Consider the following 270860-nt stretch of genomic DNA (forward strand, 5'->3'; position numbering starts at 1 on the left):
ATTGTGGCATCTTGTGAGCAGCTGGAGATTAGTATACTTTGGTAATCTGTCATACACAATAAATAACTAGTGCTCCAAGGTAAGCCTGTAAAAGCTGTTATTTGAAAAAAAAAAAAAAAAGACCATAATTATGTAAATACAAGGCCACAGAATTGGCAAACAAGGGGAAAAACGACCCTGACACGTGGCTGTTCACAGCTTTCTCTGGCCCTTTCTCAGCGGGGATTCTCTGCTGCAAACTTGCCATGAACTCATTTGTGCCCAGGAGCACGGCAATGAACTGAAACAGCCTGTTTACCAAAAACGTATTTTTTACTAAAATTCATATTTGTAAAGGAGAGATCATTACACAAATGAGGTAAACCAACACATATGACATAGCTTTCACTTTAAAAATAAATTTCAATTGAGCAATTGATTTGATTCCACGCAGTCTGAGAGGAAGAGTCAGGCGAGCGTTACTGATGCGGCAAGGAGCCGGACAAGGCGGGAAGACGCAGCTGATGCCACCCTGGCTCCACACAGAGATGTCAGTGCCAAAGGGTCGAGAGTCTTTCAGGGGCCAAACCCTTCTCACTGCGCTGCCCGTTTCTCCCCTGTCAGACTTTCAGAGGAGAGCAGATGAGTAAAGTTCAGAGATCGGCAGCGGTGGCCTCTTCACCTACTGCTCTCATCAGGGGTGCCCCATCAGCACCTCCCCCAAAAGGCTGTGTAAAGGTTTCATTTGATTGTGCAAAATCACTCCCTCATCAGTCACTGCTCAGCGCGTCTCAGCCCTAAGGGAGACTGAACAGCAAGCAAATCCAAGCTCTGAAAAAGCTCCGTTTCAAAAGTAGCATTTGGCAAGCAACAAGCCTGTTAATGTGACACACTTTGCAAGGTATGGGGAGAAGAGTTATGCTTCCTTCTTTTTCTTTTCTTTTTTTTTAAGTTTGCTTCCATCCATTTAGAAATGGAGCTTTTAATCTAAAAGTTTATGAAGTTACTGCAAGTCTGTGAGAATCACGTTCACCATCCTGTGAAATTAAGCTTTCTTACTGAGCACCAAGCCCCACAGCCTGAACACCTCAAAGAGAAGTGGCTGCAACGTTGTTTTACCCTGTATGATAGTAAGAAAATAGAGAGGTGAACTTCAGACCCGTTTCTCAGAGTGCCACTCGAAGCCAGCTAGCAGACTAACAAAAAACGGCTGTACTCGCTTCCAGCTCCTAACAAGTACAGAACAAATCCCCGCGCTACCAGCAGAACCAAATAACGCTCCAGAATTCACTCAATTAAATCAGTGGCTGACAAACTCCTAAATGTCAGGAATTACTGTGTGGCTGAAGCTCTGCAGTCCAGGTCCACTGTGATGGATGAAGGTATTACGAAGGTGACAAACTACGCAGAGGAGACAGACACGGGGTTTCACCTGTTACACCCACCTGAGTGAAACTCATCCAGGCCCTCGTGTATCAACTGCGCTGAGGCAGGTAACACGTTGCTTCCAAAACGTATCCCAGGACAGTATCTGGTAACCAAGACATGGAATTTTAATCACATCTGCCAAAATAATAGTGAAATTTCACGACCGCACGCAGGTAGAGCCTGAGGTGAGTGCGCTATTTTAATCCCGTTTATATCCTCAGGGGATGCGGATGGGATTTAAACTGCATGTAGGCTTGGTGCTGGTCTGCATGGCCTGGATGTCACGCTGCAAGAGCTGTACCTGTAAATCTCAGTGCAGAGTGAAGGTTGAACCGCATCCGGTACCACGTTTCCAGTAAATGCTTTCAGCAAGAGACAGAAATGCATTCACTACCGTGCACTACGGTTTCTGATAACCGTGCCTTGGCAGCTGCAGTACAGTGATACTGCAACAAGAATCTCCAGGCCAGAAGTCAGTTAAAGGCTACAGATCTTGAGAGAGAGAGGTGTCATACTTAGGAGAGTTTTTTCCCAAGAAAAATAAAAAAAAGTCACTGTCTTTTTAAAAAATAAATCTATTGTTTGAGGAACTAAAGCAACCAATGTTAAATTCCTGGTTTATTACACATCCTGCTACAGCTCTGTATGAGAGTCTGAAACGGCAGATTAGCATAAGATTAGCAGAGAAAGCAAGCCGTTTAGGCTCAGCAAGACTCCAAGGCAAGGCTTTTCGCACTGACAAGAGCTAGCAAACGTCGCTCCCTGTGTCCAACGGCAGCACGGGCAAGTTTTTTCCAAGAAAGACGTCCCAACGCTGTTTCTTTCACTGGATCATGCCATCTTGCTGCCCCGTCTGGCTGGGGTCAGCAGCGACCGACGGACTGGGTGTATTGCTCTGCAAAAATCGACGGAAGTCCTTAATCATGGGGCGGAGGACCTGGATGAGGGCACTCAGTGCCGCCTGTGTTCCTTCCATGGCTTGTGCCTGTCGCTCCTGGGCGCATGCCTGCACCTCCTGAGAGCGACGAATCATCTGAAGCAAGTCATTCTGCTGCTCCAGGTGCTGGGCAATCTCCTTCACGTGCAAGTTGGTCACTCGCTGCTCCTGCAAGAGCTTCGCCGAGTTCAGGGCGATTCGGCTTTTCAGCTCCTGGGGTTTCGCAGACACTTCGTGTTGATGCGCCATCATCTCCAAGGGTGCTTCGGCGGTGACGGTGGTGGGGGCTTCTGTTGTGCAGTACTCCACGACTCCGTCCTCCAGACTGTGGTAGGTCGTCTCTGCAGGAACTGAGAACAAAGGACAGAAAGGGGGTAAGAAGTAGCTGCGATACGGGGATTTTTATCTACAAGACTATTGAATGAATATCACAGGAATAGTGCCTGTTCAGTGAGATAACATACAATGGACAGCAGTGCACAAAATGACCTATTTAAGTCTACTCCACCCTCATTCGCGCTTCCGTCTAGGCTGTACAGTCCAAAGGAATAGGGCAAGCCTTATCTGTCTAGACAAACTCATTTCTCAGCCTCCAGTTCAGAACAATCTTTCCAAGCGGCATTAACCAACTGACAGCCAAGAGAAGATCTAGACTGGCACTTGTCAAAAGGACAGCAGCTCTTTGGGGCAGACTGGGAAATCAGCCTTGGAGATGTTTCTCCCCCTGCTTCTGTCCCCAGAGAGGGGGACCGAGCAATCTGCAAGGTGCAGAGAATACTGGCTTCCCTCGTTCTTAAGGCTGAGCCCAGCTAGCAAAGCTGACTTTCAGCCACTCCTCCACAGCACGAGGACATATTGGGAATGGTGTTTTCATTACAGAGATGCGGGGGTTTCTTTTTGCTGGGGCCTTCCCCGCACAGGGCTCAGGGTCTCCTCATGGGCAGGTGTTAAAGCCCCCCGTACGACCTTCCAAATTCAGCACAGAGCATCTTCAGCAGGTGCAGCACTCACTCTGGGTCAGGGTGACCGTGGTGGCTGACGCAGTGATGGGTATTTCAGTCCCGTCACCTGCGCTGCAGTCCCCACTCGGTAAACTGATGATGGTGGCTTCTCCCAGCAGGTTGCAGATGCGCTGCTGCATGGGGGTGAGGATAACCGGGGCGGTCGCAGCGCCTGTTGGGTCTTCGCTCTCCGGCCCGTTGCCGTTGCCATTCTGGCTCTCGCCTCCCCCTTCCATGGCAGCTCGGACTTGGGCCACTTTGCGTCGCACCTCAGTCTTGAGGTCGGACCATTTCTTCTTGACCTCGGGCAGCTCACGGTGGCAGGTGGCGACGGCGTTGACGCGGCGCAGGATGTCGTGCCAGGCGGCGGCCTTGGCGGCCAGGGGCACGCCCGCGTTGAAGTGGTTGATGAGGAGGTGCTTGCCTCGCTCCAGCTCCTCCACGATAATCTCCACCTCCCGCTCTGAGAAGTTCATCTTCCGCTTCTTGGCTGGGGGCGCAGGGGGCGACGCCATGGCCATGAAGGGCACCGAGGAGGGGGCACTGGGGGACACCTTGCTTGCCAAGGGGGGCTGGCCGGGCCCAGCGGGCCCTGGGGGAGGCTGGGGAGGGCCGAGGGGTGGCAGGGCCCCCCCAGGCCTGCTCACCCCCGGGGCCGGGGACAACAGGGGGGGCCCCGAGGCCCCTCAGGGCCCGGAGGTGTCCGTGCCCCGCCCCGCTCCCCCCTTGGCACCGCCAAGGATACGCAAATTGCGTACCGCAGGCACCCAGCAAACCCCGCTCAACGGCCTCCACCCTGCGACACTGGCGTAATGGCTTCCAGAATCAGCCCCTTTTCCTGCCTCGCCTGATTGGGCAGTTCGCTTGCCCGTCAGGCAGAGGTCTAGCCTCTCGCCGGCAATACCGCACTGCCATTGGTCAGGTGCGCTGCCCATCGGGGGGGGCCAAGGGACGACCCCGCCTCGCAGCTTGTCTAAGGCCACTGGGCCTGCGTGAGGCCTGTGAGGGGCTGGGCCCGCCCATGAATTTCCCCGCTCTAATTCCACTGGGTACTTCTCCCGTCCATCAACACAGAGCGCTCCCTGCTTTGGAAGCTACCGGATACATGGCACGTCCATCAAGCTCAAACTGACGCCCGGTTCCCGATCTGATTGGAGATGTTGTGCTTTATCCCCGCCTCTCCCAGGGTCTTAACCAATGGGAGTTATGGTTCAGGCCCTTGTACCGCCCCCTTCCGCCCGTGGCGTTGTTTTCGGATTGGTGAAGAGGAAGGCGTCCCTCTGACGTCATCGCCCGCCCACCTCGCGGGAGCGCGTGGAAGCCGGGGGTGTGGGTGGGGGCGTGTTGGCCGACGCCGGCGCGCGGGCCGCTGCCATTGGTCGGCGCGGCGTGTGGCGCGAAGGCGGAAGCGCTCCGTGTCGGTTCCTGGCGGCGGAAGCGCCGCCATTTGCCGGCGTCGGCGCGCGGGAGGAGCGGGCGGGCGGGCGGGCAGGACGATGCCGGGGCCGCGGCGCTCGCTGGCTTCCCCGGTGGTGAGCGGCGTGCTCTGCCCCTGCGGCTCCCCGCGGGCCGCCGCTGCGGCGGCACCCGGCCCGGGAGCGGAGAGCGGCGGCGGGAACGCGGGACCCGGCGGGCGGGCTCTGTGCGAGGCCTCCGAGCAGGACCGGCGCCTCCGCGCCCTCTTCCAGAAGCTCGACGTGAACCGCGACGGCGCTCTCTGCATCCACGACCTGGCCGAGGGCCTGGGCCGCCTCGGGCTGCACCGCACCGAGCTGGACCTTCTGGTGAGCGGCGGCGGCGGCGGGGGGCGGTGGTGGGGTTTGGCCCGGCCTGGTGGGGCCGAGCCGGGCCGGGCTCCGGACGCGCGTTCCTGGGCGCGGGGGAGCGTCTGGCCGGCCTCCTCATCCCGTGCCCGCCCCGCAGCGCTGGCCTGCCTCCGGAGCCCGGCTCCGCCGTTCTCGGGAGCGGGACCCTTTAGCCGTGCCCCCTGTTAACCGCGGGAGGACCCCTGCCAGGGCGGGGGTGGCAGCAGGGCGGCCGCTTGCTGCGGGGCAGCGCTCGCACCCGGGGCCCCGAGGGCCAGCCGGCGTTTGCGTGACCGGAGACACCGCCGCTCTGCAGCGGGCAGAGTGCTCAAGCGTTCCTAGGTGCTTGCCTAAAAGCAGCCTGCTGACTTGAACGCTAAACCCGGGGGAATCGGCTTGCTTACTGCCTGTAGGCTCGTACGGTGTTAACTGCAGACGTGTAAGATCGAAAACTTACTGCTTGGACAGGGAGAACTATAAAACAAATCCTCTTTCTCCAGGTCTGAGGGCTAGGAAGCTTGCATGCTTACTTAAATTTGGAAAAGATTTTTGGGAAGGGATAGGTGCAGTCAGGTTGCCATGTGGTTTTCATTACGTCATTGCGTTTCCTCACATGAGTCTGTTTGGCACCACATTGCTCCACAAGTTTCTTGCCCAAGATGGCTTATACGTGCCAAATTAACTTGTCTGTTTTAAGGGGTTTGAAATATTATAAAATGTAGGAAGGCTGCTGTACTTGGACAGTTTGCACATGGAGTACACAAAATGTGCAGCGCACCGACTCTCTACTTCAGTACTGAGAGCTTTTGTGGTCCCGCAGCTCTCTGTGTGATGCTGTACACTGACCATTCTAGACTTCAAAGTTCACTATGATGTTACTCTATTTCACTGCAATTAGTGCAATTTACACCTGTATGAATCAGAGTAATGGGCTTGTCTTCAGAGCACAGTTTGTCCCTGCCTGGTCTCTTGTGTTTTATGTGCTGGGCCATAAAAAAGCTGAGTATCTTGGGAGGATAGCAGGCAAACACATGGGCACAGTCAGGTGTGTGCCACCTCAGAGTGCCTCAACCCTGCAGGAAGAAAGAAGAGTTTAATGATAGCTTCAGAGTCACTGAAAAGACATCTAATTCAAGTGACAGTTCTTATTCTCTCCCTGTTCTGGGAGCGGTGCCCCAATTTATTTGAGTGCTTTAATTGCATGTACCCATCCTGTCCAGGGTTGCTAGTTCCTTTCTAACTTTGAATCTCCAACATCTTAACTATTAACATTTCTTTTTGGTTGGCATCTTCCTTGCTGCTGTAAAGTATGAGAGTTCTTTGGCAGCGTAAGGATCTTGTGAGTGGCTTAGTTGTGCTGTTTCTAAAAACAACGTTAGTGCCATGGTGATTTTCTGCACTGTGCCTTTTGGTAATGAAACCTGATGATACCATATAAATCATCTGTGCCTGCCCTGTGAAATGCTGACCTGCTGCCACCTGTGGATGCTGAATCCCTCACCTCTGGCAAAAGTCTCATCCATGCTCTGTGCTTACGCCTGCATGCTTGTCTCGGTTTGCATTCCCTTTTCTTCCCTGGCATGTTATTCAATCCAGCCTGATGCTTTCTAGGCTAAAAGGATGCACCATGAAACAAAATGCGTTTTTACTTCCAACAGATAGTTTCTTTGCTTGTCACGCTGCGGGAGCGGCTGAGAGGAACCGTTCTGCAGGGACTGGAGCTGCTTTGGTGGAGGGAAGCGCTGTCTGGATGCTGTTTAACAATCCTGTCTTTCTGCTGAAGCCCTTGTCTGTCAGTATTGTTCCTCAGCCCTTTGCTTCCTCTGCCGACTCTTCTGCCACGCGGGAAGCGGCTGGTTAGATGAATAGAGTTTGCAAAGCATCCCCTTCAGCAGCGTAAAAAGCATCTGTTAAGAACGAGGATGCAGAGTTCAAAACTCTGAAGTTCCAGTTAAACGTGTGGGAACAGTCCTCGGAGAGCTGGCTGGAAAACTTCCGCATTGTGTAATTTTTAGGAAAATCAAATAAGCTTCCTGTTTCCCAGGCGGTTCTATTAATAAAGTCATTCTTTTTTCTGCCCCATCCTTAGCTAATAATGGCACCTTGACGCTTGGCGTAAGTAATGGGAAGTCACACAGAAGAAAAGTGCTTAAGCATCAAGATGAAAACGTTTTTGATGTATAGGACGTGGTGTTTGGACACTGATTTAGGTATAAATCACATCGATTGCCTGTGATTAGTAAATTACTTTGTGACTGTGGTCCATTTTATTTTTCCTTCCATGCAATCGTACACTTGATACGGGTGTTACCTTCTAATGTTGGGAGACTGATGGAGAAAATATTAGACTGGCAATGTGAGGTTATCGCCAATCTTAGCTGTGAGTTGCTAATCTCTTTACGTCAGTAGGCTACAAGTTCTTGTGGTAATAATAATAGCTTTGGGCTGCAACTTGAAAAGAAAATGAGCAATGTTTTGACTCCTTCAACGCTTGAGAGCTCTCACTGAGATAAAGCCCTTTGTAGCGTTCTTGGAAAATTGCTGCCTTCTGTTTTAGAGGTGGCCTTCTGTGGTGGGGGAGAGAAGGGGTTGTACTTACATGTAAACGATGCATATTTTTTTTTTTTTTTTAACCTGTGGTGTTATCTTTAAACCACTTGACAAATACAGTGTGCCAAATCAGCGAGCCTTCTGAGGAAATGCTTGTTTGCACTGGTTAGCGTGAAGCAATTCACATACTTCACTTTGCTTGAGCAGTAAAGTGGTAACCCCGTGAAGAATGTTTTTAAAGGCTTTCTTGTTCTGCTGTGTAAAGAGATAATCTTTTACTGCTAAATTACATCTACCCCTGGAATGACCAGTCTCCTATTACTACTACTTTCTGATTTCCCTCATGAAAATATTTATATAGACTTACAGAACTGAAAATATGCACTTAATGAAAATACAGGTATTGAACCAGAACTGTGTTTTTCTACTTTGTCTCTGGACATGCTGTGTTGTTGAAAGGATGTGTAATGGCAGTATTTGTGTACTTGCTAATATAATTGTTCTCCTGCTGCTCCTGATTAACTGCAGAGCTGGAGCGCTATTCTAAAACCTCATCTCTGCTGCTGAAGTTCCAGACAGTTTGGACTGGTGGACTTCATCCCAGCTGCCTAGAGACAGACTGAAGTGTGAACTTTGCCTGCAGCTGCCTCTTCTATGGTGGTGCTGAGCATCTTCTGCTGGACTAATTCTCTCTGCTTTAAGAAACAGAGCAAACATAACCCTTGTCTCTTTTCAGTTACAGCTGTCCGGTTGCCTCTGCTGTAACGATGGTGTCCTTCTTGGCCTTGTGATGTTTTCTTCTCCCAAGTTCATACACGTGACTGCCTGTTGCTGCCTCAGTATTGGCCTCCCCATGCGAACCTGCATCAGCTCCCATTCTGCTGAAATCTTCACATCTGCGTTCATCACTTCTTTCTTTGCCTGCTGTCTCCTCTTTGATCTCCAAGTTCTGCCTGTCCCGACTCCCACACAAGTTCTGTTGTTCGCTTTTCGCGTGTACCAAAGCAGCGTAACTGCACTGCTGCAGCCGGACTCCGCAGCGTTCTGGTTGCTTCAGGCCTCTCCTCTGAATGGCTTTGCTTTTTAAGTATGTCTCTGGACTCTCCCAGCTGTCAGAGAAAGTGGTCTCCTTGCTGTGTTCTGGGGTGGTTGTCAGTTAGCTCTTTTGCAAGTGACTCCATAGATGGATTGAGAAACTTTCTGTCGTAGCAGTTGCAATCATAAAAGTTTAATCTTATTTCTGATCAATACCTGTTGTGATGTCATGTAATTCTTCCTTTCAGACTCTTTATTTCTGTAACTGTTTTACTCTCCAAGACTTCTGAATACTCTGTATTACACTATGCATAATGTACTACATTTCTCAGCAACTGTAAGGGGCAGAGGAAGCAGGGAGTCTTTTCAGTGTCATGTTTTCACCTGTCTTCTGTTCACAGTCACCTGCAAAAGGAAGACTTGAGTTTTTATTGTGTTTGTTTGTGTTTGTTCAGGATACCATGAAACAGTTTAACACAAGGTGAAACTGCTTTCAGTAACACGTTAAATAACTCCACGCATTTATGTATAATGTGCATTAAAATGGCAAGCAAGAAAAGATCGTATCTGTAGGGAGCGGAGGCCTGTTCTGGCTCTTTGTTAATTATGAAATGCGTGGTTTGTGATGAAGGCCCTGTTGTCATGCACTTGGGAAAGCTGATGCAAGAGCAGAACTGTAGGTCAATGATTCAGTTGCAGATAAAGCCTTTAAATCTGTGGTAGGTGGATGAGTTGGTGTGAATTCTGGGTTCTGTTACCTTCTCTGATTTAGGCACGCTAAGGACACGAATGAACCGTTTGTAATCAATCAAATGAGCTATTGACAGCCGCTGCAAGGACTTTGAGAAGAAATACAGGGACTGGCTTTGGCACAAGGAAACTTCTCAGCGCAGTGTTGGTTATTAATAGACTTGGCCAGCAGCCTCCTAAAGCAAGAGCTTTGCTGGACTGGAGGGTGCGCTGTGACAATGAGTGTCCGGGGAAACCGGCTGGCACGCTGCCTGCCTGCCTCTGTCACTCTGCCTGGACCCAGAGGTCTCACAGGGAGGGCAGGAGGAGGGGGATGCTGGAGACCAGGGAATCTCGCGCTGTGATGGTGAAAGTCTTTACGCAAATTTGGGCTCTGGTCATCAGAGATGCCTTGGTGTGATTAACGTATTGAACTGGCAGTGCGTGTCCACCCAGTGTTCGAAGGGGCAGACTGGAAGTGAGTTTTTTAGATGCAAATACATACAAGATGAACTTGCTCTTGCATAAGTTTACCTTGCATATAAACAAACAATTGTGGATTAGGCAAGTGTTGCTTTATGTTTGTGTACATACAGGACTAGGTATATAACTCTTGAGAGATGCACTCTCAGGACATTTTTCCGGGACCGTTTTTTGTCCTACCTTGCAGCAAACTGGAGAAGCCTGGTGGTTCTCAGGTTTATTTAGCTGAGACCTCTGTCCTATTTGCGGAGTGATAACGAACGAAGGATACTGGCTGACATTTGTGAGACGTAGATGCCACTTCGACTTGAGCGTATCAGTTTTAAATGCTGATATTGCGAAAGCCTCTCTTGCACAAAGGCATCCTGCAGGATGCTGGCGTGGCCTTACAGTGTTGTGTTTCCTGCAGGGTGGTGTGTCTTCTGAACTCTGTCGTAGATCCTGCAAAGTGAAGTCGGATCCCCAGAGCCTGAGTGAAAAGCAACTGATTGTGCCTGTGTAGGATACGCAGCAGGGTTTTGGTCTTTCAGCAGGTGTTACTTGGTGATGAGGGCTAGATGCCGTGGGAAGTAGTGGAAAATGTCTCCTCCTCATCCACGTTGGATTATTAGTTAGATTACTGAGATAAGGGCAGGTAAAAAAACCCCAGAACTTCAGTATATTTACTGCTTCTTTAATTTCCTTTTTTTTTTTTTTTTTTTAAAGAAACAAAACCAGTGATGAATCTGGCTGAATACTGAGCAGAACCCTTAAATGGTTGACAAGTGTTAATAAAATGACATCAAAACCATAGTAAGGACTTGGTCTCCTATTCGAGAGCCCTACGAAATGGTGATGCTGCTCCCTGTTCCGTATGTTATAATATGATATGTTGGGAGGAGGGGGAGGGATTTTTTTTTTCTTTTCTTTCAGACCTACTTGTAGCAAATGGTAAATGAGTCTTTGTTCTTGCTCATGTCCTACTGCTATATTTGTCCTTCTGAATGTGGGACGTGAGCACGCTTTAATGATGCCCCAGACTTTGTCTCGGGTGGAGAAGCGTAGCTGTGATAACTAGTGTCAATGCAGAAAGGCAACAGAGACATCGTAGTTTTTCTAAGTTATGTGCAGCGAGCTGCAGGGAAGTTTCTGGCAGTTAAAGTGGCTTACAGTGGAGAATTCTGCCGTAAGAGAGATTTTTGGAATTTTTAGATCATGAATTGCTTGGAAGGCAAAGCTGTTTGATATGTGAATCAACGCTGTTTAGCCTAAGGAGAACAGGGGCTGTGTGAGAGCAAGCCTGGGCCCGCGCTGCTGGAGAGCCATCGTTTCTGACTAGCTATTTTCCTGGTGAACTTCCTAGAGCAGCGAGAAGCTCACTTGCTAATTTCTGAGTACTAAGGATGCCCTTTCTCTTGGTCAGTCCCTGGTTCCTCATGTGATATGATACGACCTTGGCAGAACTCGCTGTTCTGGGCCATGGCTGCGTATTTCACCCTCCCTGGCCAGCTCTTTCTGTATCTCTGTATTTGGCACTGGCCCTGGTAGCCTTAATATATCAACTGTAATAGCTAATCACTTGTGCCAGGGTTCCTTTAACGAGGTGACCCGGGTTTCATTTGGTGTTCAGTGAGCTATGCTGTGTCACCTTAATGTATTACTGTAGTTTAATATTAAAGCAGCAGTGGCCAAGAGATTTAGATTTTTCGGCGTGGTGCAAGAAGCACTGTGCAGGGTTAACTTCGGCTTTCTACAAAGTGGGAAGTACTTACGTTTTTCAGAAATTATGTTTGAAAAGATACGAGGTAATTGAAGGAGTCGTGGTGGCCCGTCCCTCTGGGGCGGGCTGGGTGCTATCTCTGGGTGGCACACGCTATCTCTGCGCAGCACACATGTAGGCAGCACTCCTCGGGCTGCTTCCAGGAGAGCTCCCGAGGAGATGAGTCACCGCTGATTCCTGCGGGGTCACCTAAGGAACTGGAGACAGCGACCGCAGTGGCAGCTCTTCCTGTGTCGGAGGAGGAGAAGGGTCATTGCTCCCAGCAGAGCTCCCTTTCCTCTGCCCCCTTTCTTTTCACCCTCCCTCCTGCATTTTTTAAACGTTAGCTAGTTGTCTGGTGACGAGGCTCACATTCCTGCTGCAAAATGCTGTGCATTTACTCAAAAGTCTTCTAGAAGCCATTTTAAAGCAAATGATCCAAGAGTGAATTTCGGCCCAGTACCACCAGACTGGAAAGGGCTCAGTTTGAAAACTGGAGCTTCAAACCGAGGAGGTACTAAGATGTGGCCTACATGATGTGGCTGAAGAAGGTACATGATAGCTTGGGTTTGTGGCTTGAAACCAAACCTCCCTCTGACAGCTTGTAGTACTGAGGAAAATATTGTTTTAATTAAGCGAAACAACGTCACTCTCTTGCTCTTTCCTTTCTCCTTTGTCTCCGTTTGGATAGATTGCACGACTTTATTGTCAGCTTCTCCTCTGGCTATCTAATGACTATCCCATTTTGGTGCTGTAGGACTGAGACCAGCTGCCACAGGCGCCTTCTGTCCCCAGTGACTGGTGTGCTGGCCAAGAGCCAGCTGACAGATTAGTCCTGGTGCTTTTTCGCCTTCAAAATCCTGGGCTTGATTCATGGAAACAGCTGAAATTGGAGGGCTGACTGTCTCCTAGTAAAGCCTAGGTTGGGAAAGCTGTTTGGGTGTGGCCTAAGTGTTTGCTTGCGATTTCTAGAAAAAGTGAATTTTTGTTCCTCGTCCGTTCCTTTGTGTTCAGGCTGGACTCACGGTATTTATTGCATCTTTTCTTACGTGTGAATGATTGGCTTCGTGGTGGTGTTGGCAGGGCAATACTTTCCTACAAATTCCCTGTAGAAGAGCAGTTGTCTTGCCTCTAGCTATAATGATCTTTCCGTTACTAGGTTTATTATTCTGACCTAATAAAATTCTCCACTTGGTAAAAGAAATGCTTTTTTTTTTTTTTTCTCTCCTAAATATGATTAGAAAAGTCTGTCTGTTCTCAAGGAGCTGTGTGGATTAGTGCGTTGGCAGAATTCCTCTGAGGTTTTTCTTTAGTGAGGACAAAGGCCAAGGAAGCATTGCTGAGTTTCTGCTTTAATTGCACCCCAGGCATGTAATTTCTTGCACAAATTATTCTTTTATTATGCAATCTCTGCATGAACAAGGGAAGATGGGGTCCTTGCCATGCGTGCACCACTACAGCTAATACTGTGCAGAGAAAACTGTAAGAAATAGTGTCAGGTAACGTCAACTGGTTTAATGGGTCCTTGTGAGAAGCAGCCCGGCATTAAGCGACCTCTGAGGGGAAATCTAAAGTCTCACTCCGGTGCTTTGCCTTCTGTAGCTCTGGAGCAGTGGTGCCAGTCTGCCTGCTGTCGCCCCAAGCAGCTCTAATGGACTTTCCACAGGCGGTCACACTTTTTTGGACCCCATCCATGAGTAGCCTCAACTGGTTACCCCAGCAGAAAGCTCTGTAATTTTTAGCGGGGCTAATGAGGTTGTCGGAGGAGCATGGGAGCAAGGTAAGTACAGAGCTGATCTGGATGTGTGAGGTGACCTCTTTTAGTGGCGCTAAGCTTCGGATCAGTTCGCTGCTTCTTGTGAAATGACAGCCTCAGGCTGATAGAAGGTGATTTTGAAGAACCATGCCCAGTTCAGAAAATCTGCTTTGTTCCTACTCTAGCTTGAGAGTGTTAGAAACTTTCAAATGTCATCTTAAAGGATCGGATTCACTGCGTTTTAGAAAGCAGTTCAGCTTCTGTGCTTCTAGTTGTGACAACTGGCAGCAGCTCAGGGTACTCGAGATGACAGAAATATCTCCTCTTTTCTGCCTGTGCCTGAGCCTGGACTTCTGAGTACATCCCAACTAGACCTGGACAGTGTCGTTCCTCAGGGGCAGAGCTTTTGCCGCACCCTGACCCCAGTGTTACAGCCTCTGAATTTTGTACGTTTTTTCTATTTTGTTATTTTTTTTTGTGTGTGTGCCAAGTTTTAAGGTAAAAAAAAAAATCTGTGTACTGTATGTAGACCTTATGATTAAAGAGCATTTTTTTCTTCATAAGTAATTCTGAAGTGCATTTGCAGAAGAATTCTTTTTGAAATGTAATGTCTTCTACATACTTGTTTCTAATTTTTTCCATTACTCAGGTTGGTTAAGGAATTCAGCATTAGCAAGTTCCCAAGTGTGACGTTTAGTGTTTTTCCTCTCAAAATTTGCAAATTGGCTACTTAAAGCATGCAGTCCTTTCAGGTTTTGGATTGTATTTTCATGTCTAATATCTGGAAAACAAAAGTTTCTTACAGCCTATCACTCTTAAAAGTTAAAAGCTCTGTTTTCGGAGGTCCTCTGCTTGCCGTGGATCTTGCTGTGCTACTACTGTGGGTAGGGAGCCGTGGCTGATAGCAGCTGTAATCTATATGTATGTATTTATCCTGCACGTTAAAAAACCCAAGCTGTTCTTTCATGGGAAACTCGTAATACTTTGGAAAGTGAGGCATGCAGTGCCCTCTCTCTGTAGATGCAAAAGGCAGGCAAGAATCTAGGACTACAAAGTAAGTTGTCAGTACATTAAAATGGAAAATGAGCCCTCGCTGTCACCAGCCTGCTGCTGTGCTGCCAGATGTAGGCTGCTGGGTTCCGCCAAGGCGGGTGGGCTTTTCTGTTGGTGCCGCGGTTGGGAGGCTGATAGCCCCAGCCTCACAGCCACGGCTGTGGGCGGGCGCTGCTGTGGGGGCCGAGGGAAACGCGGCATTTCTTGTCGAAATTCAGGGAACGTCCTGTGTCCTGTGCTTATATATTGACATACATGTGTACTCCTGCTGTGGGTGATCCTCCCCTTGGCCGTACGGTTAAAGGCTCCTGCAGCAGACCCCGGCCTGTTTCACTGACTGGCAGTAGTTTAACCACAGCGTATTGGATCTTGCATAGATGAATAGTCATAAATGCTGTGCAAGCGTGTCGCTGCCTTGTGCTGAAAGCCAAATGGCAGAAGCACAATGCAGCACCAAAGAGCTATTGTAATGACGGATGAGACTATAATAGACCAGGGAGAGCGGGTGCAGTTAGAGGTTAATTCAGCCATGGCTGGGAAAAGCCGGCTTCTCTCCGGAGGACCATCTGCTGCTCTAACAAAGAGCTGCAGCCGAAGTTGCCGAGCCCCAGAAGCGGGTACGTACGCACCTCGGACAATCCTGTGCTGGCAAACTGCCTCAAGGCCACGGCTTCTGCGCTCCGGACGGCCGCCCTGCTTGCCCGTACCTGCCCGATGGATCTGGCAGGCGCGCTCCTTGGCGGGGTGCCTGCTGCGTGGAGGGCGCGTTCCCGCCCGGCTGCGCGCGCTGCCTTGCTCCGGAGCACCGCAGCGTTGGGAGCGAGGATTGGCTGGGCACTGCTGCAGTGGGGACGCAGCCTGGGTGTTCAGCCTCGCTGATGTGCCGTTAGGATGAGCCGGGACGCGCGGGTTAATTGGCAGCTCTGAGAAGCTTCTCTCGGAGAGGTTCATTTTTAGCTTTCCTCTTAAGCGCAGCATCTCGGCTTCTCTGCCCAAGCAGTCTCCAAAGCTCAGCGTCTCGGCTTCTCTGTGCCAGGGGTCTTGTGCTTTTGTCTCTTGCCATCAGATTTCTGAGGCTCTGGTACAATGAGCTGCTTGTCAGGCCAGGCACGACTGCAGTAGCAGCAATTTCAAAAGGCAGGAAGCATCCGCAGGAGCGGTCTGTAAAGAATCTGAGCCCGTGGAGTCGCTGGGTTGAACCTCCCGCTGGCTGCCGTGCCGATTCCCGACTTGGGGGTGCTTGGTAGTGCAGTCACATCATCCTTGGCAGCGGGCAGCTCCTGAGCGCGCAGGGTTTCCCTGCCTGGGACGCTCGCTGGAGCAGCAATGCTGCAGACCCTTTGGCATTTTCTGTCTAGCTTCCTTCCCAGGGCCGTATGCCAAGGTCCTGCAGATGAAAAAGAGGATGAGGCCAGAAACACCACCCCACTTCCAGGCCCCGGGGAGAAAGGGCCAAAGATGTTGGGGAAGCCACAGGACAGAGGGACTGATCCCACTGAAAGGAGACCAACTATCCTACTGGTGGTTGGACCCGCAGAGCATTTTCCAAAGGTAACGGGATATCCAGGGGCCTGAGGAGGGGTTGGCGCACACGGCAGCGGACTGTGGGGTCTGCCGGGAGCAGGGGTGTTGCAGGTGGAGTGTGCGAGTAGCTGGGGGGGTGTGTGTGTATTTGGGGAGGGGGGAGAGAAACACGAAAAGGGAGCAGGGTCCAATGTGTGTGCTTGCTGGAAGGGAAATGTGGGGGGACCAGGGGAATGACTGTGAAGGGAGGAGGTGATCTAACCTTTCAGACATGATGTTCAAAGGGGGGAAAAATAATGCTGTTTAGGGGCAAGGGGGAATATGGGGGTCTCGAAGGTTCCTGGGCAACTTGTAAAAAGCAAGACTAAGGGCAGGGAATGATAATGCAGGTTAGTGGCGAGTCCCACCCATGCACAGGAGACTGGCAAAGGATCAAACAGATCCTAAAACGTTCCCGAGTCAGTCTCTGGTAATTTGGCAAGTCACTGGTAATTTGGCAAGGCTCTGGAAAAGCTAGCACGTTTTGAGCAAATGAGTAACTGGCTGTATTATTTGAATGGCACAGCCCGGAAGAGAGGAAAGCCTGTCCCCGGGGAGCGGGCGGCATAAGGGAGAGACTAAAATCTGCGTGAGGATGGGAACTTCCCAGGGGGTGGGAGAGAGGGGAGGTGGTGGGTGCGCACAATCGGTGAGGCTTTGTCTGGGGGGAGGCGAACAAAAGCTGCATAGTTTAGTGCCTGGGCTCCTAGCACAGGGCTGGCTGACTGCAATTCTGGTTTGTTTTTGATGGAGAGCAAACGCTGTCTGTCCGTTCTGAGGATGGTGCAGTCAGCTGTGACTACATGTGGTTTAAGACCAAGGGTGTGACCTGGGATTAGGGAGAAGGAGTCGGGCATAACCCCTGCGAGCGGTGGGAGCTTGCGATAATACTAAAGGGCTGCGGCAGGAGTAGGAGTGCATGACTTGCAGGATCCAGGGAACTGGGCATGATTGTTGCTGTAAGATTTCTCTCTAAAATGGGGGATGAACAGGTTCAAGTTGTAGAGGGAGTGAATGTCCTTTCTGCTGCCGTTCTGAATGGAAACAAGCAGGGTGGCATTTCGCATTCTGGGGAGCAGAAGCCACTCCCTGCTTGAATCAGACTGAAAAATCTGCAGGGACTTTTGCCTTCATCTGTATCGTTAGCAGTTAGCACTGTGCATCCTCATCAAAAAGATGAGTCTGCGCATTTTGAGAAGAGGAGGACTTCTGTGCACAGAGGCTGAAGAAGGACAGAGGCTCAGAACTGAAGGAGGTTGTGATGAAAACCTTGAAAGCCTAGGGCTGAAAATCTCTGATGTCTTCCAGGGAACAATGGCTGCTCAGTCAGGGAGAGTCTGTCTGTTCACACCTGAAATGAAGCTTTCTCTGAAAGCTGATACCAATCTCCTCTTTCCTGTGTCACCCTGGGAAGTTTTGCTGCATAGGAACCGTAAAATTGGCTAATGGAGAAATACCTAGAGGATAAGGATATGGTAAAATGGAGTTATTGCGGCTTAGGAACTAACTGCCCATCTGCTAGGAGGTTGTGACTGTAATTTTAGCCTGTCCTGACTGTAAAGTAAAACGCAGCGTAAAGCTCTTCTGTTGAGGATTACGCAGATATGTTTTTACCTTGCAATTCAGGCCGGCTAATACTGCATCCAGCCGTCATGGGTCAGCTGATGGACAGTCACTTGTTAAGCTGCCGTGACTTGTTTGTGCTTCATCAGATATCTGTGCTCTAATTACCTGTCCGAAGGAGAAGTGTTGCAAAAAGTCTAGACAGCCTTAGGGGTAGATCATAAACTACTGTGAGCAAACAGTATTATTTGGTGTTTAAAGAAAATGTGGGTGACACATGGCTTTTGTTCTCTGCCGCTGAATGTCTGTGACCTTGGGAGAAGTCTCTTGACTGGTGTGCTACTTTGTTCTGTGAAAACGCCTGTAGCTACATATCTGCTAAAGCCACCCAAAATATCACAGCTGATACTTGGGTTACTGTAAGGAGTTTGCGTGTATTGATAAATTTGACCTGAGTTGCTTCCTAGCCCTGGCTCTTCAATCTTCACGTTGTAGTTGGTGTGTTTCTGCTCACATCCTTGCTCGAAGGTAACAATTTCAACATCAGGCTGTTTCTGCAAATGTGCGAGAAAATACCGATTGCAAATGTGATGCACTGGCCCCTGGGCGTGTGTACACAGGAGAGAGGCACGTTCTGCCCCTGGTGACACCATCTGGACTTGTAACTTTGGATTGTGTGTTGTCCCTGTAACAGGTCACCTTTCCTGGTTACCTTTATGTCAAATACCACGCAGTGTTGTCCGCCTTCCCCGGTCTCTGTCCTTCCTCTTGCACAGCGTTGGCTGGCTGCAGCTCTTTACTCTGCTGAGGTTTCTTAAATGATTAACTCCCCTCCTTCATACACTTTACACTCCCTGTGCTTTGAGAGGACTTTCTGTACTGTACAATTAATTATAAGCTAGTTTCCTGAAATTAAAACGTACCAAGTCAGCAGGACATAGTGAAAACTTCGGGCAGTAGAGGTTCTCTCTCTGGCCCATGGTGTACTTGCCCAGAAAGCTGTTTTGCCTGTGAAGGAGGGTGTTAAATTATGTGGCTGTAATGCTCACTGGCACTTGATATTTTTAGAGACCTTTTTTTAGCAAAGTAAATTCAAAATTAAACAGCATACTTCCCTGCTCCTTCTATGGCTGCATCTTCCCATCCTTTGGGAGGTACGTTCTGGAGCTGATGTAGTAAACTGGTGATGGAGCAGATGCCTACAAGAGTACAAATGACTTGGAAAGGCTAGCGTTGGAGTGGCAGGGTGTTGAAACTGGTAACTCGTGCAGCATTTAAATAAGAACCAAATCCTAAAAATGGAAAATGAGTTTGCAGTTTCCTTGATGGCAAGGCAAGTGAGCCTTTTGTAGAAGGAGGACTGACCCATCTCGTGCTCCCTTTAGCACAGGAGGGTATTAGCTAGGCTGGCTTCACGTCGACCAAAAATGTGTATACCCAGCTCTGGCTTCATTAACAGAACTGGTGGATGTAAGAGAGATCAGGAGGGGATCTCCTGATCTGGGAGAGAGAAGGGACTGACTGCTTGGAGCTCTGTGCCCTGCCCTTAGTTTGATCAGGAATAGATGGTGCTAATGAGGGATGTACTGTCCACAGCTCAGGGGCTAGGGAAGCCGGACCGGCTGCGTGTGCTGAGATGTGGGCAGTGGCCCCATACTAGTTGTGCTCAAGCAGCACTGACCCCTCCAGCTATCTTGCTTTTGAGTACTTCCAGGTTTACCAGGATTCTGTTAGGTGAAATCTAAATGCTTGTTAATGCCCGTTGAAGTTCCCTTTGTCATTTAACCAGAATTGCTGGTATAAACTCCATTTGTAATCTGTCTCTCCTTCTTAGCGTGCTGTCGTGTAATTAATACCCTGCTTAAAATCAGCTTTCTTAACCTCATTGCCTTTCTCCTTTCCTCTGACGTAGGTAATAAGGCTTTTTTTTTTCCTAAAATGTGCAGATTTTGCCTTTTGTCTCTAGCTGCTAACTCTAGACAGAGTTTATTAGGAAAATCTGCATCATGTTGGCATAGCAACTGAGCTGCCAAGCAGCTATAATAGTGATGCTTGGCAACTCGTGGGAAGGACTCCAGAGGGTCTTTAGGCTTGGTGGGGCAGAGCTGAGTTCCGTTTGTTCACTTACTACCTGGAGCTGGGCGGGGGCGAGCTGCTGGCCTCGGTCAGGCGTTAGCTTTTGGCTGGTGGTGCGTAGCATCGGGGTGCTGCTTGCAGGGAGACTCGACTCGGTGGGAAGGCTGGGGTGTGCTGTTGGCGTGCATGTAGTGAGCTGCTGCAGCTGATCTTTAAGAGGATCTGGAGCCCCTGAGAAGATCCTGTTTTCGTGCAGGGAGACGTCAGCAGGGAGTAGGTTAAGCCTGGTTAGGTAACGCGGCAGTGGTGCCATGGTGGGTAAGGTGACAGGGGGAGGGCGTAGGAAACCGTTATAGGTCACGATTCTCAAGGGTACTGAATTGCTGCAAGTCGTGATCTATTAAGCCTTTTTTTTTAAAAAAAAAATAATATCCTTGAAATAAAGCCCTAGATTAAATATTCCCAGTTTGTGTGATTGACATGTAGCTCCACAAGCAGCTTATTACAGACCTTGGCTTTTCTTTAAATCTAAAAACCAAAACACCACGGTAAAGACGTAAAGGCCCCTTGTTCATTAGGATCTGAGGAGGGGAGTGCTGATTGGACTTTGTGCTGGCTAGGCAGCCTGTTTGAACAGAACAAACGCAAGAAAATGTTGCTGTGTCCGCAGCGGCGGGGAAAGCTGTTAGCTGGCCTGGCTTAAACCAGTTTAGCAAACATACTGTGTTACTTCAAGTGCAGGCAGGATTGTAGTGTTTTGGTTATGGGTTTTTGCGTTTTCCTTGTATGATAGCTTATCTTTGGCGAATATCAAGACTATAACTTTATTTTAAGATTCCTGTTAGCAATTAGTAATTCTGGACTGAGCAGCGTTGTTACCTGCTGCACTGCTTTGGTACTCTCGCCGCAGAGCCCGTACATCAAACTCCACTCGGTGCTCAGAAGCCTGTAATTATATCTGCGTTTAGTGATGTATGTGCCACACTCCCTCTTCATTCTGGCTTGCTCCTGATGAAAGCTCAGGGACTCGCTTACAAAGTGGTTAAATTGTAAATGGTATAAACTGGAAAGTGTTGTTCTGCCTGGGCCACTTGTCATTATAGTGCGTATCCGCCTGCAATGTTTAATTGTTGGGAGAGGAGGAAAACCTAGTAAGCTGTTGGAATTCTGTGTGGATGCTTAGCTAGGAGGCTTTGAAGCAGCTGAGTCTGTTTTGAAGCCTGCTCTTGATTTTGGTGATTTTTCTGGGTGTCCGGCACAATGGCAAACTTCTCCACAGGCTTTACTACTACCTGTATTAGTAACCCCTAAGTACTGCAGAGGAGATCTTGGTATGCAGGGTAGCCTGCTCCTAGCTTCCACAAGTGTTCTTGGGAGGACTTCTAACCAAAGCCAACCAGCTCTGGCAGAGCAAAGTAACCTTATAAAAGTGGAATTTCAAGGCTTTTGTTTAAGCTGGATATCCCAAACGTGTATAAAAGCAGTAAGTGGGTGGCATCCTGCTCTTTCTGTGTTTTAGAGGAAGAATTTTGGAAAGAGCAAGACAGTGAGAGTCCTCCTGTGTTGTATGGGAGGAGAGGTTATGATCAGGACTGGTCCGTACTGTACTGCGTGTGTAAATCCCCGGAGTGGTGACCATAGGATCAGAAAGGACCGATCGGATGCACGGAACAGCGAGTGAGCGTCTTGGATGTTGGCCAAAGCCTCTTGGGTTAAATGAGACGCCGGTAAGAGTTAACTTGCGGTGAGCGTGAGGTCTTAATGGGAGTCTGGTGTTGAGCAATGGGAGGCAGCTCGCATGCCTCCTCCAGATCCGGTGTCTCGCTAGCAGCTGGGTGGGACTGTACAGCCACGGCTTCCCTTTTAAGTAGAAGGGCAGGGCTTGTACAGCCAATCGCACTGGAGCCGGCTTCGCTCATAGGCGTGTGTCATGAGACTTGCTGGAATTTCCTTTCCACTACGCACTGAAATTAGCTCGGGGGAGTCATTCAGTTTTACTTCCCTTCCCGGTCAGTCTGAGCGGGGCAGCTGAGTCTCTGGCTCAGAAAGATGCTCTGCCTCTGTCTGTACTTGCCAGTGTTTGGGGAGTCGCAGACGGAGTTTGAGTACTTTGAGTCGAAGGGGCTGCCGGCTGAACTCAAATCCATCTTCCGACTCAGCCTCTTCATTCCTTCCCAGGAGTTCTCCACTTACCGCCAGTGGAAGCAGGTATGGCCCCAAGGGAGGAACGGGAGGGAGCCAGCGGTGGAGGGGTGGTCTCCAGCACCCCGAGTGGCTGGTCAGAGGGGGAGAAGTTCACGATGGCTCTGTCGTAATAGCCGGGTACAGCATGGACACGTTTCTCTTGTCCATTGGCAGGGATTGCCAAAGCAGAGTGGAATGGACTCTTATTTTTGATTCTTTTGGCTTGAATCTGATGAGATCTCAGTGCCTTTAAGACTGTTTAAACTAGTCGATTTGCTGCAAATTAAGCAGAAAAAGGGTTTTTCCGAACTGCGGATTCCTCTGCTTTAACTGGTGTGCTCAAATACATCACTTCACATCCTCTTCCTTTTCCTGCTTCTTACACTCTTCCGCCTCTCCCCCTTCTGACGGGAGGTGTGTAGTCTAATGTCAGCGCGAGCCAATGCAGGTCTCGCCCCGGTGAAGGTGAGCAGGTTTGTGCTATGAGCCAGAGAGCGGTTCAGCAGCGGTGCGTGGGCTGAGCTGGGGGAGCTTGTGGAAGAGCATTTCCCTTTGCTGCAGAAGGGAGATGCACTAAATCTGCAGAGTGCTCCGTCCGACTCTGTCACACAGCCCTGACTTTCAGCTTGCTGCTGCTGGTGTGATTTTTCACTGTCAAGAGCCCAGGCAGCTGATTGCTGAACAGCAAAGCTAGGCAGGGTTTGTATATCTTTGTGCGGACATACAAACGGGGGACAGAGCAGAAGGCGTGCTGCGGGGGCTGTGTTATGCAGGTGACCATAGAAACACCTGCAGCTGGCATAGCTGTTAATGACCAGTTCTGTCTACAGGGATTTCATATTTGCTGTTAAAGGCGAAGAGCTGCAGGCAGATTATTTGTTCGTATCTCTGGAGAAGATGCCGGGACCTTGGCTTTCTCAGCCGTCACACGTGTGTTGCGGGTTACTGCTTGACAGGCTCGCAGCATTCTTGCTTTTTGGTCATGGGGGGAGAACGCTCGCTGAGCACAGCGGCTTTTATTACCTGCGGCGTCTGATCACTCGTTGCACATCTCTGTGGTTGTTAGGGGCGTGCTGAGAGAACGGGAGCGGTTGCACAGTCACATCTCTTACAGTGCCTTCAAATTATGAGTGCCTGTCAACTGGTTGGGGGTTGCCAGTCAGAGGGAAGCCCTGATTCAGCTGTTCAAGGCCAATCTGCTGACATGCGAGGGGTGTTGGTCTATCTTTAGCCCGCGAGTTGAATGTGGGGTCATATCTGAACTTTGCAACAGTCATATGATAAATTGCATGTTAAGAATACTGGGCACACCTCAAAGGTCAGGGCAGCTGGGACAGTACTTTCTTACTTAAGGTTCATAGAACGATTAGGAGTAATCCTCGTAGCATTAGAGCTAATGTGACAAGACTTGGGGGGCGAGAGAGAGTTTTAATAGTGAACTGTTTAGTATTGAAGTCATTTAAAATGGCATTGAAATAAAGACTTAAGGCTTATGAAGGGGACTGGTGCTCATAGGTTGAAGAAATATCGCAATAAGTACAAAATATTGGTGAACTGAGGGTTAGCCTAGTGTTTGGTCTCGGCTCAGAGCTTCCTGAATAAGCCACCTGCTGTTCACATAAATACTACAAGAATTAAACCAAAAATTTAGGTGATGCGGTAGACTGAATCACACCTCATTTAGTGTTGCTCACTGATTCATGTTGAAAAAGACTTGCAGGCTGTCAAAGGCAAGTGACTGAACGAGAAGGGGAATAGGAACTCCCCGAGCCACATTCTTGTAGTCCGGAAATCACCTCTCCTGTCAACAAGTAGCCACGTGCCCTCAGATAGAACAGTCCATCTGCTATTGCCCCATGCTGGAGTGAGTTAATTAGCGTTTGCCTTGTCCTAGATGTCTGGCACGGAGTCTGATCTTGATTTTAGCTTTGTCCTACTAAGAACCTTTTCTTGTTCTATATGCATCTCATGGAAACTTGTGTAATTAAAGCACATAGCTGTAGGGTGCCTAAACCAGTTCGTAGGGGTTTTTATCTTTGGCTGTGTCCACTAGAGCTGGACAGGCTTTTTCTGGTTGGAGTTAGTTATTGCCAGAGGGAGCTTGCTTCTCTAAGAATCGTAGTAGGCATGAAATTCCTTCTCCTGTTCAGGTTTTTTTATTACCTGAAGTTTTGTGATTCACTTTTTATGCAAATCTGTTGCCTCATACTTAGTTTAAGAACCTCCACAAGGGCTTTGTAAGATGTTAATCAAGATACAGAACTGAGATTAGACACACGATACTAGCAGAATATCCCTGATAAAAGCATGAGGCATTTCATCTGCGTAATTAATTTGGGGAGACAGTTGCCTGGAATCGGGTGGCTCTTCTACACTACTGCTTCACTCAAAGTTCTTTGAGGAATAATAATTCTGTTGGCTACTTTCTGGAGGAAAAGTCAAAGTCGTGTAGGAAATTATCTTTAAATGTGGTAGAAGAAGGGGCAGATCTGTCTGAATGAACAAAGGAACTGACAGGTTTTGTCTTCTGAACAGAAAATTGTGAAGGCAGGAGACAAGGACCTGGATGGACAGCTGGATTTTGAGGAGTTTGTCCATTATCTCCAAGATCATGAGAAGAAGCTGAGACTGGTCTTCAAGAGTTTGGATAAGAAGAATGATGGTAAACACCTTTCTCGTGCTCATGAATAGACTACTGCATGCCTTAGCTTGTAATACATATCCTTGAGCTCACTGGCTTATCTTCGCAGGCCGTATTGATGCCCAGGAGATTGTACAGTCTCTTCGGGACCTGGGAGTCAAGATCTCTGAACAGCAAGCTGAGAAAATACTGAAGAGGTGAGGATTCAACTGGTTCTTCTGTTTTACTGTTGAGGGGGTTAGAAGGAAGTGTAGGGACATAGAATCCATCTCCTTTTCTTACCCTGTACATGCTTCCCAGAGACTTCAGCTCCTCCCTTTTTGCCTGTTACTCTTGATTTTGATTTTTTTTTTTTTTTTTTTTTTTTGTTCCCCATGAATTGACACTTAAAAGGTTGCAATGCATTATGGAGAGTTACTGTCAGAATCTCTTATCTTGCTGACCTGCTGTGGGGAAGTGCTTGCACCTGAGCTGATTTGCATCCCTGTCTGATTGTCCTGTTGCCCTGAGCTTGCTGCTTTGGTGAGGGACTGTGCCATTGCTCTTTGCTTTACGCATGTGGCACTAACATGTTAACAACCACTTATTTGTGCTGTTTTTTCCTCTTTCTTTCCTCTGCTACCTTCCCTCTGTCTGTTTGCCTGTGTGTCAGAATAAGGACGGGACACTTCTGGGGTCCTGTCACCTAGTAAGTATTCTTTTCCGTTCAGCGTCAGTTATGTTGGCCTAAGTTTGGTAGGAGGGGGTGCAACTACTCCTGTGGGTCAGTTAAAGGGGAAAGGGGAGGACAAAGGGAGCCCACTTCTACCCCTTTGCGGTGTTGGAATAGAAGATTTCCTGGCTTTGTCTTGTGTCTCTTTAGAAGTCCTTTAGTAGTTGCTTTGCAAAGCTGCTTTTGGTGTAGACCTGAATAATCAGTGGGAAGGGGAGGAGGAATTTGTCACCCAGTGGGAGTCTGTACTCATCTAATGATAAACCTTTTTAGCATGGATAAAAATGGGACAATGACAATTGATTGGAATGAGTGGCGAGACTATCACCTGCTGCACCCAGTGGAGAACATTCCTGAAATCATCCTGTACTGGAAGCACTCCACGGTAAGAAACAATTCCTCCACAACAGGTCTTGGTCTTTCCCCAGCTTCAGTCAGAGTCCTGACCCCCAGGAGCTGCTATCGGCAGTCTCTATCTTCTCTTCATGGTTCAGTAGCTCCCTTGTAGCCCTAGAAGCCCAATCGCTTCCTGTCCCGTTATCGTGCCACCTATCACTGGCACGGCTTCCGAGCCTTTGGCACAGGTGATTACAACTGCATGTTCTGCAAGAAGATGAGGGCGTTCGCTTGGCTTGCACATCCGAGAGCTTGTACTAGTGGCCAGCCCCTGCTGGTTCAGGACCTGTTAAGACTAGAAACTGATTTGACAGGCAGCCGTCCTTCCTGGAGATATTTCGGTGTGTGTAAATAGCATGTAACGAGATTAAACTGGCTGCAAGCTTGAAAGGCTCCAGAGAGGTCCAGTTTTTTTGCCATACAGCTGCCTGCAGTTGGTAATTTTGTTCCTTCCTACGATCCACAGTATTTTAATGCAGATAACTGTTCAGCAGTTCCCGTTTCTTGGATAAAATCTCTAAATGGGAAGGTTCCACTTGTGATGTGCTCTAGCAGTGGCAGCTCCTGTGGCCAGGCACAGCAGTTAATGGCTGTAGATAAGCTGCTGACTTGGAATAAGCATATTCAGTACTTCAACACTTAGCAGTGATAAAGAGAAATAAAACTTTGGCAAGATCACGAGCTGATGAAACATTTCTCTACATGTTATACTTTTGCAGATCTTTGATGTAGGAGAGAATTTGACGGTCCCTGATGAGTTCACAGTGGAAGAGAGGCAGACAGGGATGTGGTGGAGACATCTGGTTGCAGGTGGAGGTGCAGGTGCCGTGTCCAGAACCTGTACAGCTCCCTTGGACCGCCTGAAAGTGCTCATGCAGGTAGGATGGAACAGTTCCTGTTTGCTTGAATACCCAGATAGAATCCTGTAATATTCTTGGATGCCTAGGAGATGGTAATGTTCTTCAACACAGTACAGCACACTGGCCAGGATTAATCTCATTGCTCTTATATTGCTACTTTTGAAAGCTTTTGGGATTGTTTGAATGCTCAAAGTCGTGTTAAAAAGTTAGTCTTCACTGGCTAGAAAAAAATATAGAGAATCTTTTGGGGGGTAGATGTGAAAACTGTCAATAGTTAGAGAGTTTTGTGGCTTAGAGCACTGGAAAACTTTGGTTCTCGTGAAACAGGTTCAAGACTTGTGTTCCCATGAGGGACCCTGAGGCCATGAGAGTTGCAGTGGTTGTGGTGGTCAGCTGGCAGGGCTGGTACTCAGTATCATTGTTATCAGTGTTAGAAAGGAATTACAAAAGCCTGATTTTAGCCTTCTTTGTCACTGTAGCAGCTCTTGAGCGGGGAAGTTTATCCTGGGTAGCAGATCCTACGCTAGGTATGGCAGTTGCCTGTTTAGCCTTTCCTCCCATTCCAGAGGGAGATATTGATTAGATTCATTAGTTAACACTAGGCTTCGCAAAAAATAAAAGAAGCTTGCTTTCCTATTGTAGAAGTTATCTGGAAGGGATTAAAGCCTTGGCAAATCTCTGGGTAAATAGAAAAGCGCCCTTTTGTCCCTGGATTACGGAAAAACGTAGCACTGTCGTAATCAGGACTGGAACTAATCCAAGCTTGCTCTCTCTCTCCCAGGTTCATGCCTCCCGCAGTAACAACATGTGCATCGTTGGCGGTTTTACTCAAATGATCCGAGAGGGTGGACCAAGGTCACTGTGGAGAGGGAATGGCATCAACGTGTTGAAAATTGCACCGGAATCAGCCATTAAGTTCATGGCCTATGAGCAGGTGTGTAAAAGGACACAGAAGTCTTGCTGTGGAAGGGTTTGCAGGAGGACAAGCTGAAAAAGACAGCTGAAATAAGTCAGTGAGCCTCAATGTCTGTCTCTCTTGGCTCCTACAGATCAAGCGATTCATTGGTACTGACCAGGAAATGCTGAGGATTCACGAGCGGTTGTTAGCTGGTTCTCTGGCTGGGGCCATTGCCCAGAGCAGCATCTACCCGATGGAGGTGAGGCCGGTGGCTGATAGTGGAAAGGTGCTAAGATGGGAAGATGTGGGTGGAACACCAGCTCCATGATAGCTTAACTAATGAGTTCTCAGAGATGATATCAAGTACTACTGCTCCCGTGATAGTCACTGTAGTCTTGACCATCATGCTCTTAAGGACATTGTCTATACACTTTTCTCCTGTTGATTCTCCTGTAGACCTTCAAGGCATTTCTTCTTGTCTTCTAGGTTCTGAAAACACGGATGGCTCTGCGGAAGACAGGACAATATTCAGGCATGTTGGATTGTGCCAAAAACATCCTTGCAAAGGAAGGAATGGCTGCCTTCTACAAAGGCTACATCCCCAACATGCTAGGAATCATTCCATATGCTGGTATTGACCTGGCAGTCTATGAGGTATGAAGCCTTTAACCTGCTGTAGGGCTGTGCTGCTTGTGTAGCTTCATCACTGTCAGACCTGTCAGTTGCTAGAGGAGTTTAAGTAACTTATCAAAGCGTTCCTAATGAGTCTTATAGGGCACAAATGGATTTGTTACCCAAAATGGCCTAAAAGATAATCCAATACAACGATTCTCCTTTCCTAGTCAATGTCATGCATGATCTCTTGTTTCTTTTTTAATGGAAAATCACAGCAGAAAATAAAATAAGGCATTTTCCCCAGGTGTTGCGGTAGCAGTAGTTCAAAAAGATTTGAGAAGCCTAGTGCTTATGGCTGAATTTGCACATAGCTTTCTAGGCCTTACCGTAGTTCTTTTATGTAACGTGACATTCTTTTGATTGCCTCTTCACTGCTAATATCTGGCTTGTTCCTTCCAGACACTAAAAAATGCCTGGTTGCAACGCTATGCTGTCAACAGTGCTGACCCTGGAGTCTTTGTTCTGCTGGCTTGTGGCACCATCTCCAGTACCTGTGGACAGCTTGCCAGTTACCCGCTGGCTCTTGTGAGGACACGCATGCAGGCTCAAGGTGAGAATTTCTGGGAACTGTGGGAACTCCTGTCATGGTCTCTGAGCAGGGTAAAGGTCCTCTGGTGTAAACATTGCAGCAACAGCCTTAGCTGGCCTGTGCTGCTGAGCCGTAGGCTATTTGCCATGCTGGACGACAACAGTGGACTTTGTGCTGCCCTTAGCATCTGAGGGCAGGCACCTCCAGGACAGAGGTTCGGTTTTGCTCAGATTAGGAGTTTTGGGCTAAGGGCATCTTGCAGAGCAGTTTGAGAAAATGCCTGTGGTGTGCAGCACAGCTACGGCTCGCCGAGAAGTTAGATGCTGTCCCCTGTGAAGCGCCTTTGCTGTGTGAACATGCACAGGAAGCACATGAATCAGAACTGCTCTTTGAGACAGGTGTTACCTTGAAGTGTTTTCGTCACATAGGCTGCATTATTTATTGTGGCTTTTCCTCTTGCAGCTTCAGTGGAGGGTGCTCCCGAAGTGACGATGAGGGGACTGTTTAAACACATTCTGAAGACAGAGGGAGCATTTGGTCTTTACCGGGGTCTGGCACCGAACTTTATGAAGGTGATCCCAGCTGTCAGCATCAGCTACGTGGTTTATGAAAACTTGAAGATGACTCTGGGCGTGCAGTCACGGTGACCAGGAGATGCCGAGGACTTTGAACTCTGAAATCTTGGGGTGCAATCCCAAGACGTATAGCCATCTCTCATTCTGTGAATGTGTCGACACTAAGCTGACTAAGCAAAGCTGTGAAATCTCAGATAGTTTGTGAGTCAGTAAGGGAGAGGGGAAGATCTGGTGTCCTTTGCCATCTTGCTACTCAGAGTTCCACATAAACCATCACGTGGTCCTTTTTGTTGGGCCTTTTGGGAGACCAGGAAGTGAACTCCTGGGAGAATCTTAAGGCGCGAGTGCCTGAGGTCAGTTCCCAGCAGCGTGGCAGAGTAGCAAAGGTTTGGGTAACAGGTCTGATTTCAGTGTATTGCTTGTACAGAGCTGTTTGCCTGCAGATGAGCACCTTCTGACTTGCTGAAAGAGCTTCTTTTTCCATTCGGAGAGCTTCTTTTTTCCATTCAGTTGTTGAACTTCCTACCCGTTGTTTAAAATTGTACAAACCTTGTGTAGGAGCTGCTGCCGCACCAGGCTTGTTATTATGTTTACATATATTCCTTTGGGTAGGAGACATTCATGTTCTGCTTCCAAGACTTGACATGAACTGTAACTTTGAGCTATACTGGTTTTGAGGGCTGGTGGGCGGTGGTTTATCCAGTCAGGCTTCCTTAGGCCAGCCTGATGAAGAATTAGGATTATTTATTTTTATAGGTTTAAGTGTGTCTCATAAATCCACTAACAAGATGCACTTACTAACAGAAGCAGCAGACTAGAGCCTGCATGCCTGTATCCTTTGCATGCCGGGATCGGCTTGTCTTACTCAGCAGGGGCTTGGACGGAGGAAGGCAGGAGAGCCCTGGGTGGACTGGCACCTTGATGCATGGCTTTAGTGAACAAAAGACAATATTCCACAGCTCCTGTGCAGTTGTGCTCCCAGCACGACACGAGAGCCTCTGTGCAGCGTTGCATGGACCTCTGAAATCCATTCTGCCGGGTGCCGAGGATAGCTGCTGCGCCTTTTCCAAACCCCGTGCCTACGCTGCTATCTATCTCTTTAGACCTCTTTGTAGATGGACGTTCAGGTTTGCGTTAGCGGGATGGAGTCCCCAAGCCAGGAGTACGTCTGCTGTGGGAAGGGGTGTTACGGAGAGGGGCTGGTTGTCACTGCCAGAGGTGAGATTTCAGTCCTGAAGATGTGCTTGCTTTTCTTTCAAAGGGTGCTTTTCATAAGGCTAAGGGAAAGAGGTGGCTTTAAAATTTCTCTTACTGCGTTGTGGGCTTCTTTAGTTGATAGGATCTGGCTTCTGAGGCCTGGGAGATCCTCATCCAACTTTTCATTTTGGGCAAAATGGACCAGCGTTGCATTCCACTGTCTTACTGCTTAAAGCATATTTATTTTGTATTTATTTGAACAGAGTTATGTCAGACTATTTTTATAGACTTGTTTAAATATTGTTACTGTTACTTGTATTTCTCCTGTTTCAAAAAGTTCTCTTATTTGTTCTCTTAACATCACACAGCTGAGTTGTGGGGAGGGATGCCGAAGTTGCTTGCATACCTTCCCTTTGGGGCTTGATCTGCCTTTCCCACGTCTGGGATTGTTGCTGGAGGACCTCAGCCCAGAGAAATTCTGTAGCAAGAAGCCACGGGAGAGAAGGGAGCTGGTGAAGAAGCAGTACCTTGGGAGGAGGGGAGAGGGTGCACCGTGAGGCTCGCCTTACTTTGGAATTGCCTCTGTGCACGGCTGAGAAGCTTTCAGGTGGAGTGATGAAGTTGGGAAGTAGAAGGTCTGTGCATGTTGGATGTCACAGTGGCTAATTGAGAGCGATCTTGGGGAATCTTTAGGTAAGGAGGAGGGGAGAAATCTCAGGGACTAAAGAAAACACAAGTTTCCAGAGAGATGGAAAGAAACTTGCACTTGGACACAAGCTGCTGCAGTTGTGCTTTGAGGTTGAATCAGCAGACCCTGCTGCTGAGCCAGTGTTGCTCACTGCGGAGACGTGTGTGAGAAACTGGAAAAGGATTTGCTAGCGCTCAGCAGCTGCTTTTTTTTCTGGCAGATTTTGGTGGTTTGTGGAGAGTCTTCCGGTTGAGGCTCTGCTGTGACTATCCAGTGCTGTCAGTAGTTAGCCAGGTGGAAATCTAACCGATCTGGACTAGTGATAGCATTTCCTGGCCCTCCCCTTCTTGAGACCTGTCATAAATTCTGCAGTGGCTCCTTCCTACCAGTGTGGCCTAATGGGAATATGAACATCAGAATGCAAAAATCAATGCAAAATGACAACCATCTTTGTAGCTGTAACCACAAATTGTTATAATGCAAATCTAATTCTTCATGTAGGGAACAGTCTGCTAATAAAGGTCTGTTAAAGAGATACCATGTGTCTGCATCTCTTTCTTGATACGCTTTAGTGGTGTTATTCCTGGCCAGACTCTTCCTGGGATGATTCTCATCAAGGATTCTGACGCTGGGAATGGCTCTCCCAGTGAGGACCTGGGACAACGGAATTCTTCTTAAAGGAGAAACCAGCAAACCTGAGGCCCAAGGCTAATGATGGTGGTGGTGAGTCAGGGATGTTCCGATGCTGTCAACCTGTCTCTGAGTGCTGCTGGACTTTGCTCCTCTGTGCAGTGTCCATAGTTCTCTTTTTTTTTCAGAGAAGTGAGTTTCCCAGAAAAGCTGGAAACTGCAGTCCAGTTATGCCCTCGGAGGAACCTGGCTCATAGGGCTTTCAAAAGAAAGGCTCTGTACAATTTCTTCTTAAATAAAAGCCCAACCAGGAGCTATTCTTGAAGGTCACTCAGGAACCACACCTGGTAGGGCAAATGGCCTCTGATTTGGTTAATAAAACTTGCTGGCGGGGCCAGACCGAGTTTATTGGTTCCTTATGTCGCTGACTGCAACTCAAGGCTTTTATTCAGCTATAAATCTACTCAGGAAGTCTGGGTCCTTGTAATCTGAGCCGCTGCTTTCCAGTGGTGTCAGCTTCGGTCAGCTGAGACGCTTATCAGCGCGCTCTTGGGCTGCAGGCTCAAGGCTGCTGGCAGCGTCCCGTCTCCCACCGCTGCCCTCTCCTACCCTTTAACCATCTCGCTCCTCGAGGTGGGGGGCTGTGTTTCATGTCACAAGCTGAGGAAGATGTGCCTGAAGCAAGGGCTGGCTGCCTACCTGTGCCCTGAGACCGGGAGGGAACTGACTGTATGTGACCTTGTAAAATCCATTTTTACTGTGGGAAGCGGGCCAAGGGCTCAGCGTCGAAACCCTGCCCAGTAAACAGTGCCGTGCAGGGACAGGGCACCCTGGTGCTGCCGAGGGAGGAGCAGAGCTCTCTCTTCTTTGCTGTCTTCCCTCCAGCTTTTCTCTTTTTCTTCCTTTTTAAGGAAGAGAGTTATTTCCAGTGCTTAATTACTAGGTTAGAGCTGAGTCTGAGTTACTTTGCAGACACGTAGCAAAAGCGGTCTCTCTTTAAACTCCCCCTGCTGTCACCCACCCAGAGCGACAGTGCTTTCCTCCCTTTGGGGCTGGGGGTGTGATCAGGGACCCGTGAGGTGCCTGAGGAGTGCTGGGGTGTACCAGGGGCATGGAGAACAACCTGAAAGTCTTGGCACTTCAACCTTCTGCCTCCGGGATGCTGAGCTTATTGGGAAATGAGGAAACATGACCTTTTTCCTGGGAAAGTAAAAATCCAGCCTGGGCTGGGTTAGCACCCCCTCCCTCTCTGGCAGGAGGATAATTATTCAGTGTTGCATTATGTTGCAAACCTTGCTGTGGATGAACATTATCGGGAAGCTCTCGCCTGGCCGAAGGGTTTGGGCAGGAACATCTGCCCCAGCTGGGCTACGCCTGGCAGTCGAGCTGCTGTCAGGAGAATTGGGTGGTTGCTTCTAGCTAAGCACCCTCTTCCTCTCAGACTGTGTGCGCTTAAAGAGAAGTTTCTAGCCTGTATGTTCCAGTTACTCAGCAAATGCTCATTTAAAATAGTTAATGATTGCCCTCTTCTGGTTTGCCTCTATTACTGCTTCATGTCAGCACTGCGTTTTTAGGAAAGCTCTCCTGCGAGCTTGCTGTGCAGCTGAGCAGACTGACTCAGAGCTGAAGAAACTTCCACGTGTCACCTTGTCTTGCATCCCTCTTTCCTTACGATTGGCTTTTCCCAGTTCCTAGTTGAACGACACACAAGGTGACTTGGGTGTTCAATTTCTTTTTGCAATCCCTGCTTCTGATCTTTACAGAACCCCTGCTCTCCAGCATCTTGGCAACAAAAAGCATCGAGTTTGAGCAAGGCGTTTATTGCCTCACGTGGCATCAGTTACCCGCGCTGCCAGGCCGGTGGGTACCCGGGGGAGGTGACGCTGTGACCACAGCTGCAGGCTCTCTGCACGGGCTGTTTCCTTTTTCGATGTCTTTCACTTGACACAGCTCCTTCCAAAACAACAATACCGGGATAAGTGGAACTGTCAGTGTACCAGCAGGAGAGAATTTACTGAAGAAAGGAGTATTTTCCTTTTCCTTTTTATCTGATCAGAAGTCTAAAGGGCCCAGAGACACTAGAGGCTTCCCTGTGCCGCCTCGATCACAGATGCTGCTGGCCTGGGTGTGGAGCTGCTGCCGGAGCCATTTTCCACACCTGTGTGGCAAAGAGGGAAACCAGGTTTCTGGAGCAAAGCTGTGCTGTGCTGGGGGGTCAGGAAGTGTGCTCTGAAGGAGAGGGGGGTTCAGACTTCTTGAGAAAGAAGTAAAAAGCTCGTGCTACCCAGGCACTCAGAATTAGCATGGTTTAAGCTCTGCTAATGCCTTGGGCTGACGCAGGCTACGTGGGTCTCTCTGTTACCTCCATCTCTTTCAGCCTGATGACAAAGGTCCCCAAAATCTTTTCTGCATTTGCTTAACTTGTTTCATGTTACCGCTCAGATGTCTCCTCCTCTTGGCTGGGCACAAAACCCTTCTCTGCCAACAGGAGTTGCACCAGAGCTTGTAAGGAGAAACAGCGCTGGCTTATTCCACTCACCTTGCCTTTCTCTAAACTCCATTCCTCTTGCCCAAATTTAAATATGATCCAGGGGCCTCTGCAACCCCCTCCCTCAGCAGCTGCCTGCTGTTAATTTGGAGGAGCTGGGCCCTGCCTCCCAGGTGCTGCCCGTTGCCTAATGGGGAGAAGACACCTGCCCCAGCCCTGGCTCCACCACTAGGCTTTCAGCCCGTGCCTGTGTCTTTGTCCCTGGTTCCCCTGAACCCGTGGGGAAAGTTCTAAAAGCAGCATCTGGAGGTTGGGGAGCGTTGGGGGTTGTGTCACATCTGGCCCAGCTGCTTGGAGTGGGGCTTTGGGCACCTCTGGAAGCTGGGAGTCTCCTGCCGTGGATGAGCAGAGGACAAGACAGGACAGGAATGGATGAAGAGGACAGGACAGGAAAAGGTAAGATATTTTTTTCACCCTCCACATTGCAAAAGGGCACCCCACCAAGCTGGCTTGGGGACTGGGTTATTTGTAGGATACAGCGTCCTAAATGAGGTGGCAGAGGTTGGGGCTAGGACTGAGCCTGGTTAACCTTGGGCAGGAAAAATAAAGGGAAAGGTCTGTTTTTGTGGGAGTGTGTGGTGTTGCCTCTTTCCTGGCATCCTGTGGGGCTGCCAGCTCGGGGCTGGATCCCAGCCCAAAAGGAGCCTCCTTGCTGGACACCCCGTGCTGGGGCAGGAGGACCGGCTTGTGCGATTGATTTTTACAGCCGGTCTGTGAACACGGTCATCACACAGCATCTCGGGATGCTGGAAAAGTGAGTCCTAATCTCAAAACAACCCGAGGTTTTTAGGAGTTTAAATTCCTGTGGCTTTGACTGAAGCGGGGCCGTGCAGTACCCCAGGGATTGGTGCGGGTCCTGGGGGCAGCTGGCCTCTTCCGGGGAGGCAAAATGAGGAATTTCAGGGCAAAATCAGGAAATTTCCACGCTTTAGCTCTCTCCCCCGTGGCAGGGAGAGACAGGCAGTTACCAGTTCTCCCACTGGAGATGCTTGGGGGAGTCGTGTATCTGGGGGGGCAGCGTTGTTTTAAACCACCGGCGCCGTTGAAGCAAGCCTGTGTTTGTTTAGACCCCGAAATCATTCCCACCACCTCGACAATCTCTCTCCAAGCCCCCGGTTTGATGGCTGGGGCTGCAGCCCGGGGTCTTGGCACCCTTGCCCGGGGTGGGGGCTGCGGCAGCTCTGCCCACCGGTGAGCAGCCGCGTACCGTTTTCCACGGCGCGTACACGATCTCTTCGCTCAGCCCCAGGCACTTGGCGTAGCGCTCGAGCTCTTCCCGGCGCTCTGTGCTCACATTCAGGTTTCGGGCTGGGAAAGGAGAAGTGTTTGCCGGGCGTTAAATACGGACCGGCAGCCTCGACACAGCCCTTCGCGCTGCGTCCCTGCCCGCGCTCCCACCAACGCTGGCCGCAGAGGTCATCTCTGCTGGGCTCTCTTGGCCTCCGTGGTGGATGCACCTGAACAAAACCCGCCTTGGGCGTCACTTTTTTCAACCCTTTTCCCAATGAGCTCTGGTCCTGTCTGCTTTCAGGGGTTGCAGGATAGACTTTGGCACTTGGGGCCTTGAGAGGGACCCATACCCCAGGGAGGGACCAAGGCTGAGTATGGAGGCAGTTTTCTACACGTGTCTTCAGACTCTCTTAAGGAACTGCTTTGCAGCTTGGAAGGGCAATGGGAAGCCTTATCAAGGTCTAAATTCTGCTTTATGGGGATGTGGGTAAATCTGATTGGCTTTGCCTGTGCCCGTACTGCAAAGCCACGTGCTCTGTCCTGGGAGGTAAGCACTGAAAAATCATGGTTGGCTTGAAACTACGGAGATTTTATGATATCAATGCTGAATTACATTTGCTTCCTGTTCTCTGAATATTTGTGGCGTAAGCGGGCTTTGTCTTTAACTTGATCATTCGGCTTTGCCAAGAGGCTTGGGTTTTAATGGGGTTTGTAAAGACTCCCATGGCCCCTGGAGCGGTGGTCTTGGGAACGCCACTCGTTGTTGGCAAACCCAAGCTGCTGTGTGGTCGTAGTGGGTAATTTTAGGTGCGTGTTTTGGTGTTCCACGATAGCTCTAAGTTACTCTAGGATGGAGTTTGCATACCGTAGAGATACAGTCCCAGGTAGGTCCTTTCCCTCTGCAGTTGGTACTGGATGAGTAAAACGTCTTCAGAGCTGAGGTTCATCAGCGTCCCCACAGTTTGGTGGGTCTTGGCTTCGAGAGAAGAGAATTGGGGTTGGGAACAGCTGCGATATTCAGGCACCCAGTGCTGCAGCAGCGCTAAACCGCAGCCTGGCTACGGGCAATGCCCTTAGCCCCTGGGATCTGACGTGGTGCGGGTTGTTTGGCTCTGGGTTTATCTGAATTGTATTTCTTAAACGTGGGCCTGGGGTGTGAAGGAGCCAAAGCCACCCAGCTTCTGTCCCGCAGTCGCGATGCGCTGGATGGCGTGGCTCAGGCTATGAGCGGGTCTGCCCGGCCCCGAGTGCCCGACCTCGCAGCTTGGGGGGCTGTGAAAACGGGGAGAAAGCATCCCCTGCTCGCGGCAATCCCCTCTTGGTGGGGTCAGTGCAAACTGTGGCTCTGGGGTCTGCGATTCCCACCCCAAATGGCTCACCCCCTTTCCTCAGCGAGGAGGAAACGATTTCAGAGCTGAGACCTGCCACAAAAGTTTCCCTCCTTTCCCACGGGGATTGTGGAATAACTTCAGAAATGAGCTGGTCTCCCTCCTTGCTCCCAGCATGGCACTGCTTCCCGGGGTTTAGAGCCAGGGTGCCCCCAGCCCTGGGGAGCTGTTTGGAGCCCACCGAGGGTTCAAATGGACAAACTGACCCGGGAATGAAGTGTGTCAGATGATGTAGAACATCGACACGGGCCCTTTGCGTGTCTCAGCCCGTCCGAAAGCCAGACTGGGTGATAACCCCGACGGCTGTGCCGCTCACCGTGCTTCACCAGCGTGGTGTTACCGACAGCGATTTCGAAGTAGGTGGAGTTGTTGGTGAGGCACTGGTCCCCCCTGGAGAGAGAGAGGGGAAGGGATGAGGTGGGGAAGGAGAGCAGAGACCCCCCAGCATGGGCTGGAAAGGACCAGCAAAGCTCCAGCGCTGGCCCCGCGTGGGACACGTGCTCCCAGCTGTGGGATGGGGACCCGGCCGTGCCGGCTCCTCCGCAGGGTTAACGGCTCTGCATGTTAAAATGAGCCTTTTCTCCCTGCGTTGGTCTGACCTCCTGCTCTCAGCCTTGCCTGGCTGAAGGGCTTCTTGGTGCTGAGATGTTTTCCACCCAAAAATAACCGAAGCTGCAAAGAGCTGCCTGCGTTGGCATGGAAAAGTTCTTCCCCTTAAAGTCTGACCCTGGGGGGTAAAACAGCTTTTGGTGCCTGGCAGAGTAATCAGCCCTGGCTTAGGGACCTCCGGAAAGGTGGTCTCCTCCGGAAAGGTCTTCTCCTATCCCGTGTCCTCCGTGCCTGCAGGGACTGGTGCCTGCAAGACCTCTGTGCCCTGCAAAATTTGCCTAAACCCGGGGGCTGTTGAAATAAATAAATGAAAAGAGGAGCGAGGAAGACACGGGACGGGAGAGCATGCGTGGAGCAGCCAGGAGGGACTCCTTGGGAAAACCAGTCTGGAATCGCGCTGGCATCTTGTGTAGAAACGGCTGCGGGGGCCGCAGCAGGCGGGGGGCGATGGGTCGGGGCAGGGAGACCCCGGGGTTGCGTCTTACACGGCCACGCGCTGGGTGACGGGCAGCTCCTGCTCGCCGGCGCCCGGCTCCACCTGGAGATGGCCGTGGTCGATGAGCAGCAGCTCCAGGAGGTGCTGGGGGAACTGGGCGGCCCCGGCCACGTACAGCCACGTCCCCAGCAGCTGCGGGGAGAGATTTGGGGTTTGCAAGGGGAGCTTTGGGGAAGAGGTTTCCACCCTGTTCTTTTTGACCTCTGTCCTCTGCTAGTTCTCCCTCTTGCACCACGCTGGCAGCAACAGGATGAAACCTGTGCAAACGCACGGGGAAAAAAACAGATAGCTGGACGCGGGGACGGGGAAACGGTGCCCGGCGTTGGCTGCGGGTGCCCCTGCGCGGCGATTTGCACCAAAGAATACCCAGCCAGCCCCCCTTCTTTCGAGGTCGTCTCTGGGACTTGCTAAGGGACCATGAAAAAGCGGGGTAATTCGAGGTGTTTTGGAAAGCAAATGTTTCCCGTTTGTTGCAGATGTTTTGCTGAGGATGCCTTGGCAGATGTGCCTGGAGGGTGAGAGAGGGTTTCCCCCTTTCCCAGGGGACAGTGAGGCGTAGCAGAGCACCCACAAACTCATTGCAGGAGTGGGGCATCCCCCTCGGGGCTCTGGTCTCTCCTACCTTCGATGCTGTGGTGTTGTCTGGCTGCAGGGCTCCGCAGGGGAAGGCGGCCGTGGGCAGCAGCGCCGCGAGGCCGAGGACGACAGCAATCCCGACCGCGGCCATGGCTGCCCGAAAGCGAGGAGCGAGCGAACCCCCGACAGACGGACGCACTCGCTCAGCCGTTTGCTTTTGCAGCCCTGTAGCGGGGGGGGGACGGGATATGCTGGGAGCGGCCGGCTCCGCACTGGTGATGCAACCGGCAGCTTTTGGGGACGTTGCCCGGGGAAGATCCGTGTGCCTGGCATCGAGCTCGGCGCTTGCCCGGGCCTCGGCGGCCGGCGCTGAGCACCGATAGCTGTGGGCTGTCGGCGTGGCTGGAGGTGATGGGGGCGATGCACTTGCTGCATTTAAAACTAAAATTTGCCCTAAATTTGCCCGTTTCGTTCCTCGTGAGCAGCCACCAGCGTTCCCTCTTGCTCTGCCGATGAGGCACCGAGCAGCCCCTCGCCCCAGTGCTGCCTGGGGTGCGGCTGCCCACCCAGGGGTGGAGCCCGGGGGGTTCACAGAGCCACCTTCTGCCTGGGCAGGAAGGTGTTATCCCCTTCCGTGCCCAAACAGACCAGGTCGAAAGGGCCCCAGGAGGTCACCCCCGTTCTGCTGGACGTGTCCCCTGTGACGACTGCCCCAGTCATCCCATCCCTGTGCCGCCGGGCAGTGCAGGGTCTGCTTTTCTGGCTTTATTTCGGTTTGCCTTTTCCTCTCCGGTAGCAGAACCTCCCTGAGTCCCCCAGTCTGACCCTGGGTGATGGTTTTCCCGTTCTCTCCCCCTTCCCCTGCTCAGAGACACCCGGAGAAGGCGCGATGTCACCCTGTGCCACCCCAGCCCGCTGTGGCCCCTGCGCAAACCCCCAGCGCAGGCGGACGTTCGTGGGATTTCGCTTGAAAAATGCAGGGTGGGATGTTTGGGTGCTAAAAGCGCCTTGGCTGCTTTGAGTCATGACAGAGGAAACCCGAGGTGGCCAACGAGTTTGTGCGTCTCCCCGTGGGGTCGGGGCTGACGGGTGGGCGCTCGCGTCCCAGCGCCCCGTGGCTGGAGGGGACCCAGGGGTGGGGGCGGCCAGGAGGGTCCCGTGCCGCTGTGGGGCTGGCAGGAGGGATGAGCATCCCCGTGTCCCGCTGCCGCGCTCGGCCGAGGCGGAATTTTCATGCCTCTCGGCAGGTTTGGAGACGCGGCATCGTGGGCAGGGCAGGCAGGATGGGGTCGTGCCCGCGCTCCCGGCGAGGATGCGGCAGGCGGTTGTAACACCAGGATTTATTTTGGGTCCAGGTGAGAACAGGGAAACTGGGTCGTTCACCCGAGAGGAAAAAAACCAAAACCTCGATAGAAAGTCCTGAGATTGCGCTGAGCCCAGCCAGGGCCAGCAAGCGGGGATGTCCCCACGGAGGGGCCGGAGGAGGATGAGGATGGAGCGGCCAACTCGGGGGGTGGGGGTTACTCCTGCTGCGGCTCCGCGTCGCCTTCGTCTGTCTTCTCCCAGGGCAGGGGACAGGCGTGCTGTGGGAGAGAAGGAGTGCGGCCGTTGGTGCCTCCTCACCCCAAAACTGCCCCGAGAGCCAGGAACGACCCGGGAGGAGAGGGGCAGCAGGGGGGGGAACTGATTTTATGTGCCCCCTTGGGACCCTTGTCCCAGGTGGTTGTAGGAGCTGGCCCTTGGGGCTCGCCCACCCTGGGGAGGAGCTCGGACCTTTTCGGAGGTGAAGAACAGTTCATCGTCAGTGAAGCCCAGGCAGCGCAGGTGGGATTTGAACTCCTCCAGGTGCTCCTTGCTCACGTTGTGCGTCCGCGCTGCCAAGAAATGGGGCGGTAAAAGGAGAAGGGGTGGGGGAAAGAGAATTTTAAAGGGATGCTTTGCTCCTTGGTGATCCCCATCTTCCCCCTCTCCGTGTCGGGGGGGAAAAGGAGCTTTGGCCCTGCCTGCGAGGGCTGGCTGTGCCCGTGCCCATTGATCCGTCCCCGGGCAGGGACGTGCCCCGCGGACCCGGGGCGGCACCCACTCACCCGAGAGGCTCAGACCCGGGAAGCCGGAGTTGAGGTGTTTCAGGATCAGCAGGTCCTTGTCGCTTTGGATCAGGTCAGCCGTGGATGACACCTGGTTTTCAACTGGAAGGCACAGGGAGAGCACGGTCCCCCGTTGGCGAGCGTTGTTCCGGCAGCACGGCGGGGACTGCTCATCCCCTTTACCCCGGGAGACTGGTCCCACTGGGGCGCGGTCAGGTCCCACAGCACAGCTGCACCCCCCATTGCATGGAGTGGGGGAAATTTTTTTTCCCTCTGCCTCCAGCCGTGTTTTCAGGTGTAAAACGGCCTCATGCCAGGGGCTCAGGGTGCCAAATACAGGGAGGCAAAAGCAGGAGAGTGCAAGGTGCAGCTGCGGTGCCCCCCGCCCCCATCCCAGCCCCGTGCCAGGGCCTTACCGTGCATGAGGGTGGAGTTGTGCCAGAAGATGTGGATCTTGCTGGCGTTCCTCTCCACACACGTCTCATTCCTGTGGGGCAGAGAGGTCAGATGGGGTGAATATCCCCCAAACCGGCCCAGCCAAACCCAAGGGATTCGGAACTGGAGCTGGGCTACAGAGCTGAAGTAAATCTGGCGTAGCTGCTGTGCAGCCCCAAATCTGTGGGGGTGTCTCAGCCCGGTACCGGTGGTGGAAGTGCCCCTGGGGATGGGGGAGGTGGGTGAGGGGGGCGAATCCATGTCCTTACAGTCTCATGATTTCACGGACGTTGAGCTCATCCTCATGGTTGCCGGGAGAGATGGAAAAAGCTGCGTATTTAATGACTTTCATCTCTGGCAGGTGGGGTGGGTAGCGGGAGGCGCCGGCGATGTAGATCCAGTGTCCCAGGAGCTGCGGGGAGGAGGGGAGCGGGGAAGGGTCAGGGTCTGTGCCGCGTTCAACCGTGGGCATTGCTCAGTAGAAGCAGGCGCTCAGCCCTGCCCTTCCGCGGCCGTGAGCACCCCTGGGAGGTGACCGTCCCGGGCCAGGTGAGGGGGTCTTGGTTTGGTCCCCTCCCCGCTGAGGCAACGCTCCAGCTCCCGGGACGGCCAACTTGCTTCTGCAGTCGTTCCCCTCCAGCTCTGTGCCTGGCTCTCGTGGCTTTCTTCCCGTCAGACGTCCCCAGGGGACTAAAGACTGCTTGTGCCGTGAAGGGTTTTGCGGACGGAGGCTCGTGACCCGAGTCCCCCGCACTTGAAGGACTTAAAATAGAGCAGTGATGTGCTGGGATGGTGCCCAGCGTGGTTTGCGCAGGGAGGTGGAAGCAGGAGCCCCCCGCAAGCACCTGCTCCTGAGTTTATGGGTGCAGAGCTGCAAGGCTTCACCCCATCCCTGTGCTCCTGTGCAGCAATCTTGATTTATTTTTAGGAAAATAAGTCTGGACAGCCAGTCAGATAGGAGTCAAGCTGCCGCTGGGGTCCGTAACCCCTTTCTGTTGCCCGTAGCTGCTCGCGATGGCGATAGGCAAGGCCCGGTGCGTGCCCTGGCCGAGGGCAGAGCTTACCCCAGGGATGGTGGCATTGTCGAGGGTGACCGAGACGGGTGGGACGCAGCTGGGGGGCTCGGCGGCGAGGGCGAGCGGCAGCCCCAGGAGGAGGGCGAGGGCGGCCAGCATGGCCCGGCTGGCTGAGAGGAGGCTCCTGCTCTGACGGGCTGCCGCCCGTCTCCGTCCCTTATATACGGCCGCCTGCCGAGCGGGACGTCCCCAGCCGCGGTGTGCTTGTTCAGCCGTTGGGCTGTTTGCTCAGGCATGAAGCAATAGCAGGTGGCAGAAATTAAACTTGCAAAAGTTTGGATTTCTTCAGCAGGAAAGATAAAAAAAAAACCAAAACCAAAAACCCCCCAAAACCCCCCAAGCCTCAGAACCAACCCCCATGTTTCACCACTACAGGCTTTTGTTCTCGGAAGCTGCAGTTAATTTTGTGGGTGCCTGGTGAAGCGCTTGGCCCATTCCAGGTGTGCTGGGAACCCAGCGGCACCTGGACGTGGCTTTTGTCCACAGGGCAAGTAAACCCCCGCCGTGAGGGCTGGGCGGTGGCCGCTCATCTGCGGGGCTGTAAGGGCTTTGGGTCTGCACCAACATCGCTCCTCGCCGGGGCACGGGGCTGGTGCTGGGCTCTGTGTGATGTGTTGGGCTGGGGAGATTGGGGTGGGGAGCACATGGAGGCTGCCGGGGATGAGGCCGTGGATGGGCTCTGTAGCTCGGTGTGCGCAGCAGGATTGGCCCCTGTAGAAGCTGGGAGTCCACAGTACAGGGGAGACATGGATCTGTTGGAGCAGATCCGGAGGACGGCTCAAAAATCATCAGAGGGCTGGAGCATCTCTCCTGTGAGGCCAGGCTGAGAGAGCTGGGGCTGTTGAGCCTGGAGAAGAGGAGGCTCCGGGGAGAGCTGAGAGCGGCTCCCGGAGCCTAAAGGGGGCTGCAGGAAAGGTGGGGAGAGACTTTTGACAAGGGCATGTAGTGCTAGGACAAGGGGTGATGGCTTTAACCTGGAAGAGGGTAGATTTCAGCTAGATATAAGGAAGAATTTTTCTACACTGAGGGTGGTGGAGCACTGTCCCAGGTTGCCCAGAGAGGTGGTGGATGCCCCATCCCTGGAAACATTCCAGGCCAGGTTGGCCGGGGCTCTGAGCAACCTGATCCGGTTGGAGATGTCCCTGCTCCTGGCAGGGGGGTTGGACTGGGTGGGCTTTGAAGGTCCCTTCCCACCCAAACCATTCCATGATTCCATGATAAGCTGCACCATTTAAAAACAAAACAAAAAAACCCCATCATCTCCTTCCCTCCCCAGAGGTGCTGCATTCCTGAGCTGACCCTACCCCAGCAGCTGCGGTGGGATCCCTAAAACCAGGAAATTTGAGCTGTGGGGTTTTTTTTGTGGTGTTTTTTTTTTTTTTTTTTCTCTCCCCCTTTCCAGCTGAGCTCCCTGTTGTCTTGCAGTGCTTGTGGCATCTCTCAGCCCAGCCTTGCGCTGCTGAAGCTGCCTTTGCGCTGTGGATGCTGATAACGTAACGCGTAATTTAAAGCAATCTGAAATAACTCGTAGAGACAGGGGCGTGTTTAATAAATTCTAGCTGGGAAGGGGTGGTACGTGGGAAGGGGACAAACCAGTGCAGTGGGCTCAAACTTTTAACAAAAATAAATAAATTACAACTGCTTTAAATGCAAATCTCTCCATTTGACAGTGTTGTGCCTTTCCTCCAACTTTGGCCTGATAGTGAAGTGCAGTGATGATTGATTTAGGAAACGTGTTTGCTTTTCCCTCACCGCAAGCAATGCGGTTCAGGAACGGCTGGCTCACGTGAGAGACCGTCAGCCCCAAACGAGCCAGTTTTTAACGCTGACCTGGCACCATCACCAGCGTCCTGCCGTGCCACGGGACCCTCCAGCTGCGGGAGCGCTGCCGGGAAGGGACGCGGCGTGGGGTGAGCAAACACGGCTCTGCCCCGTTCCCGCTGCCCCTGACGCAACCCGGGAGCAGTAACCCGGTACGGCGTGACGGGGTGGGGGGGTGGGGGGGCACCCCGATGTCCGCCTTCCCTGGCTGGAGCCCACAGGGCCTCGCTGCGGTCGCCGGCAGAGCCACGAGGCGCTGGGCTGGGGCCAGGCAACCTCAGGAGCAAGAAGTTGGGTTTCAACATCAGCTTGGAGCAATTGAGATGCGTTTGGGGTTCAGCAATGAAAAAGATAAGCCCAGCTCTTTTGTTTGTTTTTAAACATTTTAAATTTTTTTTTTTTTTTTTTTTTTTCCTTTCTTGCTCCCCAGCACGGTGTCAGGATGGGGATGCGGCTGAGGAGCAGGCTGGTGGGGTGACAGAGCGGTGTGGAGCCATCGGGATCCCAGCCTTGTCGCGCGTTCCACAACGTGCTGAGGGCTGGGCAGGTCAGGCTGTGAGCGGCACCAGAGGAAGGGTTTTGGGGTGTGGGCTGGGCTCCCCTGGGGCTTTCTGGGCTCTTGCACCAAGGTTGGCACCCGTGAACTGTTTCTGCACTTCTCACCCACTTAGTTTCCCATGAAGAATTAAAAAAAAAAAAAAATCCATACCACTCCCATTTCATTGCCTCAGTTTTAAATATTTATTTAAAGTAAAAAAAAAAAGAAAGAAAAGAAAAGGAAAAAAAAAAGCTTTAATGAGAACAAATGGTAACTGCAGCCTCAAGAAAACACACAAAACCGATGGCAAGAGGATGAGAGAGGGAGAAACCCAAGGAGCGTGCGTGCACGAGAAGGCAGCAAGCAGGCGATGAGCGATGGTGATTTTGGCCTGGAGGTGCCGGGGCGAGCCGGCCCCGCGCGGGGTGAGGTATTTCTGAGCAGAGGCAGGGCTGCGCGGAGGGTGAGGTATTTGGGACAGATCTTGTTAACCTTTTCCAATGGTTGTTGGAAACCAACCAGCAGGCAGTAGTAAAAAAAAACAAAACAAAACAAAAAAAGAATACACAAAGAGAGACTCACATATATTTTTTTTTTTTCTCCTCAAAAAAATAAAATCCATAGTCCATACGAGACATGAAAACTCCAAACAGGCACTGAAGCATTTCTGATACAGTACAGCTCCGATTACATCAATATTATTCCTTATATAGAATTAAAGATTACCATAATTATCCTCTTTAAAAAAAAAACAAACCTCCAAATTTACATATAGAGACTAAATTTCTACAAAACTTAACAAAACCAAACCCCTCCAAGCCCGGCTGGGTTCTGAAACACGGTACCATCACGTCAGTCTGGACAGAGGGGCGAGACCGAAGGGTTGCAGAGCTGGGTATAAATACGCGCTTAGACCAGGGGATCGCGCGAGCCGGCACGGACGCGTGGCCAACGCGACTACAGCAAAACTAGATACGCAACCACCCACTCGAAACCAGCTCGCTCTGAGGCTCGGTGCTTCCAGATGAGCTGGATCCCACACTCCCCTCCCAAAGCAGTGAAGTGCTGGTTAACAATTTGCTTTTTAAAATATCCTCTAAGGTGTTCTGGACACGGTTTGAGTCGTTGCGCATGGTTGGCATCCACGGCGATTAAAGGATCCCTTTCAAGGTGACTGTTCTCTGGTTCAGCTGTAGACTGTAACCTCCTCTCTTCCTACAGAGATGGTCCTGTGGGCTTTTTTTTTTTTTTTTTTTTTTTGGGTCTGTGGCAAGACACTGTAGCACCTTCACAACCTTAAATAGTTTAAAGAAGTCATATATATAAAATAACACACTTTTTAAAGAGCACCAGAGATTTCACAGTGAGAGGTAGAAACAGATCAGACGAGCCCATCCTCTCTCTCTATTTTAGCACCAATCTCTTCCCCTCTCCTCCTTCCATTCCCCTCTCTCGGCTTCGGGACACTCCCCTACCCCAACACCACTCGTGAGAAGGGATGTTGATTAAACTCACCCATGGAAGGAGGAACTTCGTTTTTTTTTTTTTTCCTGTTTTTTTTTTCTTTTTCTTTTTGCTTTAAATAATATAATATATATATCTTTTTGTTTCTTCTAATATTGCACATCAAAATGCTTCCGGTACACAGAGCAGCCAGATTCAACTTGCAGCTCCGCCTGGGAGACCTGATGCAGCACGTGGCCATCCAGAAGGCGACAAGCTCTGAGAGGGAAGCTCTATCTTTTAATTACTTTTCAATGGAAAGAACATTTGGTAACTCAGGAACCAGGTAAGACAAAATGAGGGCGGGGAGGTGGGGGGGAAAAACCACACGCTGCAAGTTGCTTGAGGTTTCTCTCAATATTTTCTTTGGTCATGGAAAAAGCTTTGTGTGTGGAACCGCTTGCACCATCTAGTCCCCTGATCCCTTTTCACGTCCCGACTGGATACCCGCTTCCCCTGCGTCCTTGTTGTTCCTCCTTTCAACAATCTGCTGAGTTCAGTAGATCACGGGTTCTTTGAGACCTTGAGCCAAAGGCTAGAGCAAGAGTTGACCCAAAAGACACAGCCCAGCTGTCCTTGCTGCAGAGAGGTGGGAGAGCCTGTGTACAGATGTAGGCCAAACGCGGGGTCAAAGCCTTGGAGCCCGGTTTCGATGGCTTTGTTCAAAGGAAGCACACGGGGCCAACCTCGAGGTGGTATTGCTTTCCTGGCTCGGATGGGGGAAGGTTGTAGATGTTGACAATTGGTAGCTGCTGAGGGTCCTGCGTCCGAAACGAAAAGAGAGTCCGATGCCAGCGTCCATCCTTGATCTGTGCAGGGAGGAGGGAAAGACGGAAAAAGCTGTTTAACTGGGGGTCTAATCCTGCTGGAAAGGAATGCATGTCATGAGGTACAAGCCTGAAAAGCCCTGTGTGAGACAAGGGGCTGCCCTTTGGGCTGAGCAGGTCCGGGATAAGGCTTAGAAAGCATTTTAGGGAGCCCTTTATCCAGGCTGAGTTGATGGAAACCGAGCTTAAAGGGCACCAACACAAACTCCCAGTGCCGTGAACCCGAAATGCAGACACACAGCTACCCATTCAAGAGCCAAGGCCACCGCCTTCGCGTGGCAATTCCCCCTTCTGCCACTTAACTGCTGCCACATGTGCATGTAACTTCAGAATTTAATTTTTTTTTGCTTTCTGTTTGAAGGCCATCTACTTAACAGGAGCCGCTATAGCACCCAGGACTGGAAAATTAAGGTGGTGAACAGGTAAACCAGACCTTTTTCCCCTTTTTTTGGGGAGAGAATAAGAAGCGCAGTTACAACTCGAGTTTTGTTGTGTGCCCTGAGTGGGTTCAGCCTCACATTTCTCTCCACCTCTCCCCTCTTTTACAGCAACGTACCTTGCAATCATCAGCTGCCACTTCTGGCCTGAGCTGCCCGTTTGCCTCAAACATCTGTCCGTTCCAGGCCTTGAAGCGCACGGCTTTTTCCGAAGGTTTCTCAGATGAGCCTTCCTGCCAGACGGAGGTATTCAGGCAGTGGATGGTGATGTGCTGCACCACCTCTGAGCTCAGGAGGCGGAGGAAGTTCATCTGGACTCGACCGATGTCAAAATCCAGCTGCAAAGGTGACAGAGATGTTAGGGCGTACCCCTGCACCGGGGCTGGAGGGAGCTAGCGGCACGGTTAGCGCCAGATGTGACAGCAAGGGTGGTCCCTGTACTCTGCTTGTGTCTGGATGTGGCCATGCATGGATGTCCCAGCACAGAACTGGACCTGGCATCAGTATGGGCATAAGGGCCAGATGCCAGGTCAACCTGGAAAGGTTTCATGGGAACACAGCTGGTCCTTTATTTTTCAGAACAAACTGGCAGGTCCTCAAGTAGGAAAAAAATAATGTAAACTTTGAATTCAATACATGCTTCTGCAGAGAAGCAAAGCAGCAGGTTCTCGTTCATCTGCAGATGAACCCAGATATTGTTACTGGTGTTTTTAGTACAGGTGCTTCCTCAAGAAAAAATCCTGTAGCATTAAGTTCACCGGAAACTTGTATATTTAAGCTGACCTCACTTTTTCAGGTGGCAGAAAACAAAACGGAAGTGTGACCTGAACGTAAGTTAATTCAACAAAGCACTTGGGAGCAGCGTGTTTGCAAAATTACCGGCCTCTGTTAAGGTTACGGGTTAATTAAACATCGCTGGAAACACACCGCTTTGTCTTGACAAGAATCAATAACAGGCTCAAGTATGTTTTTTTAACTGCATGGCAGAAGTTCTGAATGTTACAGTTATGCCAGCTCTGCCTCGAGGAGAAACCAGTGTGCTGTGTCATAGTGGTCACCGTCCGGTGTCCTTGGATAACACACCCTGGGTAAATATTTCCTAACAGCAATATGGGAAATGCCGCGCTGTGGTGGATCTGGGTGTACCTTGGAGACAGTGATGGGGCTGAGACACGTCTGCCCACCATTGGTGAAGTTACATATGACCTGTATGGTGTCCGAGGAACAACCAAGATTTGGGTCAATCCAGTAGGTACCTGAAGAAACAGAGGAGTCATGGATTAACAAGTACACTTCCCCTTTTCTGTGAATAAGAAAAGAAAAGTTTTGATTTCTGGACTACTGGTCCCAGAGAAGGAGACCTGCTTGGGCCACGTGAAACAGCCCTATGGAGGATGCAGCCTTTGCACACTCAAGGCTTCCTACCATCATTCATCTTCTGTTCACAGTTCATGAGGTCTCGACAGATGCGTGCAGGGTTTTCCTTGGTTCCCAGGGGTCTTTTGATGCTCTGAATGAGGTTGCTGAGGTAGTGTAGAGTCTTAAAGATCTCCCCTCCATGGTCCAGCATGAGAAGGTCTGGATGTTGGTAGCCCTGGAGAGAAAAGGAGGGAAAGTCAGGTTTGCCTTGGGGGTCACCAAGTGCTGTAACCACAAGGGTTTCAGGTTTATCTGTGGGCAAACTCAGTGGGCCAAAGACAGGCTGTGCTGGCAGGGACCCAGCGAGCTGCAGCCCTCGCACTGTCCTGAATGGGACACTAACTGCACCTTTGCACCCATAAACTCCAGTTATGTGAGAACAGCAACAAACTGGAGCTTTGTGTATGTCAACTTTAAGCACACAGAAAGAGCAAGCAACGCCGTGACTGTTCTCAGCCTCCAGCTCCAACAAAGACCAGTAAGTTCAAAAGGACTCCCATACCTCTGTCTTGAGCGCGGTGTTCGAGTCGATTAGTGTCCGGAAAGCTGCTCCAAAGCCATCTTGTTGCTAGTGTGGGGTGAGAAAGACGATAACTGAGACAGACTGCTAGAAGCTGAACGTGCCCTGATGCAAGTCGGTCTAGGGCTGCCATTCCAGCATTGCTTTAGCATCTCTCGCTGGACCTGAGTGTGTGTCTGCAGGGACCCAGCAGGTCTTTCTGGATGTCCCATCAGCACCTTGCCTCTGCATGACTTATTATCATCATTAACAATGAACAGAAAATGGCAACTTACAAATGAGGCTGGAATTCCTGGCGGTCCCTAGAAATCAAAGCAAAAAAAAAGGGGCATTAGCCAGAAAGAAGGGCAGTCACTACTGCAAAGATATTAATTCAGGTCCTTTTGAAATCTTCTTCCCCCTGGAGTCCCCCAGTGCAGATGAGTGAGAGAGGCAACAATGCTGTCTCTATAAAATACTTGGAGATGGTTTGGACTGACGTGCCACAAACACTAGTCCATTCACACACATTTTTGCATACGAGGAATGGGGCTAAGCTATAATTTCCAGTGAGTGAGCAGTCCCTCTGGAGAGCATCACGGCAATAATTTTAGCTTGTTTCAATAACGTCTTTGAACTCTTTCCATGTATACGTACCGGAGGGCCAGGGTGTCCTCGTGGGCCTGGAGGACCCTAAAGACAGAGTGGCATCAGTTAGTGAAATGTCTCCAGTTTGTATTTCCATTTCCCACGGTTGTCACCAGCATGAGTCTGTTCCCTGCTGAAATCCTCCAGATTTTTAACATTTTACAGCCTCTTCTCCCTCAAACCCTTCTGGAGACAAGAGGTGGCCCCAGTTTGTCCATCTCCTGACTTTGGGTGCATTTGTCTGCACCTGGTCCATTCCTACTGTATCTATCCCTTGTCTCCAGCCTTTAGCTCCATAACTATAACTAAAGCCATCTCCCCAGGTACTTAACAAATTCCCGGTATGCACAGTTACCCACCCTGCAGCTTTACGTTTGCTAAAAGCAACCTCTCTATTAAAATAAAAGCTATTAGTCAGAAAAAGTGATTTCAAATGCTTACCCTGGGACCTTGCAGACCCTGTGGGAAAACAAAAGAAGGGGGAGGGAAAAAAAAAAAAAAAAGAAGAAAAAAAAAAAAAAAAGAAGAAGCTGTCAGAAGATGCTCATTAATAAACCAGAATCTCCCTGTACAGTTTGCAAGGTGCCTGTGGAAGGACTGGGTGCTGCACTGGAAGGACAAACAGGACCAACCGTTGGTTGCTAAAGGAAACAACCCAGAGAGCAGGGGGGCCTGCGTTACTGTAACAAGGAGGATGACCAACACGTGTCCAGTATACCCCACACATCCCCTGTATGGTGAGAGTGCCAAGGAGCTGTGAGAAGGTGCAAAAGGCCATCAGAGCCCCTGCAAGAAGGTGACCAGGGGAGGAGCAGAAGGTGCCCTGGCACGGCTGGTATTTGGACAGGGTCCTGTGCCCCTGGCAGGGACAGCCTGGGGCCTTTTGAGCTGCTGCTCACTGTGGTTTGCTCCTGGAGACACCGCAGGCATCTGTGAAGTGCCAGGTTTGCTTGTAATTGGGTTAAGTAAATGGAAATTTCAACAGCAGAGTGGGTGTGTACGTGCACATGTGGATGTGTGTGCACACATGTACGTCTTGCCCCCGTAGGAGCCCGATGCCACCACCGAGCTCAAGCGGGTGCAGTGGCCTCTTGGTTGCCCAAAGAGAGGGCTAGCACTCACCGTTTCTCCGCGGCTGCCTTTGTCTCCCTTGGGCCCCTGTTAAAGAACACGAGGCGGCTGTCAGTGACCGTTAGCAAGCTGTGCCTCCAGGATGTGTTGCCACCCAGAAGCTCCTCGCAAGGAACCAAGTGTATCTCTAAGCAGATCAACTCAGGGTGTCGCATTGGCCCACCCATCCCGAGGAAAAAATATAGCATTACTGGGTGTTTTGGCAATGTCTGAATCCATCTTACTGGTTTTCATCTCTGCCAGTAGCAGACTTTGTACCGAACTCTGAGTAACTTCACACTCATGTATTATGAAGCACTGACCTGAACTTTAGTCTGTGTTCAGCGCCTTTGGCGTTTTGGGACAGGCAGGGATTTTCAACACTTCCCAGAATCAATCTGTTCCCAGTTTATATTTATCAGTTTGTGTTGGTTTTTTTTTTCCTGTTTTTTTTTTTTTTTCTCTTGTGTTTTTTTCCTCCCCCCAGGCCAAGCTCTTTGGAAAATCTGGCAGCTTGCTTTTGAAAAACTGCAATCACATTCTTGTCTTCAAGCCTGAGCCAATCTATCAAAAAAAACTTGTGCTTAGGTAGAGTTGCTCCTCATTTTGAAGCGAACCATCTCCCTGCAACTATACATGCAGCCAGGGACTAAACCTTCTCTCAAGCTGCTCATCGTAAAGACCATTTTGTTTCCCTCGTCACAGCAGGGACTCGGGATTTATTTGTGCTGGCCTCCAGCACCTCAGATCTCAAACACTAGGCTCTTCTAAAAAAATACAGGCAGAAAAAATAAAGCAGATGATAGATACTTACTGGGCTTCCCATGGGACCCTGAATGCCAAGTGGACCAATAATTCCTTCTTTTCCCTAGAAAATAAAAGATATGCATGAACCATCATGTGAGAACCGACGGTCACTTTTACCACGGCAGAGTCTGACATTCAGACACTGAATCTTTTTGCCGCTTTTCAGCAACATGATCGTGGTATTCACTGTAGCTGAAATAAAAAAATGCAAGTCCAAAGACACAAGCCTTCACAGTACAGAACCTTCTGAGGTTCTGTAAAACCTCAGAAATTCTAGAAACAGAATGATTTCAGTGTAGCTGGAGTGGTCTGTGCAGTGGCCATAGCAGCATGACTGTCTCCAAGGCAGAAGAGGCCTGTGGTCTCACCAGAGCAGAGGGGCAGAATCCCCTCCCTCGACCTGCTGGCCACGCTGCTGGGGATGCAGCCCAGGATGTGGTGGCTTTCTGGGCTGCAAGCGCATGTTGCCAGCTCATGCTGAGCTTCTCATCAACCAGCACCCCCAAGTCCTTCTCCTCAGGGCTGCTCTCGATCCATTCTCTGCCCAGCCTGGATTTGTGCCTGGGATTGCCACAACCCACGTGCAGGACCTTGCACTTGACCCCCACTTCATGGGGTTTGCATGGCCCCACCTCTCCAGCCTGTCAAGGTCCCTCTGGATGGCATCCCTTCCCTCCAGTGTGTCAATGGCACCACACAGCTTGGTGTCATTGTTGAACTTGCTGAGGGTGCGCTCTGTCCCACTGTCCATGTCGCTGACAAAGATGTTGAACAGGGCCGGGCCCAATACTGACCTCTGAGGGATGCCACTTGTCACCAGTCTCCACTTGGACATCGAGCCTTTGACCACAGCTCTCTGAGGGCATCCATCCAGTCAAATCCTTATCCACAGAGTGGTCCTTCTTCATTTTAGAGACAAGGATGTTGTGCAGCACAATGTCAAATGCTTTGCACAAGTCCAGGTAGCTGACATCAGTTGCTTGTCCCTTATTCACCAATGCTGTAACCCTATCCGTAGACGGCCACCAAATTTGTTAGGCATTATTTAACCTTAGCAAAGCCATGTTGGCTGTCATCAATCACCTCCTTACCTTCCATGTGCCTTAGCATAGTTTCCAGGAGGATCTGCTAGAGCCTTTGTCGGTGAAGACTGAGGCAAAAAAGTTGTTGAGTACCTCAGCCTTCTCCAAGTCTTGGGTAATCAGGTCTCTCATTTCCTTCTGGAGAGGGCCCACATTCTCTGTGGTCTTCCTTTTATCCCAGACACACCTCTTCTTGTTGCCCTTGACATCTGTGGCCAGATTTAATTCTGCCAGGGCTTTAGCCTTCCTTACATGATCCCTGGCTGCTTAGACAATCTCTCTCAGGCTACCTGTCCTTGCTTCCACCCTCTGTAGACTTCCTTTTTGTTTTTCAGTTGGTCCAGGAGCTCCTTGATCATCCATGCAGGTTGCCTGGCATTTTTGCCTGACTTCCTGAGCCTGGAGGAGGTGATCCTTGAACATTACCCAGCTTTCCTGGGCCCCTCTTCCCTCCAGGGCTTTATCCCATGGTACTCTGCATAGCAGATCCCTGAAGAGGCCAAAGTCTGCTCTTCTGAAGTCCAAGGTAGAGAGCTTGCTGCATGCCCTCCTCGCTGCCCTAAGGATCTCGAACTCCACCATTGCATGGTCACTGCGGCCAAGGCTGCCCTTGAGCTCCACATTCCCCACCCGCCCCTCCTTGTTGGTGCAAACAAGGTCTAGTGTAGCACCTCTCCTCATTGGCTCCTCTGTCACTTGGAGAAGGAAGTTATCATCCATGCATTCCAGGAACCTCCTGAAATCCTCCCAAACTGAACAAACTGAAAAACCACTCACCATGAGACCAGGTGGCCCACGTGGTCCCTGAATGCCTTTGAAACCAAGGTCTCCTGGGGGGCCCTGCAAGCAAAAATGAGATGTCATGTCCCCTTAATAAGCATGCTCCATGCTCATGCCCTTGCTTACAGCTCTGCTGCAAGGACAGAGGTGCTGCCTCTTGTATATGGGAATGGGAAAGTCCAACTTTTAAAAAATTCTTTTCCCACTCCTGTTTTGCAAGCCCTTTACTTTCTACAGAAAAGTACCGGTGTCTCAGGTACAGCCTGATGACTGATGCTAGTAGGACAAGTGTCTGAAAGACGTTCAAGTGGGGAAAAAAGCTCTGGGGTCCATAGGACAGCCCTTTTCCCCTGCCATCTACCCATTTTAACAGGAATAAGCTCCAACAAAACAATGTAAATGCACATTTATTTAACAAATGAAGATGCATAAACTAAAGGAAGTTGGAATCATGATTCAATGTCAATAGTTTCTGCAGAGTTGCTAATAAAGGCTTTGCAACAAGTATGGCATTGTCTGTCCCTGTCAAAGAGAGACCATAAAGCCAACTGGTCACAAGACAGCCTCTTACCTTCGGCCCAAACATGCCCGCAATCCCTGGAAATCCTGCCTCGCCAAAGTCTCCCTGCAAATAACAGTCAAGACAAATACAAGAACAAAGAACAACAGTGAGGTCACATTGAATGGCTGGTCAGCCAGACACGCGCCAAGAGTTCAGCAGCTTCAGAGAACCAGAAATCCATCAGTGTTCTTCAGTCTAAACAGGACTGATGAGAAAGAAGTATGAAACAAATCTGAAGGAGGAATTACGCAAACATCAGGCTAGAAGCAACTCCAGAAGATCTCAAAGACTTGTAGATTACTTAGGTCTCATAGACTAAGCTTTTTTTTTGCCCCCAAAATGGGAGGCACACCTACACTATTTTTAGCAGATGCTTGTCTAGCTTGGACCACAGTCAACAGAAGCGGGATGGAGAGCATCTACTCTGAGACTGATCTTGGAAGTTTGTGCTGAAAAAAACCAGCCTCAAAGCCCTTTAAAACAAGATCTTTTATTTCTAATACCAACTGGACTGATCTACTAAAGGATAATTTCAAACTATGCTTATGCAAGCTGTCAACAAAGTGCATATTCCTACAACATGACCTCCTACTCAAACCCGGGAAAACCACGCATATCTCCTAATTCATTTCCCGTTCAACCCTGCAGGGATTTTTGCTCAATTTCTTAAGAAAAATAATAATAAAATATTTGGAAGGCCATCAAGCTTGGATTAGCACATAGCATGCACTCTGAGAATTAAAAAAAACACACTGGGTAGCATGGCCTTACATAAACAGCCTCATTTCACCACGTTTGAGATGTATGTCCTCTGATAATTCGGGGCTTCTCAGATGTCAAAATGTGAAATGATTCAACGTTAAAAAACATGGGTCAGAACCATACGCCAGATGATTCATCTACAGTCTTAGGAACATCAGAAATGGAAAAGGCTTGTTTGGACTCGGCAGGACTATGTGACCCATGCTGGATTGTACATTATGGGATGTTTTACAATGTCTTGTTCAGCCCAGTTGTGAATGACTCAAGCGATGGGGTTTCCACCACCACCTATTCCACAAGGCTATTCCAGAGGCAATCTAGAGACCTCGTTGTTAGGAAGTTTTTTCCTGCCACAACAGTGAGAAGCTGCTTGGCAAGAAAGGGCTTGGTTGAATTTGGTGGAGCGTAAGAAACTTTCCAAGGATACAAATTTATTTAACTACCCATTTATGGATCCTGGAAAAGAAAACTGCTACTAACGGAGGACGAAGGTCTTCCTGTGTTAGGAGAACCAACCAAGCCCTCTTTCTAGAGGAATTTTGGGCAAAAGTAAATGGGAAGTCAGAAGGGTTTAATTGCCATGGAGTTACCTCAGCTAAGGGGACCTGATCACTAGTTATGCAGCAAGGTAGACAATGACAATACTGGGCAAATAAACCTACCACTTGCGGGCACAAGAGGCTAAATGATTTTATGTTGTTGGCAACTATTTTTCAGCTTGAATAGTGCCATCAGAGGGTTTTATATAAAATATACAAACAAATATATTTTAATTGAGGTAGTTGGGGTTCGTCTTGTCCCTTGATTTGTATTAGTCCTAATCTCTCTGTTCCTCATGTCAGTTTTACATCTGTGGCTTAACTGGACCCTCTGATGGTGGTCCCAATCTAAACAGCTTAGGTATTCTCCATATAGCCTCAGGTTGATTAAGCGTGACACATCAGTGCTAAACGGGGCAATCCCACCAGCACAATAAATAAAAGCAGTGAGGACTAGGAGCCTGCCTCGGAGACAGGGGTGGGAATTTAACTTCTGCTTTGACAGAGGGCTCTCGGTGTTTCTCCCTCAATGTGCTCTGAACTTGCAGCTCCACTGCGCTCAAAACCGCACTGACAGTGCCTGCTCCTGCACCTCCTGCATGTCCCAGGGGAGCTACAGACCCTCCTTTGCAGCTTTTGGATGGCTTGGTCACCTCCTACACCCAACACCTCCCACAGGCTGCATGCACCACTCATAATGGTTCTTTGAATAATAGTTTGGGTTGGAAGGGACCTTTAAAGACCACCCAGTCCAACCCCCCAGCAAGGAGCAGGGACATCTCCAACCAGATCAGGTTGCTCACAGCCCCATCCAACCTGGCCTTGAATATTTCCACGGATGGGACATCAATCATCTCTCTGGGAAACCTGTCTTGTTGAAGGCATGGCTGAGGGGTGTCTGAGATGGCTTTGCAGCCTGGCCGCCAGCACACACCACGGCCTGGTAACCACAGGCAGGAGGATGGCGTGAACTGGGGCCCACAGGCATGGATTAGACTTCTCCATGCACAAGTGAGCAGTGAAGAGCAGGACAGTGTGCACGCTGGACAGAGCTGTGCTGATGCTCCTGCACTCACACACAAGCTGGTTATGGGTTCCCCCATAAAAACCCTCCCAGGGTTCACCCTGCTACCCCAGCCTGCAGATCTACACCCTCTCCCGCAAGAAACAGCGTGGAGTCAGGTCTGATCAGCTCCGTTCATCACTAACCGGCTGTCCTTTGGGTCCCGGATCGCCAGGGCTCCCTGGAAGGCCTGTTCCTCCTGGTGATCCTCGCTTCCCTGTTTGGCCAGTCTGTCCAGGCAATCCTCTTTCACCCTAAAAATAACAGAATTCAAGTAATTCCAAAGGACAGGAGCTAAATATAACAACACTCAGCCGAAACAGCCATAGATGGAAAACTGGAAAACAGTGGCTAATCGAGATGAGGAATGTGGTTTCATCAGGAGATGGCTCAGGTCTGCTAAGGCAGATTGTTGCGGGATGGACAGTGTGAGACCAGTGACAGGCATGGCCCCATCCCCTCCAGAGCTTCATGCAGAGCAGGAGCTTCAGCAGAGCTGTATGGCCTGCGTCGAGGCTAAGGACGGGCAAGGGGGGGAAAATGTCTTCTGTTTGCGCTTCTGTGTGTTATCTGTCCTGCCCTGCAGTTTCTCACAAGCTCTTCCCCCCAGCAGGCTATCAATTGATGATTAATCCATCTAAAATGTTGAACACACGCCAAGACTTCAGCTGGAGGACTTCAATTCAGAGGCTGCAGAGCCAACATTTTCCCTAGCACCAGCTCTGCGACTTAAGGAGAAGAGAGGAGCTTCTGAGAACCAGCACCACCACACTTTGCTCCCCACCTCGTCCCCTTGCCAAGCGCCGGGAGCAGCACAAGCCCCAGCTACTCGATCGGGGGCAGACTGCGAAACAAGGGCAAAGGCGGTGAGAGCCGAGGATGGTTGAGCAGCTGGAAGAGGAGCAACAGATTTCCCTGGAGCCAGGGTATGAGTCTGTCATAAGGACACAAGGGTCTTTCCATCGTTTCTGCTAACAGCCTGTTATTCTACCCAAAGCAGCTGGAGGGCAGCAAGTGACAGTTTAAGAGTGACGTGTTATGGGAGGCATAATTCAAATCAGATCTGATAGCCTCTCCAAACCCAGCTGGAGTCTTCCTATCTACAGAGTCTTTCTACAAACAGCTGAATTGCTGTTGGTCCAGTTTAGATCCTGTGGTCAGCCAGGACCACAGCAAGGACCAGGAAGGAACCCCAAGGTCACTAAAGCAGCTTGTCCCTACTTCCACCCAGAGCAATGTCCAAGCCCGTACTGGTTCCAGCCTTTCCAATCCAGTAAATATATGCTAAAAAACAAGCAGCACAAATTTCCCCTCAGCAGTTCAGGCCTTGCAGGGCAGCAGCTAAAGGACACTTCAATTTCGCATGGAGTCATCCATCCTGGACATCCTACAGGCAGGCTGTGGCAGTTCCTTTGCAATTTCCCCAAGGCCATGTTTTTTTTTTTTAGCCAGGTTTCTAAGGAAAGAAGGCTGAAAGTGTTCGTAGTGTGGGTACGTGTATCTGTAGGCTCCTGAGCTCAGTGAACTTTGACAAAGGAAGAAAGGTCCCATGGACATTCAGCTGCTGTGAACGTAATGAAAATGAATGGATGGATGGATAAGGAGAAAGATCTACTGAGTCTCTAGCTAAGTGAAAGATGGCAGCAGGAGTTAAGACTTTATTAGACCTTGGAGAATCCAAGCTCTAGCGACAGCAGGCTCACAGAGTGGATGGTTCGTAGCAGTATCCCAGGGAGTCAGAAACTCACCTTGAATCCTGGTGGTCCCTGTGCCCCGGGGAGTCCTGGTATGCCAGGGTTCCCTCTTTTGCCTGCCATTCCTGTCACACCTTCTTCCCCATCATCACCCTGCTCTCCCTAGAAAAGAAACCCAGAAGAGGTTATGAAACAAGCTGCTCTTCCCACCTCTGCACAGCTTCTGGGGGGACAGGGGAGCGGTGGGGTTCTGCCCTCAGCGAGGACCAGGACCGTGCATCTGGGCATGGGTGGATTTGCAGAGACGTAGAGAGGCCTGTGCATGCAAGTGTCTGTCAGGCTGCAAACACTGGTTTATTTACAGACTGGCCAGGCACAGGCAGCTGCTGCCTCTGTGTGCGCGCGAGATAGGGAGAGGAACGTGTGATCCACTCTGGGTACACGTCAACTGCAACACCTACAGCTGAACTACATCCATTTCTCCTGCGCTACCTTTTAGTTTTCCAGCTCCTAAGTTGCGTTTGCTATCGATGCCCTAAGGTGACAACTGCAAACTCACCAGCGTCCCAGGCACGCCATCCTTCCCAGGCACTCCGTCCACTCCAGGGGCACCCTCTTGACCCTGCCTTCCCACCACTCCTCGAGGACCCGGTAGCCCAAGGATGCCCTAAAATCACAACAGTGTTAGTGATGGAGCTCCCCAACAGCATTTGCTGGGGCAGAAAACTGAATTTTTACCTACCGGTGAGCCTCTGCTCCCTGCATTGCCCCGTGTTCCTTGCTTTCCTTTTTGGCCCTGCAAGTAAAAACAGAAAACATCTAAATCTGCAACAGTTCTAGCACAACTCTGCTTGGGAGTCTGATTCAGGGTGTGCTTTTTGGAAAGAGTTTTATAAAAAAAAGGGATTTATAAAGTCAATTGCTCCAACACGGGGAGCGAACTGCTATTTGGTTTTATTACAAGCGATTCTTCGTATGTCTTGAGAGTTCTGGGGCAGGAATGAATAGCTAGAAGGCAAGGACCTACATTTTTCCTAATACAGAGCAGATGAGGACAAATAAAGCAGGATGAACTCGAGGGAGGACTCAGTACACTGGCGAACATTAGAACAAGATGCTTTAAAACCTGCGTCTTCCATCAGTTCATTGACAGCACAGTGCTGGACCAAGGACCCAGCAAGTCTTCTGCAGGACATTCAGGAAGAGCCTTTCTCCGCGAGGTAGCTCCCTCTATTTTGGAAAGTTAATGGGAATGAAAAGGGTATCTTGTGTCTAAAATTTGCAATGCTGCTTTGTGAATAAAGACATAAAAGAAATACTCCTGAGGTTTATTAGCTGTAAAAAGGATTAATTTCTGCGGTATGAATGGAAAACTCGGCCTCATCACCTTTGCTAGGGCTCTCTTAGTGAGGTCATGTACTAAAGCACTTTTAAATTGAAGCACTGCATTTTCTGTGCATTGTTTCTCCATCTGCAGAGGACCAGGCAGGACAGCTACATGAAAGAAATACTGCTGGGGGTGATTGCTCTGCTATTCATTAGACCCAAAGGCAGTCCCAGGTTGCCCATCGATGGGCAGAGTTTATTTATCTCATCGCCTGGTACGCTTTTGGCCAAGAACACCTACCGTAGGTTAAACTATCTTCTGGCACTACCCCAGCAGGGTCAGATTAAAAATCCTGACATCTGCCAAAAGGGAGCAGGAATTTGCTGAGTATTGATGTCGCATGCTTATGTTTTAGCAAACATCTCTGCGAGAGTAATTAGCAAGCTGTCATTATTGCCAGATGTGGGGGTAGGAGTAGGTATGAGGTACCCCAATGAACCTCGAAGGACCCATGTGTGCTGTGTTTTCTTGCTCAATAAGGGCAAGAAGTTAGAGACACTCTTCCAAGAAACATAACTGCACGGATAAATGGGCTCCAAATCTGGAAGGCTTCAAGCCAGAAAAGTTTATGGTTCAAGTGAAAGAGAGAGACACTGGCCTGGCTCAGACCTCCTTAGGGACAGACGAGCCAGTTGTGGCTGAGGGCACCACAAACAGGGGCATGGGAAAGAGACACAACCCATGGCAATGACTGAAGACCTGCCCAAGATTCACCCATCATGCTGGAGCTGTAATTGTCTTGATCTTCTCCAGGTCCACAAAGTCAACAAACTATTGGGCTTAGCAACTCAAATACATGTTTACAGCCCTCCCACTAGGTTCTCCACAGTCTTTCAAGGCGTAGACCATAGGCCAAATCACACATGCTGGGGAAAAACATGACAGTCCTCTTAATAAGACAATTTTTTTTTCGTTTTAACTTGGGACACTGTAAAACCACCCTGCTGAAACCTACCACATCACCTTTGGATCCCTTTGCTCCTGGCTGGCCTGGTGGTCCAGGATCCCCCTACAAAACATCAGCAAGAAAAATCTGCTTGAAATTCTCTTCTGGCAGTATCTTGCGTAAAGTAGACAGAACAGCATTTTTTTGTGCCCTAACAATGCTGACCGTATGGAAACAATTCAGGGGAACAGCCTGTGCTCAGGCAGCCTCCTGGGGAAAAAGGAGCAAGGCACTGTCTCCAGAGAGTATCTAACAGGGTGTCACCTGGAGAAGACGCAGCGCTACCCCCCCTCCAATTGGGTGATGTTTGTATTCGCAGAAGTCATCCACTAAATTCCAGCTGGTGCCTGGAAAACAGTGCTGGGAAGAGGGCAGGAAGGAGCCCATCTTGAGAAAGGTACTGCAGGAGCTACACGTAGAACGAGTAGTTTATACAGTGACTCCATCTTTAGTGTCGGTGCCACCTCCCCTCCGCACACTGCAGCCCTTTCCTTGGTTTCGCCTGGATGTCAGAGAGCTACCTATGGAGGAATACAGCAGAGAGGATCTTTCTGAACTATCTTACTGGTCTCTTCCCCATCACACATGTCTCCATTTTTTTTTCTGGCCATCCAGGTTTTTTGTATGTGTACTTGTGTCAGGGGCAATTTCTGGACTAATATCAAAGGAATGGTAAGGACACACCTGCAGAGCTCTTCTCCTTCAGCTCTTTCTGAGCCACGTGCTCCTAATGGCTCTTCACTAAAGACAACCCAAAGCTCCTGCTTCCACCCGAAGCACTGACTCAGAATAAACTACATCCACTGGGGAATGCAGCAGGTCTACCCATTTCTAGGCCATGTGACAGAGCAGTAAGATTTTACCCCAAAATAGAATCTGTTGTTCTTTCCAGCAGCTCTACAAAGAGTGGGAACTGATTCAACTTTATTTCCCAATACAAACTACACTTAATGTGCTGCTGCACTCACGGCTGCAATAGTCACATATACAAGTTAGACACTGCTGAATATAGAAAGGGAATAAAAAGTCCTTCCCTTAAATTTGGATTTAATTTAGTCTTTCATAAATGCAGTGGTTTGAGAGGAAACCCCATGCAGGCAGAATAATACGGTCTCAGCTCACGCTGGACCAGCTCTCACCAGCAGCAGGCCAAATGTATCATTTCCAAGCGGACCCTTCCACTATCATCACCTCCCACCGCCCATCTCCTCAGATTTCTAGTCCCTCTGGGATTGTTCAGAAAAGACAGTTTTGGAGACAGGCTTCTGGGAGTGCCCCCCGTCCAGTCACCCATTTATTAGTGATTTGAAAAGCCTGTTCTATAGGCCTGGCTTACGGAAAGGCACACATGGCATCTCACAGCTCTCCACCCATTCCCTGCTGCAGCCCTTCCTCCCTCCCTGCCTTTTTGCACCTGTTTTTCACATGCACGTGACATTGGGTAGCTTACAACAAAGCAGCATCTCTTACAGGTAAGCCTTGCTGTCCCGGTTTTCCTCTTTCTCCATCAAGCCCTTCTTGACCCTTAAATAAAAAACAGAAAGGGAATATGTTTTTTTTTGTCCCTCGGTACTTTCGTGGCAATGGGAAACAGAAATGGATGTAACGTGCTGTATGGGGCAGAAGAGGACATACAGATCTACATCCTGCTACTATAGAAATGTTGGAGCTTGCAGGTAGTGAACATGCTCCCATGGATATGCACTGGAAAGAAATGGCTAAGGGGAACTGCTAATGGCCACTTAAGCAGTACAGAAGGATTTCTAACACATCCCTAAACACACACAGCACTAATGTGAGTGAGCAGCTGGAGACTGCTGTCCTACAGAATAAGGCAGCAGCACTGCTACCCTAGGCAATTTAAACTTTTCTGATAAGATTTTGGAAGCTTCCAAACCTCCAAGTTAACAGAGAAATTCCCATGAAAGAGTCTACAGCCATGGGCACATAAGTCTTGAATTCTGTCCAGCACTGACATGACCTTTCTTGTACACATCTTCCCCAGGGTATTTCCTTGGTAATCACAAATATCTCTGATGAGACGGTCCTACTTATTCTTTCAGTCTAGTGTCCTCAGGCAGGTGCACGGCATTGTGAGATGCTGACCTGCAGGACCTACATTTGCCTTCAGCAAAACTTTTACCACTTTAGGTAAAGATACCTGAATTACTCCTTGTCTGAAACACAGCCATGGGCCACAGTTAGCAAGGGACAACAGCAGGTTATGGATCGTGACTACTGAATCATGTATCTGGAATAAGACTCACAGGATAACCAGGGTCTCCAGGCTCCCCTCGATCACCTCTGTCACCAACAGGACCCTGTAACAACATAACAAAGACTTTAGGTGGATGTAAACAATCTGTAATCCACAACAGCTCAATGGCTTCTGCATGTTCCTCAAGTAAGGAAGCGATCCAACTAATCCACCTGCAAAAATCAGGCCAGGATCGATTAGAGAAGGGATTTAACATCTTACTCTGTCTCCAGGTGGTCCCTGTGGGCCTTCTACCTTCCCGTCATCACCTTGTTCTCCCTGTGAATAAAAATGCTAGTGTTAATATAGACAGCAGATTATACAGCAGATGATTCTGCATAGACCTGGTCCAGTCCTCCCATATCATGGGCTCCTAAGTCAAAGCCCCTGTTGAATTTGCTAACTCTTCATCCAAAGAAAGTCTAAACAATTTTTTATTTTTTTCTTGACTCACAACCTGGAGTACATTGACTCCTCACATTGCTTTCCTGGTTTCTCTGGTGGTTATTTTTGCTTAGTCTAACCGTCCTCCTGAAGGAACCAGGTGCAAAGGGCTATTTTCAACAATTTCTAAACTAAGCAAGAAGCATGTAATTATGACAATATGGGAAATAGTTCTCTGCCTCTGAATTTTATTGCCGACAGTCAAACCAAACTCTTTAATCAAACATTTCCCCACCCTCATTGGGTGCTGTCTGGGCTGACATGGGAACAAGGGTGGTCTGGATGGGCCTGGTTGCGTGCCACCGTTGTGTGGGCTTGTCTTACAACTGATCAGGTGAGAGGGTCAGCCCCTTACACACTTGCTGCGTGAGCAGCTCCACTTGCTGATGGGAAGCTCCACAGTAAGAGGTTTGGCTGGTAGATAACAATAATAATCACCTGGAATATTTATAACAGAGGTTTCTCTAAAACATCCACAGAGGCATCCCTCAAGACTGAACACTGCCTGGGGCTGTGGGGAGATACCATGGTAGAAGAAATGTATAGGGAGAAACTGCCAGAATGGCTTGAGAATATAGTACTGATGGAGAAATTTGGATGGCAGAGTAGAGAGAAAGGAAAGTAATGCCTAACAGGCTCTGCCAGCAGTTTCCAGTGCTACTGAACTTGCTGATTGAAGTCAGCAGTAGAACACTTGGCAACCGGTTTGCTTTCTAGCCACTATCAAAGGAATGTAGGCTAGCAGGGAAACAAAGCCACCATTTCTCAAGTCTCAGGAAAAATAAAAAAGATCCTAGAATACGTGTTACTATGCAGAAGGCTTGGCGCCGATTGCTACTTCGCAAACAGGATGTGAACACCTTGCCATCTGGGAGCTGAGACCAGCGTGATGAACTCAAAGAAAGCTCATAATTCTGGGGACCCTTGAAGAGCATCAAGACTCACTGACTTTTTCCCCAAAGCTGAGTTGTGGCTTTGTGTCCCCTTGAGTCTAATTCCCACCTTGTCCTTCGTCTGCCGACTGAGAAAATCCTGCAACCTGGTCAGCTCTAGGACTGTGAGACTGAGCTCCTCCAGGACTTCCTGATGCATCAGCTGCTCAAGAGGGAGATGAAAGGTCTGTGCTAATTCTTCGGAAAGTTGCAGTGAAAAAAAAGTTAGAGTAAAGGGCAGCAAAGTAAACATGTTGGGATACAAATGGAAAATGCATGGAGAAGAAGGGAAGGCTTGTTGTTGTTGGCTCCTGTCCCAAAGTGAGATACACCAGTTTGTAATTTTTAAAAGGATCCCATCTGGACTGCTTTAAGCAGCTGCCAAGTGCAGGCGTCTGCTCTGAGCAAGGCCTCTTTGAGGAGCTGTTAGCATATTAAATGCAGTGGAGTAGCTGGCTGGTATGGCACAAGAGGACTGGATTCCACAATAATGCCTCTCATCAAGCCACTTTCCTCTCTGGAAAAGGGAAGACCTTCCCCACCATTATATATCCTCCTTCTTCAGCACAGCACGTTGTTCAAAGCTCCCAGAGCAGTCACGTTTCCTCTTCATTTGTCAGATTCAGGCTTCCATTTTCATGTTTGCATGCGTGTCTGGAGGGAAGGAATCTGTCTGTCCTTAGGCTAGGATCCAGGCAACTCTTTGGAGATAAGTAGGAAGGATGTATAAGAAAATTTAGATGCAAGACTTTTGTGCAGCACCTGGATGCTGCAGGAATGGGCGCTGGAGTCTCAGCACACAATGCTATGCTCTCCTCGTTCAGCTGGAGCTGCTCTCCAGCGAGGCGCCGATCTGGCTGTCAGTGGTCATTAACAGATCTGACTGCTCTCAACAGGGTGCATTAGATGCTTTGGTGTCTTTGTCAGGCTTCAGCTTGGATACTTGCATGCAGAATTCATTTTATCATCAACGTTGCTGGGCTCTGATGACACGAGATCCATGTTATCTCTGAGCAAGCGCTCTTCTAGTGTCCATTTGCAGAGGAATATTACTACTGAAATGATGGGAGCTTTGAAGAAGATGGCAACTTTCAATGTTTTAAAATAAAACAACGGCCCCAACATAAACAACAGAGATACATACTGCACATCTCTTACTCCTTCTGCTGTAAGGGCAATGGCTGAACTTGCTTTTGATAGTCACGACTCTCAACTTTTTGCCAGGATGCACAAGTTTTAACAGTGGGACTGTGAGAAACCTCTGACCAGGTTCTCAACTAGCAATGTGCTTGGTCACGAGCTCTTTCATTATTATCCTGAGCTGGTTGTTCCTCATTAACTCCTGGCACTTCCCACACAGCCGCTCAGCAGAATACACCTGAGAAGGAACGCTGCTGAAGTCTGGAAGTTGAAAGACCCAATGAAGTCCCAATTACCATCACTTCACTTCCCACACTGAGGGAGGGAGCATCGCTGCCACTACTGAAGGCCCATGAGGGGCTCCAGCGGCACTGCGAGTACAGCCAACGCCAGCTGGGCAGTCCTCGGAGCGCGGAGCGGCCAGCTCCGCCGACAGGAAACCATTAAAGCATGAGTCATTTCTCCAGCTTGGACTGGTTATGGCTGTGCTGACTCAGCAAAAGGGGGAAAACACAAGGGGAAAGCCACTGTGGAAAGAGGGCTCTGACCCAGGCCAGCTGTGGCAAGGGGGCTCGTCGAGGGCTGGGGGGGATGTGTGAGGTAAGGGGGTGGCAGGCGATGAGGAAAATGGAGCAAGGGCAATGGAGAGGAGATCAGTTCTGCCTTGCTTGCAACAAACTATTGGCTGATTTAAGCACAGATGGGCAGCTTGCTGAAGATCAGCTAGTTTGTCCCAGGAGTTCTGTAGGTGGCTGTGCTGTAGAGCAGACACCTCTGCCACAGGTAGAGGAGAATAATGCAGAAGCTTGGGTGTTGTGGCAGTGGGGCAATTGTCTCTACGTCAGCTCAGCTTCCATGCCAATGGAAGATGAGACGGCTAAATTCTGCAAACTTACCTTTTCCCCCTTTGGCCCTGGTGGTCCAATTGGCCCTGCTGGTCCTGCGTGTCCCTGGGGAGAGCAGACAGCATGTGAGGAGACAGGGAAGAGCTGTTTGACTGAAGGTCCTCCCTAGTTTCCTGGCAAGTCTTGCAAGCCCTGTGTTGTGCACCCCAGCTTTGGAGGGACACATGGGTAGTGGCAGAGATGGACCAAATGGATCTGGAGAAGTAAGTCATCATGGTGCAAAGAAGACTAGAGGAATTAAACTGAACTCAAGACCAGAAATAAATCAGAGTTTAAGAACAATTTTGCATCCTGGAGTGGCAGTTTTGTTCCATTAGAGAACAACGCAGAAGCTGGAGGATGAAAATAAAAACCTTACCTGGTAACCCTTCAAGCCAGGTTCCCCTTGAACACCCATCCTTCCTGGAGCACCCTGGAGAGGCAAGCACAGAAAGCACCATGAGAATAGCCTGTGGGTCGCACCCCACAAGAGGAGGATGCACTGGGCCATGCAAACCAAAGCTCAGCACCACATAGGAGCGCAGCCATCTGCTTCCCTGGCCACCAGTGAGCTTTGCTGCAGCATCTCAAATGCTGTTGCTTGGCTTTAATCTCTTACAGATGGAGACTGATGCCAGGGGGTCTGGTCGATGTTCTTGCCACCCTGTAGCAATAGGTTTCCCACCTCATTCAGATTTGCTACCAGAAATGGCTGCACAGTGTGTGCTCTTCATCTGCCCTTCTGGATGGCTTTGTATCCAAACAGCTTTGTGCTAGGAAGTCCACCAGCAAGAATGTTCTCACGCATGACCTAATGCTAAACTGTTGGGAGGAAACATTTCAGCGTGGGTTCTGAGGCCAAGAAAGGAGTTTCCTGGACTGTGATGAGGGCATTGCAAGAGCTGTTTATTGCATCTTTAGCAGACTGAACAAGAGTTTTCATCCTTTAGATTACGAGCTCCCATTCTTTAGATCATCAGATTAAAGTGAATTGCAAACTTTCCATATTTAGTGGAAAACTTTCCCATTTAGTGTGGGAGAAAGCCCTTTCCACAAGACAGAGAGGCGTTCAGTCCAATATACTGCTGCTCAGATGTTGCTTTGCTTCCTTGTGAAACAATCCATGGAGGCTTTGCCAAAGAGTATGAAGGGAGGATATAAGGGGAGACCATAATTTTTAGTGCAGGAAAACGCTATCAGTGGAACCGTTACTCTATCACTCTTTTGCTACTGTTCTGAAACATCACTGTGATTCCCGGTTCATAAATAACTCCTGCTTTTTCACTACGTTCTAGCAAATATAGAGCAAGAAGTCTCCTGACCAGCCTGCATTGCATGAGGAGGTACTTATTACCGCTGCTGTCCCTATGCTATCTCCTATGCCTAAAGCAAACTAACTTTCTTCCCTTTCCACCACACTATTGTTGTTCTCTCTGAAAGCCTCACCTTCAGTCCCAACTCGAACCCTTTCCTACGCTATATTTCCTCTTGCTGCAAGTGTTTTAGATGAGTCGATCAAGAGTGGGTGTAGAAACAGGGCAGAAATCCAAGGCAGAGTTTCTTATAACAGCATAGTTTGACTTGGAAGCAGCTCTTGCCATGACTGTGCAGTCTCAAAGGGAAAGATCTTAGCAAAAAATAGCTTATCAGCTCACTCCCGTCTCAAGAAAAATCCCCAATATTTCAGCCTGTCTAGGGAGTTGTAAAGAACCGCCATGATGCAACGTGAACTGGGTTCACGGGGCACCAACTATGGAGCCTCTCCTGTGCTGCTCAGAGCAAGTGTTAAGCTGTCCTAGTCATTTAAATCCATCTAACATCATTTCACTTTCTGTGCTCTGAAGCCTCTGTTGGACTCTCTGCTTCATTCCGGCCTGTGCCCACCACAGCTAGTCGCGTTTCTGCGTGTTGTGTTCAACCGTTTGCAGAGCTCTTCTCACCATAGGTCCCAGGGTACCTCGGGATCCTTTAGGGCCTTGGTTCCCCTTCGGCCCCTCCTTCCCTGGAGATCCTGTCTCACCGAGCTGCCCCTGGTAGCCCTTGCTGCCCTGCAGAACAAAACCACTGACATTAATGCAGGACAAAATTGCTTCTGCAGATGAATATTAAAGATGAGTAAAGAAAGAGAGATCCAGAGGAGAAGATATTATCAATAGGAGATGTTCCTACCTTCTGGCCAGGCTTGCCCTTTTCTCCCTGTTTTCCTGGTTTCCCTTCTGGTCCCTAGGAGAGCAAAAAAAAGCTGTTGGCATGGGAAAGCAAAGTCATCCCATCCCAACCAACCACCCCGAGGCCACTTCCCTGGTACGCTCAACCCTGACAGTGTCCTCACTCATCCCACCCTACTCCCATGGGAGCCAACAAGGAGGCTAGAAATCATGCAGGTAAGGCCATGATTCACAAATACTACAGATGGAGTATGGCTGAGTTTGTTCTTGAGCTACTCCAACACATGGAGGAGAAGGAAATCTCATTGCTTAGAGGTGGAAAGATCTTTGTCCAGGGGACTATAGGGCAACATGGCTAAAAAGTGATGTTTTTCATCTTCAGATCATATCAAAGACAGGTGGGTAATGGAAAACCGCCATCTGATGTGTCCATCTGTCCTTAGGGATGCAAAAGAGGGATCTCAGCAGTGCTCCTTGAAGACAGCACCCACTGAACCGAAAAATGCTACCTACCCAGCCACTGCCACAGAAAGGGATGAAATGTGGAAAACACATTTACCCTGGCCTCTGCAAAAGGTTTCCTCTGGTCTGCTCTGTACCTGTCACCACCAGCTAAGGCACTGCAAACCCCTTCCCTCTTTTCGTATTATTATTACTGCACCACACAGCACGTAGAAATTACAATGCCTTGATCAGGCATCCAGAAACGGAGTGGGATGCAAAACTTCAGGCGGGAGCCACAGCAACGAGAGACAGAAACGCGGGCCTGCTTTGTGCACCGAGCGCGGGTGCCTCACAGACACATGCCGCTGCCCATCCTCGCCGGCACGCAGCAGAAATTAGTGGTGATGAGCAACTCAGTATAGCACACGTCCTCAGGGAAACCAGGGATTTTTATAGCGTTTGACCCCGTTGGCTGTGAGGCAGACAACATATTTTGGATTTGACAGAAAGAAGCAAAAGTATCACTGAAGAAAATAACTCATACTTTTTGGCAATTGCGACAAACTTTTCAACAGCATCCACACACCAGCACGGCATCTCTCCCTCCACTCACCCGTTCCCGGTTAAGAAGGTATAATTTTCACCACTGTTCATGTTGGAGAGAAGTATCAGCCTCAGCTGAACAAAAGCAACTTCTAAAGCCAGCCGTTATTTGAGGGTTTTCACTCCGATCTGAAACATGGGCCTCCTAAGTGCCTGCTCTTAACACAAAGGAGTGATTCAGACTCCTCATAGTCCTGAAGAGTCCTGCCAGTTCTTCACTGCCCCAAAGGGAATAGCTCCTCTTTACCCCAGTCAAACCTCTCAAGAGCCCACCTTGCCAATGCTATTAGAGCTTCACAAAGGACCAGCCCCTGCCCAGGAGTGCAGAGTCCTGTCCTGTTGTCTCTTCCACACTGCTCAGTGGTTTTGTTTGCTATCTTTTGCTGCCACTTTCCAAGAGATCACTTTTGGAATTATTTTTCCCAGCAGTCGCAGTACGCAATGAATTGTGGGTGCCAAGCCTCCAGCATCACCCACGTGATTTACGCTTTTGACACGAGTACCGAGAAATCCTCACCAATGAAAGCATCAGCCTGGGAAACGGCCATCCCCATCCAGCTCTGCAGCCAGCTCACCACTGGATGTGGTACCAGGTCCCTCAACTTCCCCACATACCCGTCGCAGAGAAGCAACAATAACGCTCACAGACCCTGTTCTGCAGCAATACTGTGCTGCTTAGAGGCTTGAAAATTTGTAGAGTGAATAGTGGAATCACTCACAAAAGTTTACTGTCAAAACAAGAGGTGAATGAATAAAGACACAACTGGGATTTCATTTCTAATTAGTTGCACAGTGTTTTTCCATCAGTCTCCCTGGACTGTGCACGGTCTCTTGGAAGCACGGGCAACAGATACTTCTTATTTCATGCAACTAGGAGAAAGCCTGTTTTAAGCTAAATCTGTCCCTGTCCCTGGTGATGGCCAAGCTTTTGATCTTCTCCAGCCGAGTCATTTTGGACACTCAGATGTGCTCCAGGGTTGCTGTGCTGTAACAGCTCTGGAAACAGGTACTTCCATGTTACAGTTCCATCCTCAGGATAGGAATGTGTAACACCGACTGTCAAAAATGCAGACACCAGTGTAACGGTGGGATGTACCCTTTTGTCGTTGTGCAGGGCAGATGGACTCTGTTCACAGAGGAGGTCACAAAGATCTCACAGCTACTTCAGAATAATCTGAAGTACAGCCTGGTTCCCCCCACCTGGATACATCTCCCATGGCAGCAATGACTGAAACTTGCTTCTGCCCTGCACTGAGAAATATCTTTGCTTTTTGAGAAGACAGGTTCAGGCCTTAACTCTTCCCTTCCGAGAAACAAAACTGCCACATTGCTTCTAAAATCTGCCAGCATTCAGGTTCATGCTTGTACCCACAATCATGAAGTACAGATATAGTGTCAGAATCATATGGGTGAGGGAAACCCCCCAAAAAAACCCCCAACTTTGACAGTCCAAGTCCTGATCACAAAAATAAACTTGATCCACAGAAGACTGTATCATGTTCAAACAGGGTCTCAACTTTCTCTGGGTTCCTTCAGCTCATCTTTCACTGTTGGTGGAGTGCAAACACAGGTATGGGCTCAGATAAACTCCCTGTACTGGCTTTTCCCCTTATAACACATCGCCCTCATGGAGCAGGGATGTTCATCTACTCCAGAAGGCTCTCCTGCATCCTCCAGCTGGGGTGCAGCTCCTTCCTCCTTGCCGGAGGAAAAAAAAATTGGCAGCATCTCCAACTCTTGTCAGTGATAGTGAGACCAGCTGTCACTCGCAGTAAACCACAGAGATCTTTCTTTGAGCCTCCCTCGCTGGTGTTAGCTCTTGTCTGTTGGTTAAAAGCTTTGCTGGTACGAATAAATGGGTCAAACCGTGCTGCCGACACCATCAGCAGGGACGTGGCTTGGATCTTGCAGCCTGAGTCACCTCCTTGAATGGAGCAAGCTCTATCAGCAAAGGATATTTCTGTGCTCTACCAGCATGCTTTCTAGGACTTTGGCCAGCAGAGCTCCACTGGTGAGCGGGAAGCCTACCATATGTCTGATTTTCCTGGATGTGCTTTCTCCAACTGCGCAGGAATTTTGCCCAGATGAATTTAGAGGCAGTTCAACACTTGTCTGGGGTTCCCAGATATGCAATATCTCTACTTGTGATGTTCCAGATGCGGTTGCTGTTTGTCGCAATCCCAGGCGTTCACCGGGCACACACACAGCGGTTTGCACGGTTCCCAGAAATCACACCACTGTCACATGCCACACGATATACAGGCAATAACAAGCCCAGCAACAACTTTGGTAGCCTTCAAAAAAGGTCAGATCCTTTTTCTCTCCATTCTTCCGACTCATCTGTCGAGGGGTGGAAAAATCAGGCCCAGAAAAGGGGAAGAAGAAGAAGAAAAAAAAAAGATAAAAATAAAATTCAGTGAGATTGTAACTTCACCCAGGGTCTCCAATGTACATCAGGAATTGAGGATCTTTTGGTACCTCTTTCACTGCAATATGAAGCTCCTAGGGATCCTACTCCCTTCAGCAGAGACAGCAATGAGGGGCAGAAAATGTACAAAAGCCTCTCCAGAAGAATAATTAATTCCAAGATCTTTTTGCTGGATTCAAATCAGTTGGGTTAGCGTGCCAAGGCACTAAACACTTGATGCCTTTATTCTCGGGGTTTGTACACATTTTGTTGTATGCTTTGGGTTACTGGTTTGCTGAGAAAACAAATCTTCTTTCCAAGCTTCTTCCACGAGCGGGATTATTTTTGAATGGTGATTTATCTTTATATACCTCACTCTTTGGTAAGCATATCAGTATCTCCAGAAGATTATGATATTTGTGACAAGGGACAGCGGAAAGCACTGGTTTTACGGAGTCACATACCTTCAGGTATGCCAAAATATCCAAGGAAAGCAAAATCTGATTATCTTAGGTCTAGCATGTTTAAAATTTCATTGCCAGCTTCAGTAAGGACCCAATTTTATATGTTTTTTTTTTTAGTATAGCCATAGATATTCCCCTAAGGGAAAAGCTGGATGGTTTATTTTCTAATGCAAATTGATTAGTTTGTAAGGAAAAAAGAGGCTTTCAGCTGCTGATGGCCTCAGCAGCAAAGTCAGATCTTTGCAGGGCCCAGCAGTAACATTTATTGGGAGCAAACAGACGAGCAGCCCGGCTTTAAATTCTCAAGACGTCAACAGTTGAAATCTATGTTACAACCACATCATCCAGAAAAACAAAACAAGGAAGTTGAATGAACTGCAGAAAGATATGCCCCAAACAGAGCCAAACAACAAACAGTGTTAAAATCCAGACCCAAGCTTCCCCCACATTCAGTGACGCTCTGCTACGTGCGCTTGATCCGGGGAAGCGGTTACCGAGACGTGACTCACCGTCCTGGTTTGACTCAAGGGGAACTGTGGCTCTCGGTGTTTCAGAGGACAGATATGTTTCTGCTTTGCGTGCATGGCACAGGAGGGAAGCTCTACGAGGGTGCAGTACCAACGAGGTAGCTTCCCAAAGCCTACTTCAAGCAGGGGCAGGATTACTTAGGACCGTTGTGGAGCACGAGCATATTTTCAAATTTTTTTGGATGTCATCAAGAGAAGGTCCGAGGTCACTCCTCCCTACCAAAAATGAGGCAGGAGGAAATAGAAGAACCAGAATGCAGCTACTGAGTAAAGAAAACAAAATGTCAATGGTGACAGGAAGAAAAGAAATGGTGATAGTTTGAGGCAGTGGACATAGAAAGGGCAGAAGAGCTAAAGCAGCAGTAAAGGTAAGGAGCATGAAGCACAGGGTGACCGTACCCATATTGTTCAGGGCCCAGCCAGTGAGCTCATTTAAAGGGAAATGAAAAAGCCCCATATAATTTCCTACCGCTCAGCAACGTCTCCATATGAGAACATCTACTTAATAAACTTTGATCGAGAAAAGCCTCCCCCCATGGAGGACAGTTCACAAGCACTCAGGAAATTAGTGGGATTATTGGGGCCGGGCATTTGAAGACTTAAATGTTTCAGATTTATAAGAAACACATTTCATAATCGCTCTGCCTAGCAGTAGTTTGGAAGGGGAGGAGACAGGGCAGCAGCTCCTGAATGAGTATGGGAAAGAAGAAAGACTCAACTGTTCTCGAGAAGAAAGACCTGATTGTACTGTGAGGTTCAGAGGGCTTCACTGGGATCACTGGGAAGTAATGGGCTCTTGGCCTGCTTGTGGAAACCCGAGTGGCGAGTGCTGGTAGAGCTGGCTGGCTGAATTCAAAGAAAAAGCAAGATGGTGAAATCATATAAAAAGATCTTGCATGGAAAGACCCCAGCTAATGTCACTATGACTTTCCTTTCAGCTTAGTTCCTCAGCTTAAAATGCGGAATCCAGTCCAAAATCTTGGATCCCAAACATGCTGCCTTAGTGCAAATTCTTATCTGCATGCAGATGCAGCTCTGAAATATGCCACTTTTGGTTCTGCGGATGATAAGGTCTATTTAACTTGGTTTTTCTACCCAGTCACAGTGTAAGGCAGCAAAGAGAACGATGTGCAGAGCACTGCTGTGCGGTCTGAGCTGGTCTGGTTTGATCCGATAGCCCCGAGCTGCCAGCAATTTGTTGTTTCTGGGAAAATCCCTTTTTGACTCCACTCTTTGCCTCTATTTCCTCATCTCCAAGGAAGTGGAGGAGACAAAGTGCCACCAAAAGGCTCGATGGGTGGGTGAGAAGTGCAAGCCCTCATCCCCACTGAGCTGGGAAGCTTTCATACGTGATGACACCAAAACGCTTCAGAGAGTCAGCCAGCGTTGGAAGCTGACAACTGGGAAGAAGGGAATAAACAGGGCACTTGGGCGGTATAACTCTGATTTACACTAACGAGCACTAATTGTGCTCTTTTTTCCCTCCCCCAAACACGAAGGGTTAACATCTTCCTTTTGAAGGACACAGATGCCCTGAGGTTGTGGAAGAGGAGGGGAATGAAATCCTCTCTTGCAATAAGGAGGGGAATCTTGGAGTAACTGCACAAAAAGTGCGTCTCCTTCGTCTGAGTCAGGAAAGAAACCCTGCCAAGTCAACGGGATTTATTTCAAATTCTGGCTCGTTTTGACTCCTATTAACTCTAAACGAAGACCAGCTGGGATCAGCCTGCCTTCCCAAGGAGCGGGGAAAGCAGGCAGAGCTGGCTGGTGCACTGCAAGGGCCAACGGCCCCTCGGCTGCGGGAGAGCAGCCTTGGACGCCGCAGGAAGCGTTCCTGGGGATTGGGAGAGCTCTGCCATTCCCTGCAGGATTCCCAGGGCTCACAGGCAACCGCGGTCCACTCCAAAGGTTTTAATGGATTTGGTGGGCTGAGTCACAGATACCAGAATAGCAGACAAAGGGGGAAAAAAGTCAACACAATAAAATCTCCCAATCAGCAAAATCCAGCGTGTACCTCTCCACAAAACGGGATGTTTAGACTTCCACAGAAGAGGCTGAACCCGGGGCCATCTGCAATGCACAGATCATTAAAGGAAAAGAAGGTGAAGCCAACTGCAGCAAAGGACAGAGGTGTGCAGGGACGACAATATTGCTTCTAGAAGAGGAAGGAGAGAGACCCGTGGCCTGCAGTCACGCAGAGCCACTCGCCCCAACCCCTGCTCCGGGCCTGTTCAAAGCAAAGGGCTTAAGCACGTCTGACCACATTCCTGAGCAACTGTATTCCCCTTTGATTTCTGATGCGAGGCAAATACCTGCTTATGGCTTTGCTGGATATTTGTCCACACAATACTCCAAGGCTGTTACGCATCATGGCCAAGTGCAGGCATCTTCAGCTACAGACACTGGACTCCAGTACAGGGACCGGCCCTGCTTATGTGGCAGTTACTGGGAAGGACAGGCTGTAGGGCAGGAGGAGTATGTCCTGTGGTGTCCTCTCCTCCCATGCAGAAGAGGTAGCTGTGGCTTGGGACATGGATCATGCACAAGCCCAGGAGACACTCAGCTCTGCAGCAAAGGGCCCCTGCCCTTTGACAAGTGCAGCCATCTCATGGAAACATCTGCTAAGATACATCGGGCCAAGACAGCCTGGACCCAGCCCTTGGTCCTCCTCTGCCACTGGCCCACCTCCTGCACGACCCCGAGCAAGCTGCTTGACTACTTTGTGCCTCTACTGCCAACATGTTATTCAAGGGCAATATTAGGATTAACGACACTAATTTCCTAGATTAAGGGTGTAAGTGGCTCACTGACGCATGACTGGGGCCGTCACAATCCTCTTCTGCACACTGAGCCCGGTATTCTCCATTGCTCAGTTGGAGATAACCCCACACCCTGCAGTTGAGGGAGTTTAAGAAATTTCTTTCAAGTAAGAGCTCCACAGACAGCCCATAGGCCAGGGCACAAAAACCAGCTTTTCCAGGAAAAAACAGCTCAGCACGTTATCAAAAAAAAAAAAAAAAAAAAAAAGGCATAGATTCCTGCATGGACAGCAGAGATTAAAACCAGAAGTGACTCCAGGATTGTCCTTCGGCAGCCTCCGTGCTTCCAGGGAGCTGAATGCCATGTAAGTGATGTGGCGTTGCCAGCTGTCGCTGAGCTCATGCGTTTGGAGTGAATGGCTGGATTCAGCGACAGCAGAGCGAGGCGCTTTGTTGCAGAAAAATCTTTGATTCGTGTTTTCAATGGCAGGAAACAGAAAAGAACAAAGAGCAAAAAAAAACCCCAACACTCTGGGACAAATTCTGCTGTAAGTGATGTTTGGACAACTTTGTAATAGAGCAGTGTGTTGGATGAGAACGAGCTCCTGCCCTACCCTGGCAGTACAGAGCCCAGAACTCAGCCCAAATCTCAGCCGTCACCACAGCGGGCTGTTTCTGGAGGGATGTTGCTAGCTCAGAGCAGAAGGTCCCTCCTGGCCAGCAAGTCCTCCTTCTCCTTCAGGACTGTAGCCTGTAGATGATGAAGAAACAAGAACACGATGGGAAGGATGCCGTTCTCAGGACACCATCCAACGCTGCGCGTGGAGCTGCTGCCGCTCTGGGGCACAGCGATGGAGCCAAGAGCCGCAAGTTCACCCAGTGCTCTGTACTGGGCTGGATAGTGGCTTTATCCTTTTCAAAGCACCATTAGTTCCCTCAAAAAATCTTCTCAGATCTCCACTCCAGCCCAGCTCCATCACTCTGCCCTCCTGGAGATCAAATAAAAGGAGTTTGGACCTTGTCGCATCAGAGCAAAAGGATTTACCAGCCCTGAGAGCTCTTTTGGTTTGCTGGTGCACATCTGCACCACGCAGCCGGGCCAGAACATGCAGCCAGATCTTCTCTGAAGTAATTGTTTATGGCGATTTATACCATTGGAGCATGTGGCTCAAAGCTTTCCGAGTCCTGACGTGGCTTGATTGACACTGCAGACAGGATTTCAAGTTAAAAAGGAAGTGGAAAAAGAAAAGAACTCGACTCCCAGTTTTGCTGAACAACTAGGGATTTTCTTGTTTCGGAGCATGTTGTATTTCATTACCTACAGGCTCTCCAATTGCTTTCCTGGAACTGTAAAAACCTCGCTATCAGATGTCTGCCTTGTACGACAACCAGCACATTACGAAAACCAGCTATGGAGAGCAGCTGGAAACCCACCACCTCCCTCCTGCCAGCTGGCTTGGGCCTTTCACACAGCCACCGGCAGATCGGTTGTCCTCCAAGGGAAGGGCTGAAACGCTGTATTTTCTGTAGGTTGAGAGGAGAAGTAGCAGAGAGGAGCACTTTTGGGAGTTTTACTCTCAGGGACCACTTGCCTGTGTCCAGGTTGATGGATGCACATCAGTGACTTCAACATTCGGTCTCATCATCCTAGGTTGCAAAAAGCAGGATTGACTGGCAGCTGGATCCTCTGTAAATGTACATTACTCTCCAGCAATGCTGTTTAGATATTCCAGGCTCTGAGGCACCATGCCCTCATACAGCAACAGGTCAGTAAATAAATTAGCGTTTTATTTTGACAAAATACATCGCAACACTTGCATTGCTGATGGATGCCTTGCCGGGGTTTGACAGGCCGTTGTGTCTCCTAATCTCCCCAAAATCTGCAGAGACATATCCTTGGCCTGCCCTGCCCATATGGAAAGTCTGGATCTCCAGCGGACAACTCCTGCTCCCACTTCCCGCACTGTTGATCCCAGGATCCGTGTCTCCAGCCAGCCTCTCTGAACAAAGATGCCCGAACTGGTGCTTTGCCAGGGAATGAGATTATCAGCCACATACTGCTCAAAAAAGCAAATCAGAGGTCAAAAAGCCAAGTCCAAAAGAGAGTGAAGATCAGGAGAGGGCAAGAAGTTTGTATTAGAGGAAGATGGGAGGAGATAACATGTGAGACGGGGGCTCAGGAAAGACGGACATCTCTGATGTGACTTTTGAAATCTCAAGTGGATCTTGCACTCAGCTGTGTGTTAGTGTTTGAGGTGCTCCGAGTTCTCTCTTAGGACCAGAGGGACAACTGGCCCGTGCCTCTGCTGAGCAGGAACTGGAACTGAACGGAGCAGCGTGAACTTGGACAAAGTGACCAAAAGATAGAGGATATTCATGTATCTCTGCTCCAGCTGCCTCGAGTCCTGCCAGCCACAGCTGCAAGACTCACGGACCATCTCAGTTGCCAGGTTTGTTTGCTGAAATCCACTGGCTATGAAACATGTACAAACCACCCCTGGAGACTCGGCTGGGGCCTCCCTGCTGCTTTTGTTTGAGATTTAAAACCACAGTGGAAACCGGTTTTCAGATATGTTAATACTAAAAATGGCTGAGCCAAGTTAAAACTAAAGGTCTTTGAAAAACGGTTCTTGAGCACACAGGGAAGTTTGGTTGTGCTCAGCCGACAATGCTGTATCAGCATCGGGATGGCTTTCTGGAATATAAAACCTTGCTCAGTAAAGCCAGACGTGTCCCTGCTGCGGGGACTGATTGTCGGGTGAACATCTCCCTTCTGCACAACCCAGAAGGGCAGCACAGACACTTGAAGCTCCCTCCAGCTTCAGCTCCTGCGAAGGTGCTCCAGCACATCCCTTCATCTGCTGTCTCCCAGGGAGCTCTACGATAGCGCAGACCGCAGAACTGCTCACCTCTTTCCATTCCTTGCGCTGGGCCGTTGCCATGCGGTGTGCGAGCTTGTACGTGCCCTGCCAAGTTCCCCAGCTTCCACCTGCTTTGCGGCTACACGGGGCGCTGCTAGCACCAGGCCAGTATGTGCAAAATGGGCTGAAAATGTACCGGCAATAAAGGCAGATCATTTCAGAGCAATCAGGTGCCTCATTTCCTACATCTGTCAAGAGAATACTTGATACTGAAATGTCACGTTCCTTTAGACATAAGCAAAATAACGATTAAGACTAAACGTGTCCTTGGTATTAAGGAGAAATCTTCAATAAGTGGTGTAGCTGCAGAGACTTGTGACGAAAAGGGTTTTTCCAGCGGCTGTTGCTGTTTGTGGAGGGCATGTCTCTGTGGGTCCCCTCTAGTGCTGAGGCAGACAGCAGGCAACACAGGGCCAAGTCAAGGCATAGAAGCTTGTCTCTATGTCCAGAGCTGCAGACAGACATCAGCTTCCTCAAGCTAATATGAATCTCCTCCTGAAGCAGATGAGCTACACACTCCCAGACAGAGGTGTTTGTTGGCACAGGTAACCAGACAGATCCTTGTGTGCGTGTCTCCCTCTAACAGCACAGAAGCATCAATGGCTCCCCTGCCCCTTTGCAGTTGAGCAGGATATCCCAACAGTATCGGAGCAGAAGCAAACATCTGTAACCCAGGGAAAAGTCAGTGGATTCCAGGCAAGAATGCAGTGAAGCATGGACATAAGGACTCCTGGGTGTCATACCAGGAGAGACCAAATGAAAACGCAACAGCTAAAGATGAAGTTCTCTTTAAAACCATCCAAACTAAGTATCGGACAACATACCACTATCACATCAGATGTACTAAAACCATATGCAGCGTGTGCAATGTGTGACCACACGGTCACCTGCAGCCCACCCAAACCCAGCACGCATCCTCCCTGCGCTGCAAGTGCCTCCACACCTTCCCCAGGCAATTTCCAGGCCACTCTGCAAATCCTGGACAGCAGTTTGTCACCGTGCAACCCTGGCATTTGCCTTTGGGTGAACACCTTCAGGGTTCTTCCCTGACAAGATTTTTGTTATCTTTGTCCAGCAGCCTTAAAAACCTCCGTCCATTGTACGCACTGGGTGGGCTGTGCCTTTTGTGATGTCTTGCAGAGGTTGGGTTGACTTGATATTCCAGCTTCCAATCCTCAGTTGAAGAGGAAGGGCTTGCAGTTATCTCTAGGTGTTTGCGTCTCTGTGCTGTAAACTTTATCTTGGCAGAAATCTCAGGAAGATCCCACTAATATTGGTACATTTTCTCCACGGGAAGGTAGGATTAAAAGTCTCAAAGAAAAAATGAGAAGAGAAAAATTATTTGTTCTTCTGTCAGAGGAGTTCCATCTTCAAATCACCTCAGCGAGTACAGGAACACCAGGCTACGTATGAGGGAATGGCCAGGTGTTTGGCCGGGCAGGCAGTGCTATCTGGACCCTATGTGGGTCTCAAAGTCTGCTTCAGTTTAGACACAGGGATACACAAAGCAGCATATTAAAACAGCAGATGGAAATACAGCACTTTGCAGTAAAAAGAAAAAAAAAAAAGAGTGATTATGAGCAGGAATCTTGGCTCTATTGACTCCTCTTTTTTAAATAAAACAGAAAATGGCATCATGTTCCCAGGGACATGCTGGCAAACAGCAGGGATAGAGTCTGAGAGAATCTATATTTCATACTCTCTAACTTAATATGGCTTTTGCATGATTTTAGTATTTTTATTGGTTCTTAAAACACGCACAATATAAACACGTGAACCAGCCAGAAGTACAGCACACGGAGGGCTGGGTGCTGCGGGAGGCTGTCCAGCCCTGCCAGCCTGCAGCTGGAGGGAGCTGGGATACTGGGGCCGACCCCTCGCCCGTGGTACGGTCCCAATCCTGCAAAGGGCTCCCTGTGGGTTCAGGGGGCTGTGGCCAGGGACAGCCTTATTTGGGGCAGCACTACAGCCTTATTCTGCACATTTATGGTGCTGCACCATGGTATTAAGCCAATGTTTCCACTTTCTAGGCAAGTCACTGCTCAAATCCCAGCCTCAGCCCAAAAATAACACAAATCCAGTCCCTTTGCTGCTTCCATCCCCTCACACCCTTCTCCCTGCCCTCCTTTTAGTCAGCCACAATGTCACCAAAGGGAAAAACAACACGCTTCAACACAGAGCATCCACCCAGCGCTCAGATGCACCCGCCTGCCCTGCTGCCTCCCACCCACCCACGCTGGGCAGGGACTTCAGAGCGGCCATCAAACCTGGTCAAACTCGGGCTACTCGTTCCTTCTGACACGCCGGGGCTGCATGTGTGCCTCTTGGAGACATGTGAGGTGGGAGCCAGCGTGTTCTCCGCCCACACGAGGAAGGAGACCTGTGCTACAGGTGAGTGTGGTCGCTCTGGCCAGGCTGGCTGTATCCCGCTCAGCCAGGCTATCGCTTCGCAGAAAGAGCCTTGCTTCTGACAACTTTGATCCACAACAATAATTACAATGAATAACTCACATTGTTGAGCTGCTAAACTCCATATTTCAAGCTGAAGGGCCTGACTTGTCTGGCAGAGCATCCCACTGGGGCACTGGGCAGAGCTATCCTTCATCTGGAACCAGCAAATGAGCCCCAGGCCAGACCCTGCCTGACTCCTTTGGCCCCTCAGCTCTTATCACAGAGCCAGAATCACTTTTTTTCTTTCTACGGCACTGAGATCAGACCTCCAAGCGAACCAGACATGCCTAGGATATTCACTGAGGATTCAGGAATGATTTCCTGCTGATTTCTTCTATTTGTTTTCTATATTTAAGGGGAAAACCTTAAGGGAAATCCAGAAGCAAGCGAGCAACCATCAAACAGAAGTGAGAGAAGGCAAAAGCTGGCCATTTCCAAACTCCAGGCCAAGGCTGCGGGAGCCAGGGGAAACTCAGCTCCTGCAGTCCTCTGCACATCCCTCTCTAATACTCTACGAGGTGCTACCAGCATTTTACAGATGCAGTAGAGAGGCACAGTGTCCCAAAACCTATGGCAGACCAGAGAAGTGATCCACATCTGTGTATCGTGATTGATTAAATGCAATCCAGCCTCCCCAGACACAAGACTGCAAACTTTCTTTTATCCTCTTGCTGCAAAAGGATCTCGTCTCTTCAGACGAGCCGGTTTGCCCTCTGCAGCCCAGAGCTCGGCAGATGCCAGCCGTGCCCCGACGCCTGAGCTGGGGAGCACGTACCGCACCCCTGGGCTCGCGCTGCAGCCATCCAGAAGGTTCAAGTCATCTCACACGCAGGGATTTAGACAGGAGCACGCAGCGCTCTGCTGATCCTTTTGGGGCCAGATGCAACTGCTGATTTGAAAGCCAGAGCGCAGGCGGCCCTACGGAGTGCAGGAGCTGTGCTGTGCCTATACCAGTACCCTGGTGACCCGAGACATGCGCAGGGCTGCCCGTGCAGCTCGCAGCTCAGCGCTAGTTCCTACAGGACCCACGGACCAGCTATGGGGGCAAGCGGGCTGGTTTTGCAGACTCACTCGGACACCTGTGATGCCGGGATAGCCAGGAGGCCCTTCTTTTCCCTTCAGTCCTTCGTTGCCTTTTTCTCCTTTCTCTCCTTCCAGGCCTTGCTCTCCTTTGTCTCCCTGTGGAAGAGAGGAAGGTGGGAGCTTTTCATACCCACACAACACATGGGTCACTGTACACAGCTCTTGCAAGGAAAAAACCCACCACATAATTAATATTTCAGGAGTCTGAGAGGAAGAGAGCCTGCAAGCAAAAGGATGAATGAGGATGAGTCATAATACACTTGACATTTAACAAAATGAGCAAAACCAGGTTTCTTTTTTTTTTCAGTCTCCTGGCTGGAGAAGAAGGAACTCCCCCATTACACAGGGTAATCTGAATCCCTTTGCTTCTCCTGCAGTAAGGCCTGAACCTCCCACGTGAATGAGACAGGCAGACAAGATCTGAAAGATCCTTGCCTCACCCAGAAGCCCTGAGCTCGGGATGCTGAAGGACTTTTAATAGGATGGGTTTGTCTGGAGCAGGCGCTTGGCTCTTGCTGCCAAATGGGAATCAGCCCAGGGCTCAAATAAACACTCTGCGAAACAGTGTCATCCTGCCCCTGTGAAGGATTTGTGATCCAAGCGGTAGATATCATGTCAAATCACCGTTCTTGTGATTGATGGCACAAAATTTTATGGAGACAATCAAAAAGGCCAATTCTATACCAACAGCAGCACCTACACTTGTGCAACCGACCTTGCGGAGCTGTTTTCCACTTGCACCTGTGTTAGCGAGAGCACAGCAACATCCCTGGTTAAAAAATCTCTCCCGCTGCCCAGAGACACATTCAGGTTGAAAGATCTGGTCTGGTTCAAGAGCTCTTGGGGACAGTTAGTGGTGGCAAGAGAATACAGAAGTCCTGACTGTCTTTAAGGAAGAGTCTTCTGGCCCAGCATTCAGAGATAAGCAGAAGTAGAGACACATGGCAAATAATTTAACTGGAACGAAGCAATAAACTGCATTGTTGTGGGACCGGCTGCTTTTTCTTTCCACGGAACAAAACTGTTGGCCTTTTTGGAAAGGCTGGCTGTGCAGGGACAGAAATCAGCGTCCTGTTCCAACGGCAAGGTAGCAAACTCACAGCAGCTAGATAGTGCAAGCCCTGAGCGAGCACCTGGGGCTTTGCCAAGGCGATCTGGTTTCTTCACTTGCAAACAATGTTCTGGTCAGCGGTGCAGGGAAAAGTGATGGACAATTCCCGATTTCCCCTGCCAGGCCCAGGAATTCCTGGTTAGTTGGAAATTTAATCTGTAAAGTCTCAAATAAAACAGACAAATTGTTGGAAACTAGACTTTGAAGAACTTGACCTTTCTGGAGATCTGATCGGACGCCAAAAACGTGGGCAGAGGAGTGAAACAGGAGGAGACCATTACGTGTGCTTGCAGAAAGAAAATCCTCAGAGGGAGCAGGGCAGAGGCTCATTGCACAGAGGACCCAATAACCCCTTTGGCTTCACCCTGCCCCTGGGAACCACGGGGGCTGAGCGCACAGAGATGCGTGCGAGAGCTGAAACATGTCATGAGAGTGTGCTTTACCTTGGCACCGTCCGGCCCGGGTGGCCCGCTGTCCCCTTCCAGCCCCGATTCTCCCTGCAAGACAAAAGCAAGCACCATGAGGCTGTGCCTAAACATACTTTTTTTCCCATGCTTTCTGCAGCTGCCTCATGGCAGCAGTGACAGGAGCCCAGCCCTGCACTTTGACACGTGTCCTATCTCATACCCTCATGCTGAACAAGCTCTTCCTGGAGCAAGAGCAGGAATTCAAACTTTTGCTTTATTCTGAGCCACAGTTTCTCCTCCACAGACCCCGCTGCTGGCCTGTGGGAAGACCTCCTTCCTCGTGTTGAAAAAGGGGCTCGGTCTGTATTCATTTAACATGGGGCTTCCCCGTCCTGCTCCAACAACTGACCTTAGTCCTGAGAAGGGACAAGAGCCTCTGCCGCCTTCAATCCGTGCATTCATCCGATCCCTGGCTCCCTCCCACGCATCCATAGTGCAGCCAGTGTTTCCCTGCTTAACGCCCGCCTTCTGCTCCTGCGTCCCCCTGCCCGGCGCGCACGGCACCCTCCCAGAACAGGCCGGGTCTGTTCCCACACTGCCCCTTTTCATCGGCGAGGCCGTCGCAGCACTTCGCAAAGCGGCACTGTAGGCCTCGGAGGGGCCCACGTAGGCTGCCGAGCTCAAGCTGCCAGGCTCTGTAAGGAAGGTGTTGCCACCACTCACAGAAGAAACAAGGGTCGTAAGGGTTACGGAATGCCCAGGGCAGGGTCTGTCCCCCGGGCTGTGGGTGAACAGAATCTCTATGGAACCACTACGGCACAGAAGCCCAACCAGAAGGTGACCATACTCACTCTTTGGCCAATGAGGCCTTGCTCTCCAGGGACTCCCAACTGACCCGGATCACCCTAAAAAGAAGGAACCACAGACATGGAGATGAGCTGTTTACTGACGGCAAGCGAGCATGAAGCACTTCCCATTGCACCCCTCATTTTGACTTTTTCTTTCCTTTTCCCACACAAACACCTTCACTTCACTTTGCAAGGTTGGCATCACCAGTGTCTCTGCTCACGGAGGGCCAGCACACACCTCACAGGCTCTGTTGCAATGATGCTCAACAGGACAGGGATCGAGGAGCCGTTTGTGCTGCCTGCAGCACAAGAAAGTCGACAGCTCTTTGAGCCCCAGCACGACTGAGGTGGAGAAGAACCCAAATCTTTGATAGCACCAAAATAAATCAACTGAAGGTGCGTGAAGCTGGCAAAAAAATGGATCTCGGTGACAGGCTGTGAAGTTGCACTGAGGGTATAATGGCCATAGGGCAGCAACCTCCCACGTGTACCCATCCAAACTAACTGCTTTGCAAGGAAGAGAGCTCAGGAAATACAGAGGCAGAAGAGGAAGGTTTGACCTGTCCATATATCTCATCCCACAGCAAACTGGCCTGCAAGTGATGACTGCCCAGAGCAACCCCAGCCTGTCCCAGCACCTCCCAGCTTTGGAGAAGGAGCGGCACGGGACTCTCGCTCTCTGACTACCCAGCAAGGATGTGTTGCACTGACAGCAGGTAAAGGAGCGTTTGTGTAAATCATCGTGTCCTGTTCCCGAGGAGGGCAGCCAGGAGCATGGGACCTGAAACATTCGTACAGTATCAGGACGCCAAAGACATGGTAGCTCCAGTGAAGTGTCAGAAGATTTGCCAAGGAAAACATGGCAAAGGATGGGGCTGGGGAGTGAAGAACAGCAAAGAGGAAATTGCATTTAATCCCCACATAGAGCCTGTTCAAAAGCTCTTCACACAGGAGTGAACCTTCAAACCAAGCGGAAAGGGGGTTAAGATAAAATAAAAACCCCTCTGAGCTGCTCAGCACAGGGGTCTTATTCAAACAAAGAGACAGTTTTTATAGGCCTTTCCATGTGGACAAGAAAGTGCATTCATGGCTCTGGTGCAGGCCACCCTTCCCCCATAACTATCAGAGGAGTTCAGTCTCCACACTGCTGAGGCTTAGAAACTGCGGCAGGACCTCTTCTGATGGTATTTTTAAGTTTGAGACCTTCCTAAGATTCTTCTTGTTTCAAATTAGAAGATGCCTGCATCTCTGGGGCTCAAGGCTTGCTCTCTCCACTCAGATTTTGGGTCTGCAAAAGAGTTCAGTTTCATTCCCAAGGCCCTTGGCAGTTCTTGAGAAGGAACATCCCTGGGGATGGTGCTTCTCCACAGCACCGATGGCCACTTGTAATCAAAGGCTTAAATTTAACCACATTTTGTTATTTAAACTTTATCCTTTGTTCAATATGTTGTTTGCTTTGGCTGCTGGAGGGTGAACCTACAATGTTACCCACAGAAATTGCTATCATCTCCCTGGTCTGACAGAGAAATCACAATAAGGGTTTTTTTCTTACCTTCATGCCAGGTTCACCTGCAAGGCCAGGTTGTCCTATTGAGCCAGGCGGTCCCTGGGAGGAAAAAAAAAAAAAGAAAAAAAAAAGAAAAAACCCATTGTAGCCAAGTAGAAAGCAAGATCAAAGACTTAATTCCTTTAGCAGAGCCCTCCCGGGACAGCGGAGCCCTGGTTGCAATGTAATTACCTCCCCGGAGCTGGCTCAGGGTACGCAGCATCAAAGGGGCTCAGGACCCCCTTGTGCCTGGCTCCTGGGAGGGCTCAGCTCTTCTCACGCCTCCTCTCTCCCCAGCCCTGAGGCAGCCCCCAGCCTCCTCTGCCAAGCACCTCCAACTCCTTCCATCCCCTCTGCTTTCTACAGTTAGTAACTATGCTGGGGAGCAGCACTGGGAGTAGTTGGGAAGGAAGGGAAAAGGTCCAGAATTAGACTTGAAAGCTTTTCACAAGGGTCCAGCAGCTCAGCTGGTAGAGCGGATAACAAACACTCAGCTGTGCTCTGGCTCCCTGCTCCCCACAACCACATTTCTCAGTTACTGCTGGTGTGAGCACAGCTTCCACGCCACCAGTCTGGTTTCGGTTCACGGTAAGCGTTAACGCAGCCTCAGGGTTTGCACGCGCGGTGAATTGCAGGAGCAGCTGCCCCAGAGGACACAGCCTCAAGCTGAGCCGCTGGCCCCACGCTCCCGCAGAGGCAGGGGCACAACGATGCTGCCAGCTCCGGGCCAGCTAAAGGAACAGCGAGGTCACACCAAACCCTCCAGCACAGACTTTGGCCACACCAGCCTCGACACCCATCACCCACTTTCTCTGGCTGTAATGGGCCAGCAGACATCCCAGTGACAACAACTGGGCTGGGACCAGAAATCCAGAAATCCAGGGCTGTCGCTGGGCTGTACCAGCTGAAAGGAAGCAGCTGGCAGGTGAGAAAACATGGCCATATCTGTCTGAGCACGGACCCTGGTAGAGGGGCTTGGCATCCCTCAGAGAGCCAAAACTGAGCACCTGACCTGGAAAACTATGGGAGCAAGGATAGAGAGAGGGAAGATAAGAGAACGACCCTGCAAACTGTCTAGCTGCCACGTGCAGCCTTGCGACAGAGGGGTCACTTTAATTAGGTACCTTCAGCGCCAAGATCAACGGGGAGCTTCAATCTTGGCACATTTGCTAGTACCTCTGGGAAGCATGGGGAATGAGAATCCATAAAACAAGCCCAAAGATGGGACAGCAAAGCTTGTCTTTAAAGGATTTGAGTGGTTTATTTACTTATGAGATCTGTTTTCCGGACAACAATCTCCCTTCTCTTTGCAGTGAGGAATACAGGCAAAAAGAGCATATAATCCAGGGAGCGCTCGGCTGCCCGGGGAATAAAGCCAGTTCCCGGCTTGCTGAAATGGATTCAAGCAGGGGAGGGAGCAGGGCGCATGTCGGGTTTATGAATAAATGGTCAAGTCACGCAATGAGAAAATCCAAGCTCCAATGAAAGCAAAAACCCTGCTTTGGTTTCTCCAGAGATGCCAGTGCAGAGAAAGGCTCCTGGAAGAGTCACAGATTTGAATAAAGCTCTGTACTTGCTTGGTTGGCAATGTCCAGAGTGGCTCGGCAGCAGCTTTCCAGCTCCCCAGTGTGGTTTACCACGCTGAGAGCTCACTCCATCCAGCCTAGCAGCCATGAGAATGGAAACTTTCATGACTCATACACTTTGCAGCAGGCTGCGTTAAAAGCCACCTTTGCCGCTGTTTTCAGAACCAAGAGAAACACCGTGTCTATGTTACAGCTCCGGACCTACGGAAAGGAGCTACCCAAGGTGAACTGGCGTATCTGGTGTAAACAGGCAAGACTACAACGCTTCAAGAGCAGGGAAATCAAGCCAAGACTGCAGACAAGTTAGGGAGGAACCATGGAGGCATCTCCTGCACTCCATCGGGGCACTGTTTGGCAGCTGCTGCCGCTTTGGTTATGGTGTGTTTGTGCCACTGCTTCATGGCAACGGCAACCCAAAAAACCACAGTCAGCAGCAGCGGCGGCACTTCTCTGAGCTTCCTCTGCTGCTGCAGTGTCTTGTGATGGGACTGCCATAGCAATCCAGGCTGGCTGACAAAACTGTGTCTTGTCAGCAAGGACACCAGTGAGAGGGAAGGAAAAGACCAGTTTTCAGATTGAATTGTTACTGTGTTTGGTCCCTGACTCCTCATCCTGGTGCAGAAAGGTGGTCCCTGGTGTGGCTGCAGAGCCGTGCCTGAGATGTGCTTGTTGTGGTCAGATTTGCAATGTTTCTTCTGTTGTGAAGATGGGTCTGCGCATCTACCAACCAGGTGTCTATGGGCTGTGATGAAAAATTTCTGTGATTGTGATGCTCAAATTTCTGATTTTTCCTGTTTGCTTTGGAAGTTGACTTTCAGACTTGAGGGAAATCCTTCCTGCCTGTACCCCTGGGTGTGGAAGGAGGCGCCTCTGCACATTTACTCCTCCCTCAGTCCTGCCACTCTCAATGCAAGTGGAAAACACATGGGAGCAAAGATCAGACCTACCTTATGCCCAATTTCTCCCAAAGGCCCAGGTGGCCCCTGTGGTCCTTGTGGACCCTGAAAAAGAGAGACACAAGGCTCTTTTCATGCGACTGTTTTCATTTCTGAAGGGCCATCACTTCCGTGGCCTGTAAGATAAAACACCAGTTCCCCTCCCACCTCACAGTGGAGCTATGCAGTATTGCAAGAGTTGGCCAGTTAGATGGAGAGGCCAGCAGCTAGAGTGCTGATGCACCTTAAGAGGCAAACAGCAGCTCAGAAGGCCTTTCATCTTTCTGACTCCCACCTAAAATAACTGCAGTTGGCAACTTGAAAATACCTAATTTAACCCCTCCCTTCGCAGTCCAGGTCAGTCCCCACAGACACAGAGAGCAGGAGATGACCTCTCTTCCTGTTTCGGTGGTCCGCTGGCCCTCCTTGAGGTCTGTGTCTTGACCTGTCATCTCCCAGTGCTTCCCTCAAAGTCTGTGGGCTCACTTGTTACACCACCAGCCTCCCTCCTGATGCCCCTTCAGCTCTACCTACCAGCCCAGCTCCTCCTGGTACATCTGACCCTCTGTAAGATCCAACCTTGCCCTTCTTTTCTCCCTTCCTTTCCAAAATCCAGCCCAGGCTGTATCCTACACTCTCCCTGGTTGATCCATGGGTCCCTTTTGCTTTCCAGGGGTCTGACCTTGTCTTTCCTCATGCCTCCTAGGACTCTAGCCAAGTCTTTCACATCTCTGACCACGATGGAGCTGGCAAGGACAGAGAAGCTGGGACTGGGAATCAGTGGTGGGGAAGACAGACAGAGAAAGAAATGAAGTGTTTGTGTGTGTGTGTGGAAAGACAGATAAAGAGAGAATGACAAGACGCTTACCGGGTCGCCTGGAGCCCCTTTTGCTCCTGGAGGTCCAGAAGGTCCTTGGATACCCTAGAAAAATTAAAAACGCTGAGGTCAGCTCCAAACCCATAGCAAACCTTCATGCCTCTTGGCAGTAACGTGCATCTCGTAAATGCTCCAGTAAAAGGAGTGGAGAGGGGGCCCTGTAAGTGTGAAACACTGTCCAAATTCTTCCTCCTGGACCAAGACTCAAAACTTACGGACTTGAGTGAAATCAAGGTTATGAAAAGAAGCACAAGGGGTGGACACTTACTGGGAAGCCACGTGCTCCTGTCTCCCCGGTGTCACCCATCTTCCCCTGTGAACACACAGAGACAGTCATTAGCAGGGAACGTGGTGAGACACCTGCGGCGCTTTGGCCAGGAGAAGCTGCAGTTCGCTGGGCACCATGTACATGTGGGTACGCCCATGGGGGACTGACACCATGCCAGGTTTGGCAGGCACTGGCTGCTGCAGAGGACATACCTGCAGCCCATCTGGCCCCGGCTTGCCTGGCTCCCCTGGTCGGCCCTGCAAAGCAAAAAGGCAAAGACACGTTGGCAGGAGCACAAACTATTGGTGATGCTCTTCTGCCCCAGTCCATCTACTCTTGCATTTCTGTGCATCAAATATCCCCTCCAGTTCCCTGCAGCTTTTGAGAGGCCAAATGCCCAGCATCCTGCCCTGAGGAACACCCCAGCCAGCAGGGAGTGGGGCCAACGGGCTGCATGATCTCAGGTTTTTTGAACAAACATTGCTTTGGAGGAAGCTGGGATTCGCAGGAGACTCACCACAGCCCTGCTTGGCAGGGCATGAAATAAAGGAGGTTCCCCATCCCAACTGCATTCACAGGGCCACGTGTGCCGCGCAGGGGATGGAGTCTGTGACAACGGACCAGCTCCGCCACGCTACTGTTACATCAGGCTGCTGCCAAAGGGAGAAGCTCTCCCACACACCCATCTCCGAGCCTGACGTGGAGCTGGCTCACCCTGGATGAGGGTCTGCTTGAGCGGAGTATCTGCTCAGACCCCAGCAGCAGGGGCCCTCAAGGCCACATTAGACAGATTTTGCTCAGGTTGCACAGAAGACTCATCCCTGCTGGTTGATCCTCATAGAGTGATTGAACATCCCCTGTTCCTGGAGGAGGACATGACCTTGATCCTTCCCAGAGCATTTCCCAACACAGCTAAGAGCAGCCTTGGCCAACCACTGGCATTCACCTTGACACCTCGTGACCCCGGCTCGCCTACTGGTCCGTCGGGCCCTCTGGCACCCTGGAAAAAGGCAAAAGAAAGGCAAAAATAAGAACAGAGAGTATATGTCTCACTGGAAAACACAGCAGTCACCCTAGCTTTGGCCACCAGGAAAGTCCATGAGATCAGTCCTGGCTAAGTCAACCTATACCTGGTTGAGCTGAGCACAAGACTCAAAAGATCCCGTCTGCGTTTGCTGCTTCATTTCTCACCATTACCAGCACACAGCACCAAAATACTTTTTATTCCTGTAAAACCAACTACCAGCTGCAAACCAAGCCAGAAGAGAAAGGTTGGCCAGGAAGAGTCTTATTTTCAGACAATGGTTTTGCAATGCACAGGCTTGCCGTTCTAGCCTTATTGACAGCAAACTTCTTCCTTCCTAGAAACCTCGCTTTTCCAACTGCCCCTGCCCTTAACCCTCGGCATGCCACACTGTCTCATGGTCACAACCAGGGCAATAACGCTACGAAATATAGGGAGGCACGCAAACTCCCACCATATGGTGCCTTCACAACTGTCCTGCGCCCCGAACTGCTCCCAGAGAGCAGGGTATATTTGCTGGCGGCTGAGCTCCAAGCCCTCAGCTGGTGTTACCTGCTATTTAAAGAACCGGCTGCCAGTCAGGACAGGGCAGGTGCTCACAGATATGCACACTGGGAGGAGCACAGTGCCTGCTTTGGCACGGTTGGTGCTACGCCTGGCACCGGCTCCTGGGCGTGTGCGTGCATGAGGACCTTGGGAGGTGTACAGGACACGCATGCTGCTGCAGATGCTCACGGCACGTACAAAAATCCAGCCAGCGAGAGATCTTGGACACGATTAGCTAGAATTGAACAGCTTGCAGTACGCTCGAGCATCCTCGAGGAAGAGGTGGCCTTGTTCTTCCAGAGGGTTCCAAGTGAGGAGAGGACAGGGGAGAGGGGATAGCTGCGATGTAGTTTTCAAGCTAACTTCAGAAGAACTGAACGTGCAGGCCACTGCCCCATTCCAACCCCAGAAAGCAGTATGTCACGCTGACAGAGAATAAACAGAGCCATGGTCGAGGAAAATAAAACAGCAAAAAAAGGACATGTCAAGAGACTCCATTAATGCACGTCATGTTCATAACCAGGCCGTGAGCTCAGCTGGGACTCTGAGGCGCTACTGCAATATAAATAATAAATAAAAACACAGAGTGGTGCTAGAATGTAGTGGTAGGAGAAATCCTGAGAGCAGGCCAACGCGCAAATACAGAAAACAGGAGCCAACGCGCTCAATCGGGATGCAAACTGAGTGCCAAAAGTAATAACAGGGCTAGGGAGCCAATGTGTTAGAAAAGCAGCTCCAGTATGACAGGCAAAGAGAGAGGCTCACAAAGAAAGGCAGTGTAACAGCAGAAGATGTATAGGAAACGCAGCCAAATTATTACAGCAGACAAACATTGTCAATATAAAATAACGCAAAAACTTCTACTGCGCTTGGCGAAACCCTGTGCCGCTGTGCGTACCAGAGACTCAACAACCACAAGCCCGTATAGCACGCCAGTAAGACACAGCTCTAGAGAAAGCTCAGCCTGGTCTGTAGGACAGACGGACAGAGAAGGACCCTGCACCAGATAGGAACACCACAACCAAATGGGGGGTTTCACCGGTCGGCGCTTTGCAACACAAATGCAATGGCAGCTCCCACCAGCCCCAGCGTGTCCCAACTCACGCTGGCCACCAGATCAGACAGCGGTAAACACTAAAAGGTTTGTTAATGCACGTCCCTGTAAACCTCACAGCACAATGACATAAAATAGAAGGTCATTTAAAAGCAGGTCTTCATTCCAGGACAGATGCTGCTGGAGAAAGAAATTTGGATGCTTCTGGCCCCAATAGACCCATCTTCTGTAGCCTGCCCTGCCCTGCCCAGCCCCTTTGCCAGTGCTGGGCTGCTGTGAGCTGAGCGGAGGCTGTTGGGTGCCCTCAGCCCTCACTCAGCACTGCAGCAAGGGCAGTGATGGCTGTGGTTCCCAGTGGTCCAACCTGGCAGGGCTGGCTGGCTGGGGGAGTGTTTACGGTATCCTCATTTCTTCCAGCAGAGCCTTGTCACCAGCGTGGCAGGATCTGCCAGGGCAATCTTACTGCACAGCAGTCACCTGCCTAATCCCATCACAACACATCTCATCGCCATCTGACCTAAAGAAGGAGAAAGTGACCCTGTATTCACAAATGCATGTGGTAACCTTCATCTTCTCCAGCCTCCTGCACCGAAACCCAGGATAAAGGCTTCCCCTAATTCACCCTGACAGGAAAGGCTACATTTAGTCAATTAGTTAAATCTTTAAAACTCCCTTTTACTGACAACGCTGGTTAGAGACGAGTGAGTGAGGTCCTGGCAGCTCTCCAGGGAGCATCCCATGCCAAATGCCGCCAGGCACAGCACGATGCCTTCCCCCTGCAGACCTGTCGGCTTGGCCTCACAGGCAGAGCTGAGCCCTGGGCTCCCCTTGGACCCTCCGTGATTCAAAATCAACTGAACAGCCAGGCATGCCTGCCCTGAGCACGGCAGGGCAGAGGGACCAGGGCGAGCGTGTAGAGAGGCATCTCGGGGAACGTCGTCCTAAGGGCATAGGCAGCACGGACTCATCCTAAGAACGGAGTAAGGAGGGTGCGGTGAAAGACTCAGCTTTATCACCAGAGTCAGCTTCTCTAGGAGGCCCATGAAACAGAGAAGGAAGTTTTTCTTTAGTCTGTGTTAGTATTTATATGGCAGTACACAGCTCAGTAGAGGTCCCGCTGGGCCAGGGCTGTACAAACACTGCAAGCTCCAAGTAGCTTTACAATGTAAACAGGAAAAAAAAGCAGGGTTAAATCGAGATCTGTCCGCTCCTTCGCACATGGGCAGCCAAGCTCGGAGAGATACAGGTTCATGGCTGATGGAGCATTTGAGAACCTGCTCAACTGTTTCACCAAAGGCAGTTAGGCACGAGTACGTGGCTCACAGGCATTGCCGTCTCCATCTCAAAGCAGCTCACTCGAGGTCACACAGGGAGTCACAGCACAGGGACGTGCCTGTGCAGTCCCACAGCAACACATGGGCCACAAGACCAAGCATCATCACTCACTGCTACCTAAACAGATGAGTTTCCCCTTTCAGTTGCGTTGTCAGGCAAGAGCAGCCAAATTGGCATTGCGCAGGAAATCACAGCTCTGTGGCCCTGCGTTCGGATGCTGCAGTAAGTCATGCTGGTGCTGAGGTCCTGCATTTTAAAATGCTGGCAGAGCCCAGCATTTAAAAAAATTCTAGTTTCAATGTCTTATATAGGCACATTTCTCACGGTAGTCCTTGTGCAGGTCCCCACAGAGCTAGGTCGTAGAAAGCCAGCATTAAGCCCTTGCAAGTCTCACCTACAGTCACATTCCGCCCGCTGTAATCATGAGTTATTTCTAACGCAGGCTCCAGTAACGGTAGCAAAGCAGGTCACAGTGCCACACGGGCCAAGAGAGTATTTCCCTCAGAGCCGTGCCACACTGAGCGGCACCATCAGCAGCCCCAGACTTAACAACGCGTTACGATATTGGCTGGATACGAACAGCATCAGCTCACAAATGCAGGGGAGTTCAGCTCCAGGCTTTGCAACTCAGGTTTACGGCTAGTCCGTGTGAGATATGCCCTGCTGCTAGAGTAGACAACGCTCCTGCAGAACAGAGCTAAGTACTCAGCAGTGTTTCCACAAAGCAGCACTGCCTTTCCCCTGTTTAAACAGATACTCAGAGCTCAGAGACTGAGCTTCTGAAGAGCTTCTGAAGAGCAGAAGCAGCAGCTTGAACAAGCAGTCAGTAGCTCCCTTCCAGAAATCCAAAGCTTCTTCCTTACCTCTTTATCCAAATGCTGATATTTCACTCTCGCAGTCAGGCCAAATGCAAAGCAAGCAGATGCCTTGACTGAAGGTAGCTGTTGCTGGCCATGGGTCTGTAGCTAACTTTTCCTCCAACACTTCTCATGCTCTTTCAGCCAACTAGACAGATCCCTGGGAGCAAACCAATCTACCTCTGCTTTTTCTCCATGAACAACAACTCAGCTGGGCCTGGAGAAAGCAATTATTTCCAGGTTCCCTTTGATAACACCGCTTTACAAATCCCTAGCATTTCCAAACTCCCACAGTCAGCGATGCTGCCAAGCCTCAGGTCCGTGCGGCAGAGCGCGGTCCCCTCCGGCACAGAGGCCGAGCGCTGGGAGGGCAGGACTGCCCCCCTTATCTCGCCTTTGCAGGCTTCACCTGGGCAACGGTTAATGCAGGGGCTTGATGAATGAACGGTGCGGCCGAAAACAGAAATACGCTTTGGGATCTGAAAAGCTCCTCTGAGTCGCTTAAGCCAGTACCCAGCATCCCCTCCTTTTCTGGATGAAATTCCAGAAACATCGTCAGACACTTTAGCCAGAAGAACGGGGCAAGGGAAGCCACTTTACAGCAGGATTTCAGGTGCAGATTTATGGTATGAGGTGCAAGGTCATGGCTCCAGCTGATATTTAACCTTTTGCAGAGATTCTCAGTCAATACCTGAGCTTTGTGATATCGCTGTCCTCAACAGAGGATCCTGGAGACCACACGTTTCCTGCTCTGAGGAGCTGATTAACAGAAATGCGCTTTTGAATTCAAGTGAGATAGGGTGAGGGACTTGCTGAATCAGCTACCTTCAAATTTAAACCTTGATTTCATTAAATAATTAGGTTTAAACATGTGCATAGCTGTCACTCGCTGAACGTTAAGCACATGTCTAAGCGCTACACTGAATACGGATGAAGGCAAACAAGCCTGGGCTCACACATCCAAGTTTCTTGTCCTTAGGGAAGAGGAGAGAGGACACCGTGTTTGTGGAAGATCATTCAGTATCAGTTTGATGGGCTAAACAAAGACTTGGGAAGGTACAATACCCTTGACTAACAAGAAGGTTACAATTTTTAAAGAATTTTCTTTTTAAAATTTGTACTTATATCTTGACAATACAAAAGCTATCACAACAGAAACATAGACCCCAAAAACTCTGCATTGTTCTTGACAATTGAAACCATATTTGCTATTTACGTTTGCTTCAAAAGCAAAATTACTTTAATGAAGTATCCACAAACAGAGCTCATGGAATCCACAAACATCTGGCAGCGGCTGCATTCATGTTTCTACTCTGAATTGAATTATGTCCCTTTTGTAAGCTAGGACAGACAGAGGGTAATGTCTGAAATTACAACTGGGGGAGCATTTCCCCATCCTGAGCAAACCAAGAGCCGGAATAGCAGGACAAACTAAGCAAACAAAGAGTACTGTGTGCCTGGAATATCTTCTGAGAGTATGAAGAGAAGGAAAACGTGAGAGAGAGATAGACAAACCAGAAATCCTCCAGGCAGGAGATCTGCTGGTCCTTACAACACCGACTTTCCCACATCATATTCACTGAAATCTGTAGGATTTCAGAGCAAAGCCCAAGTTCCTCCTCTTTGCTGGGGATCTTAGAAAGGATGTGTCTGTCTGTCTGTCTCACAAATTGTGTTCAGATTATAGCACTGCGGTGCTCAAACGCACCAAATCTGCATCAGGCCACGGTCCAGCAGTGGGTGCTGAGGGCAGGATCAGCGCAGGGCACCAGCAGCAGGTCCAGATGCTCACTGTCTGCTGGCAGAGTCTTACCCCTCTCTGATACCGGTATCCTTAGGGCATGGCCTTAATGCACTCTCTTCCCCGTGCACTGTCTCCTGTTCTTCCTCCCTGTTCTGCACTTTCTGGGGTGACAGTTTGCAGGACTCTGCAGCCAGCTGGGATAGAGCCATGGCTGCATTTCTGGTTTTCAGGGCTGTGATGCACTTTGACGTCTGGCCTTCCTCAGCGGAGAGATGTCCAGGGGGAATGACTGGCACAGGGTCTGCTGGACTTAACATCTGGAGAGGAAACGCAACCCAAGGCTACCAAGCTGAATGTATCTACCACGTGGTACATCATTTTGAGGATGGACAGTGCCGGCAGCAGTGAGTGTCCCGCAGGATTTCTCCTGAGGTACGGCACCCGCTCTCTGGATCTAGCTACAGCCAAAGGCAGGTCCCTGCTGTGCCAGCCAATCTCCTTTCTTAGGAGCTGAACCCAGCTTTGCTCTTGGTTTTACCTTGCATGATAAAAAATATTCCCTTCGTCATTCCTGACAGTACAAGTGAAGCTGAAAACAGCCCGGTCAGCTGTGCTCTCCCTGTGGGTTGGGGACTTTAGGCCAATGCAGTTGTAAGAAGCCGAGGAAGATTGATGCGAGGAATCTCGGAGAACCCAAGAGCCGAACACCGCAGTTTGCATGCGGCTGCCTGCCGTAGGAGAGGCTCAGTGCCAGGGGATGCGGCTGGCATCCCTGGCTGGCAGCTGGGAGGAGGCAGTGCTGGGACTCCTCCTCTGTCACCACATACATTGAAGGCACCGGCAGAAAGGTCTGAACCCCTCAGAGGACCCACCTCTCCAAGAGCCCGCACAGACAGCAGCCTGGGACTCCTTCAGAAGGCATTTCCCGTTCAGCTCTGCGTCATAGTTTTACCTTGAGATATATTCCACCATTCATTCAAAGCTTCCCATGAAGGGGTGCCTCCAGTTTCTCATCCGTCATGCTCGTGGATGTCTCGGACAGCTCAGTTAATTGCTGCTATGTAGCACAGAGAAACCTCACTCCCCAGGGGACCCTCCGACAGCGGAGCTGGGGAATGAGATCCATGGGTCTTCCCACCAAGGAGAACGGTGGCAAGGAAGCTGTTTTTTTCCCACCAACAAGTTTAAAGCTGAACCCTGACAGGCATCTGCTGGGTTTAGATGTTACCGGTGTCCTTCTAGCTGTGCTTTTAAAGCTTAAAGCAGATCCAGGGTACATAACTCTGTGGTTATAAAGCTTTCTAGTTGGTTATTCTATTTCCTTTTTTCAGTCCCAGCTATTAGAAGAGAGTATCAGCTCTGGTATAGGGAAACACGTACAACCCTTGGCTATCCTGAAATCCCCGAGAGGAGTTGCAGCCGAAGCAGAGACTGGGGATGAGTAAAATGTATAGTTTACTCCAGCCTGTCTCTTTGAAAATGAAACATGGAAACAGATATCATAAGATCCTTGAAGGGAGAAATGTAAAATATGTTGTTGTTGGGGCCTTCAGCAGAACCCATGTGCGCTCGCTATTAATACTTTGTAAAGCAGCTGGACAAGGAAAAACAACCGAAAGCAGGGATGCTCCTGCAATAAACGTCCCGTTGAAGAAGAAAGATTAAGGAGCTCAGTGGGACATGGGTTGGATGTCACAGGCAGGAAAACAAGCAGCTTTGGCAGGTCTAGAGGTCACTCTGCAGTCGGCTGTCACCCAGACAGAGCAGGAAGCACCACACATGAACCGACACGGAGTACTTGTGAAATATTTATCCAGCGTAACACGTACTCGTAGCACTGTCAGTGATGCTAGCCGAGAAACTGGGGTCTGCTCTTTCCAGGCAGAGCGAGGATTCACACATGCTTTACAGTGGGGTACTGCTTAGATACGTACAGATAAAATCAGAGCCATGTGTTATGGGCTGGAAAAACACATAGGAAGACATGAAACATGCTTATAATTTGCTCTGCTGACAATGCAAAACACACCTTTCTCCCAACCCTGCGGAATGCTGCCAGAAGATATTAATCCTGGGAGACCGAAAGCGGGGGAAGAATAGGTTGTTCGGTTCCTTGCCAGCTCCGTTTCTGCCTGCCTCGTCTCTTAATTCTGTCTCATGGCATAACATTTCCTGCTTTATCTGCCTCTGGTTAAATCACAACACTTCAAATCTCAGCAGGAAAGAGCCCTTTTCCAGTCTTCTACTTGCATCCCTTTCCCCAGCCCAGATACACCTTCAGGTCACTCCATCTTCCCCATCCTCACCAGAAGTGTCTGTAAAGCCTGTTTTGACATTGCAGGTGGTTGGAAAAGACAAGTTGCACCACTTCCACAACAAACTGTACGCTGGGGCACATCCCCAAACCAATCCACCAGATCACTCTGCCAATGACGGAAAGAGGAGAGGGATAAAAGCTCGCGGAAAGTGCTTACCCTGCGGCCTTTCATCCCTCGCATCCCTGGCGCGCCACGGACTCCTGCGGGACCCTGGAAGGGGAAAAGGGAAACAAAATGAAGATGGAGAAGGAGGAAGGCAGCAGCTGTTGGTGAGACCCCCACATCCCTACGTGATCTGCAGGGGCCTCAGACGCAGACTCTCGACCAGCAAGTTGGTTCGTTAAACTCTTGCCAAAGACATTATTGTATTTACTTGGTCTTCTTTTTTAACTCACTGATTGTCTTTGCATTACGAACATTCAGGCCAACGATCCTGGCTGAGGTTTGCATGCTTAAGTATCTGCAGCCTGTTGTCTGTGTAAGTGGTGTGATTTGAAGAGAAGCTGAGCATCCAGAATTCCCTCCGAAGCTATTAAAAGCAGCTGTTGCTCAGTATCTGCACAAAAATAATAACAGCCAGGATCTGTTTTTCAGTTGTCCAAATATAAAATCAGACACCTCATCTTAGGTATCCAAGTTTGACTTTTCAGCCAAATTCTGATTTTATCTTCAAGTAACTGTTGCCCTGTTAGTGCTGCATAAATACTCATCCTGGCAGAGAGATGCTAACTTCATTTGGATGGATGGTGTTGCGGATGATCCTGTTTTTCTTACAGTTACAGAAAGGTTTCAGGTTTTCTTTTAACCTGGGTTTGTACACACTTGATTCATTAATGTGCACACAGAAAATGCAGAAGAAAATTAAACAGCTTTTTTTTTTCCTGTTAGAATATTAATCAGTTTCAAAAATCAAAGGATATGTTCAATTAACAGGATTTATTTCTGTATAACTTTAAAACCTCATATTGAAAGTTAGTGCCTTTCTGCTGTCAGAAATGAAAACCTCAAAATGACACATTCCATTCATACTCTCTCAAACATTCCACATCCAGTTTTGCTATTTATATACTAATGGCTTTTACCAACTGCCAACCCTGCAGACTTCACCAAGGATCAGAACAAAACTGGACTGTGATCCTCCCACTGCTGTACCACTGCCGCTAATAAAGGTTTTGCTTTTGGAACGGAGACGTCTTTCTGCACGGCGTGTAAGTTCAGAATACAAACACTTAGCTGTTCTCACTCAAGATGGAAAAGTTAGTTGACTGTAACTATATTTGTAATCACAGTAAATCTCGGTTTTGCTAGGGAGGTCAGTAGCAACTGGCAGAGCAGATGTGTCAGATGCCTGTTTTATAGAGATTTTTATGATAAACACATACTGAAATGAAATGACATTCTTTGTTGGTATTTGGAATATCCTCCTGGAAGTCTCAGCCTATCCCAAATAGCTTATGAAAATACAAGCACAGAAACATTCATTGTGATGGCAAAATATTGAGGGAGCACCTACATACCATGCTGAGAATTTCAAGGAATTGTTTAAGAGAATATGAGTGACCTTTAATAAACCTATACGTACACATTATTTTCAAAACTGTATATTAACACAAAAGATGGAAGGCAGGAAGAGGGAAAAGGCATTCACAGGCCTCAGGGAGCTGAAATTAAGGGCAGAGTTTCCTACCATTGACTATACCTTTGCTCCCCGTTCCCAATCACCCGCTATTGAATTAATCAGCCAGCAGAGCTGCTAAGGCTCACTGGATAGCTTAATCTTCCAAGACTGTAACAGTTTGGGAAAACCAACAACAGCATGCCTCAGGTCTGGCTTGAAAAGCAAATAATGAGTGTTTGGTGGAGAAACAGGCAGAAACAGCTGGAGTTAATGAGTGGGGATTTGATATTAGGGGATTATTTGATTTACTGGTTTTGTGGGGAAGTTCGCCTTATTGAATTATGACTTTTTAAAATATGGTCTTTGAGGAAACATTTTGCTTGGATGAACTTCGTTATTTGCCTGCAGGAGAACTGAAGGAAGCAGAAGGACCTGGGGATGGTCTCAGCTCCCAGAGCTCTGTAGAGAGGTTTCAGCATCTCCAGTCAGAGCTGATGTCTCTGCTCATACTGCTATCACACCCCGGTGAAGTAAGACAAAATTCAGCCTCAACTAAAGGTAGTAGTGGTGCACTAGACAGTACATCAGGACTGGGAGCTCTTTGCTGCAAGGCCACAGATGGCCTCCCATCCTCCCCAGCGCACACAGCATGGAGCTGCCTAATGGTCTGGCCATCTCTGAGTCACGCAGCAGCTGACATCCTGGGAAAGTTGCTAAAAAAGGGACATCTAGAGATACCCAGCTGCCTCCCAGACTTCTGTCAACATCAAGTGCTGCCCTGAGGGGCTGCAGAGCACCTCACTGCTGGGGGCTGCAGGCAGCATCGCGCTCCTTTTATTCAGAGCCTGGCCAGTTGCTGCTCTTCAGGTAGAGATGGGTCATCGCGAGGTGCTGCTTGACCTCAGACCTTTTATTTCCCTCACCTCCATTGACTTGCAGCTGTGAAATCTCTCCCCAGCCAGCAGCTGGCCGCAGCCGGTGGGCCCAGTGCATCCCCGAGCTTCCCGCAGCGGGCAGAGCTGCCACTGACCTGGAGGCCAAACCTTTGGCACTGCCCTGGCATTTCACTACTGTGATCTTCCTCCCAATTAACACCACTGTGGGAATTCACACACTGAGCAAAATCCATTCCCTGTACCCGCTGCCTTTTTCTCTGTTCCAGGGAACGGCACGCACTGGCCTTCACACAGCGGCATTTGTGCCGCTGGGAGAGCCGGAGCTCCGTCTAAACAACGGCTGTGGGAAACCGGAGCCACATGAAAATCTACCTCCGCACCAATTGCACGCTCCAGCCACAGCTGCGCACGTACCAGATGAGCCCACCCGGATGGAGGGTGCGTCTGGGGGCAGCTGCTCTGCTGCCCCTCTCGCTCCAGTGAGGGGCTCTGAAAACGCATGACAGTCACCCACAATGCAGTCAGGGCATCATACGAAGTGACCACCACTGCTACCAACAATTCCTAGCAGAAATAGAGAGCCTTGCAGTAACACCTTGAGCTAGCGAGCTCATGTCCCACTAAATATCGAGGCTGAATTGTGAGTTTTGGATCCCCCATTAGGGAAATGAGCTCTGAAAGTTTGGAATACACACCAATTCTTTTTTTTCAGCATGTCTTCCCCTGCTGCTCTCACCCACATCCCATCTCTTTCCCCATCTCTCTTGTTCCTGTCAAACTCAAACCAACTGGGGCGCGGTTGCTTGACTCAGCCCGTGAATGCCCAGGACATGGGATTCTGAGTTTTAGTGTGGGGAGTTACAAGGTGATGACAGCCTTTACTTACTGTTGGTCCAGGGATCCCAGGAAAACCCGCTCCTCCTGGTGTCCCGGGGTGTCCCTAAAACAGAAGGAAGAACATGTCTGGTGTGAGTTCCCAGGATCTGCTCAGCCTTTCTTCCTCCAAGTGGGAAGACAGGAAAAAAAAAAAAAAAAAAAGCATTGCTGGTTGCTTGCAAGGTCAGGCAGGTCTGTTATTCGTTAGGGTAAAATTGCTCAGGGCAGATGGAGAAGGCCAGACTGCCAAAAGCCCCGCTCCAACCTTGCCAGCAATACCAGCAGCTAGATTTTCTGAACAGCCCAGAAGAGAATGGGCTGAATTAATATGAAAATCTGTCTTTGGGTCTTGCATTATGGCAGAGAGCAGGTGTCAGAGCGAGATAAGGTCCTGCTGAGGTCCCCTCTGTTAAACTCCTAAACGAGGATCCTCAAACGGTAGCGTGTGTAGCACAGCAAAACACCACGAGCGTGCTGCCCAAGCAGCCCCGCATCTCCAGCTGCCCCTGACAACTTGGTGGGATGTGAACAACAGAAGTTTGGAAATTCTTGTTCCCAGGTGCCGCAGCTTGCAGCTCCTGGTTATCTCTCTGCTTGACATGATGGGTCTCAGCTGATGGAGCTGCAGAACACATGTCGAAACCCAGTGTTTCTCTGAAGGGGAGAAGCTGCACCCTTCGCTAGGACAGAGAGACAGAGGCAGCAGCAAGAGCGAGAGAATGGGGACTTACTCCTTACCATCGACCCCTTGACTCCTGGAGGGCCCGGGGGTCCCACTGAGCCACGGTCACCCTAGGAGAGACGGAGATGCACAGGGAGGAGTGAGGGCTTTTGCGAACAAGCACTCTGAGCTGGCAGCAATGGGGATCTAGAGCAAAAAACCAACTGAGAGATCCACAAATTGGAGTCTATGCCATCAGATTTCTACCAGAAAACTTCCAGTACAGAACAATAATCACCCTCTTCGAAATATCCATCTCATTAGAGTAATTAAAGGACTACAGCAAGAATTAACTAATCCTCCATATCCCAAGACTTCACTTTTGCCATTAAAGTGCCGAGGAACAAGAAACAAGCAATGAAGACCAACTTCAACTTGGGGCAGCGACAGGACTGGATCCCAGGAGATCTGCAACCCTTCCCAAGGTACGACATATCCCTCCCTGTTCTACCGCATCATAATCCCTACGCATTCTGGCATTTTTAGAGGCATGGATTTGAAAGCTGTGGTCATGAGGCCCTGCTGAGAGCAGGGAATAAAGTTGGAAAAACCAGAGATGCTGCCTAGAATAGACGGAAGGAGACCGTAGGTTTTTTGGGGGGGACTCCCTATGCTGTAGCTCATACCGAGACCTCAGCACAAACAGCAACGATCTGGAGGCCTGCGTTTACAAGGGGTTCACAGCTGGATGTCTCCATGGCCACCCTAAAGATACCACCCCTTCTGAAACAAGCCACCATTTGGCATTAGAAAACTTAATGTACCAAAAACCCACTTATTAATTCCAAAAGTCTTTCTTATCCCCACATGCAGAACATCTCACAGCCCCGAGCACATCTGTGGCCCTACGGCTCAGCCAAGAATGTGAGACGAGGTATTAGCCTCCTTGGGCACCTCCGCAACCTGGGACGCAAGGGTGAGTTGAAGGCATGGCTCTAGCGACAGGACATCAACTGCCCCTTTTCGGAGATGGTGGCAATTCCCGCCACGACTGCCTGTGCTCTCCCTTGCAGCCCCAGTAACGCACTGGGAATTAGGTGTGTTACGTTTGTGTGCCTGGGGGGACGAGGAGGGAGGAGTTAGCAAATGCTGCCAAAGAGTTTACGCCCAAAATCTGACCTACCTTCCACAGCTAAAGTGTAAGGGGAAATATTTTCTGGCCTCTCAGCAGTTTATTAAAAACAAACCCCAGAGTTTGTGTTGTCACCAGTTGGCCCTTGCAAACCAAAGTAAGGATTTTTTTCCCCCTGAATACATGGATTTTATTAAGTGTGTATTAACTGCATTGTTCTCTTTGATAATCTTTGGATTCTACTGGCTCCAGTCTCAAGTTTTGCAGCTCTTGGGATGGAGATTGCTGACTCAGCTACGTCTAATGAAAGCATATTTCCCACTTCATTTAGCTCACAACAGCATAGTGAGCTGTAGGATGCTATGCCAACTGGAGGCCTGGTTGAGGTTTTGGTTTGATGATAGTTATTTCTGTCATCCCTAAGTTAGTCCTGGTAGAGAAGAAGTCTGATAGAAACCACAGCTGTGCTGAGGATCTCCTAAGGCAGATTTTCAAAGGACAGTGCAGGTTTGCCTCGACACCAACGTAACATCATCGCGTTACAGAGTCGATCTGCAAGATGAGGATTGCTCATGAGGTCAAGGCATTGCCATGGAATTCATAGGGCCAGACGTGAATTTGCTGGAGGAAAAAGATCTTCCCACATCTCCTGCATGGAGTCCTCATTCAATTCAGGGCTGCAGCTGCCATTGAGACACCTCACTCAGGCACCAATTTTCTGTACAACCACCTTGGACACATCACAGACTCTTTATTCCTCTGTTTTCCTTCTGTAAAACGCAGCCCACATCACGTAATTCCTTTTAGTTCTTGTGTGCTTTGACAGTTTGGACTGAGCCTGCTTCTGCTACTGTCCCACCAGAGACCATCTCGTGCAAGGGGCTCTCCAAAGGCTGCTGCAGACAGGCAATAAAATGCATTTGCAGCAAACACAGTCACAGTCTTGACATCATTACCCAGAGGACAGGGCTTGGAGCAATAAAAGCAAGAGAGAGAACTGATGTGTGGAATGCATCATTTCATGCTCTTTACTATCTTTACGGCTGGACTGTGAATAATTAAACCACCAATGAAAAGCAGCAGTCTGCAACTGATACAATGAATGACACAGATGATTTGTCTTTGGAAGCTACTCCTGAATAAAATTTTACACTCTAATAGAAAACAAATTAATGTCCATTTACATTTTTTCTGGAAAATAAAGCCATTTTTCTTCCTGGGAGAAGTACGTATCTGTACTGTACACAAGAGGGCACCAGCCCTTAGTAGAGTGCCCAATGCAACCACAGGGGCAGCCGGATGGGATGGTCCTCATCAAAAAAAAAGGGAAATATTTGGACTAGCCTTTGCTCAGATAGGTGATTGCACTCTTGTGCCTTCTCTGCACCCAAGAAATTGCTGAGACCTCCTGTTCAATGCAGGCTCAGCCCTGGTCCTGATGGGTTGCAATCCCATTGGCAACTCGGCATGGGCTTGTCAGCACATCTCTGCGCAAATCTATAACCCAACCTCCTCGGGCTCCTCCCTTGACCAGGAGCACAGGGCTGATGAGTCCCTCATTCCCAGAAAAAAACCCAGAACTCACTGTTAAATACAAGCTTTCTGGCAGATTATGAATGAATAAAGCTTAAATTTTCAGAGAACATTTGACAGCATCTCCTTGGAGGGCAAGCGCATGTTAATTCCTAAATGTGAAGCGGATGATTTTTGCCTGGCCCCAGACGAGCTCAGACACCCGGGATGTGCTGCCTTCCCAGATGGGTGTTGCACTGACACGACAACTTAAATCTCCACAATATTCCTCCCGCCCCGGTCTCCCTCACCCTGCAAAAGTTAAAACAACCAACTCGTTGCAAGCAACCTTACCTTTTCTCCCACTATTCCAGGCTCCCCTACGGGACCAATGAAACCCATTAGACCCTGAGGAAAGAGAAGAGCACAATTAATTTTCAGTTTTATTTGCTGAGAAAGTAAACAGTTTCTCTGGTCCACCTTGCCGGCTGAAATAGCACAGCATCTCTTGTGTACTGCTCAGTAATTCCTACTGGCTACCAGAGCGGACGGACTTGCTCCCGGCCATGGGAACGTCTAACTCCACAGCTGGTTTTGCTTTAGGCGCCAGCTGGAACGGCAGCACGAGGATCTGCAAGAGCCACAACACGCGGTATAGGGGATGAGTTAAGCATGTTTCATAGAAACGTCGAGTCCATAGCGTGGCTTTGTTTTGCCAGCATTTCCCCAAAACACCAGCGCAGTTTCCCCAAGAGAAACTTGGGGAAATTGATAGCGGGAGCTCCTGGGCTGCCCAGTCTGAGAGGTGCCCTCATTTTACCTGCCGTGCTGGGCAGACTGCCTCTGGGTTAAGCTGAGCTGCCTCAAACCCTTGTGCAAATTAATTTTGCCCTGGACAGTGTCACGCTGTTGGGATGTCAGTATGAAATAAAGGTCTGAGGCCACAGCCAGAGGGGCCGGCAGGGCAGCAAACCTATTGCACTACTCAAACTATCACAGAAAAAAATAAAACAACCTCCAAGTCTAAGCTCAGGAATTGTCAGGATTTAACAACATTTGGGATAACGAAGAAAAAAACAGAACTGCTTTTAATTAGGAAGATGGAAACAGATGCAATCTCAAGCTAAGATTCCTGAGAATTAAGATACAGCAGCCTCCCAGCTTTGGCGGGTTTCTGGCTCTAGAGACACAAAGGACTATCCTCTCCACCACAGTAGGCTCGCTCACTGCATGACTCTCATAGCACCGGTGAGACTGATGTAAGGGTCATTGGGAGATGGACATCTATACATAGCTCCTTCACTGAGTCCGTAACTGAAGGGATTAATCTGTTGAAACACTTCACAACCTGCCCACAGCTGGCACTGGTGATGTTAAACCAAGCCATGCCCCAGCTTGGTGGACTTCAGGCAACAGCCTGATCGGTACTGGGAGGCAGCTGCTGAGCAAGTCAGAGGCAGGAGATGGATTCTCCAGTGTTATCACCCTGCTCTTCAAGTTATGCTAAAAAAGAGGAAATCTTCATAATAAATTGTAAAGTTCCTCTATGCAAAAGCATCTCACCTTTTCACTTCAGCATCAAGGAGGTTTTCAAATGACACGCTCAAGAAAACATTCAGCATGCACAAACACAATGGGAAAAAAGCTGCACTAGCAAGGCAACTTCTGGAGTGCAGTCTGAGAAAAGGGAGAGCTTTTCACTCTGCTACCTCCTTTCTAGGTGAACAGCAAGAAAAGAAGCCAAAGTTTCCTCTCTGTACTCCTGCTTCATTGCTTTTTCCGTTCCCAGCTGGCCTGATGTGTGTGTGGTTTGTAGAGCAGCTCTCTGCACTCTGCGTATCGCTGTGGTTCTGTTCGCATCCGTGCACAGGCAGCATAAAGCGATATCACCCAGAGGAGCACCCAGCACCGACAGAGCAGCCTGCTCACAGGTTGTGCAGCTCCTCCTGCCACCAAAAGCCTCTCCCTCCATCAAGTTATGATCACAATGTAAAGCTGTAGCTCGAAGTAACCAGCCACACTGCTATTCCTGCACGTGTGAGGCTCAGCAGACCCATTCAGAGACATAACACACAACACGGGTCACTCTCCGATGACTTTTACGGAGAACAGCTTCTGATGATGATTCCAAACACCCAGAGACTTCATGCATTAACATTCCTCACTTGGTGCAATTAAATCCTCTGAACATCCCAGGAACTCCTCAACGGGGCTTGCTGATGGGCTCAACAAAAGCATCTCTCACTTGGATCCTTTGCCTCTTGCAAGGAGCAACCATGCACGCTCCGCTCTGAGCGGCACTTGTCACACTCTGGCGTGGAAGCAACATCCAGGTTTGGAAAAAACTCCTGAGAGAAGGCAAAGAGCTCAGCAGCTATGTCAGAGCCTGGAGTTAGATGCTTGCGTTAGAAATTCATCCAGAGATGATACCCCAGGAAACCAGCATGCCGCTGTGCCATGATGGAAATTTCAATTAACCACGGGAAGACATCAACCACCAGGAAAGCTCTGTTATTCTGTCAGGGGCTCGGTGTCACCAACCCTTCTGACATCAGCACTGTCTTTACTGCGTCCGAAGCTGACGCAGTCCCAGTGCACATGCGTGTCACTGCAGCCAGGCGGCAAGGACAAGACACACGTGAGAGCAAAGCAGTGCTGGACCCATTGTCCAACGCAGGAACCAAAGGGAGAGCAGACAAATCCGCAGTATCTGCATATGCAAGGTTGCCACTGGGTGGCATTGCTGAAGGCTGCCGAACCAATTATCCTTTCAATTAGACACAAGTGCAGATACACAGCTGATAACTCTATCCAGTTACTGAAGTTTTCCAGCAGCCCAAGGCCATGAAGACAAATGTTAAAGCAGAGGAGAGAATGGTAAAGCAATGAGATGAAATAAGGAAATGAATTGCTATGCAAAAATAAGATAATAAAGCAAGAAAGGATAAATCTGTTCCTTCATTTCCAATTTCTCAGAAAATCGGCAGAACTCTCTCTCTCCTTGGGCAGATGGTCTCTTCAAGATGTTTCTGGGTTACTTAGGGCAGTCCCTGCAGAAGAGGAGAGATCCTTGCTCTTGCAGCAAATGTTGTTACCATTCAGAACAAGACCAAAACACTTCTGAGGGCTTTGGGGTGTGGTGTTGCATATCCAAACTCGGGCTTGAAGGCTCATACCTCTGATCCACTGCCCACAGCAGCATCACCTCCCACCCTAAAAAGTCTCTATGGAATCTGGGTCATGAAGCGAGATATTATAAGCAAACTGAAATCTTTTACAGTTATGTAAAGTTATGTACAGTGATGCTCCTGCAAGGAGCAGAGTGTTGGACTCTATAATCCTCGTAAATCTCTTCCAACTCAAGATATTCTATGTTTCTATATACCGGTTGTGCTTCCCAGCCAACTTGGTGTTGCAGATGGTTTGCAGAGCGCCGATTGCAGCGTGCCAAGCAGCCTACAAACCCAGCATCCTCCTGAGACCCCCCTCACTGTCACAGACATGCCGTTTGTTACCGCCGCTTGCGCAGAAACCTGCTGGGACTGCCAGCCTGAGCAGGGCAGAGGCAAACGCTGCACCTGCTGCTCGGGTAAACGTCAGGATGGAAGTAGAGCATAAGCAAAATTTCTGGCCTGGTTTTCACTCCAAAACCAGGGGAAATTCCATCTGCGCTGGTACATCGTGTTCCTGCTCAAGGGAAGATGTCACCACTGTCTGCACACGGAGCAAGAGGAGCATCCCATGGTGTGACCATGGTAGAGCAGGGACCAAAGCGAGATGGCAGCTCAGGGACCCTCTGCTGTGACCAGGCTTCCAGCACAGTAGCTCTGTGGTGTCTGCAGCCAACACGGTCTGCTCTGGGCTCTGCTAACATTGCTGTGTCTGCAAGCAGACACAAATTGAGATAGATACGTCTAGGCAAAATAAATCTCGGTAAATTATTGGGAGTATATGAAACAACTAGGGGAAATTGGGTAACAATACTCTTCACTGGCCAAAATGGGACAGACACTAAAGGGAACGCAAGCAGCAAAAGATTTAGGTTTTAAGAGCCAGAAAAGCCACTGATGGCAAACATTAAATCAAAGCAGACGTGAATCGTGGCTATGACACTAAAACGGCTGCGGCGTAACACATTTTCCCCAGGTTCCCAAGGTTGAAAAGGAGCCCTGCACCAACCACGACTGCAGGCAGCGCGTGGAACGATGCACGTGAAGTCCCAGCAGCGGTGGCTGCCCGGATAAAGGCCCACAGTCCATAGGAAAGAATGTAAAACATTTATATTAGACGGGGAGTTCAGCATGTCGCTCGTGATTCAGCCTGCTGTATTCCCCAGCCAAGGGCATGGCGGAAAGGGATGGAGATTGTTAAAAAGTTGCTGGGGGCTTGGGGGGAAGGAAAAGGCGGGGGACTGGCGGGTTGTAATTCCTAACTCCTGTCTGGCTTTCCCCATTTATTGTCCAGCCCTGCCATAATTAAGCCCCCCCTCTTGGCTGCATCAACAGAGAGCAAGTCAGCAATGAAGCCTTGCATAAATCATAGCCTATTTGAGAGAAACAACCGAAAGGCGAACCCAGCGTGAGCAGGGTCTCCCAGGGACGGGACCGCCAGTCGCTCCCAGCAGGAACCGATCGTGGCCTTTCTGTTTTACTGGTTCGCTAGAACTCAAAACAAAACAAACCAGGGACAAAGGACGGGAGGGAGTAAATGTACAATCCTCCCATTCAGATGAAAGAAAGGGAAAGTAAAACAGTAAATATCACAGTTTAAGGGAGGACGCTCTGACCCGCAAAGAAAAGCCATGTGGTTTAACCCCCTGTGCGCCGGAGCTCAGCCATAGCCTGGGGCCGCGTGGGGTTCCCACCGCCCTCTGGGGATCGAGGGAAGGAGGGGTGGAGACCTGCTGACAAAACACCTTGTCAGATCAAAGAGGCTGCGTACACCGCAGTGCCCGTGAATGAGAGCTGTGCAGCTCAAAGATGCTCTGGAGAAGGTAAATGCATTGGGAAAGGTGCTGCTCCAAGATGTGGGAAACGTCGCTGCAATACCCTGCTCAGTTCTTGGTGACCCATTTGACCTTGGTCAAGTCAATCCGCATCTCCACGTGGCAGATCCCACCTGCAAAACCAACGTTACAGCACATCCCTCCATTTCAAGAGCACCGCAAGGAAAATACACTACGGAGATAACCGATGGCACTGGTTTCCTTTGACAAATTATTTTAGAATAATATCTGATATTGGGACAACACGCATCTCCCTCATAGGAAGAGATCTCCTTTGAGTGACCGCCCTTCCCAGCATGGTGCAATAGGTGTGTGGCCAACCCTAACATCGCCATGGAACTGAGAAGGGCTGTCACTTCTGGTACAGGAGGGATTCAAAAAGCAGTTCCTGCTACGACAGGACCTCCTCATTCCCATTAAGGATGTAGGTCAACCTTAGCCTCTTTCAGCTGGCACCGCTCTCCACTGGTATTTTCAGTCCCTCGTGCAGAGCAGGGGGGCCCATGGGCTTGCAGCATGCTCCCTCCAGTTTGCTATTCTGCCGCTGCAGGGTGTTGCTTGTCCCACAAGGCTGTTTGACCTTCAACACGGACACTTTGGTGACATCCTCCTGCTCTTCATTCCCAGCTCTGGAACAGGAAGGCTGGTGGCCTCAGCCAGAGGCCCCGTATTCTTCTGCATATTCTTCTGCTTCCGTCTACTGGCAAGGAAGGGTTAAATCACACATTTCCAGGGTACAGGGGAGCCCAGCAGCTGGAGTCCTTCCAGCATATGAAGATAACAAGCATCTTATGAATGAACTTCCCGAGTCAGTGTCCTTGCAATGGAAAAACAATGGACAGCCCTGTGGCTTAAAACCTCATTTTTCCAATGAGAACTCAAGTGCCACTGGAAACCTTACAGAAACTCCCATGTTTGCCTGAGCAGATGTCCCGAGGAAAGGGAAGAGAGCTCCAGTGAGATGGATGGCTGATCTTTTCTCACGCTGTTACACTGAGGTTTTCACTCAGAGGAAGCCCTTATGAAAGGTAGAGCAGTTAAGTTTGAAAAGTTTGACCACTCTCTGTTGTGGCTATGGAACAGAAGACATCCAGGCCTCCACAACCAAAAACCGGGGTGAGATGAAGGTGTCTTTTAGCGCCAAGTGAGCCTGGTAGACCTATCTCTCAGAGGTGTGCAAAAAACCCCAAGAACAAATGCTGAAGCTTAGGTGGAGGGAGGAATGAAACCCCAACACTCCAGCACTGTTCAGCAAAGGTGTGTTGGGAAAGGAGGGGATTTCTCACTAATCTGGTGTGACATTTTTGTTTTAATGACTTGACTGGTACAGAAATGGAAATTCTTTCTGGGTGATATTTCTAGACAGAGACTAATTGACTAAGAATAATACAGGCAGCTTTCACACCACTGTGCTGGTTTCAGTGTCAGCGGAGGCCAGCTGTGTTTTCTTTTTGGTGAACAGTGCCTACAGTTTTCATCCAAGGTCAGTCCTGAGGGACGTTAAAGAATAATAATCCTAATGATGCTTTGTCCTTCAAGGACAACATCCTGTTAAGGATCTCAAAGCACTTCTAAATATTCATTTTTAACTATAAGACACCAGCATCCACAGGTGCCACCTGAGAACAGGAGGCACTGTGCTAAGCACCATTCAAAGCCATCTCACACCTTCCACTGACGGGAAACTGAGGCACGGAGCGCTGGAAGGTGCTGCCTGAGATTGTGCAGAATCTGATAAAGCGGCAACTAGAGTTCAGATGTGTGGAACAACTTTGCTTCTTCAATTGTTGCTCTTCATGGAATAAATTATCAACCATAATCTACAAACAGCTTTAATTTCCAAACAGGAAAAAGTATCCTTGACATATACTGAGACTCATCAGATTGCTGGTGCTGAAAAGGATCTACCTTGGCTTTTCGGACTTGCTTGGTGAGAAACCCATGGAAGAAGCAACCCCCAGCTGTTGCATACAGGGGAAAGAAGAGCCAGAGGCTGACAAGCTAAACCCAACTGAACCTGCCGACCATTCGGCAAGGAAAGTGCTGGGAAGAACAGCCGTGCTCAGAAGCAACACCCTCCTTGCCAGGCCAGCTGCTGCGGCCAGCTTGGTGTGGTCATGTAAGGGCACACAGAACATGTTGGAGGCTCCGTAGCTGCAATTTCAGGCTTGGTGGTGGACAAGTTGGTTGGTTTCAATCACAGAGACATGGGAACAACTGTTTCTTTTTCCTTGATGCCTGTGGTTCCCCTGAAGCCTACAGGGATGATGCACGTCCCCTGCTACCCCAGCAGAATGCTCTCTTGTGGTACAACAAAACGCAGCTCTGTGTCTCTTTTTCCCAGGGTCTGGTTTCTTCAGCTGCTGTCTCCTCTGCTCCCAAAAAAAACCCCAGTGAGAGTCACAGCAGCACAGCACTCAAAGCAGCGGATACTACCCTTAAAACCTACATAGACAAAGCCTGGAAATGGCCCTTTTAGGGATAAGAACACCACACAAATGCATAATCTCTTTCCTGACCATGGCTTTGCCTCCTTGAGAAGCACAGCTGGCCATACGCGCTGTACTGCTGCCAGTACTGACAGCACATCCACCTCGACTGTGACTTTATCAGAGCACTCTGCCTACAGAAAAAAACTCCATTTTTTTTTTTAAAATAGACACCATGGTCACTGCCAGTACTGCTCATCAAGAGCTTCAGCCAGGCTAAGAGCACCCCAGCTTGAGCACCTACGGACAGAAACCCCTGGCAATTGTCCTCTGCCAGCACGCTGATCATCTAGGAGACATTGTACATAGGAGGTCGTCAAACAGACGAGGAAAACAAAGAGTTTACCTGCTCACCAACTTTCCCTGGTCGGCCACGGTTTCCTGGCTCACCCTGCAGGAGAAGGAGAGACAAGGCACACGGGTTACTCGGTGCTCCCATCAGAGCCTCACTACAACAGGATTTGTTGTTCACCCATGATTCTGTGGGTGCTGCGTGTGAATCATGGAAAATCTGCAAGAAACAACAGCTTACAAAACCCACTGCCATGTGAAAGATAATCCAAAGCAGGCAACGCAGCTGACAAAAATACGGAGCAAACACTTGCAGTTCTGGAGTGAAATGCCCCCAAAGCAGCTGGTCCTGCTGTGGTAAAATAACCCTCACGAACCCAAACTCAGACATTGAAGCTGTCTGCTTTCCCGTGGCGCAGCCTAGTCCTGGCTGCTTTATCCCCATGTTTAATAAGGCATGAGTTCTCATCAGGGATGCTCCTGAAGCTGGAGTGTTTCTGACCCCTAACGTTGCAATCTGAAAGACTAAGTAAATCAGACAGACAAAGACAGAAAGACATCAGCAGCAGGAAGGAGGTTGGAAAGGACCACCATTAACCAAAAGATCTGAGGAGCATCTAGGAGGAGTGTGGACGCCATGGGAGGGTGTAGTTCCTGAATGACGCAGGAGAAGGGATCCAGAAAATTCACCTGCTGGTGGAAGTGTCAGACAACTCAACTATTTCCAGGGAATGCTGCACCCTGATTCTGCCTTTACAAAATCCCAAACATAGGCACGCTACCATCACACGGAGCATCCACATGAAAACCACAGGAAGAACCCACGTGAGCTAAATGACAGTGCAGGATCAGAGGAATTCAGAGAATGACAAAAAATGAGAAGTGAAGAGAAAAGCAGGAGGAGAAGGAGAATTTCCAACCCACCAGGGATCAGAGCAACCATGGCAGCAGTCGAAGGCCAGTGGAGCGTCCCTGGACAGGCCATCCAGAGGCCAGACTCACTGCTAATCAGTATTGTCTCTGGGTGACGGCAGCTGTATTTTCTCAGTAGGCAGATACTCCAGATGTGCTGCCAGACCACATTTTTGCTATTTACTGTTTAAAGAGGTTGTTTTTGTTGGGTTTTCTCTTTCCTTTTGAGAGTGGGTTTGTAGAGCGAACTGCTCTGGGATGGCTCCTGCTGCTAATTAGGCAGCAAAGATAGGAATGATGTGCATTGTTTTAAAACAAAAACGTGGAGAAGCAATGGAAAATAAGATGAGACGATGGAGGAGGGGGTTGGTTAATATCAAAGGAGGAACACACTTGTTTACAATAAAGCACACGGCCTAAAAAATGCACCATCGTTCTTTTTGCTGAATAAACCAAGCAGAGGCAGTGACCCCAAAATTCAGAGAAAAAGAGAAACCCTCTGTTCCTCTTGTTCTCTCTGGAATGAATACTCTAGGCTTGGAGCATGGTAAAGTTGAGAAAAGATATTTCCCTCTCCCTTTCTTCCCTTCCACCCACTGCTTCTCTGATAACAAACGAACTCTTTCCTCACCTTTGCACCATCGGGACCAGGCCTTCCTGGAAATCCCTTCCGGCCAGATCGACCCTGAAACACACAGAAGAACGATAAAAATAAAAAGCTTGCAGCTGCCGTTGGTCACAGCAGTGTGTCTGTGAACCTCTGCAGTGTAGCAAGCAACGCACCCAGTGAATTCAGGGTGCTAGCGATGCAGCAGCCCTTACTGGGGCCAAGGCAACACAAGAGGAAAGCTCTGTGTATCGAGCGGCATCGGGTTTGATCCATAGGGAACATGCCTAGACAGTTACTCCAAGTTTCAGCCCATTTCTGACCCTCCAGCTTGATTCCATTGCTTGAACATCACATCAGAAACATCACGCATGGACTATAACCAAGCCAAGGGCTTTGCTGCTGCCCTTCAGTTTATGTGCTGCATTCAGCCGGATTTATTCTACTTCCAGTAGTTTTCTTGCAGCAATGCCAGCAAGGACACCAGCAGCTGGAGCATTCAGAGCTCCTAATGTTGGCAGGGACTTGGCCATGTAGGCTGCTTAGGGGGTCCATCCCTGGCATCCAGAGAGGATTGGGAGTAGGACTGTCTCTACAGTGGAGCCAGGCTGACGTTCACAGCTACAGCTCAGAGAAGCAGAAATAAACCTGCAGACCAACAGGTTCATGTTGAGCCTTCCCTTTGGATAGAAGAACACTCATGATGCTGTTCCAGGAGCTGGAGAAACTGGATTTATTATATTGCTCCACAAAGGAATAAAAGTGTCTACCAGAACAGTGGAGGAAATGCAAGACAAAACATTTATTTCATCATCCACCTAGAAGCTCCAGCACAGTTACCAATTTTCAAGATATTTTACTATCCTGTGATGACATTTACAAACATAATCAACACAAAATCCTGAGCTGTCAAGCTCACAGATATGATAATATTATTTTTGCTTCTTCTAACTGTGTTTCTGTGATACACCACTGTGCTCAGAGTGATGTAAAGGTCAAAAAGGACTCTGTCTCAATGCCCAGTCTTTTTTCTTGCTTTTCACTCTCCTCACTGAAAAATACTATAAATCAAGGAAGAAACATCAGGGCTGCTTACAGACATGGTTTCCACTCAATGTGCCTTATCCTGAGGATGAATTATTTAAAATTTAGAGAGTTTTTCAAGGTCTGAGACTTTAAGCAAGTTATAAAATCAGAGTCCCACTCAACACCCTGTGCAAGACACTTCCTTGACTTTCAGGCATTCTGGATCAAGCAGTTGGACCAAGCCTCGGACAGGACAATATTTCTTAGAAGGGCAGATCACTCCCCAAACCAGGAGGTTTGAAGGTTTATGTAAATTTAACTACAATTTCATTGTAAGGTCAGAGCTGGTAGTAACTGAGTAAACGACTGAAACCTACCTCTGGGCCGGGGACTCCTGGGGGTCCTAAGGGTCCTTCATCTCCCTGAGGTGAAAAGAAATTAAAATAAAAGGCAAAGTAGTGACAAGATTTGGACTCACCATGCAGCAAGAATGAGAGGTCTGCAGTATGAGCAGCAGTTAAACACAGGCTGTGTGCTCAGCTGTCACATTTTAACAACGGAGTCCTTCTGAATCTTAGAGCAGGCAGCTCAGCATCTCTGAGGTTTCTCATCTCCCGTCCCCCATTCTCAGGAAAAAAATATCTAAAGTCAAGTCCTGCCAGCAAAGGCCATCCAAAACTTGACCAAAGTCAACACCAGTTGATTGGGCATATCATGGGCTGGATTTGGCCCATAGGGTACCCTGGAGATGCTCATATGACTGTGCTTCATTTGATCTGGCAGGGACATGAATGCTGCAGAGCGCTCTACCCTTTTTCTTTCTTTCTTTCTTTTTTTTTTTCTCCCCACAAAAAGGGTGTTGCAAAATTTCCCACAGAACCATTTGGCAACCGTATGAAGGTTTCCCTTTTGCTTTCAAATGGGACTACACATGCTGCAGAATGGAGCTATCTGAAAATCTCACACAGCAATTGGACTCGGTCCTCTCCCTTGGCTCTACACCAACATCTAATGTGATAGGATCAGATCTACAGTTTCTAGGAGACCTTCAATTAAGCTTCACAAAAATTATCTCAAGTGTCTAAAACCAACTGCCAAGAGAGAAATTAAAAGCGCCCTTGGCAGCCTCGGTTCTGGCTGTTCTCATTTAGGTGGTCAGCCGTGGTAATGAAGTGGCACGAGCTGGCGGGCTGAAGATGGGACTGGAAGTCAGGAACCCAGCTCAATGGGCTCAGACAAACCACTCATGACATGGCCCATTTCTAAAGAAGATGTAATCCACAGCCTTGACCTGCTGCCTCGGGTAACGGCAGCGGTAAAGGAGCGGTGGTGTGGTCTCGTGGGCACTTGAAGTCCTTCAGCACAGCTTATGTCAAACTCCATGTCCACGTCTTCAGTCTCACTTTCACACTCACTAACTGGAGTAAATTGAAGGCAGCTTGGTCATGCCTGCCTGAACCTGGAATGCAGAGCTTCGATTTCCTTTGTAAATTGCCTAGAATATTTTTCTTTCCTATTTCAGTGCAAATAAATGAGCTAATTTGCATTAATCCCTTTTAGAGAGCAAGCAAAAAGAGTTCCCAGAAAACGTTAAGGATTATTAGTGCTGTTAGAACGAGCTCCTGCCCACGCGTGCAGTAAGTATTATTTGCAAAATGTCTCGTGACTGGACAAACAGCTTAAACTGGCCTAAATGAGAACCTGCACTGGAGTCACTGGATCACGATGAGATAAACAGAGGGCACTCAGATCTTCGCTGCTGCTGTTATAAAGCACGTGCAGCTCCAGGACAACGAAATCAATAATGATTGTCCCTTCTCAGTGACTGCGAGTGGAATGAAGCTTCAAGTTTTCACATGAAGTGGTAAGTGAAAGCTGCAAGCTCTGAGATGCCGGGGAAAATGAAACTTTGCAGAACAGCAATTTCAATTTATGCACTCTTGCTACAAGAGAATATTGCTCTGTGCGAGAGCGTCGAGTCTGTAGGTCTCACAGCTGAAAAAAAAAAACACTTAAAAGGAGCAGAAAGCAAAAGCCAGGTCAGGGCACGCCTGTGCGAGGGGATGTGCAGGTAAAAGGGTATTAACACCCGTTCTGGGTGTGTGTGGGGGAACTGACTATAAAAGAAAAGGCAATGCATAGTTTAGGGTCAGCAGATGCCAGCAATGACTGGAAGCAACAACCACAGGACTGCAACTGAGAGGAGGCTCCTCTTCCATGCATCTCTGATCACAGAACATGAGCATCTGCTTCCAGATTCAGAGGGACCGGAGGATTTCAAATCGCAGGCACCATTTCAGCACACGTTAATCTTCAAAATTCAACATTACTCTTTAAATCCAACCTGCTTTTGGTGTGAGGACACTCACCTCTTGTCCAGGCAGTCCTCTTGGCCCAGGTAAACCTCGTGCTCCTGGCTTTCCCTGAGAAAGAGCCAAAGGAAAAGATACTCAGAAAATAGAAACATGAGCTCAGAAGGGCAATTAAAATGAGAAAGCCTCTTTCACCGCCATGGGACATCATCCAATGTCAATTTTGTTACAGAAAAAAAAATTGAAAAAAGAAAACCCCGCAGCTGGAGAGACCTCAAGCCAAACAGACCAAGCTGAAATGCTGGCCAGGACAATCTTTAGGAATCTCCAGGGCTTTCTCTCTCCCTCCTTCCCACTACTTTGTTTTGCCTGGCTGCTTCCCACCCCACACAAAGCTTCAGTTTCTACTCTACTCACCTTCAGGCCTTCAGGCCCATTTTCTCCTGGTGGGCCAATATCACCTGGGAAGCCCTAAAGAAAATGATAAATAGTCAGGGTGAATAGGTGGACTTTTGCAGTCAGCTGGAGAGGACAGCCTCTGTAAGAGTTTTAATTAAAGGCTAAGGGCCGAGACATTTGTTACGTGCTGCAGCGTCCACGTGTGGGCCACTGTGCGGCTTCTAGAGCGAAACAAGACAATGGGAGCAGCTATCAGTTTGATTCAAGAGCAGCCTTTCTCAGCAGCTCCCTTTAGGTCCATCTTAGGAGATTTATTGCTGCGAGGGCCTCCCTGTCATCGCACAGCTAAAAACAGCAATTTGGGGTTTAATTAATCTTTATGAGTCAGCGCATAATCTCACTGCTCCGAGAAGCGAACTGCACGCCTCGGCGACAAAGGGAAGCAGGCGAGGAATTAGGAAAGGTGCTGACATGCTCATTAGCTGCCGCCTTCAGCCAGGCAGCGACTCCTTTCCATCCTCAAGCCCTTTGCTGAGGAAACAAAGGAATTTGTGGTTATTTCCAATAGCAACAAAGAGGAACGATTGCTAAGTGGCAGCACTCGACCAAGAGCCCTTCCAGACCCAGCAAAATACCAGAACACAGATGAAGGGAAAACAGACCATCAGTTGTGCTGGAAGTGGCTCTCTAGAGATGCTGTCTGGTTGTTTATGAAGGAGAAAAATGACAGTGTGCTGGGGGAAGCCGATCCTGCATTTAACGTATCACTGTGATAATTTTTTTTTTGTAAGGGCAGTAAGAGTCTTTTTCTACTTGAAATGGTATTTTGTGGGGGAAGAACTGAAAAAAGCCCTCCACAATACCTACGACAAAAAGTGGAAGGAAAACCCAGGAAACCATGAGATGAAGAATGGGTCATCAACCCATCTTGACCTTCCCCACCTCACCTCCATGGTATCTGCCATGATACCCTAGCAGAGACGTGAAGCCCTAAGCTGAAAAGAGGAGGGTAGGTGGAAAGTGAGACGCAAGATTCAAGAAGTGCTGCTACATGTAAAATTTGCACATGAAGATTGGGAAGAAAAAGGAATGCTATCTGGAGATCAGGAAATCTGAGTGCAGGGTGGTCAGAGGGAACAAGATAGACAGTGTGCCCCATCTCCCAGTTTGAACAAAAGTGGACCTCAGTTCATTAAATAACAGTAAATCCTACAGCACAGCAAAGCTCTGCCTCAGAATTTCTGGTGCCCTGGTCTGCCACTGCTCTAAAGCAACCCATCTGCCCATCGCTAGCAAAGGCCTGACCCCAGAACACATCCATTTTGGGTTGGCAAACTATCCGAGCCCAGGTGTCATGGTGAGCAGTAGTGGTGGCAGCCAGCCCCTCCCTCCGTTGGGTTGGGCGCCCGCGTGGGAGGCAGTGTTTGGCTCTTGCTTTCCGGATGAATTACCAACAGCTCTGTGCATATGCCTCCTGATCAAAACCCTCCCTGGGCCTGTCTGTACACAGCTAAAAACCTCCAGTGGGGAAAGGAGACAGGCATCTCGAGGGGGCTCTCAAATGCCACAGGGGTGTTTATCAGACAGCTGATTCTCAGCGGGGCGGCAAGCTGCAGACATCAAATAACTCGTGCAAAATGAGATGGGATAGAGGTGTTATGTGGGTTTGCTGAAGAAAGGATGCTGCAGAAGTTACCAATGAAAGGAAAGATGTGAGAAGGAGATGGTGGGACATACCTCAGGGCCAGGTGGTCCTGGAAACCCAACCGGACCTTTGTCACCGACTTTTCCCTGCAGAAATCAGAAAAACATGGAGAAAAGTGAGCTGGCTCCTGGCAAGTGGCTTTCCTGTTGAGAACAGCACACACCTGCCAAGCTGTCTTTCCAGCTGGGCACAGAACCTTGAAAGGGAGATTAGGGAGCAGAGGATGCTTGGTTACTTACCAGGGGGCCTGCTCTCCCTCGCGCCCCAGGGGCTCCAGGCAAACCCTGGCTGCCCTGGGAGAGAGAAAGACACATTTTTTTTTTCAGAAAATACAATGAAGCATCAAAAAACCCTAGTTCCCCAGGCTCCAGCTCCTCAGCAGCAGAAAGATGAGGACTGTCCTAAGGGCTGAACTCAGCCCTGCAAGGAGCTGGGACAGTTGTGCTAACGTCAGTGAGATGTTTCTGCTGAAGTCAGGGCTGAATTTAGCCCCAAAGAACACATGAGCTGTTGCAGTTAGTCGTGGCTCAGAGCCATGTAGGGCCCGGTACAGGGCTACGTACAGCATTAGTCAGCCGAAGTCGGTATCGTGTTGTGGTCACCGGGGAGCAGTCATTTGCTTATAAGTTATGCACGGCGTTAAGTGCTCTATGGGGCAGGGCTTAAGTTGCTGCACTGAGCAGACAAACCTCCGAGTCTGCAGCCGCTGGACCACACACATTCACACTCATCCCCATCGATCCCATCCCATCACTTCCAAATTCTGCATGAAAATATGGCGCCTGTTATAAAAAGCTCCCAGTAAAACTACTTTTATTATGAATAACAACAAAATCCATCTATGACGTGAATTTCCTGCCAGAAAGGTGCAGCGTACCCCAAATGATCTAAGCAGGGGAACCTGACAGCAGGATGTGGCTAACTCCAGCTCCTCATGGCTTAAGATGAGCTGAGAAAGCTGGCGGCCACACATACTACTATGTAAGGGAAAAAAAATGACGGAGAAAAGAAAAACCAATTACCTTGTCTCCCTGGAAGCCGATATCTCCTGGAACACCTGCTCCTCCCTGATCACCCTGGATACACATCACCAGAGAGTTAAAATAGGCAACAGTAAGGGCCAAAATGCCCAGGTAGATGCTAGACGGTGCACTGTACAGCAAAAGTCTCATCACTAGCTCCACGAAAAGCTGAATTGCTGGCACACTCTAGAACATATTAACTGTAACAACAATCCTGAATGAAGTATGTATTTCCCAACGTTGATTCTAAAGTGAGAAATGAAACTGCAGAAGAGAGAAAAATACGAATTCCCAAGCATTGTGTTTCTATAGAAGCTGCAAGAAGAGACGCTATGCTCCTCTGGCCAACAGCAACTGTGAAGGTCGTGAAGTGTTAAAATTCAGCTGAGCAGAAGAGCGAGTTTAGTTTCCAATGAATGGACTTTTTCTCTCGTAAGGCTCTATAGAAAAGAAAACAATACTTGGGGTTTCTGTGAGCGTATCCTAATGCTGGCATCAAAGATCAATCCTATTCCATAAGAAAACAAGAGTAATTCTAGTAATGTTGTAGTACAATCTCACTGCCAATATCTAGGTGGAGATTTCCCGGGAGGGGTAGGCTGGTGTTCCTTGGGATGGGGATCCCACCTTTTAGCACACCATCATTTACAATATTTCCTAACCAAGTTATCTTTCTTTCCCCTCTTTGGACCACTATAACAGGTTATGACTCCCTGGGTAGAAAATAAGTATCCCTGAAGGTTTTCTTCGGAGGGGTCGGCTATCTTGCGTTACCTTTTAAGCCCTGCCGTGAGCTGGCTGTTGGACTACGTGACCTCCTGATGTCCCTTCCAACCTAATTTATTTAGCAATTTACTTCAACAAAGGATGAGTCAATGACGGGGCAGAGAAAGGAAAATTCTACTTGGGAAGTCAAAGGAGGAATGACTATAAAAACTTGGTACAATGACAAGACCCAACAGAAACAACTGCAGAGGAACTCCGTCCCATGCACAGCACATGCCTCTAAACTTGGCTTCCTAGCAAGGGAACAAGCCATACAAGAGCAGAGCGCTATATGTTTAAACATAGTTCACATGGAAGACATATGGACTCCTGCAACGGAGCCAAAGTCTACAAAGAGATGACAGAGGAAGTCTGCTCAAGCAAAAACCACCCACTTGTTATCAGAGAGTTGAAATAATTCAAACTACTTCAGTAACATGCAGGGGATAATGAAATTGTGGATGGTTAAGGCTTGAGTGGGAAAGACTTCTTGGAGACAACTTCTTCAGAAGAAAAATAATTAAGAACTCTGCAGATTCAAGGATGGAAACATTTCATGGATTCATGCTAAATTTGTTTAAATGTTCTGGTAAATGTTTCCAGAACATTTCACTGAACCATCTTCAAAACAAATCTTTTACACAGCAAAATTAAAATGTTGCTCTTAAAAAAACGCTAAATTAATTTTACTCATTTGGTTTTTAACCTAAAATATTTTAATTTGAGTCAAATAACCAACTTTTTGCTCTACCTAAACTACGTTCCATCTCTTTTTTTTTTGGCAATGCAAGCAAATGGAAAAAAAAATTGTCTATTTACACAGCTTCAGTTTAGATGAGCCCTAAGTATTAGATACAACAGAGATGGCAAAAAACCTACTGTATGACCCAGCTCACTTCCAGTCATTGCCAGATTTCTCTCATCTTCTCTGAATCTTCTACTTATTTTATCTAGTTCAAGGCTTAGAACACTGAAATTGAGAGGCAACTCTAATTCTTGTTTCTGCCAGAAAACAGTAGGAAAACAGTTTTTCTCAAAATTGAGAGGTTTGCTCTGAAAACTCCTTGTCTTTAATTGCTATGCTGAGAGTAAAAAAAAAAGAAATATTTTTTATTAAGCAGTTTTCTACCCACACAGTGTAAATGGCCATTGAAACACTGTTTTGGAAGAAATACTTGGACATTAAAAAATGACTACTATAAGAAAAGAGTTTCCTCTTTGTTTGTTCCTTATAGAGCAGGAACAAACCTTTAAGCAAAGTGTGATAGCGACTGCATGACAGAGAAAACAGTTTTCAAACAACTCTGAGAAATGAGCATTAGAGAGAGTAAGAAGGAAGCAGAAAAGACAAAATACATCTCTCATCTTTAGCTGGGCTCCACGCAAGATGTTCACATGCCATGGCAATAACACAGCGAAATGTCACAGCATGAACAATCCATCTGCAATGGTCATTCACGTCTGAAACCAGAACTGAGGGCTAGGGCACCCGCTTCCACCTGCCTTGGGCACAGTAAATCTGAAACTCTGACTCAGAGTGTGTGTCCTTAACGTGAGAGAAAAGAGGAAAGAGTTCAGAAATGTTTATTATTAAAAAAAGAAACGATGTCGAGATGATGAAAAGGGGCTGCAAGGACTTTGCTGACGAGGAGGGGGAGGAAAATACAACCTGAAATCACAAACAGGATCTGCCCATGGGACATTGCCTATGTTTCACGTTTCACCCATAAAAAGAAAAGCGGCTTCAGAGACCCTGAGGCCCTTCTTCACACGACACCGCACAGAAGGGGGCTACGAGGGAAGTGACAGATTTGCAAGTGTGAGGTGGATTTGTTGTCTGCAGGACGTTGTGCAAAAAACCTCAGTTTGCTCTCAACCAGACACCTCTTTTTCCAACACCTTCTGCTTGGCAATGTAAGGTGAGCTATCACTGCAAAACTATGAGAGGTATTTTACTGAGCCATGTTCCTTCACAAGTTACAGATGGCCTGATTCATAAAACTCCTTTACATGAACAAGCAGCTAGGATTTCCTCCACTTCCTCCACCTTTCCTCCGAACCCATCCCATCACGTGATCTCAAGACCTCTCTATTTCAGGGTTAGACAGTAATTCCATTTTTCTGTATAAGAGCAGATGCAAACCTCTCTGCCCCCTCTCCTTGCCTCCATGAAAACATAAACATGGAAACAGATGGGTGACCCATTTTGTGGGAAAACTGAAGCTGTAAAAACCATCAATAACTTCTGTGGTACCAGCCTTTTATGGGGAATGCAGAAGGGCTTGGCTAGCATCGATGTGCTCTGTACTTGCCTGCTTAGCTGCTGGACACAACGGTGTGATTTCTGCAGGAGGAGTGGGATGTTGCCCCTTATTACACTTCATGCCTGACCTCCACCATGCCATGCATGCATTTGGGATTAAGGAGCTGCACCTTGTAGGATATGGAACAACGTAGGAAACAAAGCCCCAAACCCAGTGATTTTCTCATGGAAGGGGAAAATCCTCTCAGTGTTCAGGCAGGTTCCTCCTCCTGTCACGGCAAAGGGGAATGGGAGCAGTGTTTCTGAAATACACAGCATGGCAGTGAGGACCTCCTCCCAGGTGGATGGAGATGGCAGCCTCGGTCACCTACCTGCTGCCCACACGCACCATCCCGCTACCGTGTCCCCAGGCTCAGGTTTTACTGGTGTCTGACCTGGCTGCTGTTGAGTGAAGAGTACAAAAAGACAAACCTGTAACAAGGCCACTCATGTGGACCGCAACCAAGACAGATGGGTTTAACAGGAGATTGCAGACATCTAATTAAATCTTCATCAATGCATCCGCAGAAAGGCACTATGAACTGCAGCCTGGGCAGGCCAGGTGTGCGTGGTACGGGCTGTGCTCCAGGTACCCTGTGACACCGGCACCTACGGCTGCTCCCGCAGCCCCGCGGGGTCCCAGGGGAGGAATGCAGGGCACAGCATCGGCAGCTCCACAGGGACGTGCAGAAGAAGCCAAGTTCTATGCTGGGAGGAAAAAGACCCTCCCTTGCCAGAGAGGATGCGGGACACTCAAAACCTCTGTTCCCCCTCAAACCTGGGCTAGTCTGTGAGTGGCAAAGACGGAAGGTGGAGGCCCCCAGGGCTGCTCTCATCTGCTGTGAATTACTAGTTACGAAAGGTTACTGGTTACCGTCAGCATGGAGCAGTGAGGTTTGCCTCTTTCCGTCCCTGCTGACTCAGCATTTAAGATGCTGCCAAATGTCTGCTTTTTTTTTTTTTAAATATGAATTTTAACTCTATGTTTACTAGCTTGCTGAAAACCATAGTGGAGGAGAAGAGCGGAGAGCCTTCTCCTCTCTGGCCATGTAATAAGAGACTTTACACTTCTCCTGAAATAATCCCTCACATCCCTTTGAGCAAAGCCTCCATTTCTAAATGGGTTGATTAGAAACTGCTTTCCAGAGAACCCACCTGACATCTTCACACAAAATTCAGCCTTTTGTATGCTGGGACTGTCTGGTGGAAGGTGTTGATTTGTTGCTGGAATGGGCATGTTTAGTAAGGTTGAGGGCTACTGGGCTGAGCCTGGGCATTGTCTGTGCTTGCTAGTACCCGATTCATTCATTTGACACATTGGACACACTCAGCATATGGCGCAGGTCTCTCAGAGATGGACTAGCCCACTTGCAGTTTCAGGAAAGATGCTTGGACAGCTGGCAGACAGTAGCTCAACCCCTAAGGAGAGTCACGCATGTCCAACTGATTTCTGAACCCTGTTCACAAGCTGGGGTGTAAATGGGATTCCTGGACTCTAACGTAGCTTTCTGCTGCTCATCTGCTCTGCACAGCATGGTGCCAGCCCTTCCTTCTCCTGCAGCAATCCTGGTGAACGCACCGCAGGAGAGCAGCACCAGCTTGGAATTCTGAAATAATTTGCTCTACAAAGGGAACTCAGGGGCCTCATACGTGTGCTTGAGCCACTCCAATGTGTGGAGAAAAGGTCACTGCACGGTGGCTGGACTGTTGTCTCCAACTAGCTACCCAATTCACCCTCGTAACTGCACCATCAACATCCAGCAGAGAGGAGAAGGCTGTCACTTGCGGGGGTGACCAAGCTACGAGCAAGGATCTCTGCAGAGGCAGACTGCATACAACTGCGGTCTGGAAATGTTTCAAGAATGGCAAGAGGGAAACTTTCAGACCGACAGACATAGAGAATAAACACAAGATCCAGGGAGGTTGCTTATGTTTCTGGTCACTGCAGTAAGACAGTTTTGTCTGAAGATGATGACGGAGGGTTATAATAAAGTCAAAATCTAATGGACAGAAAAGGAATGATAAGCAACGAAAGAAAGCCTTTAAATAAGATGTCACAGCCTAAAAATAGGAATCGCAGCACAAACTAACAGTGACATGGCTGATGAGGGACTACAGAAGGGAGCCTCCAACACAAGTCAATCCCTCTGCTCTGGGCAGGGTCCTTCCTGTGACCCGAGCCCAACCAGGCACTAAGGGAACACAGAGGTCCTGCCTCTGCTTTCCTCTATGTGGGATTTCCTTAAGTCAGATATTTCTAAGAACAGCTTCAATTAAAAGGCATATGGCAAAACCAAGGTAGGCAAAGAAAGATTTACAATGTAGCTTCTTAATAAAGGCTGAGATAGAAAATATTCATTGAAATTAGGCAGGCGGCAAGACAAAAGATGATCCCAGCAAGGAGAGGGTCCAAGAGGCCAGAGTGTACTTCCCACCTCTACCAACCTTCTCCTCCGTCACTTCAGTGACTCAGGAGCCCTCACATAACACAAAATGTCCCTTCCTTCTACCACAGGTGCATTTGGAGCACAACCTCTTTGAAGGCAGCGTTTCTCTCTTCCTACAAACTGTGCAAAAGCAGCAAGACCAGATATCATTTAAATTTCTTAGTTGGACCACCACATAAACAATTAAAACACAAACGTAAATAAGCTGTAAGAAGGGATGAGTGTTTTTGCTCACGATGCCCAAATCAGAGTGAGAAAAAATAAAAAGGCTTAAAGGTGCCATTCACTAAAGAAACGTGGAAGTGCGTAAACGAATGCAACAGCCTTTTGATCGGCTGGAGAAGGGGTGTATTATAAACGGGGCCAACTAGCTGAACAGCAAGACCAACAAATCAGAAAACCAAATAACTGGAAAAACCACAAAGCTATTTCAGGCCAAATCCTCCCCGAAACATAAGGAGAGCTGATGAACTTCTATACTCACACAAACAAGTGCGACAAACTCAGATGCTTTGGCTAAAAACTGCAATGCCAGAGCCGTGTGCCTTCACCTGAGCAGATGAGACTCGTGGCCATCAACGCTTAAGTAGGTCTGACTTGCCTTTACCTTGTATTTCTCAGCCTTTTGGCTGTTGGACTGCTGGAAAGGATACACACAAGCTGTTTGGAAGCCCTCTCTGAGTGCTCGGTAGCACCAAGGATATTCAAACTGAAGTCAACTCACTGGGGACAGAGGCTCAAGCAGGAGGGATGGTTTGTCAGCCTTGGATTAGGAAAGGGCTGTCATGAAAGCCAGGAAGGAAGTCTGTCCTGTCCAAGGCAAAAGCAGCAGGAGAGGTAGCTAGGGAGGGAAAGAAAAGGTTTCCTGCACCTCAGGAGAGAGGCTTCAAGACTGAGCATGGGATTATTGGAAGAGGTTGGATAATTCTGCAGTTAAGAATATTCTAAGGACAACTCTAGTGAGAGCTGGAAGCCATTCAGTCACCATGACAGCAGCAGCTAGAAAAATACTGGGGATAGAAAGAACAGTATGTGTAAAGTGATGGAGACTGTAACGTCTAGGAAGGTTAATTTTGCTAAACAATGATTTAAACAACGATTTTGCTAAACAATAATTTAAAGACGATTCTTAAGATAGCCAATCATTTATTCCAAGGAGCAGACAGGAGAATCTGTGGGCTCTAGGAACCAGTCAAGAAACCAGCTACAGTGTCTTAAGCTTATCTTAAATAAAAAGTTCTTCTCTTGCCCTGCCTTTTCTCTCTACGAAACCGAAAAGGCGGTACAGGGGAGAAAAGGAAACGGCAACGGCAGACACAGGAGCCCTGGCAAAGAGCTGCTATAGTACAAGGAGAGCGGAATCAACTGGCTTGACACTACAACCCCCATGTGCGGTTTTGGGCTGCTAAATCATTCTCTGAAAGCAAACATCTAACGAGAGAATAAAACATCAGACAGGAGGAGAATACACTCAGTGGTCATTTTCCATCGCCCTCCTGAGCAATTAGAGCCAACAATAAACGATGGCACCTCCCACTCTTTCAGACTAAATAAACCCAACAGTCGCACATCTGTAGGAGGATGGTCCTCATGACAGTGAGACACTTACAGTTTCATGCTGATTTAGCTCAAGCTGCGTGTTTTTGTGCCAGCGGCACTAAATCACTGCAATCAATGCCCCTACCCTTTTCTCTTTTTCTGAAGTGATTTATATCACTTTGGCGTAAGGCAATTTCCTCTCGGCAGGAAGCCGAAGCGAGGTGAGCCCCTCCGAATAGGAGCAGGGGTACCTAACACAGAGCAGTTTTTCCTGGGGATCCAGCTGGTTTGCTTGATCCAGTGAGCTGTGCTGCTTTGTCCCATTATGTGCTTCCCCCAAACGCATTAACGCAAACCCACTGTCAGTTCTTAAGTCTTCACCCTCCTCCCCATCACATCGTGGAACCAATATAAAAACATAAAAGCCCAGTGAAACACCAGACAATCTTACAGTTACTGTCATAGTCAGTGGAGACAGACGAAGATCTGAAGAGGATCTGAGCATAACTGATCTACATTAGAGCTCTACAGAAAAGGGGATGGGCCAGATATCATAAAAGAAAGAAAAATCCAAACTGGAGTGTCGAGAAAGGAGGGAGAGTGGGAGGATGGGAGCAAAGAGAGAGCCAGAGTGGAACCAGTACCATGGTGCTGAATAAAAAAGAGAAGCTAGAAAAGGGTTTTCATATGCAAAATTAAAACACAGTGCAATAAGGGAGTATTCAGATCACCTTATCACCTTTCAGTCCATGTTCTCCAGGGTTTCCCATCAGCCCCTGAAAGAAAAGAAAGTCCAGAGTGAGACTGAGCCACTGCGAAGACTTGTTCAGGTCTATGACACTGCTGTCCCTGATGGGGCTGGTGGCTCAGACCCACAGCATTGGCCTGGTGCAGCCCCAAGTCCAAACATCAGGCTGCTCTCAAAGCGTGCTGCATCACACATTCTTTAAACTCCCTTCACGGGCTGGAGGCATGCAGGGAAAACGTCCCTGGGATTCTCCACTGACTTACACCTACTGCAGACTGCCAGTGGGATGCTGTGTCCAACAGTCCTGTGCTAGGGGCAATGGACAAGCATTCATACTGCCTGTCCTTCCTCACAGGACCATCACCGTCACCCAAGAGACGAACAGAATGATCTTCAGCCCTGCCATGGAAGAACAAGAGCTCACACAGCTCAGTTATTCTCTCACCTTTACGCCTTTTGGTCCTGGATAGCCTATCGGTCCAACAGAGCCCATGTCACCCTAGTAAGAGAAAGAAAATTACCAAAGTCATTAGGTACAAACCCAATAGAGAGCTCTATGTAGTGCGAAATTCGTCTCCTGTCTGGTCCCTCAGCATCCCTGAGGAACTGCATGACTGACTTCAGCAGAAGCAGCATCCTGGCATGAATCAAGAGACTTTTAACATGCAGACACCCTCCAAGTAAAAGCAGCACAGGGTGTTTGCCTCACAGGCACGTGAGGGAAGAGCAGCTCCTATTCACATCCTGCTCTTGCCACAAAGAGAAGACCCCAAAGCAGCTTGGCGCCAGTCACCAGAGATGTGAGCTGTCCCCCACGATCAGCTCACCCGACCCGGCCCCACCGTGCTGCTGCCCCGTGCACGGCCACGGCAAATGGGCAGAGTGTGCCGGGTGCCCCGAGAACGTGTGAGCCCCCCGCTCCTCTGCCACAGGAGACACGGGTGTCAGGGAGTGTGGTCAGACTCCAAAACCAGGAGCCTGAGCTCCTGGATTCACTTAAGAATTAGATAAGGAATTCAGGCTAGTAAATTAATGGGAAAATAATGGAAAAATAATTACGAAACCACTGTGAAGCCTGCAACTGTGGATCTGAGAATTTTTTTTTGTATGTTCCTCCTAATATTTGAATGGACTAATTTCCCTCTTCCACTGTTTGAAACATTAAGATATTGATCTAGTTTAAGACAATCCTGGAGTGTATTTATTCCTGGTGAAGTTACTGATGTTCTCAGAAAGAATCTACCACGGTATCCCTGCATTCTATGGAGGGAGTCTGAGGCTATGTTCAAAAGAACAAGGACCCAAACAGGAAAAAGGCAAATAATCAAGAAACGTGGGTTGCTGCTGAGCTCTGACATCTAACAGTGACATGGGGAAGAAAGAGGAGAAGCAGGAGGGAAGGACAGAGGTGTCGCACTGTGGCCATTCTGCTGCAGAGAGGAGTCAGCACGGCATCGCGTATCGGACTTGTGTGAGGAACTGCAGCACGGGACACTGGAGCTGGCGGTTACTGCGTGTAGCTGTGTGTGCACGGATAAAAGACAGCCTTCAGCGGCCGGCATTTCAACAGGCTCTGACTGCTTTCTGCCATGAAGGGAGTCAGTGATACGGGGCACCAGCCTGGCCTGAGATGTGTAAATAAACAGGGAAGGCTCTGCTGAAGGAGCTCTTCTCTGCTCGGCAGCCTCGGGCCTGCGGCCACGCTGGGAGCACTGGGCTGCAGCCGCCTGAACAGACGCCCTTTTCATACTTCCCTGCATAAAGGCTTCTTGTAGAAATGCGTTTACTTAAAGCTTTGCCCGCACAGTTAATTAGGAGAGCAAGAGGCTTTAGTTACATCTAATTCTACGCTTCAGCCGCTCTTAAACAGTGAACCCAAACACCTGCAGAGCCGCGAAGGCAGCCGCGGACCCGGCCTGTCCCCCGGGGGTGGCTGAAGCTGGGAAGGAAGGAAGCGACTGAACCGGGGCCAGCCTGGAGCAAACATCCAGCCGCCCCGTGCCGCAGACCCCAGGGAAGGAGGCGGGTGCTGTCCTGCAGCGAGGAGAAGGCAGGATGGATGTGCCCTCTTCTCCCCAGGGGATGGAGGAGGTCACTCTTAGATCAATCCCACTAGAGATGCTTCAGCATCCTGAATTCAGGAGTGGTACATTACCCCGGGACACAAGATCTGACTCAGTTTGACCTGAATCTCAGTTTGATGTTTTTATCTGCTCAGAGGGGGACCAGGAGAATAACTGGGAAAGACAGCAGCTGATTGCTACTGCTGCAGGAAGCGATTCCTGAAAAAACAGCATTGCAAAGGACCAAATTCTGCCTTAAAAGTAAAGCTAGGAAGAAGCTCGTGGCAGGAATGATGATTTCTTCATCTGGATGGGAAGGGAGAAGAAATGTCAGAAGTTTAAGACTGATCAGACTTAGCAGCAAAAGGAGAACACCAGGCAAAACCTGTCCTGCCTGCCCCAGCGATCCATCCCAAGCACAAACCAGCGTGGCAGTGGCCGGGTCAGCGAGGAGGGGAGGACTGTCCGCATCCTGACTCCATCCTCTCTGGAAGGACCTCAATCATCTCTACCGTGTCTGACCTTTCACTTTCTAACAAACAAATATCTGTGAGACAATAGCCACTAGGTTAAGATAAATCTTTCCAAAAGCTAGCAGAAATATGATCCAATCTGGACAATATCTTCAATCGTATTCTTTAAAACAGCAATCTTCCTTTTACAGCTCTTCGCTAGGAGCACATCCCTTCTGCTGCTACGGCTGAAGTAGCTACTTAATCTCTACTAACAAGGGGAAACACAGACCACACTCCTGGCTCCATGAAAAGCTTTCTGAAGCCTTAATCCACCTTCACCCCAATCCCCAATCTGCAAGACAGGTACGCTTGTTCCACCATATTCTCTGCTTTTCCCCCCGTGGATTCTCAGATTTCTGGGGCTGGTGCTCTATACCTGTGCAATGTCTGGGGCAACCGAGGCCTCGACACTCACACTCCTACAATTTCAGCTATGGGAAAGCAAAAGGAGAAGGTTTTTAACCGTTCATTGCAAGTCAAGTTTTCACGTATTATCATAGCTGAGGAGGAATAATTTTGAAAGGATGTTGCAGTACTAACAGAACTTCCTCTGTTAGTTCATGCACTAACAGAACCTTTTGTGCATGGAAGGAAATAACTTGAAACAAGTACTGAAACCTAAAAATAAACCATAATATGTTCAGCTGGGCATTCACTAACCACCAGGACAGCTGCCAGAGGATGAGTTGCCACCCACCCTTAGAGCCATTTATCTCCTGCTGGGGAAGAGTTTAATGAAGCATGGAATTTGGCTGTGTACATAATTACCTGGATTAGTGATGAGATGCTGAGAGTGCACGTAAAATTCCTGTATGCCCAGAGGACAGATGGTTCCTGCCCATGGTCTCTCCAGTGAGCAAGAACTGTGTGTCCTTGGGCTTACAGGGGCTTGCTTTTCAAAAGATGACAGATCCAGGTGTGGATCTTTGAAGAAATATCCTGGTAAATGTTATCGAAAGGGCAAGTTATCTAGGAATCAGGGCACTAACAGCAAAGCTTTAATCTGTTTCCTTTTGCTTAGAGAGGTTTTACCCTCCTGCAGCTCCCAGTCCACCAGGCAACCTCCTCTCTCCCCAGACATCATGCCTCACCCATGCAAACAGCCGTCCTGTTCACTGCCCTGCCACAGGAAGAAGAAAATCTGTGCATCGTTACGCAGGCTGAAAGAGTTAAAGCCCCGAGAAGCCCGTTCTCCATTTGTTTTCCTACTTACAATGAGTCCAAGGACTCCAGGAGGACCTGGGGCTCCCAATTCTCCCTAAAAGGAAAGACAAACCGACATGGTTACGGACACTTCGTAGACAAACAGAGGCTGAAAGGAAGCTCAGTGTTTCAAGAACTTGAGGGAAGGGAAAAGACCGTCCCTCCCCCTTCCGTCCCCCCCTCCAGCCCCTTCCCCAGCCAAAGCGACCGACAGCATCCATCGCAGCGAGCGCGCTTGCGAGCACAGCCTCTCCAGACACAGGGCTGCTTGTTGTTCCGCAGTTATTTGCAGGGCTGACTTCCCCTCCCAGCAGTGGGCTGGATAAAAGCAGCATTTCATGGTGGTGCAGGCCGGGGAGCAGGTCGGACCCCGCCCGGGGTGAGACGGAGGCATGGGCAGGGAGGGGGCACGGGGCAGCAAAGCCGAGGTGGGAAGGAGAGGAAAGCTGCTGCTCTGTACTGGGAAAAGGTGAGTTTTATGGGAGTGGTTAAGGAAGAATAAAACTCATAAGAAAAGGAGGACTCAGATGAAAATGACACGAGGTAATTCGAGGAGAGGGTACGCCAGCTTCCGGGGCTGGCCGACGGGCCCTGGGAGCGCGTCTGGCACATCGGGTGCTCTGAGGCTGCTCCTCCTCTATCTAGGAGCTGGTTTAAGGTGGGGAACCAGCAGTGTCCTCTGCCTCACCCAGAACACCAACTAGCCATTTCTCTAATTGTCAGAAAAACCCCGTAGCCCTCAGGCTGCAGCTGGTCTGCAGGGAGACAGCTCAGCACCTCTGTCCCTGGAGCAGGGAGCTCTGCGGGGAACCCAGCACTCACTTGGTGGATAAGTCACTTCTTCACATAGCAGAGAGCAGGAGATGGAGTGCAGGCATTTTGTCTTGGGCTCTCTGCCCATTGCGATGTCTTACAGAGAGCTTTGGAAAGCACCACCTCCTCTTAGAGGCCTTCCAAGAGTGTAATTTCAAGGGACAGATGGCTACCTAGGTTTGCGGGGCTGGTTTGAATTCTCAGCTTCACCACAAACTCCCTCTGTGCCAGCCTTCCAAAGACATGCAGGTGCCAGGAGTGCCGGCAGGTGCCTGACGACATTTCCAGGTGAAGTGCAGCAGAGAAGCTGTGTCAGACCCCGACAAATCACCTACCTAGGTCCCCAAGTACTTCAGCAATCCCCACGTGATGCTCAGCCTGTCCCTGTGTCTCCCTTGGTGGATCACCCACTCCCTTGCCCCATTGATAGCGGGTTGCTTGTCCGGGCAAGGACTTGCTCTTACGCACCTCCGTCTCCATGAGGGCCTCTCAAAACAAGTGCACTGGAAATACGAAACTTCCCCTTGGCTCAGACAGCCCTACCCCTGCTCTGGATCACACTGGCTACTTCCTTCGACAGAGCGGCTCAGTTTATGGCACACATCTGGTGGAGTCCCCCTCAGAGCAATAAAGCTCCCCTTTTATGGAAAGATTTGCCTCGTGAAAGAATGAAAGAGAAGGGGACACAACGTGACTAAACGTGCTCGGCCTCCTTGGGTAAAGGGTTACGTGTGTTTATTTTATGGGAAGTGGAGTAAAGGACTATTGGGCAAGCACACACACAAAAAAGCGTTTCATAATCTCAACCAGCCTAAAATTGCTTTTTTATGGCTCGTTCCCTTCCTGCATACTTGGGACATCTGTGGAGCAATTGTTCCTCACGGGTGGGATTTCTGCGTCCTCAGAGCTACTGTAATAAGGTTGGCTTCAAGCTTTCAGTCCAGGCCTGGCGTTACTAGGCACAGCAAGAAGAGGGAATATCCCCAGGAATGCTGAGCACAGGAGTTGCATGGTAGCCTGGGTTTCCCAGTAAGCTCTGCAGGCACCGAGGGTGACTGGGATGAGGACTGGGTGGATGGTCAGCTCTTGGTCTCACCAGTTGCAGGATGGACTGCCTAGATTTCTGAGTTATGTCACATGGGTATTCCTCAAGAGAAAGGGTAAACATGGAAATGCATGGCCTCAAGTTTAACCCAAGAGGATTTCCTCTTGGAAGAGGAGGAGGTGGACTCCCCTGGGAAATGTGGACAGGACTAGTTGTTAATTTGAGCCATTCACTGGCCTGGGAAATGGATGTTTTACAGGTGCTCTTTCCTGGCTACCAGTAAGAACAGGCTGCGAGGGAAATCAGGCTCCATCCTCCCTTTTTGAGTGCATGAACCAGGCACTGGGACAAGAGAGAAGGAGATGAATCAACAGTCCTTTCCCATGTCTAATTCCTGTGATTAAGTTACTAATTGGAGTGGCTAAAGCGCTCTGAGAATGGGGATCTGGAATGTGATGGCTCAACAGTTCTCAGTGAGTTGGTAGGAGGCAAAAACACCCCTGTGGTTGGAAGTCTTTGCTCTGTCTGGAGGGGACGGAAAGAAGATGAGAGACTGTCGGCTTCAGCTATCCTCGCGCGACGGCAGAGGCGGCAGCAGCAGCGTAAATGCTCAGCGGATCAAACAGAAGATGGGGCCGTTCAGGACCCGCGGCAGCCTGCCCGCCTGCCTGCAATTTAGCTGCACGCTCCACCTAGCAAACTCGGCATATTTGTGTGTTCCACAAACAGACTTTCTGGCATTTTTCTGCGTCTGTGACTCCGCCTGTGACCCTGTGAACCTCCCTTTAATTCAGCCGAAACAGTCTGTTTTCATTCTACAATCTCCAAGGCACATTAATATTTAAAAGCCGTTGATAAGATGAAAGAAGAACAATCCTTCTGGATGAACTAGCGGAAGGGACATTCACTTCTCTGTGATGCTGTGGGAACTGGCGTTCAGATAACACTGAGCACATCTTCTGAATGGGGCTTAGACAACTTGCAAATTTAAAAGAAAACAAAACAAGTTATTTGGAAAAACAAGTCTTTCTGACCTCCAGGATTCCTGCTCTTCCTGGTGGGCTGGCTGGAAATAGCAATACAATCTAGAAAGTCTTCTACTTAGGAACTACTCTGACCCATGGCTTAAGTTGACTGAAGGATGGGAAAAGTCCTGCAGAAGTATTCCTTGGGAATCTAATTCTTTCAGTTCACTGCATTTGAGACTCTTGTGTTGAATTCCCACAAAGGCTGAAGCGTAGCTGAGCTTGGCTTGCTGGTTAGAGTCGCTTGTGAAAATAATTCTTATGCTGCACATATGACGAATGGGAACTTGAAGACTCGTGCAGAGTGGGTTACTTCGCACAAATCACCCCACCAAACACCAAGAGCAGCACTGTGATGACGTGTGAATAACCAAGACAGCAGGAATCTCAGAGATGAATCAGTACTGCTCACATGCTAATTGAGGGAGAACCAACAAAGTCACTCAGAAAGTAATTTAGAACAATTAATACATCTGAGAACTTTTTCAATCCACAAAGGCATGTTTTGTGAGTAGTGGAAAATGCAGCACATACCCAACTGTTTGGTATTAAGCGCTGTAGGAGCAGAATAAAATAAACCTTATCAGCATCCAGCCGCTTAAATGGTCTCTGGGACCATCCTGACCCAATTCCCAGGAGACACATCCCATTCTTAGAAAGCCAGCAGGGGTCAGATGAAAACTGGAGAGAGGCCAAGAACTCAGGAACCTGGAGACTTCTCCCGCTGCAGTGCAGGGGCCAGCTGAGGCATGGGGCAGGACAGCAGAAGACCGGGCTATGATGTCTGTCCCTCAGTGCTCCCGAACACCAGAGTAGGGAATCTGGCATGTTTTGCACCAGTATCAACATTTACTTCAGAAGAGGAAAGGTACTGAGCCTGGAATACTTTAGAAGCTTACTTCTACAGGGTAGCGAGATGCAAACCAAGTGGTACCAGCTTGCTAACTTCCATCAGAAAATGAAGTGTGGTGAAAATGAGAGGAATGTGCCTCTTTTTCTCCACCTCAGACCTCTATGGAATTGAGTACATGGCCTGCTGCTCTGAGGCCTCATGTGCACTAAAGTAGCCATCTCTGGTGCCTCATGATGATACGTGTCTCTGTCTATCGGCCCATGATCTCCCTGCTACGTCCACAGAAAGCTTCACCCAGAGCACACTGATCAACAAGGTGATTCCTGCGCCTGTCACAGGCTTTGCATCAGGCCCTGTGGTATGGACAACACACTCCAGCCGCTGCCTGCTCATCAACATCCCTACCTTTTCTCTCTCGATTTCTCTTCTAGTCATATCCTCAGGATGAGAAAAGTGTCTATCAAGACCAAGGTGCAAGAAAGGCAATAGAAGGCAAATGGCAACACGATGACCTGGCAGCTACACGATGTTGAGTTGAAAATGAGGATTTGCAGCATGCTTGAGCAGTGCAGAGGTGTACGTCTGTTTTTCAGGAGGGACAAAACCAAAATGCTAACAGCAGTCACCGAACTTCAAAGCTTTTTTCAGTTCTAACTAGCACGACACAGTACAGTGTGCCATCTACTGCAACAGAAAGAGAGAAGGGGAAAAGCTATCAACTTACCGGGTTCCCATCGATGCCTGGAGGCCCTCGTTCCCCAAAATCACCAGGAAAACCCTGAGAAGAGGAGGCAAACATGAGTATTGGTTATTGATGCACCCTGGTGTAGAGACGGTCAGCTTAAAAACTTCTCCCCCTGCACTCAGCGCAGTGCCGGTCGCAAGAAATGCAGGCCATCCAGCCTGCTTGGCCTCATCCAATCCATTCCTGCTCCACCAGCACATCTGCCCAGTGAGCAGTTCAACAAGGCCAAGAGCTCTGACTCACTGCTCTCTCCTGAGGCCAATGAAGGGTAACCAGAAGTACTGTTTACAAACCTCAGCCATGAGCTGCACATTAACTAATGGGAGCCTTGAGAGTAAGAATCAGTGAGGAGACAGGAAGGCTTTGTCCTTGGTCATGCTATGAAACGCGCCCATTGCTGGACCTGACTTGCTCACACCTTCTCTTGCAGGCTATGTCTAGCCCTCAATCAGCCATGCCTTTTCTTAGCACCAGTTGTTGGCCCTGGGCATGCTTCATGTGGCAGGCAAGGCTTTTGCAGCATCATGCAGAAAGACGACGTGAGTGTGCATAGCAGAGAGAAGGGGTGGAAATCAGTGCTTCTGTCCTCCTTTTGGGTCACCTGAGTACTCCAGCATGTCCAACAAAGAGTACACAGCCTTAAAGATTATGTCGTGTAGTTTACATGTGAAGAGATAATCCCACATTTGGAAAATCAAACTCTGTATTTAAAGATTCAGTGTTTTATCTTCTTTCAGGAAGAAATATCCTACTGATAGGATACTTCCTTAAAAGTCAATACCTGCTTAAAATCAATCCCAAATCCCTTACGTTCATAAAACTCATTGCAATGACTACCCTCAAAAATGGATTGTCAATCTGAATTATTTCATCCTGTCTACTAACACAACCATTTTAACAGTACCCCCTTCTCATAGGACAGCTGAACAGCGTAATGCCTGTTGGAGCCCGTGCATATGCTTAATGGAGCTGATCAAAGATGCCTGGTGAATTCACTCCAATGCATTCACAACCTTTCAGCTTGCCAGAGGAGCAAATGGTTCCAAGCTCATTACGGTCCACACCCCAGAGCTGTGAAAGACCATGTTTACTACATGAAAAAGTCACCACAAAAGACTACTTCATCATCTCATTACATCCGATACAAATTTGGAAGAGTTCAGACAATTGTAGAAAGGGGAGCGAAGGTACTGACCCAGAACCAGAACATGGCGGTGCGACACGTTCTCTCTCACACTCTTACACAGACTCCTTCTCCTGTAAGCACCCCCCCCCCCCCCCCAATTCCCTGTTACAAACAAATCGTACAGCAGCTTGTTCTTCCCTGTCCTGCCAGGCTCTGTCTCCCTCAAAGGGCTCAGCAGAGGGGCACACCACCTCTGTGGTTAGTAAACCCTCTTCGTCACTACATCGACATTTTCAAGGAGGAAGCGGTTGAGTTTAAAATTGATTGGACTCGATTTTCCCCTGAGGGAAACAAAACCAACAGCAAGACGCTATCTGGAAACCCATCAGCAGCACTGAAAATTGAAATAATCACAGCACAGAATAGGAAAACTATACTGGGAAGCTCTGCAATCAAAGATGTCATCCAGGACTTTCCTTCACCTTTCAGGGTTTACAACTCCTGGTCCACACAGCTAGGTAAAAAGATACTTGGTCAAACCTAAGGTGAGAGATGGAAGACCTGCTTAAGGCAACCAAAATTTTGCCATTGACGTCAGAGCCGCCATTTCACCTCCTCTGTACCAACTCTCTACAGTTTGCAGCACGCAGCCATGAACGGACAGAACCTATTGCTTGCTTGGATTCAGTACTTCTGTTCTATGGACATCACTGCGAATGGGAAAGTCGTCTGCCTTTTTCCATCTAGGCACTACATCCCTCAAGCCTGCGCACATGCCAAGAAGCTGCGGTAAGCAACCACTGGAAACAGCCTTCTGCCATCTAGAGACAAAGACGTCAAATATAATGAGAAGGCCAGGGGGGGCTGCAATTTTCTTTAATGAAAAAAAGGGGAAAAATAACTGCTACATGCTGAATCAATAAGATCAGAATAGAGATGCGTAGGGAAAGCTCAGGCAAGACATGAAAAAAAAAAAAAAAGACTGCCTTGGAATATTTTTCTGTTTACAGTCATACAACTTGCCAAGGAAAATGTGAGTGTGCACAGGCTGATACTGTACTTACGCTGCTGCAGATCTCAGTCACAGCTTTCAGCGCTTCGCCAGCCGCATCCTCCCTTTCTCAGAGGGCAGAGCTGGGCACACAGTGACCTGTGGGTGGCCCTGGGGCTGCTGAAGTGTCTTCTGCCAAGCTAATGTCTTGCCAAAGCGGGAAGGTTTTACCACTTTGAATAGTACAATTAAATCAATACAACTACTGTGGTGTAATATCATCTAGATGACCGCTTGCTCCAGACTAAGAGCATTTGCTAAATTTGGTTTAAATCTCTTCCAGTGTGATATAAGCAATGCACTCTTCTGCCAGAGTAGAAGTATCCAGATAAGAAACTATTTAAACTCTTATGTTTTCCACTAATCACTTTTTATGCCTTAGTTTCTAGGACTAACCTTGCTGCTTAAAGATAAAGACATAGGAGATTTGAGGCACTTAGTAATAGAGTTAATAAAAATCTAACTTTTGTACAGGCTTTCCAACAGCAGATCTCCAACTATTTAAAAAAGCAGATCGTTCCTCTTCTGAAGGCAGGGAGCTGAGTACCTGAGGTCACTTGGCCAATGCTACCCAGTAAGAGATTCCACAATAGAACCCTTCCACAGCACAACGTGACTCCCTCCAGAGCGAGGGTTTCTGCCCATCCTCAAGATGGGATGGAAAAGGGTCAGAGTGGCAGGAGACAGAGAAGAAAACCCAAACAGCATGGGCTGGCATCACTGCTACAACAGCCAGGCCCATGACAACGCTCAGCAGCAAAGCCCCGTCCTTGCCAACACTTGATGGTCCTTAACATCTGCTCTCCCAGCACCAGCACCCCTCCCAGCCCAGGCTCACAGCTCTCTGGGGTGATGGGTGGTCCCCTGGTACTTTTTTGGCCCAAGCTGTAAAACAAACCCAGAGAACGAGACAAATGGGAAGAGCAGCTTCATTTCAGCTAACCCCAGGAATCCGAGCCCAATATTTGAGCTTGGCAACACAAATATTAACAGTTTTTTGCACATTAAATACGACCAAGGCTGGTGGCTGTGGGATGAACAATATTTCAGTATCCATACAGCCTCCAAAGACAGAAACCAGGTGTGAAAGCTCTCCCAACACAGTCCTGTGCACAGCAGGAAACAATCAATCTTTTAAGCCCCTAATGCAAAAGAAAGCACTTTCTTTCCATGGGGTAAGCAGTAGCAATTTAAACCACAATAACAGTTCCAGTGACCACAGTATCCTAATTTATCGGACCACGCATGTCTGTAAAAGCTGTTTTTTCCTGCCTGAACCTAAAGGACAGAGATGTTCCCCAGGAACAAAACTAGCACTATTCAAGCGAAACAAGCAGCCTAGGAATTACAAGCGGACTTTGTCATCCTGTTTGTTTCATCTCTGTAAGCAGCACCACCTCTCTTCTCCGGCAGCTCGAGGAGCCCGAACCGAGGGAGAACGCATGGGGCAGGGAGCTCATTTTATGGTGCTGGCGGAGAGGCAGGTCGCAACTGGCAGCCCATTACAGGAGAATTGTGAAAGAGATTAAAGAGCCCAGCGCATTCAGAGCCTCCTGACCTTCCCAAACTGAGTGCAGAGGGTTTTTTTTTTTTGGTACAGAAAATCCACCATTTTTCAGGGAGCAGCTGTTTTTCCAGGAAGACTGGTCCCTTGAAATGATGCTCAAGAATTGGGACAGCAAAGAAAAACATCCTAGTGAAAAATATTCAGCCCGTGCATCCTGCCAGCTCTCTGGGAGGGAGGCAACATGCAGCAAAGGACCAGGACCAGGGAGGGAGAGCAAATGGCAGAAAAGCTAGGAAGAAAATGCTCAGCTAACAAGTTCTGTTGTCCAAGAGCCAGCGAGGTGCTCCTCTGCGGTGGCTGGAGTCAGGTATGACAAAACTTTTGGCTTTGTCTCACAGCTGGGAAATACAAAGACAAGGTGGGGAAAAAAACCCAGCTGAATGGATTTCACATTGTCTGAAGAAGTTCAATGAAAAAAGCAAGATGAATCTTGAAGAGGAGCTGGAGAAAAAGCATGCAAGCAGATGCTTTGCACTAAGCGAGATCCAGGAGCTTCTGTGCTCTCCTGTCCCCACCCCAAGCACACCTCTACAGTGGTTGCACAGTTTGTCCTCACTGCGCTCGCTGAAGCTGAGGAACCACTATTAGAGAGGGAATTGAGAGAGAGAAGCAAAATGATTTATCCCAGGTAACACCAAGCAGTCCAAAGCTGAACCAGTAACTAAATCTCTGCCTTTGAGATCCTGCAATAGTGCTTGATTCCTGTTCATCCACGCTCCCTGCAAAGGGCATCCTTTCATATGCCAGGAGACTCCTGCTGAGAACAACCAGACCCAGACAGACACTGGAACCAGCTCCTCCTGCATCGGGGGATTACATCCCCCTCCACCTTCCCTTCCTTTCTTCTTCTGCTTAAAACAAACACAGCAGCCTGCCCTTTCTCGCTGTTGCCTGCCAAAGGGCTGCTCCTTGTCGGAGCAGACACCAACACCGCTTGTCTCTTGTCCCTGGAAGCAGCTGTCCTCAGGGAATCAGAGACCTGTGAGGTGCACCAGGTCTTTCACTTCCCCAAGGCCTTTTCAGGTGTGCGCATGTGGGTGGGTGTGTTGTATGTATACAACATCTGATTCAGTTTAAAACACTTTCCCTGATGGAGTAAGGGAGGCAGTCTGGCAGCTGCTGCTCCGAGGAATCCTGGCAGGTCTTCACGCCAACAGAATCCTTCTCCAAAAATAGGATTTTATTTTCCTGTTGGCTGAAGGTGAAGCTGCTCAAACCAACCAGCCCTCCTGTCTTGTCTGCGAAAGACTGTATTTGCCAGTTGGCTCCGGCCAGGTGAATCTCTGCCCAGGATTCTCCCCAGGGATGGAGCTTGCAAGTCAAACAATTTAACCAAAAAAAAAAAAAAAAAAAAAGGTGGTGGTGGGGAGAAGCAGGGCTGAGGGTGAGAGAAGGCATTCACTGGAAAAAAAAGAAGGAGAATAAAATAAACAAGTGTAGCTTATGTTGGCAGCTCACACCTCTGAGAGCATTCTTGGTGGAGAGCGCAGACATGAGCCCCTCCGCAGGTGGGCGGGCTGGCGCGCACCCAACCTGGTTCCTAGAGCGGCGAGAGTCACCCTGAGGGGAGCCTGGCAAACCCTGCACTCCCAGCACGCCTGCTCATGAGCTTTAATTCCCGCGGCTACGCAGGAGCCTTTGCCTTCTGCTCAGCCTAGACCTGGGACTGTGGCAGCTTGCATCTCCATGAACAAGGGACGTGCCATCCTCGGCTGGGCACGGGACCGACAGTCCTGCAGTTCTGTTCCTTTGTCATCTGAAGGGAGGTTTGCTCTCTCTTCCTGGGAGATTTCATAGCTCCATGTCACATCCCCTTTGGATAGAGATTTCAAGGCATTTTTTAACAGAACTATCCCTCCAGGGCAGCCACTTCCACCCAAACACAGCAGCAGCCTCTTGAAGCCCCTTCAGCTGAACACCACTGACAATAACTGACAGCCCCTCCACCATCCTGACCATCTGCTCTCCTCCTTTTACACAGGTACATGATCTCCTCCCACCTCTGCGGGGCTCTAACACTTAGATTACACAGACCCAACCACCTAATGCTGAAGAGCACTGATTCTGCCAACGTTCCTTATTATTTATGGCCAAGATTTCCAAATCAGGCAGCCTCCTATTTAAGAAAGTGAAGCAGCTTTGGTGATCAAAATGTTTTCAGATTCAAAAGTGATGTTTGCATTATTTTTTCCTTATAATTTCTAATGAAAATAATTTGGAGGCTTTTATCTGATTTATGAATTAACATTTCCCTGAAGGAATAAAGATGCTCTTGACCTTGGTTCAGTTATTCACGAGCTTTTTGGATGATGATGGACAAGTCACTTAGGAACATTCTTGGAAACAAACCATCTCTGGGTTTGTTTCATCTTTTTCAGTAGAAATTATAGGCCTTCACACTTCTCAAATCCTTCTCTCTGTATTTTCAGTACTTTGTTTTGCCCATTCTTTAAAAAAAACCGAAATACATGCTAATATTGTCCACCCTGCTAGGTTATTTGGATGACATAATCATGAACAGAGGAATGTGTGCTGATATCAGAGTGATAAGTAACCGTGAAAGCACCTGACCACAGAGATTTGGGAAACTCCAGACACGTGGAACACAACTGGGGCCAAAAAGAGATGGTGACTTTTGCTCTGGGCTCGTACCTGCATTTCAGAGTGATGAACCAGACTCAGAGGGGAGGCGAGACCAGCTGCCCAATTTCAGTGTCCAACTTAAGCATTAAAAAAAGTCACACTTATTTTTAAAAATTAGGTTAATAAAGAAAAATTATAGCAAAGAATTGACTTTGATGACTAACAAAAAAAATCCAATTCATGGGCTAAAACTAAGAGAAGTTTTGTTGATTACTGATTTTCAGGACCTCCACTTGACTTTTCATGCAAACAGAATGATTAAAAGCATATTATTTTTTAAAAAATCAATCAGGTCTGGAAGGAGGAGCCAAACTTTTTGGTGCTATGGTAGGGTAGTGGCACCAGACAGAGCGAGCTACCCAAGTCCTGTCCACCAACTCCTACAGCCCATTTGTTCTCCTTCCTGCAGCTCATCCTGTGGATTCACCTGTACAAACAGGCCCTCAGCCTGCACATTTCTCCACTAATTTTAGCTGGCCACATCTAAAAGTCCATCTCTACATGCACAGCTGAACCTGAACTGGGACACCAGTTTGGAAGGAGTGCTTTACAGGTTGGAGGACGAGTTCACCAAGTGCTCAGGTGAATCAGGCCTGAGCAGTGAAGCTATGTGGAAGAGTAAATTACAGCTTTTCTGAGGATATATACTGATAACATCATTTAGGATCAGTTAAAAAATCATTCCCATTTCTTTCACACCTTGGGAAATGGCTTGTGGACCAACACACTGAACTACCACCTAGCTAAGTGGGAAATTGCAGGTTTTTCCTTACTTCTTTAGAAATTTTTCAATTTTAATTCCAATCTTTCTTTAAAATGTTTCTCAGTGTTTACAGAGAAGTACAGCTCCATTATTCCTCCTTTTTTTTTGGTAGGTTACAAGGTTTCAGTGACCAGAGAGACACGGATGGACCCTTAGCAGCCCATGTGAGCCATCATATTCAGCGCTGTAGGCGAGAGCTCTAAGGGTGTAGGCCTAACTCATGTTTCTTACGAGAAAAGTCATACGGGCAGCCTCTTTGCACCTCCAGGGACCCCGTTCAAGTCAACTGGAGTTTGGCAAGTACTTGTTAAAGAAGAGGCACTTCAAAACGCTGTTACCAGTTTCCCAAATTTCAACTTGCATGGTGCAGGAGGCTCTCGCCTGATTCACTCCAAATGCAAGGAAGGACCTCAGCTGCAAGCAAGGCAGAGAAAAGACTGGAGCAAGAAGAGAGAAGCTGTTTATCGTCTTAGTCCCTACAGAGAGGAGCAAAATTTATTTTCTCAGTAATTTGTGGTCATGCCAGCCTTTCCAGACACATGGCAAAACGTGTCACCCCATTGTTTGCATGGACAACAGCTGAGGCTGTGTAACTTGGCAAAGCACCACGCACTTGCGTTCACCACTAAGTTATCTTAGCCATATATCAAAAAGTTGAGGGAAACTGTAAAATGAAACCTTCTTAACCCAAAGGCAGCCCTGCTTTTTGCTATCTCATGTCTCCCACAAGGATGCAACAGCCCACCCGTATGAGTGGGGAGTGCAGGGGTATCACATGCACTTCTAAAAACTTATCAGATGAAGAGAAAAAGACTGTATCAAGATTTGGTGTTCACCGGAGGTGGGACTTAAGACATTAACTTTACAAGTCAACATGGAAGAAGACATTAGACATGAAAAATAGCCTGGCAAGAAGGCACCACCACATCACAAGCTGAGAGCTGGCAAGGGGGACCCTGCCTGCGGTCAGCTCATGGAAAACGGATGCCAGATTCGGCAGCTGGCCACCACACTGATGCTCACAACAAATACTGAGGCTACATTAGAGTGGCTGCCAGATCACTGCTGGCTTGCGCAGCCTCCACATTGTGGCTGACAGGCAGAGGGAAGGGAGACTTCTGGACCCACCTATGCACTGACTCCTAATACTCAAAATCCACGTGCCACTTTTTAGCAGCTCTTCCTTGACATCTGAGCAGTAATCCTTGGCATGATAAGTTTCATCTACTGAGCTCAAAGGAGAACCGAATGTGTTATCCCTGTTTTACACACAGCCAAACAGCTTGTCTGAAGTTGCGTGCCACAGGGAGATACCAAGCCCTGTATCCTCTTCCTCCTCCTGTGCAGTCACCAAGCAATGCAGCATCTCCCCACCTTGCCTTGGCAGACTCCGCCGTTCTCACAGGCAGAGGCGTCAGCCTTCCTGAACACACATCCTGAGCGCAAACCCTCCCTCTGTCCCTGCTGCTTACACGGTCTGCTCCACCTGTCCAGCCTTCTCCTCGGAGCAGCACCGAGACAACACGTTGGCACTCGCCACGGGCTGTGCAAAGCCCAATGGCAGATCTCATGTGCTGTCGGGAGGCGTTTCCCTCCCTCGTCTGAGGTTAGCAGGCGGGCAGGAGCCCCCACCACGCTACCCGACAGCTGGTGGGACACAGCTGCGCATCACTCATGAGCTGCAGGAGGACAAAAGAAAGGACAGCAATGACGAGCACGGCTAGACAGGCAGGGAAGCAGAAATGCCTGCTTGTAGTATTAATGACTTGCTCATGCTCCTAAACCTTCCAGCCCTGGGGATGATCTGATCCTGGGCTATTTTGTAACCCAACTGATGGACCTTTCAGGCCAAGGCTTTTCTTTCATGAGGCATTTGCACGGTGCCCGACACGGTAAGGCTCCAACTGTTCAACTGAGCTCCAGGCACAGGACCAGCAGCATCGACAGGTTCTCAGAAAAATATAAGGAAACCTCAGCTGTGCTGGCTAAATTGTGAACAGACCTCAGACAAACCCAAGAATTACTAAGTACGTCTTGGAACTAAGCTTTGCTCCTTCCTTTCTATCTCTTTAAAAATAACACTACTAATAAAATGCATTGTAAGCAAAAATCAGGCGCAAGATACCGGAGCTGGTGCAGTATTGATACTCTAAATGAAAATAAGAGATACAAGCACACATCAATAATGAAGATGAAGGAAAAAAAAAGCTCAAAGCTCTTTCCTGAAAGTTTGCCTTTAAGTCTCTCTCTCTAACAGGGCTTCAGAACTTCTGAAAATACTACACTCTATTGAAAATTCAATGTAATCTGCAGTGCAGATATTTCTGATTGTAGCTACCCATCTCCCACAGTGTAAGATATCCACAGCATAACGAAGGCATATCCCTTTCAGCTTTGCACTTCGTGAACGATGACTAGGCTGGATCTCCTCTTCCTGGGGGTCACCTGTTTCGGGGACAGTAGCTCTCCTTTCTCAAGATGCACTAGGACTGGTACATTGACCACAGCTCTGCTGCTCCCACAACAGTGGGGCCTTTTTTAATCCTCTTTTTTTTTTTTTTTGCCAGCTGCTCAGCTGAATACCATAAAAAAAAAGACAAAACCACCATAAAGAGCCATTCTTTTCAGCCACCGCAGTGGCAAGACTGAAGGTTTAAGCAACCAGCCCCCTCAGCACCAGCCTACCTCTAGAACAGGCAGCCGATCCGGAGACATACAGCCTCATGTTATTTCAGTCTCCCTAGTGCACTGTGGTTTAATCATGATTCTCTCCCTAGCCCACCCCCAACCCTCTCCTTGCCCAAGAGCCCGCCAGTGCCCATCTGTCAGAAACGCGCTTGCCTCCCGTGCTGCTGATGCACCGCAGGGCGAGCGGAGCGGGAGGCGGAGTCCGCTGTTTCCACGACAGATTCCCCAAGTCCCTCAGCTCTGCAAAACTTAACTTCCTTGGAAGGGTTTCAAGATCTGACTCATGTCCAGTTCTTCTATTTTAATCATTCCCTCTTACATCATTCTCGGAGGCCCACGGTGTCACATGCAAACTCCTCCAGCCCCTGCTCCTCCTCCGTAGAGCACTTAACCTGTTGCCATCTCTCATTCCAAATAAAACTAGGTAGAGGAATAGATTCGATACCAACTCCTTCCCTGCTCTCCAGAGCATTTACGAGCTCTGGATGGCAGCTAACAAGGGCTTCCAAGAGCTCTCCATTGCAATGACAACACTGACATGGAACAGGAACAGTAGCCACGCCAGAAAACTTAGCAGCGCAGGGATGCGAGAGATCAGAGAAATCACAGCAGGCTCACCAACACTGCAAACCAGCTGGGACACAGCGCAGGCCAGGAGATAAGTGCTGGGAAGGGAACCAGGTCAGGTGGTTCCTACCTTCCATTCTCCCAGCGACCTCCTGAATAACTCTGGATGTCACTTCATCTTGTTCATGCTTGGAAGTACAAGTCATCAGCACTGGTCCATTCAAGATTTCTTACTAAATCTGATCTCATGCAACGGGGATGGAGCCAAAACTCTCTGAAAGAGCTGAGCAGAACAAAGGTGCTCACGCGCAGCCCTTTAATCCCTTCTCTAGATCCCAGCCTAAATGCCTCTGCGGCTGAGAGATTCCCCGCTGATCTCAGGGGAGCCCCTTGTTTGTAACAGTGACCGCCAGACAAAAACCCTTGCCTGGAAGATTGCAGATGCTAGCCAAACAACAGCTGGAGCGCTTTGAGCCTCCGGCATGCTCTGTGCAGAAACAAGGCAGAGCGTAGAAACCCTGTACCTAACGACAGTTGCTTTGTTTGTTTTACTCTGGTCAATGAGTCATCCTTACATTGACTGGCTTTTCGCAATTCTTCATCACAGAGATTGCTGCTGCAGCCAGAAGCTTACAGAACCATAAGATCTGATACAGATTTCCAATACTCTTGCCCCTCTTCCCAAAAAAATATCTGGTCTACTTCCCCCCATTGCAGAGAGAGACCAGCCAGCCAGGATGAATGTGGCACTGTTGGGATGTCTGTCTGGCTTTTACTGTGAGAACACCAGCAAGCAGTAGGCGTGGGACTCCTGGAAAGCACTCATTCGCATGCGAGGGTGACAAGGGGAAAGTGCTGGATTTTTCCATGTGTGGGTGAGTGGACATTTTACAAGGAACCTGCAAGAGCAGTGATGTCAGGAGACTGCGAAAAACTCAGGCTAACACAAAGGACAAGGTGCAAAGGCAATGACACACACCAGAGCACGAATGTGCCTGGTCTCTCTGCTGACTTCTGGAGCAAAAAACTTCATAAGTTTTGCTAAAGGAAGCATGCAAAGTTGCTTGGAAGAAAGCTGATGTGGGAAAGGCTTTCCTTTCTGTCCTTTCCCTGTTTCTTCTACTCATTTCAGTACTCTTCCCACCTGCTTTTATTTTGCTTTTTGCTAGCATCAGCACAAACCCCCTTCTTCTACGCAGCTCTGGAGAGAATCACAGCAAAAAGAGGCAAATGTGATGGGACTGGTGGGAGCACAGAGCAGTAAATGTAACCCAGTGAGCACAGACACCCGGGATGCTGCAGTCATGGTGGGGAATCAAAAAGTGCATCCAGGGAGGAGGCTGGCCAGAGGGAGGACAGAGGAAAGACATTGCAGAAGAGAATCTGAGAAGTGTAAGATCCAAGGGAGCATGGAGACAGTGCGAAAAAAAAAAAGAACAAAAATGCCTGTGAAGTGGGCAGAGCATGGAAGAAAGGAAGAGAACAATATTTGTATCTTCAGTTTTCTTCCTGCTTGAGGAAAGAGACACAGAAAGGTTTGTTTGATCTCCCCTTTTAGCTCCCATCAGAAGATGTGAAGGGACTCAGCCAAAAGCCAGATGTTTTGTTTCCAGTTTCATTCAACAAGGTCTGCATAATAGATGAGGAAAAACTTTACCGGCCTACCCATCTTGCCCCTCTTCCCAGGAACTCCAGGGATCCCCTGCAAGGAAAACACACAGAAAAAAAAAATAATAGGTCTGGTTGAGAAAGCAAATAGCCATCTAACAATACAAAACAAAACTAGAAGAGAAAGGGGAATGCAAAACAGGCTAATGACTGTGGCATTGTTCAGGAATCAAAATGTCAGTTACTTGCAGTCAGCAGCGAGAGCAGAAGACAATTAACCTTCACCCACTAACTATGGCAGTCCCCGGGGACATGCGCAGGCAGCATCCACACCCAGGGCAACAGGCTGAGGCTGCGCTTAGCAGGAGCAGTCATTAAGCTACTGGTCTGGAAGCGAACGAAGGCCACCGCCAAGGCACTCACTGGAGAACTTCTGTTTATGTTTCTTATTTAGTTACACAAGCACTAAATCAGTGACTCCAGAGTGCAGGGTAGTCCCCTCCCAGGCAGGCACACACACTCACTCCCACATGCTCCCGGGGCCTCTGTTGCTTCTGGAGCTTTCATTTGAGGGAGAAAAAGCTGGAATAAAACAGTCTTCATCTTACAGCAACCATCCTTAGGAGCTCTTGCACTGGGAAGAGGGGGTCCTTAGATGGGTAGAGGTGGTGGGGAGGTGGGGGAGAAGAGCAAAAAAGCAAGGGAGGTCCTGCAAAGCTCTGAGCATGTGGGTTTGGAGAAGGCACAATGAAAAGGATGGGAGGGAAGGGAGGACACACAGGAACAGCAGCCACAAATGCCCATCCACAGGCCCCAGTCTTGACTGCCCAACTTGATGCAACTGGAAGGAAAGCCATTGTCGGAAAGTCCCAGGCACTGTCCCTTCCAAGAGCGAGGCTCTTTCCAGACATCTCTAGTTGGACATCCAAAATGCTAGGACACTGTGGCTAGGATGTCACTCCTGTGGGAGCAGGGAATTTCCAGACACATTCTCCCTCCTGTGCATCCCACTAAGATGAACTGGTAAGGGGGAGGAGGAAGGCAGGTTTTTAAGTGAAGCAAAATATAGAAAAACTCCTCTCTACTCAACAGTGAGGTCTGATGACCCTGTCTGAAGCCTAGGTTTTCCTGAGCTGAATGTCAACATCACACGGGGACACAAGTCTTCATGCAAGGGTAGAAACAGGCTAAAAAAGGCATGGTTAAACACTAGGCATGCTCGCCTCTTTCCTCAGGACAAGAGAGAGAGGGTGACAACAGGCTCTGAAGAACTATTCAAGGAACACACCAAGGTTTTCTTCACAAAAATACTCACTCGTTCTCCATCAGGCCCTGGTAGCCCAAATAGTCCTGGGAGACCAATATATCCCTAAAGAAAAGAGGAAACAAGTAGTCAAATACTTTTCTCCATTAGCAGACAGTCTGTGTTTCCTGAAGAGCAGAGCATTCTCCAGCGCTGGTCAATGGCAGCCGTGATGAAATAAACCTTGAGGCAAGTGTATATGCCCATGGACTGCATGGTGCTGGCTTCCACGATGTAGTCCAAGGGCACATACCCTCACACCAGGGATCATGAGGACTCCAGGCAGGAAGAGGCCAGCAAGAAGAAACCTTACCTGGGCTGGCTCTGAGTGTACCTGAGGGAAACGGAGCCTGGTGCAAGGTTAGCAAGAGTGATCGCAAAAGTAATACATGTGCCTACACCTCCTTTCATCTCTCCAAGGGCTCTTTCCCTGCCTTTCGCACTCATTCCCAATGGTGTAGTGAAAATGCCCTGTTGTACCTAGCCCTTTCTGCTTGTTTTATGTCACATAGCAGTTGCACACGCAGCTCCTTCTGACACAAACACCACCTTCTTCTGGCATGCAAGACTGCCAAGCACCTTGGTGCTGAGAGAGGAGAAAATCAGTAACAGTTCTGCCTCAAGCCTTTCCCTGCAAACTCTGTGGTGCCACCATTCTGGACCGGTGTACGAGGCACGTGTACGCATCCTCTGACACCCAACTGTAAAGAAGCCTCCTTCGCACCAATGTGTTTCACAAAAATTCTGCTCCTTCCACGCTCATCAGCAGTCATCGCATTTTCCAGTATGCGACGTTTCTCTACCATCCTGCTCAGACAGGACACAAATGCTACATTTCCCTTCCCTTGCAACAATGGAAGCCTTGTGTTTAATCCTCTTTGCGCAGCAGTTCGTACACAGTCACCTTGTGTGCTGGTCCCTCGCAAAGGACTAATTTGTGCCAAACACACAGAATCAAGAGGAAGTGGATTTCAGCAGGGAGCCCCCTCAGTGGCACCTCACTGTTACAAGAGCCAAGTGTTAACGCTGATTTTTCTCTCATCTTTCTTTCTCCATCATCACTAAATCTCTTGCTGTCAACCCCACCAAACTTTTTCACCAGACCATCGCTCCCTTCAGGTTCCTTTAGGGCTAACACCTAGCTGGGAAATACAGCTACATTAAAACCATGCTGCCTGCCTTTGCCTCCTGAACCCCACAACAAACCATGTAACTCCCAAACTACTTCCCGCAGAAGAAAAAAACAGGTGGGGCGTGGAGAAGAGTCCACAGTTGGCTCCTTCAATCCACAAAATGCAGATCTCTCACCTTAGCACCCAACTCTGACTGACTGCAGCTGAACTGAGAAATGCCTTCCTTGGGTAGCTGTAAATATGTCAGTCCTCAGCACTCAGGGGTGAAAAGTGGAAAATAGTTTTCAAAGTCTTACATTCTGCACATCTACCACTCGATAATTACACAAGGTCCCGGTTAGGCCAGTGGAACAGATGCACCAGGGAAAACTTTCATCACTTGCAGAAGTGATGTGCTCTCAGATCTTCCTCTCTCCTGCAGGACACTGAACGTGCCACCTCCCTTCCCAGCTCAGGAATACAGCTAGCTACAGGGTCAGCTTTTGTTTATTCCTTGCAGTTTTCCCAGTGATGAAAGCCAGGTGGTTGAATTTACTGCATATAGAGAAAGTATGACATGTTGGAGAAATAGGGGATTTTATTGGCTCTGAATCTCACTGTAAATTTATAACTGCAGGAAAAGAACAAAGGGTAATTAATGAGTCTTAATTGGTAAAAAAAAAAATTAAAAAATCCTTTGCAGTGAGAATGAACCCCCAGCAATTCAATTTGGTAAGCGAAACCAGGCAGAACAGAGATATTAATGTTTGTAGTTGTACATAGCTTCAAGATACTGGCTTGCTATTCTGTGTAACGATATAAATAACTCCCAAACTTAGGACTGTACCCAAAAGAGCCCATATTCAGCATGGTTGGAGACCGCTGAACCACTCTTACTGAAACTAAAGAGGCCTTTGGGAGATGGGGCTTGCAGAAAGTTCAGACTTTGGTCTTTGGTAGGAATTTGTATGCCATTCTTTCCTCTCCTGCAATGTGAGCTCTGGAGGGGTTGACTTCGTATCATCAGCACTACTGGTGAACTTTGATCTTGGTACATTCCACGTTTAATTTAATGCATCAAACAAGTGGTGTGCAATTCAAAACCCCTGAATGCAACAAATTAAAGGAACTGGTCTCAGGATCGCAAAATTAAGCGTAAAGTTTCTTGAGAAGCCTTTGGTAAAAACAAGTAGAGAAAAGACAAATGAAAGGCTGCTTACCCGACTGCCTTTTGGACCGGCTTCCCCTATGGGGCCAGGTAAACCCTAGAACAGAAGGGAGAAAACAAAGACAAATGTGGACAGGCTTTAACTTCACCTACGAGCAGTGCCAAACCCCCAGCACCGTCCCTGCGTGGTCCTGCTCCCAGTGCCGAGTCCAAGGCGTATCAACAAAGGAGAAAAAAGGACAAAATGATACAAATAACAAATCTCCCATTGTTGGGGAGCTGGGACTCCGCAGAACCTGAGACTGCGGCATGTAGTGAGCCTTCCTGGGGCTGAACTAGAGGTTTCTGACCATAAAGGCCGACGGGCTCACGTAGCAGGGCACACGGAGGTTGTGTCACACTTCAGATGCGACGCACAGCGATGCTCTGTACCCAACCGCTCTCAATTCATTTTCCTGCCCACCTGAACACATGCGTGACAAATGGCAAATGGATTTCAATACCTGTTTAGGGCACACAAGCTGGCCCCGATGCAGCGAGAAAGCCCTCAAAATTTCTACAGCCTACAAAGCCACTGAACAGTGCAGGTACTGCATAGCTCTAACTCTTTGCAGCACCAACAGCTATGCAAAGAATTGAAAACACATTCCTCGTTCTATTTCTATGCATTGCTGCTCAGTTAAAGTACCGTGAAAAAGAACCCTGTAAAAATGTATAATGCATTTTCATGTTTATTCTCTTCTAGCAAAGTTTCCAGGTCAAATTTTTCTAGTTCCAAATGTTCTTGGGCTTTTTTGGAAGGCGGTGGGGGGAAGGCTAAGTCCATATTTTCTTTAGCTGGCAGCACTGCACGCTCAGCCTGAGATCTGAAAGTCAGGTTGTGCTCTTTCCTGGCTCCTGCATCATTGCCAAAGATTTCCGCCATCGGGGTGAAGTTAACAATTCTGCCTGTGATGCGCAAATCAAAGCAGAGCCAAACTCTCTCTCCCATCAGAGCCAGGACAGCTGAAAGGAGTAACAAGTAGTAAAACCTCAGTAAAGCAAACAGCTCTGATGCACAGCATTCAGATATGCTGAAAAAAAGCTGCCTTGAAAAAAAAAAAAAAGTCGTCACTTTCCTGACCCAAATCACATTTTAAGAAAGCGCTTTTGTTCTTCGTATGTCGAGCGCAAAGATTTCATCCTGCTTATCTGATGGGCAGAACACTGCCATGAATTTCTAAACAGCATTCATTAACCTTGTATGACCAATATAGCTCTGACTGCTTCACATTAGTCATCTGACACACACTCAAGCCGAGGAGAGTCTTTGGCTTGCCAATCTCTAAAGCCTTTCAGAGTATGAACAGAGCATTTAGTCAGGTGCATAGAACTCTCATCCATTTCTACCACCTGCACTCTCCAGCCTGCATCTGTACATTCCACCTAGAATTTGCTAAGCAAGGTATCCATTTAAATTTCAATTTAAAATGGATCATACACTACTGATCGTCTGAGGTGGGAAGATGCAGCTTGTTCTGCACATCTAGCTCACGTTTAGTCTGATAACCTGCACATCTGGGTAGAAACTCACATAGAACTCATAACAAGTCTGAAATGCTCATGGCAGACAGCCTGGGGTCTCTGACACCTGCCTGGCCTCCTAGCTATGTACTTATATATAAACATGGTGGAATCCAACATGAATGTGTCCATTTTAGAAAACCACAACAAACTCTTTTCGCTGTAAAATGTTACAGGGTCAATCTGTCCTCCAACAGATTCCATTTAGGGTCTTACAAATTATTCCTCTTAATTTTCTTCCTACTACTCAGCACGTTACATCGGTAAAACAATAAAGTGTCCAATGTTGATTCACTTTTCTTTGCACACTCCTCCATTCCTAAAATTGTCATAGTGTAATTTTTTTCAGAATGAAAACAAAGACTTGGTTTCTTTCATGATCTTTTTTTTTGCATTTTTATATATATTTATGGTCAATATATAATTTTATATACATGATTATGCTAGTGAATTTTAATGCTGAGAGTTCATCTCAATCTTTTATTTTGGTAAGATGTCTTCTTCTATCCCAGGTTTCTAACCTGTTCAAGATTAGATGTAAACTATGCCTAAAAGTGAAGCAGCTTTCAGGTTTCACTGCTCTTCTGGTTGTTTTTTGGGGTTTTTTTTTGCCTCCTGTTGTCATGCTGAAGCAAAAATTTGACAGATTTTGCTATAGAAATCCAGGTTTTATCCATCACAGGCATAAAATACAACAACTTCAGCGTCCCTCCAAGTTGAAAGGCCATGGATCAGCATCTTGGGGAGGGACTACGGACATATTCTGGAGGTCTGCACTGTCTTCAGCGGGGCATGTATTTAGCTAGCCCCAACAGATTTAGCACATATTTAGCTACCTGCACACCCAAATCCCTAGTCTGTGCACAGCACGATGAGATTTACTGCACCTGCCTGCCAGGATAACCTTTGGCACCTGGACTTCCGTCTGGTCCTCGTTCGCCCTTTGGGAAGGAAAAAGAAAAGGCACAGAAGGTAAGGTGAACGCCGCACTTGGGAAGCCTTTTTAGCTGCTTCATTCTTTGAGCTGGGGGGACAGGTGGAATGGATTAACCTGCTGCAAATTTGTAGAGAGAAAGAAAATATTAAGGGTATACAGTGGAATAAATTAATGAGGGGGGAAAACACACGGAAGTCAAGTCAACAGGATCCATGCATTAAGCAAGTGTTGCTGTGTCGTCTCCTCCCTCCATCTGCAGTGAAAGCAGCAGGTAGTTTGAAATAAGGAGGCTAAGAGAAGGTGTAAGGCTGCATCTATATCTGGCATATGGAACCATTTTACTGGTGGGGAAGCACTGCCAAAATTCTTCAAAACTAAATGGATTCATGTATAATATCCTTTAACATCATTGCTAACAGGGCCTGCTATTCATTGCCTTTTTTTTTTTCTTCTGAACTGCAAACATCAGACTTAACTAAATAAAGAGGGGGGAGAAAAGGGGAGAGCAGGAATGGGCTCTGGGAGGGGAATTACATGTTAGTACTTAATACCATGCGGTTAGTAAACTCCAGGTGAAATTAATGTAAAAGGCAAAATAAAAGGGGAGTATGGTAAGCCGGTATTTCTTCCACCACAAAACCTTAACATGGTTGAGCAATAAAAATCAGAAATTAAATTTAGAAACTCCAAGGCAGTCTCCTCCCACAAACCTGCCGACGCTCGGTCAGTGTACGTGCACGGCTGCCGACAGCGCGGGAGTTCGCTGGGCATCCCCTGCGTGTACCAAGCCGCCCCTGGAAGGAGCTGGCTGTCCACACTGGGCAGGCTGTCCAGGATCCGAGCTAGCATGGCAGTCAGCAAATTCAGCCCTCTTTAAAAATTCAGTGTTGGAAACTGGGAAGACTCACCTGCTCTCCAGGGTGACCTGGTGGTCCAGGGTAGCCTTTATATCCCTGTTGAAATAGGATGGGAGAGATTAATAAGGAGGAAAAAAAAATAATCTGGTTTTGGTATGATTTTCTGTTTGCAAGTGGGAGTGAAGTTCTGAGAAGGAGGTTTTTAGATACGGGATAGCACTACACAATCACACAGACTTTTAAGGCGCTGCTTTGTGCTTGCATCGCCCAAGCCCTGCTGATGTTCCCAGACTCTGCAGCAACGCGGTGCCAGACTGCTGGGGTCTGGCCTGCTGGTCACTCAAGAGGGACTTGCTCCACGAACAGACTTAGAGTCGTATCTACACTCAGATCTGTCTATTTGTAATTCACACCTTCAGCAAAGCTCTCCTTAATCCCTAGGAAACCACAGGCTTGTCGGGTGAAATGGCTTTGGGCAAGTTGGGGGACTACACAACATGAGTCACTCGCATTTCAGAGCGCTGGCTTTCGCTTTAGAACTTGAAATGCCGTAGGAAACAACAAAATAACGATTTATTGCCATTATTCCCATTATTATGGAAAATCTCCATTTTTTTTCTAGCTTGAATTTGTCTAGCTTCCAGCTTTTCTAATCTAATTATTACAAGGTACGACAAGATCCAGAGCCCTTCATCATGAAGTTACCTAAAACGGTGAGCAAGCTGTCTCTTAACCTGCTCTCTCTCTGCTGAGTTAATTACAATAAGTTTCTTAATCCAGCTTGCTAGCTGGCAAGCGTTGCAGGCATCAAATCATTCTCACAGGTCTTTCATAAACTGCTTCAGTTTTTTTTTTTTTTTAGACGCAGACACTGGAGCGGGACAAAGGCAGCCTGTTCAGCTGCAGACCGATCAGTATGTATTTTAAGAGTTTGCTTTCTCCAGGATTTACCTAGAGCTCTCTTCAAACACTGAGTAAATTCTGCAAGTGAAAGGCACTTTGGGTTTTTTTTTCAAATTTTTTTTTTCCTCCTCTCCTTTATTATCTTGCTTCAGCTACTTAAAACAAACTCATTTCCATCAAGTAGACTCCGAGCAGATTAGAAGATTACATTCAGTTACAGAGATGAATGTTTAGCTGGGCTACTGGAAAGATAAAAAAAAAAAAAAGACAGAAAATGTAACTTGAAACAAATGGAGGGAGAAAATAAACAAGAAAGAATCCTTGCACAAATACTACAGAAATAACGAAATGCTTTCAGGCTGGGTTAGAAGTGCTAATTGTAACCCAGTCTCCGCTACCCTGTCCCCAGGCCATGCTCCCGCACGTCGTCCGCCTGTACCCCCTGCTCTGCAAGCCACAACCAAACCCTCGTTCGGCCGAGGACCTGGCCTCTTCCTTCACCAGAGGAACCCAGGCTGTTTCTGCTCCCAAGTCCACACCTCTGCTTAACGGCTGTTTTATTCTTCCCATGGGCTATTCTAGACCTGCAGCCTAAGCCTTCGCTGGCGGAGGTATGCAATGCTCTCAGCCATCCTGGCTACCACCCACTCCCCTTCGCATTCCTCCTCGCTCATTACTGCAGATATTTTGGCCTGGAAAAACGTTGATTCCCTTTTCACCAATTCTCTCCTGCTTGACCTTGCTGATGCATCCCACAGCCCGCTCTTTTGGCCGAGCTGCGCCTCCTGAGAAGGTGGTGGCTGACCTGGAAGACCATTTGGCTACCAGCTGGCCCTCTTTTTAACCACCGCAAAGGTCCTTTCTCCAAATCCTGCTAGTGCCTTTCAGCCAGTGGCTTCTAACTGGAAGCACCTCAGCAGCTCTTGGAGCAGGCCCAGCAGATGGGACCCCCTGCCCCTCTCCAGGAATCTGCCCCATGAGATCCGCTCTTGCTTGTCCTTTCCCTGGCTCCTTGAGAGAGGCTCGGCACCAGCAGAAAGGAGGGAAGTTGGGTTGGGTGTCTGGCCCGAAGCTGAAGGCACGTTGTGAAGGTCCAGACCCACCTGGGTGTGGAAGGCCCAGTACTAGTATCACCCATCCCTGGAGCATGGACTAGCAGGGCGTTCTGCAGACAGCGAGCGTCTGTTCCGCCCGCCCCCTCGCCTCTTCCAGAGAGAGCTGCCAACGGAAACAGCCCTGGGCTCAGCATCTCCAGACATGCCCTGGGATTCAGCAGGGAGCCCATGGGGTTTCCTCCTGGGGCCACTGCCCAGCTGTCCCAGCCACAGCCTAGAGCACACCTTTGTCTCCAAACAGCTGGAGACCTCCTTCCATGGACACAAACCCTTAGCCATGTCTCGCTCCCTCCACCGATAAGAAAGAGGTGCCCAGCTTGGCTGCTCTGAATTGTCCTGCTCTGACTGGGTTCCTGCAGGACAGGCGTTTCAAGCCTGTGATGTCCACCCAGAGCAGGTGGTTAGATGATGGCCCCTTGAGATGCTCAAAGCACATCCCGAGCTACAGTCTGCACCAGACATTGCGCTGCTATCTCTACAATGGTAAGGGAACGGCACTTAAGTTAAATATGTAGACAGTTACTACTGTTGTATCACATCAAACATCTTCCTCCTTACATATAATGGATGTGTGTTTCTTCACAATATGCTGCAGTTATTTCTGTCTCAGATTAATTACAGGGAGGAGAAAACAGAAAAGCTTGTGTATGCTAAAGTCGGCTGCAATGTGAAAGTATTTACCTGCTAAATTCCTCCTCAAATAGCACTAAAATGACAGGGCAGAGGGTATGAAAACAACTGCATTTGCTCTGTTATCCAAACGCTTCCTGATGATTACAGGGTGCTCAGCACAAAGGGCTGTGATTTAGAAAGGAAATTGCGCTCCAGTGAAGGATTTACTCATCTGTGATGATATTTATAATCCACTCTCTCCCAGCTAAAATGGATCATCCTGCGCTTTGATAGGAAACGCGAGGAGTAAAGAGGCCAGTGCAGGAGATCTGCCTGACAGGATGTTTTGAAGCACTGACCAGTTCCCAGCTCTGCCTTTACTGTGAGTGACTTTAACAAAGCTTTTTCTCTCTCGCTGCTGCTGCCTTCTACAATCTTGCACTTTGCACAACCATTCTCTCCTCCGCAGCACTCAACGCTGGGAGCAGCGACGCGGTGCTCTGCTGAGACACATCTGCAAGGCAGCTGTGGCCTGCAGCCCCCAGCCGAAGCCCACAGACCCCTCGCAGGCACCAGAGGGACGGGCAGAGGGGACAGCCAAGTCCTGCCACCGCTACCAAGAACCGCTGCTCAGCAAAAGCAGCGTTTGCTCTGCGTGGAGAGGAGGAGAATTCCAGCTGCTGCCCAAAAGGCAGTTTCATGTACTTGGAGATGGGTGCAGGGAAAATGACTTTGGGGGTGCTCTGAGATCAGACACCCCAACCCTGCAAAGGGCTGCGTTCACAAGGCGGGCACCGCGTGAGCCGCACCATCCTGAACCATACACTGCTTGGTTGTGGCTTCAGCTCATGCTGCTCAGCCAGTTGTTTCATTTAGTGGGAAAAGTATTTTGTTCCCCCGGTGAAATATTTTGCCTATTGAAAGTTTCTACTTGGTATTTTCAGATCAAAGCCCTTAGAGCTCTTTTCACAGTCCCTCCATGGAGTGAGCAGGAGGGATGGCCATTTCCAAGGCGTTGCTGTTTTCTGGTAGCCAAGATGTGTTGCCCACCTCCAGCCAAACACCAGCATATTTTCACTGGGAGAATGCCAGCAGGGAATCCAGATTAAAAAAAAAGATTTTTTTTCCAAACATTTCTCCAACAGCTGTAAAATTTTTCTTAATGCAGGATGCTAATAAAAGCCAGGTTACACCAAAACCACTGCCAAACTAGTGCTACTGGGAGGTGGCTTCTTTAAGCTATACCAAAGGAAAAATTTCAGCATCCAACTTGCTCATTACTCGAAGAAACAGAAGCATACCTTGCCTTCGCCCTGTCCTGGGGGAGCAGAGATCAGATGTGAAGGCCATGTGCTGGACCTGGGAATGTTTGTTCAATCTCCTATTCCTCCTCCACTTTTTCCACTATGAGTCCTTGCACTCCTGCCATTGCATTTCACTGATCGTAACCACAAGGTTTTGTTTTATGAGCTGTTACACCAGGAAAATGGTATTCTTTGCACCCTATTCGTTAGAACTTGTTTGTGACAGCAAAAGATCGGTAATTAATCACCATGTTGCTCCGAGCTCCACACAGCACCCCAAGCATGACCGGTCTTCGGAGCAGAAAAATGAAGCCAGTCCCTACTCTTGGCAATTTGATTCCAATAGAAAGCATAAAACAAACAATCATGTAGAAGGAGGCTTTCTTTCAGCCTCCTCCACAGCTTTTTTCTCTCCCCAGAGTCTTAAAGAATACCTGAGTAGGTGTTTGTGTGCAGCTAATTGGCTTGAGGAACAGTATATCTTCAATGGCCCATTGACTGATGAAGTGATTGAAACAAGATGCTAATTTTAACCGTTCAGCTTCGCTACGTCAATATTGGCTTGCTGGGAAGGGGAGTCACGTCCACTGAACCCCACTATCAAACAGCTCCCTGCAACAGGTCCAGCTTCCAAAAAGAAACCAACCTGCCAGCCTGGAACCGGAAGGTCAACTGAAATGTCCTTGATAAATAAAAGGTATGGATTGCTAAGGTATTGTGGCACAGACTTGCACACATGAACATGAGCACATACACTGCTGTAACATGAAGACAGGGATGGATCTTGTGCTCTATCCTTACGTATCCTTTCCTAGGCATAGGTTTGTCATTGGTGATGTTAACGTCGTTGAAACATCAATACGGAAGCAAATAAAGCAAAATCTGACCAGTGCTGTCAATCTCCAAGCAAAATAGAGGGAAGGCATACAGATATCGTTTGAAATGTGCTTTAGCAGCAGAGACAGTCAAGGTTTCCTTGGAATCCTGTTCCAAATTCAAGCTTTGCGTATTGATGCTGGTTGTAGATCCATTTAGTTAACATATTGGCTGAACCAGACCTAAATTCAGCTTGCTAATGAAGCAAGCTTGCTAATGAAGCAGCATCAGCGTGCAGAGGGATGATGCAGTGCAATGAGATACGGAATACAAAGATGGAAAAGAAATCTGGATCCAGAATTTAATTTCATACTCTCACACAGTCTTGCTGGTACAACGTTTGGGCAGTTGCTTCCACCTATGTCCCAGTTTACACAGCTGCAAAACAGGCATAAGACTTTTTTTTTTTTGCTGGGTACTAGGACTTAATTAAATCTTTTAGGGAGAGTTAGAGCAGAAAATTTTAAAGTAAAAATACTGATCTAATTCTCTAGAAAAGAATACTCTTACCTTTCTACCAGGTGGTCCAGGGAACCCAGTCAAACCAGGTAAGCCCACGTCTCCCTGTAGGAAGCAAGTTGAATTAGTTTTTAGCAACATTTTCCCTCGGCCCAACGTACTGTTACAGCACCCAGCTATTAATATTTCTGATTCTAATCGCAACTCTTCAAAAACTGACTGGATAAGAAGTGTAGATTTAAACAACATCTCTATTAATTGGCTCATATAAATAATAAACCCAGTTAATTAATGGCAGCTGCTGCTGGAGTTCAGCTTTTTGCCAGCAGAATGATTTTTTTTTTTTAAAGTGATCTCATTCAGTCAGATGCGTTTTGCCTTTCGACATGCATTTAAATCGCCGAGGCAAGAAAATTTTAGCTTTTAAATGCAATAAGAACAACGTGTACCTCCTGCCAAACCTGGTGATTGTGCTCACACTCTGCTACTGCACTGGCTCAGCCCACGGCCCCGGTTCTCTGATTATTTCACCTGCCTATGTGACATGGATTGAACCTTTGCAGGCTGCTGCTGGGAGGGTTTTTTTCAGCGGCCTGTACTTTTGAAAAGGGATTGCATCACATCCCAGCTGGCATACCCAAATCATCACAGAATGGAGAGACGCATTGCTGCGAGACCTCTCTAACACCCAGTCCCTGTGTACAAGCCCATTTTGGTTCCTCTAATTACAGTCAAAAAACCCTTCAGAGTCTCTAACACTGTGCCGTGCCTGCTTACTGAAAATGCATTTGGAGTATCTAGCTTGAAAATTAGGCACCACTCCAAACTCCAGCTGGAAACTCCTTGTTTCTATTACTGTTAACAGGAATCAAGCCTTGTTAACATGAGCTAAAAGCGATCTGGATCTCTCCCTTTCTTACACTGAGCATGCTTGCAAGAAAACGGTTCCAGACTCTGCGGGTGGATGGTTTCCATGTGATGCCATTTCGATGTAGTGCACCAGAAATTTCAAAAGGCATCTCGTGCTGTTAAGTTAAAAGCATTGTTTCAGACTCAGCCTTCTCAATGTTTTCGAGCGTCACCCTCCATCTTACGTTTCTGTGGCTTGCTGTGCTTCATGGAGGCATCTGGTTTCAAATGAAGGGCCTAAGTTCTTCATGGCTGATGCTTTCCGTTAGCTGTGCATTTATAGCAAGGCTTGTGATGAAACGGAGAGAACCAGGCTTCTTGCCCTGGACACCAGTTAAGCAGCATTGTGCGGGCACCACTGAAAGAACTAATTGAAGTAGATGTTGTGGAGCCCTGATCTCTCTTCTGTTCATTTCTAGACTTCTGTGAGGCCTTGTTGCCTCAGTAAAAGTAGCTCAGCTGTGCAACAGCAAAAATGGGAGTTGTAATTTATTGAAAAGAATTAGCAGAACTCTGAGCCTTAACAGTTGCTAAATCCAGAAAATAGCTACACTTCCCAGTTGCATGCGTTGTGTTGATTTGGGTAGACCTTGTGTGGAAGGCCCTCTGGTTATCGCACAGCAGGGTCCATGCGTTGGCAGTGCAGGGGCCTGAGAAGCCTCCCCTTCTCCAGCAGCAGGACAGCAAGGCTGCTCTCAGAGCAGGGATCTGCTGCAGGCTGCGCACGTGACATGAGGCAAAGCACTGTTTCTCAGCAAGAACATCCTTTCCTTTGCCTTCGAGGTTTTTATTGCTTACATTGGGATCGCCTCTTTCTACAGCTGGGTGAAAAGAGCTGGCAGGGTGTGGCTGTATCTCACACGTGTTAGTTTAAATACTTAGCTTGAGTGGCAACACGCTTGCAGCAGCAGAGACCTAACTTTGGGCTGCAGATTGTGTATAAAATGGAAAAACGTTTGGATAATTAAAACCTGTGGCAGCAGACACTTCGGTGCACTGTGGTCAATACCTTAGCTAACTCTCTTTAGTCCTGAATACGAGGTTTAAGTCTTAATTTTCAGTCCTAAGTCTACTGGAGTAGCTGTTATGCTTGTGGCTGCGTTATGGGCTCCCTCCACGCGTATGCACAGGGCTTAAAGCGCATCGTGGTCTTTGATGCCTGTGAGCTCTGGGCAACACCTTACCTTCTGTCCATTGCGAGCTTTTCCAGGTGACAGCCCAGGATCGCCTTTCTGACCCTGAAATGAAAAACGTAATTTAAATGACATAATCCAAGGACCCAGCCCATAGATGCGGTTCTGCTTCCACCAAGCCTCCACATTGGAAAAACATTTTGTTTTATCTCTGTCTTGCCTCGACATCCCAAATGTATTAAAGTCCCTGGGTATAGCTGTTTCGCTGGGGCTGGTTTTGGTGAGTGATTGCTGCTGCTGAAGCACCGACTTTTAAATAGCATTTGACAGTATTAAATTGAGTAAAGAAAGGATAACTGGAAGAAGGCAATGTCAGGACTTTTGATACTTATTAGACTAGACAGCTGTGATTTCTTCCTTGTCTACAGCTACCATCACAAAAATAATTACCAAGCCTATTACTGCAGCTAAACCATCCCTCTTAACAACTTGCTAGATGCTGTTGCTTTTTTAACTGTGGGGAACAGATGAAACTGCAGAGAAAGTTACACTAATTAGACACTACTAATAGCCAGAGCAATTGTGAGGCTTTTGGGCTGGCAGAAGAAAAAGGCATGCTATCTTAAGTGGCAGTATTCCTTATTTTCCTTTTTAACAACCATAACGCGAGAAATTACAATTTAAAACTGTGATCTTCTGATGAACACAGGCTGGAATTTCAGTAGCATGTGAACATCTAATTCCAGCAGATTCCTTTGGAAAAATGCTGTTCAAATTCTTAAAAGGTGGAAAGGTGACGTGTGCACCTAACAGGGTGAGAGACAGAAGTAAGAAAAACTAGATCTGAAGCACGCCAGATTCTTTTGGCAGGGCAGAGGTACGGCTTAGCACACAAAGCAGCTTAGGTCTGCGTAACAACTCTTCTAACACATCTAGGACCCAGGCATCCCCGTATCCGTCACTGGCTATTTAACACCCCTGGGATCATAAACAAATCACAGCCTCTGCCTGCCACATCCGCAGCACGGGATTCAACACCAACCACCAAGTGCAGGACAGTTGTGAGGGTTAATTAATGGTTGTCAAGTAAAGTCCTTGGAGGCAAGGTGAGACCCTACAAAGGAGTAATGCTATTTATCAACCAGCGTTTCTCATTAGCAGCACAAAGGGCTAGTTATAACTAGCCGAGCAGCTTTTCCAGGCAGCCTCACTGCGACTACATTCGAATCATACTTCCCACCTGGCACAGTGTAAATCTCCCATCCACCGCAAGCTGCAGGGCTCGGGGAGGGAGACTGCGTGGCTGCAGACTGTAGGGAGCACTGCTGATTCAAGGCAGATGCAGCTGTACAAATCCTGAATGAAGGCTGCCCAGTAAATGAAATCACGCAGATAATCTTGCTCTGCATGCAGCTGTTATCAGGGCAATTCTCCCACTCTTGGAGCTTCAGAGCAGTCAGTGGCTGCTACGAGTGCTTGGGACAGATCGGAGCAGTCCACAGGATCACAGGGCATTCATTTCTACTCCGCAAAATTAATTTACTGCAGCAGGTAGACACGCACCACTCTCCCTAAATCTTGCCATGTCCCAATGCAATGACCTTGAGCCATGTGAAGGAGTACAAGCCTCTTGCATTTTCCCCTGGGAATCTCCAGGATCACACTTCCCTAAGATTAATCAGAAAGATGGCACCAGGGCCAGAGGAGAAGGATGTCTGGATGCTGAGGGATGAAACTGTGAATTAATTGCCCAAATCTTCTCACGCAGCAGCCACAACACTGGAATTAGCCTAAGCCTCGTCCATCACTAAGCCACAGCACCTTGCCCACAAGCTCCTCTCTTTCCATCCCAACTGATGGAGCGCATTACTTCCTCTTGTAAAGGAAGAATTTTTCTTCTGTTTTTTCCCTACCTGAGAGAAGTCTAGAAGTCTAGTCTGTACAATTCAAACATCTCAGCTCTGCAATCTCATTAATAGTATTTTAAACATCAGTGAACCAAACTGATGGGCTATCTTGGAGCCAAATCGTTCACTAAAAGGAAAATTCATTTTTTCCTAGCGCTATAACACGAGAGATTTATCCAGAGCAGCCAAGTAAGCAAACTGTACTAATGCCTCCGGCTGAGAGACGCAAACCCAGTGCTTGTAACGGCTTTTGAAAACACATCCTGTCTGACAGCTAACCCTCCTCCCAATCCCAAACTCTATTGGAGCATCCTCTACAGAGCTACGTCCTCTACAGAGCTACGTCCTCTACAGAGCTGCATCTGGTCGTTAGCAAAAACGCCCCTCCTGCACCCACCAGCAGCTTACAGGTCATACAGCCAGCCAAAACCCTCACCCAGCACATGTCTACAGCCATTTAAGAGGGTACCTACTATAAGAAGAAGTCTTTGCTAACTAGATGCAACAGCAATTGTACAACTACCAAGGAGAACAAACAGAATGCAAGAAGTGGCAAGAAGCCCCCTCTAAGCAGTTGCACATTATAAATTACCGAGAAAAGCATCACGGGCAAAATTCTCAGGTGGCACGAGCGGGTGTAATGCCATTTAAGTCAGTGGAACCATGCCCAAGCAGATCAGCAGGAATTTGGCTCAACAGCTACCTACAGCTCTGTGCAAAAGATCAGCTTCCTAAGTACAAGGAATTACAAGTGCTTAGCTCCAGTGATGAGAGTAAGGCGGACTCTGCACAGGAGAGATTCAAAGTGCGACAGTCGAACACCGCAGTGCTGGTGCCCACCAACGCAACACAACCGGAGCAGCGACCGGCACAAACACACGCCTCTCTGCCAGCTGCAGTGCCACACCACATCCCTCGAACGCAGCTGACTGCCTGACCGTAGGAGCACGCTGTTAATTCAGATGATAAAAACTACCACGCTGGGTTACTTCCTAAGTGACCAGGACTTGTGTTAGTCACTGTTTCCAAGCTGTGTCTATTCGGGAAACTTCAGTTTCCTGTCTTGGATTGCTTGGTTTTTCTCCATGGTATTAACTGCTATCTAAGGAAGACCTCGTCCAGCAGCCACTCAAAAGCTCTCAGCTACTGAAGTTCTAGTGGGGGCTGCTCTGCCTTGTCACCCAGGCTGAGCTTTCACAAGCCCATCATTTCAGCCACCAGCTGGGTCTACTAAGAAGATACGAGGTCCCAAGCATAGGTTTGTCAAGCCTAGTCAAGGGTAGAGGCATTTAAAACATAAGGGGGTGAAATACCAAAATATGTGTGTGAAGTCCATCTTCTAGGTCTGGTGCAACACCAGAGAAATGAAGGGCAGTAGGGAAGTCAAAACTCTGGGATCCAATACACAGCTTCCAAAAAGTGCTTCATAATGCAAAGATCTTGCAATCATGGCTTAGCAGGCTCTCCCTGATGGAGGTGAAATTACGCCCAGGCCTGGGCTGAGCTACAGCTCTCACATCCCATTGCAAACTTAATACTTCTTTTCACAAAGCGTCATGTAGAACAGCCTAGTCCTGCAAATGGCTGAAAAAAAAATTAAAATATATGGCACAGACTGATGACACCATATCTCTGCTGCAGACTGCTACAGCTATCCATCCACCGAGGGCTTCCTGCTGCCAGACTGCGTATCAAAATGCTTACAGGAAGTTTTTATTTCTAGTAGGAGACAAACTGAACACAACTTAACAGCCAAATGATGATTTCTGACAAGGCTTTAGTCTAAAAGTGTTGGTTTTTGTTTTTTTTTTTTTTTTTTAATCCTATAGCATAGAAACCTAGTTTGACTCTACAGATTGAATTTGCAGGACTGGAAGTTAGATAAAACAACTTTGATTTGACTTATAAAACTCAATAAGTGCGATCTGGAAGTCATTGATGGAGAATAAATGCAGAACACTAAGATGTAGAACTTTTACAACCTCACTTTTCAGGCCATATAACTACACTTCAGAATTTAAAACAGCTGCTGTTCACCAGCATGTCTCCAGTGCCTAATTTTTAATCACGTAGAGGCAGCATGCCAAGTTTCCAGAATCTTTTTCCCAGAGCATCAATAGTGTTCATAACATCTCTGCCTCCTGATGAGATCATGAAAAGAAAGGACTCTTGCTTGTACCTTTCTCTACGTTTGGCTAAGACATCCTACAGCTTCCTTGGTAGCTGAAAGCTCCACTAAGCATTGCTTTTCAAAACTCAACTATTCTTTAGTCCCAGATAGGTGTTATAAATCTATTTCTGTGTAAACAATGACACCAAAACAATCCAAACCAATTTCCCAGGACCATCACAGTCTTTAGGTAACACAAAGCCTTATGTGCAGGAACGAGCTGGGAATTAAAACATCTTTCTGAAGGGTTTTGCAGCACGCTGGATTAGCTGCATCTGTGCTAAAGCCCCGCACAAAGGGAGGAGGGTCCGGCTGCAGGGGGATGACTCCCACCTTGCAGAGCTCCAGCTCCCACCTGGCTGCAGCACCACGGGGGGAACGTGTACGGGAGAAAAGGGGAAAACAGGGCTCCTGGCACTGCAGGAGGAGAGATGAGAGACGACATGGGAGAGATGAGGACATCTAAAAGGAAGCAACGGGATGACTTTGGGAGGACTGATGGAGGCCAGGGTTCCCAAAAACTCCTTTGAGGGAAGAAGACAAGGGAGTTTCAGGAGAACAAAGGCAGAGGAAGAAGCCGGGTGCTGCCAGTCCCCCCCACTGCTATCTGGACCCAAAGGTGGAGGAGTAGGCTGCAGAATCCAGCAAAGAGAAATGAGAAAGCAAAGAAATCCAGACCTGCTGAGGCTCTAGAGTGGGAGGGTTCCAGTGCCCTTGTCTCAACATAGTGGTTTGCTCCCAGGCACAGGCATCGCTTTAGCAGGATCCTAATTAGGCAGTCTCTGAAATTAGGGAGAACCAAGAACCGAGGCACACAGCGGGGTCTCACACAAGCACAGGAAAAGGCTTTGCCTGTGCTGCTGGAGGGCCCGTGCGCGAGCAGAGGGGAGGGGATAAACGGCTTCAGCTACTCCTTGTTTTGCAGGGAGCAGGATGAAAAACTGTACGTCCCCCACGGGGACGTCCTCTGAAACGGGAAGGCAAACGCTCCTTGTGCCAATTAGTACTTACCTTCAGGCCTGGGGGGCCAGGTAGGCCAGGGTTTCCGTGGGGACCTGGGGGACCCTAAAAAACAGAAGAAACACAGAACAGTGTCAAAAAGAGTCAGTAGGCATCTGCGTTAGTCCCGGGAGCGGCAGAAAGCCTCAGGCTGTGTCTGGCCAGACCTGACAGCACAGCACCGGCACCCTGTGCCCCGGCAGGGAGACGGCTTCAGCGGGACCCTCGTTACGGCCTTCGGAGTGGTGAAACTCGGCTGATGGCTCCCACCTACCCGTACAGAAGGTGTTGTGCATCTGTCACCACAAGATGTGTCATGAAAACAAGACAATTTGGGTGCACTGAGTATTCCAAAGTGTGGGGGGTGTTAATTTTTTAGCAAAAATGGAAGAGAAGTAATTACTAATGGGAACTTGTTCAGCTGTTTGGAATTAACTCATTTTCCCTATGAGGAAATCAGATTTTTGCCTTTAGAGGTTAGAAAGAGAATGCACAGATGGACAGTAAAATGGGGGGAGCAGAGGCAAGTCCCTGTTTATACCATTTAAATCTATATTTTTGCATAGGTCTCAAACCAGTGACACTGCCAGAGCATTTACCTTGGATCACATACAGCAGCATCCCCTTTTACACCATATTTTAAAGCACCCTGCATATTTTCCGAAGACTATTTAAGGAGTTATCTGGAATAAGCAGCTAAGAATAGTTTATCCTAGGATTGTATACAGCGGAGAAGATCTGTTAACCTTTCAGGCAGAAGTAATAACAATTCTAAGTCCTCTTGAGCACGTTCCTGGGAGATGAAACAACCTGAAGATTCAATTCCAAGGGCTCCTGTTCTGCCAAGACTGTGTGTGAGCTTTCCACCACCACGAGCTGCTCTTGAACGTACCCTCTAGCTCGAAGGAGTGTAGGCTAGGGGATAAAAAGCCACTCAGACACTTTCTCAGTAAGCCGTAGTATTTCCGATGAGCTCTTCGGCATACGTAGGGCCAAAATCTTCACAGCCTGATTTCCAAGGAAAATCACTGCAGTTAAACACGTGCCTGCCATCCAAATTCAGTGCCCTTCTTCTCTTCTGAGAGAACATCAGTGTGCTGATGTCTATTCAGTTTTATTTTTACTGCACTGTAATAGAAAATAATGGCTCCTTTTATTTCGCTATTGTATCCTGTGGTATAGGCAGCTGTTGAGTGCTCAGTACCATTTCACAACACACGCTACTCTGCTGCAAGAGACTGTTCAACTAAAAGGCCCAGGTTGAGCTTTTCAAATGGCATTATTTTACCCAAATAAATGTAATGTCCCATTCTTAAATTCCTTCCAAATTTTCAGCCTAAAATTCTTTGATAGTTTAGCCTGGCTCTGAATTTCCAATGAAATTAAAATTAAGGTGTTTGAGTATCAACTTGTCATTTGAAGAGCTGTAATCAGAGTAACTGAGTACTGAGTAGTCTTAAATAAATTCATCTACCCAGCAAACTATGGCATCATCTGTTCACCTCATTGGGTGGGAGACTGAAACAGAGACTTAGTCTGTCTTAACAGACCTTAAGTCTGTCGTAACAAAAGCACTTCAACTCAAGTCTTCCAAGTATCAAATATGTATGAGAATTAATATTAAGTGACAGAAAACAGAACAGTAAAGTCTCTATAAAAGATGAGTTCCTAAAAAGCTCTTACACATAAGCAATAATCTAGGTAGCTCTGAACAGGGTTCATAAATCCAGACCGCTGCTCGACTTGAGGAGGGAATTCAGCTGTTATTCAACTTTGGAGTCGGGCAGCTTGGCTCAAAGCCCATTTCGGTGCAGTTAGTTCAAATCCGTGCTTCACCATAGCCTGGGGCAGGCTTAAAACAGTGGAGGGAACTGGAGGGTGAACAGCTTGGTTTGGTGTTACTCCTAGCTGAAACTGATAGTTTCCAGGAGGAAATCTGGAACACCAGAAGCTCAGCTGCTGATCAAAAGCTCCTGAGTAAGACAGTCATCAAACTTCCAGGAAAATTTGGTGCAGGCTCTTCCAGAGTTAAACCAAATCACAGCAAAACAACAATAAAAAGGCTTAACCAAGAGGAGGGAAGAAGGGAGAAAGAATAGAGTCCCAGTATCCAGTTACAAAACATGTGATTATGAAAAACACAGGCTCTTGACAAAAGATGGAGCCTTTACCAGTGAATTCAATGAGACGCATAGCGTGTAATCCAGACAAAGGAAGGTCAGAAACCCATCTTGTTCCCAAAGATCAATGTGGTCTTATCCTAGTGAGAAGTGGCCACATCCTGCTGATGAAGTGACAGTGGGAAGTTCAGTCTGGCACGCAAGAAACTGCTGTAACCAAATCTGGGGCTTGTGCTAGACGTTTTAAATTGTACAGAGAAAAGGGCGTAGTTTGGCAGTAGTCCTAAAAATGGTGGAAAAAAAATAACTGATCTTGATGTGTTCCAACATGGTTAGCCCCGAATCTGTGATTACACCCACATTCTTGGCAGAGAAGGAAGATGCAGTGTGGTACAGTAAGATGAGCTGAGTAACAAAAGGTACAGGACAGCATCCGCCTCAGGAGCTGCTAGCTACACAAAATCTGAACAGGCAGGCCTTGCCAATTAATCCACGCACCAATGTGCAGGCCCCAATAACAGTCACCGTGCCCCAAAGCTACCCAGCCGTGTTTTATTAAGCCAGTCTAATATTCATTCCTCTTCTACTGCACCCAGCAGAACTACCCGTCTCCCACCAGCGCTCCCAGAAACAGCCCTCATTCCACAGAGAAACAACGCAAGAATTGCTTTGTAGTTCTACAGTTAATTGATTTAATTCAATTTCCCCGTCATATAGAGAAATTGGGATTTTCCTAACTATATTTATCATCAATCCATTAGTTTTGCTCCTCTTTCCTACGCACAGGATGGGACAATGCTGAGACCATTGAATTAAAAAAAACCCACAGCATGTATTACTATTTGCAAGCATGCCTGTTTACCCATCCACTTTAGCTCCCTTATAACTGCCAAAACAATCCAATCTAGTGACAAGCCAACTTGCATCTGAAAGCTTCCAACACGCTCACCAGAAATTCCATGGAAAATGTTACCATGGGACAGCAGTAGCCCAAAGCTCAGTGGCACAGAGCTCAGAACAATCCCTGAATGTGTTCTCCAAGCGAGCGGGGTTTTCCAAAGGTGACGGGTTTGTAATCTCCCTGGAATGTCTTTTACGTGAAGGATGCTACTTGAGAACTACGCTGTGCCATCTAGTTCATCTCGGTGACGTGCCTGGAGATGGGACCCTGCTCACAGAGGCGCTTTTATGTGTACTGCTTCACAGCCTGCAAAAATTAACAAAAGTGTAACTGTGCGCAGCTCCCCCATCCCTCCAGCATTCACACGGAGGGGAAAAAAAAAACCTCCAAACTCCTGCTAAATGCTAGAAAGTTTCAGTCAGAGGAATGACCACTCATTCAAAACTCACGTCTTGGGGTTTCACCATGTAAAGCAACTTTTTCTGCTCCTGACCTACAGATCCCACTCTGACCTCTGGCTTGCTGAAAAAATGAGCTAAATATTTGAAGTGAAGCCAAACAAACTGTTTCTTTAAACGCTTCTTTTCAGAAATTGGAAAATCTTCCTAATGGAATGAGGATACCAGGGAACCTCTACAGCTGACTAAGTTCTTGCTTGTTTTAGGAGGGAAGCCCTGCATTTTGAAGGAAAGGGAGATTTTTTGCAACCACAGACCAAATGTAACAGGGAGACGTTACACTGGGACCCTGCAATCTTTCAAGCTGCTAAGGTTCACAGGAGGATGGCAAGAGCTTCCCAAAGCACCAGGGAGTGCACACATATTCCCTTCACCCATCCATTTGGATTTCTCCTGCGTTTTTCAGAGAGGTTAAATAAAAGAAGAGCAATTGCAGCATGCCAGGCTTTATGTTGACAATTCTGCCTCTGACATGTTGCGCAGGCATGGGTAAGAAACTCCCCTTGTACCTGGGTCTGCTCACTTGTTAGAGAGGAAGATCGACTTTCAACAGGAGCTGGCTTCCTAAATCATTTAAGCGTTTTGGAAAGTCTGACCACAGTTCTTCTCTTGCTGTCCTGGGAGTGAAGCCAACAACCAGACTTCTGTCTGTCGCTTGCTGTCCCCTTCATGTCAGAAGGGGATAGATAACTAGGGTTTACATAGCATCTGGATGGCAGCTTTTAAGACTAAGTATTATGGGTTACAATACTTTTCTGCAGACCTGATTAAATTGTGGATAGTTTGCTCACCTAACTACACAAGCAAGGACTGCAAGGAGTCACGACTTGTGATCAACACAGACGTGCTGGCAAGAGCCCCTCAGGCAGACACCCTGGGAGTGAAGCTACTCGAGTCCTGCGTGAGGCAGGAGTAAGCTACAACGGCGCAGAAGTTATCGCCCCACCGGGAACCCGCTGTTGACAGTTACTTGTAGAGCTTGTTAGCACAGCTCTGCAGCAAAACCCAGCCCCGGTCACTGCCTCCCCACTGAACCCTGATGTTTGAAGAAATGCAAAGGTCATCAGCACGTACCTGAGTGCCACTGCTCATACACACAGCCATGGAAAAGCTGTTCCACTACGTGCCTGGCAAAGTGCTTTCACATCACAGAACCTGGGGAAACCCTTCATTGCTAGAATTGCCATGCCCTTCAAGAGGCACCTCAGATCCTTCACACTCGCCAAGGCACGTGGCATACTCTTTTAAGGAGAAGGGGCGTGGACAGATCTCTTGCTCATGCCTCAAATTCTTTAATGGAGAAATAAAAACTGAAAACCACCCTAGCTGGATACAGACACAGAGAAAACCTTCCTGTAAAGCACACACCCGATACAGCAATATCTGTACAGACTTGCAGAGCTCCTGAGAAAGTGCTACTCGCCGTCATTTCCACTCAGAACAGCAGCATTTTCAGTCCTTTCCCTTGGAGTCCCTTATGCAAAATGAGAAGAAGAAAGATGTGGCTTTCATTTATTATCTACCTCTGCATTCATAGTTGCAGAGAGTAGAGCACAGGTACAGCCCAAATCTGCCTCAGTGGGTCCCTGATGCTGAATGATAGGGTGTAACGTTAATTCCATGCTTCTAAAATAGGGAGGTTTTAAAAATCAAGGAATTGTAATTTTCAAGACTGCCACTATCCCCTCAGCTACCCTACCTTGGCTTGCACTTGAATGCTGAGACGTGTCCTGAACACAACCTCTTTCATGCCTTCACAAAGACTGGCATTTGTCACTGCAAACCAGGAGGCATTGCTTACACGGAAGAGCAGCATTCAGACTGTACGGGGAGGTCTAGCGATACTTATCTGCTGGAAACAAGGGGCCAGCACCAGGGATCAGCCAGCTTTTCTCACAAACTGTCACTGACCACAATCTCACCCTCAAAGCAAAAGCTGATCAGAGCCTTCGTTTCACCTTGACCAACAAAGGAGGGCGAAAGGGAAATAAAACAGAGACGTTACAGAATTCAAAGGAGTGGAAACACTGCGCCACACCAGCAATAGAGACATTTTATGGACTTCACAGCTACAGAAGGTCAGGAGTCAAATGCTGCGATGAGATTTTCAAATGAGCCAAGTAATTGTATAAGCATTAATAATGTAGAAATTACGCAAGCTGCAACAAGGGCAATTATGTCTCATGCTTTAGACCATAAACTGCATTGGTGACAAGGAGAAATCATTCCTTTTTCCTGGCATCCAGCACTGCAAAGTTGCATGAGACATTCACCTCCCCTCAGGAGCTGTGATCTTGGGCTGGATCCTCACGGGACACCTCAGGGGTGACCCATGGGCTGGGCTGGTGCTTTGTTTGAGGATCAGGTCCAACAGAGGTAGAACACAGCCCCTGCAGCGTTGCACATTTATTTTTAAGTGTCTCGTGCACAACAAAAGCAAAAGATGCAAGAATTCCCCTAAGCCTGTCCTAGTTTTTGGCAGCTCCTCTTCCTCACAATGAAATCCTTAAATCCCAAAGAGCCACAAGAAAAAAAATACTAGAAGACACACGTTGCAAAGTCAAAACAACTCATGAACAGAGCAGCTCTGTCTCCAGTGCTTCAGGCCAGACATTTACAGTGTGACCCTTTTGCCCCCTCCCAAAATTAGCACAGCCTCTTTGCAGAGGTCTGAGCCAAGCCAGGCTCAGCTGTGCTAGCACTTCCTAACTGGGAACTCTTTCCTGGGCTGATTCTCAGCACCTCTGGCAGGGACTGAGCTCAGAAATCCTTTGTTGCTTATTGTCTTCCAGGAGATCATCTTAAACGTAGGAGGGAGCATGCCACAGCTAGGGAATAACACAAAAACTCTGACATGGCTTCCACGATGCTTTTTTTTTTTTTTCTTCAGAAAACCTCAAGTTTTGGTAGGTACTAGAATTCAGATGTAGACCTGAAATTTGGTCTTTCCCAGCTGCATCCCCTGCCTGTGGTCTCCAGACAGAGCCTAGTTTGCACACCACAGGACTGTAAGAAGTAACACCAAACACCTCTCGTAAGGAACAGGTTGGGTAAGAACAAATGTTCAGCCTTAATGGAGATTTGCTACGATCTGCAAACTCTGGGCAATTTGCTGATGTGGTGGCTGCTCAGGTGTTTGTGAACTGAAGAAATCTGAGCTGTACAACCAGTCACACTGATGTTTCACTACAGAACACATCTAACATGGAATGGGTTGTCCTCTCTATAAAACACGTGAGCCTGGTGATATCCAAAGCCTTACACTTACGGCTCAAATCAGCGTTCAGGTCTGTTAATACCCACATGCACGCTGCAGGGGGTTCTGCAGACCTTTTGGGTTTTGCTGTTGCAGAAAGGAGGTGTGTTTATCTTTACTGGTTACTGCAAGATCTCACAGGACTGTAACAAGTGTCCTCAGGGAACGCACGGCCTTCTAGCTCTTGGCCTCTTGGTTGTTCTTTAAAGACATTACATGGGGTTGAGTTTTAGCCAAGTATGTGTGAGGAAATCTCCCTCTGCTGCCAGGCCAGGATGCTTCCTGGATCACGGATCCAAATATTCCCTCCTTCCAGCCTCAAACACTTGAATCTCTCGATTCCCAACCCACATCAGTTCAGCGCTCAGGAAATATGCTCCACGACCCTACCTTGTGGGACAGCACCTTGCTACCATCAAGATGGTGCCAAGTTAACTGCATCCAGGTCAGGCACGTTGCCCAGCTTTGGGAGACTACTTCTGCAGCTAGGCCAATGCAGAAAGCTTTTCTCACAGCTAGCTGCAACACTCGGCACCAGATGTTTCCTCAACATATCACTCAATGTTCAAAGATCTGCATCAGAATTTCATATAGAGAGGAAGAAATTCAGAAATCTATCATTGATTTTGTAGAACAGCTCAGACATTTTGCTCTAGGTCCTGAAAAGGAGTCAAAGAGCAGGTCTCAGTCTAAGGAACACAAAAGCTCATCCTTGTGTGTTGAGTCCTCGGTCCTAGACCATGGTCCTGCTAGTGAAGGCATAGTGACAGTGAAGGACCTCAAAGGAAGCAATTTGGGAAGCCGGAGAGAGTGAAGGACAGAAGAAAAAGCAGTTAAAGCTAATAATCGGCACTGAGTTTACAAGAAGGAATGGATATTGGCAACAAAAGGAGACAGAACTCATTATTCTGACAGCCATTTAGAAACATTCATCCCCAGCCTTTGCTGATGCCAAACCTTCGCTCAGGGAGGTCACAAATCACCAGTGTGGTCTCCTGAAAACCTTTAACGGGGAACGAGAGAAAGGAGGAAGACCAGACCTCAACAGCAGGGCTTGAAGGAACCATTGCTGATCCATAGGAACACACAACAACCCTTGGAACAGTAGGACAGGCAGACACAAGTACAAATGGAAAGAAACTGTTAAACCACTTACTCGGGAACCTCTCTTGCCAGGTGGTCCTGGTAAGCCCGGCAGACCTGGTGGACCCTAGAAAAATAAAAATAAGTATTAATGACAGTTCTGTACAGGATGGTGCTCCTGACACAGTATTTCAGGGAGATCCATAATACGACCATTGGGAGAAGACATGGAGAGAATGGTCAGTTATAACACCATGGCCAGAATTTCCCTTCAACGTATGCTATGACCATAAAGGGATAAAAGGCACGAGATCTGCAGAAGCATACATTTCCATAGAGCAGACAGAGCGTTCACATCTTTCTGCTGTGGACCGCATTCCTGTGATCACAGCTTCCAGTGCTGTAACACAGGGGTAACACCGCTGTCTCTCAGCTTCGGAGCTGCCTGCTACGTGCTAGCACACAGCAGAAGCGATGTGTTAGCACCTCGGCCAGGCAGGTGTGGTGTAATATACACCAGCTGAGGATGTCTCACTCTTGGTATTGTAGGTTCCTACATGAGTCACAACATAATCGCATCCCAGCACTTAATCTTTTCAAGCAGTGTGTTATAAAATGTAATAAAATTGGTGTCAACGTTGGAAATTCTTAACTACGGCTCTGTAATATAGGAGAGGTCAAACTCATACATGTTGGAGTAGAGAGGGTTCTTGGAAGAGCTTAAGAAGAAAGTGGAGATATCAGGTGCCCAGCTGTGCACTGATCTGAAACAGGTTAGGAAAAAAAAAATACTTAAACAGTGAGGTTTGAACTCCTTTGAATTTTTTTTTTCAATGGACTGGAGAATTCAGATTTCTGGAAAGCCATTTGCAACTCCTAATAACTCCTCAAAACTTCTTCTTCCCCCAAGCCAAACATGTCTAACAATAATAACTGTTAATTAAAATGTCTCCCAGAGGATTTATATTCTAGTAGCTTGTTACAAAAGACAAGTTTTCATTGCGTTCAGAGGAGGGAGAGATCCAGAGCAGCAGGCTGAAGGATGTTTGGAAGGCAGCCTGAGCTCTCCAACTGCGTGGCGGTCAGGAGAGCCGGTCCCGGGAGCAACGCTCCGCGGGGAAGATGGGTGGCATGGCGTGGAGCAGGTGCAGCGGAAGCCCTGCGGCCACACTCTGGCCCCAGCATGGCCTCGCTCCCTTCCGTCTGGGTCACCGCCATAGGGCCTCAACGTGCACCATCACCCCGCACGGAGCCTGCACTGCTGCGTAGAGAGTGCCAGGCAGGGCTGCTCAGGCCCTGCAGCCTATTACTGGCCCTGAGGAAGAATGAAAAGTTCACGATCTCTAAGGCAGGAGTCATCACGCGTGTGATTTAGTAACAAAAATAAACCCTGGAGATCCCTACCATACATCTCATGCCCAGGATAAGGTTTGGACACAGAAAGCTTGCCTGGAAAATATAGGTAACTGATAAATAAACATTCCTATAATATTACCAACCCTCCTGTACATAACCAGCAAATTAATTTGTATAAAAGCAATCTTTTAAATAAGACATCCAGACAAACTTAGTACAGTAGAAAAAAATCAGGGGAGGAGTAAACAACGCCCAGTGTAGGTCTCTGTGCTAATTTGTCAGGACATCAAATGATCATAACATTTTTTTTTTCCTGTAGTTAGTTCTATCTGTAGTAAAGATGACAAGAAAAGGATTGTTTTAAAGATCCTACACAGCATAGGATAGATAATGCCCAACGGTTAGACATGCAGGGATGGACTTCTACCACCGTATCCCTCACTGCTGCTGCCTGGCCTGGAGCCTTCCAGTCCCCATCGCCCGGGACACTTCGGCTGACCCCTCCGCAAGTTGCTCACTGCTGGCCTACACGGTATTACTGGTCCTTGTATTAACAGCCCTCATTGATACAGTTGACCCTCGTTTTAGCAATACACACAGCGTTTTAACCTGCCATTGTGCCAGCTCAGGGCCCCGTGCGTAATGCAATTATACAGCTGTGCAAATAGACACACGATTGTAGGGTTTTTTTAAGCCTCATGTATAATTGTGCTCCAGAATGCACGCTTTTATTAAAAAAATCCCCTTGCCCTTTTAGTTGGGAAGATAACTATCAAAACATGAATCCAACACGACTGATACAGTGACAGATAATAGAGTTTACCAAAGTCCTTACCCTCTTCTCCAACAAAACTCATCGCTGTTTACCCCTAGAAGGAGAAGATGCGTCTGAGAACTGCGTTCCACGTGTACCAGAATGGAGATGACCTTTTCCACCTTCCTGCTAACAGCAGCTGCACTTCTACTTGGCCACCTGAGTAAAAATGTTCTCCAAAAACATGGGCTGTTCAGAATAAACTGAACCTAACAAAAATAAAGAGAGAGTTCACACCTGCACTGGAGTGAGAATACAGAGTTAAGGGAAAGGCATTGAGCTGAGAAGAGCAACACAAAATCCAGGAGTCACTATCACTTAGCTTTCATTTAATTTGCCTTTCCTTCAGTGTTTTGATTTTTTTTTTCCCCTCTCCTGAAGCATAAGAGGAATAAGGGGACTGTAGGATAAGTGGCTGAAAGTTGACAGCTCCTGTGGTAACTGCATAACGCAAGAGGGTGACCACATACAAGTTAGAAGCAAGCCAAGGTGGAAGAGGACTGGGGTGGCTAGATGAACACATTGTTGTGAAACAAGACCACGTTCTAGTTTCTCACATGGTTCCTTAGCAGCTGGATTGGATGGGATGTGTATTGTGCCGTCCTAGTGACTCGTTTCTCCTCTGCCCTGTGCCCTGTACATTTACCTCCGTATCACCCAGCTCGAGTTCTCGACCACGTCAGACAGCCGGCTTTGCCTGGCGAGAGCAATACTGAAACACGCACCAAGAAAAACACACATCCGCACAGGGCAGCCAGAGAAGAACAAGACTGGATCAAGGCCCAGCTACTGACAGATGATGGACGCAATCCCACTTAAAACGTAAGGCTCTGAGACATGGAGAGTAACAGACGTCTGTCAGAGCCACCACGCAGTGAGTCACTAGCGTCCACCGGAGTAATGCCCACCCAGTCCCTGCGCTCACCGGAGACATCTCCATCCTCACCCCCAGCGCAGGGAAGAGTTAGACTGATCACACAGGGCCTACGCAGACCTTTCCACTGTACCCTTTAGAGCATCCCTGGGGAATTCCATAGGGAGCAGAGGGAAGTGCTCAGAGAGGCAGGAAGGTTTCCTTTTCCTGGCGCCTGGAGGAAGAGATCACGTCTCTGCCCCTGCCCTCCCATTGCAGGGATGCCCATGAGGTCGGCAAAGCTGGCAGCATCCTGCAGCGAGCTGCCGTTCCTAGCGTTTGGGTTCTTGTCTCTGGCTTCTTGCCTGCTCCTCTCTGCAAACCGACGGCAGAGAACACACACCCTGTTATCGCACAAAGCAAAACGGGAGATCAAGGAGAAACATGGCAGCAGCAGATACTGTCTCTCTCTTCTCAAGCCAAACAGCTGAACCAGCCTGAACAGCTCTGTGAAGCAGCTAATGGCAGCCACATAAAAGTTTAACCCTTCTCTGTTTCCCACGGTAGCGTTAGCAACCACGACTGATCCCACCAAATGATTACAGGATTTATTCTAAGCTGCTGCTGGGAAACTCTCTGGCACAAAGAGGACTTTTTTCTTCGCTTTTTGAGCTTCAAATTGCAAAGGCAAAATTAAGCTACGTTGTCTGAAAATGAAATATGTCGGACCCTGAGGACAAGAGAAACCTCACCGTTTCTGCTTGCTGCTGAGATCAGCCGGTTTGTACCCCCACCTCTCCCACAGCGTGACCCTCCTGGCAGAGCCTCCTCCACCCACCGCGGTGCCGCTGGCAGCTCCGTGCCTTCAGATCTCACAACCTGAGCAAGGCTGAACCTGTTCAGAGAGGGCTTCAAGGAGAGCACAACCGCTACAGGAACTGGTACTGGTGATTTGGGAAATGACTCGCTTCCTTCTCAATGACTACGGAACCAACGTGCCGAGACAGCAAAGCGTTCCTGCCATCGTCTCCCCAGGGGCAAGCGTCAGCCTAGGAGCAAACAGCTGACGATGACGCAGGATGCGATTCAGCTCGTATTCCAGTGCACAAAGACAGACTGAGACGTCGATATTTCAGGGTCTCTCCAACGTACCCCTGCGCAGTGTTAGTGGCACAGTTCTCCTTCACCCAGAAACAGTTGTGATGCAGAGGTGGGTACCTCGCACGAGGAGAAACACTGCAATGACATTCTTCTTTCTCAGATGCTAGTGCATCTGGTAAAAGCCAACTCAAAAGGGAATTGAGGAAATGTATCAAAAGCTTCTCCCCGCTTTGGCATCAAGTTCTGAGCAGTGATGTTGCTCCTGCAGACAAAGAACCTGTCTTGTTTTCTTCCTGGAAGAAGACATATTTCACATGCAAGGCCACTGCCACAAACCTACCGTTTAGCCTCCTACATCTGGAAAGCAGAAGCATGGAGGGACTGAGCAGGTACAGCACAGGAATTAAAAATCCCCGGCTCACAAGAACAGAAAAGGAGAAGACATCAACTTCCAAAGACAAGCCAACTCCTCACCTCACCGCCTTTGCCAGGCACCGTGCAGAGAGGGGTAGAGGATCTAAACTAAAAGCCGGCTTGAAGTACTGCCTAAAACAAATCTGCAATTTTGGGGAAAAAAAAAAATCCAGCACTTCAGTTACTTTCTTCTCCAAGGCATGCTTATCGTATTAAATTTGGACACATCTGAGTTTCAACTAGTCTAAAAAGAAAAAGCCCTCATAATTCTGGCAGGAACCAAGATGTTGGTGGAAAGCCAGTCTTGTAATACGATTTCCGCAATAGACGCAGATGTTTATGCTGGGTCTGTACGACACCTATCACAGCAAAGTCCTTGTCCACAATTGGATTCCTAAGAGAATGGCAGCACAATACATAGCAAAATAGCAGCGTTCCAGCTTGATGAAAGCAGCTTTTCTAAAGACATTTCAGGAACAGTCTCTGCGTAAGGCACTTCAGACTCTCAAGTGATCTCAGACCTCAGAAGGAATCTGAAGGGGCATGAAGAAATAGAGGGATTTATAAAAATACCTGTATATATTTATACAATACATCCCTACATGCTCTGCAGCGCATTTATCTCAATCACACTTCCAACAACTGCTCTTCAAAGTGAACTTGGTTTTACACAAATAGAACTCCGATGCTTAGTCATTTGCCTGCAAGAAGATTTCCCTTTGGGGATAGTTCTGGTTAAATTCGCAAAAAATTATGATCCAACTCAGTGAGTGAGGCTAAAACTTTTCCCATGTATTATACAAAACGTGTGATCTCTTTTTTTTTCTTTTAATATGACTCATTCATTAAGAGACATTCAAACACATTGTGTGTTCCTTAATTTATCATAGGCTGTCAGTTTGAGTAGCCTTTTCTAGTATGGGGAAGACTGGAAATAGGCACTTCATATTTTATCAGCGTTCCCAATCACCTCTCTCTCCCCGACCCGCTGATTGAATTGGCAAGGATTGCTTCTTTATGAAAGGAGCCGGGCTCCAAGACAAACCGCTCGTGCGGAAGGTGGCAGCTGGAGCAGTCTAGACTGGGGACGCGCTCAGAAACACATCTGCCTTTGACAGGAGGCCTCTTGCCAGCGTAACACCACACCTCTGGCCGGGGGCTCAAACACTGGGCTCCTGGCCGCACGCCACGTCGCGCCGATGGAAACTGGAGGCTGCTGGCACACGTGCCTGAGGACTCTCCCAACTGGGATACTCGGGGAGTCCTTTGAAATGCGCTCCCTCCCCGCTCCTCTTGTGTTGCTCAGTGCTTCCACAGCCTCTTAGCGAACTTGGGTATGGTTTTCTTGCTCTAAAAATAGCCCTCAGACACTAGCCAAAGAAGTTCATATGGGCTTTCTGTTTGCAGGGGCAAAAAAAGCTGTGGAATTACAGCCTTATTCTATAGGAGCAGACAGGTCCCCACCTTGGGATACGCTGTGTAGGACCCAGCTGGAGCCCAGGGAGTGCCAGGGCAATGGGTTTGCTGGAGCTTTCCCGTGTAACGCAGGGCACGCACATCCCAGCTGGCACTGCTGACGGGCAGGGGAGAGGGCGACAGCCCCCTCAATCTCCCCATCAAACCTGCTGGTATAGACAACCAGACCATACCCCATCCACCAAAGGATACAAAACACCTATCGCATCACAGCCTTGCAAAGGCTTGACGTGCTGGCAACAAAAGACTATTTTCCATATTATGTTTCTTTCATGGATGTCCAAGCAGCTCGCAGCCACACGCGGGGGTCAGGTCGCTCTACGTGCTGAGCTAAGGCCCGCCTGGCCCCGCGTGGGGACGGGCGACCTCGAGCGAGGCTTGGCGGAGGTGCTGCGGGCAGCCGCGGGAATGATTCAGAGGGACACTGGCCAGCTGCTGAGTCAGTGCTGAGTTTCTGACTTCGCATGATGTTTGGGTGTTCTTTTCGCTATTTCCCCCCTCCAAAAGAAATGTAGAGCCGAGATCCCAAATGCTTGTGGTTATTAATGGTTCCCAAGAAATTTTTCTTTTTTAAGAGCATATTATCCTCCCCCTCCTCTACCCGCCCAGAAAACCCCAACATTCCTGAAGAATTAATGCTCTGCCATGAGTTGCCTGTGGGACGCAGCGTCTCCATTTCCTGTTGCGCAGCACCGTGGTGGTCTTTCAGGACAGATTAATCCACGGAGCACGCTGCTGTTTACTGCTAGCCCCTTGCTTGCACTCCTCCAACCACACGGACACCTCTCTCAATTGTGGGGAAGGGGTCCTTCTGCACAGCTATGATTATGCCAGTTATCTTGGTAGCATTCCCAAACCAGAATTGCATAGACCACAGAGCCTGAGTCATCGCTGCCTCGCACCCTGGCTGTCAATTGCATCCTAATTTTGGGATGATGAGGATGAGATGGTCCTTTCTAAGTGGAGAGCCACCCAGGCAGGGTGCTGTTGGCCGCCAGCCTGCCTCTCTCTGTCCATAAATCATTGCTCAGCCCTTGCTGAAAAGGTAGGAGGCAGTTTCCCATTCATACTTCTCTGCCCAGCGTGACGGTCTTCTTGACGAGACCTGGTATCGGGCAACACAACTGGGAAAACGAATTACTCATCTTATCCTCGCACCCGTGCGCCAGACTCTGTGAATGACGTTCCCAGCCCATCACCTGCCCTGTCCAGGGAAAGCGCCGAGCTGCACTGACCTCATCAGAAACGTCTGCCCAACAGCACGAGGACGGCGCCAGGTAATTACTCAAGCACGGAGCATTTATCAGCACTTGTTCTGAAACATGCTGCTCTGGCCATCGAAGTGCTACATTAATTTCCCAACATGTCATCCCCATTCCGGTCTTTTCTCCTCTTTCTCTTCCCACGTCAGAGACATCCGATGAAGTATGGTACAGAGATCTGCGAGTGAGTCACAGGAGCTATCAAGCCCTGCACGGCAGCCAGCTCGTCGAGCCATAACCTTTTCCTCCCAAAGTGCTGACTTTGTTTCCAGCAGTCAGAGAGGATAAGGCCAGACAGAGCCTCAAAACGTTCTCCTTTGCCTCGACTCAGGGCTCCAGTTGTTCTCAGACAGGATGGAAAAACCCTGCCATCTCTTCCCTCAGCCCTCCACAGCCTGAATCTGTTTCTTTGCTGTGAATCACAGCTGAGAGGGATTTTTCCACTCCAGGTCAATAATAAGCTCTTTACATTGCAGGGGGAAGTGGGGACTTGGAGCCTGGTCACCCTCATGACACTTGCAGGGCAAGAAGGGGAAAAGGTCAGGATTTCACTGGGCTCAGAGCAGGACACGCAGGTTTACCCCGTACAGGTAAGCAGTGTGGTAAGAGACGTCCACAATTGCTGAATTTCTCCTTTTGGAAATATGCATAAAATGACTCCCTGCAGATAAAATCGCTGAAGCTCATCCTGTCTACGCAGGGATTTAGCAAAACTCCTCCACGTACAAAAACTACAACATGGATGCGTGCCAGCAAAGTCAGGCTGCCCACGCTGCATCCCCCTGCTCGGGGCAGCCCCTTCCCCTCGCCCAGAGATAGGAACCTTCCAACAAAATACATCCTTCAGTGAGTCCCCACCCGAATTACAAGGACAGAAATCACCACGCTGCTTTGAAACGGGACGAGCACCCATGGAGGCGTTGGCAAACACAGCCATTTCACGTCGGTGTTACTTGCAACAATGCGCAGCACATCTGCAGACACAAGTGCTGCTGGTTGTGTTCCTCAAGCTAGTCTCAGTATTTCCATTGTAAACCCTTCTTTCACTATTTTAAGAAGTCAGCTGTAAAAATTTGCTCTAGGCTGGAACTTGGCAACTAAAGACTGTGTCTGGGAGAAACTTATTTTACGTGTACAACCCCTCTCTCGTATACACGATACAGCAAAAGGCTTGGGTTGGAACACCAAATCCTCCAAAAAAAGATTCTGTTTGCATTCTTGCATTTGGAGGAGAAAAAAAAAAAATTAAAAAAAAGCTAGCAGATAATTAGTGTGGCCTGACTGCTTTTAGCATTACAAAATGTGTGTATGCTTTTACAATAGCCAAGATATACACCCTGAGAGCGGGTGTTGTGTGTGGAATGCAGGAGTTAAATTTATGAAGGAAACTTCATGTTTTAAGTGTGGGCTATGAGAAATAAAAAAACCCTAAAATTTATACCACAAAAATAGAGCAGAGTTTGTTTAAGAAAAAAAAAAATCCTCAAGCAATCTCTGTACTTGCATTTGCTGAAAAAAGAACACTTTTCTGGAAATGTGAATTTTGGGTAAAAAAACCCAAATTAATCATGAGGATTCAGAAATAGTTAATTTCTGGCATGTTTTTGTGGCACCTGAGTTTTCTTTGGAAGGTGACCAGCAGTTCTGTCCTCTTGGCCCTGAGTAAAACCAGGGGGGTGGAACAGAGCCCCAGCTTGGCCATGGAAATTTTAACCAGCAACTTGTAGGAAGGAAGGTGGGATTTTTTTTTTTTTTCTTCCCTTTTCTTAAAACTACCATTAAGCAGCAACTTTAGTCACAAAGTTTTAAGGGGCATCCACCACCACAGAGCACTCATGTTTACACTAAGATATATGCTAAAATTATAAAATAAAGCTTTATAGAAACTCTTGTAGGTTATGGTCAGCTGAGCTGCGACCGGGACAGTTAGCGTTAAGACCCTGAACTTACCTGAGGTCCTCTCTCTCCTTTCATTCCTGGATATCCCAGTAAAAACGGAAACGGAGTAGGTCCGAGGGGGTCAAAGATTTGATAGCCATCAGTGGCAGCTGGGGTTGTGAGGTTGAAGGCCTGTGCCCTGGCTCTGGAAACGGGACGGGCAGACCCCAGGGGCGGTTTGGTGTACACCAGAGGGACGTTACTGGGATCCACTTTCCTGGTGGGGGACGGCACGTGCTTCTTTGGAACGGGCCCATTGGTTGGATTCTGTGGGGTTTGCTTTAGAGTGACAAAGTGGACATTGCTGGTTGTGTTGTCAGTCATCCTCCTCATTGGCTTTACAGTACTGGGTGCTTCAGAGGGCTCAATGGTCGGTTTTTGGTTGATCGTCTTTTTGGTCTCTTGCTTGGACTCCTTCCTGCTGGCTGTCGCAGGGCTCTGGCTTGTTGGTGGGGCCTTTTTGGCAGTGGGAAGGGGAGTTTTCTCCATGTGTGTGCTGGCAGTGGGCCAAGATGCCCTGAGGGTCGTCCCTGTCCCCCGAGGGAGTGAACGGGTGGATGGCTGCATTTCAGTACTTGATGGAACAGGAGATGAGGCCACTGTGACCTTTGTGACTTTGGTTGTCAGTCTTGGCAGTGATGGTGGGGATGATACCAATGCGATGGTTGTTGCAGCTGAGCCCCGAGTCTTGAGAGGTGCAGTGACCCTGCCGAACTCCACGGATGCGGCAGCAGTGGTCAGGTTTTTCAGACCCTGCAGCGAGGGCTCCATATGCTGTGGGGTACTTGGGGAGGCACTGGGATCCCTGGGCAGGAGGGGGATGAGGGGGGGCAGGTTTGGCCGGTAGGTATCTGCTTGCCTGCACTGTTTTTTCAGGTATTTACAGTAATGATGAGCTGCCTTGGCGGAAGGATAAATATCGAACTGGCAGATGGCTCCTTCAAACTGCACGGAGTGCTGGTTTATCTTCCCAAAGAGGAAAGATCCATGTGGATCCAATGCCTCGTCCTTTTTAAAATGCAAATCCGCATGTACTCTGCGCTTCCCACAAGAAGTAAATAAAGTGACTGTCTGGCCACGGATATTGATGGCCATATTGTGCCACTGGCCATCATGGACATTGTAATCAAAATATACAGAGCGCTTGTGGCCCACATACACGATGATCTTCCCAGGCACAAACTGGACCCCCAGCTGCAGTTTTTTCTTTTTGCTCTTGACAGCAAAGAGAAAAGCATTGTTGATGCGGTGGGAGCAGAGGCTCAGCACCAGGAGCAGGTCAGTGCTGCAGCCTGCGGGGAGGATGGTGCTGATCGGTGCTTCGACGCGTGCTCGCTGAGTGAAGATGACCCCTGATTTGAAAGGAATGACTCCTTGAGGAACTGTACGTGATGAGGACCACCCGCTCGATGGCCTTTTCCCTGACAGGCCCAGTCTTTGAAGAACATCCACATCTGAAAGGGAAGCACAAAGAAAATGTGAGGTGTTGGGCAACCCAGGGGCTGGACAGGGATCAAACAAGTCCATGCAAAAAGGCAACAGGATGCAGGAAACCCCAGCCATCTCCTCACACGTATACATTCAGATAATCAGAATGGAGAGCACATAGCATTTCTGCACATTACGTGAGGAGCAAGTGCATGCCCAACTTGGTCACCAGCAACTGCCAAAACTCATCAGCTCCATGGTACATCTGCCTAGCTATCCTGTCCCACCAGAGACCAGCTCCAGATGTTCTGGAGGGAGCTGATCTCACTACAAGGAAATTTCCCACTGAGCACCAATAGTCCACTTCTCTGGGATTTAATTCTGAGTACTGACCACACAGTTGGAAAGGAATTTGAACAACAGACTGAGTTGGGATTGCAAAATTTTATATTCCCAGAAGGCAACGAACAGAACTTTCAAAGGGAGCAAAAGCCTTGTATGTGTCTTCCTCCAAATTAGTAAGAAGCAGCTTTTGATCTTTGAGACTCTGGAGAGTTTAGGGAAGTGAAGGTGCCTCCCAGCATGAAAAAAATTGCACCTAGATTTCACTGCACCGCTTAAGGTTCTCAACAGCAGTACTTTTTTTTCCCCCAGTGGATCATCTTACAGCCTTAAATTATTTTAATAGGTTGGAGGAACCAGACTGGGTTTGTGAAGAGCTGAGAAGTTAATTATGGCTGCCACCGAGCAGCAGAGGCAAGACTCGCCTCCAGCATTTGTCACCCAGGAGCTCGGTGCCTCGTTCAAGAGAGGATGAGAGGAACTGCTGTCCAGAGGCACCTTTCTCCACCAACTCCAGGAGAAGTCTGCAATGGACGGACAAGCAGAATTCTCTGGTTTCTGGCCCCGAGGTCTAACAGGAGTCACACACAGCCCGGAGTCCAAGGCAACAGCAACACAAACCGGAGCCAGCTGGCGGCAGGTCTCAGCTGAACTACTTCACTGGAGAAGATGCTGAGGTCTATGGGAGAGAAGCTGCAAAGGTAAATGTGCCCAGACCTGAAAGAGATGCTCATGCACCCAAAAGCTTGTTCTCTTACTCCAGCTTGAACATTTGGTCTAATAAAAGATGTTACCTACAGGGTATAGACAGATAAAGGTGAGGCTATAGCGATTACCACTGTTGAAAGTCAGCTAAGATAACTATTTCCTTCCCTCTTCTCTGCCCAAATGAAGTCCCCGTTACTCCATGACCAGCCAACTCTGGTACTGAAGTGCTCTTTGGGGAAGCTAGCGTGGGCTGTATAATCCAAACGCTGATCTCGCCAGGTAAGAATTTAACAATCAGAAATGCTGCAGTGCCAATCATGGCTGCACCTCAGCTAACACCATGGGATTGCAGCTTTCCTGGATTAAAAGGAAAAGTAAATCAAAGGTTGTCCAAGGGAAAAAAACAAGCTTGTTCTCTGAAGGGTCTTGGAATTTGGCCTCTTTCATCCCTAACTATTAAATATTCAGCATAATACCCAAAATTTGGAGAACTGGCATTAAGAGAGATCCTCAGTGCTGGCCAGAAGGGCTGTAGACTCAAGCCAGTCCGAGGCCTGCAACGTTGCTGGCTAGGAAGGGAGGAGAATAACGAGAAAAATCTCTGTTCCTTGACTTTGGCAAAAACCTTGGCCATTTTTGTATGTAATAACAAGTCAATCAATATTTACTTTGTCTGAGCTCAGCTTTATTCTTACCTCCCTTTTTTAAGGCAGCTTGACTCATTTTCTAGCAGAGGCTACCCTGGAGAAGATGTGTCGGATACGATGGGTTGGAAGTTTTCCCACTCTGCGCAGAGGGGATAATCTACTGCACAGCATGTGCAAGCGTTAACGATGGGACTCCTCCCATCCTATGAAGTCCTTGGTCCTGCACTGTTTTTTCTGCCATATTGCCCAACGGGGCTGTCCCTCAGCAAAGGTAGAGCCTTCCTCTCTCTGCACCGAATGGAGGAATCACAGCAGTATTTCCATACCAGACAACCTCCAGAGCCCATGAAATAGTAAAGGCTAAAGCCTGGCTCTAGCAAAGTCAAGTGGGACCCCTGCCACAGACTTCAAAGGCATCAGGATTTAGCCCTAAGGAAATAAATTTACCACTTCAACTAGGAGCCAGACTCCAGCTTCCAATTTCTACATGTATTTTTAGGTTCCCTCCCAGAGACAGATAGCGATGTGTCTCTACTAGGCAGAGAAGCTTTACACTCCAGGAGCTATTCATTTGGTGGCTGCTCTGCAAAGACGTAAGGATGTTTCCCTACTCAGAGGATGCCGCTGCTGTTTGCAATACCAATCCAACTGCCTCGTTAGCAACTGCATCCAACAGTGCTTAAGAAAAAGGGAAAAAAAGCACAACCCAACCACTCCTTTCCCTCAAAACCCACTGAGATAGAGCCAAATTCTAGATGCCTACGCAAAACCTGATTAAAAGAGACCGCATGCAGGACACGTATGTGGATTTTCCAGCAGCAGGTCCAGGTACACAGCTTCGGACTCCTGCGCACCCAGCCCGTCTGCCTCTCCATCCCATGCCGACCGCCCTGGGCGGCTGGCGGGGCGCATCCCCCGGGATGACGGGATGTCATCAACTAACAGAAAATGTAAGGTAATTTTGGCTTCCTTAAGTAGCTCCAAGTTTAGCAAAGCATTTTTTCCCATTCAAATTTTTTCCTCTGTAGATTTTTCCATCAAAACACATTATTTAAAAAAACATTCACTTCGAGCTGCCTGGTCCCAGGTGCCTGGAAGCTAGTTACAACATTCCTGTAGCAACATTTGAGCAACTGGGAAAAAATTTTCTAGCAGACTCTGTGCATGAGGTGAGATACACAAGAGATTCCTGAACAATCACACGATCATCTCCGAAAGAGGGGATAAAACCTTTGATTGCTCTCCTTCCCATCTCTTTCTTTCCCTCCCCCTTTCCCCATGCAAAAAGCTTTGTAAGAAAAAGAAGCCAAAAAGGCAGGAGAGAAATAACTTGCAGCTTCCCAGATTCCAGCAGCTGAGATGTGATGCCCACAACTAAAACTGGGTTGAATAAACACTACATTTCCAAAAGTTACTGCCCAGACCCTTAGTCAGTGCACATCAGATGAACTCACTAACCTCATGATCTTCTGGATTTGTAACAATGACTAAAAAAATCACGCTCTGCGCTCCCTCATTTTCCAGCGTGCAGGGAGACCCCTAAGCCTTACAGTAATAACTGCAGTGTTTTCAAAACCTCATGGCATTGCCTTAATTTCATCCGCACACCGATGTACGAGCGTTATTGCTTTTCTAAATCTCACGTTTGAAAATCCTGAGTGACAATACCTCGAAGTCGCCAGTGTTTCCTTACAGCCTTTGCTTCCTTGCAATTTGTAGCTTTCAGGTACCCAGAAAAAGAGCCCGTCTCTGATTGTGCAGAAACCAAGCAAAATTTTAAAAATTCTTTTATCACAGAGAAAGTATCTCAGAAGTGAGTGATCTACCACACTAAGGTAATACAATAAGAGCAAAGTAAAAGAGTTCCTTTAGATTGGTGGTAACAATCAAAAGACATGGCACCATCCCATAATTATCAAGGGAGTAAAATGATGGATAGAGATGAATCTAAACAGCGCATTAAAATCTACTTGAAAAAAAGGAGATGCCAAGACACAGGATTTGTTCTGCCTCTTTATGAGCTGACATAAAACTCGCTCTGAAAACTGCTTAACTAAGTAATTCAGCCAGATGTTCACCTCTTTCGCATTGAAGCAGAATTCGGAAAATATTACATTTTTTCAAAATTGCTGATGGCAGGGATGTATTTCTTCCCCCCCCCCCCCCCCGTAAAAAGTGCTCCACGGGCTGACTTACAGCTGAGCATGGACCAACTTTCTATTTTTCCTTCATGTTTTGGAGACTGAGAGGAGAGCCCTGGAGCCTGCTAGTCCACTTAGTGGTCTGCTGATTGCAGAGGAAGCTGTTCAGTTCCAGCACACACTCGTGTAAAGCATCCATGTGGAAGAGGTGCTGCTATTTTAAGAGGAGATGGCTCCTTTACAAACAGATGTTACAGAGATGCTCAGCACACACTATCAACTGTAAAAGATGAATTTATTTTTATTTTTGTTGACTTTAAAGCTTTCTATCTTTGTGGGGTCACTGATTATTGTATTCCAACCTTTTGTCCTGTCCCCAGCAGCACTGGGAGGGGGTGCCTGGAGGAGTAAAGACAGGGTGATCATAGAATCATAGAATGGTTTGGGTTGGAAGGGACCTTCAAAGCCCATCCAGTCCAACCCCCCTGCCAGGAGCAGGGACATCTCCAACCAGAGCAGGTTGCTGAGAGCCCCGTCCAACCTGGCCTGGAATGTTTCCAGGGATGGGGCACCCACCACCCCTCTGGGCAACCTCTTCCAGTGCTCCACCACCCTCAGTGTAAAAAATTTTTTTCTAATCTAAATCTACCTCCTTCTATTTTGAAACCATTACCCCTTGTCCCGTGACAACAGGCCCTGCTGAAGAGTCTCTCCCCATCTTTCCTGTGATGGTGTATGATCACACCCTATAGCACAGGGACTGAGCTACACATGGTCATTCTACTATCAACCACCGTTGTGGGATTTTTCTTCCTTAAATTTGCTTTTACTTTCAGAACTCGCATCGTTTCTGCGTGCATAACATCCTATGTGCCTGCAGAGGCAGGACTGGGTTGCATTCAAGTCAAGGAAAATCTCAGCTGCCAGAGACGCTGTAATTCCTTAATGCCCCAGCCTCAAGGGGCACTTTCTAAAAGCAGCTAAGTACTAGCAAGTGCAGTTAGATGCCAGTGACGTTTTAGACACAAAGTGCTCCATTCCCACCAGCTCCACCAGACAGGCAGGCACTTCTGGAAATCCTACGGGGGACGTAATCACCTGTAAAAAACTGGTTCTTTCGCCAGCTGTTAACTGCGTCTTCTACATCATCAGTACTGCAATGATCAGCAATAAAGTCATTTAATTCCATGCACAAGGCTCAGTTATTATTAAATGATGGTCCTAAACTGATACCAAAGCACTTAGCTTTTACTTTAGTTGAAAGAGGAGAGAGAGAAAAAAAAAAAAAAAAAAAGAAATGTAATTTACCTTCAGAATTTCCCTGTGTGAATCCCAGGAACCAGGTAAAACACAATACAGTCCAGAGAAAGCAGAATCCCCTAAAATTGGAAGAGAAGAAAAAATAATGAGTTTCTACAACAGTAGCAACAAAAACTAGTGTCCCATTAAGGGTCTTCTCCTTGATCACAACTCTAGCGAAGTCAGTGGCAGCATCTACATGTCTCTGGAAAATGGAGAACGGGCACTCAGCAGAACAGTCCTTGCTTATGACTGAGATTTCGTTTTGCTACTTGAATCTAAAGCCCACTGAATTCAGGGGAAGGTTTTCCCACTGGTATTAGGGGCTGTTGGTTAAGTCTTGAACAAGGACCAGCCCAATGTTTCGAGATGCAGGGTCATCAGTGCCAGGTCAGCCGTCCCTTCCCTACTGCTGCTCTTTGTCCCTCGCCCTGTCTAGGACAGAAACAGCAGAAATGCAAGAGGATGCAGAAATAATTCAAAACTGGAAGGTCAAAAGACATGCCAGGAGTGCATATCTGTGACGACATGGGTAGAGCATTCCTGCATCTCAGCAAGCAAATTTGGAGTCCTGTTGCTCTATGAGATGCTTAAAAATATTGTAGACATACAACACCCTATGTAGATCTATCCCTCTGTTTACACCCGGACTCAAAGATGGGGGGCAGCTTCTAACCACTCAGCATCCTATGCTGTTGCCACTAATGACTTTCTCATTAGCTTGCTACAGCAGGAAACTTTAGAAAGTGAGAGCTGCAGGCTCCCAAGTGCAGCGCGCTGCTGGACCCTCTCATGCCTGAGAGGGAACTGGACAAACCTTTCTGTTAGCGAAACGTGAAGCCTTGAAGTGCCATTGAAAAGAGCAGCAGAGAGGAAACTTTGACCAGAAAGGTAGCTGAAGGCTCCCTTCCCCCACTAACTTCCCTGATTTGTAGCCAAATAACGAGCACAGGAAACTCCTTGGTTAAGCTCACTTAAAACTGTCAGTGGAAAGTCTGTAGATTGAATTCCTGCATCTCCTAGACATGGTATTTAACAGCTTGATCAGCAAGGGCTGCTGGAGGAACAGAGAGAAAAATGTGCGCTACAGAAACTCCTCAGCCAGAGGAAAGCGGCATGGGACGTCCACAGGTTGTTCCTCACTTCAGCCAAGCCGGTGGGAACGCTGGGATATGCAAAGCCATGCCAAAGTGCAGCTTGCTCCTCTCTCCAGATCTGGCACGCACAAACTGTTTATCAAACGGGATTAGAGACCACTCTTCTCCTGACATCCAGTCTCAGCTTCAGCGCAAGAAACATCCTCCGAGACAATGTAATACCCTGGGCCAGATCCTCATCTAGTGCAGGAGGCCCTTTCCCACAGCTAAAATGAAGCCACAGTGATTTACACATCAGTGGGGAAACCTGGCCTTGAACGTACAAATCCATGCAGGAATCCAGCCACTAACTAATATTTTAAGGCTTGAAGGGACAAAATACTGGAGCAGCCCCGCATCGGCTGGGAAACAAATGAGATGAACCTCATCATTCTGTGCTGTTTCCATTACCCTGACACTGGGCTGCACATTCCAGGAGCTCTGGGGTTGCTTTAGTTTGTGCATGAGGGAACAGCAGCTTGGGATAGCCAAATCACGGTATTCTTTCGCCATATACTAACCAGGAAACCCTCACTACGCTCAAGAGATCTCCAGCTGGAGAGACGTGGTTGTTTCCCGCCCACTGCATCCCACAGGACACAGCTCTCGGGCTGAAGACCAGAGAGAGCTGTTGTCCCAGTTCATTCGGGGGAGGCAGGAAGGGAAGGAGAATAGGATGGTTCTTCAAGTCTTTTTATGATTCTAGAAGAGGCTAAAATCCACTTCACGGAAAGACCTGCCTTTCTGCGCTCACCTCCAACGGAACAACGGAGTTTTAAGATGTAGACAATTCCACACATGCATGCAAAGACCTTGCTGGGTATCAGCAGCTGGGCTTGACACGTCCGATGAGAGCACAGGAAGACACAGGGTGACCAACATGACATGAACTCCAAGGGCAGCAGGAGTCCCAAGCGTTCAGAACATCCTTTCTCTGGTGAGGATCAGATTTGTACAGCCATATAAAAACACTGGTGCACACAATGCACCTCACTGAAGTCCAGCTCTTTTTTGGAGGGGTACCTTCACAAACCAGATTTGCTTCCAAAATCCCCAACAACACAGCAAGGGGAACAAGCCTTAGGGGAGAATCCAGCACGTAATTTCATTCCAGTGACACTGACAGGGCTATAAAGGAGACGAATGCGCAGCGTGGGATCCAGCTGGCCTCAGCCCTGCTCCTGAACCCCTCGCGCAGCCAACACCGTAAGAGCTGAGAGCGGGGCTGAGTGCCAGAACACTGGAGAAAAAACACTTTGGCGAAGTTTACCAACTTAATGGAAAAAGCAAAAGTAGCTCCAAATGGCAGACCTGTGTCTGATGGGGCTGTTAATTACTGCAGGATTTTATAAAGCAAGCCCTTTTTCCGTTACAACTCTGCAGCGACAGGATTGCATAAGCAGCTTGAGTAGCAATAGTAAAGGAAGATTTTTCTCCTTATATAGAGCTATCAAACCCACCTTGCCCTTATCTCGGCTTCTTCCTACAACCAGCAATTTCCACAGAGACTCTATCAAGAGGCACCTACTAAAGGCATTTATTCCTTTTATTGCATGAGCTCTATGAATACCAGAACGAGGATCCCCCCGCTATAGTAGCTAGGTGAAGTGCCCCTAAATACCTACGATGTTAGCCCATGTGAAACCTCAACGTTTTCCAGTGCTGACAAACTGAAGCTACTGCCTACAGCTTAATTTTGCTTCGCTCCTTTTTGTGAACTCCTGTGACCAATCCATGGGAACAAAGTGCAAGGCAAGAAACAATAGAGAGGGACAGAGATGTCCAAAGACCAGCAATAACGCTTCTCAGCCTTGGCTGTGATTTTATTATCTTCCCAATGAGGACAACATGCACGCAGGTAGCAGACAGGAGTAAGCATCCTGAGGAGCTCCTACAAAAAACAACCAGAAGGTCCAGGGCATCGCTTCTGTGGGGGCTTCAGGACAGGCAGGATGTCCCTGCACGGTTGTGGTGGTATGTGCTAATCCGGAGAGCAGATCAAATCACGATACAGTTGGCGTACAATTGCAAAGCTGTGGTTTTCAGCTTCCAGACTCATTTGCCATCTTTTTACTGAGCATTAAGAAATCAGGCTTCCGAGAGCAGCAAGTTGTGGCTCGGGAGCTAAAGAAGAGTTATCACCTCTCCAAGTGGCTTCTGCACAGCCTGTCTTGCTGCTATAGCCCCAGTAAAGTCACGTTCAGGGTGGCAACCTCACGAGCAAGTAAAGGAAAAATCCTGTGGAACATTCCAGTTCTCACCTGACACCACTGGCTTCTGCCACAGAGAAATAAAGCACTGCACTGGACTAAAGACAGCAGCCTCTAGAGTAGACTTGGTCAGGAATTACTGATTAAAATAAAAGTTTGACAAAGCTCAATCGATCTGTAAAATAGTTGTGATCAGCTAATTCTTCACTTTACAATTTCTGGAATTGGCTGGAACAATTTCAGCATTCCTGAATTAAAAGTTTTGCTCTTGCCTTAAAAAGTCCAAATGGTTTTGACATCTTGTTTGCTTAGATAATGGGCTGAAGCCCATTTACAGGAGCCCAAAGTAGCATTTATTTTTTTTTTCTCCCCCTCATTTACAGTGGGGAAATGTCTTTGAAATGGCAAACATTCTTACAGGGTGGAAAAACGATTCATCCCCACTCTCCTCCATCCAGGTGCATTTTTTTTTTCTGCCCAGAAGACCAGCTGGATGCTGAAAATTGCTTTACAAGAAAGGCAAATCTACATTTCTAGTTGAAAATCAGACAACGTATCTTAAAAGGACAAAATGTCTATACTGCTTAAGATCCTTTGGACGTGACTGGAGGTGATATTTTATAAGACTCCCAAACAGTTTTGACAGTCAAAGTTTCGACAGTCAACAGGCAACAAAAATCACAACCTATATACTGAGACTTCAAATCACACCATGGCATTGATTCCACTCCCAGCTTTTTAGGGTAGAAATCTTATTTCATACTAGCATCATCCTTTGCAGAGCAGACTTCTCTCTTTTCAGGGCTTCTGGAAACTATGGTATTTCTCCTCTCACCCTCGGCAACGGGAACGCATCATCATGTACATGTCCCTGTATCAACCCTGCACAGTCCTTTGCTGGACCTGTTCTGCAGTATAGACCAGTTACTGATTTACACCTCCAGTCAAGGATTTTGTCTGTACGCAGGCACTGTTGCCACGCCCAGCGTGCTAAGGGGAGGGTTTCAGAGAAATCTAAGATCTATAAGTTGTCAATATTAAGTGGGGAAAACTGTGAAATTCAGTGTCCCTCTAAGATTTTAATGTTTAAAAATGCTCCCCCAAAATATCACCCAACATCAAGTACATATAACATCCAGAATCCAACCCACCGCTCCTAGACACGTGTTTATCGAAACAGATTTTCGGTGACAACTAGAAATTCATTGCATGCGTAGCCATAAGGGGAGAGGATGAAGGGAGATGTCAGCGCGGCTGCCTGAGCTTTAACAGCGCTCTGAGCACAGTACAAAGTGGAGGGTTTCAAAGATTGTCCCACCATTATTACTGGAGACTCCAGTAGCCCAAAATGGGGAAACTCCCTGGGATGGGAAGCCCTCCATGCCAGACTCCAATCTGTCCTTGGGGTAATCCTCAACAGAAATGTCTGAATTCCTCCACCTTGCCCCAGACTTTGGAGCGTGTGTGCAAACTGAGAAATTCCCAGGGTTTCTCTGGCACCGTTTCTGCCAAATCTAATCTTAATTCAAGATGAAAATGCCCTTAGTGCTGTGTCTGCAGAGGTCTATCTCAGGGCTTTGGCAGCTGCGGCCCAGAAAAAGCTGCTGTTTCCTTTGGAGGAGGCCCCTGGTAGCGATAGAGCAACCCACCGGCGCCTGATGAATCCCACACACAAAGGGAAGGGACCTCATCTCCTGGCAGCGGGTCTCGAGTGCTGCAAAGCAGCTTTGCTACCCTAAAAGCCTGCACATCAGCCAGGCACGCAGGATGTGGATGCATAAAGGCCTGGTACTTGCTCCCTCAGCACCTATAGCTCCTCTTAGGATTTCCCCAGGAGGGATCTGCAGTGCACAGAACATGGAGATGAGGCATCAGTGCAGCCAACCCTCCCTCCCGCAGACACTGCACACCTTGTTCTGTTTCAAGGGTTTATGCTGAAGTCTGCTGACAGAGCACTGATGGGTCTCAAACCGCTGGTCCTTGTCCTCCTAATTGGGAACTAGAGCTTATGTATTCACCACACAAAGCTGGCCTGGTGCTGACCAGCTCCTCTGAGCTCCTTCTGGTGACAACCTGCTTCCTCACCTGCCAGATGTGTGACCGGTGGCTGTGATGACTCAAATACCCTCCCAGACACCTCCCAGCAACAGAGGACCTTTCCTGACAGACGGGTACTTGGTCTCCTCTTCGCTCACCACCCCTGAGTTGTTGACTTTGCTGCTGTGTGAAGCGACAACTCTCACTGCTGGCCCTCGCCTTTGTGTTCTCAGTTAGAAACTGAAGCCCTCGACAAACAGAAGTGCTAAGCGTGATCTATCATCGAACTCCTTTTTTGTCCTTCCAACAAACGCCTTTACATTCCCTTATTTTGTGAATGGGGTTTGGCAGAGCCGTATAAAATTCCCCATTGTTTCCATCTGCACTTCAGCAAGCGTCCATCATTTCTACTCATGCCCCCAACAAATCGGCAAAAAAAGAGAGAGGGGAAAAATCCCCACATGCTCTGTGTCTGTCTCTGGTCAGAGATTTCCTACAACCCCTCACAGGACTTGGGCAACCCTGGGTCAGTACCGTAACCAGTTTTCAAGCAAGGGAGTTTTTATCCCTCAACCCATTGCAGAACGGGGACGAAGCTGGAGCTTTATTAAAAGGACCTGCTCAGAGAGGGACATTGAGGCAGCAGGAGAGGGGGGACCTGGCTCAGCTCGTCACCCCAGCCATGACACTGCCCTTCCCTGGCGGGACACAGCTCCAGGAGGCCGTGTAATCGCCTCCTCTCTACCCCAAGGCACCCAGCACACGCACCACTTGCCTGACTGCTGCTCCCGTTGCTAAATTTGCCCAGCAGCGCCATGGTTTGTCCCCAGATCACTTGCCCAGATTGCACCCAATGGTCTTTTCCTCTTAAAACCAGAGGGTGTGCCTTCCTCCAGCCCTTCCTGCTGCCCCACGTTGGTGGTGCCTGGTGGGTGCCATACCACCGTGCCTGGAGCTTTCTCATCCAGCACATGGGCCAGAGCAGCATTAAGCAAACAACCCAGGGCTGTGACGGCAAACAGGCACCCGTTGGAGGCCTCCAGGAGCATCAGGCAAGGCTCCTCTGCGGCCAGCAAGTGGCACTGTGGCTGGAAGGGGCCAAGGTGGCACAACCACAGCTGAACAGAACAAGTGCTACAGTCTGGACACGTGCTCAACACAAAGCTGAATGCCAAACCTTCTTCTGTGGTTTAGTGACCACAAATGCATCAACAGAAAGATCAAGAGGAGCATTTTAAGCTTGCAGAGGCCGTAAACTTTGTGTTCTTCTGGTTTTACAAGCTCTGGCTGCTCGAGCCAGGACAAGGTTTCAGCACACTCTGCAATTGCTTCTCCTTCCCTGGTGACCAAGCCCTCCCGCTCCCATCTGTGGGTCTCCTGCAGGTCTGGCAGCCCCCCAGCCACCAGACCTGCTCCAGAGGATGGTGCAGGGGTGCTGGGACAAGCAGGACCCCTAGTGCCATGTGGGAACGCACCAGTAGGTTCCCATTATAAGCTGCCTTCAGGCAGCACCACCCTCACCACCCCGAGGAAGACTTGATGGCACAAGGGTGGCCCGGCAAGCGCAGGCACAAGCCAGCTCTGGGCTCAGAGCACCCTCTCCAAGACCAATGGCCTCAACAGGAGCATCCAGCTGTGGGAATGGTAGGATGCACAGCACTCAACTCTGCCAAGCAAACCAAACCCCAGCACCAAAACAAACCCCATCAGGAGATAATGTGAAGGGTAGCAAGCGACCTCTGCTGAGGAGGGAACGGATCAGCAGCACGCTGGTGAGGTATTTAAGCCAGAGGAGATCCCAAGAACAAAAGGCACACATATTCAGAGTCACCAAAAAAGACCAAAGCACACATTTCCCATAGCACTGCAACGGGCAGACCCCGTGCAGGGTGCTGACCTGGGACACCGAGACACAAGGACAGAGCCCTTGGGTGAGCAGGCGGCCACGCTGCCTTCTCTTGAGTCCCTGGTTCCTAAACCCAGCCTCAGCAGGGTCCAAGTTGCCCTGGGACTCCAGCAGGATCTCCCCATCCTCATCTGCACCACGAGCGCGGTCAACTTCTCCATCCCACGGTCAACTTCTCCATCACGCACCCAAGTTGGTGCTCGTGCAGTGGCCATGCCTCGTGCCAAGGATCTCCCCAGCATCGGGCCCATCCCCTCGCTGTGACGCGGCGCTGCTCTCCGTCTTTCAAAGGAATCTTTATCTGTTCCCCTTTCAGCTTCTCCATTTCTGACACCCAGCCACCCTCGCACGGTCCCAGGCAGGCATTTCACTCCAGCCCATGCCCACCATGAAAAAAAATGTTGTAACTGGGAGAAGCTGCAGTTACCAGCATCCCCAGACACGCGTGTCTGGGCAAAAAGAAATCCTAAAATGCCGAAACGCAGCCCTCGTGGGTACATAAACACACACCGAACTTCTCAAGGAGGGCTGGCTGCAGCCCCTTGGGAGCAAGTCTGATCTCTCCACGTAACTTTACACACAGACACGCGTGGGCAGGGAGAGCCCGAGCTGAGCCTACAAAGGAAACTGCATTCACCCACCGCCAGCCCCCGGGCTCAAGGGGGGGGCTGCCAGCAGCTTGGTGACCCTGGGGATGGCGGGGAGGGGGTACCCCAAATCCCCTCGCCCCGTTCCCACCCTTTCAGCCCCTCTCGCCGCCCAGCCGAGCCCGGCAGAAGCAGGGGGATCCGGTACACAACTTTTTTTTTTTTTTTTCTTTTTTTTTTTTTTCAAACTGCCAGGCAGAAGAATCCCAGTCTTTCCAAGGGAGTGTCGGTAAATCATCGTTACATCCGACAACGCAACCAGCGGGATTAACCCTTTGCTGGCCCCCGGGAAAAAAAATAACAACACCACCACGAAATTTAACAATGAAAATCGTAAAAGCCGGCCCCAGCCGCGCGAGATAAAGGAAAGGCAGGGTGTATGCTGTATTTTTTTTTTTATATACAAAAAGCAGCATTTGTGCGCGCGTGTCCGTCCCGGAGACACGAAGAACACGCCAGCACGCACCCGCCTGCCCCTCCGGCCGTGCCCCAGCCCTTCCCGTGGCTCTCTCCCACTTCCCGGAGGACCGCGGCGGGGATCTCCAGGTACTCGTGCCCCCACGTCCCACGCGGGACAGGGTGAGGGAGCAGGATTCCCGCGCCCCCCACCCCCCCGCTCCCAGGAGGGGCTGCGGGAACCGCCCCCCCCCAACACACACACACGCCCGGGAAGGGTGGAGGTGCGGGACGGCGAGCGGGGAGGTGGAATTGCTCCTTCCCGCACCTCGCGTGGGTGCAACATCGGCACCCACCCGCCCCGGACCAGTTCCCGGGCTGAGAGTTCCTTGCCCCAGTGTGTGTAAAGGGGCGGGGGGGGGAGGGGGGTGTGTGAATGGGGGGCTCCCCCTGCCCTTCCCGGCCCCGAGCCCCCCAGCTCTCACCCCCTTTCCACACACCCCAGCCCCATTCCCACCCTCCTGCCTCCAGCGTGGCCTCCCTTCTCCCAGCCCATTCTCCTCTCCAGCCCAGGAGTTTTCACATCATCCCCTGGCAGAAGGAATGTCTTCCCCCACCCCATCCCCAGCCATCCGGCGGCGGAGCTCCCCTCCCGGGATCCCCCGGCTCCCCGGGCACCCCCAGCCCCACCCGGGACTCCCCTTCCCCAGCGCCGGGAAGAAAAAAAAAATAAAAGAAATCGGACTTTGTACTCACCCCCTGCCTGCTGCTGTAGCTCTGAGTCTGGAGACCGGCTCTGATTCCGGCTCCATCACGTTTAGTGCATTGTCTCTTTCGGGCAATTTTTGCGGCAATCCATCAGAAAAAGGGGGACAGGCCGGTTTGTGGGTACATCCTTCCCGGGAGCTCAGCTCTCTGCCTCTCTAAGGGGCTCAGCTGTGTCCAAGACACCCCCTGGCCCGGACGGCTCACTCCTTCCTCCTTCTCTTCTGGGTCCTTTTGCTTACACAGATCTTTTAATCCCATTTAACTCCCTCTCGGCAGACTGCAATTACCTTGGGAAAAAGGAGAGAGAACAGAAAGTACACGCTAGGAAGCCAGGCTGGCCCATGGTCGCTGGATTTCTTGCCTCTCTTTTTTTTTTCCCCTCCTCCTAATTAATAGTACAATTTCTGTGATCTCTGTTTTCCAAAGTCCTTGATTTAAAGTGTTTTTTTTTTCTTAGCTGTTACTTTTTGTTGTTGTTTGGTTGGTGGTTGTAATTATTGTTTTTATTTGCAGTGCAGATGTGCCTCCCACCCCCCCAAGGATCTCTCCTCTGGACTTAGAGAGAAGAGGAAAAGGCAGATTTTGAGAATTGAAAATTATTTAAGGATGTCCCTGCTGCCTCTCTCTGCTGCCCTCCTCTGTAATACCGAAGCACTTACAAAAAATAATACAAAGTAAATAAATAATTTAAAAAAGAAACTCTTTCTGCCAGAAGAGCTGCTGGGAAGCAGTCGGAGACCCCTTCCAGGCTCCGCAGAAGAAACGCACAGGCCCCTGGGCAGGGGGAGGCCGCTCATGGAGATCGCTGCTTGTCCCTGCTCACCTGCCAGGGCCGGGAGCCCTCTGCCCAAACGGCTCCCACCCACCTCGCCACGGGCTGGCGAAGGACCCGCGTTATGAGGTACCTGGCACGGCTTTCCCCGGGGCTCAGCGCTTGGCGGGGGCAGCTGGGAGCCTGTGGAGGGGGCTTGGGCTGGCAGGAGAAAAGCCCCCCATGCCCCTCTCCCACAGGTGGGGGGGACTGGGTGTGGGGCATCTCCAGACCCCACCTCTCCTCCCACCACCGGGTGATCGAGGGCAGGGAGAGTGGAGTGAGTTTTCTCATGCAAGGTCCCATCAGAGTAAATCAGCTCCCAAATCCACTAAGCCAGCTCTGCCAGGAGAGAGGACTTCCTCACGTGGATAAAATGTGCATCCCCGTGCCCCCTCCTCTTCCAGCTCTCACAGAGTCCCACCAAGCTGGGACCCAGCCACCCTGCGCCCTCAGGGTGACCGGCAGGTCCCTCCTGTCCATGCCAGAACACAGCAAACCCCTCAGGGTCTACAGGATTCCCTCAGGTAGGTGAGGGCAGCCCACCACCCGCACCCTCCCGCTTCCCCTCCTGCACCCCTAGGTGCCCCCTTCCCCCTTGCACAGCATCTCTGCCTTGGGCACTTACTTTGCAGCGAGGCGAGAGGCTGTGCACCGTCTCCTCGCAGCCCCGCGTTCTTTGGCATTCATTTGTCCCAGCAGCTTACGGTAATTTCTACTTCTTATAAAGTGATAATAATAAAAAGGAAAAAAAAAAAAATAAACCCAACCAAGCCCCTTTCTCCCTCCTCCTCCTTCAATCTCAAGGTGTCTCCTGCGCTGGCAGCCAGCGAGCTCCTGCCAGGCTCACGGGCCCTGAGCGAGCCAAGGGTTTTTGGCAAGCCTGAGGTTCCCCCAAATTCAACAGATAATCCTTCCCCAGGGCTGGCGCGGGCAGGTCCCCCTCGGAACGTCGCTCCACTCGTGGGTCATGGATGCTGCAGGGATCCAGGAGAGAAGAGAGGTTGGGACCAGGCGCTGGGAGGGACATGGATGTGAAAGAGATGGAAATTTAGACGGCTGCCCTTGTCCTTTTAAATAGCTGCAGCCAGGGGACTCCGCTGGCTGGCTGGGGTGCCCCAGGTATCCGGTTTCAGCAAACATCAGCTAATGAGCAGAGATCCAGCCTCCGAGGGGCAGGTTCAGGGCTGCTCCGCGGGCCTGGGGAGGGCAGGGGGGCAGCCCGGGCACCCCCCCAGCAAAGGATGGAGCGGGGGTGAAGCTGGAGGAGGCAGGCGAGGGCTAGGGGTGAAGAGCTACATGGTCACTGCTGCCGCAGCTCCTTGGAAAAAGGACAGGTCCTGCGAGGTGCTGAGCATCCAGAAGGGGTCTGGGCATCAAAGCTGAGCCACCCCAGGGTCCCACTCCACAAAGGTGTTTCATATCTTGTCACATTATTCCCTGAGACAGGGGAAGGACCAAGCAAAACTAAACCACCTCGAAACTGGACATGAGCACTGAACTTACACACACTGCATAAAAAAAAAAAAAAAAAAAAAAAAAAGCAGCCACAAATAGGATCAACATTGACCCACCAAGTACCTGAACTTGAAGCTAGAGGGGAACGATGTTACGCTTGGAGCAGAAAATCCAAGGACCCACTGGCCTGACTCAGCAATGCAGGTTTTACTCAAAAAACTGACCTCAGAATGTGGCCAAAAATTAAGATTTCCACCATAAATCAGATCTCCCGTATGCATGACGTCTTCTGTTACCATACATGCTAAGGACTTCTCTCCTTTAATACATACATTTGACTTGGTTGCGGTCGCTCGCTAGGACTGTGGTTTTGCATCTCCCGATTTCTATAGACATAGAATTTCATTCATACCTTTGCTCTGAAACATCTGCAGTTTGCTTCCTTGCTTGCTATAATAGATGAAGCTTTAAGTCACAAAAAAATTTGAAGCAAGTACTGTTATGACTGGGGTAGATAACGAACAGCCTCACGGTCCGCTGTTCTCCATAAAACCTTTGCAGAGCAGTGCGGCCGAGTTACGCATCCAGACAACTTGTGAGAAACCCCTCTGCGCAGACAAACCCGTCTCACACCCCTCCGAAGGCCCAGGAGCTCAGCCGACCCGTCCAGACCAGCTTTACGGACCGCGACTTTCGGAACAAAAGGCAGTCACAATGCTTGTCAGAAATCACATAAAATCTCAATTTTTCTTAGCTGCTTTTTTTTCCCCAGCTGTTTTTTCCATGTTTCTCAGTCACGCATTCCTCACTGAGAAATATATTCTAACTAGCCTAAGTGTTTAAGATAAAGCTTTAATCTATTACAAAAACACGTTGCAGAGAAGTGTGTTGAATATACCTTGCATCTTCCTCCTTTTTTCTACCTTTTCTCCTTTCCAAAAGCAGCAAGTATTTAGTAACCTTCCTTCTCCTCAAAAAAAACCAACTCTACCCAGAAAAGAACAAGGCCCTGACTTCCCAGAACGAGGGACAGAGAAGAAAGAAGAAAGATGTGCTGCAATCTTTCTGCAAAGACATTTACAAATGGGATGCGTATGAGTCGCTGCTAAGGACTGGCAATGCTTCAGGTCTGCAGAATTGTGCCAAGGACCACCACAAAACACGCTTAGAGCCCCATCCCCAAATATTCTGCGTGTACTTAACTTTGCTGAGATGAACGCTTTCAAACCAAGCACACGCATAAAAGCTTTGCTAGCATGGAGACGCAAATGTAGCCCAGCAGCAGGAAAAAGGGAATTAGTTTGAAACAAAAGGAAACCCGACGTTGCTGAAGCCAAGACTAGTGCCAAGTGGATTCAGGTTCAAAAATTAGACCTCATTCTTCAAAAAAAGAGAAAAGCCACAACATATGATCTGAATAGAAATATATTTAGCAGATTTATTTTTCTTCCCTTCCAAAATTAAATAGAAGCCATTTTAAAACACTAAAACTCAAGTAAATCAGCAGAACAGTGAAACAAAAAAAAAAAAAAGAAAAAAAAAGGAATTGGAATTCTAGTTTAATTAGCCAAAATAAAAAAAGTACAGGGGAGGAGGAAATGCCACTGCACACCGCACAACATTGGGAATAGGGAACAGAACACTCGCTTTTGACAAAACGCACCTCTCCAAAAAAGCAGGGTATGATTACTGCCTGAATAAATATAGCACTTAAAATATCCAGCCGTATTTAGCCAGTTTCCAGAAGAATCAGTACCCACCTCACCTCAGGGTCTGTAGCATCTGTTAAGCATCAAGGCTCTTACTAATATAATTTTGTTTCTTCGCTCCTCTTGGAAAACCCAGCGTGCAGGCACCTAGGAGCCATGGCAAGGAGGCACTCCGGCTGCGCTACGTGACTCACAGCGCCCGGCTTCAGGGACCAGAGGAATCCCAGACGCTAACCTGGGCTTGCCCTCCCAGTTTGGCTTGGCCTGAAGGACAACACTGAGTTACAGTTCCATCGTTTTTACCTTTGCTCAACTTAGAAAATTATCCCGGATGGCTCACTGCCCCCAGAACTCACAGGGAATTATAGGGATGCATTGGGATATATTTAGATAAATACCCTGTTCAGGTTTAAAACCGTGGCATGACCAGGCAGAAGGCACTGGCAGCGTAAAACCCACGGCACTGGAAAAACTTGTGGGCGGGATCAAACAAACAGGCGAAGGAGCGATGGGATAAAGAGCCTTTCACTGCCCTCTGGGCTAAGGATCCGCACCCAGCCCGGACTGGGAGCATCTAAACTTGGTACCTGGTTAAGAGCTGCTGGAGCCATAGGGAAAGGGAACCCGCCCTGTGGGAAGTGTCACTGCCGTCCCTGTGATCATGGCAGGACACAGCTATGTGTCCACGTGGTATGGCCCAGAAACACGTATGGCATGGAGCAGGGCTGCTGGGGAGGGCTGCGTCCATGCCTGTGAACCCAGCAGGAGCAGCAGATGAACCATCCACAGAAATGGGACTCGTCCCCCAGCCCACACACAGTCACAGGGACACGAGTGGGACTGGCTGTGCCTGACTCCAGCTCCTGGGGACAGCTTGTTGAGAGTCTACATGGCTCTCAAACGTCAGCAGCCTCAGCACCGAGCAGCCCCTGCAGAGCTGTAGGTAGGCGGCTGGTACTGATCCCTGGCTGTTGGGCTTGCACCGAAACCATTTCCACCCCTTCCTGCTCTCTTTGAGGGCAGCCCAGCCCTTACACACCCCACGCTTTGCTGCAATGCTCTCCCAGGTGTGTAAGTCCCTACACAGGATTTCCTAATCACTCCATGACATTTCTGTTCAGATGCTGTATTTGTGTGACCATACCGGCACTTCTTACACTCCTGAGCTCTATTGGAATGACTGGCCCTAGGTTCAAGCTCTGGACTAAAGGCTTCCCTCCCTTGTAGGGACCTGGGCACATGCAGAAAGTTGCTGCTGAGCTTCGTTTGGCTGCTGAGAAGCCTCTCTGCCCATGGCAGAGTCAAGATCTCCATGAAGGCAGAAGCTGGCCCAGCTGGGGTCCAGGCAGCTGATGCTCCTATTCCTTTTCTGTCTGGCTTCAGCCATCACTGCAAGAACGGGAGGAGTCACCTGAGGACCAAAACACGCAGCACTTCTGGTTTTAGGGACTGCTGCTCGATCGCCATTTTGTGATGCAAAAGCTGCTGTTGGTTATTTTTCTTGCTCCCAGTGCACTATGAAGAGCATTAGTTATACAGGAGGAGATCCACAGAAAGCTCAAAAACCATATATGTAACCAAGTTACTGCCCAGTGCTATTTTCCCCTCTTGGCAGCCTTTCTGACAAACCCTATCCCACCCTGTGCCACAGGTTAGCGGTGACATGTTTGAACCTCCGCAGCCGTTTGATGTAAAATGTTTTACATTCTTTTCAGAAACACTACAGGCTTTTGTCTCTTGACCGATGCTGTGCGGATGCCATGTCTGGCCAAGACCGATCTCTCCGTGCTTTCCAGCTGCGCCATACCGCATCGGGCTGCCCAGCCGGCCGAGAGGTGGGAACGGCAGTTAATTATTAAACGGAGCCTTTTGCCATTGGAATGAAAGGAAACAATGCAGAGATACAAGTGCAAGCCCACCCTTCCCAAGGAAATGCTGGTAACACATTGGCATGCTTTGGCAGAAAGATATTACAACTCCTAGATCCTGATTGTCTTTAAGATACCAGGCAAATGCTGCCTGGTTTTGCTAACATCCCTTTATTTTCCCTGTTTGTCCATTTGTTCCTAAGTATTACCTTATTTTTTCCTATCCCTGGCTTTAGGATCTATCCAGTCACTGGCACTATCAGAAAATACCAGAGTCAGCAACACTCGGCAGCTTTGAGCAGCATCCTCCAGTCCCAACACCAGACCAGGCTGCTCTGCTGTCCTTGGCATAGCATCGTGATCCTGTGCTACATTGTGAGCTGCACAGCAGATAACCAAGACCAGTTTCTGCATTTTACCGTGGGTTGCTGCACATGGAGCAGTGATTCTTCCAGTCTGGAAGTTTGCTAGTTAAACGCAGTAATAAATCAGCAGCACGAGTGCTTTTCCCACTGGCGTGCCAAAGGGCCCTGCTCGGTTGGTAGAGATGGACACGCGCTATCCCGGGTGAGTGCGGGTAATGTGATCCTTCTCTAAAAGAAAGAGCTTGTCTTTTCTTCATGAAACAGGACCACCCTGAGAACGCCTTCTCCCGTAGCAAAGATGGACATTACACCAGTACGTAAAAGTGCCCGGTGATCTAAATTTCTTGCATATTAAGGACAACTACCACTGTGGTTGCTACTACAGCAGCATATTAATATGGCAGGAAGCCTAAACCAGTGTGTAAAATTTAAGTCTAAATTGTGCAAGTCACACATGCCCAATGCTTATGAATTTTAGGCAGCACTGCCCACTTTAGTGCTGTCTGTCAGCTTTCTGGAGATTGCGGTAGCGCTGAGGCAGGCGTGGATCAGTGCTTGTGCCAGAGTCCCTGCACATGAAACGTAAAATTGATGTAAAGTAAAACAAGATGTATTTTTTTTTGTTTAATTTTGAGGTTGAAAGTGGAAAGTTGTCAATTCCAGCTGCTGTAGGAAAGATAACCCCTGTGTACTGCTGTGGGCAGGCCTGTGAGGGCAGTTTACTGGTGGATGGGAGATCATACTTGCCTTGTGTCAGGGATGAGATTGAAGTAAAAATGATAAATCCAGGGCAAAATGAAGGAACGGTGAGACCAGACAGAGTTGAGATGAGCAGCTCTCACGCTCCACCCTACGCTGAGCTCACTAATGACACCAAAAAAAGCTTCTTCAGCAGTGACAAGACTCCTTGTGTGTACGCATATGCGTACGTTAAACAAAATCTTCTACTCCCCTAACTTCTGAGGTATCAACATCAAAACAACCAACAGGTATCAACACCAAAACAACTGCAATTTGATGTGTAGACTGTAACTAAGGTACAAACCAACCAGTGCTTAACTTAATCTTCTGCTATGACACCATTTCTTTTCGCAACTGTATTCCACTCTTTCTGCAACCAGTTGCTCACCCCTGTTCTGATGAGAAGTGATGCGGCTGGTTCGTGAGAAAGAGGTGTTGCCTCATTTCTGAGCAGCTATTTGGTGCTGGGTGTCTCTGAGCCGGCCGGGCTTTTCTCTGCTGGGAGGCAGCAGCGTCCAGAGGCTCACACGCTAACCTAGATCTCCGCCGAGCTGGGTTTTGGTTTTCATTATTCCAGTGACCTGCAGGGTGACCTGAAGCAACTTAAGCCATTGCTTTTGTGCCATTATTTTCTTGTCTCTAGAGTGAAGTTTGTGATATAGATCATCCTATGTGTAAAGAGGTTTAAGACCTTCAGCCATACAGCGCTGCCAGGGAGCTGTTATTGCTTTACTGTGCAGTTGGCAGCAGCCTCCCCTGCAGAAGTGTAAATCTATTTCCCAACCAGCTTTTATATTCACCACAACCTGCCGTGGTCCAGATGCACAGCTCATTAGGGATCGTTCAGTTTTATCTGGCTGTAAAGTCCCATGTGGAAAAAAAAAAAAAAAAAAAAAAAAAAAAAGCCCCAACCTGCTGATTAAACATGCAATTCAAATACATCTTCTGGAGCACAGCAGACTATCTGCGCTGACTGAAACGCAATCTGTGCCACTTAGAGCAGAACAATGCTCGATTTCTTCATACTTCGCCTGAATTGTTCGCGCATAAAGCGGAAACACAGCCCGTTTTCACAGAGAAGTTCTCTTCTGACATAGTCAGTATGTTAACCGAGAGTATACAAATCTGCTTCAAAGCTAATAGGCTTTTTTTTTTCTTCCAGTAAACACACTTCTTCACATCTGCACCCTCTCGCTCTCTCTCCACTTCAATAGCAATAGTATTTGGTAAAGCTCTCCAAACTGGAGCCGCTGCAGAAAGACTGTATTTACTGGTGTTTGGCTAAGAACTAATAAGAGACCTGGCTGTGTCCCTGTTCCTCTAATTAAAAAAAAAAGAAAATCAAGTCAATATTTATTCACACCTACTGGTGAAATAAATCCCCTCCTCCCTGAAGAGGGGAAATAAAATGAAGTGATTGAAATTGGATTTAGTGGAAGGAGACTTTGTTTGCTTATTTGTTTTCAGAGCTTGCGAGATGTTTTTACATTTTATTGTAATGTAACGCAATTGTCCTGTACAGAGTGCATCAAAGCAGCTTCACAGGGGGACCTTTCATTAAGAACAAAAAGCCCAGGGGCCCTCACACACTGCCAGGCTCATCACTGGATCTGGTGGACAGGAGGCTCAGGTACATCAGGGCCTGGGTCATCCCCGTTCCCACTGAACACCCTCTTGGGACGCGCTCGTCTCAGCCCTGATGGGGCTGAATTTGCTGAGCAAGAAACAGTTAACGTTCCAGCAAGTTAAATACAGTATAAACAATTTAATCAGCATTGTTCTAGCCCTCCCAGCATGGAGATCCTGTCCAAAGCCCGTCAGGGCCAACAGAAAGACTGACATTGACTCCTCAGGCCTCCAGAACGTGCTCTGGTTTCATCAGGACTTCTTGCTTATGTAGACCCACGGCTAACTCCAGCCTTTCCAGTCCACACCTCCTTGGAAAAGGAAAGATCTACCAGAAACAGATTTGCTTTTTGCCTCCATGACAAACTGCTTTGCTGATCTTCTCCCTCCACCCACACTAAGCCTCTTGGGCTCGTCGGTTCCATGCGATTCATAAATCCCTTTACCGAAGCAACGATCAGAGCATCAGGGACTCTGATCCCATCAACATGTCTGTTGAAGCTCTGCACCGCTTGAACCCTCAGCGTGAGCTACCCCACGGCAGCCGGACGGAATATTTTGTGTGCAGCGTGATTGGCATCTCCACACCATCAATCAGGAAAGCCTTTATTTTAGTTAGGAGTCTCCTATCAAAAGTATCTATTGTCTAATCCTACATAATGAAGTCACTATTATTATTGGGTTTAAAAAAAAATAATAATAATTCCAATTCCTTTTGCACAACGTATGTGAAGTTTTTACAGAGGAGACAGTCACTGGGATGCATTTCCCTGAGCTGCCAGAAAGCTGTTTCCTGGACTAGTGACTACAGCAGGCAGCGTGGTTTGGGAGGATTTAAACTGCCAAATTTTTCTTGGTATAAACTGAAGGAGTGCCACTGACTGCAGCTGAGCATCCCCCATTGACAATGGAAAGACCTGGGAGCAGATTTGTATACACTCACCAACAGAAACACGTACAGAAACACTGCCAACACCCAATAGCACCCGCTCCAAGATTTAGGAGGGGGAAAAAAAAAAAAAAAAAAACAAAAAAAAAAGAGCAAGGAGTGAATGTTAGTAAAGTTAAGTAAAAATCCTGCATTTCCACTACTCAGTTACTGTAACAGGGCTGCAATGAATTTCTGTGTGTTCAGCTGAAGTTTGTATTTGTGGAATAGCACAGAGAACTTGGCCCTTATATATTTCAGAGCTGTAGCCAAGGGAGTACATCCTGATTTGCAGTACCCAGTGGCATCACTATAGAGGAGCCATTGTACAGGTCAAATCAAGACATTTTTAAGCCTGCTTCCCATTTCCCATTCCCCCAAAGCCTGTGGGATTGAAGAGCAGCCTTGTCGCTGACGAGGGTTAGTTCAGGGTCAAGTTCCACACTAAAAACCGAGGAAGAAAACCACTGTTTACTCTCCAGTTTCTCAGAAGACAGTCAAATCCCTCTTCATACGGAACATCTCGTTTGTGTGTCATCAGCAAACTTTTCCACTGGTGAACTCGCCATGCTTCAATATTTGGTTCATATGTAAATGAAATTTAAGCTTTATCAGTGTCATCTTGCTTCATAGCCAGCCCGAACACCTGCCTTTCTTCTGTTATATTGTTTTCCTCTGGCTTTTCTTTATTATGAGCTAACATTAAACTATTTCTTGTTTAGATTTTAAAAGGACAACTTCTAATTTCATTCCATCGCTCAGTGCATCTTGAGATGCTCTTCTCCGAACAGCTCTGACTGCAGCTTTTCTCCCATCAAATCCCATATTTAGCCCAAAAGCCAGACCAAAACTCATTGCAAGACTTGCATTAATCAGCAGAATGGAATAAATGAGAGTAATGTTTTACATCTTCAAAGTCTTAAATAAGCAACAGTACTTGGTTAATATTCCTGTTGGGAATACACCTCAGGCAGGGAGCAGGTGCCGTATTTTCTCTGTAACACCAATGTAGTGCACCTGGACAGCCTCACTGCCCAACGGCTAACGCGCCTCAGTCACTAATTGATGTGGGTAATGTGGCTCTCACCTTGGCCTTCCTCGAAATAACACACCCAAAAGACCCAAACCAGCTACCCCCCTCAAACACATGATGGTCGTTAGTACAAAAAACACTTTGATGCCCCTTAACATGCCTTTCATCATCACATCCTAAAAGCACTTCGCAGTTATTAATGTGATCCCTAATTCAGCGCTCACCCACGCAGCTTTCCCTGATTCACCAGCTGGATATTCAAAAACCCCCAGGTACACAGAGGTGTAATTCCAAAGGAGATGCCCGGGCACTCACACATTCCCAGCAATTGCTGGGAGCTGTGCTTAGCGCTCCGACTTCAGAAAATAAAATCAGACCGTTAGTAACTTGTCCCATCCCAATCACAGTGAGTAGCAAAGCAAGGAGGAGAACCCGAGAACCCAGCCCCACCACACCACAAGTCCCCAGAGCCTTCTCTCAACACCGTTGCACAACACGCCTGTCCTGCCTATGTGGTCAGCAAAGGGACCTTGTGGAGAAAATGAAGTTTATACTCTTCACCCCTTTGTCCTGAGCTGTTTTTTTCTTTTTTTTTTTTTTTGTTCCTGACATGCCATTATTAAACAGCAGGAACAAACTTGTTTCTGGGTAAAACTTTCCCCAAAGTAGTTGGAAGACAGCAAGAAATGCCAAGCTTTCTATTTTCCTCCTCCTTTAAAGGGGAAATAACATTAAAATACTTGTAAACGGCACTGATCAGCATTTTATTTTATAGCTCTGATATTTAAATTTAATATTTTTTTTTTTTTAGTCCAAAGACCACCCTCTCCCCCTAGCAATACTGGAGGAGGACTATACTGAAAATTATAGATTCCAGAGTTTGCAAGAGAACCACAAAAGCTTAATTATAGCTATTGACGTACCAAACACCCACTGAAGGCTTACTCTTCCCTTGGCCAGAAGTAACCACACCAAGGGAGGGTAGCAAACTGACATCGACCAGCCCCAGCTAGGGACAGCTTAGTAACACACCAGGGCACAACATGTCTGCTCACCTCCTGCCACCACCTGAAGGAGACATGGGGGGCAACAGTTATAGAATCATAGAATCACATGGTTGGATGGGACCTATAAGATCATCCAGTCCAACCGTCTTCCCACTACCATTGCTGCCACAGCTACTAAACCATATCTTGTAGCTTCTCATCAAGCCGCCTCTTGAACACTGCCAGGGACAGTGACTCCACCACCTCCCTGGGCAGGCCATTCCAGTGCCTGACCACTCTTTAAGAGTTGTTGCTGTCGTCCCACCAGCAGTATTGACCTTGTTTAAGGGGGTTTTATCCCCCATTGAGTAGGGTTGCACCCCTTCCAGATGTCTTTTTTCCCAGAACAGGCTTGAAAGAGCTGCTGTCTCTGCTGCAAGATTTAATACCCGTGTTCCGCACCATGAATGCGCAAGCGCATCCGTGCTGATCCCAGACCCCGTGCGTGCACCCCACCCTCCTGGGTACCCCCTGACACAGAGGCACAGCCTTCAGCTGCAGGAAAGCTTTGCAGATAGAGGTGCCATTCTCCTAGGAATTAGCAAATGTCTGGGCTGGCCTGCCCCAGCCCAACCCTGTTTGCTCTCCGGCCATGCTGGCAGATGCTGAAGGAACGGTGCTTGTGGGCAGCTCGCTGCCCTCCGGGCAGACTCCCCGCCGCCAGCAGCTGCAGTCACATCAAAGGCCGTATGTCTGAAGCGATGCTAAAAGAGTTAGAGAAGGTGAAGCATCGGCCAGGGTGTTCCCAGGGAGCCCAAGGAGGCTACAGAGCATCAGTCCCTCCGGAGGGATTCCGGACCGAGAGCATTGCCACGCGGCACTGGCTGAGCATGCTGCTAACGGGGCCCAGCAGCCCCACAGCTCCTGGGCGTTTATGTCCAGCTACACTGCTTACAAACTGCGAACATGACCTTGTGGCAGCTTTGGAAAGGCAGGGAGGAGCCCAATTAACCAGGGAGACAGGCAGAGGCAGCAGCAAGGACTTGGTCATTGTCACAGGCAAAGGCTGATAGAGAGCTGAGGAGACAAAGCACAGAGCAACCAGAAATAACCCAGCTGTTCTCATTCATTTTCATTTCACCAGCATGGGTAGTCCCCAGCTTTGTCCCCACAAATCACAAGATGCTTTTTGAGGGAATTGGGAAAGGCTGTTCGCCCTGGGCTGCGTTTGCTCCAGGTCGCTGCACGCCTGTCACCTTCCACTGCAGTCACGTAGCCACCTTCGTGCAGCAGCTCCCGGCGCTCTTCACAAATAACAACAGGCTGGACCACAAAGCCTCATTTAGACTGGAGCAAGTGTACTCATGCAAAAACCCACAAGGACCTGTGGGAGTAAACAGCTGGCCATGGGAACACAGGTTTCACACTCACACCCACCACCTCGCGCTCTCCTGTGTGGTCATTCAAGACCGAGGGCTGGACATGGTCCACTGCAGACTTGGGCTGTGGGGTGCTCGAGAGTCATGGCTATGGGGAAAGCAAGTTCAAGTAGGCTTAGCGTCAGCTTGGGTGCTTCCAGCACTGAGAAAGTCCCCACACTTGCCTTTTTTTCCCCTCTCTCCATCAAGGGACATTGCCTTTGCCTTGTACCCTGTACAGCACAGATGTCACCTATGCAGCTGCAGCACCGGTCCCCTCCCAGCCGCCTGTGGGTTTCCACACCATGTCTGTTTTATGCAGCCAGTTCACTTGATAAGCTTTGATGGGACCTGCTCCCCAGCCAACGCACATGGGAGACAAAAGCTTTTGTAAGAAGGGAGAGGTCAGAATTAACCCTTTCCTGTAGTAAACTTCATGGCACGTACATCCAGGGAATTGATCACTTCAGAGCACGGCCCAGTGCATCCTCTCGCTGACACACTATTAGATTCACAGGTGGCACATCTGCAACCCCAGACACAGCCCTGAGGCTGCAGTAAAACTTCTAAAGAGAGGAGACAGCCAGCGTTGAGCAAAGCAGAGACCTTCGCAGAAGTGCAGTACCAACACCTAGGCACGTGGCTACAGCAACGCTTGGTACTCTCATTTACTAAGAAATGTCCTTAAATCTGGAACAGAGAAAGTAAATGGAATAAAATCTAAAACTGAATGGACTAGTTATTGAAAACAGCAGTATTATACTTATTTGTTTCTCATCTCTTATGCACCAGCTTTATTCCACTGAATAGCTACAGAATTCACTGGCATTATTCCTAATTTTACAATGATTTCAGAGAAGAGGGGACAAAGGCAAGCAAACAAAGCTAATTGCCTTCAGTGTTTTGTTTATCTGGTTTTTGTTCAGCCAAACAAAGAGGACGTTCAGGTCCAAGCTGACTGTGGAGCCACAGAACTCTTTTGCTCGGCTGGTCTGTTTAGAAACAGTTTACAATTTTGGCATGCAGCATCTTCGGCAACTACCACTCGCAAGTACTCTCTTATCTCCATCTGGTCACTATAGAAACTCTGGTGACTTCAGCCACTATTACTACAGATTAAGCAACCTTGCAAAGCCCCTCCAAAAAAGCAGGGCGTCCTCCAAAAGCCAATCCCTTGGTCACAAAAAGAACAAAGCCAGGAGGAGATTAATCACTGGATGCTATTTCCAATGCAAAAGCCCAAGTAGGAATAGTCCCAATTTTCATAACAAAGCTATGCGTTCTCACCCATCCACACCAACACGCTTTTGTTCTTTGGGCCAGAGAAGAACACACTGAGCAGAAATGTAAATAATATGGCACGCTACGCAGGGAGAGCATGCTGCTGGCAACAGGCAGAAGAATATGAACTACACAAACCACAGCCAACCAGTTTTGCCAGCCTTGGTTGCTTTCCCCCCACATCAGTCAGCACCTAAGGTTTCCCAGGACGGACTTAGCGAGAGAGCAGGATTCCCAGGCATCAGGCAGAGGAGCAAAGTGTGGAAGAGGGGGTCTGGGAGGGCAAAGCCAACCTACTGTGACTTCTAGTCAGGAGCAAGATGCCTGGTTGAATGTGGACACGCCAAAGATGCTAAGAACAGTCACCTATACCAGTAAGTCCGGAGAGAGACTCTAGCAAAATAAGATCACCAAATATTAAGTAATCTGGTGAGAAACAGGTATGGCTATCTCCACTTATCTGTGAGAAGACTGCAAGTCTGTTTCAGTGCCACAAGGTGGGACTGGACGGACTTCAGGCAGCCACCCAGAAGAGAAAAGTGGATCCTAACAGTACCTGTCCTAAAGTGCCAATGCCAGCAGAGCAGCTGTGTGTGGTGCTTTGGGAGGCAGCCTACGGGTGATGCGTGTGCGAAGCGTCACGGCTTGCTTTAGTCCTTGCATCTTCTTAAATAGAGAGCAGTGGTTGCAGGACAGGTGCTAAGGATCAGAAGTGCTCTACTGCTCTCTTAGTGTGCAGTAGTAGAGGTTTCCTAAGGCCCTGAGTGTGAGTCCCTTTTCTCATTCAAAACAAATAAAATTGTTGTAAGTAATTTATATTTCTAGAAGAAAAAATGCGTTAGATTTGAAAAGACAACTATGAAAGAAGTTGCAAGAAAGAAGGCAAAGAAAAGCATCCTCAAATCTATTGTTATGACATCGCGAGTATGACCTTAGGCCGTCTGGAAATTGGCATTGCCAATTATCTCCCCACTAGACACCAGCACAAAGCTTCCTGACTCCCAGCAGAAGCAGCGGTTGGGAGGCGCAGGGAAGCCTCCCTGGTACCTGCAGGTACAGCCAGGACGGTTGGTGGAGCGTGTCCTGCCCACACCTCACCTGTGCCTTGCTGCAGGCGGCGGCCCACAGCGCCCACATTCAGCCAGTAACCCGTATCCTGACACCACCTGCTCCTCTTCTGGGACATGAAGCCAACCCTGAAAATTGGCCTTGGATTTGGAGGCTGGACTGCAGTTTAGTACACTTTCCCAGCCCCTGCTGTGCCCGCTGGCTTGAACACCTTTCTCAAATGAAATTTTACAATAATGCTTCAAGTTACAAAGCTTGGGATTTTTGGGAATAATTCTTAAAGTTAGGCTCCTGAATGCTCTTGTGCTTGTAGAGTACAAAAGGCTGCCCTGTAGCGCTAAATAAAGGATAAATGTGGATGAGTCTTTTACAGTGTCCAGCAAAAGGGTGCCTACCCAGCTCAGGGCGTGTTGCTCAGTAACCATAGCTGTCAGTGCCTGCTCCACAAGAATTTGCCATTAATCCTTCCAGCTCGAGTATAATAAAAAGACTCTTTTTTAAAATTTATATTATTATTTTCTATTTGCACAGTCCTTTTTCAGAGCAGACCCACAAGGAGCAAGGGAAGATAAGAAAGGCGCCAATGCAAACAGTTTGGGAGAGACCCTTTGAAAATCAGGCAAGTTTCAAAGATTTCTCTTTCGAGTGTCCTTCACTCTTCTTGCATCAGGGAGGGAGCACAGAGGAACCAGGTCACTGAATCCAAGGAAAAGTCAAACAAGCCAATCTCAGCTGAAACCCCGGAGATCAGTCATGATCCTGTTCCAGAGGGGAGGGTTTCTGCTACACTTGACCGAAGTGTGAGCAAGATAGGCTTTAAATAAACTAAGGAGATAGAACACAAATATCCTGCCCAACTCGCTTTTAAATATCAAGGAAAATGAGAAAGAAAAATTAGGTGCAGGGAGTTGGATACCTAAACCACCATTTTACACTGGGAGGAAAGCCAGGAGGGGAAAGGAGAGCAGCAGCCCATTCTAAAGTCACCTTGGACACAAACCTGCAATTTGACAAAGGCTTTTGGGTCTTTCCTTATTTGTAAGGCTCTTAAAAACCAGCTTTCATTAACATAACAGAAATATAAAGGTCTTAATCTTGGTTTGTAAACACAGATGGAGGCTAACACACCAACACCAAAGATTTTGAAAATGACCCAGTTAAGGTGCTTCCACTTTCGTAACCATACTTGTGATACCAGGACAAAACCCATTGTTTCAACAGATTGATTTTCCAAATCACTCCACATCACCACCCAGAAATTGTCCTATACATACGAAAGGGTTTTCTACACCCCAAAATACTTGATATCCTAACAGTTCCCCCATCTTTTCCTAATCATTACTTTTTTTTTTCTTCTGTTATTAAAACAATTGACAATTGACAAACACGATCTGAGTCTTACGATTTCAGATTCCTCATTTCTCTCCCACATGCAATCAGCACAAAAGCTTGGTGTCCTGACAACATAAAGTAATTTGGCTCATTCTTGTGGTTTTCCAAAAGGAAAAGAAGTGACAAGCTAAGATGACTGGCATTTCCAAGATTATTGCCAAGGTGCTGCTCTCTCCCCTCCTTGCAAATTACCCGCAAAACAACTGGATGCTCCCCCTGGTTTGACTGGGATGGCGTGAAGACAACTGCCCTGATAAATGCCTTGGCTGCATTCGGAAGATCCCTGTTCCCCCCTGGCTTTCTGCCCTCCCTGTAGCCACCAGACAAGCACAGGCTCTGGAACGAAAGAGACTTTCACACAAAGCAGCAGATCCAGCTCGATTTTCCACATTCTCTGCCTTCCACTGCCAGCCCGTGGTGCTACCGCAGGACCTCACATGCTGGGTGCGCTGCTCCTCACCCCCCCAAACACAACACAAAAGTAAAGCCAACAGCGTTTCACACCGGTTGTTTCTGGGACTGTCCTGGGACATCAGAGCACGCTCTGAAGCGGCTGTCAGCTCAAACCAGACCCAGGGTTTCACCTCAGCGTATAACGGGTCTCACTTTATGCCTCAGCCTGACACGAGCCAGGTGTTTCCTCAGTGGGATGCCTGGCAGTTGCAGGATCTGCAGCTTCTTCCTGGTTAGAGCATCCGAGAACAAGCGCCGACAAGGATTTACTGGAGTTCAGAGATCAGATGGGAAGAGACATTCACAATGGATTCAGGAGGCTCAAAATAGAATTTACACCTTCTTCCTGGACTTGCAATAATGATGGTTGCTTTAAGATGCCTCTTCCTCACTTCTGCATGCTTGTTTTAAGCCTTTTTTTTTTATTTATTATATGCATCTTCGCCCCACATCCTTTGAATTGCAATAGATTTTTTTTTAAAAAAAAATCCTCTTATGCAATACATATCAACAGAAGTTATGAGTTTCCTTTGGACACGTGTGTGCATACAGCAAAGTATATCCCCTCTATATTGTACCAAAAGAAGCCTGGTCACGTCCAACCTCCCATTATTCAACATGTTATAGAAAGTCCAGGCACCAAACTGGGGCCTTCATTGTGCTCAGGCTGGACAAGTGCAAAGAAAACATTCCTGGCACTGAAGACTCCAGAGTTTTTAGGAAAAGGGGGAGGAGAGCCCCAAGGGGACACTAAGTCCAGATCACATCAGACAAATTTCACATCCTACCTCACCTCCCTTACTTATGGACAAAGCAAGCTTAGAAACAATGCAAGACTTGGACGAGCTGAGCAACCCCAGCCTGGCACATTTTCTTTTTAGCGCACCGAGCTGAAAAACCCACACATTATAATTTCTCAGGCCACTCAAGAGTATCATGTCACAGCGGCTATTCCCTGTTTTAACATCATTAGGCTGTATGCGTGCAAGTCTGGCGGGCTTTACACACACCAGCCATGTGCTGAAGATAATGAGTTACCACAAACTTGCCAATTTATTTTTGGAAAGTGCCTGATAGAAGCTGATCGTTCTAGCTTTGACCTACTCTCCCAGAAAAAAACCTTATTCACAGTAGCCAGGATATTTAAAGAACACCAACAAGAGAGAGGCACTGAGAAATAAACCTCGAATTCATTCCACCACCACAAAAATCAAAGCTGCTGTGGACGTGAGAGGGAGAAGCTCTGGTGCTGCGGACAGCAAGTATGCCATAAAAGTACAGATATTATCGGCACCTTCTTCCAGAGCTTGTGATGGGGCTTTTGGCTTCACCACAGGTTCATTTACTGCGGAGACAAGCGTGGAGTTCATCTATGCTTCCTTGCCCATTACACATTCCTCCCTTCCAAATTAATGAGAGTTTCTGCTCACTCAGCAGAAATTAGACTGGTCTGCTTTAAAAAAAGAAAAAAAAAAAAAGGCAATTAGGAACCTCTGCTTTTGCTGGGCTTCTTGTGTGCCAGGTGAGAACAATAGTGAGAATGCAGAGGTAGGGTTGTGGGGTTACAGGAGTCTCCAAGCACCCAGCTTCCACAGCCAGCAAAGTTCTCGCTGGCAAGCGGCTGGGATTTCTTCCCCACACAAAGTTTTCTCCAGGCTCATTTACCTCATCACGCAGACACCCATCAGCAGCAGTCTCTAGCTGCCTGTACCTAGGAGAAAGAGGAGAGGAGAGGCTCCCTGCCTGGGAACCCCCCCGCAAGGCTCCAATCCCTGGGGTACGCCACAGAGCCCATCTGTTTGCTCAGGCTTTTCCTGAGCAAAGTGGGAAAAGCTCTTTCCATTCTTGGAGCAGGGGAGGAAAGAAATACTAGTGCTGTCGGCGCTGCTCGCCAATGCAATCCATCTTTTGTGTACAGAGTTTCTAAAGCTGCAGCTGAAAGGACACGGAGGGATGTGTAACATCGCTGGAAGGATGCGCTAATTGAGGTGTGGAAGCAGCACAATCCGGAGAGGAGAAAAGGGAGAAGGTGGGGAAAGACAGCCAGGATCTCCATTCAACTTTCCATTTTAGACACCGCTGGAGAATTGCAGAACACCGTCTTTCTTATTGAAGGATGTGGGAATGAAGGTGTTTGGCAATTCTGAGACTTAATCAGCAATTTTTACAATAAACAGAAAAATTAGGACAATAACTCAATCCACTGGAATGTACCTGCTTACTTATGATGTCCTTGTGCAACTGTGAAAAGTCTATAAAATGATAGGTTGTGACAAACAATAAGAAAATCACTAGAAAGCTTCCTTCTTATCCTAGAAATCTAATTTCATCCTTAAATTGCAAAAATGTGAACCTGTCTAATTATAGAGGACTGACTCTAGTTAGTGTAACAGTTGGTACTGAACTTCTCACGAGCTAAGAAAGAGTCAAGCATTTTCTAGAGAAAAAAAATAAAGCCAAATGCCTAAAAGGATTACTTGAATGGTCCTACCTTAATATTTCATGACTTCAGCAGACTTTAATTAAGCCTTCAGACAAAGGGAAGTGTCTCAGGATTCCTTCTCTATTCCCTACAAAAAGGGAACCAGGGATTTTCTCACCTTATCAAGACCCAATTTCCAAGTCCCCTGCCTTTCCTCCCAGCTGCAGCCACCCCCTCCAAAAGAAGGGGACCCAGCCCTGCTGAGGTGTGGCAGGAAACCCTGCGGGACACAAGGGCTCTCTGGTCTCCATGGATCATTGGAGCTTCAGCCATGGGTGCCCCCTTGTGACTTGGTGAGTCATTATGCACAACCGATGGGATCTAACGTGGCACATCACAAACCGACGTGGGCTTATCCGAGACCCCCAGCCAACATGCTCCTGCTTTCAGCGAGCAAAACCCCGGTACCCATTGCTTTGCTGCCAGATTTAGAGGAACATCTGTCTGTGACATCCGTCGGCACGCATTGGGGTCAGGGAGCAAAGGAGGCTGCGCAATGGACAACGGCATGGTGCAAATCCCACTGTCCCACAGCATTAAGGTGTTTGGGTTTTTTTTGTTTTTTTTAAGTTTTTTTTTTCCCCTCAAAGCATGGCACGCTCATTCTCAAGCTGAAGCAGAAGAAATTTTGGAAAGCGCTTGTGTGCTCAGCTTGGCACGACTTCGGGTGGAGGTGGGCATCTCCCAAGGCCTCGGGGAGTCTCCAAGCCCCTTGCTTGCCAGCCGCCGGCTGGGGACAAGACATCAGGCTCTCCTGGTGCTGGCACTGCCCCAACCACACAGCTCCGCGCGTTTCCATCTACAGATGTGCCCTCCTTGTCCTCCCCTTCTTTCTGCACCCACCTCAAAACCACCAGCCCTTGGGTAGGGACATGCAGCAAGGGGAGCAGAGCAGGGGGGAGCAGAGGGGCACAGCCCACGGCCTGGCTCCTCAGCCCTGTGGGGTAACGCTGCCTGTCTCAGCTGCCACGTAACCCACCTAGAAAAGCAGATGTCCACCTCATCTGGTTGCAGGCCTGGTACCATGGTCCTGGCAACTGGAGATCCACCAGGCCTTGACCGAGCACCTCAGTGGAGCTCTGCCATTAGACAGACCAAAGCCTCCCCCTTCAGTGTCAATGAAATAAGGAATTGAACATCCTCAAATACTGGTTTTGCTTCCAGCAGAAGAATCAGAGCAAACTTTGGTTGAGTTCCCCTCGGGCAGCCAGAGCACAAGCTGCCTGGGGCCAGTTCTGATGGTGGCATGGGCACATGTCTTCAAACCAGGCTTTAGCATCTCCTTAGCCCAGCCTAGTACAGGAGAGCTGAGCAAAGCTGAAGGTGAAATAGTTCCCTAACAATGTAAATCCAACCTCTCAGTCTGCTTATTAGCATTTTGGAAAAGCATGGCAGTTCCTTTATCTCAGAAAATATGAATGGATATTTTGTCTCTGAAAACCCCATACAGCACACAAACTCAGCATTTGAGATCTCAAGTCCAAGCTGAATTTAGCTGTGACCACTTACACAAGTGGTCTAGCTTCAATGAACAAGCCTCCAATGAAGGCAGCTCTTCAGGATAGCACCAAAAATATAAAACCACTCTGAAACCCCCAGAATGTTGCCCTGCTCTTTGAATGTCTCAGTACAGACAAATCAGGGAAACAACATTAGGGAATTTTAGATTCCTTTTATAATTCATTCAGTATTAATCAAACAGTCTTCCTTTAAGTCACTGCTAGAAAACTTAAGGTTGCTTTAAGAGTAACGTACAAAGTTTAAGCCTATTGAATGATGAGTTTAAAGCATAGTTACTTCTGTCTCTCATCACCAAAGTTACTGCATGTATACATGGTTTTGGCTGCTGTAGGACTTGGCAGAACCTTTCCAGGCTTCATTGCTTTGGTGCCAAAGGTGCAATGAGAAGTTTTGGGAAACTAGTTTCAAGACCGTAACAGTCAGCACTGCCATTGTATAGGATGTCTGTTTTCCATAAGCATTTGTTCAAGTAAAGCCATCTTTGTCACATCAAATTAATGCAACAATGAAAAATTGCTTTCCCTTCAGAAATGTGGGAATGCCAATGGAAAAGATTTCCAGTGGTTTGCACCCAGTCTATGGCACAGGCAGGCTGTTCTTGTAGCCAACACCGATGCTGAGAACAGACAATACTCTGGGCACCATAAAGCCCCAAGTATTTCACTGATGAGCCAAAACTTCCTGATCACTTTTCAAAGCTGGTTTCAGAAACATTCTGAAATGAAAAAAGATAACATGTTTCAGTGTACAAGTGCTGGAGAAAGCTTCCTGGGTTTGCTTCAACTTTTCCTGCTCCGGTAGAAGAGTACTTAGAGTTGGGCAAAATTCACAAATACCTTTGGTTGACCTAAAGCGAACAAATTTTACCATGTAAATTATTCCTCTAGAACTCTCTGCCCAGTTCCCAAGTTACACATCTTCTGAGTTATTTTTCACCGCGCAGGTGGGCCTGCAGCTAGGAAAAAATATCTGTGGTGGGGATATTTACTACTTACAGGCAAGGCTCTAGACCTGTGTTAGCAGCAAAATCATTTCGCTATTGCTTTGGCTTCAGCTTAGAGCCAGTTCCTGAGAAAAAGCTGATGTCTGAAGCCCAAGAAATGCTGTTGGGCTGAAGTGTCCAGAAGTCAGGATTCTTTACATCTCTCTCCTGCTTGGTGGGGGTAAAGCCACTTAAGTCCACATCACAGGTTCCTCTTCCACCAAGGAAGCAAATCTTGTTTTGACATTTGCTATTGCTCTCCAAAAGAGCAGGGTTAGCTCAGGAGACTGTGGTACCTAACGTGTGAACAATCCTGTCACCCCTTAACTGTTAAGTATTTTGAAATCATTTTGTGTGTGTATATATATATATATATATATATGTGTGTGTGTGTGTGTGTGTGTAGATTTCTGGTCCTTATTAAAATTAATGAAAGGTTTGTATTTGGATGCCTATGCTGCCTCAGAAACCTCAGTCATTTTGGTTCAGATGTTGTCTCATACAAAACCTCCCAGGATGATTTACAAGTTGTACATGAGTTAGTTATTATATTTAGAGTCACAACTATTATTTAAGGTTAAATCTTGTATGGGGGAGGGGGAGAGAGAAAGAAAAGGCTTCAGGACAGACTGATGGAACAGAGTCAATAAAAGGGAGCACGGTATTTTAGGGGCTGAAGCACATGGGCATAAAAAGCAAAGAGAGCAAAAGCAGCTGGACTGAGCACGACAACAGACAGACAGCAGGGATTCTTCAGATCTGAGTGCGCAGATTTTGTTTCAACACTCACAAAGTCAAGAAACAAATGAAAGAATCGCATCAGGAATGGCACAAGAAGTCCCTCTTACACCCAGGGACAAAAAGCACCTCAGAAGATTTCTATTAACCTTGTATTTTAACACAGATGAACCCCATTCCTCTCCCTCAAATGATCATATTGCCATAATAATAATTTCACAGGCTCAGTTGCCAAAAGCTTCTGCATCACACCAAGCTTCTGCTTTCAGAGGCGCTGCCGAGTGGAACATGAGTGAAATGAATCGTAAGCAGAGTCAGGCTCCAAAGATTGCCATTACCTAATCCTGTACCATTACATGAATTTATTTGTTAGGAATATTCCAAGGTTTTGGGATAAGGCTTACAACAGCTCAGTGTTCCTGCTGCCCACCACGAACACTGCCTTTATCCATCGCGGAACCACACTTGCACTCCTACATGGAAAAGACAGGGAATTACAGTGAACCTCAGAAATGTTGAGGAAAAATTCCTTCAACCTCTGAAAAGACTGGCTTATTATGTTATTACAATTCCCTGGAAATTGCTACGTAGTCATCACTAGAGCATAAAATTTCATCAGAGGTCTCTGAAAGATTCTTGCATATACATTTCAGGAGAAGTTTTAAAAAGCCCCATATGCACTGAGGACCACAGAAAACCTATTATCCATCTACAGCACCAGAGCATCGATCCGTCAACATCAAACTTTTTTGGAGAGATTCACTAAATGGATTTTTGATTAGCCACGTTCTTTAAAATGACCACAGACTTTTATAGCAAATATTGGGCTGCCAGGCAGAGGGTCAGTCCCAAGGCTCAGCCCAGCTTCATAAAAATTCTTCCACTGGTTCTGGGCTGAAGTTCAAGTGAACCTCTAGATGGGGAGATGGGTTTAAGTTTAAAATTGGCAACCCTGCCTGATTTTATCAACCATCTCATGATGCTTGGCATATTGCTTAAAACCCCAGCTCTTGGAATCTTGTGCAAGAAATTAAACTTCTGCTTAAAAACGCCCAAACCTCTATTCCATGTAAGCGTTCTGCAAACCTGAGACACCAGCTCTCCAGACCTTCAGAAGTCAGAAGGAACAAACTATACATGACGTATCATTTCAGCCTCCTTATTTTTGGGAAACGTATTTATGACTTTTTAAACATCTGGTATTAATAGTGTGTTTCTGGAATCATAACATGAAGATTTTCTTTCAAAACTGTGACTTTAACTTGTTTGCTTTGAAATTTTGGATATATTCATTCAAAGAAAAATGCAAAAGGAAAGAAAGGGAAATGAAACAGCAGCAAACATTCAAATGTCTTTTAAACCAGAATGAACTCTTTCCTCTCTAAAACAAACGACTGCACTTATTCTGCTGCATTTTTTTTTTTTGTCCTACAAAGCACTACAGGTTTGTCAAGATATTCCTGACTGACCTACAGCCTCTAGAACATGGGAAGTTGTGCAGGGCGTAGAGCAGGCACTTACAGTAAATCCATCTCAAAGTCCTAGTCAATGATCTGCTTTAAAACTGCAGATTGACTCCAAATAATCCCACAAAATCACACCAGCAACCCTACCTGAAGCCAATTTACGAACAGTGGCTACAATTTAGGGCCCAACAGAGCTGTACCTGTGATGTCTTTCTGGCTTCTCCACCACCATTTACTTTCCAGCACTGGTATTATCTGTCTCTTTTCATCCTCCACATCTCCCCCTCCCTTCTTCCTCTCACACAGTAGCTCTTTTCATCTGTTCTCAATAGGTGCTGCTCTACCTAATTAATTGAGGACTTAACAAGTGCACTTTCTAATTAAAGTAAATAAGCCCGTGCTTGGAACAGTGGCTCACAGTGTTACCCAGCACTCCTTCCTCAGGAACAGGATATTATGGGCTCCGCCTCCTCTCTGCCAAATTGATGCATTAAACTAATAGAGCAGAAGGAAAATAAGTCTCTTAAAGCATCATTTAAAAAACCGGTTCTAAAACATAGTGGTTCCTAGCCTTGAATCTCTGAAGCCAATGAGATCCATAATATTTAGTGGAAGATTAGGATTCAGGAAGTATGGAAAAATAACAGTTCTAGATTTCAAACCCAGACTCCCATTTGGCGCTTCCAGTGCTCTTGATGATGATGACTTGGTACATGGGTTGGGAGGAGGCTGGAGGAAGAGGGAGCAGAATCACAGGGGGATATTTGTTACCTCCTACGGTACCTAAATGACTAAGTCTACCCCATAGTAACTCCCTGTATTAAGGCTGCCCTCCTTCAGAGTTACTTCTGTGTCATGAACCTGAGATGAAGATTTACAGAGGCTGTTTGGAAAATTCCCATCTGTCCTCGCCCTTCTTCCATATCTGAAGCTGTATGCAGGTCTCCACCTCTGTTATTAAACTGATGATGATATCCTTAATGTATACAAATTACTTTTAACAGATGCATTTAAAAGAAAACTGATTATTACATGACACCACTTCCTCCCACTAGGTTGAGCAGGGGCATTCGCCGTCTCTTATGGAAAAGGTCAGACTGTGGAAGCGTTTGCAGCAGCTGAAGGAGAAAGCCTGCATTTGTGACAGTCCTGTTTGGTGAGAGACACAATACAGAGGCCAAATACATCAGACACTGTCTTGACAGGGAGGAAACACTTTTTTTTATTCCTCCCAGTGCAACTAGTTAAATGAAGCAGCAGGGGTTCTGGGGGGGTGGTTGGCATCCAACTCAAAGGCCTCTCGCACGGAGGGAACAGGGCATCGGCTGCACCATCTGCGAGTCCAGCCTGTGAAAACCCACGCAAAAGGTAGGTTCCCAAAACAAATCAAACCACCCTCTTCCTCTGTGGCTGGAGACTTTCCTTTTACAGAAAGGACGCAAACAAAATCCTGAGGATCTCCGAGGATTCTATAAACGGTCAAAAGCGCTTCCAAACCAGCATTTGAATTTGTTTCCACAGATGGGCTGGGAGCAAGACTGTGTTAGTTTAGGCCTTATGTACCTCAAGTTCATTAAGTCAAAAGAAAGCTTTGTGTCTTTCAGTAGTTTTTGGACGAGCTTACAGGTTTCAATAGCCTGGCCGGGGCTACGGGAAGAACTAACAGGAATGAGGGAACAGAGGTGTATGGAGCAAGGAGGAGTGTGAAAACAGGGTGACAGAACTGTATTTTGCATCAAATTATTCTCAGCTTATTGTAAACTCCTGGCTTTGAGCAATTAGTCCAGAAGTAAAGATTTGTTTGTGTTTTCAGTCTCTCACTGTTGTGGAGACCAGACAGAAAGCCAAAAAATATTGTGCTCTTCCACTGCATTTCCTTCAGCAATAAACACCTTCATTTATATATATTAAAAAAAAAAAAAGCCCACACTCAAAAAAGCCAGGAAACTGGAGCTTAAATCTTATTTAGATATTTGCAAAATCAGCCTGTGTCCAGGCAGAACTGATAGGCAGATGTGGGTTCAATCTTTAATCTCTGGTGTTCATTTTACTTTAAAATTCTTGTGTGCTTTTGTCTCACAAACCAGTATGAAATAGAGATCCCTCAAAAACTGGTTGAAGTTTGGATCAGCACAGCTGTCGGAGCTCATCTGTATGCCAGCCGCACAGCCCTTGGTACAACAGCTTCTCCCTGCGCCATACATCCTGGAGATTGTTTAACAACAGTTACAAGCACAGATGTGCTCACTGAAATAAATATTTTTTTTTAATATTACTTTTAAGAAATCAGAAATTTTCTATGCACAAGGCTCTCAGTTATGCCCAGCTTCCCAGAGGAAAGCTGCTCTTTTTCAGCAGGTCCAAAGGCTGAAGTTCCTCCCTTCTCAGAGGGCTGCTCCAGCCCAACACCCTGAGCCGTGAGAGGAGAGGGGTGATGCAGCTGAGTGGGGAGCACGGTTACATGCCAACAAACAGCCAGCAGCTCCGTAAAGTCACTGCACTTTGTTATTGTGTTAGCGCTGGAAGGATTACATGAAAAAGCAACATTTCCGTTGCATTATGTTATTAATTTGGCTAAAAGCCATTGCCTTTTCTAGATTGGTTTAAAATAACTGTTTCCTACTGAAATAGCTTCCTTTCTCCCCAGCCAAATAATAAAAGTTGGTGGGTTTGAGGATGCAGGGGAGAAGAAGGCCTCATGCCGTTTCCAGTTTTTAAGCCTATAGAAACTATACAGGATGTACACAACAGTGATGAAAGTCCAAAGGGCCAGAGCCTTCAGTGCTTGTTTTTGTTCCTTCCCTGCCAAAGCAGCAGCAGTTGCCCGTTCTTTCCTTTGTGCCTGGCAACCTGACTGCTGGTAGGACAAGCTTCTAGTCTTGGTACCAACCACGGGGCGTTGGCATCCGGTCACTGCTCCGCTGTCCTGAGCTGATCCTTTTATTCCATGGCTTTCACCTCAGATGTATTTCAGCTGGCTTGGTGGCCTTGCTATTAAAATAAAAATCTGGATGAATCACTTTCACAGTTTATACACGGAAGGAGTCACAAGTTTGCTGCTCCTGTTAGCCTCTGTTTGTCCCACATGCCAAAATATCCACCCTCTTTTGGGTGTTTCAGCCACTAGAGTCACCAAAAAAACCTTCTTCAACAGGGCAGGCATTTTCAAAGTTTACTTTAGCCTTCAAAAAAAATCCTGGCTTCTCCCTGTAGATTTGCTCCTGAGAGCAGCCTCCTTGGTCATTTTATTATCCATTTCCAAGTTATGTTTTTTTGGGAATCCTTTCCCTTCATTTGATGCTGAAGTAAAAACCCTTGGGCTATTTTTGTTCTGTAAACACTGATATTTTGTCTTGCATTGACCTGAAGTGTAAGGATCTGCTCTTCAGTGAAAAGAAGGTCAGGAGAGGATGGGAACTCAAGGCGTACTTCGGATTGTGCTGTTTGAGGCCTCCTCACCAAACCCAGAAGAATAAGATCCTCATTCTGTTGTTACTATTTAAAGCCTGACAAATTCTTTGAGTAATTCTGATCCTACTCTCCAGTTGTTTCTGCTGTCACTGAAATGGAGTCTTGTGATCATATGGAAATACGGCATAGACGTTACTCTGAAACTCCCAAGACTTTTGCCATCAGCTTAAATAGAGCTGGAGTTCTCCCTGAAAATCCCTCTGTAGTGGAAATAAAGATTTGTTCTGCTAACAGCAAGGCTAGTAGAAGAAAAGAGGATTATCAGTAACATGTCAAAGTCATGACATTAAACAGTGACACCTGGCCAGGACCCAGCAAAGGTGAAAACACAGCAGAACAGGTAGAATAGAGATACTACGTGAAAGAAACACTGGGAGCTCAACACAGCCAACATTCACAGAGTCCTTCCCACCACATCAAGCTGCTATTGATGTACCTAAGGTGTCACAGCCAGGATACAGACTAACGAGCTCGATTACATCCATACAGATCTGCAAATCAGGCATAGCACTGGCAAAACGAACACAGTGTGAAGCAGCCCCAAGTGAAGCACAGCACATAAACTGTGAAACCCTGTGTTGCAGGACATCACAAAAAGCAATTGGAAAAATCTGTCAATGGGTGTTAAATCCAAAGGCAATATCACCAGCTGAGAAAACCTCTAGACTGAAGTCACTGGAAAAACATACATGGGGAAAAGTTATCACTGTGTACTGGTCGTTACCCTCTTCCCTAGCTGCTCCTGCTGTTGTGAGGGACAGGAAAATGAGGGTGGACAGACCTACACTGCGAGTCCTCCTACATTCTCAGGGTCTTTGACCCAGGGACAGAGGCTGCCTTCACTCCAAATTAGCATTGCTGATTTTTCTAAACAAGATTAAGGTCAACATGCAGCTCTGCCCTTGCTATTTGACTTTGAAACTACGCTGCTTTGCCTGCATATGGAGCCCAAAGCACAGCAGCACTGCACAGAGGTGACCATGGCCATGTAGGAGCAGAATCATCATAAACAATGCATTTCCACATCATCTGTTAAAGCTTTCTGGGCTGGGACCATCCCGCGTGCACCGGCGCATACAACATCTCACATGCATTGCTTGGGCATCTGGAATATGTGTGTATTCCTTTTCTTGTAAGCAGCCAAAGTTTAAAACTTATCTTTAACAGGTCTGCACTTGTTTGCTTCTTGTCCAAGCTAATAAGATCTGTCCCAAAACAGTAGACAAATGTATTGCCTTTCACACAACACACACAGACAAACCCCAAGCCCCCAGAACAGGACTTACAGAATCACAGAATGGTTTGGGTTGGAAGGGAGCTCTAAAACCCATCCAGTCCAACCCCCCTGCAAGGAGCAGGGACATCTCCAACCAGATCAGGTTGCTCAGAGCCCCGGCCAACCTGGCCTGGAATGTTTCCAGGGATGGGGCATCCACCACCTCTCCGGGCAACCTGGGCCACGGTTCTACCACCCTCAGTGTAAAAAAATTTTTCCTAATATCTAATCTGAATCTACCTCCCTCTATTTTGAAACCGTTACCCCTCGTCCTGTCACAACAGGCCCTACTGAAGAGGCTTCTAAAGAGACTCTGAGAAAGCCACAGGTACATGTTGCAAAGGAGATAGGAGTATTAAATCTGAACAAAGTGAACCATGGCTGTGGTTGAGCAGGCCTTGGTCTCTGATCACCATCCAGTGCAGATTAGGAAACAGATTACTGTCCCCACAAAAAAAAAAAAAACAAAAAACCCAAACCAAAAAAAACCCAACCTCCCTTTCTCCCTTAGTGTGCTCCTTCTGACCAGTTCACCTGATGGATGCATGCTCTTTTCTCCCAATTCCACAGCAAACAACCTTCAGATCCTCAAGGAAGGGAAAGATATGAACCAAAACTATTTAACAGCATTTTTAAGGCAGCAAGTGAGCCAACATAGCCACTTGCCATGTGGGAGAAAGAAGAAAGGGGTCTGAACTCAAGGTCTTGCAAAAGCATCAACTGAAGGAGAACTTTTGTATGTACTGCATCACTTTAACATGGCACAGCAGTTTCAGGTGGTGGTTGGATTTGTACCTGTCACCTCCTCTTCCTGTAACTCTCCGGCCAAGGAAGGATTCATTCTCCCATGGCTCATGCACCCTACTGCAGAGCTCAGCCCCCAGGACCAGTCTCCTCTCCTAGCAGTAATTTCCCATGTGCCCTTCCCAGGCTGCTCTGTCTTCTAATCTTCTACTTCTCAGAGACCTTTAAATATATATTTTAAATTCCAACCAGATTCTTGGACTTGGCAGATAAACTGTGGGTCCCATAAGAGTTATATTTTCTTTGAAAGCCTTGAATGAAGTCTTTATAAAAAACTTCATTAATATTGCTACCTATATGCCTGCTCCCCACTTCCTGTGCAAATCCAAACAGATTCTCCACACAGAAAGACTTTTGAAAGTCGCATATTTACTTCCCCAAACAGCGAGAGTGTTACTGAGGAGCTTGTGGCAGAGTCAGTCCATGTGTGTGTTGTCCTGCTGGAGTTTAAAGAGATGAAGCCTCCTATTCATTGGAGATGAAAAAAGTAGGTGCAAGAGGGGAGGATATAAAGCTGGGGAGATCAGGGCACTGGAGTTCTGTGCTCTGGCTTCATGCCCTTGGCAGAATTTGGTCCATTTTTGCAATGAGATTATACGATAGTAAAGAGTCACCACAGCTGATGCAGTGTGTGCAAGGGCGTTAAAGCTGTTTCTGCCACAATAGCCAAAATGAGTAAAGGAGTTGTTTCAGAAGTATCATAGGCATTGGTTTGTTTTTTTTTTTTAAAAAAAAAAAAAAAAACAAAGCCATTCTGCTGAATTCTGCAAGCTGCAGATGCCCACCCCTGGCTCTCAGCACAAGTCATCCACTGAGACCCAACCAGTACCTCCAGAAACTGTGCCCACAAACCCAGCGCGGCTCCCACTGCAGTCAGAGGGTGAACTGCCCTTGCCGAGAAAGTGGTTGGAACGCAGTGGGATGCAGAAGTAGGAGTAAAACAGTCTACCAGAGGACAGAAATCCAATGTCTCACAATATTTATATTTTTTCAAGTCAGTTTCTTCCAGGTTCACTACTCTATCAAAGTTTGAGTAGCAGCAGCAGTTAGAGAATGAAACAGTCATCCAGGACACAGTCCCAGCTCTGTCATTTACTACACTTCCAATTTCCCTTTCCCAATGTAAAGCCAAAAGATACGTAACTCTTCTTCATGAAGAGTTCTGCAACCTACAGCCTACATGCCATGACACACAAGTAATCCCTCTGAGGACTACAAATCTTTAACATTATTCATGTTTTTAAATATATTTCAGGGAAAATGAACGGTGCAAGCAGCAGTAAGTTAAGTCTTTCAGACCTTTCCACAACTCAATATTGAGCAGTCTACAGGGCTGACCAGCCAGGTGTGCATGCTTGTAGGACGCACGGCAGTTCAAGATCTCAATTTCCGCATAGCTAGGGCCAGTGCGATTCAAGGAGAAGATCCCCAAGTAGGCACAAAGCCTGCCACACAGTTCAGAGGTGTGGGATTCTCATTTCCTCCAGCCAGGGACACTTTACAGATGGCTTTAGAAATTCTCCTTGAACCAAAGCTGCCCAAATGATTGAACCTTTGATTATAGTGCAAGGCTCATGTATTTGGGCAGGTGTCTGGAACAGGCCACAGACTTAATCTTTATTTAAAAAGGATTAAAGATGGGGGATGCTTTGGATGTGTCAACAGGACTTCTTTAAAGGAGTAGTTTGTTTTAAACTGACTGTTTTAATTAAAAGGTGGCAAGCAAAGGAAAACAAAACAGAAAACAAAATCCATTTGAACTTCTTCAGTGGAAAGTTAACTTCTGATTAAGAGTTGTGTGACCTTCCCTTCCAAAGGAACATAAAAAATTTCTGAACAAAACCCAAAACATGACCTATCTCATGGGAAGTTGTAATCAGTTATTCAAGATCCCTCTGCTCCTCAACAGGCAGCATTCCCAGGCACACAGCATCCTGCGCAACACTATGGCTTGGGGCTCCCATGACACACGAACAGGGACAGGAGAGCTTCAGGGAACATTCGGTGCAAGCAAGGAGGTCTGTTGAAGAACAGCAAGAGCACAGCACAAAGTGACAAAGAACTGAAATATTCTGGGCTTGAGTTTTTCCCTACTGAAAAAAAAAAATCATATCAGGAGGAAAACATTTTCCAACCAGCTCATTTTTAGTTTGTCAAGGAGAGTTACAGCCCACTCCAGTTTGGCGTAAATAATCAAAATTAGAATTGCATCAGATTTTGGCTACAGGAGGGAGATGCATAGTAGCTGTTTCAACACCATGCTGGGAGAGCCATCTCCCACCCTCTTACTCCAGCGCTTCACCCAACTTGCCATTCAGCCTGAGCACACGTTGCTTTTGCACCACGTGGCTGCAGAAAAGTTACTGGGGAGAGCAGCCAGAGAGCTCTGCTCTGCCTCAGGTTACAGCGCAGATGCTGCGCCCTTCGAGCACCGTTGTCATCTCACCGGAAGGCCACAGGAAAGCCACATCCATCCCTGAGACTTCTTAACTGTCCTTGACACTCGTTTATACCACCCACTGCCCCAGGCAGGTGAGGAAGCAATGTCCTTGGCACCTGGAAAGCAGTCCAACCTTCTTCAATAGAAAGGGAATTACAGAGGGCTGAAATCAGTTGAAAATTGCCCTGAAAAAAAGCTCTTTCCTCCATGAAAACCTACTACCTTGGAAGGTACTGAGACCTCACTTAAACCAGAAAGCCTTTCTGGGGTGGAGGATCCATCATGAGGAGCCCCTGTCCCACAGGACCACAACACCTATACACCTGCTGCACCCCAACACTTGCATTGAATTTGAACTACTACAGCTGTGGATAAGCGCTCAGCTTTTAATGGGAACCCGTTGCAATGGAAAAGAAAACTCCAGTGCTGGCCGATTCTTTGAAAGGAACAAAGGCCAGTGATATCTCAGCAGAGAGTACAGGACGGGTAAATATCCACGTGCGGTGTAGCCAAGGATCATTGTTTAAAAATCCTTTGCAGAAGAAATGAAAGGCTGAAATCTTAAGAAGTTTTGTTGGTTTTTTTTTTTTCTTTTAAGGAAGGAAGAAACATCTGTGGGAAGTATTTATGAGACATATAATGCACCTCACACAGCACCCTAAGGGTCATCTTCAGAGTGGAAATCAAGCTCCCATACTAGGAGTTTGTTAACATTGCCACAGGAATCAGACACAAACACAAAAGCTCGCTTGTTCTGTAACAACTTGCCGAGATAAGTGTCCCTTATCAGCAATACTGTTTTCTTTTGGAGAGGAAGAGACTCTGTGTGTACAAGCAGGGGATGGAAGTCAATGAAAACAGAAGGCTGGAGAGGTCTGAATGGGTATTTTGTACTGTAATTCTAGCTTGGGGCTGCTTTTTTGGGTGTGGAAATATCAAACACTGACCTCCCACTGATGGTCCTTGGCAGGGGGATAAGTCGCTCATTTATTTTTGCTCAGCCACAAAGCTGCTGTGTAACATAGCTAGGTCCTTGCGAAGTTACACAGGCCCAATACATCTCCCGGGCAAACAGCCTGCACCCCAGCACCACCGCACCCAGCCCTCACATGCCCCTACCCAAAATATCACCAAGCTCCTGCCCACAACCAGGTAATCCCCACAGCACTCATCAGGCAGCTCTTTCAATTTGGGAAGAAAAGAGGATTTGTGCAGGAGAAGGTTGGGGTGGGAGGGGCAGAGGACACCCAAGGAATCCTTCTATTATAGCTGACAAAGCCCTTGCTGATGGGGGCCTTGAGTGGTGATGCCCACCTGCTTTTGGCCTGGAAACCCAAAATAGGCCAGGCTGAAGTGAACTGCATGAAAGCATCACATACACAGGAGAAGTGAGGTGTGCAGGAACTCTATCCAAAGTAGTCCTAACATTCTCTTAAACATGGAGGAAAAGGGAGGGGAAAGGGTTTGCAGAGAGGTGACCATGTCTGACCTGAGATTTGCTTAACAGGAAGGTGGCTATGGACTGTTCTGGGTCTTGGCTCAGGCCTGCTGGCATCCACGAGGAGTTTTGTTCTGGAGCCACTTCAGTACCAGAGAACACTCTGTTATGGGCTGATGACACATTAACGAAGTGAGAACCTAGAGGGGAACGCTGGGCTCTTCTCTTGAGCAATGCAAACTCAGAAATTAACATACGGTGTCAAAATTCAGGATAATTAAAGCAGAACCATGACAGTGGTGAGTTCTAGCTAAGTCCAATCAGAACATTAGAACTCAGCATCTCTCTGCTTGCAGGAGAGCATTTCAGACCTCTCTCCTGAATCAGGGGGTTCAATGAAATCAACTAAACAGCTCTCCCAAGTCATCACAACCCTGGAGCAAGCCATAGACTCTGACATTTCAGAGACTGTCGCCATTTCATCGCACACCCAAGCAGCAGTGCAAGTTTTGGATGCGTTGTCACCAGATCAGAAGAGGTTTCCCCTTCCCCCGCATTAGCTTGCCTCCCAGTAATTTTATTGGCAGATCTGGATGTAACGTGGAGCTGTACCACAGCCTGGATAGAAAAGCATGAGATCCATCAAGCAGGATACATTAGAAATACTGTGTCAACAGCCCATGGCAGATGATGCAGAAACTCCCTTGTTCCCAAGCACGTCATCGCTCTTACAAGGCACTAGCTATGCGCGGTCACATGCTGTTCCATTAGACAGAGGCAGGCTGAAAAGTCTGGATTAAATAAAAGGAAAACAGCTTCGATAACCATCAACATATCAGTTAACAATGCATTTCTCCACTGGCTTCACATACAGAGAGGGAATAGGGTGCAAGACTAGAGGAAGCTTCCAGCATTATCTTGTCAGACAACAGAAACCAATTTGCTATCACGTCCCGCAGCCAAGTCAAGATGGATAATCAGCCAAGATACCACAGCAAAAGTTTTACTTTTCATATGTAAGGCTACCCAGCTCAGCCCCACTCTGCTCCGAGGATGTTCCAGCCTGGATTGCTCCGCAGGCAATCATGAGGACATCATTTTTTTGACCTATGCCAAGTACTGCTAAAAATCCAGTCTGACACTGCGATACATTTCTGCTCCTCCATTGCTAATTCAGCTACTAATACCTACACAGGCTCTCTTCCATAAACAAGTCTGAAACTAGACAGGGGAATCAAGGGATTTTGTTGGATTCACATGTTACAGCCAAGAAATGCTCCACCACCATCCACCAGAGACAAAAAATTAAAAAGGCAGGTTCCTGAAAATACACCTAGCAGAAAAGCACTTGTGTGCAAAGGAGTGGTTTGAACTTGAAGCAATTGTCACTTTAAAACACATTGTCTTCTTCTGCCATGGATTCAGCACTTCTCACCACTAGCCAGCCACGGAAAGGCAATAGGTCATCATGAAAGAACCAGGCTTTAATAAGCAAAGGCCAGCTCCCCGAGATGGAAACACTCCTACTCAAGCCTAGAAGGTTTCTGTCAAAAGACTGGCAAGCAGGGAAGGAATTAGAACAAATGAGAGCCCTCATGATCCCATCTAAGACAGCCAGCTGGACTTTGCAGGGAGCCATCATCTGCTAGGGCAGAGACCGGGGATGGGGGAAGCTTTTGGAGAGAACCAGCAAGGTCTGCTGTGCATCAATGGGTGCACGGTGAAGCGCAAAACATTAGAAATCCATACATTTCTGGGCACCTTGTTTAATTGCTTTTTACAGGCAACTTTATGGAGCTTACTGGATAAACCCTCCCTGTGGAGACAAGTGGGCTGACAGGAGGTTTTCTGTTGGCTGCCTGGCACGCGGCTAGATGGCTTTTTGAGGCCTTCTGGCTACAAACCAGGAGCAACAAGGAAGTTGGGCATTTTGGTGCAAACTCCCTCCCATCAGCGTGAATTTGAGGATGAAAAATAAGGCTCCAGGCTGCAGAGGTGACAGGGTCTACCTTTGTGCACTTTGGGATGGGCAGTGGAGGAGCTGGGGGAAGATGTGCAGGTATGTTAAATACATAGACAGGAAAATATACTGCTGTCTTTGCCAGAAACCACCCCAGGGCACCTCTGGCTGTACCAGCAGTACCCTGGTATTTGAGGCACAGAACAAGAGAGGAGTGCAGGAATAAGTGAGCTCCTCTGTTTCCAAGTAGCTGACATCTGCTTGGAGACCTACCAAAGGCTGAAATAGTTCATCTGTGTTAAAATATAAACTGCCTACACTTACTTGGTTTGCCCTGGCTCTCTAAAGCAAGGCTTTTCAGGGGCTTGGAGAGGTTTTCTTAGTGTTTGACACCATGCAAAAAGCCATTCCAGCAGATACACATGGCACTAGCTCTTGCACACCATATTTTACTACACAGGGCACAGAATTTCTGTTTTGCAGCCAGTTACGGAACAGCAGCCAGCCCACGCCCCAGGCAAGTTAACACAGCCATCTCAGATAAAGGCTCCAGATGCTCCAGCATCACTGAACACTTGCAGGAGCACCATGAGACCCCACATCACCACAAAACTGGGTGCCAGCAGACCTTTGATGGCACTCCGCAGTGCCAAGATGGCATCTCTGCTTGCATTGTTAAGCAGATGTGAAAATAAACAGTAATATCTTCTCCTGTGAGAACGTCAGCGTTCTGGGCACTACCAGAACGGTTCGTTCTAGTCGAGACCATAATTTGATTCTTGTTTTAGTGGAGGACTGTTGGTTTTTTTTCCTTCCTGGCAGAATTGAAAAGCAGCATTTCCCTGGAAACCCATGGAGCTGTGTCAGAAGCAGAGCTTTCTGAGGTCAAATTTCTGTCTTACTTTGCCCCACTCAGAACACATCTCACTAACTGGCAGCAACTTGCACCCCACACTAACTTGTGGGTGAGGGACACAGTCTTATCTGGCTATTGTTTTACTTAAGAATGCAGCATGGGCTGCTTTGAACCAGGCCTTGTTCAGGCAAGACTTCAAAAAAAAAAAAAAAAGGAAAGAAGTGCAATCTAATCCATTTCAGGTTTCATAAGACAATAAACTGCACTGCACAAAGAAAACACTCAAGGGAAAGAATTATTACTGTTCTGAAAATCCATCTCAACATTCACCCTGGCTTGTTGCTGTGACTGGAAGGGTAGATTTGAAAAGCCTCACAGGGCTTTTGACTTGTGATGCTTACCTGAAAGCCACCCCATGTCTTCCCTAACTCAGCACAAATATTTCAACCCATAGCCATTTGTTGGATTTGAGCAAAGGGTGGCTGAAGTTGCCAAGTTTTGCACTGAAATTTAGCTTCGCAAAAATCAAAGCAGTGTCTAGGTTTACATTTCAAAGGAGCTAATGCTACGGGATCAGCTGGTTTGCTTCCCCAAATTGCATTTGTATTGGAATCTGTTTGTACTGTTAACACTGCGTGACAACCACTGACATTACACAGATTAACTTGTCTCTCAGTGGATGTATATCTACCACAAGTTACTCTGCCTCTTGGAGAAGAGCAGAACAGAACTACTTCATCACAGCCTAGAAGGATCTAGAGAAGGTCTCAAACAACAGGTACAAGGAATTATGTCCTAGGCATTGCCAGCAGCCTACTGGAGGAAAGCAGGTGAAGACATCACTGCCACCTCCCTGGTGAAGCACCACAATGAAAAGAAGCAGAGCAAGCCCTGGCTACCAGATTACAGCTTCCTCCTGTCCCAACACTCCAGCAAGCCACAGCACAAGAGCTGAAAAAGCCTATTTATCTAAGATCTCCCATCAACTCTTCCTAGTTTGGAATGTGGTCCCTCCCCTTTATCTCCCCTCACATCTCTTGACAGTTTCTGGGGACCTTCTTGCAAAGCCAACACCTCCAGCCACTCTCCTTGTTCTCCTCAGGAGTGACTCAGTTTGCCCCATTTTCCTTCAGTACAAGTTCAAAGTGAGTGTCTTCTCTGGAGTCCTTGCCCAAGCACAGAGTGGAAGGGGGCTTCACAGAAACAGTGCTCTGCCTCCCAGCATGGTGCGCAGTCCACCCCTCCCCTTTTACAAGAGTATGCTATTTTTGATTCACGCTCCGTTTGTGATTCACAGGAACATTGGATTATTTTTCATAGGATTTCAGTGGCAAGTTCTCCCATCCTGCAGTCATGCAGTGAACTGTTTCCCACATATATTCACCCTTATTTTTAGAGAAATACAGAGTCTCTTTCTCAGGAGGGGTTCTCTCAAGCTCAAGTTGAATCCCATCTTCCAGCATTCAGTTCATGCAGTTCATTAATGCAGATCTAAAGTGGTCCTAAAACCCAAACAAAGCACCACTGCACTGTTCTTGACCTTCTTGGAGTCTGGGAGCTTCTTCACACCTCCAGCTTAGTGATATTCTCTGAGAGTAATTAGTAATTTGGAAAAAATGAACTACTGATATACATATCACTGCAACCTAAACCATGTTTTTGTAGCTTGTTTACAAGAACATCAAGTACTAAAACCTCAAAAACCTTCCCTACATCATCACCATCTACCATTCCTCCCATCCACAAACCCTCCTGCCATATCACCGGAGGCAAACTTGCTTGATTTAATGGGTTCAGTTTTTGACAAAGCCTTGCTATCTCTTAGGTAGTCACAACATTCCACAATTCAGAAACAAGGGGTGAACTGCTCTGCTCTGTACTTCCTGGTCTCTTCTCCCCATCCCCTCTGCTTTTTAAAGCCAAGGACTAGGTTTGCCCTTTCAGTTCTGCGTAACCTCACTCATCCCCAGGAGTCCTTGAAAGGAACCAGGAACAAACTGGTGCTCAAAAACCTCTTTGGCACTATTCTGGGTGCTTTAGGGTGAATTTTATCCCAGCCAATTATCCAAGTACCTCTGGTGCGAGCCCGTACCGTCATCAATGCCTATAGAGCACTACCTGAAATAGCAAACTGCGATCATGCAGGTAAGATGGAGATGCTGAAGTCATGAAACGTTCTGGCATCTTCTAACATTAACTTCCCTCTGCAGTAGGCATGGGATAGCTGCCTGTTTGGTCTCATTCACAATAATTTCTCCTTCTACTATTTTTCGGAATCATGCTTATTCATTTGATGCAGCTTCTACTTTTTTTTTTGTATCTTTTTTGAGTCCGAGGGCACTGAGCAGCTCCCAACTCAGCTGAGCTGATCTCTTATTATACTCCCTCTGTTTCCTTTGATCAGGATAATTGGCATTTGGGTCCTTCGTAAGTCTTCAACACATTACAGCAATCAACTGATCTGAGACAAACAAGAAAAAAAATGACTCTGTTCTGGGAGGTATGTGAAGATACTGGAGGCCATATGTTCCCACCCCAATGGAATGTCCCATCACAAGCTGCTGCTATAGAAGCCTCTTTTATCCAGCTTAAACATAAGCAGTTTAGGCGTCTCTCCCTATTTTCTTGGGGGGTGGGGGGAGTGAGAGAGAGACTGCGTAGCCTGGTCCTGATCAGGGCTGAACTACAACAGCTCCCAACTAGAATAATGAGGCCAGCGTCCCCTCGCAGGAAGAAGGGTGTGATCCATGGTCAGGGAGGAGCACCCAGCACACACCATACATACAGCCCAGGTACCTCATTCAAACTGCAGCCATTCATGCGGAAGCAGCCTTGCAGAGTACAGCCTCCTCCTGTGCCACAAAGGTAGAAATGCCCCGCAGCCACGCTGTGCCCATGACGCTGTGTATGCATCCATACACGTTGTACAGCCTCCCATGCCTGCATTTATGCTTTCTTTCCCGACTGTGTTTGGAAAAGCCTGCTGTCCGCTGACAGTGGGCTTCTGGAGCATCGCTTTTTCCACTGTGCACCAGATTCCCCGTTGATGGATGAGGAGAGCACGCTACGAGGCTGGGCGTTTTCAGCCTGGTCTCTGTGTGTCTGGGTAAAGGCCAGCACTACCCCCATGCTTTCCCTAGTTCATCATCTCACTCCTGCATTAAGGCTCAGCTTATGAGCTGAAGGGCAGTTCATCATCACCTACATCAACATTTAATCCTTAGTATCTTCTTGCCTAGTGGAACACATCGAAATCTTAGGCTACTTCAAGTGCCACTGGTTTCCTACCTTTCTCATGGCATATACAGTCTTCAGCCCAGCCTTATTCCAGTTGAAATTCTTCATCTCTCTCCCCACCACCCCCAGAAAGCCTCTACTGTGTCTCCACCCTGCCAAAACCCCCATTCAGGTCCACACGTTAGCTCACAGTAAGATTTCTGCAACCGCCTTTCCTCCGGCCTTGGCAGCCCGTCTTGCCTCAGCACATATCTGCCTGGAACAGCACCACAAAGATCTCTCTTAATCTGTTTGCCTTTCCCCTGTGTAAGGCCTCCCTTTGCATTTATCTTTTGATTTTCTCTGCTGCACCAAAGCAAAGCCAAACTTCCTCGCACTCTCAAGGCCCCGTCATTGCTCCACCATAAACAACGGCAAGGTTCACCCCCCTCCTCCCTCAAAGTTTTTGCAGCTTTTTCCTCTGATATCTCAACTCCCCCCCAGAAACAGCCAGGCTTCTGGTGTGCAAAGGCTTTTGCTGCTTCTGAAAAATGCAGTTTGCTCTTGGTGCTCCCATGGTCAGGTTGCCCGTGCCCTTATCATCGTACGCTTTGATGACAGGCATCATCGCTTTGTTCTCGCAGTCCCCATCTGCAAGCGAGAGCCCTCCTTACTGCGCTAACATAGCTGAAAAACTACGGTTTGGGAAGATTGCACTAACATAGCTGATAAACTATGGTTTAGGAAGACTCATGCATCCAATCTCAAATTTCTTCCATCTTCCTTGGAAAGGAAAAATTCATCCAATGCAATTTCTTTTTATGAGGCCAGCTTTTACAGACCCTCCAGCTCTCATTATGGAAAAATAAGTGGAAACTCCTGGCAAGGGATTAATATTTTTTGTTGGGTTTTTTTAATATATATGAACAAAAGTGTATATTCTGCTCTGCCTACATAGGCTTTGCCAGCAAAATTTGCTGATGCTTGCAAAACTATGGGACAGTTGTCCAAATGCCTGCCACTTGCTACTCGTAGACAGCCATGAATTGTCCTCCTTGCTGACAAGTTAATGTTGCATCATAAACTGCCCATATGAAGTTTTGTTGCTATAACACATGACTGAATTCGATATGTCAGAAAAGTGATTAATTGCCCTAGAGATTTGGATCTTTAAAAATAGCAGAAATTCAAAAGCACCATGTTCTTTATTCTGATGCTGGTAGAATTTACATCACGCTTAATAAATAACAGGCCTCCTTCAGAAATTAGGTCTTTAGATTATTCTGTTTGCAAACACAAAAATGCAATCAGATGGAACTGGTAATGTCTAGGACTAGACAACAGTGACCAGTGACATCTCAAATGCTTGTGGAGATCACTTCCAGGAAATCTTGGTCTGACTTTCAAGTGTTTGCAACTTCTGGTGCTCCAGTATTAGAGGCAAGATTAAAAGAAATCAGAAGGTTCTTTATAGTAACTCCAAACTTGTAGAAGATTTGTATCTTATGGTATCCCAAAACTTAGTGTACCTCCTCAAAACAGAAAACACACAGTTGGCCCAGGTGATGTATCTCTTACTGTGCATATCAGCAGCACCCATCTGGCCAAGCCACCCCCAAGGGGCAAGTTGACCCCCACGTGCTGCTCACTGCCCCGAGCCAAAGCGATCTGTAATTTAGCATTTGAGATTGCAACTGAAAGAGGTTCTTCCAACCTCTGTCCACATTGTACAGCATCATTACTTTAAGTGTGCTCTGAACTCCCCTATTCTCCATGCATTTTGCTGCTTTTTATGTAGCTGTGGTGCATAAGAACACCATAATCAAAAAAGCTAATTCCAGGCCTAAATGCATTATATTGGATGCTCTTCTCTGGTGAGTGGGGCCATGCGGCACCACAGATAAGCCCAGGCTCCCTCCACCTTCCCCAGAATAACCAAGTGTTTGCACAATGACCAAGCCATTGCAAACTTGCCCACCCCACACGATGTGCTCTCCCCAGTAAATCAAAACCACCCAGCCATAACACAAATGGCCCTTCCCAGTGCCTGACAGTGAGCCTGCGGAGGGAAATGCTTCTGGAGGGATGCTCAGGCAAACCTAAAGACAGAGGGGAAGGGGCCACATCACCCTTCCTGAACCAATTCTGGCCGTTTCCACGCACCTCTCGCACGCAGAGCCGCCTTCCCAGACCCAGCACCCTGCTAGCAGCCTGGGAAGAGCTGCTGTTGCCAGGAGGCACATGAGAAAAATAAAAGCTAATTATAAGTGATGGCTGGGCTGACAGCAAGCACTTTTAATACAACCACCCCACAGAAACGCCAATACACTGGACTGAACCCTTTTCTCCTCAGCCCTTTGTATGCTGCAGACTGCTGAGGGGAGCACAGCCCCCACCACGACAGAGCCTGACCTCAGGACCACCTTGCTTGGGGCATGGGGTGGGGGAAATCAGTGCTCTTGGGCTGCAAGAAGCAGATGCAAATAAAGTCAACTGGGACATTACCGGTTTGTTAAGCTGGTACTTTTTGGTCTCAGTTTCATGTCTCAAAAATCCTGGCAGCAGAGGAAGAATCAGTAGTTCCCCAGTGTTAGAAGATGCTTTGGCCACTTGCAGCCTCTTCTCTTCCTTTTGCCAATAGCCCACCTATTCAAGAGCTACAGGGGAATTTGGCACATAAATACAGTTCATTGAATGGCTTTGTCATAGTATAGACCCATGCCCACACTGGGGGAAGAGAGGGGAACCCCCGTGTCCCCATGTGAGACCCCATCTCCTGCAAAGGGGCACGGAGCATCCCATGGGGATGGAGGGGAGTTGAACGAAGAGCCCTGCATCACTGCCACTCCTGCCCTGGCTCTGACAGCAGCTGTCACACAAGCCTCGATGTTAAACAATCCATCTGTCAGTCTGCAGCGCCGTGCCTGTATAGCCCAAGACACCAGAAAACAGGACACACCAGCTCTTGGGCCAGAGGGCTCTCTCCTATTTTCTCCTTAAAACACTTCTCTGCTTCTTTACGGCCGGAAGAAGGTTGGTAAATAGAACCCATGCTAGTACAGAAACACAAGCCTGGCCTGTACCTGGGTTGTTTTTTTAGAAAATGCTCTCCACTGAAGCTGTTCTGTTCCCTCCAGTCTCCACACTAGGACCCCAAGCTTTGGCCAAGCCTCTGCTCCTAACACGTTTTTGTTTTCTTAAATGGACTGAGAAGTCCTTTCATAAAGTTCACGTGGGGAAAACACGTTTGTCCCAGGGTCCGGGCAGGTTTTCAGCTCAGCCCCTCGCTCACATCAGCGGCGAGCACATCTCATGACAATGCTCGAGCCTCAAAGAGCCATGTACATGCACAAAATCCCCTTTTTGTGGAGCTTTTTCCATCCATAGGGCTGCTAGAAACTAAAGCAATTCTCTGACCACAGCTCTCTGGGTGCCAGGACATGAACGTGGGGCGCTCCCTCTGCTGACTGCAGAGCCCGCTGCTGATGCGGTCTTGGGAAAAGATCGTGGGGGAAAATGTCTCCAGTACTATTTTCAAGTTCAGGCACTTAAAAGTGAATGCAAGTATCTGGTTTTGTAAGTGTCCTGTAGTTTTTCCAGCCTTGGAAGTGTGTTGAAGGCAATGTTTAAAAAAAATTTGATAGAAGCACTTCTGTGATTAATGTTTCAGACCTGGGTTATTCCACATGATAATTAATACCGTGCCATAAGATTATTTCATTTCAACATTTCTACAAGTCCTTCTGCCCAAGGACCTCAAAGCATTGCATAGTCTCAGGCACATGGCACATCCCAGCACCATCAGATAAGCATCAGCTACCCATGTCGATGGCCAGGAGCGGAAAGACAGGCAGGAGTGACAGTGAGAACTGGACTGAGAACCTAAAACCACCAGCATCTCCTCTGAAGGTCTTCTCCAGGGCTAGGAGCATCTCCTTTTTTACAGAGCTTGGCCTTTGGACAGATGGGAAGAATTGCAGCAGAAAAGCAGAGCAACCCTACCCAAACGCTTCTCTGACACCCAGACTGTCTTCTGGGACTCTAATGCCTTTAAGATTGCTTCCTCTTCTTGGGCCCAGTTGAATGAAGTAGAACTGCCATTAAAAACAAAACACCCCAATGTTCTGTGGGTTTTTTTTGAGCTCAGAGCAGCAGAAGATAGCTTGGGAAACACAGGAACTGCCAGACAAACACTGGTGGGACTGCTGGAGCTCAACACCTTGCCTCAGCTTTCAGTAGGGGACAACAAGGCCTGCTATGGAGGGGAGTTGCATAATTAATTTTTTTAGATAATTTATGGGTTTTAATCAATGTACACTAATCCCTTTCTCTTTCATAGTGTTTATCCTAAGCACTATAACTGGAAAGGTTATTACTCATAACAGAGGCCTCTTCTGAGCCCTCCTCAACACCCAAACTCAAATCTCATCCTGCTCTCTTACACAGCAATGCTGCTCCCTCCCACACACTCCTATTTTCTTGAGTATTTTTTGAAAAGTAAGTTATCACTGCTGATGAAGGAGGGCACAGCAAAGTCCAACAATCCTTGCTTTACAGGGCAACACATCCTGAGTCAGCAAACAGCTCCTAGGAGTAACCCTGATGCTGTCGCATAGACCTGGGTAGGCAGCTTCTCCATTTGGTATGTTAGATTTCCATCAGGAGATGGGTGCCCAGGGATAGGAACAGAAGTGAGAAAGAAGGCAGCAAGGAGGTACAGAAACACCTGGAAAATAAGCCAGTGGCTGCAAAATAATTCAGGAAGGCACAAATAAGGCCAGTAGAATGAGTTGTCTTTCCTGGCTGTCCAGTCACAGCCACCTCCCAGGATGCATGAAACATCACCATGGGATGGAGATGGGTTTCCCAGAAGCCCATGTCAGAAGGGACAGGGCGTGGAGGCAGTGGAGAGCATTTGGTGTCCCACAGAGGCTGCCACAAATATTGCTCCAAAACCTGACCTTACAGTCCTCCCCTCCAAGGGGAGGCTTGAATGGCGTGCGTGACAGTTCCTGAAAAAAAAAAGCAGGGAGATGGGGAGGGGTAGATTTAATAATTAAAGGAGGTTCGCCTCCTGTAAAGATGAGTGAGGGACCACAGGAATGAAAGTGAAGCTCAACACAGAGGTGGAGTCTGCCTAAAAACTGGCACGATGCGTCGCTGGATTGAAAGATTTCAGTTTTCACATGCTCCGTTTTTCCAACCCAAAAAGATGAAATTTTCCACAGAAGCAGATGCTTTTCTTGAAAGATTTCTTTGAGCAGAAATGCCAAATTCTCCATCAGGAAACTGTTCTGATGGAAGCATTTTCAAGGAGCCCTGTTCAAGGTCTATTTCAGGACTGGCCTTTGCTGGCCTGAGTCAGTTCTTTAACTCATCGCGGGTTGTTTTTCCTGCCGTTACGTACTTCTAAATTGAGAATGTCTCCGTTTTAATTGAGCTTCTGCTACTGTTTAAACGAGTCCTTGTTCTGAGCGAGGTCATGAACGCAGCAGCCCTGGCACGGCCCCCCGGCGCGGCTCAGCCCAGCGTGACGGGGGCTGCCGGGCAGCAATCACCTCTTGGTAGGGAATCCCCTTCCCAGCAGGAGCATGGCTGTTGACAGGGAATCACTCATCCCTCTGCAAGTGGACACACTTTTTTCCCCAAACTCCCTTTTGAAGATCCAGCCATTTTAAATCAGTTTTAAGGCATTTTCAGCTTGCTCCACCCATTTCCAGAGTGATGTTTTGGGTGTCAGTAGAGTCTAAAACCATTGTCTGGTTCCACAGGGTCATTCCCACTCACATTGCAAGTGATGAGCTAGGAATTGTTTCTTTACTCTCAATTTTAGCTCGATATTCTGCTGCATTTATGTTGCATCCCTGCCCTCCAAGCACAGGAGAAGGAGGAGGGTGCATGAAGCAGCAGATGCCACTGGGACGGCAGGATACGGCAAACAGCCCAGGATGCTCCACCACATCCGCAGGCTTTGCTCTGGGGATTGGCCGCCCTTTGCAGAGGGGCCTTTCACCAAATATCCAACTGCATTTTCCATTGTTGCAATGCAATCTGGGTCCTGTTTCACTGCCTTGTGCGTACGGACTGGAGCCTTCATAGCTATTCTGCAGGGGATGGAGTAAGATGGCTCAGCTGCACAGAAACCTCAAACCTTTAAGACTTGCAGCAACAGCACCTGAGTAAGTTCTGCTAGGAAATGCATTTCACACCTTTAATTTCAGCCACTCTGCTGCTTTGGATGTTGGTAGACATTAATTAACAGGGCAGTCCCATAGACAGATAGCAGCATCCTCTGCCTTGACCCACAAGAGAAGCATCCAGCATGAGTTTAGCTGATGCCAGCAAATTGCTCCCCATTGGGAAAGCCACCTGCAATTAGCACTGCTGCAGACACCCACAAAAACCGAACAGCTGCCTCCCCTCTGGCAGGTCCTGCTCCACACCAGGGAGGTGGTGGCCACGTTTTCCAGCCTGTCACCCTCTCCCAGTGCTCCTACCAGCTTCTCCCAGGCGCGAGCAGATTTGTGGCCTCAGCTTGCCCTCTTGTGGTACAGCTCAAATAAGACCCTGCTGCAGATTTCAGCATTTTTTCCCCCCTCAACTTGGAAGCACCGATCTCCACATCATGCATTCAGACCTTCTGACACCAATTTTCTCAGTTACCTTCTTGGATCACTCTGAATCAGTTCACAGATTGATGGCTGAAGTCTGCTGATGGGCTGAGCTGCGCGTGTTTTGCTGCTTAGAACAACGTTCTTCAACAACACTGTTTTTCAGAGAAACAATTAAAAAAAAAAATCTGTGTGTAATGGGATTGGATTTCCAATAAAAACTCAAGCTAAAAATTATTCAAAAGTTTGTTTTTAAAGAAACAGAAACCAAAACAGACTATGCTTTAGCCAAGAACAGAACCAAAAAGTTAATCTTGTCCTTCCACAAAGAAGTTCTATGAAACACTAGATCCTTTCAAACTAAAAACAAAAGCTGTGCCACAAAGAAAGATTACTTGTTTTCACTTCCATAATTTCAAGCTACAAAGACACTCCATCCTTTATTGAACTTGCTCTTGGCTTCTATTAAGATTTGGATTTAAATAGAAATATTGTTCTCTTCACCCAGCAATATAAGTGTACCAGGGTAGGAGATCGATAACGTCAGTGGCTGTTAGACTGCCCTGGATCTGTCATTTCAGCAGGGAATTTAATTCACAGCACTACCTAGGAGCGAGTTAAATGCATCTCTACAGGGGAGGATAGACACTGAGTCCACTGAATTTTGGGCCACCTGAGCTAAGCTCCTTGCCTCCTGGGTGATATACCACTGCAATCAGCACATTGCATTGAACATGTCATCTCAAATTTATGGGTGCTTCCAGGGGATGTTTTCCCCAGCGCTGGGCCAGGCAGACTGCCCTGCTTGCAGCTGCAATCGTTCACTGCAGCACAATCTCAAAAGCTGGACCAAAGAGGTCTCTAATTCAGCATCCTGTTACCAGCAGATATTTACAGAAATCATGCAATAACAGGGACATCTGCAGCCATTTCTCCCTTGACACAACCTCATAATGTTTTACTACTTAAATACGTGTATAAATACCTCAGAACACATGTTGAGGTAGGGTAAATCACACAGAGACCACATCTTTAGAGCTTCACATCCTGCAACGCTCTTGTTTGCGAAGCTTTGACGCAAGTCAATGGATCTACCCACAGCTCACTGCACCTCTTCAGCTTTCTCTAGAAACCTATAATCACCCTGGGAACTTAACAACCCGAGCAGATGAAGCAGATGTTTGAACTTGCACAGTCACATCATCAAGCTGGACAACCTTCAGGGAGGTCCTGCACATCCCTGAGGACGTCCCACACCTGACCCTTTCATTCCTGCCCTTCTCCGGTACCGTTAAGGACCAGGAGATTTTTCACTCAAGCTTCTGCTGTGACCTCTCACCAACCCAACCGAGAAACACAGGATTAAAAACACAGGCTGCATGTTTCGGTTGCAGTTATAACTTCATGTGAGACACTTCAACAAGCAAACCCTCTGAGGGAAGTCATCAGGCAGCTTTCCATTCACCAAATAACACAGCCTCTAAGCAAAGAGAAACCTGCTTTAATCAGATACCAGCTCAGTACAGAGCCCAACAGACAGAGCTGCATGGCCTGTGCTGTACGGTAGGCGAGACCGGATGATTTAATAGTCGCCTCTGGCTTTGAGATCTGCTATTGGACTTGGAATTTCAGAAAAAAAAGCAACAATCCCAGAAAAATCAATGAAAACACAGTTTGATGAATGGTTAAGGTGTAAGGACCAATCTGTATTTTGACCAGCACATCACAAGCACACCAAGCACTTTAAAAAGCCATCAATACTCCAACTTTCTAGCAGACTGAGACAAAGCAATAAAAAGCACATTTGGACACCCAAGATGCGCAGGAACCAGGAGTGCTCTGCTGCCACCTCCAGCACACAGGGTAAAAGCACAGAGAAAACCCGTGTGTGCCTCATCTGCTGGTGGATGCCACAGGCTAGAGAAACCCCCTGGCAATTTGCTAAGGGAGAACATCAATTCACATGTTATTTTCTTAAAATTATCTCCGTAAGCATCATCTCCTGCCGTTACTGCTGGGGACTACCATCCCAAGCCCCGCCGCACTTCTTGTTCCCCAGATTTGGGCACTGTCCTCTGATCGCACAGGAGGAGAGGAAACACGTCTGAGGAGATGCATGCGATGTGCAGTAACACACAGAACAGCAGCAGGCAAGCTATCTACAGAGAGACACAGGGAGATGCACCCAGCAGCTCCTCTCTTGCATATGCAGCACTGAGATTGTGGCAGGAGGACACAGGCAGCTCTTTTCTGAGCTTCACTCATGGATCACCCAAAGAAGACACCATGATCAATCATGCACATGTTTAGACTGGAGCTTCATTCTCCAAACCCCACTGAGCACGTTAATGGGGCTTCAACAATCACCCAGGCTCTGCGCTCACTTTTACCCATACAGGCAGAGGCAAGAACATCCACAACATCTCATCCGCTGAGATGTCAGCCAGAGCCAAGAACAAATAAAAACCTAAGCATTGGTTTGGGTTCCTTGCATCCCCTGCCAGGGACACAGCAGCTTTCAGGAGCCGCTGCCACCCCATGGGATGGCAGTTGCTGTGGGGACACGTTGCTTCCAGCTCCTTGGTCTGCAGTGACCTCCCTTGTCCACCATCCTGTGATTTACACCCACCACAGCCGATGAGCCTCATTGGAAAAGCAGCAAACTAATGTTTATGAAGCAAAACAAACCAAAAAAAAAGCCCACAAAGCAGGTAGGCTTGCTGGGGAGCAGTAGCACAAGCCACTCACCAGCCCTGCGTAGCATTGCTGCCAGCTGTCCCAAGTGCCACCCTACAATGGGACGGTCTGGTCCTGACCAGCTCAGCCCACCCATTGAGACCCCCTCCTCTTGCACTCCAAAATCCCCGCTCACGCTGGAGTGGGGAGGAGGCTCGGCACAGCCAGGACAGGACCACCCAGCCGCAAGAGCTGCCCAGGGCCCTGACGCTTCAGTTCCTGCCTTTGCTCTCAGCCTGGAGTGCAGACTGAGGCCAAGTTCTCACTACCACAGATCGTTAGCTGATAAGGGGAGGCCCCCTTCCCATCCACTTTCCCACATTGGTGCTGAAGAAGCTGCATCCCTCTGCTCCCAGCAGGAAGATCTCCTGGTTCTGACTGAGGTGAGCAGCCTCAACTCTACCTCAACCCAAGAGCATTAACCCTTTCTGCATTCATGAAATGCCTTTTATTGCTGTTTCAGACCCTGAAGACATCACCCGAGACCCACATAACCACCATCCTCATAGGGCAACCAAACAGCTTGAAACAGCAGGAGCTGGCTGTGTCTCACAGGTATACATTTTCAGGACTGACATAGTTAAACCAGAGCCAAAAGCCCATCTGGAAGGTGATTTCTGTCAAACAGGAGCTATGCGAGCTGCTGTCTGGGACCCTGGCCATCCCCTCCATCCTGCACCACCAACCAGGCCAGGAGCCATGGAGTTCAAAATAATCCGTGGAAAAGCACCACTCGGCCCCCATCATGGGGCAGCCCCACAGCTGCCAGCACAGCTGAGGGGCTGGTGGGGTAGGGGGGAGAAATTTAGGAGTGCCTTAAGTTTGCATCTTTACCATGAATTTGCTATAAATAAATGTAATGTCTGACAGCTCATTCAATAGCAAGGATTTTTATAATTAAAGCACTGTTAATGAGCACAGAAGTACGAGTGAGACTGGTGAAGGTGACGGAGAAGCCATCACTACTCTTAGTGACACCAGCAACCACCAACTCTGTCTCAGAGGCGTGAAACAGGGACGGGCATTCCCATGGGGGAAGCAAACTCCCTACAATCCCGCAGCAAATCCCTCGGCCGGGGCAGGAAGGTGCTCTAGCCACCCGCTGCCCCTCTGCTCCCTTCCCCACCCAGGATGTGCTAACCCGAGCCACTGGTTAACCCCCTGTTTCTGGAGGGGTGCCCATACTGGCACCAGTGCACATCTGCCCAGTCTCACCCCAGCCAGGGAGCCAGTTTACACAGCAAAAAAAAAAAAGCCGCCACACTTACCCCAGGCAGTCCCAGCGATGGCTGGAGCAGGGCAGCCAGAGGAGCCCACCTCCTCAGGACACATCTCAGTGTGCAAGGACCCAGAACCAGGTGTTAAACCCCACCTCCAGCTCAGCTGGTGGCAATCCACCTCTAATCATCACTCACAGCTTTGCTTCTCCCCTCAAGAGCCCCCCCTCCTCTTGCAGCAGCCATGGGGGCCCTGTTTTGTGCCCCCCTTGGGAAATACGGTCCTCACAGGAGCATTCAGGGTGCCCGTAACAGGGGCTTTGATCCCATTTCTGACTGCTCTCAACCTTCACCCGAAGGGCACTGTCATCCCCCCGCTCCCAGCACCATCCCTTTCCCCTCCCGCCTCCCCAAACACTTTCTCCCAGATATTTCCAGCTGCTGATTCGGCACCAGGACTTTGCAGCACCCTTTGCAGACCCTGCGCAGACCACAGCTCTCTCCATGGGCTCTGTGGGAACTGCTTAGCCTCTGGCTATATCCTGTAATTAATTCACCAACTAATTAGTAATTAATTATTTGCACATCTCTAATACCTCCTTTCCAGGCTAGCAGAGCATTTTACAAGCATTAAGGAACCAAAACTTGTCTTTCCAGGGGCCACCGAGGAGGCAGGACACCCACAGACGCCGAACGCTGCTCTGCCGCACAAACCAGCTGCTGGGAAGCAGCAGTTTTGGGGCCCGAGCCCCAAACCTCACGTGCCCATCCACATCCCAGAGCTGCAGACAAATTCCCTCCGGCTCCTCGCAGCTGGCCTGTTACATGCCAGCTCCATCCGATAAAGCACCACGTGCAGCCACATCTACTAGGAAAAAGAAATAACCCCTCTCTCTCCTCCCCCTCAATTTTTTTCTTTTTCCCCCTAAATTGATGTCAGCATTACATCATTTCCGAGCCACATCCTCACTTCGCAGTCTAAACACCACTGGGAAGGCAACGCAATTTTCACTTGTGCCCGTGACACCGTGAGCCTCAACTCCTCTCCCAGCTTCCAGGGCTGGCAGAGGGGAGAAGCAGAACCGCACCCCCCCCCCCCCCGCCCCAGCAGCAATCACCAGCAACAACGATGGCATCCTGGCTGCAAGTAACTGCTCCTCTGCAGCACTGCCCTCCCTCAGCCCTCATAAATAATATGAAAACAATACCCCAAAAATGGCTTTGCCAGATGACTGTACATCATAAGCAAGCTGTAAGAAAAATAAACCTCTCACTGCTTTTCCCCAGTGGGATGGAAGCAGATCTGGGTTTCCACTTTGATAACACCAGGAACCTCACCTATGAGCAGAGGAACATTAACTTTCCAGGAGCAAGAGCCACAGGCCCATCACCCTCTCTGTGCCCCCTCCTTTTATCTCTTTTTAAGTCACCAAGGCTTTTCCCAGCAGATCCAAGTCCAGCACACAGCAGACAGACAGCTTCCTGACACTACATGGGGTGCCCAGAAGGGACACTCACTCCTGGGCCAGCTGACCCCCAGAACAACCATCACCACCACCTTCATCCAGGCACTTAGGGGGTACAGAAACCAGGAACCACCTTCCCAAAGTCCATGAGCTGGCACTGCTGGGAACCTGCTCCAGACAGGCTGTTTCTGGTTTTACAGAAGGATCAAACCCCTCAGGTGCTCTCCTGGGTTTCAGGCAGCAGCATGCAGCTAATCTGGGTGCATGCCTGGAGCATCCAGGGTTCTCTGTGCCTCAGCCCTAGGATACCCACTGGGATAAAGCACTCTGGACCAGGCTGTTGCATGTCTACCATTACCTCCTAAGTAGCCCATGCTGAATGATACCACAAAGACAGAAGCATTATCACATCCCCCAGCTCTAGCATCACACTCCACCAAACACAACCATTTCCCACAGCACACATAGCCCATTTCACCCCAACCACATGGCCCTACCTGGCAGCTGGAACAGCAAGGACATCCTTTACCTGGTGCACACCTCAGAGGAAAGAGCAGCTCATACTTATGGCTGAGATATCTCCCAGAGTTCCTCTCACCCCAGCCAGCACAGCCCCTTCCCATCCTGCAAACGATGTCCCAGCTGGAGCCAGCCCCACTCGTCAGCACCTCTCCCAGATGCAGGCCACGGGGCCTTTCTTCCACCTCGCATCCACTGACGGGTGCTGGAGCTAGTGCAGGAGCTGGAAAGCCATCCCTCCCTCCTGTCCCCTTCAGGTCAGGTCAGACCTTTCCCTGGGTCATTTCATCATGTTTACACCAGTAAAGAAGCTTCCACGGATGACCAGAGCTTGCACTGGCCTTAGCAGAGACCCACGGAGTTTCATCCAGTGCTGTGGCTCCTCTGTTGCTGGTTTTGAAGGGAACCAGACAGGAATTAGTCATAGATGGGGGATCCTGAAGCAGAACCTCTTCATACACAAAAGGAGAGTGGGACAGGAGACACCACCGCTGCCCCTGCCCCATAAGAAACCATTACCTCTATAATGGGCCCAACATACCTGGCAGTCTCTCTTCTTCCAAGGTTTTTTTTACTCTTTATGGGACAGGCTGACGCAAGAGGCATCATCCGAAGCTCCCTGTCCCGAGATTCCCCTCTTTCTCCGGTTTCTGGCCTCAGCCCACCTTGCCCACATCAAGCAGATGGTGCCCTGAGCCTCGTGCTGGAAGTGCTGTTGGCCCAAATGAAGCGTAACGTGCCGAGTTGTCCCTAACAAAGGGGTCCTCTGTTTGGCTTTCCCATGAGGGTTATTATAGCCGGCATTTATTTTGGACTGGGACCAAAACATGCATTAGCGTTCCTCATCCTGTGGATTTCTGTGTACAGCTCGAATGAGCGTAAGGGGGCTTACAGACGCCATGCCAAGCTGGGGGAAAGTTTTTCAGGAGTTTGGAGTCTTCCTATACGCACGCTGCTCAGGGGAATGTGCCCCGTGTGTCCCCACGTGCTGGGGAAGGTGCGGACCGGCCCCATACTTGCCCATCCTTGCCTGGGTGACGCGAGGGCCGGGCTCGAGGATCTGCCCCATGCTCCCAGCAGTGCTACAACTCATTTTGGTTTCTCATATTGGGATAAGGATACTGAACTCCCATTGTAAATGTTCCAGGGCGTAATGAGGAAAGCAAAAGGTTCCTGCTGAGCTGGGAGGATGGATCTGTGGCAGTTGAAGAGGTGTTCCCATTCCCAGCGCATGGAGCTGCTGGAGAAACGCGTCTCTCCACAGCAGATGCCGTGTGTGCCGTCCCTCACCCTACACGAGTCGCTCCGAGGAAGGTATCAGCTCTTCCCCGCAAACCTCACCAGCGCACCTCCTGACCGAGGTGAGGACAAGCCCTGAAATTGCTTTTTGTAGTCTCAAGAGGAACACCAGCAGGGCACTGGGCAGGAGCAACACGGGGTGATGTGAGCCCTGAGCCGCCCGCTTCCCCAGCTCTGCGCCACCGCTGCCACCGCACCTGCGGCCGCCGTCTCCCCATGTTAGCGGTTTGCTCACCGTGTTTTCGGCACGTCCTTTGCTGAATTGTGAACGTCAGAGCAGACTGCATCTGCTCTCTGTGCAGTGCTGTAATTAGGAAACAATATTATTAAAGCCAATTCCCATCTCCACTTTCTTTTCATCTCCCCTCCTTCTTGTTGTTCCTCTGTTCTCCTCCCTTTGCAGCCTGTGGCCTTTGGACTGAATGCTGATGAGCCGTTGTTTGGTCTAATCTGCAACGCTTGTTAACGGGGCTGTTAACGCAGTTTCTAACCACCTGCTCTGCCTTGGCTTCCCCCAAGTCCTCGCCGCAAAGCCGGTTCAGTTCCCCTGCAACAGAGCCCGTTGCTGCACGGCGCTGGGATTATTGCTCTTTTCTCAGCCAGATGCTCGTGGGCACGAGCTTCGTCGCCCGTGTTGAAGCCGCGCTCTGCCCAAATTCACGGGCTTTTCTGCGAGCTGCGGAGAGGGGCCAGCGCAGCTCCGTGTGGTGCCTGTGCCACGGTGATTTTTTTGATAAATCACTGCATACAGGCATTGCATATGGTTTGGTACCCATCCATGTATCCTTCCCCACAATTATTTGTTTCCAGCAGGAGCATGGCCAGAATTAGCAGTGAACCCTGCGGTTTCTCCTGCGCCACCCGTTCCCACCCGAGACATCCGGCTGCCACAGCAGGTGCTGGGTGCTGACCATCACGCTTCACACAGCAAGGGCTTTAACTTCCATTCACACATCTTACAGCCAGATTTCAGGTCTGAAGTGTGGGCACAACACCCACAAACAGAACTCCCTCCGTTGAATGAGTCGAGTGGGAGGAAGCAGATGGGAGCTAAGGAGGAGTGGGGCTGTGGGAAGGGACATCATTCCCCTCAAGGATGGGGTGCGGGCGAGCATCATTCCCCTCAAGTCGCCAGTGAGATGCTTGGGTGGTTTCCACTGCCTTCTTCCCTGGGACTGAGCTAAGCTCGACCTTGGCAGCAGATGATTTATGTTACGTGGATGCCCTATCCCTGGAAATGTTCAAGGCCAGGTTGGATGAGGCTCTGAGCAACCTGATCTGGTTGATCTAGTCGAAGATGTTCCTGCTCCTTGCAGGGGGGTTGGACTGGATGACCTTTGAAGGTGCCCTCTAACCCTAACCATTCTATGTTTCTATGTTTTGAAGGTCTCTCTCATTTTCATACCATTTTAGTATAGGAGTAGAAGGAAAGATCTAGAAACCAAGATTACTTTCAAAGGGAAAGTTAGTAGTAACTTAAAAAAATAACAAATATTTATTGAAGACATTTGTACAGTTTTCCTACCTAATTTTCTCCTTTTGTTGAGCACTGTGTTTTCGGCTGGATGAGAACCTCTGTCCCCATGCTCTGTGTGCCACCAGCTCCAAGAGCAGGGTACCGGGAGACGCTTTGCTGGGAGCTGCAGACAGCAATTTGCCAAGCACAATGCCGCCTTTGAACCTAGTAACGTGCAGACAATAATACTCTTTTACATGCTAATAGATAGTATTGTTCTTCAAATGTCTGACATTTATAGCAATATAATATCTCCACGAAAAGCATGCCAGTAACAGAGCCACTTCCCAAGGCAAGTGCTGGGGAAGAGGAGGGATGGAACAGGAATTAATAGACAAGATTTGTGACTGGATTTCACTTTTCGTTTCCTCCAATTGCTGCTGTTTCCTTCCTGTATTTCAAAACTGATGACTGCCCTGAAAGGTAATTCACAAAAAAAAAAGCCCCAAACCCAGTGTAAATACAGCCGCAGCCGTAGATGGGCTGTAAATCAGCGTCATCCACCTGGAAGCTTTGCTGGCCGGTATCCAAATGAAAAACCAGGGACAGGCCTAAGCAGCCCTGCTTCCTATCAAAGAGAGCCAGTAGGCGGGAATCATAGAATGACTGCCTGCAGAAGGTATTTGCCTGAAACGGATGAATTATTAATAAACTTATCATTATTTATTATTATTCTTAACATTCACACATGTTAAAATGGATTTCAGTCTTTCCTTATTACGCCTAACAAATATTTGTGTCTGGATGTGAGGTGAGGAGATGTTTCTCTCGGGGCCGGTGCTAAAGCCCAATGAGAGGTGCATGGAGGGGAATCGGTGCCTGTGGGGCAGTAGGTAAGGATCAGAAATCCGCATTTCTGTTCACATCCCTACCCACCAGAGGACACTGCTTGTTCGCTTGAGTCAAGCATCTTTCTGATGGTCAGCCAACCCATAATGTTGCTGGAAAACCTTCTAGGAGAAGACAAGCAGCAGCTCTAAGGGGGAAGCCATGGGGTGAGATGCATGCGAAGGCAGGAGGCAGAGGCCAGAGCTGGCATTTGACCCCAAAATTCAGGTGACTCCTTCCAGAGGCCAGGTCCCACCATGCATCCAAACAACCTCTCTGCTACATTCCCAATGGAGATGAGCACTTGGAGAATAGCGAGCCTTACATTTTTGGTGCTCATTCTTGGCTGAGACAGGAGCAGAAATGTTGCCGTGATGTCTACGGAACAAATATGCACTACTGCTGCTCTCATTTGTCTTTGTGGTTTTGGAGGAGATGCAGATGGCCCTTTAAATACTTGCAAGGCCTGCAACTTTTCCAGAGTGATTTTTTTCTCCTCTTTTTCTAAGCTACTTGGCTCCTTGCAGTAATTAATATTATCTAATGGAGTGAAAAGCAAAGCAAAGCCTTCATATCTGAGATTATTCACACAAACAAAAATGTAAACAGCTGTCTGAGAGACAAGGAAGAAATGGGCTCTGAGACAGGACCCTGGAGGAATGAGCTGCCTAGAGCCGTAACAAAAGCCTTCGCCAAGATATTTGGTGCCCGCTGGGTACAGCTGAGTGGGAGAGATGCTGTGCAGTCATGTCCTCGTCAAACAGCAAGGCCACCGGCAGCCCCAGGGGACTCTTTCTGGGGGTTTTGTTTCCTGGAGCATCTCAGTTCCCATAAAACCTGCTCCTCTCCAACGCTGCCACACCGTATCGGTATTGGCACGCTCATCCGAATGGCTCGATCTAGCTGAAAGTCGTCAAGGACTCGGGGAAGCACAAGGAGAAAAGTATCCTCCCATAAACCACAGCCACTTAGTTTCAGATCTATTCCTAGATAACAGATCATAAAGCGGGGTGGTTTCAGAAAACACAAAAAGAATAACGGAGGGGCAGACCATTAGCGTGGCTCCGAGGTGGCAGGTGGCTCTGGTCAAAGACAGCCCTATGAGAGGCCCCAGTAGAAGTGTCCCCGGTTGCAGGGAACAGCTCTGTAACGCACTGGGCTACTGGCTGATGCCTCGTGCCATTTCGGAGGAGGCATCAGCTTTTAAACCCAGCAGATAACCTCAGGAGGAGTTAATGAAGCCTTTCCCTTTGTGTTCCCCTGCCTTTGCCCCTTCGCTTGCCCTTTGGGCACGGTATCCCTCTCCCATCCTGATTGTCCTTAGATCTTGAAAGGAGGAGTTTCATCCTATGGTGTTTGTAAAGGTTCAGTCAATTTTTTCAAGAGGTTCAACAACAAATGTTTCTGCTTCGGGGGCTGAGGAAAAAATTACGGAGCCGTCTCCTGCAGGGCTCTTTGCAGGGGATGGGGACAGGAGCAGCAGGGCGGGAGCAGCTGGGGAAGGACGAGGAGGAGGAGATAACCATGGGGAGACCACTCCAAAAGAGCTAAGGAATGACACACCATCCTGTCCATAGCAGAGGAAAATACGTAAGGAAGCACTGCAAACACTGGCTGCTAACGAAGGAGGTTGGATTTGCTCGGAAACGTGTGGCTAGACTGTGGCTCTGCGTGAATTAATGACTGGTTGTACAGCAAGGAGCTCGAAGGACCCTGTTATGGCAGAAAGGAGGGATTTCTCTTCGGCTCTCTGTGTTTGAGAAGGATGCTGCTGTTCTTTGTGCGATGAAGATCTGAGCTTGTAATGCACCGAGGAGCCTCAGATCCAGGGGAATGGCATATAACCTGGATATATTCCTGCTGCACTTTGTACACCTTGCTGGGATAGGATCCCTTGTCTCATTTTTCCTTGCAAAGCCTAGTTATGAGGATGGACAAATTAAATAATAACAACAGTGAAAAAATATTAGGAATACCAGCCATGCAGTTTTTGGTGCATAAAAATGTGCGGTTTTACTATCTGTCCATGACGCCGAGGCTCTCGGCACTGTGGGACTGCTCTTCACGTTAGTGACCTTGATGAGGGTATCTGAGATCTGGTGAGGACTTTTCTTCCAGCTGGGAGAGACACTGGAAAGTTTCAAAATTCTCTGCGAGAGTTAGGCTGGAAAAAATATTTTGTGCTTGTTCAAACAGATTTTAATAATTGAAAACATTTTTGTTTTCATGATGATTTGGTTTATATTCTAAAATTAGATATTAAAAATTGCTTCAAAATGTGAAAACTCAAGATAACTCGTTCCAAAAGTTTGGGAAGAGGGTGTTGTGACTCGGTAGGAGCAATGTGTTTCTCTTTCTGTCCCTGCCATGACGTTGCTGTGAAATGGCCGTGATCTTTTGATGTTTTCATTTTCACATGCTTGCATTGTCCAACAGAATGATGTCTCTGTGTAAGTGTTTTTCCGAGCGCCTGCACCTATTTCAATCAGAGAGGCATTTCTGCTGTGTGCAGGCAGTACAGGCGAGATGCCGTGGGCACCATCACCATGGATATTCCTTGCACAGGCACGACCGTGCCAACAGAGAAATCGTGTATTGTAGGAAATGCACTTTATATAACTTCCTGGCTGAGGGAATATTTCCCAAGTTTATGGGAATCACTGAGCAAATCTCTTGGCTGCACAGAAGGATCCGTGTTGTGTTTGTACAAAGCTGGGGAGGGGAAGCCTAGACCCAGCTTAGGGAGCGCAGTGAGCCAATCTGCAGCCAAAATATGGGCCTGATCCTCAAAACCACTCCGGGACTCCAGTAGCTGTCAGGATGGGGCCTCCCATTTGCTCCCCAGCACCCGCAGGCAGTCTACTCCTTCATTCCTAACTGCTGAGCTGATGCTTGCAGGATTTGTGGAGGTCAAGCTCATCCTGGGGCCGGGTGAGGAAGGCTTGCAGGACTACACACCCGGGGATTAATTTTCTGCAGTCTTGCCCATCATGCAGTTGCTCACAGGGCTTTGGGGTGCTGGATGCTGCCAGTGCTGGGAGATGCACTTGATCCACATGTGCTGAGGGCTCTCCTGGCATCTCCATGGGCTCTCCATGGGCTCTCACTGATGCGGCCCTACACGGCCGTCCTTCCCCGCTTGCTCATACTTGTGGTGTGAGTAATCTGCACCAGCTCCTCCCTGGCAGGTCACGGAGCCCTTGGACCGACGGCAGCCAGGTCACGGATCACTGCCGCCTTCTCAGCTCCTGTTTGATTGCTCCCCATTGGGTTCGGGCCTGAAGTGAGCCAGGATTTGGCCTGCCCTCTCTCTGGAGCACAGCGGCGCTTTGTGGATACTGCACTAGCAAATGAGTTTGAAAGAAAAAAAAAAAGAGCTGTTTAACCCTCTTCTAGCTCAGTCTGTGTGGCTGAGAGCATGGCGGGGCGTCACGAGACTTTCTCTCTAGGGCAATGTCTGCCAGCTACTGTACTTTCTCTGCAAGAAATGATGCCACGTAAAAAGGTCTAATGGTAAAACTGAATTTACACATGAAAAAGCCCAAAGCTATTTACCTGCTAGCTGCTGGTCATTCCCCTAAATCCATGTCCTTGTCCCTTTGCCAATGTCCCTGGCGCGGTGGCTGGTGTCCAAGCTGCTCCTCACTGAGAGATTTAACAGGTCCAGAGGGCCTCCTTGTAAGGCTGGAAGGTCTTCCACCTCCTCCTTTATTGGAGATGAGGAAAGGAAGCACGAAGAAGCGTTGCTGATCTAGAGGATGGCTTCTGCTTCAGATCCCAACATTGGACTTTCTGAATGGAGGGGGAGGACATCTCCTGAGCTGAACCGACTCACTTCATGCTGGTGAAACACCCGGCCAAGCTCTCCTGGCTGTTTGTTGGACTTGAACATGCAGCCAACAAATCTGCAGCCTTTGAATTCAACACCCCCCTCTGCCCCCAAAGTCAGCAAGAGCTTTGCTCACTTCCTAACAGACGAAATTCCACGACTAAATCCAGCCCTGCTTCTACTCTTGCATGAGGCACCGTCAGTACTGTCATCCTACTAAACCAAAGCAAAATGGTTATCTTTTGTTTCCCTTTTTATGAAACTACAGGCCACCTGTGTGGTGAATCCCAGACCTGAGTTTCCAGGCGGGAAGCATCTTGGGCTTCCAGGACACCGTGTTTCCTCTGGAGGCCATGCCACCTTTCACCATTCTCCTCACATCTTAAATATATATTACTTTGAGGTGATGGACACAACAAGGAAATACGTTACCAAGGCGATGGAAGGAAAATTCAGGCCCCAAATTACAGATTTCTCCTCGAGCAGGACCTGGAGGAAATGGGGGGAAGTGAAAAGCATGAGTTACTACTGAATTTCACAAGAGCTGTGTGAGGCTGGTGTGGAGGTTTGGGTACCCCACACCACTAACTCTGGCAATAATTATTCGTCGTGTAGGGATTTTGTCTCTGTTCTGCATTACGGGAGGGTTTTTGTGGGCAGGCATGCAGAGTCCCAGCGGGATGCTCTGCATTTCGTCCCTTCTGCCCTGGGCATCAGCTGAGTGGTGCAGGGAGGCTGCTATGCCGGGGAGCCCAGCAGTGACCCGCAGGTCCTGGCACGGCTGTTTGTAGGGGGGTTACACCAGCGCAGCACTGGGAATGAGGGCGATGTCTGGAGCACGCCTGCCCAGCACTGCGCTGCCTTTGACTTCTGGACCTGGCTCCTGTGGAAATCAGGAGTGGGAATGCTGGGTGATCTTTTATCCTTGTAACAGTGCTGAGCTAGACCCCGTGGTGAGATTTCAGAGAATTCTGTGCTTTGCATGAGGCTTAAGAGTGGGGTGAGATGTGTCCTTGCAACCTGGGCCACGCTCCCCTGGCTTGCTGGCCAGACACCTTCTCCTGGACCAGGGATGCGATTCCCGCCCCTTGAGCCTCAGTGGGAGCCGAGCACCATTGGCCAGCTGTGCCACATACACAGGGCTGTTCCTCTGTCTGGGAAGTGCCGTCACATCATCCCCAGAGCCCCAATCCCCCCAATAGCTCCGTGCTTTTGCTGGGAGCAGATGTTGCACAGCTGTGCGCGCTGCGTGGAGCAACACTGACATGCAGCGGCCGGCTGCTGCTGTCCCCCCTGCCTCCCCCTGCCCACCCCGCGGCCCTTCCACACCACGGGGGTGGACGCAGACCAAGCCTCGCATGTCTCGCTGTGAATTTAGCTATTTCCCAGTGGAAATAACATCCTGGCTGGTAATCTGCCTTCCGCAAAAGCGGTGTTTGCCACAGAGACGTCACCTGCTGGTTAAAGAGGAGGGAATTGAGAGCAGCTCTCCAGCAAGAAGCATTTTTTCCAAAATGTTATTTAGATTTCTTTAGAACTGACCGATAATACTGCCTATAGGTGACCGTGCTGCCTGCAGCCCAGAGGATGCTGATGTGCAGTTTTCCTACGTGGAAAAGTGTGTGTACATACTATAGCTGCAATGCTGAGCTGGGAAAGGGAAAGAAAGGGAGAAGAGTTTTGGATATTTCAGCTCCCAGAAGCTCTGCTGGCAGCCGCATCGCTCACAAGAGCTTGGCCACACCAGGGTCCCATGCCGAAAATCTCTCCCTTTTATCGGTGCTGATCCATCTTGAAAGCTGCCCAGGGAGATGGCACGAGGTTGGGGCGGCGCTGGCTGCCACCATGCCCCCCAGCACTGTCACCGTGCCGCTCAGCACACGTTTGGGGCCGTGTCAGCTCAAGCAGTACCTGGAGACGACCCAACTGTGGCTGGCTGGCTCAGTCCTCTGCTCCGCAAGGGTCTTCAGACTTGGGCCCGGCCCTGTGGATGTCTGCCACCCTTGAGCACCAAAACCCAGGAGTGGTGGTGACAGGGAACAGGAGAAAAGGGACAACAGGGAAATGGAAACAGCTGATGCAAAAACATCTCATTTTTCCCAGGTTATACATCAGTATCCAGCATTTAGCAAACCATGCATTTACAGTTAAAGACCAAAAGCCACTATTATGGCCTGGATAAGTGTGAAATTGGAGAAGGTCTGTGAGGATCACCTAGGAAGGAAGAAGGAGCTCCTGCCTTAGCAAAGAGAGGAGTTTGGGCTGGTTTGGTTCTGCGCAAGGACTCGAGACGGGGTTGTAGTGGGGCACCAGCTCAGTGGGAGCTTCCTGGCAATGTGTGATGTCTTAGTCAAAAGACTGAGTGAGATTCTTGAATGTGAGAGTGGAAACGGTGAATAGGAGCTGGGAGAGGGTTTTATGTTTTTATGAGACTGGGGAGACTAATTCAGGAATTCTGCATCCAGTTCAGGTGCCTGTGTTTGAGAGAGGGTGTTGGGGAGTGTTGAAAAGAGCTACAAAAATGATTGAAGGGCTGGAGAAACAGCCTTACAGGGGGAGAACTTAAAGACCTCCATCTGTTTGCATTATTAAAAAAAGAGGTGGAGTGGTGACTTGATGACAGTGTATAAATACCTGCACGGGGAGAAAAGAGTGGGTATGGCAGGTTCTGTAAGCTAGCAAGGAGGGAAAACCACAAACGGCTGGCTGGAAGCAAGAGCCAGATGAAGTCAAACTGGAAATTAATCACCTTTGTTGTTTAAAAAAACCCAACAGGTCCAATATTTTGGAACAAATCCAAAGGAAAACGATGGGGTTTTTCATTCTCAGTGTCTAGAAATGAAGACTGCGCTCTTTTCTGAATGACGTGTTAGGCACAAGCTAGTGGCTTACGGTGGAGATCCTTGGGTTAAAGCGATGGTATGGATACACCCAGCGTCGCAGTGCCATCCAGAAGGATGCGTTAGCACGGGTACTTGGGCTTATCCACCAGTATTTCTTCTCCACCAGTAGGGCTGATGAGCAAGGGTGTAGTCAAGAAAAAAGGAAAAAAAAATTCCATCTTGGGGCTTTATTTTGCTTATTGGCTTTTAAGAAAAAAAAAAAAATCAGCCACAAACATCTGCAGGTACGGAGCAGCTGGTGGGGTACGGCCGGTCAGAATAACCCACCGCAGGTGGACGAGTAGCTGTCTCGAATTAAATCAGTTTAAGAAAGGGTTTAGCTGTGCTGGTACAGAACGTACTCGTAATGACAGCCTTGAGGCCCTTCCAAGTGGAAACACCAGATCTGGCTTTCGGAGGGTGGGATTTTCCCTACCCTGGGTGCACATCTGGTCTTTTTTTCCGGAACAATGGGAAGGCCCCTTCCTCTGCGCTCCCGCTCTCGCTGCCGCGCCTGGCCCTGTTCCCACCGGCGCAGCCGATCGCACCGCCTGCTCCCCGGCTCCTTACATCCACCCCATCGCCTGCGTAACCCCGCTCTGGGCAGCTGAGAGCAGTGGGGCACAGTGGGATTTTGGAATGTGCTGAGAGCATAAAGGCACAGTTGGATTTTGGGATGTGGCGATGCCTGATTGTGGCTTCTCCCCACAGCGACAGGTCAGTCCTAGGCCCTTGATGGAGAAGCAGAAATAAAAGGTCTTGCTTTGTCAGCTGATGGGTTGTCTGGGAAGAGCCGAAATGGTCATTAAATGTCCCACCTGCACCTCTGTGAATATCAGGGACCTCCTGTCCTAAATTAGACTTTCCTAAATTGTGCAGGGGATGCTGGGTTTGGCAGCTCAAATGATCAAGTGCCGACGGCATCTCATCCCAAAGCTCTACGCTTAGTTGGGCTTCGGTCCAGCCTGATCCCAGCTCCAGCTGCATCCCCCCCATCCCGCTCCTGGTGCGATGCTGCAGCGCCGGTCTCTGCTGTGAGCCGGGACGGGCCCCAGCCTTGCCAAAGCCTCCGGAGGATTCATTAAAACAAACCCGTGGAAAGAGTCAAACACCAAAATTGGCCTTGAGTGTTCTGGGAGGGAGCTTGGGCTCTGAGGAGAGCACCTGGCTCGGTGCGGCCGGTCCCCTGCGTTAGGTGATGTGGGAATAGCTGGTTAATTTGGACGGGCCCACCAATCCCTTGTCCCCTCCACCCCACGTCCCAGGCAGTATCCTGCTTTCAATATTCAATGAAAAAAATCCTGAGCCCTGGAGCGAAAGGCAAAGTGGACGTTCATGGCAGAAAACAGGAGAGATTGGAAGTGTTACCAGTGCTTTAGGGTGGGTAATAGCAGGAGATTTGCTAAAGGCATCTGGAAGAAAAGCCCTTTTTTCAAAGGATTTTTATAATCTCTGGTAGCTCAGAGTCTCACACTCGAGGACTTGCCTTCACGATCTGCCGTCAAACGACGAGAGGATTTGCTGCTCGCTTCTGCAGATGTGCAGTACGGAGACCCTTCCCACACCGCTTTTCTAAATTTTACTTGAAGGGATGCTTCTCTGCTGCTCCTGAGTGGCAGGCTTGTCCCTGTTTTGTGCCCTGCATCCGCAGATATACTCAGAAATAAAAAGGGGAGCAGAAATAAAAAGGGGAGGCTGCATGCAACGCTACGCTCCGGCTGCACCCCGGGTCCCCTCCTCTGCTGCCGTGTCTCAATTAGCAAGTGCCATCTCCCCCGACCAACGCTTCTGAAAACTTTCACCAGGAAATTGGGATGGACAACAGGACTTGGAGATGGAAACAGATTTGAAAGTGCCACAATAGTGCGTGGAAAAGAAATTGTAGTTTCTGAGCGATGCGAGTCAGCAGCACAGAGCCCGTGCCTCCCTGCTCAGCCTTTTTGATCCAACCTCTTGGAGAGCAGTGATAAACACATGCACTAGCCAATTTATTCGGTCTTTTGCATTTGTAGGACATTTTTGATGTGAAAAGGAGCTTAGCTTTACATTTGTATGACCCTGAAGTGCTTAAAGTTAAGCCGCTCTTGAAGCGCGCGCAGAATTGGGACCTATCAGCGGTGCAGGTACCACCACCGCGTCGCGCTCCGACTTTCACCCCCTGCAAGAGAGGGAGGTCTGGTTGCTAATTGCGCTGATCTGAAATGACGACAGCCCTGTGCTAACGCCGGGTTTGTTTATGCTCACGGTAGGAGCGGCGGCCGCTGCGGCAGCACCGTTGGCTGGGGATGTGACTTTTGCTCCTCTCTGGGAAGCTGCAAGAAAGGCGCCAGACGTTCACTATTCCATCGACGTAGTTGCTTTACACAAAATAAAAAAGGTGCGGGAGGCCTGCGGAGGCTGCAGGATGGCTCGTGGCTGGGGCAAAGGGTTTCCCCTTCCCCGCTGCGCCCGGGAGCCGGGGACAAGGCTCTTCCCGGGGGGTTTGCAGAGAGCCGGAGGGAGGGATGCTCACTCAGCACGCCGGTGATGGGACTACCCAGGGCTCATGCCAAAAGCAGTCAGCCAAAGGCACTTTCAAATCAATACCATTGTTCTGGAGACCCGTACAATGGTAAATTCCCCATGAGCACAGCGTGTGAGGCAGCACGACCCCAAAGGAGGAGGAATTTGCCGGCTCGCGGGAGCTCGGTGATGCTGCGGATGTTCTTCCCGCGCAGCGAGCTGGGGCTCCGGGCCTCTGCCCACCAAGCCCCACCACCAGCAGCCGTACGCCTGCAGAGACTCTGCTTTTTAATTCATTCGCTTTCATTTATATTCAAATCAGAGGATAAATGTAGGCAACGCGTGCGCTTCAGCGAAGGCAAGGCTGCCGTTGCAGAACAACCACGTAGAAGGTGTTTTATTTTTAAAACACATGGAGAAAGGGACAAAGACGCAGAGCTCTGCACTCTAACTGTTGTCCTCTTGTTGCTAATGTTGGTCAAGGAAACAGAAAGATTTTAAGAAATTATTTGCTTCCCAACAAACTAATTATTTGCTTCCCAGCACACATGATTTTTCCTGGGCTTCAGCAGTGAAAATAAAGCCATGACTTCTGCTTGTGCCTAACGTCAGCTCCTGCATCTCACGCACAAGAGAGATGCTCCTGGGGATTTTGACTCTCAGCTACTCTTTATTCGATGGTTTAAACAAATGATAAATGTTCCTGTGCAATAATGACAATATTCACTGAGGAGATGCAGCCTAGAGAATACAGTGAAGTCCCTTAAATTGGGACGATGCTCGACAGGGCTCTGCGAGGGGATGGGAGGGCACCCTCCTGGGGGCAAGTCCTGCAAAGCCTCCTTGGGTCGAGCTCTTAAAAGATGGAAAAGCTCGCAGCGTTGCGTGCAGCTCAGACTCACGGGCTGCGTGCCCTGATAAAGCACGCGGGGTCTCTCCAGCAATCCTGCGCATTTAGGGCATGATTTTGCCCTAAAAGACGATCCTGCTGTGTTTAAAACTGCCAGTGCCCTTTTGCGGTGTGCTTTTTTGCGGCTGCTCCTCAATACCCGCAGGAGATTTGTGCAGCCCCATCGTTTCCGGACGGGAATGTCGGAAACCTCTTAAGACGCATGGGTTTAACGGGAGTTGTGCAGCAAAACGCTGCTGAGCGCTTTGAAAACGGAATCTGCAGAGGGGATTCATTACTCCTGCATTGCAATTAATGATAATTAAAAAAAAAAAACAAAGTAAGTTTTTGTGTCGTGAGTTGTGCTGGGTGTCAGAATTAACATCTCATTGAATTATCAAAGCTTTCAAGCAGTGGGTGGTGGAGAGAAGTGGCTTGGGGCTCACAAATAGGTCAGAGAAAGGGCTGGTTGCTAAATATCTGACGGAAACTTTCCACTGGGGAAGAAAATCTTGCTGATTTCATGGAATAGGAACAATTCCAGGGAGGACATCGATACTGCCAAAACTTACGGAGAAAGCGGGCAAGGAGGCTGGGCTGCCTGCTCGCACCTTGGGCTCTGTGTTAGCCCTCCTCCTTCCCCGGGGATCCATCCTGCTCCAAGGTGCATTTCTCACCTTCTCATTGCGAACAGAAAACGTCAAAAGAAGGGAAGCTCAAAAATTTCAGTGGCGCGGTGCCAGCGCAGGACCGCTCCGTGCCCTTGGCATCCCCCGCCGGATGCCCTTGAAAGCGGTCAGTGGCTTTTCGGGTGCTTAGGGTTTTTTTTTTGGGATGGGGTCCGGTCTGGGATGGTTTGGGTCTGGTGCTGAGGGGTGTGGGGCACCTGCAACTCTATTCGACATCAACAGGGGGAGCGGTGCGTCCTGCTGAAGCTGGCCCTGGGCAGGCCTGGGATACACCACCCGCATCCTCCATCCCCTCCGGGAGCATCTTCCCTACCCTTTTCCCAGCGCTTTTCTCTTGCTGCGGAGACTCGCAGCTCTGGGGGTCAGCAGTGATTTCCATCAACGTGGGAATTCAGCCCTGGAGTTTCCAACCCTGCTGCCACCGGGATGTGGCATTACCATGAAGGCTCGGGATTGCACGTGCCGCCGATGCTGCGGAGACAGGCAGTTTTATTTTTGCAGCTCTTTCTAATGATTCTTGTGATAAGTCAGCTTTGAAATAAGCCAGCTGTGCAGGAGTAGTCTCAGGTTTTGTGGGGGATCTCACCTCCCAGGGGTGACCAGTCCTGTTGGGATAAGGATGCTCCAAGGATCCTCCTGCATCAGGATGGCAGCACGGGACCGCCGCAGGATAAAGAGATTAAAGGTTGTGATGTGCTTAACTGCTCCTCCCCAGCAGAACAGGAGAAAATTGTATTTTGGGAAGCAGATGAGCAGATCTGGCAGCCTGTGCCGTGCGGGTTCTCGCAGCTCCATGGGGAGCAGCCCTGAGCCGGGAGATGGGCACGGGTTTCATCCTTTGGCCGCTGAGGCTGAGCAGCTTTTATTTAAAACTCGGGAATTTCTTTGTTCCAGACAACTCTTTCCTTAACAATCCCTCATCTGCTTGGCTTCTTCCTTCCCCTTCCCACAGACAATAACCTTGCGTGGATCGCTGGAGGAGAGACTCGGTCAGCAAACCATCCTCCCTCTCTGCTAGCCGTATCCCCCCGGTCGGAGGGACACTTCGGTCCCTGTGGGGACAATAGGCTGATGACGACGATAAAAAGCAAATCTCGGAAGGGTTTGTCTCTGTGGGGGAAATGCCGCAGTGTAGCTGCTGGGGAACAACAATTGAATTATTATGTGGGAATAAAGTCCCGTTTATTCCTGAGAAGGGGGTGGGTATGGGGGAAGAGCAGTGGGTTATTGCAGAATAATTAGCCCACAGCGGCTATGCCAGGCGGCGTTCCCCCTAAATATTACGCTAGAGAAGGGCTCGCAGCCTTGGCCATGTGGTGGGTGAAGGTGGGGCTGTCCCATCCCAACGCGACACTCATCACCATCCACGGGTCCTGCAGGACCAAGACACCACGCAGACACTCGCCTGGCAGTGCTACGGGCAAGGAACGGGCAACCGAGAGCCGTCGTGTCCCTGGTGCTCTGTGCTGTCCCGCTCCAGCTCCGTGCCATCCCGCAGCGGGATGCACAGGGCCGGCTGCTGCCTGCTCGGCTCCCTGCAGCCCACCCGGACCCTCTGGGCCAGCCCGGCGTGCCGCCACGTGCCCTTGCGCCCATTCGCGTCGTTTCCCCCATGGCGCACGCCCAACACCTGTGAACCAGCCATTGCCCGGTGGGGCACCGTGAATCACGAATGTACGCGTCACGGTGCTTCCGTATCCCCCTGCGCTGCTCCCCCGGGATTCGGCCAAGGTCAACGCCGGTGTCCAGCCCCAGGGTGGGGGATGGCCAGGGCGCTCCCCCCGGGTTTCATTGTCCCCATGGTGGGTTGCGCCCGCACCGGGACGGGAGACGGCCGCAGCCCCGAAGCCGAGCGGCACAAAGGGGAATGGCGTTGGCGCGGGCGTGGGGACGGGACACGGGGGGGGTCGCCGGGGGGGCGGGGGGCTGGGTGCGGGGGGGTCCGTGCCGAGGGGATGAGGACACCCCGCGATGTGCTTGGATGGAGCGCACTGGCAACCTGCGGCGTCCCGCCGCCTCCCTCATTGTTTTGCCAAATTGGGGCGGGGGATTTAATTTTTAAAATGAAAATATTAAAAATAATAAAATATAAAAATTAAAAAATAGAATAAAATAATATTTTTATATATATATACGGATAAAAAAGGAAGGCGCGTGGCCGCCCGTACCCCCTCCCCGCACTGTCGGAGGTCGCTGCTGGGTTCGCCCCCCCTCCCAATACCGAGCCCCCCGCGCGGCGGGGTCGCCCCCCCTCGACTCCCCGCTAAGCCCCGCCCCCCAGACGCCCTCTGATTGGCTGCGCCGCGCACAAAGAGTTACAAAGTTGCCGTCAGGTGGGGCGGGCGCGGTGCTGATTGGCGGGCGGGCGGGCGCGGGGCTGTCAGCCGCGGCCGGGGCGCGGCGCGAGCCGGCGGAGGGGCGCTGGGCGCGGCATGGCGGGCTGAGGGCGGGCGGGAGCCGCCGCCGCCCGGCCCCGCTCCGCTCTCCCGGCCCGGCTCGGAGGGCGAAGGCACGGCTGGATGAATGAATGGCGGAGCGCCGCGCCGCAGCATGAGGCGCCGGCCGAGGACCGCGCCCGGGCTCGCCCTGCTTTGCCTCGCCGCCCTCCTGACCGCCGCCGCCGTCGCCGGGCTGCCTTCCACCGCCTCGCCGCCCACCGAGCCCGGCAGCGGCAGCGGCGGCCCCGCTGAGGGCAGCCCCGGCACCGCACCCTCCGCTCGGCCCCGCGCTACCGCCGCGCCCGCCCGGAGCAGCGCTCCGCCGCCGGAGGTGGAGGAGGAGGAGGAGGCGGCGGCGGTGGAGGAGGAAGAGGAGGAGGAGGAGGAAGCGGCCACGGGCAGTGGCCCCGCAGGTGAGCGGCCCACGCGTGTCCGTGACGGGGGAGGGGAGGCGTGGGCAGCGGGGCCACCGGCTGTGGTGGGGAGCGGGACGGGGCTGCCCCCATCTCTCTCCGCCGGGCGGACAAAGGCGGGGATGGGGCGGCGGCTCCCCGGCCCCCCTCCGGCTGCGGCAGCCCCGAGGAGCCTCTCGGGCCCCG

General features: G+C 48.6%; 5 protein-coding genes across 9 annotated transcripts; 1 reads left to right on the plus strand and 4 right to left on the minus strand.

Moving 5' to 3' along the window:
* Window positions 1-293: 293 nt before the first annotated feature.
* NAIF1 (nuclear apoptosis inducing factor 1) lies at window positions 294-4312 on the minus strand. 2 transcript variants are annotated; one of them, XR_015260742.1, is made up of 3 exons: window positions 3356-4312; window positions 1709-2694; window positions 294-1510 (listed from the first exon to the last, which is right to left on the minus strand). XR_015260742.1 is itself a non-coding variant. In XM_010117054.2 (2 exons), the coding sequence occupies exons 1-2, from the start codon at window positions 3864-3866 to the stop codon at window positions 2231-2233; spliced, it is 975 nt and encodes a 324-aa protein (XP_010115356.2). In that variant the 5' UTR covers window positions 3867-4312; the 3' UTR covers window positions 294-2230. The 2 variants fall into 2 exon arrangements, 1 of the variants encoding a protein (XP_010115356.2); XM_010117054.2 differs by having other exon boundaries at window positions 294-2694.
* A 529-nt stretch (window positions 4313-4841) lies between these two features.
* SLC25A25 (solute carrier family 25 member 25) lies at window positions 4842-31586 on the plus strand. Of its 4 annotated transcripts, none has more exons than XM_086763583.1 (10): window positions 4842-5129; window positions 24416-24542; window positions 24631-24718; window positions 25507-25618; window positions 26349-26507; window positions 27271-27423; window positions 27539-27646; window positions 27874-28041; window positions 28462-28612; window positions 29054-31586. In XM_086763583.1, the coding sequence occupies exons 1-10, from the start codon at window positions 4842-4844 to the stop codon at window positions 29236-29238; spliced, it is 1539 nt and encodes a 512-aa protein (XP_086619709.1). In that variant the 3' UTR covers window positions 29239-31586. The 4 variants fall into 4 exon arrangements, with proteins under 4 accessions (XP_086619709.1, XP_086619711.1, XP_010128738.1 ...); XM_086763585.1 differs by lacking the exon at window positions 4842-5129 and adding an exon at window positions 10787-12236; XM_010130436.2 differs by lacking the exon at window positions 4842-5129 and adding an exon at window positions 15498-16045.
* A 1894-nt stretch (window positions 31587-33480) lies between these two features.
* On the minus strand, window positions 33481-38736 carry LOC104487464 (uncharacterized). The gene is made up of 6 exons (XM_010130434.2): window positions 38575-38736; window positions 37942-38084; window positions 37164-37237; window positions 36325-36435; window positions 35437-35537; window positions 33481-33634 (listed from the first exon to the last, which is right to left on the minus strand). The coding sequence occupies exons 1-6, from the start codon at window positions 38677-38679 to the stop codon at window positions 33518-33520; spliced, it is 651 nt and encodes a 216-aa protein (XP_010128736.2). The 5' UTR covers window positions 38680-38736; the 3' UTR covers window positions 33481-33517.
* Window positions 38737-39848: 1112 nt separating this feature from the next.
* Window positions 39849-42273, minus strand: LOC104487538 (alpha-1-acid glycoprotein). The gene is made up of 6 exons (XM_010130532.2): window positions 42115-42273; window positions 41320-41462; window positions 41032-41102; window positions 40616-40717; window positions 40302-40402; window positions 39849-40111 (listed from the first exon to the last, which is right to left on the minus strand). Exons 1-6 carry the CDS (start codon window positions 42223-42225, stop codon window positions 40049-40051), a joined length of 591 nt encoding a protein of 196 aa, XP_010128834.2. The 5' UTR covers window positions 42226-42273; the 3' UTR covers window positions 39849-40048.
* Window positions 42274-45068: 2795 nt separating this feature from the next.
* On the minus strand, window positions 45069-201104 carry LOC104482988 (uncharacterized). The gene is made up of 61 exons (XM_086763516.1): window positions 201042-201104; window positions 191963-192033; window positions 185401-186842; window positions 176248-176301; window positions 168369-168422; window positions 163332-163385; window positions 161290-161343; window positions 156021-156065; window positions 155063-155116; window positions 152665-152709; window positions 150345-150398; window positions 149079-149123; window positions 136996-137049; window positions 132546-132590; window positions 129200-129253; window positions 128738-128782; window positions 120954-121007; window positions 120171-120224; window positions 119964-120017; window positions 118245-118298; window positions 117885-117938; window positions 115893-115937; window positions 114514-114567; window positions 113026-113070; window positions 105540-105593; window positions 102619-102672; window positions 101891-101944; window positions 98647-98700; window positions 90559-90612; window positions 89825-89869; window positions 89613-89657; window positions 89336-89389; window positions 88480-88533; window positions 85953-86006; window positions 84404-84457; window positions 83589-83642; window positions 82023-82130; window positions 68377-68430; window positions 68148-68255; window positions 66587-66640; window positions 66220-66273; window positions 63030-63086; window positions 62818-62871; window positions 62021-62074; window positions 60560-60613; window positions 58960-59013; window positions 58777-58884; window positions 58272-58379; window positions 56670-56777; window positions 54169-54222; window positions 53595-53657; window positions 51743-51796; window positions 50941-50976; window positions 50260-50277; window positions 49828-49863; window positions 49467-49493; window positions 49174-49239; window positions 48678-48846; window positions 48399-48508; window positions 47372-47590; window positions 45069-46797 (listed from the first exon to the last, which is right to left on the minus strand). The coding sequence occupies exons 1-61, from the start codon at window positions 201095-201097 to the stop codon at window positions 46651-46653; spliced, it is 5244 nt and encodes a 1747-aa protein (XP_086619642.1). The 5' UTR covers window positions 201098-201104; the 3' UTR covers window positions 45069-46650.
* Window positions 201105-270860: the final 69756 nt, after the last annotated feature.

Source organism: Chlamydotis macqueenii, chromosome 20 (genome assembly GCF_036417535.1).
Source record: "Chlamydotis macqueenii isolate bChlMac1 chromosome 20, bChlMac1.mat, whole genome shotgun sequence".
Classification (NCBI taxonomy): Eukaryota; Metazoa; Chordata; class Aves; order Otidiformes; family Otididae; genus Chlamydotis; species Chlamydotis macqueenii.

Excerpts from the sequence above, each read along its gene's own strand:
- NAIF1 (XM_010117054.2), bottom strand. The coding sequence starts at position 3,866 with ATGGCCATGGCGTCGCCCCCTGCGCCCCCAGCCAAGAAGCGGAAGATG. Across the intron at positions 2,695-3,355 it reads CACGGTCACCCTGACCCAGA|TTCCTGCAGAGACGACCTAC; the intron begins GTGAGTGCTGCA and ends CTTTGTTCTCAG.
- SLC25A25 (XM_086763583.1), top strand. The coding sequence starts at position 4,842 with ATGCCGGGGCCGCGGCGCTCGCTGGCTTCCCCGGTGGTGAGCGGCGTG. Across the intron at positions 5,130-24,415 it reads GCACCGAGCTGGACCTTCTG|AAAATTGTGAAGGCAGGAGA; the intron begins GTGAGCGGCGGC and ends TCTTCTGAACAG. Across the intron at positions 25,619-26,348 it reads TGTACTGGAAGCACTCCACG|ATCTTTGATGTAGGAGAGAA; the intron begins GTAAGAAACAAT and ends ATACTTTTGCAG.
- LOC104487464 (XM_010130434.2), bottom strand. The coding sequence starts at position 38,679 with ATGGCCGCGGTCGGGATTGCTGTCGTCCTCGGCCTCGCGGCGCTGCTG. Across the intron at positions 35,538-36,324 it reads CCTGGGACTGTATCTCTACG|CCCGAAACCTGAATGTGAGC; the intron begins GTATGCAAACTC and ends CTCCTTTCCCAG. Across the intron at positions 33,635-35,436 it reads TGTACGCGCCGTGGAAAACG|GAGCTGTGTCAAGTGAAAGA; the intron begins GTACGCGGCTGC and ends TTGTTTTGGAAG.
- LOC104487538 (XM_010130532.2), bottom strand. The coding sequence starts at position 42,225 with ATGCTGGCCGCCCTCGCCCTCCTCCTGGGGCTGCCGCTCGCCCTCGCC. Across the intron at positions 41,463-42,114 it reads ACAATGCCACCATCCCTGGG|CTCCTGGGACACTGGATCTA; the intron begins GTAAGCTCTGCC and ends TCCTCCCCGCAG. Across the intron at positions 40,403-40,615 it reads CCCGGGTCTGAGCCTCTCGG|CGCGGACGCACAACGTGAGC; the intron begins GTGAGTGGGTGC and ends ATTTCTTGGCAG.
- LOC104482988 (XM_086763516.1), bottom strand. The coding sequence starts at position 201,097 with ATGGAGCCGGAATCAGAGCCGGTCTCCAGACTCAGAGCTACAGCAGCA. Across the intron at positions 89,390-89,612 it reads CAGGAGCACGTGGCTTCCCA|GGTATCCAAGGACCTTCTGG; the intron begins GTAAGTGTCCAC and ends TAATTTTTCTAG. Across the intron at positions 86,007-88,479 it reads TGGGAGAAATTGGGCATAAG|GGACCGCCTGGCTCAATAGG; the intron begins GTAGGTCTGATC and ends TTTTCCTCCCAG.